This window comes from Thermobia domestica, chromosome 6 (genome assembly GCF_964235325.1).
Source record: "Thermobia domestica chromosome 6, izTheDome1.hap1.1, whole genome shotgun sequence".
NCBI lineage: Eukaryota > Metazoa > Arthropoda > Insecta > Zygentoma > Lepismatidae > Thermobia > Thermobia domestica.
The window spans coordinates 78,169,310-78,422,227 of NC_137459.1; the positions used below are offsets into that span (position 1 = coordinate 78,169,310).

At 35.6% G+C, this 252,918-nt stretch overlaps 3 protein-coding genes across 4 annotated transcripts; 1 reads left to right on the top strand and 2 right to left on the bottom strand.

Annotated features, from left to right (window-relative positions):
• Positions 1-14,102: 14,102 nt before the first annotated feature.
• Positions 14,103-42,531, top strand: Fib (rRNA 2'-O-methyltransferase fibrillarin). Its single transcript, XM_081761781.1, has 6 exons — positions 14,103-14,259; positions 30,297-30,488; positions 34,157-34,302; positions 35,704-35,877; positions 38,821-39,066; positions 42,165-42,531. Exons 1-6 carry the CDS (start codon positions 14,247-14,249, stop codon positions 42,336-42,338), a joined length of 945 nt encoding a protein of 314 aa, XP_081617907.1. The 5' UTR covers positions 14,103-14,246; the 3' UTR covers positions 42,339-42,531.
• A 23,682-nt stretch (positions 42,532-66,213) lies between these two features.
• Positions 66,214-66,852, bottom strand: LOC145687212 (protein GVQW3-like). Its single transcript, XM_081760683.1, has one exon. The coding sequence runs from the start codon at positions 66,850-66,852 to the stop codon at positions 66,214-66,216; it is 639 nt and encodes a 212-aa protein (XP_081616809.1).
• A 644-nt stretch (positions 66,853-67,496) lies between these two features.
• On the bottom strand, positions 67,497-185,542 carry LOC145688069 (uncharacterized). 2 transcript variants are annotated; one of them, XM_081761783.1, is made up of 19 exons: positions 185,443-185,542; positions 177,159-177,474; positions 172,658-172,786; positions 155,268-155,406; positions 144,397-146,620; positions 138,697-138,853; positions 136,266-136,410; positions 128,747-128,923; positions 124,220-124,350; positions 119,848-119,984; positions 108,823-108,864; positions 92,901-93,062; positions 91,950-92,024; positions 87,967-88,173; positions 85,164-85,304; positions 82,372-82,580; positions 73,873-73,962; positions 71,847-71,974; positions 67,497-68,191 (listed from the first exon to the last, which is right to left on the bottom strand). In XM_081761783.1, exons 2-19 carry the CDS (start codon positions 177,383-177,385, stop codon positions 68,050-68,052), a joined length of 4,662 nt encoding a protein of 1,553 aa, XP_081617909.1. In that variant the 5' UTR covers positions 177,386-177,474; positions 185,443-185,542; the 3' UTR covers positions 67,497-68,049. The 2 variants fall into 2 exon arrangements, with proteins under 2 accessions (XP_081617909.1, XP_081617908.1); XM_081761782.1 differs by having other exon boundaries at positions 185,378-185,493.
• Positions 185,543-252,918: the final 67,376 nt, after the last annotated feature.

Sequence of the window (252,918 nt, forward strand, 5' to 3'; positions counted from 1 at the left end):
ACAGGAACGATAACTTCAAATCCATTTCATTTCAAACATTTTGACATCAATTTCTTCTCATTACATATTGATGGAAAACCTGTACCTTCAAAACCTTTACAACCAAATTTTGAAAACAACCTATATGTTTCTTCATATCACACCTTATTCTGTGGATCAGGCATTCACTTTTCCAATCATGGCAACAACATTCCTCGAATTGACATTCCTCAATGATACACAATCTTTGTTTCCGAAATTACGCAAAGTGGGAAAGCCAGCACTGTGCAGCATTGGAACCTCATATGGTATGGATGTGTTCGTCTGGAAGTTCATTTTAAGAATCCTCTACCGGCACCTGTATCATGCATCACGTATGGCGAGTTCCAATCTTTCTTAGAAGTGGATCATCAAAGGAACATCTTAGTGGATTTTTAAAGGTACGTTATTATTATTATTATTATTATTATTATTATTATTATTATTATTTAAATACAGCAACATATATGTACATGTCTGCATTTTATACAAGATGTCCTCTACACTAGATTTAATCCATGTAATTCAAAAAATTCTTTATTTCAAAATCAATGCGTTGGTGTATTTGCAGCGAACGAATTACCAACGCATGTTCCACTACCTGTAGCTATCATCATAATTACAGATCCAGCTAGAAAAATCGGTACCCATTCGGTATCCATATGTTAATACTTATGGACGTGCCCACTATTTCGATACATTTCGATTTCCTGCATATATAATGCAACAAATTCATTTTCTACGTAGAAATTAACTGTCTTATACATTTAATAACAAACAAATTCAAAGTGTGAAATAGTCCATATGTGAACATTATTCATACCTATTCCTTTGTTTTAAAGCTAATGGAAAGTTCTTAAACGATTTAAATTATACCTTATCATCAACTCCCGGAAAAATGATCTCCGATTATTCCATTTATTACTACAGGTAATCATTTCTCCTGTATACATATTATCATATCTTCATTATTATGACTGTTATTTCTTCTTCGTTTCTTTTGATACTTTTTGTTATAGATAAAATAAACCTTAAGTTCTATCTATTACTGCAGTTAGTAATTTCTCCTTCTTCTTTATTATAACTTATTTTGTATACATATTATAATTTCTTCGTTTGTTTGATTTGTTCATGAAAATAGATAGAGTGAATTTTAACTTTTCATTTTTTCATTGCAGAGAATAAAAGATCGTCAGCGTGTGTATGGTCAGCATCATTGTACAATATGACTTCTATCTACGTTCCATCATCAACATCAGCATCATCATATGAAGCTTAGTGTGGAGTTATCATCATCAACATATAAAAAAACTATTATTATTATACTGTGTGTGTAAAAAGTGCATTTTTTAAATAATTCACACAGTTAACATGAAGAAGAAGGAACTATTGAAACAGGTTTTTTTAGAAAAAAGATGTACTATACTTACCATCGTTTTTCTTGTGTAAATATTATTATCATCAATAAATACTTTGTATTCTTTTTTGTCTTTGAAAGCATTTGTTTTATTTATTATTTTCTTCCATTTCCTAAAAAATATGTTTTATGATCAACTGTGTAATTAAATAAATATTTAATAAAACATATTTTTAAACTCATTGAATTAAAGAACTTCATACTATGTTTTGAAAAAAGAATCTAGAACTTAATTCAATAATGTAATCACATAACTAAATAATAATAATAATGAATTCATAAACTTAATAAGTTATTCTTCCATAAAATTAAATCAAGTATGTCAATTCATTATTATTATTATTATTATTATTATTATTATTATTATTATTATTATTATTATTATAGGACTTTGATTTAAAATTTAATATTACTTAATTTAAAGTTGTTTTTTTCAAAATTAAATAAGCCAATCATACGTAAGACAGGTTTTATAATAATAATGAATCCAAATACTAACTTTTATTTAACAAGCATTTCAAGTATTTGAATTCATTATTATTACAAAAATTACTTATAGTATACAAGGAAAAATATGTTAGGATTTTCTTATCGTAAAAAACATTAGTACACTAATAAAAATCATAAAATATTGAAGTGTATTAAACGAACACGAAACACAAATAAAACCATTTCGATTTTACTATATTTTTATTATTGAATTTATAACTACACTGTTCAGTATAAATCAATTTTCTTCTTTATGAACAGAAGTCAACTTCGTCGATACCCTCCGAAGGTTGAGTATCGGTTTTCCCCCATCATGGCTGTGTCTGTACACTATCAATTAAATCAGCCATAATTGAATCTATGAGTTTTTGTTTGCAAAATAGTTTCATTTCCAATTTTAATCTTTCACTATCAATGTTCACATCACTCTTCGTATCAAGAGACACACCTGGGAAACTGATGCTCATTCCATTAATAATACTCTTTTCATCCACATATGTATGAATTCCGGCAAGTCCTCTGCACTGTAACGGTTAGAGATCTAAATCTCTATTCCGTAGTTTAAAAAAAAAAGGTCTCTCGAGAGTCCGGATAATTTGGTTTAGTTTCCTACCCTGTAGTGCTTTCAGCTACTGTCGAGAGGAAGCTTAGTATCGTTCTCCGTATGCTTGGTTGTCAGCGCCAACGGTCATTTTTGGAACTACTCGTTCTACGTTTGAATAGCTCCGGGTTGGACTAAATATAATAGTTCGGAATTTAACTGTGTAACGCACATTAGCAAATAAAAATTCTAAACAAAAATGCAGTTGCACAGAATAGAATATTAGCTTCAGGTCCTTTAATTCAGGATAATTGTTCAGAATAGGAATCTAGCTCAGCTAAATCGGGGAGAATAATTTTAGTATTATTATTTTAAAAATGACGTGAATTTATATCACATCGAAAAAGTAAATAATTACTCATCTAAAGTTCAAAATGTCAAATACAAATGTGCTAACTAAGGTTTATATAGTGATTAATTATGTAAGAAAAGAAGGTAATTCTTACTGTATGATTTATATATGGTCAAATAGAGTTGAATACAAAAATCTAAGCAAGTGACTTTTCGATACAACTGATAGGAATAGAATTACAACAATCTTCAAAATAGATACAAAAATATTAACGTTAAATATATATATATTAAAGAACTTACCAATTTACTGTATAAATTGAATAATAGGAGATCTTCCAAAATTCAACAACGAAATACACCACCTTAAATAACCGATTATCACATGTTGATCACAATCAAAATGGTCACTAGTAATGAAACTTACTTCGAAATCCTTTTTCTTACTCAAACACACTTCACGATAAGAAGATATATATATTAACTTCATATTAGGATTTACTCTATATAACAATTCTGGTAATAACTTCACGATTAATTATACTTGGAATTTTCAAACATTGTAAAGACATTTTCTCCGCCGATTTTTACTTCACTTATTAGGTGATGTTGCACCTTAGCAATTCCGAACTATTATATTTAGTCCAACCCGGAGCTATTCAAACGTAGAACGAGTAGTTCCAAAAATTACCGTTGGCGCTGACAACCAAGCATACGGAGAACGATACTAAGCTTCCTCTCGACAGTAGCTGAAAGCACTACAGGGTAGGAAACTAAACCAAATTATCCGGACTCTCGAGAGACCTTTTTTTTAAAAACTACGGAATAGAGATTTAGATCTCTAACCGTTACAGCACGTAAGACACTGCGATTGTACATGATTGCGAATAGTATCTGTACACAAGTCAAAATAGTCAAGTAGGACAACACTGCAAACTTTACTGTTTTTCACAGCAAGTTCAGTACACGGTAATATTTCCAAGAAATAAAGTCAATCACTTGAAGTTAATTACACAGTGTTTCGGAGAGCATGAGGTGTTCCTTTATTCTCTAACATCTCTAATTTTCTAACATCACAGTTCGTTTTTTTTCCGTCCAAGAGATTTTATAAATGTAAATTCCACTTGAGGATTAAATAGTACGAAACAAACGGGATTAAATGTACAAGTTTCTCCCACTCTCTCAAATTTAACTTGACTCCAAACACTAGTCCTTTACCAACATGAATCACTGGCTCAAATGTATCACTATCCAGTCCAATACAAATTAATTTGGTTTTCATTGAATTAAGTCCATATTCTACATTTAACAAGTACTCTTTCTTGGTATCCATAGTTGATGCACAAGCACTCAAAGACATGTTACTCCAGTGGCTGATCAGCACAGAGTAACGGTACTATGCATACAGATGACTGCGCATGCATGAAGGGGAGGACAAAGAGGAAAATTCATGTTTCATCTTGTTTATAAATGCCACCACATACTTACAATGAAGATACCAATTCAGTAAATTCAAGATCGTGCATGATACGTCCAGTTAAATCAATCTTCATTCCTTTATATGTAAAAAATACATTTCCACTTCGTAAATACGTTAATAATGCACCATTATCTGCTTCCAATTTTTCAGTGCAGCGTCCTGGTAAACTCACTTTTTCGCCTCCTTCAAATGTCACACATGCCTTCCTGCCATATATCGTTCTAATTATCTCACAGTTTACAACACGAAATGGTGCGCCAATCTCTAAGCTTATTAAGCTTATCTAATAAATTCATTGACGATGCCATTTTAATTTGACGTTTCTTCCTTCGCAAGAGCTGCTAACGGAATGTTCTACACAAACATATATGTGTACACACCACGTTCTATTTCCGACGTCATCATCCTTTCATTCGCTACTTTTCATCACGTGATCCTCAGTTATTCACTCAAGACCTGGGAAAGTCATGTTTCATCTTGTTTATACAGACATCTCCGGGGGAATAGGACCAAAATTAAATTTCGACGCTGGTGCTAATGTTGCAACGACTTTCACGTGGGACCTAAGACCACAACCATAATACGTTATTTCCACTTAGCAGCTAACCACTCAGCGTCCAGCCAATGAGGGCACCTGCATATTCGAATTCTCATCCCACGTTTTAGAAAAAATCATGAAATATGATATTCACCTTAGCAACTAAGACCATAGGCGTTCAAGAGCATACTACCTTATTCCAGCATAGGAGCATACTAGTTTCGACCAGTTTAGGCCGGGCCTAAGGGTCAAAGGTCACATTTTCTCCAAGTGAATTTCTCCTACTGGAGGAAACGGAAGAATCCCAAGGAAACTCATGCACGCAGTGTTTGTCCAACACAAACTTCACTTGGCGCGAGCTGGGAGCGAAAAAGGGACCCTACACACCAAAGGTGAACGCTCTACTACTGAGCTACTGCGGTTACTGTTAATGATTGCTCAATGGAGTTGCATTTTCCTACTGGAAGAGTGTAATTTTGAAGCACTTTAAAACGATACTACTGTTTGGTTTATTGTAAAACAAACTTTAAATCAACTGCAAGTACTAGCAAGTAGTATTTTCGGAAGTATTTTCGAGCGTTGCATCTAACAACATTAGTTGAACCGCAACTTATTCTTACCTTTAAAATGATGAAGAGAAACGTTCTACCTAGACTACGTACTAAAGAAAGTAAGGGAATACCATGTATAGTCAGTATTTTGTAACAATTACTTATCCTTCATTAGTGCCCAATAGAAATGATTATGCATGAAGGCTAAGGGATTGGTTGGTTGTTATGAGTTTAGCGTCCCCTTCAGCAACGAGGCTATATGAGAGTTGACCTACATCTTAACTTGGGATCTCAAGCACGCCGTTCGGAATCTAACTCGGGTCTCCTACGTAAAAGGCTTGTACGCTATCTATATAGCTACGAGGGAGCTCACAAAGGCTAAGGGAGACTGTGATGATGAGATGGATGATAATGGTGGAATGACGAAAATGGGACGAAATCAGATAACACCGAGAAAACTCAAGCATACGGTATTTGTCCACCACAAAGCCCACTTGGCGAGAGCTGGGATTGAATCATGGATGCCACGTGCCAGAAGTGAGCACTACCATTGTGTGAAGTGGAATGATTTCTTGTATTGTTATTAGTTTCAAAAGATCGAGTATTCAATATTGTGTTCTTATATGTTTGTATAACTTCTGGTTCTAAAGATACAGAATGTTAAAAATCGCGTGGAAAGCTCATCAAAGGGCTATTACTTGGAAATCATCCTGTGAGGAGAAAATATCAAATAATATTATAATTTTATTTTTGCAAGGAGAAATGTCTGTAGAAGTTATCCTGTTTGTTTTGGAGGCACCCTGTATTTGACTACTTACCTTGTTCGTGTGTCATGCGGAATCAGTAACATGTTAAATAAAGTAAATTTCAACTACAGTTTTCGATAGTAGTGGAAGTCCACCATTAATAATAATAATAATAATAATAATAATAATAATAATAATAATAATAATAATAATAATAATAATAATAATAATAATAATAATGTATATTAGCTAACATTTAAAATGAATACTACTTTTGGTAATACGCGAACACACAAATATGATACGATTACACGAAGTCCCATTCTGTTCACAGGAATCTTGTGTAGCCAAATAAAATGTTTTTCAAAAAGTCAGACTTTCAGTTTTTTTGTAATTCACATGACAAATTTTTAACTAATATCAGAGATGTTCTTAAAAAGAAACCAAGACTCACAGTAGAGACTACTACATTAAATTTAAGATAATGAAAAATAGCTGACTACATGGCTTAAAGTTTAAAAATCGGCTTTAATGTGTCAACTGATTCAAGTTTTCAACCATACGCTATCAATCTCTCTTTCATCTTATTAGTGAAACACTTTCCGATAAATGCACAAGTTCTGGCTTCCTGCTCTATCTCCCTGCAGTGTTGAATTCAGGCACGTTCAAGAAGGAGCAACGTGTCCTTAGATTTCTTCAAGACCATCTCAATTTCCTGAAATGATAGGCTATGTATGTAGTGTAGTGATCAAAGTAGGTGCTGCTAAAGAATTTGAAATATATCCAAGTGTTCTAGATTTTATAGGGAAAAATTCTTTATTTCTTGACAAATGAAGCAACGTAAACTTCCTTGTGGAGGTTATCTTCATTCTGAATCTAATTTACCCACAGAAAAAGTTCTTTGTATCTTGAAATTACGTGATACCAAAACAGACACTAACAAATATTCGATGTTTTGGTACACCAACTGAACAACAACAACAACAAAGTTACTTTATCAAAGGTAGTTGCACATGAATTCGATTGTCTTTAAGTATCTCAGTGCAGACACATACGCAGAAATTTATTTCGGGAGGGTTCCAATGCTCTTGGGGTGTCCAAATTCAATATGAAGGTAAATTATGTTAAAATTTGTAAAATCACCCCTAAAATTAGACTAAGTTTGCAGTAAGTTCGGGATTTCGGGGGACTCAGACCCCCATGATACACCTATGTGTCCATTTCTTCCTCAGTAGAGGGCTACGCCCGTCCAGAATGGTTTTTATTTGAGGGAATCGAAGATAGCCCATCTGGTCCAATCGCCGTATGTTCTTTGTTTCCAGACCAGATGAATTATTATGCAATACCTTTGTTAATTTATGTAAAAGTGATAAGTGGAAGCAATTCTAAAGCCAAAATTAAAAAGTGTAACTTGCGAAATTTTAGCACTGAAAGCAGTAGCGGCCGGTGGATTGTGGGTTTCGGGTGTTGCAGTACGAGCGATCGGAGACAGAAGATATAAAATGGACTCATTGATTAATCAGCATAACTTTAGATGCAAATGCTATGTAACATGTTAAATTAAATAAAATTCTGTTTTTTTTTAAAAAAAATAAAAAATGCAGAACATTTAATCCGATTAATAACCTTATTTAATTAGTAAATTCATTCTTCTCTCTTTGATTGGAGCAAATCTGCCTATATTCTTATTGTCAGGTCTTTTTCGATGGAAAGCATAACCAATGGTGATAACCTTTCTTGGGATATTCAATTTCTTGAAAGTGTCAATTCTTTTTGATATGAAAAAAAACTTTTCTTCTTTTACTTACGCCATAGGTACAGTTAATATTATTTCAGAAGCTTTTTAGATTCACTAAATATTTTTTCTAGACTATTGTGAACAATTCATTCTAGCAAACTCAGTCCCTGACAGTGATCCGAATTCTTCTTCAGTGTGAAGAGAGTTCGTAGCAGAGATTAATGTTATAAAAAAATGTACATTGAACATGAGTTATTCACAATTTATCTAGGAAAATTTAAAATAAATTGTGGAAATATATCTAGTGCATACAACATTACTGCCATAAGATGTCCTGTAAATTTAAACTTTTTTTTTCGAACACTCTCCTGAATTGCACTTTGCTTGTTTTGTCTAAGCCTTAATTGTAAGTTTTTCCTCGGTTGAAAGCTGGGCATTTTTTTTTTGTAAGTTATTTACAGAAGTCATGGTATGCAATTCATTCAGAATTGGTAGGTTATGTACAGAATTAAAGCACACACAATAAAATTAAATCTAATAACTAATAACCAAAACAGCTGATACAAAAGAGATACTGGTATATGAATTGCGAATGTTACATATTCATACATAGGGCTGTCAACTGGCCGGAAAAATTGCTATTATTTTGATTAAAGCCGGTGATGGGTACAAACTTCTCACCAGCCTCTTTATAACCTTTTTTTTAAAATTTGTATCTAGTTCGAAGTATAGGCCTAGATATTGAAAAGTAACTGTCATTCTGTAAACTCAAAACTGTTACCTTTCACCATCTATCAACGATTATTATATTTTGTTCACATGTTTAGAAAATTTTAGAGAGATGACAGGGACTGTATCAGGGAAAATTTGAAATTTACTTTCAAGGAATTTTATACATTTATTAAGAGTGGAAAAGAATTTCTTAAAGCAATTTCCCATAGTTGAAGTAGAGACTATATGTTTAAAGTGTGAATTTCATTTTCCAAATCCAAAATTTTCACGTAAAGATTATTATACTTTTGTTCATCTGTTTCGATAATTTTAAAGAAATGGTAGTTACTGGTAAATACAATAAATTGATCAATGCCAATTGATCAATTTCAGTTTCTCATTTACAGCACAATGTATCTATTAAGCTTATTAGTGAATGTTCCAAGGACATACAGAATATATGTGTTAATGCACTTTTGTTCATGATAGTACATTTCCTTTCCATGGATAGGTCCGAACAGAGATACTTCACGCTGAGACCTATATCATAGAGAATTTTGAGGAAGTGCCGGCTTTTTATTTTACAGAGTTGGCAACCCTATTCATGTATCAATACACACACACACACACACACACACACACACACACATGTGCGTAAAAGAAAAAAACTACATTCCAAATCATCCGTCTTGGCTGTTACGCAATGCACGATGAACACAATATACTTCCACATGAGGCGAAACAATGTTTATCAACGTTCTGGAAAGCAACCTTGAAACCCGCCAGATATAGGAACAACATGTTAGCTGGGAGGGGTCCAAAGTATTTCAGGAAGGTCCAATACGTCTACGTAATAACGAACCTGTCTTATACTGTACCCGAAAAGATAAGTAATTCTTAATTACTGTCACCTATATTTTTAGAAAAAAATATAGAACGATTATTTCTATAAGAAAAGAAAGAGTACATGATGAGGCGTAAAATAAAATATTTAGCGTACATCAATCATTTCTCTGTTAAACAAGTATAGTTCGTTAGGAAAGACTACAAATGTTAGTCAAGTTTCGAAATTTTTGGGAGGTCCGGACCCGGTAACCCCCTCGTGGCTACGCCTCTGAGCATTGCTAACTAGTCCCAAATTCAATGTGGCGTTCCCCACCATACAGTTTTATCAAGAGTATAAAATGTACTTATTTTATAAAAGAAATATGTATATACTAAAATACTATCCAGAGAGAGGGGGGATTCTGCATATTGACTTATTAATATTTGGTTAAGACAATTACTGTAGGAGAAACCTTCATTATCTATATAAGCTAAGAATTAACTTGTAAATGCGGATCTACTTTCATTTGATTTCTGCTCTACTACGTATTTTCTTTCTTATTTTGTAATTCTGCTATCACTTTTTTTTTAATTGTCATTATATTGATTTGCTTCAGTATAAGTACCGTAAATTAAAAATATGAATGCATAAAAAACAAATTCCATTTGTTAATTGCTAGTGAAATAAAATTCAGAAAACTTATTTAGCGCGAAAAACCTTCTCATTCACTGGAAACCGTGCTGTGTTGCAGAAGCGCTGCAACGACCAGACCCTTTAACTTCTGTGATAGGGGAAAGGAGACTTAACATTCGCTGCAATTCCCGCGCTGAAGCAACTTGGTCGTTGTATGCTGGCTGCAACACAATATAAATTAGAGACTCTGTGACGGATTATTTTTCGCTTTTTAAAACGAATTGACGAAGCGGGCAGTTACAGAAGTAAAAAAATATGTTATTTAAAGTATATATGGGAGTATTAGAAAGTATTTTTTCTGTTCTTTGTTAATATTACTAATAATATTTTTTTTCTGGAAATACTTTGGTCGTTGCGCAACGCTGCAACACTAACATTAGCCGCCACAGAGTGAAAGTCATCTTATCGAGCATTTGTTGATTGTTTGTGTGAGAACGATCTAAGGACGAATAGATGGTGTATTTTACACTCACTTCATAAAGTTGATACTCTTTTCTTTTTGGCTTTGTGTACTTTTTTCCTTTTGAGAATTTTATTCTTTTTTTATGAATGTGAACTTTGCCAACGCCCAAAGCTTTAAATTTTATTGGAGCACCCTTGCAATAAGGTCTGAATTTAACGCTGATCTCCTGCTTCCTTGTGTTTCATTAATTATGGTTCCTTCGAAGACGAGTACTTTTCTTCCTTTCACTGAGACATAAGCATTGAACTGGAAGTAAAAATACATGTGATAAGGCTTCTGTGGATGAGAAACAGATGGGCTTATTAGAAAAGAAGATGATAGTAGAAGAAAAATGAAACTGTATGACAATTTCTGGGAGAAAATTTATAACATATAAATGCCAAAAACGAAGTCATTACTTATTCTTCTCCTCATAGGAATTATGGCAGAGCACTTCACTCCTAAAGCAGTGTTACCAAAAATCATTGCCAATACATATGGTTAGCTTCCAATATTGTTTTCAGCAGGATTTTACGCTGTATCCTTTCCTTTGCAATGTCAATTTTAGTAAAAGAAAAGTACTGTCAGTTGATCAGGCGCATTTTCAAATTTCTATTTCTTGTTTGGAGATTGGACACTTTTCGTGGAACCCGATTCTCAACTCTAGAGCCAGGCACTACGTTCTCGATTCTGGAATCAGGTACCGATTCTCGGTTTTGGATCAGGATACCCGATTTTCGGTTTCCTGATTCTCGAGTTTCGTCACACATAGCATCGCTGGTCTAACGGACACTAAACTTGAACCAAATTTTGAGCTCCTTCGTGGTTAAGCGGTTAGCATACGCGCCTTTCGTGTGGGAGACCTGGGTTCTATTCCAGCCGGGAGCCCATGTGGTTGGGATTCCACACTAATCAGCAGGCCCCGTCTCATATATCCTCCCTGCTGCAAGGGACGTTAAACTCAAAATCAACTTAATCAACTCAATTGAATCATTTCTTTTTAAAAGAGAGGTTACATCCATTGCAGTCACTTTCGTACATGTTGGGATTACAGACACACTTGGTTTAGGTATTAAGATTTGTTTATAATACCACTATACCGAATATCACAAACTATAATACAACGTTTTTGTTGCGTTAACGAATACTGCTACGGAAAGAGGCCCCAGTTTTCCCGGGAACTAATATTTTGCTTCCATAATAATTATGTTGGACTATTCTGAAACTGCACTGAAGAAGCAAACACTTGTATATTTCTTCTGTATAGTTTATGCAGATACTTAAATCATGAATCCTCAAGTAAAATATATATATATATATATATATATATATATATATATATATATATATATATATATATATATATATATATATATATATATATATATATATATATATATATGTGTGGGTGTCATTACGTACCAAATTTTGCAAAAATAGTGGAGCTTAAAGCAACGCAAGCTTTACAAAAATCAATCATAACTGCTATTCTTATTATCATTGACATAAACTCAGGCTTTGCGTTCCGTTGGTGGAAATCGCTACGGAATGAAGCCATATGTAATTTTTTAATTAGTTTCCGCCTTATACAGAGTCGTTTTGAAGTATGATTAACGTCATACTAAAAGCCTGACTATTACAGGAACCTTATGTTAGTCAAACTCTTTAGTATGGCACTAATCACTCGTGAATATGACTCTGCATACGGCCCTTTATGTTTTACTTTGTAAATGAACCTCATATAAGAATGGTGAGCATATCTTTAATTTTTCACTTGTTTGTTTCATAATTGCTTTCAGACTGCAACACTACAGGCAGCAGTGTGATCGCACAGTTAGGAATACATAGAGCAGTAATGCCAGTTTGTGGAAAATTTCCCGTAAAACGGGAAATTCTGAACTTTAGCAAGAATGAGGGAATTGTTCCTTAGCTTGGAAAAGGGAAATTCTGATATTCTCAATTTTTCTCGTACGCTTTTTTTCATTATTTTTTCTTTTCCTCATTCTCCCTCCAATTCCTTCTCTGAGTCATCTCAAGGTTGGCAGACTTTGCATCCATCTAACCATCTGAGATGCCACTTTTATTGATTTTACTGTTGAACAAGTTACCCAGTACGTATTTAGCGTAAATCTGGACATTCTAGTGATTTTCGGCATTTAATTTCTGATGCAGAGAAATGACAAGAAAATGGTTCTTCAAATAACAGGACGCATATTACATTTCGAAACGAATATTCAGACTTCCAATTATTCTTTCTTTTTTCCTCTGACTGAATGAAACTCTTATTATAGAATGACTTTCAATCAGCGGCAACTATATTTGGTCTGTTACTTCCTTCTGTTTGTCAACATGAAATGAGTGGGAATTGAGACTTGCTTAGAGTAAGAAGGTGGTTTTCTGAGGCAAGTGGAGAAATAATCTTCGATCTAGTACTAAGTCGCAACAGTCTGTTGGCAACTCTCCTAAGCAGACATGTAGCCAGCTACTACATGACAGAAGAAAGCGACTAGGTAAAAGTCTGCAAAGGCAAAATGAAGGAAGAGTTTAGTACCATGGACCCCTACTGCAAACTGCTCATGAAGAAATACCTGTTGTTTCCGCTCTGCTACCCTTTCCCTCGTAGACGGAAGATAAGTCCCTTGTGAAACAAATGAGGTATAATTATCTGGTGTTTTTGTGCTTTGTTACGCACACACGTGTCGCTGCTGTTTGAATGAATGATCAGACCGACCCGGTATATATCCAGAGGGTAACAAAGATTACAGTAGAGTAAATTTTCCGCGTGGCACCATTGTGGAAAATGAATCTTTTGATGACATCACGTACATGCGTTTAAACCTATTCTATTTATCCTTATTACTTTTCGGCAATTTTGGTATCATGAGTTTCTCACGAGAATACATAGGACGTATGTCTTGAGTTGTACTCTTTCATTGGCAAGGAAATTTGTGATTTTTTTAAAAAGATGAGCGATGGTAAGAAGCGAAATAAAACTAAGTGAGGAGTGGCTTTCAGATCCACAATTTAACTTTTCGTATTGGGAATCGATACTAAAATAAGTTGTAAGACCTGTAACATTGAGCCCTTTTGGGATAAAAGTGAACTTCAGAAACACACAAAACACTTGAAACAACAAAGTAACGCGACGCAATTGCAAAATGCCCTACATACCATGCTTTTTTTTTTTTTTTTTTTTTTGGCAAGGAACAAGCGGTGTGAGCCAAACAAGAATCGTGTTAAGGCCAATAGAATTAATTTAAATGTTGCTTTGCGAACATAACATCCCTTCCAAAGAACAACATAGGACGTAGAGTAAAGAACAACATAGTGTTCGTTAAAAAAGTGCACAGAATATTTTTTTCAAAAATATATATTTTTTAAAGAAAGTGTCATTGTCTGTGATCTTATCTTACATAACTGTAAACAATGATATTTATACTACGAGAACGAATTCATCTGTACGTGATGGTTTCTCAAATGCGATATTTTTCAAAATTATTTATTACTAGAGATTACATATTGTATCTTCTTTGGTTGGTGGGAAATTTTATATCTAATCGGGAAGTTTCAGGATTTCGGACGGGAAATGTGCATTAAAGAAACTGGCATCACTGTCATGGAGGGAATTTGTGTACATGTGCAAGTGTTTGTGTGTACTTCGTTGTTTTAGTCCAGTTTATTCAATTCTCATTATTTTTACAGGAAATGGGTAGACCAGGTATGTTAAACTCCACTTTAATAAGTATAATAAACTGAATTGGTGAAATAGTTTCAATATTTAGTCTTGTAGGTAGCAATCGTTTCGTTTTCTATGTTCAATACCATGTGGCCGGCATTTAAGTACATAATCTGCATGTTTCGTGAGTTTGTCCATTTTATGATATGCCTGAAGAGTTTATATTTACTTAGGTTTCATTTTATCTTCATGCCTGTTTCTTTTGTTTTAGAAGGAAAATTTAGTAAGTGGTTATTATGTTTATTTACAAAAAAGAGAATATAGTATGTTTACTAACAAAATATGTTGATTGATTACCTGATTTCTGCTGCAGGTTAAGTTTAAAGACACTACTGGGAATAACAAAAGTATTCGTAATTCTGTTTCGTATTTATTCCGTTAACACCTTGCCAACTTTTCAACATGGCAATAATGACTTTCCGATTTGGTTAGGTTAGTTTAGGTTAGGCTACATCAGTTTAGCTTAGTTTAAGTTAGGTTTGGTTTCTTTGTTTTACCTTACTATATTGAGTTGGGGTAATAGTATACATGAGAACCCCCTGATCTGTGTTTCTTCTGTGTTCTATTACCACTTCTACATGAAATACCGTAAATTTTCTACGTAGTGCAATAGTAAGAAGTATCCATGTGCACAAGACATGCGAAATGCGTTAATTCCCTCCCCCCACACACACATACTCATAGATAAAGTATCAATCGATAAGTAAATAAAAGTCGCTTTGTTACCCCCTTTGTAAGTTCGTACATACTCAATGAATAATCCCTAAAAGTATGAGCGTCCTGCTCCTTCGGGAACTGATACAGCTTAATGTATACTATATCCGAGTTGGCGAGGGGGAGCTTATCGGAATTTATCCTGATGAGTCTGTTAGTGTAAATTTACGTAATACTTGTTTTGTACTATTTTGAAGTTCGTTCCTGATATCTTAAAAAAAAATTGCGTGCAGCCCAGTTAAGAGCGTTACTCAAAGTAATTGTTGAAAACAGTTATAACTGTTTTATTAATTTTCTTATTGTCCTCCTTAATATTTGCACTAAGAGATATGATCATATCCCACTGTGCGTAAATGAGGTTCAAGCGGTCTAGCATAAATAACTGTTCCAAAAATAATGCTTTATGTTGATTACCACTTAAATTCAGCATATGAACATATGCTATAAAAATTAGAGTGCGAAAGGCAAAAACAACCTATGCTAATAGGCTACTAAAACACACGAATCCGGAATCAGTAGGGGACGAAGCTGGCGGGAGCGCGTTTGTAGGGAACAGTCGTGTAAGCAAGCATAGTGTTGCTACTACATGCCTTACCTGTCCTACAGCTTTATAGCTATTCATATGATGGGTTAGGTTAGTGCTTGTATGTCGCGTTCATAAGTACTTAATATAGGTTTTAGCAATGTTACTACAGCTTTTGTATACTGCGCTGGCGGGAAGTAATATTTGATACAGTCCTTTTCCATGTGCACTTATTTATTTTAACCGTTCGTATAGCACTTGTAATAATTTTACACTAGTACCTACACTTGAAAGCATAACATTCAGCTGTGCTTATTGTTTAAATGACTCGCCTGCAGTAATTTGTTCCTTACTAGTATCTTTATATGTAGTGTGTTTGATTTTGCAAAATGTGTTGTTCTTGAGCTTAACCTGCACAAAAATTTGTATACTATTAGTGACTTTCCACTTGTACTAATGTGAGAGAAGCTGAGACAAGTCACTACAAATGTGGCTGTAAGTAGTATTTTTACGAAGGCTGTCGTTCACCTATTGCTTTGAAAGCTTGTTTTCTTTTATGCTGTTTATACGCGGTCAAAGAAAACTTGAACAAGACTCTTGTTCTAGGCTATTTGATGGAAAAGTCGTCAGCACTAGGGTTATTTTTGTCTTGAATTCAATAGTTCGATTTAAGAACGGTCTAAAGGGAATAGTCTAAATATTAACTTGAGAATTCAATATACAGGAATATCAGGTGCAAGTTAACAATAGTCTGTCAAATTAAAAAAAAAAAAAATGTATGTATATAGGCCTATTTAACTTTCCTTGCTTTAATAAGACGTTCTAAACTGCTATTATCCTTGACCATGCAAATAACTGCGTATAGATTGATTGTATGCGTGCAAACTTAAGTACTCTGAAAATAATGACATGTTATCCTATTACAATATATGCAATTATTTCATCACGACATTCACTCTTAGTATCTTAGAAGTTGTTTCCTAGGGTGAGCGTTACGTTCACAGGTGCAGATTAACTTGATGAGGAATTCCCCGTACGGGCATAAATACGTCCACACGTATACCACAAAAACAGCAGGCCAGTAAAAACGAGAATGCTATCTAATCAGGTCATCGTCAGCGGAGGGTAGGGCCTATATACATAAACGAGAATAGTGCAAACGAACACCTGGTATCGCATTCACTCATTTTAACTCTGCTGTAGCTGTTGTAATGGTTGGCACTAATAATATTAAATATATTAACATAAAATACTGGTTTTCTAAATTGTGATGAAATGCTTCGACACTGGAAATTACTATACCAAACGATCCTCTTTCATATACACTCACTCACTTTAACCGTATAATTACCATTTTTATGACGGACTATTCTTAACCAGCTCCATAGCAGAATATGCCGCGATTCTTCTTCACAAGTGTTTCTTTTGCAGGATTCCTGCAGAAAATTTTTGACTTACAAAAACTAATCGCAGAAAGACAAATATAGTTCCGCCATCGGGTTAAACAGTACTGAATATCATGTAGGCTTGTGAAGAAAGTCTCGCGCAGATATGGGTTAAAATTCTGATATGAAAGTCCAGTAGGTAAATAAAGCTTTGCTTGGCTTCCTCTTTTCAGTCGATTCTTTAAAAGTCTTCGATCCCGTAGCATAACACAAAAAGTCACGTGGAATTGATCCACAATATTTGGAAATGGGTGAGATTTTTTTCTTGGTGTGATTCTGTTATTCTTACGCCGCATGAAGAATAAAATTTAAGAAATAGCTTAGAACAGGGAAAGATTTTCTAACTAAGCAGCACCGTACTCTTAACGTAAGCTAATCCAGCCTACATTTGATGTAAAATGTCCAAAATACTTTGTGAAAATTTGGTGGCGTAGCTACAAAGTCAGCTGAAATATTTCTGAAGGGTTTAATGTAATCTATTAAATTTCAAATGTATTTTATGCGTACAAGATAAAGACTGCGAATTCGTTACCAGTGCCATAAGAAAGAGCTGCTGAATTGCAAATACTGTAATTTTTCCTGCAATAAGTGTGTGTGAGGGAAGTTATTTTATATCTTCGATGCACGTTATAACTCATACACATATTACAGTTAATATGTTAAAATTTTATCCGTCTTGAAATTAATAGCAGGGCAAATCTCGTGACTACAAGTTTATTGCACATTACGCAATATGAACAGGGTAGAGAACTGGCAGGATCTTAAAAGCCTTAGTGGGTGGTAATCGGAACTGTCCGAACAATCATATCCTCTTACTAGTGACATTGTAACTTAACTTATGTTCAACGACGTTGCCATAGCTTTGGTCCCCATTACACTGTGATTAATGGCTTACACATTGGGTTCTTTCTTTCTATATAGAAGGGGGAAATAAACAAACACTGACCAATTTGCCTGCATATATAGATCATTCCGTCTCAATGGAAAAAGAAATATTCTGTTGAAAGCAGGTTGAAATTTTCAAATAACAGCAACATCAAGCACTCGGAGTTTCCAGACTACTTTTTTCTTCGCCAAAACATTTGAGACATTCCATTCCATATTCACATGACTGAGAAGATCAGCTTTTGCTTACCCCCTATTTTTGCCGAGAGCTGCCGTCCAGTTCAAATTTTGTTCCTCTCCAAAGGAAGAACGAAGATTTTTCCACTCAAAGTGTCAAATAACAAAACAACACAAACCATTCGGAGTTTCCACGCTACTTTTTTTTTTTTTCTTTTTCGCCAAAACCTTTCTCAAGTGACAGAGAGGAATACGCACTCACCCCTCTGGTCGAAAATTGTCAGCTAGCTTGAATTTCTTGGCAACACCGGATTTCGGAGAAAATGTTTGTTTTACTACCATGTAGTGGGAGGAGAAGGTTGTTTTACTACCATGTAGTGGGAGGAGAAGGTTAATAGGTCAATTTTCCATACCTCCCCCCAAGGTTTTTAAGACGTTTCTAAAACTGTACCTCATTTTGTAGGCAGCAGTGAAAAGGATATTTTAATTTGGAAAAAATAATTAAGTGTGTGTAGACTATGAAAATGAAGATTGTGTACATTAAACATGAAGGATTTGAAGAAAATTGTATACAAATAACAAAAAATAAATAAGAAATTTGGCGTTCCAAATACTAGAAAGGTGTGTTGTCTTAGTCGTGATGGTATGCCGAATTGAATATTTTTCCTATTTAATTTCAAGCAGTAAGTTTACATTCCGCAAGCCTACGGCACACGCACTTTATCCTATCCGCATGCACTTGTTGCGCCATGACCCTCTGTGCTAATCGCGTATCTTCGCTTGCTTACGCTCCTGCAGACTCCGAACCTTTCCTGTGTGTCTTGATACAAATATATGGTATTAGTGTGGCCCTTATTTTTCGACATTTTTCAGTTTCACCCCCTAAAATGCTTTCATATCAGACCAAAGTAACCCATGAGAAGAATGATCTGAATTGAATAATATTAAATGGTGCCCCAGTCGACCTCAAGTTTTGAATACATCTACAAGTATATGAGGTAAAGATATCTGTTAAATTTGAAAGACATTTGTAAGTTAACAGACATATATTATGAAGGTAATACGGTAAATATTAAATGATTGGAGGTAAGTTGGAAATAACGTCAGATGTGCTACCCGAAAACAATGTCGTATGCTCTCTTCCTGCTAAAAAATTTGGACCTGAATCCAAGATGGTCGCCATGATAGCACTTTCCAGTAATACATGCGGTTCTAACTTCATTTCCCCTATTCAGAATATGATGTCACTCCGTCTAGCCGTTCCAAACGCACCAGGTACCTTTGCCTAATATCATATAATATATTGTAAATGCACTCAAAACTTGATGTTGCTTAGGACACCAATATATTATACTGTACAGATGAACTACTTTTCCTCATGAGTTATATTGGTCTAACAAGGAATCATTTTAAAGAGTGAGATTAAAAAAAAACTCGACAAGTCGATAAATAAGGATCAAGCAATATATATTAAAATTACAGGTTAAAGATTTGCTACGAGTTTTAATTAAAATATTAGCATGTAAATATGTAGTTAATGCGTTAGAGTTTGCAATTGACGCTTGATGCAATTGAAATGTAGTAGATTGCTAATGAATCCGCCATTGACATTGATCAAAAATCGAACTAATAGATGACCTATTTGTATTTCTTACTTTTGGACTATAAACGCTATATGTGCACACCCGGTACGTGACGTTTGGGCGCCGCCGTTTGGGCGCGGACGTTTGGGCCCCGCCGTTTGGACACTGGACGTTTGGGCGCGAAGCCATTTGGGCGCCAGACGTTTGGGCGCGAGTTAAATTAAAAAGTCATTATGTTAGGCGCTGAGTACTAAGTTCGAATCAAGATATCACAAGGTGTCTACTGTAGTGGAAGTCCTTGAGTTATACTGGATTTTGTTTTACATACTAGAAATACTGAAATTTTAATATTCTAAAAACTGAATTAACAATTAAATTTTGTAAATTTTAGTGTCAACCAAAGTTAAGTATGCTTTTTATTTGATAACTTTTCAAGCCAAAGGTAAGTAGACCAGACTAGATATGATTGACTGCATTACGTACATAGTGAGCCTATTCCATTAAAAAAACTTAAAGCAGAACTTCTACTGTAGTTATGCAATAAGTGTGAATGTCAAACACATTTCTGGTGGCTAAATGACCAATATATGTACACTTAACTATTATTTTTCACTTTGAAATCTTTCTTTTTTTGCTTTCGCCACTTTCTTTAGTGCAGATTAAATGCTTACAATGGGACGAAAAAAGAAAGTGTGTTAAGTTTTGATTTTTATATTGGAATGTTAATTTTTTTAAAAAAAGTGATACCAGAAATACAGCATACTATAGTTCCTAAACTCAATGTCTTAGACACCCTGTATTAACAGCTTTCCCTCAACTCGATTAGGATTTTTAGTTTTCTGGGATCTCGGCATGTAAGGCCATTTAGCCCGTCACGTTTGAGGGGGCACACTATCCGGGAAAAGGAAAGGAAGAAAGGATTGGGGAAGCAAGGAAGCGGCCTGGACCTATAAATTAGGTACCACCTCGGCATTTGCCTGGTGTGAACGAGGAAAACCTCATTCAGGGTAGCCGGCCTGAAAGAAGGTGTTCCACTTTTTCGACCGAGTGCCCCTACCGGGAATCGAACCCGGGACCGCTCGCACAGAAGGCGAGAGCATTAGCGACTACGCTACGCGGGGCCACTTCTCTCAACTCGAGTGCGCGGAAATCTTTTATTGGTAGTTCTTTATTGGACTTAAGGAAGAGTTTGGCAAACGTAATACGAAAGAAAGCAAATTTTCATATTCATAAGTATGTAATTATTAACTTTTTTAAAAAATAGAAACATTAAATCAATATGTTTTAATTAACATTAAGAAAATTATTAACAGTTCGTCTGATTCCTTCATTTCCTAGCTTTCTTATATAATACAAAAATAACATTAGTATTCTTATATAATACAACATTAGATCAGAAGTACAAGAATCGTGAACAAGCGAAAAATCAATCCATGACAAGGTTAGGCAACAAATGCCACAAACGCATTAAACTATTTAATTTAGATGAATAAATAAGATAGAAAATAGATAGAGAAATGAGGTGAGATAAAGATAGAAGTGTAGGAAATGTATATATCTTGATTCGCGCTTAGTTTTCAGAGCCAAGCTTACTTTATATTTCGTAAATTGTGATTTTTACTATGTACCTCGCGCCCAAACGTCTGGCGCCTAAACGGCTTCGCGTCCAAACATCCGGCGCCCAAACAGCAGCGCCGAAACGTCCGCGCCCAAATGGTGGCGCCCAAACGTCCTGTCCCGTGCACACCATGGTGATGAAACAAAACAATATATAGAATTTTTCTTTGATTGCAATTACATAACAATAATAACTACAAAAAAATCTCAAAACAAACATCTATAAACTTATATAAAAAAGTGGCTTTTGTAGTATAATCTTTTTGAGTAATGAATGGGGAATTTAGGTCTGAATATAATACGAATAATATACGGGAGTGAAACGTGATAGCCCACAAATGTGTTCGTCAAGATTTTACAAACACTTACACTTTTACGAACATTTTCGTTTTTTGGTTTAAAACAGCTGGTTTAAACCAGCCAACCCTGCTTTATTGTACAGCCTTATTATACATCTGTGCAATAGTGGGCATAGAAAATGATGATTGTTTTCATAATTTTCTTGTTACCGACAGCCCGTCCATCTAGGTGTCCAAACTCGCGAGCCCGACGCTCGTGAGCTCGGCACTCACGCCCAATCGAGAGAAGTGAGCGCGAGCCCAGTTGGGAGAAGTGTTCGCGAGCCTGAGTGAGTGCAAGCTCAGTTGAGGCAAGTGAACTTGAGCCCGAGCGAACGCGAGTTAAATTGAGTGTGAGCCCGCGCTCACTTCACACTCACGTGGACTCATTTGCTTTAGAGTTAAAAAAAAGAAAGAAAAAAAAAGGAAACTCATTCCATGTGCAGAATTGTAAAGGAAGAATGAAACAACTTTACAAAAAGAAAAAGCACATTTTTGAGGTCTGTGCTGTCATTTTATTGTCCAGAGGACTTCAAACACCTTTCGATAGAGAATATTTATTTGAGGCAGGTATTTGTTTTTGTTGTTTTAGTAACAACTTCCATGACCCAAGCTTTTTTGTGAGATCATAGAGTAAGGAAACTACTTGACCTTGCGAAGTAGGAAATTTTAGCAACTAATGAAGCTGTGCGTTCATAGAAAAGTCGAGCGAAATAATTATGTATTATTTAATTGTAGCTTCTTTAAATCCCAATAAACAAGAGTAGCTCTTAAGAATGTTGATAACCTGCACCATAATGGTTATTCAGCCCATTAATTTATATGAGGGAACATTGTTTTTATTTTTTGAAATAAAAGAGTTTTAGCCTGTTAATTTTGCTGACTACTTCTTGAGATCTTTAAATATATTCTATGCAAAATTTAACTACTGTATTATGTAATTTTAATATATATCGGTATAAAAAAACTAAAACAAACAATATTACATTGAATGTTTTTAAAGCAAGGAACTCTTACATAGGCCAGAAGAAGAAATTAGTAAAATTGAATGATTAAAATCTCGTCTGTTTAAAAGAAAAATACTTTCTCATATAAGTCAATGGACTATTAAAAAAAAAAAAAGAAAGATAACAATTCAACATCCCAAAAAATAAGACACACACACACACCTCCTTTCATTAAAGTCTTTTTTCGAAAGCTACCCTGAGATGATGGCGTGTCGTTTGTTACAACCAGAGTTAAAAGTGAGGGAAAACACGGGGGACGTCATCCGCCACTTCCAAAAATATCTATGGCGTTCCTCCACTTCCTAAAAAATATAGTGGACAAAGATAGACACAAGAGACGGCATGACGTCATGCGTTCCCCAGCCTTTTCGATCCATTTTTACCCCTGGTTACGACCCGATTTTGATGTTGTTTGACACAATATTGTCATTGCGGATTTATCAAATCTTATTACCGTGAAGATTAGCACATACCTGACAAAATAGCTAAAGGTTGCCAGCACTTATTCATATTGATTCACTGTGAATAAGTGGTAAGTATTCTCATCTTCCAGACGAGCGAGATCTCATATAACCTCACTGATGAAAAAGAATATTAAGCTCCAAACAAACAAACACAAAACATTCTAAATTTCACGAAAGCTTCGTAAATTGACATAATTACATTTCCTCTTTTAACGTAGTCCTTAATATTACCTCATTTTATACAAGTACTATTTTTCCGTTATGTTACACCATTAAAGAACCGGCTTTTAATATACATAAGGAAATGTAAAGATGAATTGAAAACTAGAACCACAATATGCTTACCATTTTCGAAAGTATTACACATAACTTCTCGACCCAAACTGATGTTATGACATAAATTTCATTCATAAACATCTTTATTGAGCTTTCATTAACTTCTAATTTTCTTTGGTGTTGTTTTAACAAATTACAGGTTATAATCAACGCATACTTTCAAATTTTCAGTTTTAATACTCTTAAACTTGGCCTAAATTAAGAAATATTCATATTTAATGTGTTTTAGCAGGACAATATGCTTTTAAATACATAATTAAAAGTAGATGTTGCTCCTGAGGGGAGTCACAAAGTTAAAAAAATAAAGTTTTCTTGCTTCAAAGTAAGGGGAAAAAGTAGTCTAATGGACTTAGAAGATGCAGGCCCGAATGGAATCACTATTGTGGGGCTTCACGTTCCAGAAAAATATGTAAAGAAATCGCATTAAGACGATATCATCCCGGTATTCATGGAGGTGTCATATTACTTAATAGGCCTATTTTTTCATCAGAAGTTGGAAACGTAAAAAAATAAAGAAACTACTGCAGAATTAACTTTAGAAAATATTGCTTGTTTGTTAATACAAACTATTCACTCTCTCAAATTCTAGATAGAGGCCAACAGGCTGTACGATCCCTTGTTTATGCTCATGGATGTACATGTAGGGCTATTACAATATGTTATTGTGAGCACTTGACAAGCCAAGAATAACAAGAGCTATCTAACAGTCTGATGATCACTTTTCCGAGTGTCCCGCGAGGACAATGTATTATTACATGTATTACTTGCAGAATTTAGTCATAGGAGCCACACTGGTTTCCACAGGGGAGCATTATGCTGCTAACACGGCACTGGATAGTAGATTACACTCTAGCGCGGGACCCGACTGGGAGCAATCGGTCCAATCCGCTGAAGTCCGGCCCTGATTGTTGTATACAACTGATATAGTAGGAAAGTTTTCTTCTTTTAGTTTGAAGCAACAAAAAGTCTTTTAATTTTTTATCCGTCTTACTTCTCTTACTCCATTGCAAGCCCCCTCCGATTAAAAGTACATTTAGAAAAAAAAATAGAAAATATTTTTCTACATTTCCTTTTCTCTGTATATAAAAGTCATTGCTCTGGAGATATACACTACCAAAATTTCTCAAAAATCGCTAATTTTTAATGCTTTGATTAGCACGTCCCTGTAGGATAGGCCGGAACTCCTGGAAATATTACTGGAGCCTATGAGACCATTGATATTGCAATACCCTCTAAGGTACTATTATTTCGTTGTGTTATATTCAAACCGATATAAAGGGGTCAGAGAAAGTTCCTTTGTCCTTTTGGTTTGCTTTTAGCTTCCACAGAGGTAGCTGTTTTATTATAAAATAGTTTTAACCAACACTTATAGTCACTGATATCAGATCCTGTTACTTCCTTTACCAAACGTTTAGCAGACTTTCGAGAAACATTTAGCTCTTGTTATTACAAGTTCTGTAATTTTACTTCTAAAGCTGTCTTCTCACAAAAATATAAGTCGACAATGTACCTGCTGGGTGTAACGATCACCATGGGCTTCACTAACGGACGTCTTTTTGCCCACTATACAGACGCCTTTGCAGAGTGTAGTTCGTCAATTTTTCGGTGTAAATGTATGTTCTGTCAAAGACTGAAATCAGCTTGTCATCCCCTACCCCCATAAAGTTTGCGGGCTCAAGCTAGAACCTTGCTCAGAAGTAACGAACGAGATAAATGCTTTGAACCCAATACGGACGGTGCAAACTACCTCTTCGAAGCCTGTCTGACTGTTTTCCATGCATTTGACACACTTCTGTGGCATGGATATCCAAATATTGCTCCCAGAAAGTCATTATAAAGATCATGCCTGAGTTTCATTAACAACATGCCCAGTCTGGTTTCAACGCTTGTAACACTGCTGTTATGTAAGATATCACAGAAGCTGCACAGCACAGTCAACTGTTCATTGTTCAATCCCGTGAACACTACTAACTGTTCTTCAGGAATTTCTACTAGGTTTACCTTCATGTGCACAGGCACAGTTGACGTATCTTCAACGTTGAGATCCGATCCCTGACTACTCATTTCTGGTTGTTTCTGCACACTTCTCACATAAGAACTTGCCTTTATGTAGCATGTTGTACATAGTACTGTTGACGGACCGAAGCATTGGAATGACTTACCTTTGCTCCCACGCATGTAACTAACCGCGTGTAAGAACTCACTTCCACACACCGGACGCTTTCTTTGCCCTCTAGACCATAGTTCGCACACGGAACATTGCCGATGTTTATCCGTGCTTCCACCGGAAGCCATTTGTTACACACGTTTCCACACTGGCGAAACCTGCCAGAAAATAACACCAAATAGTACACAACAACAAAGTTCGCATAAATGTCGCGAGAAAACGAACAACAAAAGTCACTGGACAAAAGCATGCAGGAATTGCAACTTCTTGCAGGCACAATAAGTAGGCACAACAGACGAATCGATCACCACCTACTTGCAGTCACTAAAGACGAGTAAGCTACTATAGACATCAACACCTCCACAATGACGCTTCTACTGTACTTCCCTCGATAGAGGCAGCCTCGCAACAGACAGATAGCGAATATGAAGCGAATGTTTGCATGTACACAACCTCAAACGTTCGGATCGGTCAAACAACATAATGCCACTGACGTTTTCAACCATTATTTGCCCCTTACCCTGCTGTACATCATAATATGACAGTGGTCTTATTTGTCAGAATGTCCCCGGTGGATGAATGAATAAGCTCTTCGCCTTGTAATCAAGGGATCCCAGGTTCGATTCCCGGTGGGGACAGAGGAAGTCCGGATCCCTTGTTCAACTATAGGTTCCATCCTTCGGACGTCATCATCTCATGGCAGGCAATGGCAAACCATCGTGGGTTCACCTTGCCCAGGGACCTTCGGGTCACAGCCCTGCCTTCGGGAGGAACATCACATCATCTTGATCTGCATTTCGGAGGTGCTGATGGTACGTAATACAATTCCCAGCCACCAAATACTCTCCCATACAGTCTATTAAACTACCAGATGGTGCCCAATTTCAACACTCTGTATCAGCCAAAGGAAACATAACACCGCTTTCGTTTCTACCTATTACTTGTCCCGTACTCTGATGCACATCATATGCGCAAATCATTTATCTCAGAGTTGTGGACGGTACCTACAAAACTCCAAATATAACATGTAGTTTCCCATATACTCCATTAGAAACATTTGCGGTATTTTGGCGTACTTTCTTGAAATCGTTATCAGTGTCGTCGAAATATTTTTTTTCCTGAGGAGTTGCCTTTATACCTATAGGAATACAGCAAAAAACGAGGCAAATAGAACTTATTTTTGACGATAGCTACACAGGGTCCTTTATATACTTTATATGTATTTGGAGCCGCTAGCTAGTTTCGATTTTTTAAAAATATGCCTCTGCCACAAATCAGTAACTTTTGTGGAAAGAAAAGTGTGATGCTGATAAAGGTTGTACGTTTTTTTCCTTAATGCTTCAGAGACATTGTTTAGGATTGAAATAGGTTAATGATTGGCGAGTAATTCAAAATTAAACCCCAATACTTTCACTTAAATGACGGGGGCGCGGTGGCTCAGTGGTAGAGCGTTCACCTCCGGTGCTTGGGGTCCCTGGTTCGATCCCAGCTCGCGCCGTGTGGACTTTTTGGTGGACAAACACCGTGCTCGTGGGTTTTCTCAGGGTTCTCCCGTTTCCTTCCACTTTCTTCATTCCACCATTTCACTCATTTCTCATTATCACTGTCTCCTTTAGCCTAGCCGGCATAACCCTGGGACGTTAAACTTAAAGATTTCATTTCATTTCTTTCACTTAAATGACATAATTGTCATTTGATACTAATTTCTAATGTTTTCTTTCAGTTCGCGACTTGTATTATACGAGAAGAAAGATTTGATTAAAATAAAAAAAATCGATTTAAATAAATAAATCAACAAAAATGATTTTTTTAAAATCGAATTTTTTCCACCCTGGTACGTTTTCTTTCGTGAATAATTACTGCACTCATTAACCAATTAAGTATTGGGTAGGTACAGAACAATTAAATACAATTCACAATAACAAGACATTGATACAACTACGTCGTAAATCAGTAATCACTTATTCGGTCATTCAGTGATGTAGTCACCATCTTTGTCAATGGCCGACTTTAGGTAGGCCTCTCGTGTAGAATTGTTGTTGTTTCAAGTTGAAATCTATTAGCCAGTTGCTAAGAGAAGCTTCATGAAACTCTTGTTTCTGAAGGTTGTTAGAGAGGCTTGATAAGATGAAAATCAGAAGAGGCGAGGTTTGTTGAGGAAGTGATTCCCAACCAAGATCAGCAATCACATCTGTGGTATTCTGGCCGCATGCGAGCATGCATTATCATGGAGTGACGACACAGGATTACCAAGTGTTTTATTTTCAATAGTAACAGCGAGGCGCTTAACTGTTCAGTATACATAACAGTATTGGTCATTTCATATTTTTGGTAGCAATTTATGGTGAAGATTGCCAGTTTGGTTCCACCAAAGACATAATTTTTTTGAGGGTGTACACCATACTTCGCACGTGGTATTGCTTTTTTTTCGATGGGCTGAGCCATTCCTTCCCCTTCTTTAAGGTCACATACAAACACCCTTTCTCGTCACGTGTAACAGTGTTCCCAAGAAATGATTTGTGCTTATCACAAACTAAATGGTAACGGGTCAGCAGAAACGATCAATGGTTTATTCGCTGATAGATAATAGAAAAGTGTAACGATATACCCTAGCCGAATTCCATGATTTAAAACCTGTCAGTGTGTTAGCAAAACTAATAATAATAGCAATGAGAAGAACGTGCGAGTAATTTCATTCTCTATTATAATCGTATTTAGAGCCTTTGAACAAAGACTGTAAATCAACAACGTTTAGCTCCTCCTCCACAATTGAGTACGTTAAAAAAAACAGAGAGAAAAAAGAAAGGAAGTAACAATCCTCGCCGGAAACATTGTATTTCTACGTGTGATAACTTGGTTAGGTGGTATGGGTCTTTAAATGTATGAAAACCTGAAATAGGCTATCAATAATAAAATAAAAAGAGACAAAAATACGGATAATTTCAGTTTGTGGAATAAGCAATCAATACAGAAGACTTGATGACATAATTCTTCCTACTTTCAGTTACATCATTCGAGGAGTATAACTGAAACGCCACTATCTCACTATTCAAATAACCTATTTCTGCATGTGCATGATTATAGGCCTTTTCAAAGTATAAAATCCTTGTCTTATGCCACCGCCAACAGCACATCCCAATCCTTGTTAGGACTGTGGTTGCTAGATGTTGCCACATCTTCTCAACACACTAGGTAGAAGTAGAGAAAACAAATAGGAAACGTCTGCAGACAAGAGTGAATCTCGCAATCTTTTCCTGTCAACTGATAGATGCCTCTTGTTTTCTGATATTTATGAAGTGTTTGAAATATGTGTATGTTCCGAGCATTTCCTGGAATTCAGGATTTCTTGTTCTAGAATATAAAAAACGAAGCAGTGCACAATCAAGTCTACGAGATCCAGCGTTACCACTTCCAAGATAAAACACAAATAATCATATGAGTGTGCTTAAACCAAACAACAGAACACGCCGAAATGTATTAAGATTACGCGCGCTATTTTTCTTGATGTGGCTATGTGACTACTCATAATACATTTTTTTAAGCTTTTATGTGTGTTTTATTTAGTGGGTTGCTTAAACAGTTAGATAAAGGTGTTTTATACATACGTTAATCATCCACAGAAGCAGTTGTGCATGTTTCTCTAATCGCCACAACCGACTTACACTAGCCAGACTACCAAATTACAAGGTGAAAATGTACGTAACTTTATGTAAAAGTAAGATTGTATTTAGTTTGAACTTATTGATTTACATGATTAAGGAGAAAGAAAGTCTGCCATAATCTCCCACAGTCTTAATTGCAGTATAAATAGTACTTATGTGTTTATTTGGCTTTGCTCAAATATTCAAAGTGATTAATGCCACACGCCAAAGACATGGTGCTAATTCAAACTTTAACTTGACTTGAAGCTTTTTGATGGAAAATTTCCTTAAAATGTTTATACAACTACAGAATAGTAGGATTTCTTGTCTTTCGTAAATATCTTGATAAGGAAACAAAGAAGCCCACCAGTAGTTGACAGTTAACACAGCGCTGTCTGTCATTAGAACGTGCTCTATTGACACGTAAAGACAACTAGATATTCTACGTGAACATGTAATAAAACGAAATGTAACTTGCCGCGGTGAAGGTGACCAACTTCGAAACTTGCTTCGTATTATTTTGTCAAATATCGAAGTTGGTAAGTTTAGTTTTATTTTATTTATTTGTTGAGAGTTTTGGGTACAGCAGAGATGTCATTTTACACAAATATTAATAACAAGGGAAAGGAAATTTTGAATCGGTAAATATGAACAGTGGATGGATTATAGTTTAGCGTACTTTCAGCAACCGGACTATGTGGGACCTCTTAGGATGGCCAGCTTTGGAGTTTGAATCCGGACCTTCCTGTTGAGAAGCGTGAATGCTAGCGAGTTAACTACACGTTGACTTTGCATAGTTCTGATAAGTTCATACATAAGTTTGTTCACGTTAGTGGTACTTGTTTGAAATTGTTTGACAATGTTATGAGGAGTATAAGCAAAGTAATGTCCTTATGTCTTCTCACAGGGAGCATCTCTCATGAGCACATTTTACCATGTATTGACATCATTGAATATGAAATATATCGTACAGTATAACAACATACAAATGAGTTGCACGTTGTAGCAATCTTGCTCTTTGAAGGAAGGTAAATTTCCAGGACGAGAATGTTCAATATCGGAACTGGAATATATGAAGTGGTGTGAATCTTTTGTGACTTCATTTTATTTTGTTTTCGATAGGATTTTCTCCTCACGGTGGTGGCAGCGGTGGATTTCGCGGGGGCCGCGGCGGCGGTGGTGGTGGTTTCCGCGGCGGACGTGGCGGAGGAGGAGGCCGTGATGGAGGCTTCCGTGGAGGTCGAGGTGGAGGCCGTGGAGGTGGCGGAGGACGAGGTGGAGGTGGATTTCGAGGACGAGGAGGAGGAGGCAGAGGTAAGATTTCATTTTTGCATGTTTTGCTCTGAAATTCTTTGCTATCCAATGATAACAGATAATTTTACATATATTCTTCTCTAATGTTTGTATGTTAATTTACGAATATAGGGTGCATATATGTAGGGTGGACCATTTGTCTTGAAACGACGTTGCAACTTTTAAATTAATTGCTAAAATCAATGAAATTTTGTAGCATGCAATATAGATAGGGGGACATTGAGATGCCTGGTAATACCATCTAATTTACAATGTTGCCAACCAAGCATGAAATTATATTTCTTTTAAATGTACTAGATCAGATTATTACATAGTTCAAATCAAAATGTGAATGCAAAATTTACGATAGCATATTTATATTTCAGTGTAACAAACTACGGACGCCACAGTATCACAAACAGGGTTGGAAAAACCATGGCTTTTATTGAAAAAAAAGCCCGTTTTTTTGGTTTAAACTTTATATATATATATATATATATATATATATATATATATATATATATATATATATATATATATATATATATATATATATATATATATATATATATATATAATTTGCTCTGTGTATCTATATCACATATGAACAGAAATAAGTTTGTTTCGCCTTGGTGTTATTATGCAACAGTCGGGTTATGCTGGTAGGGGTCACATAAGCTTAAAGCGAAATTTAAACCGCTTATCAGCTTACATCCAAGAGAAATTGTCGTGCATTTGAACTCGAAACCGGGACTAATTCGCCACAAATGCGATATGTCTGCCAACTCACGGAGTCCTGATAAAAAAATACATTGTACTGATCTTTACATATTTGTTAATATAATTGTTAAGTGTCATTTCAGAAGGACAAAAACATAAACAGTTGCACAAGTGAAACCATTGTATAGAATTAATATGGCCAATTTCAAAATAGTTCACTACGACTTTTATTAGTCCAAGTTAAAGAAATACAAGGACTTAATCTGCATGTCAGTAAGCAAAGTGAATAAAGATACGAATTATTTGAGTCCACTTTGGCTCTGACCATTTATACATAAATACATACCAAAGATACTTCTGATTTCAATAAATGCTTCTCGTGGGATTTGTATGATCCGCCCCCCCCCCCAAAAAAAAAAAGAAAAGTACGGCATTTTGATGTGTTTTATCAATAGTAAACATTATTAAAACGAAACAATATTTTTTTTTCTTTTGATTGGAATTGCATAGCAATAATAATAAACTACAAAAAAATCACAAAAGAAACATTCATAAACTTACATAAAAAAGTTGCTTTTCTAGTTTAATCTCTTTGAGTAATGAATGGGGAATTTAGGTCTGAATATAATACGAATAATATACGGGAAGTGTAACGTGATAACCTACAAATGTGTGTTCATCAAGATTTTACGAACACTTACACTTTTACGAACATTTTTCGTTTTTTAGTTTAAACCTTTTTTTTTTTTTAAATCAGGGTTTTAAACCAGGCAACCCTTATCACAAACATCCGTAAACATGCAAATTTTAGAAGCCCTCTTTCAACAGTAATAACGCAAGTTAGACGGATGTGTCAGTCAGTCACATTGGAAGTACTTTAGTGTCGAATACTGTGATAACGATATGACCACACATACTTCTGACAAGTAGGAACGAAGTTCAAGGGACTAAATATTTTACTTTATTCATAATGTCTTATTTCGGGAAAAGTGATTGGACAAGTACCACATCCAATCACGTAGATGGTTTTTCATTAATTGTAAAGTTCATAATGCCGTTTACAGAAATTCGGTACCTCAACTCGTTCCTCAAATATGACGAATATCGGTAAAGTTTGCAACACTGCTTAAAATTATGTAAGTGCAAGAACTTGTAATTAGAACTACCAAAAGTATAGGTGTGATGATAAAGAAGCAGACGAAAACAGAAGATTTTAAAATAATTTTGTATAAGTAGGTTTGTTTTGTATACCTCCGGAACGGTTTTTAGATATCAAATCGCTGTAAACGACATTTATATTTATTAAAACCACCTCTGTGTGCTTGGATGTTATAACTTATTTATTTTTTCGAAATAAAACCTTTTGAAGAAAGTAAAATTTTCAATCTCTTGTACCTTTTGATCCTACTTGCTAGAATACGTCATATTACGGTCCTACTGTGTAATATTCAACACTAAGGTACTTCCGATGTATATTGACACTTCCGTCTTCAAAAATTTGGATGTTTACGGATGTTTGTGACACATTTGCCTCCTTAGTTTGTGACACTAAATAATAAATATTGTATTGAAAGTTCTTGTTTAATATGTAGGTGTGACATAGGAAGTTAACATAAATGAGAGGAGAGATTCCATCTCTGACAACCAAAATGTCAAGAATCTGGAGAATGTGAAATCCTGTGAGACTTCCATTTGCTGCCGTTCTTTTCCTCTTGTACACCAAAATGCCTGTGGTTTGATCTTTTAGGAGTAGTATTGCTCCCTTGGTCTGAAGAAAAGAACTGCAAATGTGAATTGATTTTATCAGTGACTTCGAAATATAAAACAGTTTCATGAATATTGAATGTACTAGCCAGCAAGCAGAGAAGAACGGCAAGTTTATACGTGAAGAACTTCAATTATTTTAATAAACATTTTTAACAATTTAAAAAAAGAAAAAAAAAGGTGTGAACCTTATTTTTCTCTAATTTTGAGTAGGTTTTCGCTATAAGTAAAATAATCCATACCTCAAATGTCTTTAGTGTAAGAATGTGACTATACATTAAAATAATACTTGGTGTATGAGTTATTGCTTATAAAATAAGTATATTTTCAGACGTATGATCATGCTACGGGACAGATTTCTTCGGTATTAAATATTCTGTAATAACCGTAACATTGGAAATGTGCCTGTTATTTAAGAATTCATATAATGACGGAAGCAAACTATAATTGTTGCTCTACCCAAAAGAAAGTTTGCGTGGACAAAAGTGAAGTTTAACACCTCCCTGTTTTATGTTACGAAATGTGAGCTGTTGATACCAAAGAGTTTCTTTTTACAGTATGATTAAAGTTCTCATTATGCCTTTGTGAAGGAGAATGTGATAAAACATTCTGACAGTTGCCTTATGTTATTGAGTTGCAGAAGTAGTTCCTAAGTATCTGTCTCGCCGTCGTCGTCGTTTTGTTTATATGCATATTTATCTGGGGAAGTATTTCTTTTGAAATGACCTGTAATTTTACTTCTATTATTTTGCAGATTTCACGCTTAGTTAAATGTGTCCAACTTTGTAAAAATGAATTTGTTTTGTATATAACTTTAATAACACTTAAGTCAAACTGTTAATATTCCCATTCGTTTCAAAGATAAAAATAGAGTGTTTTCCCATAAATAAATATGCTAAATTGACAGAATGCAAGAATTTAACAGTTTTCAGTTACAGATACATACAATTTGAATATTGTAAAATTGTTTCAAAGATAAATATATAAAAAAAGCAGTTCTTCCTGTGATCTGGAAGCCTGGGTAAAATTCCCGGTGGTGTCCCATGTGGTTCGGATCCGACAGCAAAGCTGTAAGTATGCGTCTTATATATAGGTTTTGTGCTGAAAATATACGTTAAACTGAAAATGAAACAAATTAGTAGAGAAAAGGCTTTTAAGAAAAAAAAAAAAAAATCTTTGTATTGTATCAATTATTTCTGTTTTAGGTGGCTTCAAAGGTGGAAAGAAAGTGTTCATTGAACCTCATAGACATCCTGGTGTATTCATTGCGCGAGGAAAAGAAGATTCACTTGTTACATTAAATTTCACACCTGGAGAATCAGTTTACGGAGAGAAGAGGATAACAGTTGAAGTGAGTACTTTATATATATATATATATATATATATATATATATATATATATATATATATATATGTATGAAACTTCCTTATTTCTTGAAGTGGGTATGGAAGACAAATTACTTAAAGAGAAAATAGTAACATCATGTGGACGTTTTCACGAAACTCTCACTACTTTCAACCTGGCAAAACTACTACGTGATTGCATTCAAATAGCACTTGCAGCTTCATTTTTTTCTTTAAGTTTTCTTTGCTTCCCTGTATGATAAAACATTTATGAAGAAGTTATTGCGCATATCCTGTTTTAGTGTATGTGTACTGTTTTCTGGCGGAAAATAAATAAACTAACTTCCATTCCTGCTTCGAGATTCCGTTGTTCTCAACACATTTCGCTTTATTAGACCAAATGTATTGCTCTTATTTTCATAATTTTATGTATAAATAGCAGTTGTCTTAAAATTTACAGTAGCATCTGGTCCCATTAAGCTGTATCTACTGTTGTGTATGAACTAAGCGGTACACTAGAGCTCTTTCGTTAAAGCGTTTCATCTAATAAAGGGAAGAAGCAGGACCTGGCTTTTTCTCAGGTCCTTTTCTTGTCTCTGCTTCTTCCTCTCCCCCATCTAATGAATCCTTTTAGTGACATAACTTAAGTTCATTTCTTTTCAGTGTTGTGAATGTGTTTGTACTACTATGATTATATTTTACTATACAATAGAATTGAATAATGCCTTTGATTCAGTTCAACTTAACACCATGAGCGATGTTAAGAAATTATTCGATTGGCCAATGTAAATTATGTTGAGATTGAATAGACTACTGTCAACGTTGTACTTGGATGACTTCTTGTGTGCCCGGGTTAGTGATTTTATCCTTATGTTTGTGTGGCACTGTTAAATAATTTGTATAATAATATTTACTAATCGTGATGTTCATTGAGAAACCAAACTGGTAATTTTGTTGAAGATTTTAGCTTATGGACAAATCTTCTGATGATAACATATTTATCAAGAACCGTTTTATAAACTGCAAAGTATCACCCATTCTTGTTGCAGGAGTTTTGTGCCCACAGCCCTTGGTAGACTGTAATTCGCAGACAATACAAATCCTTCAAATATACGAATTACGACTTATTTCACACAGTTCGATCTACTGATGAAAATATAGCGATTATATATATATATATATATATATATATATATATATATATATATATATATATATATATATATGATTTTTACAGTCTGCATTTGGGCATACTTAGAAATGATACTAATCATCACGTCTTATTCTTGTTTTCCTCTTTGGTTACAATGCTTACATAATTGAAATTCAAGATTAGGTTGGTATAATAGCAATTAAAATTGTTTCTAAAGAATGTTAATGTAATTAACTCCTCCTTCTGTTATTCTAGAATGACAATAGCGAGAAGAAGGAATATCGTGTGTGGAACCCATTTCGTTCCAAGCTTGCTGCAGCCATTTTAGGTGGCGTTGATCAGATTCATATGCCTCCTGGTGCAAAGGTTCTCTATCTTGGAGCCGCTTCGGGAACTACAGTCTCCCATGTTTCTGACATTGTTGGACCCGTAAGTGTTTCATTTCATTTTTAATAATGGTTTAATTGACTGGATATTAATGAATTTAATTGAAGTGGTTTCTTTAACCCTTTCACTGTGGAAGGCGACGGAAAAAAATTCCCTAACCTGCGAATGTCGATTATAGTCGACGTGTTAAAATTTGTCTGTATCTTGGGTTTGTCGATTGTAGTCGCCAAAGGTTTTCTGTGTGATTTCTATTGTTTATCGAAAACAATAGAACACAAACAAAAATGAACGGTACAACTTTGGCGACTACTCTCGACAAAGCCAAGATACGGACAAACAAATTTTAACACGTCGACTATAGTCGACATTCGCATGTTAAGGAAATTTGGTTCTGTCGACAAAAGTCGACTTCCTCTGTGAAAGGGTTAAAGAAAGTGTACACACAAACCTAGAAAATCTTCGTGCTCTCATTGTTAATCCATCTTTTATAAAACTGAGGCTAGTTTGTAGTAATTAAGTCATTGAATGATTTATAAATGCTCTAAAGTTAACTTGTTTGCGTTGTTTTCTACCAAAGTAAATTAGGTTGACTTGCCTACATTTTGTTTAACTTAGTTTAATTTCAGTTATTAACTCACTAATTTCTCACCTTTTGCTTGATTACGGAGTGGTACAAATCATTATTCTTGCTTTTAAGATTGTTCGTAGGCTCTAAAATCTAAATGATTTAACATGATTACGAAATCAATTTTACAAGTTTGGTGTGTCATTTGATTTTGAAAAAAATTCTTCAGCACCAGTTCTAAATTTAGAATGTAATTATTATGATTGTCCATCTTCGGCGATGATAAATTTGCTATGGTCAGTAAACAACCGCTGAAGTTTGAGGTAAATGCCCTGGAAGTACACTGCGCGTGTGTTTATTTTTTAAAAAAGTGATAAATTTTGTATATCGAAGGATTATTAAATACTTAATGATTGTTTAACCATGAAAACAACAGAAATACACGATCATACGAAAAGTACTCTGGGAGATGCATTTCGTCATTTCCAATTGTCAAATGGATACCTGAGTCTAAATACTATGATGAAAGCTTGGAAAATAATCTCCACGGAGTGGACGACCAAAATTTGTCACACTAACAGATATTTTTGAAAAGTGCGCGATGCAATACTCCGCGATTGTCGGTAAGGTGAGTGACATTCCAGAAACTTTAGGCATTTCACTTGAACAAATGTTTCTCATTTTGGCCGAAAATTTGTGCAAAATGCGTCTGCGAGGTGGGTGCTGTAACTGTTGACACTTGACCAGAAAACGAATCAAAATGCAGATCTGTAAGCGAACTTCACTCATATAAACAAAAATCCAGCCCATTTTACACGCCGAGTCATAACGACTGATGAAACATGAATGTAATAGAGTGTCTATTGGTAAGGGAAAGCCAGGGAATTTCATTATGGTCAGGGAAAAATCTTTACGCAGGACTTACATTGGTAATATTCTTAATGATTTTCTGGTAGATCCTGTCATCCAATGCCGTTAATATTCTGGAAATGTATATTGATTAGGCCACAGAGAGCAAGTTCCTCAAAATCATAGTTTTAAATTTGTTTCTTTTATTTTTGTAGTCGGTTGTGAGTGGTTGGAGGAATTTTCCTGCTCCCAAGTTGAGATAGTGGAAGCCCAAGTTAAAGTCTACTATATATACCGGCATCAGATAAAAATGATAGTTATTTAATCTGTAAGTTTCCTCCGCGCTTATTGGAATGACGTTCAAAACACGTGTGGAGCTTGTTCGTAAATGTGTAATATTACTCGGTGAAAGTCATGTGCCTATGTGGTGAATTGTATAATGTCTCTGATGATGGTCCCAGCTGATCATTCGTGTAACCAAAAGTTATTGTATAGGAAATGCTATTTTCAAACACTTGTGTAAAAACATTGTGAACATGTGTGTCGATTTCGTTCTCGTACTTTGTCAAAGTTTGTTGTTGAATTGTGCTATATTGTTGTGACTCTTTTTAAAATATGTAATAATAATTGGGAGTGGAAAGAGTGGCTGTGAGGGGTAATGGGAGGCCACTCAATTAGTCATAAATTACAGATAAATGAATTGGATAGTTTGTACGTTTGCAGTGTACGAAAATCATCATTTGATCAGGAAAAAATATCAAGGAATTTAATTACGTGAGTTAGGTAGGTACCATGTAATACTAAACTCCAGAAAACAGCAGTCAAGACACTAGGGAACACTCTGATTGATCATCTCCATGGGAGGTCATGTTTGTAAAGTCTACTGAAAAAATTATATCCCGCTTTATTTTTTGGGGTATAAAAAGATCCTTCACATGGACTATTTCCTACCTTTTAAAACCATCACCGCTGGACATTATGGTATGCTTTTGGACCAAATAAGGGAAAGAATAATGGGAAAAGGCTGTGTTTATCGAAGGGAAATTCATTCTGCCTCACAGCGTTGCGCCTCCTCCATATGATATCTTAGCAATAGCCAAAATCAAAGAATTGGATATTATTTGCTGCCACGAGCGCCTTATTCACCAAACTTTGTTCCATCATACTTCCCGAAGCTCACAGGCACCTTGACGGACGTCGATATTCTCCACTTAAAACATCACTGAAGTAGTGTTTTGCTTGACTAGAAAGAAAATCTAGTTTTCACGATGACATAAAGGTTTTACAACATTCTTGTGAAACTAGAAAAATTACACAATTTTAAAGATAGAAATGAATGCATCATTCCGAGGACTTTTCAAATGATCCTCTATGTTCAATTGCGTTTTAGTTAACATGAAATTATGCATTATATTGGGAATCTATCAAGTTTATCTTTCGGAAATTTTGAGTATTTTTAACCAAAATAATTAGGGAGTAATTAGGAAATACATTTCAAGAGAAAATTTCTATTATGCGTCAGCACAACAGTATTTCGCAGGTATTTTAAGTTGTGCTTTCTTGTTTTACAGTCAGGTTTAGTCTATGCAGTAGAATTCTCCCATCGATCTGGGAGGGATCTTCTAAACGTTGCCAAAAAGAGAACCAACATAATTCCAATAGTCGAGGACGCAAGACATCCACACAAGTACCGTATGCTGGTTGGCATGGTAGATACTATTTTTGCTGATGTTGCACAGCCAGATCAGGCTAGAATTGTGGCCTTAAACGCACAGTACTACCTGAAGAATGGGGGTCACTTCGTGATATCTATCAAGGTAAGTGTGTAGTTTCACGAAAACCAGTATTGTTTGGTTTCATTAATTCTGTTAATGTTGTTGAAGTTTGATTTTTGTAATAAAAAGAAAATAACGATTGTAGATATCTCCGCGAGGTAGTATATTACTTATAACTAGATAATTACCTGAACTAACTTGATATTGTATATCAAAAACGAACCTGAATAATGTTCCTTTTTAGTGAATTTTTAGCCGATATTTCCGGTACGTCTCACGGGTACATTTCTTTGGGGCGAAGATTTAAGAATACTTGCATCATAGTCCTTCTCAAGATCTCCTTTTCCATTATTACAAATTACATCAATAAAAACAAAATTCAGACTGCAAAAATTTAACTGATTTAAAAAAAAAAAAAAAAAAATCAAAGAGGATTTAAACTTACGGAGTGTTAGAAGAAAAATGCAACACAGATCACAGGACTATTTATTAATAAAATTATCGAATAGGTAACATTTAGGGTTAGTACATTAACTATTATAATATTAAGAGTTTGTATATTTCTGAACACTACTGTTTGTTATAACATAAACAAGTAAATAACAGCGTAGAGGATATTCTTAAGCCTTAGCCCTGAAGAATACCCGTGAGACATACTGAGAATATCAGCTAAAAATTCATTAAAAACGAACATTATTCTGGTTAAACTTACGTAAGCGCATGAGAGGATGATTCAAATTAACAAAAAAATGGTTACTTAGTAATATAGCCTACCATAGGAAAACTGAATATTTCTCCAGACGTATCGGAACAACAAGCTAATTCCGTCTTCAGTCATGCGGGTGACGTTTACGATGACGACTTGTACGTACTGAAAATACTTTTTTACAAAAATTTAAATAGTTTAGTAGTCAGCATCCTAGGCTGAAGTTCACTCTCAAGCGTGAATATAACTGTCTTCCTTTTTTAGATTTACTGATTACCCGATCGCACAATAAATTTATAACAAAAGTATATCGAAAAACCTACTGCAGGCACTACTTACATACACCAACAATCAGCCCATCCACCACTGTAGAAGGCTAATATTTGGAAGGATTTCTTTCGTAGGACATTACTAATTTGTGATCGTCTAAATGATTCCAATGAGGAACTACAGTTTTTATATCAAGTAGGATACAAAAATGGTTTCATCGAACACTTAGATCGGTGCAATTTCCTTTTTATTTTTTTATTTTATTTTATTTTTTTTTAAGCTATTCCCAAAGGATAAAAACTTGGATAGGAATTCCTTACTTTCCACAATTCTTGAAAAAAATTCAACGTATTCTTGCAAAACATAACATTTGCTTCCAGTATTCCACCCAAAAGTTTAGATTATCAACTAAATAGATCAGGTGTTGATCGTGCTCAGTGTGAACGTGACTCTTCATATATAGGTCAAACCAAGCACAAAATTAACACCCGGATTAAGGAACACATTAGACACTCAAAAAAGTCATGAGAAGAGGGTATGTCGGGATTATCACTTCACCAAAAGGAGTATACACATAATATAAACAGGTTTAATTTAAAAATAAAAATTAAGAAAAAAAAAAAACGAGATTAAAGACTCATTCTTTATTCATAAATATAAACGGCTTTAAATCTGGGTTGCGGCAACATCGATAAAAAAAAAAAAAAAAGGAAAAAAATGTGTATTTTGGTTCTGACAACAGTGATGTAACATAGACACCACGCTTCTTTCAAATTCAACTCTTTCTTTCTTCCACTGTGCTCTGCTCATTCTTTTTAGTAACCATATTTTACGTTACGCTTATTTGGTGGTATGTATTCTGTTCCCATACCATACCGTTTTTATCCTTGTTACCTTACCAGAAACTAGCTTGTTGTTCCGATACCTTTGGAGAATATTTATTTTTCCACGGTAGGCTATATTGGTAAGTAAACAATTTTTTGTTAATTGTTCAGATTAGTTTTTGATATATGTTATAATGTTTTCCATACGCTTAATAACTTGATGTACTAATTGAAATGGAGATGTTCATATTTAGGATAGAAGTGCCCTTTAGTTACTGCAATTTTATTCATTTGTTTGGTAATATAATTACTGGCATTATACGAAAAGCCATGATAGTGAAGAAAAGTTGAAGGATGAACTCAACAAAAGTTGCATGCAGTCTGTATGCTTGAAAATAACATTTGAGGTGTTGGAGTAGTACAGTAGAGTCCTATTGTCCGAGCTAATGTGGACCGGATCTATCTATCTAACTAACTAACTAAAAAAAAAAAAAGCTCGGTTGATGCGGATGGATGTGTAGAAAATTTTGTATAGTGTTTATTATTGTTTATTGATTATTTCTCTTTGTTAGATTATTCATTATTATTGTATTATTTTTATTAGACATACAGTACAGTACATATAACTATACATTTATGCATAAGGAATTAACCATAATATAGTAAATAAAGTGCAATTTGATATTGATACGTACATACGTTAAATAACACAAATAAAATACTGTTTATCATACACATACCCCCCCCCCCTTTTTTTTTATATCAAGTCTTTCATAGTATTCTGCTTCATTAAGCTGTCTCCTTTCTGGCCGCTATATTGCACAGACGTAGCAACATCATAATGTCAGTTGGTGTCTTGTCGTCGTGCTGTTGGACATACAACAGTGCCTTCTTAAACTGAAACTCAAGGCGTGCAACAATTAAAACTCGCTAGCTTAATTATAGGAATGGCGGGTGGAGTCGTCATCTTTACGACAGCTTTATGTTTGCCTTGTTGCTGAAAGAATAGCCTGTATACTGTTTATCATTGTAACCAGATTAGTTATTTAAATTTTTGTTTGTTTGGATTAAGTTCGGATAACACGATACCTCGGTTAATCGAAACTCGGATAATTGGAACTCTACTGTAATACCAAATTACTCTGTCATCCAGTTCTTCTGCCTATTATAATTTAAGCCGTTCCTCTTTCCCGTAGAAAATACAGTTGAAAATGGATGGTGTGATTATTTCAACCATTCAGAGTACGTGTTCAGAAAAGAAACCTTGGTGACGTTCACCTGCCTCATATATTTTCACTTTCTGTAATGCATTTCCTTCCTTTCTTTCTTTCGTGCTGTAGGCAAACTGCATTGATTCGACAGCCCAACCTGAGGCAGTATTTGCAGGCGAAGTTAAGAAGCTCCAAGCAGAAAGGTTTAAGCCTCAGGAGCAAATAACATTGGAACCTTACGAAAGAGATCATGCCGTTGTAGTTGGCGTGTACAGACCACCTCCCAAAAACAAGGGAAACTAAAGACTGTGGGGCGAGGGGGAGCAAAGGGGAAAGTTATGACTGTGTGCCCGTTCACGCTAAAAATAGTTTCAAATGAATCACTACTTAAACAAATTGTTGTCACTGATGGATTGTGTAGTGGTTCATCTGTTTGTTGCGAGTTTGAGTTATTGTAAGTGTTAATATACATGCAAATAAAATTTTTAATGTATTATGTGTGCTGATTTATTATTTAAATGCATTGTAAATTTATAGTTAATGTAAACCTTGCATATATGAAAAAGAATTTCCGTCCTGCAATGGAAGTTGAATTGAGTTGATTTTGAGTTTAATGTCCTGTTCAGCAGCAAGGTTATATGAGACGTGGACCTACGGATTAACATGGAATCCGAACTATTTGAGCTCCCGCCGGAAATCGAACCCGGGGTCTCCGACGCCAAAGACACCTACGCTAATTAAATGGAAGTTTGATACATTGTGGTCGTGAAAAACTTGAACTCAGTTGTTTAGTGATAAAGCCGAAAATAATACTTAAGCATATCGGTACAAGCATTCGTGGAAAATAAGGATTTTTCATCACAAATATTAAATTGAAATGTCGAAGATAGTGATAAGGTATATAATACGCTTTCCTACAAGATGAAAGAGTTAAGCTGGTATTTTTTTTCTTTTTAAATAAATATTGAACACTTGTTATTTTTTTACGTTTTTTAGAGCTCTCCCGTGACTATATGGTTAAATGCGCATCTTCGGTGCGGAAGATCATGGTTTGACTCCCAGTGGGACCTCATGTGGTTCAGATCCCACGTTAAGCTGTAGATCTTTGTGTCATAAAGCTCCGGTGCTTAAAAGGGATTGACACTTGCAATGAACCAACCAATATTGTTCTCTGAAAATTGTATCGAAATTGTTCTTAGAGTTGGATCATGATTCTCTAAGTTAACCTTTGTCAATCAAGTTAACTCGACAAGAACTTTCCCGTTTTTTTTTTTTTTTTTTTTTTTTGTGTGTGTGTGTGTGTGTGTGTGTGTGTTTTTGTGCCATTAACTATTATTTTCTTTTTAAGAATGAAATGAAATCTTTCAGTTTAACGTCCTACAATTATGCCCTTTAGGTTAAGGGAGACGGATGATTAAGGCAAGTGAATGATTATGGGAAAATTGGTGGAATGGAAATGTGGGAGGAAACGGGATTACAGACAATATTGTCCACCACAAACTTGCTCGGCAGGGGATCGAACCAGGGACCCCACGCGCCAGAGTTTGCGATCTACCACTTAGCCGCCGTGCTCCCTTTTATTTTCTTTTAAACGGACATATTACAGGTTCTTCCGAATACTTAATTAAGACAAGTTGTTCATTCCACTTCAGCGAGCTGATAGAGTCTTTTACCGAGCACACTTCTTGTCAGTTGAATACCAATCTACTCAATGCTTTTTAAAATGTTTGTCCTTAATTTTTAGTCTCTCACTTTAAGATAAGAAAATATGTATATTCCAAGTCTGGCTGCAATTATGTAGTTATCTTTTTAAATATTATTGATGTTTCATAAGTTTTTAACCCTTTGACTACCAACGGGATACATGTGTCCCATGGGAATAATTCGAACATCGTTGGAATTTTTTTTTTAGAATTTTTTTTTTTTTTTTTTTAAAGGTACATGTTGTTCTCCCGTCGGGTCAGATGTGACTAAGAGACTGTGTTTAGTTTCCAAAACTGTGTACAGATGTCAGTAATTTCCCACATTAAAGGAGTCGTACATATAAAAGAATACTCACATTAACAATAAAATTGGTAGTCAAAAGGTTAATGCCAGTGTAGATAATGAGGCATAGGTATCAAGGATGAATTCAATAAAAGTTGCATGCAATCAGAACACTTGGAAATAACGTTTGAGGTGTTCAAGTAGTAGTACCAAATTGCTCTGTGGTATCCAGTTCCCCTGTTTGTGTGTATAGTTTATAGAAGTTGTTCCTCTTTCCGTTAGGAAATATAGTTGAAAATGAATTGACGGTTATTTTGACCATTCAGAGTACATGTTCAGGAAACAAGCATTGGCGATGTTCACCTGCCTCATATATTTTTACTTTTTTTTTAATGCGTTTTCTTCCTTTCTTTCTTTCGTGCTGTAGGCAAACTGCATTGATTCGACAGCCCAACCTGAGGCAGTATTTGCAGGCGAAGTTAAGAAGCTCCAAGCAGAAAGGTTTAAGCCTCAGGAGCAAATAACATTGGAACCTTACGAAAGAGATCATGCCGTTGTAGTTGGCGTGTACAGACCACCTCCTAAAAACAAGGGAAACTAAAGACTGTGTGTGTGAGGGGGGGGGGAATGCGGAGGGGTATAACTTTGTCCGTTCATGCAATATATATATATATATATATATATATAGGACGTACACGTAGTGAGTTATATTCCAAACGTGTATATGATAAAAACATTTCTTCAAACGATCAGTATATACAGTATATATATATAAAAAATAATAAAATCTTGTTTTAGTTTTATAAACAGATTTTTAAGATAAATGTTACAATGCTCGAAGGCGAGCTTAAATAAATGAACCATCACAAGATGTTCGATTTAATTTTCGTTTATTTAAAACAGCTGAATCACTACTTAAACAAATTGTTGTCACTGATGGATTGTGTAGTGGTTCATCTGTTTGTTGCAAGTTTGCGTTATTGTAAATGTTAATATACATAAGAATAAAGTTTCTAATGTATTATGTGTGCTGATTTATTATTTAAATACATTGTAAATTTATACGTAATATAAATTTTATGTAAAGCAACAAAAATGTAAAGTGGGCTTGAGTGAAGTGAGATGGCCAGGGAAAGATCGGGAAATTACAGAATATACTATTCGGGTGGCGATAAGGGCGAGAATGAGTCGCAAAAGCAATGAACGAAGTAGCAAGAAGTGTAACCAAAGTGGAATACTGCAGTGACCGCTTGGTGTTCGTAAAACTACATGCAAAACCAGTGGATATTGTGATAATACAAGTGTATATGCCAACAACCGGAAATGATGATAATGAAGTAGAAGTAATGTATGATCAGATTAGTGACATATTGCATCAGGAAGGAAGAGGTACGGTCAACAATGTAATAATGGGAGACTTGAACAGCGTAGTAGGAGAAGGAGCTGAGAATAAGGTAGTGGGACCGTTTGGACTAGGTAGAAGAAACGAACGAGGTCAAATGCTTATCGATTTCTGTAGGCAACATGATCTGGTGGTCATGAACACGTGGTTTAAGAAAAGAAAAACCAAGCTGTACACGTGGAAAAGTCCAGGAGATACGAAACGCTACCAAATCGATTACATTCTCGTGAAGCAACGTTTCAGGAATAGTGTACGAGACGTGAAGACACTGCCAGGAGTGGACATTGAATCGGATCACAATCTCCTGGTGGCGGAAGTGCAAACCTGGTTAAAGTCGGTCAAGAAAAATGGGAAGAAAAATCGAAAATGGAACTTGGAGCAACTAATAAATATCGACGATGATGTGAAAGAAGAAATTGGAAAAAATTATGTGCAATGAGCGATGTGGTTGACAATATAGAGAATAGTTGAGGAAAAGTTAAACAGATTCTACTTGACACACTCCACAATAACCTGGAAAGAGCACCTAGAAAACCATGGATAACTGAAGCAATGCTTAAGAAGATGGAAGAACGCAGAAGGGCGAAAAACACGGACATCAAGGAATACAGAAGGCTGAATAATGAATTGAGAAGAGAAACAGCCAAAGAAAAGTACATGGAACAGATATGCGAAGAAATATTGGAACTTGAACGGCGCGGCAGATATGATCTGATGTACCAGAAAGCAAGAATTAGGAGGAAAATCTAACAAAAGTATACGAACGTTCGGCATTGAAGATCAAGAAGATAATGTAACCACTGACCATTAAAGAATCCTTAGAATTTGGCAGGAATACATAAAAGATCTGTATGATCAGAAGAACCACCCCAAAGATATTGCGATGGAAGAAGAGGAAGAGGTGGATGATGATGGAAAAGGACCCAGTATATTGAAAAGTGAAGTAGTACAAGCAATCAAAGACATGCGAAGAAGAAGGGCCACTGGAGAAGACGACGTATTGCTCAAGGGATTAGGAGACAATGCAATGAAAGTACTGACTTCACTTATTAACAAGATCTACCTGAGTGGAGAATGGCCAAAGAATTTTCTTGATGTTACAATGTTTGCATTGCCCAAGAAAAAACAAGCAAAGAAGTGCAGCGATCACAGAACCATTAGCCTGATTTCCCATACTGGAAAGATTGCACACCTACTGAACAGGCGGCTGGAAAGCAAGATAGATGAGAGGTTAGAAGCAGATCAATTTGAATTCCGGAAAGGAAAAGTCACCAGAGATGCTATTGGATTGATGAGAATTATATCAGAAAGAATTCATGATGTAAAGGAAGAGTTGTGTTTGTACTTCATCGACTGGCGAAAACCTTTCGACCGAGTCAATTGGACGAAACTTCTGAAAATACATAAAGAAAGAGGAGTCAACTGGAGAGATCGAAGGCTCATGCAAAACCTGTACACAGGACGAGTGAAACTGCGCTTGAATGAAGGAGAAACCAATAGTGTGGAGATTGGAAGAGGAGTCAGACAAAGATGTAGTTTGTTGCCCCAATTAGTCAACATTTACAGTGAATGTTTAATGAAGGAAGCATTAATGGGAATTGGAGATTTCAAGATTAGAGGGCAGATCATTAACAAGATCAGGTATGCAGATGATACGGTTATAATAGCTAAAACCGAAGGATGACTACAGGAGATGATTAACAAAATAGTTGACACTGGAAAACTGTATGGAATGGAAATTAACATCGAAAAGTCGAAAGTCATGAGAATATCCCATGGAAACACGCCCTTACGGATCAGAGTAGAACAAAGATAACTTGAAGAGGTCGATAATTTCAAGTATCTGGGAAGTATTTTGACGAGAGACGCTTACTGCAACCAAAGAGATCAGGTCAAGAATTACCATAGCTAAAGAATCATTCAACAAGAAACGATCACTCTTAACTAGCAGGCCCAATATTGGACTTAGGAAGAAGTTGGTCAAGTGCTCTGCCCTGTCGCGACAAAACGCTGTAAGTTTGGCGGAGCAGTTTTGAGAAAAAGAGCCGTAAACAGACCGGTTAATTTCGTACTTAAATCGAAATTCTCTTTGGTATATTTGCAAAAGTATTTGACTCAGCTCAATCCTGGGCCTGGTGAACATAAGTATCGGTGGGAGAAATTCAAAAGTGCTTATAGCGACAAAACAATGTAACTCAAGTTACAGCGTTTTGTCGCGACACGGCAGTGCTATATATGGAGCATTGGACTGTATGGTTCAGAGACTTGGACATTACGGAAGCTAGAAAGGAAATATTTGGAGAGCTTCGAAATGTGGTGTTGGAGGCAGATTAAATGGACAGAGAGAGCAACAAGCGAAGATGTTTTAAAACGGATATAATAAAAGAGGACACTTCTAGCCAGAATCCTTCGTAGAAAGGCCAATTGGATTGGACCATCTTGCGAAGAACTTGTCTTCTTCACACCGTCATAGAAGGAAAGATGGAAGGGAAGCGAGGAATAGGAAGAAGAAGAACACAGCTGATCGACGATTTGAAAGATAGAAGAAAATATTGGGAGTTAAAAGAGGAAGCTGAAGATCGACAAAAGTGGAAGAAACATTTCCAGGCCAAAATCTAAAATTGAAAAAAAAAAAAAAAAAAAAAAAAAAATCGTCATTAGTTCCAGGACCTGACGAAAGGCAGAACACTTAATAATAATAATAATAATAATAATAATAAACCTTGCACATCTGGAAAGGAATTTCTATTCTGCCATGGAAGTTTGGTACATTACGGTCGTGAGAAACTTGGAAACAATTATTTAGTGATAATACCACATATTAGAGCAAGTATTCGTGAAAAATGAAGATTTTTCATCAGTTCCGAAGATAATAAGGTATAGTATGCTTTCCTACAAGATGAAAGAGTTAAGCTGGTATATTTTTTTAAATAAAAAATTGAACACTTGTTAATTTCTTGCGGTTTCCAGAGCTCTCCCGTGACTATATGGTTAAATGCACATCTTCGGTGCGGAAGATCCAGGTCTGACTCCCGGTGGGAGCTCATGTGGTTCGGATCCCACATTAAGCTCTAGATCTACGTGTCATAAAGCCCCGATGCTTAAAAGGGATTGAAATTTCAAATAAACCAACCTGTATTGTTCTCTGAAAATTATATAAAAATTGTTTTTTGTTACAGTCGTAACTAGAAAATTAATTAATGGATCACCCGTTCTTCTGTGAAGTCACTAAAGGATCATAGTCTCATTTCCATTGTCATTTGCCAAGATGAACTTACGTTGTAGAAAAAATAAACAAAAGGTGCTTTCAGAGTGTGAATTTTATCCAAATGCGGATACAAATATTATTCACAGATAACTCCTTTATGCGGCCTTTGTTTGCTGCGCACCATACACGATATCAAAGTTGCCTTGCTTTACAATCATAATTATGCAATCGCACGCTTCAGAATAGGATGCAAAAATCATTCTTTCTCTGCATTGGTGAAGAAAAAATCTAAATCTTTCGCCTACAGAATTTCGAAATTAACATGACCGTCTACGGAAAAAAAGAAAGGAGTTGGTTAGAGAAAAACTGATCTTAAAACAATTTGGTTCAAAAATCATTTGGAAGTAAAAGTATTTGCAAGTACAAAATTGTCTGGTTAAAACGTTTGAATTAAACAACATCGCATGCAAATTTTATCCGCGAGAGGATCCCCGTAAAAAGATATATTAATTATACCTTATGCGACAAACGCCTGCTCTGATAAAAGACTGTTCCAGTGGCAAATCTTGACCGTCTTTCGTGACTTTTTGCTCGCACTGGTCGTTATATGGTTAGTGTGAAAACTTCCAATAAGCAGCAATCTGCTTATTGAGGCATGCGGCAAATTTGCGCCTTTAATTCACACAAGTGGAAAGGGCTCTAGTGGATTGTGGTCAATATTTGTTACGTAAACTCATTTAAAGATGCTCAAATTTCAGAAACCTAAGTGTGTAACTGCAGTTTCTCGTCTCTAAATAATTCTCTAGTATCTAGAGAACTCTACTTTATATATAAGTATATACACACATAAAATATAGCTACTGCATACTAAAGTGTCACCTGTGCACGTTAGAATTAGTTTCAAGTTAGAAAATTACTCAGAAAAAAATGCAAAATTATGGTTAGACCTTTTCATTACTTTGAAATACAGAAAAGTATAGAGAAAAAAACTGGCTCAAGGTTAGTGGAGAAAATCACAGCTCTACGAAGAATTCCTCATTCTTCACTTTAGGCGTGCAACAGCATCATTAATAAATTGAGGTAAATCGTCAGAGGTATGTATGCATAGCATTACACCAATGGTTCTCGACCCTTAAGTTCACGAGTCTTTTATTTTTATTAATATACTAGCTGAAATGCCCATTCTTCGCACGGGGAGGATAGGTTTATGAAAAATATTAGAACCCCCTCAGGATGCACATTTTAATGAAAGTATAAGTTTGAAAACCCATGAGATATTCTATTTTTGTCATAAGTTTTGAAATTTCCTATCTCCTTAGGATACGCCTGTTAATCAATGTTAACGTGATAAAAGTCTTGAGGGGGAAACTATGCTCGAAGGTTCATTTCAAAGGAGTAACCCGTTTTCCGTGAGTGATCACAGACAACGTCTATTAATATATGACGAAAAATATCGAAATTGCATCACCCCTCTCCTTTAAAACAAATTTTGAAAAATGCTGGGCCACATGTCCACTTATTTGTAATCAAGAGTTTATATACAGATTTTCATCTTCCTACCTTGAGGAGCTAGTGAGATACTCTATTTTTCACGTTAATTTTGAACTTCATACTCCTTTAGGATAGGCCCTCTAATCAAAGTGATGATTGAAACCTAGCTCGAGGTAGATAGTAACGGTATGTATGTTCCAAAATTTTCAGCCATTTTTCCTTGATGTGATCACAGACAATAGATTATGTCGCTTTCAGTCTGGAGGGGAGGGTGGAAAGAAATAGAAAATGGTACTTTCTTTATATATATATATATAAACGGAAATTTTTAAAAACACTTAGATATGCGTCCACTTACTTGTAATGAGAGTATATGCAGTGTTTCATCTCCCTGACTTAAGGGATTTATGTAGTATTCTATTATGGACAAAGCATTTGAAGCCTCTTTACCTCCCTTCGCATGCTTATTTGAAAATATTCCTTTCTTATTCGTTACTCTCATAACAAAGGAAGTTTTCTGTCCAAATCTTACGTTTCTAGGTACACTAATACCTAGAATTTACCTAGAAATACCTAATACCTGGGCTGAATTTTCAGTGAAGCAATTTCACTCGTACGTAATAGTCGTTCTAGGAGTTGATTTTTTTCCGAAGTACGTGCTTCTCTTATATTTACTTTCGAGCGACAGTAGGAGAGAAGAATGTATGATGACCACGAGAAGAAAAAAATGAATTCGAGATTTCAACGGATTTACACGTTTCATGGTCACTACATACCCGAAAAATTGACTTGTCGATGTCCATTAATTCCAATGTAAATGTGTTCGCTCGCCTACAGGCCGTACCGTTCAACATATCCGTATCAATTTTTGCACTTCTAGTCGTAAGATTCTCTAGGGGCTTTTTTCGAATTTTCTTCCTACCCCTAAAATTAACAGTAGTTAGCTGAAGGGTGAAAATTGCGATTTTCTCGAAAACGGCCCGAACGTTTTTGTTTAAATTTCGTACACCAATATTTCATTGACAACACCCTATACTGTGCTACAAGTCATTTTTCTGGAGAAAAATCCAGAAAAGGTAAGTTCTTTTAGAACAATTTTCTTAAGAGCGACTGAAGCGATTTTGTTCATATTTCATAAATAAGTGTTTCGTTAGTAACCTGACAATAAGGGATAACTAATTTGACCTGAAAATATTCGCTAGAGGTAGTTGAATCTTGAGGGTATCTCTTTTTCGGATGCTTTTGTTCATAATTCATAAATAAATATTTCATTAACAGCTTCATAATGTGGCATAACTCATTTCTCCTTAAAAACTCCACAAGGGGTTGTTTACTGTAGGGAGTGATTTTTTTTCGGACGATTTTCTCAGAAGTGATTCGCAATTTTGTTCATATTTCATTAATAATGCGATCATGTGCATTATAACTCATTTGTCCTGGAAAAATCCACAAGGGGTAGTTCAATCATGGCAGAGAGTTTTTTTTTCGGACGATTTTTTCAAACTCCTTCGTGGCTAAGAGGTTAGCGTACGCGCCTGTGGCGTGGGAGACAGGTTCGATTCCCGGCGGGAGCTTATGTGGTTCGAATTCCACGTTAATCAGTAGGTCCCGTCTCATATAGCCTCGCTGCTAAAAGGGACATTAAACTCAACTCAAAAACAACTCGTAATTTAGTTCATATTTCCGAGAAAAAAAAACTATGTATCCGCGGCAAAATGTATAAAACGCATATCGGCGCTTCAGGTCTGGTTTCTTTCAGATGTATTATATCCTATCAGAAGGTAGTTTTACTGCATTGTGGAATTTGTAATAGACATTGCAAATAACTGTGTTTTACATTGTTTCTTGAGATCTTCAACCCTGTAGGAAAATAAAGGTTTCCCTGTCTACTTCCTATTCAAAAGATGGATGAATCACATGCTGCCAGAAATCAGCTGAACGATTTCAGATATCTTTTACTGTTGTAGTCTGCTGATTTCGGTGGGTTTTTATTAATTACTTCTTGGTTTTGGATCTAAGAAAGGTTAGCAAACAAAGACATGTGGAGGACATTGGAATTGACAATAAAACAGTTAACAATACACGTAACACAGAGGTAGTAGATAGCCATCGAAGCTTGTTTGTATTCATGATGTTACTTGCATGTTTTATTTGTAAAATACTTCGTATAATTCAAATATAAAATTTACGACTTCAAAATTTCAGTATTTTCCTGTACGACAGGTTCGTTTTGATTGTACACTGTATAGGCAGCAAAATTACGGTATGCATATGAAAGTATTGTAAAATTTCCAATCCTATCTAACAAAAATGAAGGGAAAAGAAGTCATACCTAAGGGACTTCGTAAGGATCTAGTGTAATTTATTCGGACTTAAGTCTCTGGATGGCAGTTTAGGTTTTTGAGACCAGAAATGTACCGCATCTGTACAGAACTTAAGGTTTCTTGTGATGTTGCGTGTTCAAGTGTGGATTCTACGGTGCAAGTGGGTACGAGTTCGGGGACGAAACAAAGTAATTTACAGGGATTCTTAGTAAAAGATAGCATTATAAAATCGAAATTTTTATGATGTATACAAAATGGTAGACATACATCAATGCACACTGCTGCTAAAGATAACAAAGTATAACTTTTGTTCCTTGACAGTGAGATTACCAGGAAAATGCAACTTCAACGTGACAAAATAGCATACACATCACCATACTCTAGAAGTGAATTAATTCAGTTCTTGAAGACGACATTAATGTGAGATTCTGGAGTACCCTAAAAGGGCAAGTGTGCACGCGTTATTTGACATGGGAGTTTTTAGGGTTTCTACAGCTTCTGACTTTTTAATCGTTTTCAAAGAGACGCTTCTACCGTTGAACATAAAAAGATTATTCAAATTTCAATGGATGGCCCTAACGTAAACTTTACATTTCTGCATATCTTCCAAGTCAGATAACAATACTTCGCCAAATGGCCCTGTAATATTTGATATAAGAAGCCGTGGGTTGGATACTTAGGCTAGTTTTAGACGGAAACCTTTCTCGTAGCAGATGTGCTGCCAAAAATTTCATATAATATTCTATGGCATCAAAAGTATATGGTGTTTTTAAACGGTAGCATTTTGATAAGCATCTGTCGTGATGTAGTAAACAAATCACTGGACAAGAGCGCAATTATGGCTCCGAAATTAAGCGTGAGGTAGCTAAAGCTATAGTAATTGTAACAACAGTTCTCGCCGGTCATATTAAAAAACGAAAATCACAAAAGTATGTGGGCAAAGAGCATCCCTACTCCAACTCATTTTTCTTTACTACAATTCAATTTCCCACACAAAACAAAGAGCATGGATATTTGAAACAAAATCTTTCGCTTCTTTTTAACACCACGGCGCTGCAATCGGACCAGAAATGCTGGGGAAAATGCTACGAAATAGAGCAGGTTCTATCGACAAGAAATGCCATAGGATATGCCATGACATGGGAAATGCTATAGCATTTGCTACTTTACACGATAGGATGTCGATGATACGATTTTTGCTACGATAAATGCTTCCGTCTAAAACTAGCCTTACTTTGCGTAGAGCATTTGAAGGTTGCAGTTGAAGTAAGAACTGGAGAATCGTTGAATTTCTAAGAGCTCTGCATAACATATTTAAGGAAGTTCCAGCACGCCGTGCCCAGTACACTCCTATGAAGGTTCAGAAAACTTCCTAGTAAATTTATTGTGTTGCTTTGAAAATAAGTGTTGCCCAGCGAGCCATTGACATTTACCCGTACATTCTGTTGTATATTCAACGTGTCAGGAAGGATAATTCACTTCCGAGCTCTTCGAGCTATCAGATCGTGTTAGGTGTGTTGGAAGAAGATAAAATACTTGCTCATAACTTTAAATTACTTGCTTCGGAAGCAGAACCTTTTCTTACTGACTTGCAGACTGATTCTCCTGCCAGTCCATTTCTTTACACTTTATCGGATCATAAAAATATGTTATACAAAATAAATTCGTAAAACCAGAAGTTTTTTAGATCGTCGAGTTCATGTATACGAATTTGAGTGGAAAATGAAGAAAATCCTCTTCCTATGAAAAAAGCTGACATTGGTTTTGCTACACTTATTGCCTTTAAGAAATATCAACCAATAACGAATTTGGACATTTTAGATTTTCGCCGAAATTCCATAAAATGTTTACAGAAATCTGTTTCTCGACTTCTGGAGTAGTCACCTTTAAATTATAAATTGACTAGTAGATCTTAATGTTTCTACAGGTCTGATGGAATGAATCAGTTGAAGACACATTCATTTAGCTGAGCTAGTTGAAAATATTTGGTTAGATGTCAATAGGGCAGATAAGACTTGTGAGGCAGTTCAGAGTTCTGTTCGAATCCAAATTGTGAAAATTCTAAGGAAGAGAATTTTCAATCAATGCACAATGTCTAACAGATAATTTAAAAGAACACTTTAGTACCACTCACACGTGTGTACGGTTCAGTAGCTTCTGCGGGTTGCCTTGATAAACTATCTATATGGAAATTATGATCATTATGCACAAAATACTCCTCCTCGTTTTGCAGAAGCAACAAATCAAGAAAGGAAAGAAAAGGAAAAAATCGAAAGAAAGTTGAAGACAGGAAAATAAAGATCATTCTGAAGGAACTTGAAGCTAAAAAGAGTAACATAGTGGAAGATACGCGCAATATTGATGAGGAACTGAAGCGTTTGAAGAAGTGAAATTAGTTATATAATACTATTGATTTTTTTTTCTAAAGATATGTTGTTAATATAGAGCAGTCAGTTTTATGTACATACATCCACCCTTTTTCGGTAAGTGTTACTCTGAGACTTTTTCCTTTTATATGTAACGAAGCTTTCATCATGTCACTAGAATTCAGTTGAGTTGAGTTTAACGTCCCGTTCAGGAGCGAGGCTATATGAAACGTGGACCTACTGATTAACATGGAATCCGAACCACGTGCGCTCCCGCCAGGAATCGAACCCAGATCTTATGCGCCAAAGGCGCGTACGCTAACCGCTTAGCCACGAAGGAGCTCTCAAGAATTCAAGATTCATTTTTTTTTTTTTTTTTTTTTTTTAAGGTTTAATTCCTTGCTTTGTGCAGGAATTTTTATTAGGTAAATGTTTTGCAATTCCATAATAAGTTATATCTTTTTACATTATTATTTTTTCTCGTTGATAATTATATATATATATAATTATTTGTGTATCATCGTTATCATGTTTTGTTGCCACCCTGAGGACAAATGTGGGATATAAAACTGGAAGATTCTTAGAAGGAACGGACATGAACGTGTCATCCGGACATCCGAATCAAACCTCGTCCATTCGATAAACATAACAAAGATATGTTCATGCACAACATATTAGGTGCCATGGACAACGGAAAAAGTCCCTGGATCCATTAACCCTGTTGGCATAAAGTAAATCGTAGACTCCCAGTGAAATAGCTATTGCACCAGCACTGTCCATTGGAAAGTCATGGTTTATAGTTCACTCTCTTCAACATGAAACAAGCTTTCCGGAGGTGCTATATATTGGAGCCCATAACGTACTTGGACAGGAAAATTGGGAGAATGTCGAAAAAAAATCACTCTCATCAACTTTGGCCCCCTCTGGAGTGGCCCCGGGTAGAAGCACACAATCCAAATGTATCTCGGAAAATACTATAGGAGATAGGAAATGACTGCACCAAGTTTTGTATTGATAGACAGAATAGGTATGAGGAAAAAGCATGTATTGGTATACGAGCTCTTCCTTCATACCTATTCCGTCCGTTGTCGATGGCACCTAATTTTTTGTGCATGAACATATATTTATTATGTTTATCGAATGGACTAGGTTTGATTGGGATGCCCGGATGACACGTTTATGTCCGTTCCTTGTCAGTGTTTCCTAATGCTTGGGTAAGCCCTTCACTGAAGTTGTTCTTCCGGCCACTATTGCTCTTCACTGATGTCTTTGAATTCTCAAGGCCGTCACCACCTAGGACAGTCTTCCTTACCACACATCTAACATACTGGCTACCCTACATATACACTCAGGGCCGGATTTAGGCATGGGCCCGGGACCAGGGAGGCAATTTTTTAAAACATATTTAAACGATAAAACTAAATCGTTTAAATAAAAATAATAAACGATATTGAGAATACACATTTCACTAACGACTCAATAAAATAAGCGAAAGCCATTTTTTTTTAAATGATCGTGACTACGACAATATTGTAGCAAATATTGTCATAAAAGTCAGTTGGTTATTATGGTGGTTTGATCAGTTGTCGGTGGATCTGCTGAAAAGGGCGGCAGTAGGCAGCTCGACACTCGTACTTTCACAAATTGGCGTGTATTTATTATTATTGACGTGACTTATTTATTTATTTATTCAATCCGGCTTCTTTCCAAATTGAACAAGAGAATGGCGGTCTACAATGAACTTCTCAGCAGATTTGCCTTCTTAACAAATCTCTTCAAGTTTAGCGCCAAAGAAATCACAACGGCAGCGACTTCTCTGCAGGAAGTGTATGCAACTGACATCGAGGAATCTTTGTTGTTGAGTGTCTCTATTTAAAAGGACTTTTAGCTCAAGAGAAGTTGGGAAGTGCTGAAGAAATGACACTATCGCAACTTAATCGATTTCTCATATCGAAAACTTTTAGGACTTATATCCTAACATAGTATTTGCTTTAAAATGATTTTATGTACAACACCAACTAACTGTGCGGAGGGAAGATCATTTTCCACACTGTCAAGAATCAGAAAACTATTTGAGATCTATTCTTTCTCAGAAGAGACTGGTTCATCTAGCTGCTTTAGCCATCGAAAATGACTTGACGGTTAAACTTGATTTTGATGACGTTATTAATGATTTGGCCAATGTGAAAGCAAGCCCTAAACAGTTTTGATACACAAAAGTTTCAGAAACGTCATTTCGTAAATGTTTAGGTATAATCAGTGGCGGCGTAAGGGCGGGGCGAGCGGTGCTCCCGCCCCGGGCCCCACTTCGTGGAGGGCCCCGGACGGTAGGTAAAAAATAATTGCTAAAGAACTTTGTTAGTATGAGCCGTACAAAGACCGTCAAAGTTTATAATCCACACCTTCCCTAAAAGTAAACGCAATTAATTGTCGATCGATATTACACCAAATAACTGATGAAACAACAGAAATATCTGTCTAATAATACTAATCAGTGCCGAATTATGTGTAAGCTAAACAAGGTATAGCTTAGGTCCTCACTCTCTTGGGGACCTGGAAAGAAATTTAAAGAAAAAACTGAATGTAGATTAAAAATAAAAAAAATAAACGTTCCACGCTCTTTGGGGGGGGGGGGGTAAGAAATTTAAAGTAAGAGGTTGAATGTAGGTGAAAAGCCAACTTTTTTTTTTTTTTTTTTTTTTTTTTTTTTATATATACTTTGCCAACTTTGTGCAAAGCTAGATGATGAGAGCGAGGAAAGACTAAAAGAATGTTACTCTGGTTTGGCTTTGTTCTACCCGAATGACCTGGACGGCGTAGAATTATTTCAGGATTGTAAGCATATAATCCATTTTCTAAGTGTGCTCAGATAGCTAAAGAACAACTTGACTTTTCTCCACAAGGCATACTGAAATATTATTGTGTACCACAATGTAATGAAACAAAATATTTAATTGAATTTTAAAATGTGTATAAAACAGGCAATGTATGAAGTGGAGGCAGTTTGAATATTCTTTAGGATTCATAATCCAATGGAAAATTTAGAGTGCCTTGACTTCTACAATGCAAATGACCGGCTATGACTTCTAGAACTAGGAAGACTCAGAAAGAATGTGCAAGAATGTTGACATGACGGAAAAATCATATAAATACTACCGGATTCTCTTCCGGGTATGAGAAGTTCTATTTTGACGTCGAAACTCTGCGAGTCAAATTATTCATAATTAGTTTTGTCACTCCGTCATTCTGTCCATCAGAGGTTCTGTTCGTCATCGTTACCAAAAGTAAGTGATTATGCATTGTCTTCTCTAGTCTTTAAGTCATACCAGTCCACATCATGCTCTGTAGTTATTCAGTCATTCAAGACCAGTTTATTAAATTCTTATTCTAAATTATTTCTGTGTTGTCGAATTTTATCTTTGAAATTCTACTCCCATGTTTCTAATTCTGAGCTACACTATCTACGCCCCCAAGACTTGCATTAATTTAAATTACTTCTTGGAGGAACTGGGTGGATATTAAGGCCATTCAGCAATTTCATGTATGAGAATTGTTTGGGGTTCGCAACCCAAACTAAAGGTCTCTGTTCGACATGCCTCCGGAAGTTTCTAACTGCCTTTTACGTCACAAATCCCGTTACGTTTAAGGTAGATTGCGAACCTATTTTTAAGGTTTTAGCATGGTGGAGTGCGCGGTCTTTTGGATAGTGCTACAAGCTATTTTGTATGTTGAAATTCACTGTTCAAATTGATTTCGGTATCGTAATGTTTCACCAAGCGCGGGAGTGTGCAATCATATTTCAAAGTGTATTTAAACGTTTTAGAATTTAAGTGCTAAGGTTGTATTTAAGGTAGTTTAGGAATTTAAGGTTATATTACATAGAGTACAATGTTATATTAGTTATTTAAGTTAAAAGATTATTTTCCTTGCCTTATTTTGCTCATGCCCATTGATGAGTTAACAGAATTGTTAGATGACATACATTTACATGTAGTGAAATTAAAGAAAAAGTCAGCGCAAACGCAAACAAGATTTCCACATAAATATAATACTAGGCTAAACAGCAAAATGAATCAGGGAACGAATACAGAAACTCCGGCAAACAATTCGGTTAAGGTTGAGATTGCTCGAGATTTGTTGCCTATTCCGAGGTTCGATGTCAAAAGTGGTGATGATATACGTTTATTTATGGAAGAATACGATGACGTATGTAGGATCAATGGTTGGGACGAAACTAAGAAAAAGGAAATGTTACCGTTAGCATTTACAGGGCAATTTAGAAAAAGGTTACGGGTATTTTTACAGAGACAAAGTGAAGAGCCACAATCTTATGACAATTTAAAAACGCTTATTTTTAAGGAATTTGGCAGATCTACACTAGGTTTAGACATAGAAGATCAATTGCGAGAAAGAATACAAAAACCTGATGAACCAGTTACGAACTTTGTGTATGACATGCAAGGTTTTAGCAATATGTATCTTCAATGAAGATTGAAGCTACAAAAGTTTGGCAACCGCTCTTCAGAGTTTGATAACACTGCCCGTATCTGTCGCATCGTGTGAACGGTCTTTCACCAAATTAAGCTGATAAAATCATACTTGCACTCCACAATTGGTCAAGAAAGACTCACGAATCTGTCCATTCTTTCTACTGAAAATGAAATAAAATCTAGTATAGTTGAGATTTCCGCAGGAAACAAATCAAGAAAGGTAACATTCTGAATGCTGGTGGAACACAGGCTACTAAGGTAGTGGAAATATCATTGAAAGTAGTTTCATGTTTCAACTTAAGACAATAAAAATATAAAAGTACCAAAAGAATAATAAAAAGCCGTCAAGATCTGTCAATTGACTGGTGATGGGTGGTACAACCCATAGTAGAATTCTGTGTTCACATATTTAATCTATGATATATTCCCAATTATTCAATATATTCAGGATTTTTTGTTATAATATATTCTAATACTAAGGATGTTAGTAAATGGTAATAGAAAGTCATAAGTGACAGAATATAAGTATGAGTGAATTATTAAACACAAAATGATGTAATCATAATACAAGTGTGAAATATGGAAACAATAGTAAAAAAGACAAGCAGGAGAGAAACATACAGTGCTTAACTATTCACTGATATTTCGGCAGAAGCAGTGGGACTAAATAGATCGTATATTATCACTGAAGAGAAACCTAGTAAAAGATAAATGATGACAGGCAGGAGAGAAATCTATTCTAGCCATTATTTACTGATACTTCGGTAAAAAGAAATTAATTAAATAAATAAATAAATAAAAATAAAAAAAGTTTAAGTATCGTGTGTGATCACTGGAGAGAAACCGAATGTTAAAGTAAATGGGGCTAGTTGCAGGAATAAAATCTAATTAAATAAAACCCATGTAGTGTGAACTCAGACAGGTAAGAAACCATGAATAAACTTAGCCATATAAGAAATTGTACAGGAGGAACACCAAAGGCGAGAACCGAAGAAGAAAATTCTAGAAAACTTGCTTACATTTACAGCTTACATTTAAAAATCGCGTCGGTTATATTATTATTTGCGATTTTTTCAATATCAGCTCATTGTTACATTTTGCACACAAATTTGTCTCTAAATATATTATTAGGAGCATTACTCATCTAATTACAGTACACGTTTAAACTAGGATAACTTAGATGTAGGATAAATTTTGGATTCTTTGTAGCTTCCGTTAAACTTGTATCTCTAACCCTTTTTCTATCGTGTCCCTTGTTTAAAAATGAATAAAAAATATATATAACGATAGCTCTGGTCCGGTTTTATTTTTAGATACCAGCCTGAAGGCAGTTCTTAGCGTTAATAAAATAGACAGGGATGCTGAATGTCACCCAAATTTATTTAATATATCCCAAATTAAGTGGTTTAAACACACACACCAATGGGAAAGGGGGGAGTAGTAAACAGAAAGAATGATTATGTAAATGAATGTCAAAAATAGAAGTTTATAAATTACGATTTCTCGAAAAGGGGCCCCGATCCACTTCACTGGCCCCGGGCCCCAGTTTGCCTTACGCCGCCACTGGGTATAATAATACAACTCTATATAATTTAAGATTGTTTTATATTTTCCCGTCTTTTACATCATGTAATGTTGAATAGGTTCGGCAGAAGCCAAGTAAGTTATAATGAATCTAATCCAAATGCTGTCCAGATATAGGAATTAAAATATATTACATAAAATGAATAATAAGAAATAAGAACAGTAATAACTAGTAATAGTAATGATTATAATTTAATAGCAAACGTAAAAGTAATATTTTAAGAAGTGGATCCAGTAGAATGGAAGTTTTTGAGACCGATGCGATTTGTGTGGATAGGGGCGGGAAATTCGGTAGGGCCCGTGGGCGCAAAACATGGAAATCTGGTTCTGTATACACTTATTGTAACTAACCGCAACTCCACAACTTGACCTCCCTCAAACAATCACTAACAACGGCCAGACACTGCATACGCATCCTCGGAGCTACAACATACAGGTGTTCCCACTACCTTGATAATCATCTGTATATTCATTATGGTTTGTGACAAGTCATCATGGTAACCAAGGGTTGACTCATTGCGGAATACTACAGGGAGTCCATAAAGTCCTGCAAGAAAGTAAAACTCTATAACTTGGAAACTACGTAATGTATTAACAAATATTTTTTGGTTTACTTACAGAAAGGTTCAGTTTTCTTTCATCTAGTTAAGGTTCATCGCCAAACCTCCAATTGTGCACCATTCACGTGCAAACACTCTTGCAGTGTTTTTGGGAAACCAAGAATTGCGTGTTGGCGGTGCTCGTCTGGAATGTTCAAAATCACACCAGTTATTTTGTTCTTGAGATCGTGCAGATTAGCTGGCTTCTGCGAATACACTTTGGTCTTCACGTGTCCCCACAGCCAATAACCACAAGGCGACAAATCTGGTGATCTTGCACCCAATGTGTGGGTCCTCCTCGGCCAATCCATCTCTCCTTAATTCCTTCGTTAAGAAACTGTCGAACTTGAAGGGCATAGTGCGGTGGTACCCCATCCTACTGCATGTGGACCTCATTAAGAGTCTTCAGCCCGGCGAAATTAAAATACTGCTAATTTTACAGTAATTATGTGATATCTTCAAATAGATAAAATATAATTGAAATGTGAAACAAGAGCGCCTTAGAAAATATTATTTTGCGTGAGATACCGTTATCACAAGTCACCTAGTGGCTTTATGTTTTCATCCGTTTAGAAGCGCGAAAATAAATGCCGATTTTCAAAATGGCTCGAAACCGAAAGCAGATAAGTGAGTCGTGATAACGGTTTCTCATGTAAAATGATATTGTCTGAGGCGCTCTTGTTCCCCATTTCGATTATCTTTTATCTATTTGAAGATATCACATAATTAATGTAAAATTAGCGGTATTTTAATTTCGCCGGGATGAAGACTCTTAAGGATGCCTAACCTAGTAAGTTCTGGCAAAAGGAATGTCTGTAGCATGTTCAGATAATTGTTACCATTTACCGTCTCTTCCTCGAAGAAAAAAGGGCCGATAATGTGGTCCATTGAAACAGCACACCACATATTAACTTTGGGACTATCCTGCTTGTGCTTCTCGAATTCACGTGGAATTACTACCCCCGAAATTCGGCAGTTGTGCCTGTTCACTTTTCCCGACACATGAAATGTGGCTTCATCTGAAAACAGAAATCGAGACAGGTCACCATCATCTTGTAAGCGGGTAAGCATTGACTCACAGAATTCCATTCTCATGTCACAGTCTTCCTCTATCAGCTCATGTACAAATTTTAACTTATGGGGCCGGACCTTCAAATTCTTGCGTACGATCTTGTGTAACGTTGACTTTGGTATTCCCAGTTCCAATGACCTACGTTTAAGCGACTTCATTGGACTCCTGGCTACGCTGTCCTGCAATGTGTGAATCACATCGTCACTCGTTCCTGGCTTTCCACTGCGTGGTAAATCTGACACACTTCCCGTTTCTTTGAACTTCTCGTACCACCTCTTGATACTTGTTTCTGCTGGGGGTGTTTTCCCATACGTTGTTTGGAACTTTCTCCGCACTGAAACGCAAGATTTTAATTCCGCAAACCACAAAACACATTGTGCCTTTTTCTTTAATAGACGCCATCTTAAGTCACGTGATTACCAGCGCAAACGTCATCGAGCATTGTGGCCAGAACAAAACTTTAAACTTCCCTTCTTCCAACCCCAAACATGTATACACTTAAATGTAACGGTTTCCAAGTTACAGAGTTTTACTTTCCTGCAGGACTTTATGGAGTCCCTGTACATTTTAAAATATAAAGCAGAATTTGGAATGTGTTGTATTTCGAGGGAAAAAAAAAAACTAAAGAATTTTTGTTTACCTTATCACAGTGATTCATATGTATATACGAAAGAAAACCTACACAATATCCGCACTTTCCAACTGTACTTATGTACGGTATAGTGGTTAATGGTATTAATATTTGCACAGTCGTGAAATTCTTGACTGCATATACATGGAAAACCTTATTTAAATTTGTAAAATCTTCTAAACGTTATTGAAAAAATAGCATGTACAGCGTGTAGATCTACTGTACATGAAATTCAGATCGTTAGAGCGCGTAAAAAATCTTGTAAGTGATTCTTTACATGAAATAGAATAAGGAAGGCATAATACAAATTTTAGCGAGAATTTTAAAACCTTGTGGGAATCTATATACTTTTTTTTTCCGTCGAATTGACACTACACAGGAGATAGAAAACGTGCATCATTTTGATGTTCATAATTATTGAGATGGCTCATGAATTTCTTTTACGGATTCAATTCATCGAATGTTTTGGCCGGAATGGAATCTAACGTATTAATTTCCTCCATTTTTTAGGCGTTTAGACACAGTTAATATATTAATTTATTTTGAATCAACTTTCTCATCCATCATTTAATTTCTTCCTGAAAAATCAAGGACACTATATTTATGTATCATACAAGTTCAACCAAACTCATTCAATCGGAATCAAACTTGGCATAGTGGTAGACCCTGACCTGCTTTATAAGCGTTTGAAATAATGTTGTGTGGGGTTTCTTTGATGAGTTTTATGTATTTACCTTTCCCCCTTCTCCTAAGATGCGGACTTGAATTTGGGTGTAAACGGGATCGGAAGTGTCACTGTTCATCTCATCAACCCCGAAAATGACAAATATTAGTGTCGAATTCATAGTTTTCAGGGTCGCTGAGATGAGTAGTGATCTTTCCGATGTCGTTTAAATCGACGCCACTAAAAACGAAAACAGCATATTTTGCGGGTACTAAACACATGAGATACGGAGTTGTGCATTTAAATTTTCATTTTAACCCAGCGAAGCGGGTAATCGATGCTAGTACTTTCTACAACAGAAAAGCAACATACTTCGAATTGATCTGAATCTGGCATCATACCTTGACGTACTATACAAGCGTGTAACATATTATAGTGTGCAGATTTCTGGTTCCTGAGTTATGTAAAATCAAAGCTCTACGTCAATCCCACTGGCGCAATAAAACGTAATAACAGTTTAAATAGCAATTGAAGACCTATCTTCGAAAAAAAGAACTAAAAGAAATAAATACTGTTCAAATATTAATTAAAAACCAGTCTTGGACATAAAGAAAAGTAAACATCAAATGGAGGGCTTTTTTTTTTTTTTTTTTTTTTTTGTTTTACGAGCATGTGTATTTCACTTGCCATATAATCTGCCATGCTTCTAGCTTAAGCATTATTTCACCCATATTTATACAATTCTGTTTACATTTCCTGGAAATAATTCCTTATTTCAAATACACTCATTCGTTTTCTGTGAACGTTGGGGTGACAGGTGAACCAACATACATACCTGACACATATATGTGTATACCATATGCTTTCGCCTCCCTTAAGTTTGATAATAACGCAGTATCTCCTTGTTCGAATAGTGAGGTTCTCACAGTTCCCGAGATGCTCCATGAGACTGAAATTCAGGCATATTGGAGTATTCAAAGTTCTAGTCACTGACATGTTCTTCCAGCTATCGATAGCTAGTGTTGATAGTCATCGGAACAGACAAGATGCTCCGCCTCCTTGTCAAGTTCCTAATGCTCGTATTTTCTGTATGATCGATTCCACTTTAAACAGTAGGCCCCATTCAATATAGCCTTTGTGACTGAAAAGGGACGTTAAACGTAAATCAATCAAAATTTACTTATTACTTTAACCTCTATAAATTACTTCGGCTTGTCATATTGATTTGTTAGATATCCCAGTGTAAACTGGCGTTCATCTGTATCCGGAATTAGGTTCATAAATAAATAAATAATATTTATGTTCATTAATAATTAAATTAAATGGACAAAGAGTAAGTAGATCTACTTAACATCGGCGAGAAAGAAATCAATGGTCTCAGTAATTGAGAATAATCACATAGCATACAATCATATGGCTTAAACTGCCTACACTGAGATTACAGAACACTGCAGCTGCATTGTTTTATGAGTGATGGATTTTCAAACGTTTATCTCCCCGAAACAGTTGCACTCACGACTCATAAAATAAAACTATCCTTACTAGAGCTTTGATGGTTCAGTCTTTCTTCCCCCAGATAAGGCCTCTTATCTAGGACTACAAAAGCCGCAACGATGCAGAGAGCGCTGATCGTCTTGTTGAAAGTCTCTCGTACTAACATTCAATTAGGTGTTTGGAGCTATGAGGCTCATAGTACACATATAGCTTAACGTTCCAGATTATGCACCCCGGTCAATGGAGATGATGATGATAACAATGAGAAAACCCACTTACACGGTGTTTTCTCACCATAAACCCCACCTGACGCGAACTGAGTTCGAACCAGGGACCCCGACATACCGGAAGTAAGCACTCTACCACTGAGTCACCGCTTCTCCAAGATCATGATATTGAAAGATTAAACGGCATATATAGTCTGCGATAAAATGAACATATCCTGCATATAATTTATATATGAAACACAGGGTTCATTATGAAAGTTATGAGCATTGCTTTAGAAAAACTGTTTTATTGTTCCGATTGTTACAAATCTTTAAAATTCCTCAAAATACGCTCCTTCTGCATCGATACACTTCTGGAGACGTGTTTTCCACGCCTGGAAAGCATCTTTAAAGTCCTCGGCTGGAATGACTTTTAAAACCTTGTAACATGGGCTTGAATGTTCTGCACGGAGTTCCAATGTTTTCCTTTGAGGTGTTTCTTCAAACGGGGAAACAAAAAAAGTCACTAGGAGCCAGGTCAGGACTATAGGGGGTGGGGGACCACTGGGGTTCTGCTCCGGACCAGGAAGTCGACGACGGTGAAGGCGGTGTGACTTGGTGCATTGTCGTGGTGGAGTTTCATTGAGTCCTTGATGTCATTTCAAACGCGGGAGACCCTGCGTTTCAGTCTCTTGAGCATTTCTAGATACAATCCTGCGTTGACAGGTTGTCCTGTTGGCACAAACTCGAAATGGATGATTCCTCGAACGTCGAAGAAGACAATGAGCATGGTTTTAATTCGGGATTTGCTCATGCGCACATTTTTGGAGCAGGGGGAGGATGAGGTGTGCCACTCCGCACTCTGCCTTTTGGATTCTGGATCGTATTCGAACATCCAGGATTCGTCTCCAGTTACGACCGAGTCTAAAAAGTCCGGATCACTTTCACACAATGCCAACAACTCCTTGCAGCGCAAAACTCGAAGTTCTTTTTGTTCGTTCGTCAACACCTTCGGCACAAGCTTCGCACAGACCTTTCGCATTTGCAGGTCCTCGGTCACTATCCCATGTACCGCAAATGTTGACATGTTTAGGGCGTCCGCGATTTGTTGAATGCTCACACGCCAGTCTGAGCGCAACACTTCACGCATACGGTTAACGTTGTCGTCGGTCCTGGCTGTTGTTGGGCGTCCAGAACGGGGCTCGTCGGTGACCTCCTCCCGACCTTCCTTGAACGACTTGTGCCATTTTCCGACCTGGGATCTTGACAAACACTCCTGCTTGTAGGCCTCTTTCAGCATCTGGTAAGTTTCCGTAGCATTCTTACCCAACTTCACGCAAAATTTTATGGCGTAGCGTCGTGTTACAACTTGCAAAAACGTGCTTCACGCGGATCGACATCCACACGCTGTCACTGCTCGCAGCAGACTGACTCCGGGCGCGTTTGGAAGGACAGACCACCCACTACTTTTTCCGCGCCGGCAGCGCGCGCTGCGGTGGATTGTTGAGTCAGGGTAACATCATGCTCATTACTTTCATAATGAACCCTGTATATTATTTTGTCACTGACTGTAGAACATATATAATTGGCAGTAATCTCCAGTATTTACCAGTCTCAATATAATCGACCCACAATTGTACGTGAAATCTTTTTGAGGAATGATCCATCCATTCAGTTTCTACAATTTAACTAGATTTAACATCAGAACACGCCACATGCTAGTTGTGGTCGCTTCCTAATAGCTGGCCTGTTGATTCTCCGCTGATGAAGATAAGGTGCAGGGTGACGGTGAACTCACTTTGCCACACAAGGAAACCTAATTATCAGACAATGAAGAGAATTTAAGCATGAAACAAAAAATGGATTTGTACCGTTTGTTACTATTGAGAGAGCAGCAGGTTACACTCTTGTTCCAGGGAAAGTATGGAAGAAAAAGTGTCACTATTTATTTTCTTTTTCCTTTTTTATTTATTTCTAAACTATAATATATATTAAAAACTTACATAAAATGAACAACTGCCTTTATTGAGTGGCATATCCACAGACTAGAAAATTTCAATATAGCTTTAATGTAAGTTTCCATCAATACTTATCAAGCGAAAGTAAAAATTTAATGTTAGGAAAACAAACTGAAATATGACAAAGGCACTTAAATATACATGCCACTCAATTAGCACAGCACAAGTACAAAAGTATTTCCATAAAGCTATGTTTTACTCAATATAAAAATATAAGCTTTATAAATATACAAACAATTATCACAGACAAAATATTGACCTGAAGTGTTTTTTATGAGTCCCCTGGCCATACACAATATATAACAAACATATTTTCAAGTAAAGAATGATAAAACTATATCGCTGATTTTGTCAATTCCTCGATATCAAAATCTAAACATTTACCTTTAAACGCTAAAAAATCTGAAAACCACGTGGCACTGGGACTCAAAGCACTTAAGCCTCTTTAGCCACTCAGGCTAATTATTAATAACGTAAACCTAGCCAGGAACATATTTGGCGCGGAACATTGTTCCAACTTTATAATCTTTGACTTTACCACAGAAGACTTTCATCTCTTGTGCAAAATCATTTCCTCTTGGGGTACGTACTCGGAGATACGCTGTTGTTGTACTGGGCACCCTGAAATATTTAACATAGTTTTGCACTTGAACTCAGTATATACACTAAAGATATTTTGGAATAAATAAATAAATTACAACTAAATATCTTTACAACTGGCTTACTGGCTTATCATATACTTAAACAAGTACGTCAATTACTGCAGATTATCAATTTGGCATACGCAATACTTCAATTCAAATCTGACTGCCAACGTTAAAACCCAGTACCTTAGCTATGTTAGGTCTGGTGAATGCTCGCACCATTGCACCGTTAGGACTCTCCAGATGGTACTGCAATTACAGCGTTCATCCAATATCGTAAGGACAAGTAAGGAGTTTCTTGAATGAAAGAAATAATAATTTCCAGTCAGAATACTAACGACGAGGAAAAGCAAAAGTGCTAACCACACACCATCTCAAACGCACGAGCGCAAAACTCGGCTGGTAGACCTTGGTCTTTACGGGTTGCTGTGCAATGGAGTTGTTTCTCTGCATCCAAGACGAAATTAAGACAAAATCAATGGACTCTTCGAAAGTTACGGAATCGGTTGCCTTATACACAAGCAGAGAAGCACATATCTGATTATTTCGAATATGATGAGCAGCTTATTTACATTTATCAATTTGTATTTCCTCCCCTTGGCCAGTTAAGATTTGAACAGAAAGTACTTGAAAATCAAATGTATCAATTTCTATTGTGGTACATCAATTTTCATCAAGCCTTGACCACTGACTTTTTCCTGACTCATTCAGGAGTTTACGTTGGGAAGCATGTATAATGGTTTCTTATTACAGATTGGCCAGACGGCACTTATGCAGGGCTCATAGTGGTCTGGTCTCTTGTAAATAGTTGAAAAGTGATCAAAAGCACACGAAAAAGTGACCAAAATCTCATCATGCCCCTTTTTTCCTTTACTTCTTCTTTTTGAGCTTCATCCTTTCTTAGGTTTTCTAAGTATGCTTTGTACTTACGGTAAGCAGACTTAGCAGATGCAAGAAGCTTCTGAGTAAGTGGAACCAGTTCTGGCCTGTTTCCGAAGTTCTTCATCCCAGACATTATATTTAACTTAGCAATGAGAGTTCTCAAAGCCGTGAAATATTCAAATTCATCACCTACTTTTAAGAACATACAAGAAGCATAACACAAGACGAACATGATGGACCATACAAACACACACACACAACGTTGAGCGGAGCATTAACTATTACGAGAGAAAACTAAAAGATTATTATGATAGAAGAAACAATAGACAGCGAAGGGTTCTCAACCCCACCTTGAGAGCTTAAGCATCCACCAACCATCCACTGTGCTTTAGAAAGAATAAAAGCTGAAGTGAGAATAAAGCTGACTGTTTCACATGTGGTGGCAAGTACTGAAGCTTTCAGAAGAGTAATGAGTAACAAGTTTCTTCCTTTTTCACATTTATTTTTATAATATTTTTCTTAGAAAACTGCCAATCCAAAACATAGTTCACACGAAAAAGTCACTTTAACTCCCAAAAAAGTAACTTTTAGTGACAAATTTGAAAAAAAAAAGTAACATTTAGTGACCAACATGAAAAAAAGTTAACTTTTAGTTAAAAAAAAAAGTGACTCGCTATGAGCCCTGACTTATGCACTCTAAGGAGATAAAATAATGCTACTGGGAAGATCCTTCTCCAATAAATGGTTCTGTGTTCTCCAAAGCGTTGCAAACATCCGAATGTAAAGTAGTAAAATTCCTACATGACGATTTTAAAGTGAGATAGCACAACTTTGCTATGCTAAAATGCGCACTTTAATTGTGCATGTTCTAACAGTAATACCTAATACCCACGACCCACCCCTGTGTAAATCACTATTATTATTAATCATAGGATTCATTACTTTTTAAGTCATTCTTTTAAAAGCATACGTTACAAAATAGTTTCCAAGAATATGAAATAATCAATGCAAAATTATTTTGAAGCAGGAGGAACCAGAGTAAAAATCCATCCTTGTTTACATGAAAATCTCGAATCTAACTTTGGCAATGGATTCCGACTGCGCATATAATAATTTGTGCAATCAAAACAAAATTTGTTTTGCTACCCTCAATGAATCACAATTAATTAAGGCAGAGGGAGAGAGAAAATGGAGCCTCCAGCTTTCTCATATAAAATTTCAAATCTAATTATAGTGATATAAAAAAAAACACGAAGAGAAGATAAATGGACGTCTCTAAAAGCAGAGCGCAAAGACAGTAGAACGAAGTTGTAAATTTGAAACGCTTTTTAACATGGCGCTATACAACAACTTAAAATGATTTATGCACGTCTTTTCTATTTTGTTTCATGCTAAATTTCACCTTATTACTTTAACTTTCCTTTTACGACGCTACTGAAGTACGAGAAGAGCAGGAGAGAGCCACAAACATGTGAATAACACAGGGCTGCGAGCAAAAACCTAATAGGTGTTACTTTTTTTTTTTTTAAACGTGCTGAATACGGAAAAAAAAATAGTCAAAAATTTTCATCACATCAAGTTTTCTTGTAAATCTAGGGTGTACACCTTCGGCATCTGCCACTGAACGAACAATCTTGTGAGCTATTCTGTATTAGTAAACTCTTGTTCACTCTTGTAAACAATAATGAATTCTACAGTTTTGATAGAGAGTACAAAATAATGGAAAATGTAGGGCAATGAGGCAATACGAATAGAGTGGAGGAAGAGGAATTTGGACTACTGTTGAATGCTTGAGCTGGAAACTGGAAACAAAAAGAGAACCAGAAGTATGAAAGATAAGAATAAAAGGTTTCGCAGAGCAACAGAGTAACTAATGAACATTTATTAATTACAGATGTGTCGTTTTGAATGGCAAATGTGATTTTGTTTTATGTCCTAATCAGACTTTATATTATACTCTTCCCTATTCTGAAAACAAACTGTACGTGGTTTGGAAAAATGAAAAGTCATTTTCAGATTCTGCACAATCCAGAACATAATAATCAATGGAAGAAATCAATTTCAATCTCAATCTCTCTCTCTCTCTCTCTCTCTCTCTGACGTTTCAAAACAACACCAACAACAGTTGGGAGGTGATTCCTGACACCAAGATAAGACAAAAAGTATAGACCTAAGGTACTCACGCAACATTTTTTATATACGGAGTTTGGCTACTGGGATACAATTTGAAGTACTTACCAACTCTCTCTGTAAAAATTGTTGCGGAAGTACCGCAGGATTGTGAAACTTGGATATTTGGATAGAGTACACATTAATTCCTAAGTGAAGTCTTGACCCGACTACAGTAGGTCCCATAGTTTTGGAGCCATGGACCTTTAAAGTTCATTTTTTTCATGTTTTCGGCAGCCTATAACTCCGAAAGGAAGCATTTGTGCACCCCGGTTGGTCTATACTTTTTGTGTTATCTTGGTGTCAGGAATCACCTCCCAAACGTTGTCGGTGTTGTTTTGAAACACCCTATATATATATTTAGTCCTCCATAATTATAAGAAACCTAAATAAAATATAAACATAATAATGAAATAATTTACTGAAGTGTTAGCAGAAAATGGAGGTATTCTAAAGAAAACTACACACGCAGAATTTGTTCTCCGCAAAAACCACATGCTACGATTGGAGTTGGAACTTCCGCTCCAGAAGTTAGTGTCCTATTAATCAAACAAAGTAAATTAAATAAAAATAAAACTTACTTATCTATAAGGAAATATTGTGTTTCAGGACTGCTTAAAACTGATTTTGCATGTTTCCAAGCTGCTTTTTTCACTTCCTCTGAAGCTTCCGCATCATACTCATAATTTGCGACGAAACATTCCACAGCCTGAAAATACCAATATTACAATGCTCGCTAAAATAAATTCTAACACTCAACATTTCACATAGTTCACAAAAACACTAGTGCCATTTACATACGTGGATTAATAAGTAAATTTTACGAAATAATGGTTAGTAGCTAGTGGGTGAAGAAAGATATCAGGAAATCAAATATATTTTAGTAAGACGCAAGAGAGAAGAGAAAATGCTTTGAGTACCTAGTTTAATGTGTTTTATTCAACTGCTTCTCTTCAAACAATGCAATCATTTTGCATGATTTTCCCCAGGAAATATGAAATAAGTAAATGAATAAATAAAAATACTAAACATAATAAAGAAAAGAGATATATGTTACAGCTATAACATTGTTGTTGTTGTTATGTTTGTAAAGTTTCCTAAGGTACAAAATTGGGCGCATGTACTTTTTAAAGTCCCTTAAAACTGTCAGTTTGGTAAGAACCTACACTCGTGTCCAAAATTATTGTCGCATGTCTATAAATATGTTGTTGTAGAAATATAATTTGATAACGAATTCGCTTGGTATTTCTTATAATGTTAGTGTGTGTATAATCGGCAAAGACATGTATGTGGCAAATTTCATGTCAAAAGATCAGTAAATAAGAACAATAAAACGAAAATAAAACATTCTTGTCCATTTACCAACATTTTGTTTTACTCATTCTAATTTTCGTATTTATAATTCTTTTCCTATGAAAATTTACCACAAGTATATACATTTCCCGATTATACACATAGTATCAGTATTACAAGTACTCTGCAAAATCATTTATCAAATTATATTCTTACAAGAAGACAGTTATAGATATTCGACAATCATTTTGAACATGAGTGTACTCGGAAGGTGAACGACGAATACTTTTCCGAGTGTCTGCTTCCACAATGTTCCTAAGGAGTTCATCCGAACATCATGTTATTCGGTACTACAGAACTCACTCTGCAATGCTGTGTCACCGGAACAAAATTAGATAAACCAACAGAATGGTGCGTTCATTCGACATACCTCGCCCAAATGCACCTATTATTGTTCTCTTCTGCTTGCTGTGCAGAATTTTCCAGTTTGAATTCGTAGAGAAATATCACACAATTATGGGTTCTTCACGGTGCACTTTCATATAATCTGTTCAACAACGCACTGGCTCCTCACTGTCTGGGTACTCCAGCATGTTTGCTGAATATGCACAGAACTTTTGATGTTAGACGCATAACCTTAGTCTATCCCTGTGCTGCGTTTCTGGGATGTGTTTTCCACCAGCTGTCAAAGCGGACATTTCAATCGTACCAACCTAATAAATTCATCTTCAAAAATGTTATAAAATTATTAATTAAACAACTATTAAGAATATTTAACGAATCTTAGTGACACGGATGATTAGTAATTTTTTATTTCTAGGAACCATGGAATCTTTGTGATTGCATTTCACTTTGGAATCCATTTCGAATTTGTCCGTTGACTGTACTTATGGTATGTCTTACTTAATATTTAGCTGATCCTTGGAGCTCGCGTCCTTTATACTTAATACGATGTCACAGGTATTACTATCAATGATTAACTTAATCGTTAAAACTTTGTTGAAAAAATAAATTGTTTAGTTAAATTTGCTTGCTTGCAACCTGCTTTTATCAAGATATTCTAAGCTCTCGTATTAAAACATCAGGTAAGTATTTAAGCGTTTTCGTAACAATAAAATTAATATTTTTTATTATGTTATGAGAATCTCTCCTTTTTTTGTTGTAAGAAAAGCGTGCAGTTTAAACCCTATTTTATATACCTCTTAAATTTCCATTTTTTGATACAGTAAATTTGAAACTTTTATAATCAAGAACAAAATAGTTTCAGAATATGAAAAAAAAAAAAAATACTTTTAAAACTAAAAACACAATTACCTGATACGGGAAGTACAGATATTCAGGTTTCGTCTGCCTTACATCTCTTAAGTGGATCCATTCTTCGTTTCCATAATCCACAAACTGGACCTGGAGAAAAACACATAATATATCCTGTACCCGTTATGCGAATAAACACTTAAGTGGAAGTTATGTATAAACCAGAGTAAAAACGGAATTTTGACTCTACATCAACATAAGTAACATACAATCAGTAATAAGCAGTATTACAATTTCATATTCACTGCTCATAGAGTGTTGAACTATATAACAATTAAAAAAGTTCCTGGTCCACATGATGAATAGGACTGCCTCTACTCCCATGATTTGTGGTTGAAAGTTTCATGCATTATATTACGATGGCTTAAGATTATTCCTTAAAATATCTTAGTCTTCTGTCATCAAAGAAGTAAAGGACAATCATTTGGAAACGCACGTTAGACCTGAAACTGCTGTTTCTTCATTCTTAATCTCTCTAATATCTTTCTAGATACTGGTTTCAATATTCAGTTTTGTCGTATCAATGTGCATGCTTCCGAACATTCATATTCTGCCTCATTGCGATAGTTTGTCTTGGAAGTAATTCTTGAAGACATATATATCTTTCCGTGATTTTATAGAGACATTGAATCCTGTTCTTTGTGCCAAATCTTGAACCCTGTACGTTAAGCCTGACCATAAAGGTAATGCTATTAATTTATTTGTCAATCTTCGTTTTATTCTGTGATTTTATTTTCGTATGAGTGACTTAACCTGGTAAACAATACAATGCGAAGAATGGGTATTTCAGAATAGCTGGTTGAAACTGTACAGGTAAACTCTTACAGAAGCAATCAACGAAGTAGGTATTTCATTTATTTCCTTAATAATTAGATTCAATATCGCAAGAAAAATTTTTAAAAACTGGTGTCGAACAAAGACACGCAGTATCGGCTTGAATAGGACTAAATAAAACTGTTAACTAGCTGATGTTTGTAGAATAAATAAATAACAAGCAATTGCCACATCATGTTATAAATTTTGAAACAAGTAGTACCTACGTAAGTCATTATTTTAAAATACAAAGTAAATTATAAAATTCCTATACGAACGTTCTGATAATGTGATGTTATACAATGGCCAAATATTAATTCATCATGGCGCCTTCCGTTTGGGGCAGGACAAAAAAGACCTTAGCGCTAAATAGAGTTGTGATGAAGTCAGCACACTACTTTGGCCGCCTTTAACTTTCAGGTTTCCTCAGATACGCATTTTGTAGAAGCTGGACCAAGCTACATTAAAACGGAAAGATTTAAAAAAAAAAAAAAAAAAAAAAAAAAAAAAAAAAAAAAAAGTCATCCCTACTGGTGATCGAACTTAAGCCGCTCAATTCACAGGCAGACGCCTTACAAATTGCGCCATCGCGGCTCTCATCAAAATAGTAAATGCTGCGAATAAAATAAAATCTGTATGTCTCCGTTTCAACGAACACTTTTTTTTAAATTATTACTAGCTTAGATACCCATTCTTCGCATGGGTCAGATAAAATATATATGAAAACAAACTGAACAACGAACGGAAAAAAATATCGGTAAATTTTTACTACTTTTACATATCCGGTAAACGCCCCTGGTTTGAATTAAAAAAAAAAGCCCTCTGACCCCCCAGCCAATGGGGACTGTATTTGGAAGTCAACGTATACGGGAGTATCACCATTCATCTCAGCGATTGCGGGAACTATGGATCTGACACTAATATCGGTCATTTTGGATTATTTTTACATATTTCGGTAACCTTCCCCCCGCAGGTCACTCCCGGCCCGCATACAATGGTAGCTAAATTTGAAAGTCATCGCTAATGAAAGTGTTGCCATTGATCTCAGAGACCGCGAAAACTATGAATTTGACACTAATATCGGTCATTTTCTACTACTTTTACATGTCCCGGTAAACGTCCCCCTGAGACCCCCCTGGTTCGATTAAAAAAAAAAAAAAGAAAAAATGTTTCGTCTTGGTCTGGGGCCTGGACCAAGGTACCCGTGACTAAAATTTGGTAACTTTCGGTCCACTCGTCTAGTCTTCAGGCCGCGCACAGACAGACACTCACAAACAAACTCTTTACGCACACCAATGAAAATGGAAGTGAGGTTTTTATGTAGGGTTAAGCTGTGACCTTTGTAAGTCAAGGCGAGCAACTTAGGTAAGAAAAGTCGTTGCCCGTTTAGTACGCGTTTATTATTACGAGCACTGGTAGAAATAGACTGAGTTCAGAGGTATCCCTTAGTATAGAAGTGTTTGGTTAGCGATTAGCCTGGCTAGACATTCAGGTCTTGTAGAATGAAATGTATAAAATACGTTAGTTCAACCAAAAGAACTACCGCTTATGCCAATGGTAAAGCACCCAGGATTGAAAGAATTTTTAAGTGCTTTTTCCACTAATTTAAGAACGCAGAATCCAATAAAATATTACTAAACATATCCATCCATGGGGTTACGAAAAAAATTACTTCAGAATTGGAATATTAATTTTTGCTTATATCTTACATACTATCGCGTCCAAACACACTTTCAACAGTATTACCATTGGATTCCGCGTCCTCAAATTAGTGACATATTTACGCGTGGGCATTTTCCATTGGCATGAGCGATAGTTCTTTAGTCCAAATACAGTTTTTTTTTTCTGTGTAAGTATATTTTAATACTGTTTTCTCATAATATTAATGAAAAAAGTTTAACTATAAAAGACGACGTGAGGTTTATAGGATATTCATGTAATTACTCATTTTTCACATACAAAATCTCAGAGAGGAAACAAATAATTATTTCTATCCCAAAACTAAAAAAAAAAAAAAAATAAATAAATAAACACACAAGTAAATAAATAAACGAATATAAAGGAGTTATGTACCGCACTGGATGTATGTGCTTTTTTAATGCTACTTTTCTTTAGATTCTTAATGTACTGTATCCATAAGCTGGGCAAGCAACTGAAGAATCTCCTTACGACTGAAATGGGTCGATTGATTTAAAGTTTGTCTGTTTTCAGCACGAGACTCCGGTATGAGACGTAGATCTAAGCTTAACCTGGAATTTGAACCACATGAGCTCTCACCGGAAATCGAACCTGGGTCTCCCATGCCACAAGCTCGTACGCTAACCATACAGCCACGAGGGTATCCTTGATTGAAATTACATCTTTGACAAGCATACAGATTCTTTATAAAAGAATTATGGGATTCTGAATGCTTGCCATTTGTCTTGTGTGTTAACCTAATGCATTTATCTTTCTGCAGGCTGTAAAGAAACTCATGAAATTTGTTCTCTGGAAAGGTGAGCTTGTTGCATCATCAGGTTTCACGTCCACTTGATTTTAACCAAAACTTTTGGCGCCACGGTGTCGGCCGGGCAGTGCGATGGTGAATCCAGTCAAGAAAGCACAATGTCTTATTTGGTTAATTGAAACTAAATCAGTACAACGCAACTTTCGTCGCAAGTATGGGAAATTCCCATCAACTGATAAGAGTATTCGTATGTGGCTGGAACCAGGGCCGGCCGTAAGCCGATTGCTCCCAATCGGGCCCCGCGCTAGTGCCGTCTACTCTACTGTCCAGCAGGCCCGTAGCCAGCCCAAAAATTTAGGGGGGGCGGTAGAAGTTAGGGGGGGCCCGACCCAATCATATTACACTTCATCACCATATTATAGTTAATTTGCAAGCCTACCGTGAAATTTTATGGGGGCCAGCCAAAATTTAGGGGGGGGCGGCCCCCTCTTGCCCCCGTGGATACGGGCCTGCTGTCCAGTCTAATCTACTCTCCAGTGTAGTTTAAACAGCATATTATGGCCTACAGCAAACAAGTGTATTGTGGTCCCCATGACTATTTTGCTCCTAATACGTGTAATTAATATATGCCATACTGTTCGCGGGGACCATAATGCTTGCGGGACCCTCGGCCAAGTGGCTATGGTATTTATTTTGTAATAAAGAGTACAAAATAAATAATTTTTAATAAACAGTAGAATTAAAATACAATGATTATTTAAAAAGTAATTAACAAGGAACACAGGCAACATGATAAGTCATCAATTGCCGTTGAGTTCATCTTTCTACTCACTGCCATAACCTAGATGTTTGAGTAATTCAAATTCTGGTCACACTGTCATTTCTATGCATGGCAACACTGAAAATTCTTCAGATTCGTATTTTCGGGTGTAGAATAATATTATCTATTACTGCGGTAAGTTAAATTTCATTATCACTTTTCACTTACGAGAAACTGGCAAAAGAAAAATTTTTGGCTTTTGAAAAATATTTAGTAGTCTGCCCCCTTAAAGCTTGTGATTGTCTCATCACCATTTTATTTTGTCTGCAGTCGATAACGATTTCAAGCTGATTATACCTTTCATAAGTAGCTACCTACGATGTTCTCACTGGTGTACATTAGGTTTTCCTGACTTTAATCATTTTCAAAAGATACAGCTGTTAAAAAAAATCTTTGAACCAACGAATTCATATCTATGTGCATTTCATTATATCTTACAAATTTAAACTTACGGAAGCATAGACTTCGCCAATTTATTTTATTTTATTGGATTTGAACACAACAGGTTAGAACCCAGTTACAGTGTTCATACATTGTTTGCACTATTTTTACAGGTACTATATGTTATTATAAATTCCTTTCACTATATTTTTCTTATGAATTTCTATCTTACAACTTAAAGCAATATCTTTAACTTTTTTTATTTATACTATTATACGTTGCACTCATTCTCCATGTTGGCGACTTCTGGAGTATGTCTTTGGTTTTCTGGAATTAAAATATATATCAAAGTTATCTAGTCGTGTGTTTCGAGGTGGAACATGAATATGGAAGGAAGAAATAAGTTCATTACAGTCAACTTTACCATTAAATATTTTATAAAGGAATACCATATCAAATAGAGTTCTTCTTTGTTGTATACTCATGATACCAAAATTAGTATTTAAAGTGTCACTGATATCTGTCTGTGGGTATACGTGTGTTGCTTTGTACGTTAGATGTCATAAAATTTTTGATTGAATTTTTTCTAGTTTGGCAATATTATTTTTGAAGAGTGGATTGCAAATAGTACTTACATATTCCAATTTGGAACGAACATAGACTTCATAAAGTCTTTGAAGTGTCTTAGTTTTTCCCAATTCTAGCTCAGTTCTAAGTATTAATCCAAGATTTCTATGTGCTTCACTAATAATGTCAATATGACAATCGAATGTTAATTTAGAATCACTCAAGATACCAAAGTCCCTAACTGTTTCCGGGCCAATCGAACTTTTTGATTTTAATCCTTTATTGCTCCCTTTATTTCATCTGCTGTTATGAGTGAAATTGTAAGCTGATCTAAAGCATCATATCCTTCCGAGCATGTGTCGTTAGCTGCAGTGTTAGGTCGAACTTTATCTTTTTTATAAACTGATTCAAAATAAAGTGCGAAAGAAGAGGCAATCTCATCATTAGCTTTCAGTCCCTGACCATTGTAAGATAATGCGCTTGTATTGAAATGGCGCGTTTTATTTTTAATGAAATCCCAAAATTGGTTGGAATTTGATTCTATTGCAGATTTTGACATTGACGCAAAATTATTGTATCCGATATTAGTGTCACTTCTAATTTCCTTGCGTAACCAAGTAAACTCTGTAGTGTGATAATCTACATGATTAGCTGCTTGTCCTTTTTTTTTTCGATGGTAAACTTTAGCTTTTAACTTTTAATGATTTCTCGTGTGAACCACTAAGGATAACTTTAATTACACTGATTTTTTTGAAGGATGCTTCGACCAAATATTTCATATATAATGTCATAAAATTTGTCAACTACTATATTGATGATATTATATTGCTTAAGAATATTCCAATTTACATGAGAGAGTTCTAAATAAAGTTGTTGAAAGTTCGCTTTTCTAGTTGTATCCAGAAATATTAATTTTGTTTCTGAAGCTGAACAATGACTAAATTTTGTAGTAATATATAGTGCAGAGTGATATTTGTCCTCTTTTACTAGGGGAAACTCTTTCCTTATGACTACTACATTATGTATGTTGCTAAGAATTAAATCTAGTGTTTTGTCGTCATTATTGCAGACATTATTGAATGAATTTAACTGATAGAGGGGCATGAAATTATGCAAGCATTTATATTAATCTGTTGCATCCATTGTATTTTTCGTAAAATTCTAGCCCAGTTTAATATATTACATGAACGCTTTCCTATTTAAAAATGTCGAGCGAGATATAAGATGGCCGACTTCAAGATGGCGGCCATGATAAGCATACCTTCAAATAGATATACACTTCCTTTCGGTGTCGGTTAATGTTTTTTTTTTTTTTTTTTTTTTCATCCCTTTATCCATTTTACAAATGCTATGAAATTTTCAAACTTGAAACACATTGTTATGGCGTTTTCTGATTAATCAAGTTTTTAGCCACTGCGGCCGTCTTTATGGACGGAAGCACTTTAAATTTTGCTTAGGTCGTTTCTTGATATTCCACACTTCTCTGCCAAGTTTGGTCAAGAAACTAGATTTCGACATTGATAGGTTTACTTGCAAGAGAAGAAAACTATGAAATACTGGTATAGAACCTTCTTCAAAAATTGCGAGGCACAAAGGTGAAATATGTATTTTAAAATTCATTAACTGCCTGTATTTCCATTTCAGTTATTTCTCTGAAAAATTATCTGCTATAAGCAATGAGCAGGGTGAGCGTTTTCACCAGAATATTTTGCAGATGGAAAAACATTATAAAGGGAAATGGGACTCGTCCATGATAAGGGCCCATTGACCATTCAACTATTTTCTCTCTGGACAAAGTAGTCTGAGGGTTAGACGTTCTGGCCCCATTCGCTGGGACGAACCAACACTTCTCGTTGTGTCTTGTCTTTCCGAAATAAACTTAATTAATTGTTTAAATAAATCATTTCACAGTCACTAAAACAAGTAGTATTTTGACTATGTCCTTTTCAGATATGATATACTAATATTGCTAATTGTAGATTTACATATATATAAAATTTTATATTGAAATGTACCTTACATACATTTAGTTTATTAACTTTCACGCACTATTTAAGGGCACATTTTGGCTGCCACCTATTCTGACTGCAAAATCTTTAAACTTTTGAAATGAAATGAATTTTATTATTATTATTATTATTATTATTATTTGACGCCCCAGGATTTGTTCTTAGGAGATGAATGATTAATGAAAGGGAGTGATTATGAAATTAAATTTTGTGTGCTCTCCCACAGGGAATCGGGCTTGAGACTATATATTTGTGGACGAAGTGTCACCGTTTCCATTTCAGTTGTCAGGTTCGTGAAGCTATGGACAATTGGACAGATGGTTTTCTGGCAAATGGATCGGGAGAGGAGGACCAATTGCTTATCCTCGTCGTAGCTCTGACCTGACACCTTTAGGCATTTTTTTCTTTGGGGCACGTAACAAATCTGGATGCTCAGAAAATTGAAGATTTAAATCACCTTAAATAGCAAATAACGAACACAATCGCATTCATCCTACCAGACATTCTAGCACAAACATGGCAGGAGACAGAATATCAGTTGGACATATGGAGGCTCATCAAAAGATGCACATACAAAAATCTAGTACATGCACAAAAACTTTCAGATATATCTTTTCATCGCTTTTGTTCCATAATCCAATGTCCCTCATGTGGACTGCATGATGAGTGCATGAGATTCCGGAATCTTTTGTGTAGTCCCTGTAAAACGCTCAATCTACAGATGGCGATAGTTTGCGTCTAAGAAAATATGTAACGAACCTACCAGTGACTTAATGCCTAAAATTATATGTTGTCTGATAGAAATTAAGACGTCCTAGCAAACTGCGCTGAAGCTTCTATGTAGATTAAAAAAGGCATGTATTTAAAATAATCCTGATATTTCAGGTTTTCTTTATCAATAATGTGACAGTTGGAACTAGACAACCGTTTTTAACACTCAGACTAACTGAGTCAGGATCTATCGTTTAAAGTGGAATCCGAATCACTACTTCAGTTTATGCAAGCATCCCACGGGGAATCGAACCCGGGACCATGCGAACAGAAAGTACGCGCGTTAGCCGCTCGGTCACGAAAGGGCACAAAAGTGAGACGGTAGGGTAAAATGAATGTTGATAGGTAGATAGAAAAGAAAATGAAATGAAATGAAATCTTTGAGTTTTACGTCCCACGATTATGCCGGTTAGGCTAAAGGAGACGGTGATGATGAGTAATGAATGAAATGGTGGAATGAAGAAAGTGAGAGGAAACGGGAGAACCCCGAGAAAACCCACGCCCACGGTGTTTGTCCATAGGTAGAAAAGAAGTCTCACAATGAAATAATCAGGGAAGTAATTTCAACATGTATACTTGCTTTTCTTCAATAGCTGGCTTTAAATTAGGATCATTTATTGAGTATTATTTATCTATGAATTCTATTCTTCCAGGACACGAAAATGATGTTAAAACTATGCTTCTTAACTTACCAATATCTTGTCTTCTTCAATGCTGGTATCGATTACTTTGGCTCTATACCACTTCTTATCCCTCGAATAACAGGCAACTACTGCTTCAGCCACAGCTGGACATAAGAGAACCTTTTCTAGATCATTGTTTCTGGCAGCTTTATTCAGTGCTCTTTCCAACGTTTCTAGGGTTTCTGCACAATCTATAGGATCACCTGGTACTTGAGGACCTGGAATATATAAAGAAATGCTCTTCTATATCTCATAACGGCTTATAGAAAAATGTTACAAATTATCCTTACTCCGGAAATCCATAGACACAACAATATGGCAAGTAGGAAACGAGAGTAATTTATAATAATAATAATAATAAGAAGAAGAAGAAGAAGAAGAAATCTTGAGCTTGCCCTGTCGCCAATGTGGCGCGTAACTCGTCACCGTTTCAACAATGGAACAAAGAGTGAATATCAAGTTCTGCTTGCTTATAGAAAACTGCAATGGAAAGATCTGTGATGTACAAAACGATTTATGGGAATAAGTGCCTTTATCGTTTCCATGTTGTTGAGGGACATAAGAGCTTCAGTGATGACAGGGAGTCTGTGGAAGATGAGCGCCATGGCCCAAACCGATCTCCCAGAACAACTGAAAAGATACACAAAATTCGAAATATCATTTTAAATGACGGAAATGAAGGTGTCAGGGTAATATCAGATAGACATCATGCAGATGGATAAGGAGATTACTCGCCAAACAATAACGGGGGACTCACAGATCTACTTGAACCTGGGAGTTCATCATCTTTCACAAACTACTTTCCAACACTGAACCTCTTATGTCATTCGAATACACGGCATCGAGAAAGATGATTCTCCCCAGTAACCTTTTTGAACATCTAAAATGTTTCCGTTGGTGTATTTTTTAAGCTCGTATAGTACGTGGTATTCACTCTGTTTCACTATTAAACCGGTGACGAGGTATTACAACACCAATCTATACTCAGCAGTGTCATGCGGCACACTGGTAACCAAACGAGCTCCCAAGGTCATACACAAATTTCACCGCTATGAGAAACTAACGTGCCTAAATTAATAAAAAAAAAAAAAAAATAAAATAAATCTCATTTCCTAATTGCCGAAATGTGTACGTAGACCAAAATCATAAGTTATTATTTCCTCTTCATATTTTCCTTTATTCTTTTTAAAATTTTACTCATATTGTGTCATGTATTAACATTGCTGTTTACTGACACTTGCTTTTATGCATGAACGTAAAATTAAGAAACAGATGTTCCTGAATCTTGTAAGAGATATCATTCGTAACTGAAATCTTGTTAAAATCGGTATTAGTTCTTCACGCATAACATATTTTGCTGTTTCTTTTAGGAGTGGTACGAACTATCTACTCTATGTTCTGTCACCAATGTAAGGCACTTCTATACCTTTGCAGCTTGCATACATGAAACTACTCAATACTCCTTCAATGGCTCATACTAGTCACTGTTCTCTTCTAATAACATTGCAAGATATTCAAGATATTTAACAAGCTAAACAGAGGAAATCCAGAAATCTAAACAAGAAACAATATTCATTTGAAACGCAAATATTTCATTTTTGTGTTTAAGTAGTATAAAAGGGCAAAAGTTTGCCTTGAATTGGATATGAGACTACAGAGTTACAACTGAGTAAACTCACAATTCAATGAGACATTTCTAAATCTTAAATATCACTTGTATCATATTAAGTCTCATTAGAAAAGAAGTCTAAGTCTCTCTCTCTCTCACTCTCACTCACACACACACACACACACATATATATATATATATATTTAAAGTAAGTTCCGGATTCTTTAAGACAGGTGACCGGAGAGTGTGATAAGCCCGAACGCAGGTATATAATTTAAGTAGTCCCAGCTTTTTCTGTTGCTACTGTTGACCTAGAAGTTCAACCCTCCAAATGGTGGATTCATCACGAGCTATATGCGACTTCCAGAAAACCATTACTATACTTCCTATCAGAATTAAGAAACATTCGTATCCATTAGAAGTACTTCTGAATTGTATCAAAGTCAGAACCAACAAACAAATACTAATTACTCTTCCATATATATACACCTTTGAATAAATTTCGCTGTGTACAGAAGATAAATTTCGGAGATGAAAAATAAGATACAATACTATTTTAATGAATTTGGTTTTTAACGTGGCTAAGTTTGTTGTTGTTGTAACTGCGAAACTACAAGCAAAGTTGCTTTCTTTTGTTTCTAAAGCATAGAATTTTTAACCAGAAGGCTAATAGGGCGGCTTCTAAGGACAATCGAATCTTGGATCACGCACATCAGCAGGTATGAACTAAACCACCATTCGTTGAGTTGAGTTGATTTTGAGTTTAACATCCCGTTCAGCAGCGAGGCTATATAAGATGTGGACCTACTCATTAACGTGGAATTCGACCCATATGAGCTCCGCCGGAAATCGAATCCGGCTCTCCCACGTCAAAGGCGGATACGCTGACCGCTTAGCCACGAAGGAGCTCTCTAAAACTACCATTCAAATGGCTGAAATGTTCAGCTTGCGGAAAATAACATACATGTAGAAATTTTATTACCATGTGAAAATTTCCCTATCGTTAAATTTTACTTATTTATTTATTTTCCTGCTTCACACACAAAATCGTACATAGAATATTTCAACATTTGAGTTCGATAACGTGGATCTCAAAACAGTAGAAGAAAATTCATTTTTAATTCAACTTACAGATAACAACATACAATTTAAAACAACCAGGGTATTATCTGTCTCCGTCTCTAGTACTCACCTGGCAAATTGAATATCGCAAAAAAGCGATCAGGCCTGTACACAGCAGTAACTTCGAGGTTGACCCAAGTATTCAAATCAGGGAGTACTAATCTATTGAAGGCATCCGAGTAAACCTCAACTTGATCTGTTGTGTAGCCCTCTGAAAAAAAAAAGGAAGGAAATTAACTTATTCCTTACACCAATAAAACACAAGGCATAGTTTTTGTTTCTTGCATATCGATTTCAACTGACAGAAAAGACACATCAAGATACTTGAATTGGATGAAGGGGAATACAAAGGACGAGAAGATAAGAAAGATTACAAAACGTATATCTAGCGACTGAAAATCACACACTGAAGGCAAAGTCATAGTTTGAAACAACATCCTACAAAAAAATGAGTAATTTACATCATTATTAAAACTTAGATAACAAACTCAACATTACAAGGTTGGCACAACAGTAAGTTATATAAATACATAAACATCTTAATTGTTTCGCACTTTTAATCATAAATTGAGGATTTTAACAGTTAAGTTTTGAAATAAAGTTCTAAAAGCACCGAAGTGAATACATTTTCCATAATTATATGAGCACAGATAACAGTATAGTGCTATTTAAATGAGAATCAATGGCTTGTAGACAGTGAACAGAAAACCCTGTTATCTTGGCCACCTGCGTATGTTAGCCTATTTCCCATGGAACCTGTATTTTTCCATATAATATTACTTAACTCTATAAGTTGGCCACCTATCTATTTTGGAACTTGGCCGCATTGAAGCGCTGTTGCTTCTATGCTGCTAATATTAAATTCACCTCTGTGTATTGGATACCTACATAATCTTCGGAACATACTTTACTGTTTGTGTTCCAGATCAGGAAACCGAAGAGAGAAAATGGAAAAAGAAAACCTTTGAACTGAAAGTAGTTTCTCCAAAAATACAGCAGACGGTGATAATTTTTATTGCGTTTATAATTATTGTTGATAAGTATATCAATAGAATGGTATGTTAAGGTTTCACATTCATTTTCTGTACTGCAAGACCATTTCGTAGTTTAGTCCACACGCATAACGATGTCCTTTATTTTCGTCATATTTTCGAACCATTTTTTCCCTTTGGGTAGTTTGCAGGAAATTTAGAACAAATGACGATTGGTACATGTCACAAAGTTTAAAAGAAAGATAGGTAAATTTTTAGATCAAGACATTTTCTTTGCTTGTTGCTGATCAGCAACCATCTTCCAGATGTACAATCGGCCATTTTTGGTGCTTCACCACTGAGAGAAGAGGGCAAAGGTATGGATGTTTGAGTATTTCCTATATATTCGATCTTCTCTATCGTCATAAGTGGAGAAAAAATAACGTGTGACAAAGGATGTTTTTATATTGCAGAAATTACCACACATTATAAACTAGATGCTAATTCATGTATTATAATTAGTAGCTGTAATAGAAGTGATTATTACAATATATATATATATATATATATATATATATATATACACAGAGTGTCCCAGAAGGAAGGGGCAATACTTCGGAAAATGGTAGTATGGATGATTCCAAGCAAAAAAAAAAAAAAAAAAAAATCCATATAGACATAGGTCCTAATCTCAACGGTTTGAGAGCTACAGGTTGTGAAACATTTTTGACTTTGTTACTTATTGCTCACTCTGTTGTTATTCAATAGAGGTGAAATCTAGCGGATTTGAAAGACGATGGAATGGCCTTTCCAACGGTATGCAATATGTGGCAATGGTGTCTTTGGAAGAGAAGTTATTGAGGGATATTTGGTGATCAGTGCCATCCAATTTCTTTAAATAACCTTAACTTACCCAAATTTCCCTCAATAGCTTCCCTTCCAAAGATACCTGTACCACATGTTGCATACCGTTGGAAAGACCATTCCATTGCCTTTCAAATCCGCTATATTTCACCTCTATAGAATAACAACAGGGTGAGCAATTCGCAACATAAAACCAAAATGGTTCACAACCTGTAGCTCTCAAACCGTTGAGATTAGGACCCATGTTCATATGAACTTTTTTGCTCAGAATCACCCATACTACCATTTTCCAAAATATTGTCCCTTCCTCCTGGGACACCCTATATATATATATATATATATATGTTTCAAAAATAATTTATTTTCTGTAACTTGACCACCTGTTTAGCTTGTGACTTCCCAATGAAACGACTATTGTCAACATACACAGGTTTTACTGTATTTGAGAATACTGATCTTCATCAACATGCAACTAAATACGAGGAAGTTGTTCATACTAAGACGTCAGACTAACAATACAATAGTATCTTGTAGTTTTCACGGATATCGTTATATAATCACTTACTACTCAAAGAGATAAACGAAGCTATTTAATCTACAGAAAAAACTAAAAACAACTTTATTTTGTACTGAATTATAATAAACTTGGAGATATTTGGACTTTATAATGATAATTGTCTTTTATTTACTTGTATCATGTTTTCAATGGTATTTTTATTTTGTTATACATATATGAAGCTCTCTCCAAATTATACACTCTCTTTCCTTCATAAACATTATGTAATTTCGAAAATTGTACGCAGGTTTTTTCTTTTCCACTTATATTCCATAAATCCAATATGCTCATGTACATAACCGTTACAAATATATATTAAAATAATAAACAGTAACGCTCAATCATCATTTAAACGCTCTCCGCTCAATAAGAAAATTAGTAAACTGACAAAATCCTATCCATAGTACAATCTGTATCGAGAGAAAAAGATGAAAGTACAGTTTTGTTCATATTGAATGCTTATAAATCAGAACAATTCTCACCTGGACACAGCCTAGCATGTCGTCTGCGACAGAATCTTCCCCATGGACAATAACCAGTTCGAGCAAATCTCATGCACACATTTCGCTCTCCTTGGAAATCATATCCTGATACGGCGACACAAGCATCATCCTTATTCCATTTACATGAATTAAGATGAGAATAATAATCATCTTTCATTGGCTGAAACGCCTCCCAAGCTATCTCCTCTGTAATATAGATATCGTAACTATACATGTAGGAGAAAATATAGCAAATATGTTCAAAGCACATAGTGTTTCACGATCAACTTTTCACGTTATTCAAAACACTGCGAAAAATAAGATAACTCTAAAATTTCCATACCTTTATAGTATACTTACTAAGTATTATGAAATTAGCTAGTTCTATCGAGATGTTCCCTGATACTAATACGTCTTCAAATTAATTGAAATATTATGCGCTTTAGCAATGAATCACTCAACAATCAACAGTTCATCACAAACACCCCTATTTCATTAAATAAAATAATACACTCATGAGCAATTGAATCAGAGACAGCCACCATTCTTAGTAAGAAGCGCTGTGGTCGTTCCAGTGAATATAATAGGATGGCGTGACACTTAACAGTGAGGAAGTCAGACGTTTTAAAAGCTGTATGAATAACAGTGGACTACAAGATTAGTAACACATAAAACCTTGCAGCGCATTTGATCGCAGCCATATTGTCGGGTTAGGCATACGGGCCACTCCATCTCTGAAGTCGTGCAGACACTGCGCTTCCTAAAGGACACCGTGTCAAGAATACGGACAATATCACCTCCACCAGGGTAAACTGTCGTCGTGTATGATGCATTGGTGACAAAGCTTGCCGTCGATTAGCTCGCAAAGTGGATAGACAGGCCACAGTGCAGCAGATCACTCATTTCAATGCTGGACAAAACGACGTATGACCAGTCATATTATGCACAGTCATCATCTTGCTATGGGATATAGAACCAAGTGTTCCATGATGGTACCTCCGCCCAACATCTGGTACAACGAGTCACATGAGCATAGTAATACCGCTATCGAAGGCTCCGAGCATAGAAAAAGATCGCCTGGACAGATAAGTCGAGATATCAGTCGGTACCCACCAATGGTCGGATACGAGTGCGTCGTCAACCACATGACGCAGTGTATCCCTCTTGCCAACAGGGTACAGTTCAAGCCAGTGGGTGTGGTATCCTCCTATGGGGACTGTTCACGTGGGATGATATGCGACTCGTAGTACATCTGACAATGTTTCTCACCAGTGAACATTACAGGAACCTGTTGGCACATTATGTTCACTCCTTTGTTCGCTTCCAATACCCTAGAGGCGACTTGTATCTACAGCAAGACAATGCTCCAGCCTATCGCTCCCGAATCGTGGCTGATTGGTTCGATAAGAACTCCACGAATCTGAAGATGCATGCCTGGCCGTCGAGAAGGATTTACACGCTCTGGACCTTGTTCCGACCAATTTTCGTGAATTAGGGGAAGCTATACGGCGATCATGGATCAGTATGTCTCCTCAAGACTTCCAGTGTTTTGCGGAGTCCACGCCACGGCACATCGCAGCCGCCATTAAGGAAAAAGAGGATTGTAGCTGCTATTAGCTAGGTGTTTCTAATTGAATTGCTCATGAGTGTATTGTGTAAGTATCAGAAAAAGCAGTTACAGAAACTGTAAGGCTATTCTGTAACTTTTGTAATGAAATAAAAAATAAATAAATAAATAAATAAAAAATATAAAAAAAAAACCTGAAACACGTCTTTAATTATTTAAAATGAGAAGTCCAAATGTTAATATCAGTCTCTAAATCTTAAGAAAAATGAAATGAAATGCAATCTTTCAGTTTTACGTCCCACGGTTATGCTCGTTAGGCTAAAGGAGACGGTGATTATGGGAGATGAGTGAAATGGTGGAATGCAGAAAGTGGGAGGAAACGGGAGAACCCCGAGAAAACCCACGCACACTGTGTTTGTCCACCACAAAGTCCACACGGCGCGAGCTGGGATCGAACCAGGGACCCCAAGCACCGGAGGTGAACGCTCTACCACTGAGCCACCGCGCCCCCCTCTAATCTTAAGTCTAATCTAATCTCTAGACTTGATGTGTGAATCGCTGTAAGCAGATCACAATTTATATCAAGTTGAAAACTGTGATCAGTGTTGAGCTTTTAATAATTTCGGAATTCTGAAAATGAATTTGTAAATTTAAGTAAACTATATTAAATTTAATTTGTATTTTTCTCTTGGTTTCATAGTATGCTATCCCACCTATGATCAAGATTTCCTTTATCTAATTTAACTTCTAGTCTTTTCTTTTCCCTAAAAATAAATAAATAAAGCTTCGAAAGCGTTTCTTTCCGTATTGTTGGAACAAGAATATAGCACTTCCACTTTTTCAGTTTTGGGTCCTGACTCCTGAAATGTATGAGGAGAACAGGAGGGGGTCTTCGCTTGGGTCTCTACTTAGATCTTTAACCCTTACAGAGATGTTTCTTTAGCTCATTCCTACGTAGAACTCATTATGAGTGCATGTTGCAGCGTTAATCCCGGAGAAACCAATTTCTCTCTGTAGTAATTCTGGTAGACTGACAAGTCTTGCTTATTTTCTTTATTTTTTTCGTAAATGCCTGGTCAAAGAAACAGCGAAATCCATTTTTTTTTTTTTGGCCATTTTTTAACTTTCCCTCCCGGTCTGATGTGATATTTCTATGCAGATCTTTTTCCATTTCTGTAGTGTGTAGGAATTAAAACTATTTTTTTTTTCCTTAAGTAAATAGTTTATGCTTTTGACCGTCCTCTTTTCTTATGAAGCATCGGAGCGCTCTTAAAAAGAAATTCTTCCAAATATTGACTTTTATGAGGTGTGAGTGTGTAGAATCTTACGTACAAATCCCGAAACTCAATTTGGATAAAGCAAACCTCGATTATAGGCATTGGCGAAACAACAGAATATAAAAGAAAACAAAACAAATATTTTATATATATATATATATATATATATATATATATATATATATTACATTTAACATGGTTTATATTCAGGATTTAGGAATTATCAAAAACTCAAGACTCATCATAGTTTTCAACTTGATATACATTTTGATCTGGCTACAATGATTCACACATCAGGTTTAAGAAATTTGTACATATAGCTACAAATAAACTAAATGTCAATTCAATTCGTAGAAGACCATACACGAATAAACAGTGAAAAGACCCTAATTGAACAAATAAAGATCATGACAACTTTGGGAGCAAAAATCCGTTACGGAAATAGCTTGATTTCTGTCGACTTGTTACTAGAATGATATTAATTGGACCTGAAGTATTAGAAGTGTAACAAGTGTTTTGAGACACTAGTTTGGTTCGGGAAGTCTTTGGGCCGATTCTCATTACATTACAGTATAAAAGCAATTAAAGATAACAATTTCGGCCTATAGGATGTATGAAATGGTTGCGAACATAACCCCCGCGGGAGTCGAAATATGAACAGGAAAAAGGGCCAAGGCTGCAAAGGTAAGCACCTTGTTTAGTTTAACGTCCCATGGTTATACGCTACAGACTAAGCGAGTCGGATGATTGAGAAAAGTGAATAATTGTGGAAGAACTGCTGGAAAGTAAACAGTAGGAGAACCCCGAGGAATTCAATGTTATTCACCACAAATTTATAAGACTTAGGATTAATTCAGGTACCCTTCGAGTGTTTTACTACTGAACCATCCAGCCTCCGGGTTGCGTAGAGATCGAGTACATTTGGATTTGAGTTTATCGTCCCTTTCAGCAGCTAGGTCATATGAGATGTGGACCTACAGCTTAACGTGGGATCTGAACCACATGAGCTCCCACCGTGAATTTAATCCGAGTCTCCCACGCCCAAGGTATGTATGCTATCCACATAGTTATGAGGGATCCCAAGGATTGAGTAGAGAAGTCGTAAAACTTTCAATATAATTATACATTACATTACACACCTAGATCTCGGCTATCCTCCTCCTCCTCAGAATCTTCAGAATCTTTTTTCTCTCGTCCTCTGGCTTCACCTTCATCTGAGAAAGAAAAATTTCTGCACTTCAGAAATTCAGTACTTCCAAAATAAAAATAAAAGCCCTTATGATAGACTTAATTAAACTACAAAAGTAGTTATTTTCTTACAAAAAAACACATCTGTTTTAGTTGTGATGGCATATTCTCTGTGACAGTTTACCAACAAACATCATCAGTGAACATCATTATCACACCCTAAAAGTTAAACATCATCAGTTTGACATGGTAAATTATTTGCATGAAAATTGACATATTATTTGCACTTTATTACTAGTTGCTTCAACAAAACATTATTTTAAACTCTTCTTTTTTCAAACAAATGCAATTTGTTCAAACAACTGAAAGCATACGTAACTATTACCATGTACTCATTTTCAAAGAACTTTATTGATACTGCAGAGACTTAACAGTAATTGCGCAGTGCTGACATTACTCTAAGTCAACTAGCTTCCAGCAAAATTAGATTAAAAAAAAAAAAAAAAAAATACCCAGCTAGTTCTGGAGTTTTGAAAACAATGGAGTTTCCAAGACCAGTACAACATATAAAGTCACATGTGAATGTAAGAGATGGATCACAATTGTATCCCCAAAGGAAATTCCGCCACACAATTAAGCTTTATACCTCCTTTTAGGATAAACTTATTATTGGTATGTAAATGCTATTATTGTGCATACTAAAGACTTGGTGAAAAACAGACTTAGTTTGGTTCTAATTTAATAAAGTGAAAAATCTTCTTATTTCCAACTAAGCTTGGGAGTGTTATTGTACATTTACTTAAAGTGGATAAACTAATTAGGCTCCCTACTACTTAATAGTACTTTCTAAACAATTTATGCCTATTTACAAAAAACAATTATATAACTGTTGCTATACTTGCCTTCATTAGATCTGCGAGGATCTTTAATTTCTTCAGATCTCTTAATGTCTTTTGTTCCTTCAGTTATACCAAGATCTTTTACTCTGTCAGATATTTCAAGATCTTCCGTTCCTTCAGATCTGTCAAGATCTTGCATTCCATCTTTCACTGTTGAATTCATCCCTATAAAGAAAGGAACTTTAAGACCATAAGAATATGACAACACAAAATGAAATATATGATCAGAATAAAAGAATCCTAGCGTGGTCACATGAAATACAAAGAAACTAAATAAAAACATTTAACTTCCATGGCTGAACGTCCCGTCCAAGTATAAGACAAAAACGTCCAACTGAATATATAAAGGCTCATTCAATAACCGGAAAAGTTGTATTAATAAATCTTATATAAACCATGATTGCTATATGTTTGTTGTTTTGTGGTGACATTCTAGAGCTATTCAGAATTGGGCCGGTACGCAGGGGACGCTGGTGAACAGCTATATTACACGGTAACACCCTTACAAGACTGCTCCAAGCTCAAGCAGCGAAGTGTCGTAGGCATGAGAACAATAAAAATCCATCGCTGCATGACGGTTCAATACAGTGACAGTTGCATGAGTCAAACTCAAGTCTGCGCGTGGGCTATCAAACAGGGTATATCTATCTAGTATGGACGATTCACTGCAGCCATGTTGCTCTTCCACTGCAGTGACGGGAAGCAATACTGCTGAAGTGGAAGGCTTGATATGGGAAAATCTGTGTATTACTGTATGTGAAATCGCTTCACACATTGAGATAAGTGCAGGATCAGCCAACTATATTGTTCATGACGTACTGAGGTTCACAAAATATGTGAGAGACAGGTTCCGAAATATTTGACTCCAGAAATGAAAGGAAGACGTTTTAATGTGTGTAGGAAGCCTTTGAATCGATATACAGTTGGAAGTGAAGGATTTCTTTATCACATTATCGCTGGAGCTTAAAGTTTGGTTCATTTCTATGAACCAGAACAGAGGAGGAAACAATGGAATGACTTCTTGTCTTCCACACCGAAGATGTGCTCAAAATCATGTTATACCCTGGCTGGCGAACGATGATTTCTGACAGCTCAGCTCGCGAGGACGACTGAGGAGTGTGGTGTTGCCATGTGCTTCTCGCGCAAGGAAAGAATCGTTTGCTTCCACGTTGAGGGTGAGAGGGGGTGAGTAAAAATTTGGCAATGTGCGGTGGTTACCATGGAGGCGCGACAGGTTCTGAGCCTAAGGTTGGTTGACCTGCTGTCTTCTGCTAGCTCGCTGTGGCCTTGTGCAAAGCTGTCAGAAATCATCGTTCAGCGGCCAGGGTATAACTTTATTATGGGAGCACAAGGAGACAGTTATTGAATATTAGATACCCAGAGGTCATAATATAAACAGCACGACCAACTCCAACCTTCTGCGGAGCTCCTCCGTGGCTAAGCGGTTAGCGTACGCGCCTTTGGCGCGGGAGACCCGGGTTCGATTCCCGGCGGGAGCTCATGTGGTTCGGATTCCACGTTAATCAGTAGGTCCACGTCTCATATAGCCTCGCTGCTGAACGGGACGTAAAACTCAAAAAATCAATCAAATCCAACCTTCTGCGCGAAAAAGGAAACAGACCATTCTACAGAGACGACGTGGTCTGGTACCCAATGGTGACCTTCTGCTTCATGACAACGCGAGACCTCAATTCCAGTGTCACATTCGCTACTATCAAGAAGCTATGGTTTAAGTGCTTATCCTACCCTCCATATTCGCCCGATCGTGCACCCCCAGACTTCCACACCTTTGTCATATTAACAGATGCACTAAGTGGATTAATGCTGCAGAGTTGTTAAACACGCGTCTAAAGATGTTCTGTGGAATCAGTGCCCTTGTCAAGCGCTGGTATAGGTGATTGAACTAGGGGTTACTATACTGAAAAATAGTAATGTGCTTATTTTGATGTTTTTAATATACTGTATATATATTGCAAAAATATAACTCCGGTTATTTGAGCCTGGTTAGGAGACAGAAACACAACGGGATGTTTCTGCCTAGTACTCTTATCATTTCTTTACTCTCTCCTCCCTTTTCGTAAGACGTTCAATCTTGAAACCTAACTACTTCTGCTTAACTCTTTCATTGTTTTCATATTGTATATAGAGAGGTCTATTTTTTAAAAGTAACCAGCTTCCTTATAGCTCAATCACAAAACATATGAATATTTTGTTTTCGGGAAACGTAGGTGCAAGAGGAAGTATTTCTGTGCAATTGGTAATGCAAGAAAACCTCCCTCTTACTATCCCACCCTTAAAACCTTCCATGGGAACGTATGTCTTGCGACATCTTAAATTGAAAGACGTAAAAAAGAGAGACTTTGGTAAAGAAAATATTTAAATAGAACGGCTGGTTCTCTAGTAATGACACAAAATTTAATTGTGTACACACACCTTGTTCTCTAAGTACCCAGTTCGTTTACTGCTAAACCACCCAAGATATGAATATTATATTTGTAGGAAATATATTGGAATATAGGAGAAAGTATTTACGTGCTATTAGTGATGTGCGAAAACCTTTCCTCACTTTCCCAAGAACATAGTCTTGTGACACTGAAAATTAAAGCGGGTAAAGAAAGGAACTTTTGGTAAAGCAAATATTTTAATTGGACGGCTGGTTGTCTGGAAATGACACAAAATATGAATGTTGTAGGTTTCCTCTTATTAAATTCCTCGACTGATATTAATAATCTTACAAATGATTAATGTAACTCACATATGACTACGGAAATACTCAACCATTTATGTAACCCACTGACTTTCAGTGCAATAAATAACTAAATCTATCAATATCAACGAATTATGATAGTGTAAGTGTTCTCAACCAATTAGTTAATAATATTCCTTTAGCTCAGGAATCTGCACGCGGGCCCCTCTTTTTTTGCCCGGCCGGGTAAGTGCGTGCATCTTTTCGGGCCAACGCTGCCGAGCAACTGAAACTAAAATATGCTAGCTATCGCTCGAAGTTTTAGTGGCAGATGGCCGATGATAAAACTTACTGTAGTACCGTGTGTCGTGTTCTCGCTCTGTAGTATTTGCCTAAACTACATGGTCAAGTAAGCTGTCTTATATACATTATTCTAGTGCGTTAACGTTTGTACAATGATCAAGGAAAACTAGATAAATGACCAGTCAGTCCATAGGAAGGGAAATACTTTTTTATTTTAACTCCTGATGGTGTTTGCTGTCTTTTGAGCAGTGAATTAATTCTTACAATATTCTAAAAAATAAGAACAGAGAGTAACGTGTAATGAACTGGACATTTTCTCAGAGTGAACGCGATGTACATACTGTGGGACCAGAAACGTTAAAAAGTTTTGAAAAAAATTTGGAAACAGTGAATGATGTACCGTAGTTGTTTTATACGTTTGTTATCAGTGATGTGATTCAAAAGAGTTAGCAAGAAGTTCTGTTAATAATAGAACTGAGCACTATCGACAGGTTTTTGGTTGTGTTGGAATTGACGCCACACCTCTATGTTTCTCGTGACAAATAATACAGGGTTTTAATACTCATTCTACTGAGCAGTAATACATCCCAAAATACGTATTCATTTGTATTATATTACTGTGCAAAGTTAGTATTGTCCATCTGTCAAGTACTGCAAACAACACACTATTCACAAATAATGAAAACAATGAATCCTTAATTTCTCATATTTCCAACCAGCACTATAAAGAACACCCTACTACAGTATTATCGAAACAAATTTTAGAAGGGGTTTGAAGGAACCCTCTATCAAATACATATTTCTGGGACATCAAAAATTACAAAATGCATACGGATACTTATTTCCTGTATTAGGCTCCAATCCAAGGAGAAATAGTTGTGTTCATGAAATATCAGAAATTCTTACTGCCTCAGAAGTGCTTCTTCATAAGGAAAGAGTTATACTAGTGAGTGCAGTTTGACTTTAGTGGGACTAGATATATGGCATAAAAACTGCAGTGCATAAAATTCAAATTAATTTAAAAATACAAACCAACTTGTGTTAGGGGTCACAAAAAGCACGAATGCTATCTAACCGAGTCAGTGAAGGAGGGTAGCAGGGGCCCCGAGCGCAAGCGAGGGGATGAGTTTGTAGGGAGTAGGCGCATCAGCAACGGTGGACAGTGGAAACTAGCTTTATGTAGCATAGTTTTGTGATATTTCTATGATCACTGTGTGCACTACCTTCACATAGCATATCACTTCATTGTGTCTTCCTTATGGAATATTACATAAGTACACTTAATTTTCGTATTTCTACCTTATTACATATGTATGAAGTAAGATGCTGATACGTTTTAGTTACTTGTACAGTCAGCGACAAAACTTCTTTTCGTTTGATGAAATTAATTTCGTAACTAACGAATGCAAGGACAATTTGAGTACAGTTTTCGGTAAATGAAAGACTATGTAATTTTCTGTACGTTCCAGCCTTGAAGCTCAGTGAAACGGTGTATGTTCCACAGTTATTCCAAAATTAAATTTTACTAATCGGAAAGAACTTTTGTCGCTGACTGTACAATCCTATTGTGAATTCAACTAACATTTTTCTCCGTGGATTTTACGAATTAATGTCCCATAAAATGCAATACCCTCTAAAATTTTGCCTTATTCCATCACATTTGGTTCAGATGCAACACTCTCTTAGTTTTCACTCTACATTCCTGTATTTGCCTCCATTACTGCAGCATATGTCGTTGATAAGTTAATAAGACAGTGGGTTTGAAACGCTGCCATATGCTCTGTTGCCTGTTTACCTAATATCGCATCAATGCGCGAACTCGTATAGTTCAGAATTTACCTTCACTTTTCTATCTAATTAATGACTCTGCACTAATGATCAGTATTACTTTTGTTCCTCTCATACAGAACATTTCGTGTGATTCTGTTCATTTCTCGGTAAATTTTGTATTTCGGGGTTGCCATCTGCGGCAGTTAGCTCTTCTTTACATTTCACCTTATATTATAACTAATTACTTACCACTTTAAACATTCTGCTATAATGAAAATCCCTCTCTACGTACACATATTTTGCTACAAGCTTGCACAAAAATCAACAAACCGTAAAGAATAAACATGGCGCCCACCTCTCATACTATATTACGCCAAATTTCAAACATTTATAATTACTCGAGCAGACGATTCTACCAAATTCTGAAATAGTTCGTACATTATCAGGGTAGGTTAGAGCCTTATCTTTTAGCAGAGTATGTACTAAATGAGATATTCTATTAATACATGCAGATTTAATTCAGGATGGCTCAGTATAAATACAGTGTGGACGTATGGCATAAAAACTACAGAGCATGAAACAGGAACCAATTGTGCAAAATGGCCACTAAAAAGCATGAATGCTATCTAACCTAGTTAGGACAGGAATGCAGCTTTGGAGACCGAGAGGCAGGGACGGAGTGCGCCGTAGGGATCAGGCGCGTCAGCGACGGGGGCATAACATAAACGAGAATAGTGGATAGCACACACACAAAATACTGGCATTACTTGAGCAGGCGGCTCCACCAAACTTTTACACACTTATTGCATTTTCCGATTTCTTCTTGCAGAGCATGCACTAAATGAAGAGCTAATGTATAAACCACGAACTAAGTTGTGCTAGGCCACTAAAAGCACGAATGGTATCTTACCGAGTCAAATAGGAGCGCAGAAGGGGGGCCGAGCGGAGCGAGAGGTGTGTCCGTAGGGAGCAGTCGCGTCAGTGACGGGGGGCATACGCATAAACAAGGATAGTGGAAAAATACGTAAAATATCCGCAATAATATTCACCTTCAAAATCACTTAAATAATCGTAATAACTCTTACTATCAAAATGGCTTCACTAGTTTTCCGGGTTCAAATGGCCCGCTGCGAGGAGAAATTCGTCTGTTTTGAATTTTAACTTTTTTTCCCCACACTTCTCGTAGTTGATTTTACGTTTCAACATACCACGACGCAGCAGAAACTTTATAATATGACGCTCTTTATCACACAATTCTTTGTAATAAAATCGTATATTTGCATTATATCCATCACAAATGTCCATTGCTAACACGAACAGAATATTTCCGCCGTTTATTTCCACCTTTCCGCATTCTTGTATTCTTCAGCTTCAGTAAACAGTTACACTTAGAATACGTTCACTCCCATTCAAAATGTATTTCAATATGATACCTAATACAGAAATTACTTATATTCACACTCTACTTCTTTTACGAAAAGTGTTTGACATCGTATTTTACCTGTTTTTTTTTTCTTTTCTTTTTTTTTTTTTGGTAGAGGCGTCTGCTCGAGTGACCCCAAAATACTTTCACTATCACTCAAAATTCATATTCACCCCCTCATTCCTTCACGAAAAATGCTTTACATCGTATTTTACCTATATATATATATATATATATATATATTTTTTTTTTTTTTTTTTGGGTAGAGCCCTCTGCACGAGTGAACCCAAAATACTTTCACTATCACTCAAAATTCATATTCACACCCTCATTCCTTCACGAAAAATGTTTTACATCGTATTTTACCTACAAATTTTCTATTTGGTGTAGAACGTTCTGCTGGAGTTTACCCTTACTTACAGCTAAAGTATTGCCTCCCTTCCCGGCATATTAAATCTATTATTGTATTGGAAAAAATTAAATACACCAGATTTTGAGGAATTTATACGTAAAATTCAACACATCACTTAAGATTATATGTTTATAGACAACAAATTTCTGCAGGCAGCTGAATTAATCAGTAAGTAATACAGTTGTACTTTATATTTACAAGTGCACGTTTAATAATGAAGATCATTACAATGAAATACGACTTTTGAAAGGTACTGAGGTGGTTCTGGAGCACCTTATCTCGGAAGATTTACAGGTAAAACTGTTTACTTTGCATGAAAAGACACATTTACAAGAAAAAAAAAAAATTCTGCAGGCCATAGAATTAAATACAAAGTAATACAGTTGTATTTTACGTTTACAAGTATAGAGTTCTAGTGTAAAATCATTACAAGTGCTTTATGGCGTATAAAATAAGTAAGTTCATATGAACGATTATTTTATTAGATGCTAATCTCCACCGGCAGTGTATTTCCGCACAGTATACTGAAGCTGTTTTTTTTTTTTTTTTTTTTTTTTTTTTTGTGTGTGTGTGTGTTTTTACAAGTGGAGCGTTACAAGCATAAAACTACGACAAATGCTATTGAAACTCTTATCATTGTCGAAACCCACTTCTTTTCACTATCCTCGCTTATATACGTGTACCTACCATCGCTGAGGAGCCTGCTTCCTTCGGACGCACCTACACCAGCTTCGTTTTCGGACTCGGTTAGATAGCATTCGTACTTTTAAACGGCTTCATAGCACAGGAAGGTTTGTGTTTCTTGCACTGTAGTTTGTATGCCATACATCTGGAAGCCGTATTTATACGCAAATAGTAAAATAATTGCGTTTTCAACAAATACTTCTTGTGGCCCCCTTGAAATTTATCTATGCCAGATAAGGTATTTTCATGTTGCCCGCCGCAAATCTTTTAGGGGATAACACGAAAAAAGGGTTAATTTCAAAAGTTGGGCGTCCGTTTCCATGAAAATTTTTAAAATTTACAGGAAAAAGATAGATAATTTAATGGTTCGTGTGATTGATAATATATAAGGGTCTCGAAAAATCTGTTTATTTGTCATATATAAGCGCTTATAAACATTGGACTAAACGGTGAGCGGAGGGAACTACTTGGCGCAAAGTAACAGAACAGTTGCATTGTGGGAAAGTAACGAGCACTTGTGTTATCAACATAGCGAATGTACAAGGGCAATGAAGTAACAGTTTTAACATTTGTGAAGCAATACGTTGATAACGAGCAAAATGTTTTAAAAATTTGTGAAGAGCACGGATTAATGAACCTAATAACAAATAGCAGAAAATGTGGAAAGGAGATAACAGCGAAAAAACATGGCAAAAGCGGACGCCCAACTGCGAAATAAATGCCCGAAAAAAATTAGAGAAAAAAATATTCTCTAATTTCGCATGGTTCGCTAAAAGTAAACCTACACGTTTTAAAAAATCTAAGTGGATATGAAAACGTGTAACGAGCTAAAAATATCGAGCTACAAATCTTACCTCTTTCCATCTTACACTTCTTTGTATTGCTTTCTTCCTCCTAATCCACCTCCTCCTCCTCCTCTTCTTCTTTTTCGAATTTTAACCGTTAAAAAATTGAGAGGGGGGAGAGGAGAGTTAAAAAGACTAAAAAGTTCTGAGTGCTAATACTACGTGAGTCAATTTTGAAATTAAAAAACCGTTCGATCTCGAAGTATTTTTTATTAAATGGGACAATACGTGTATTATAATTAATGTTTGAATTGCAATGTTAACTGACTATTTTGGGTTTTTCTTTAACACTTCATAACTTTGAAATCTAAGTTTGTGGACATGGCAAAAGTTATTGAGGGTACTTGGGGACTCGGTAAGTGTATGTAACGGCCGTTTCTAAAGATGCTATGTGCACACTGATAGTGACAACTGGAGTGCATATTAGACAGTGTACATGAAATTAACTTTTGTAGTTCCAGCAGGACTTCGTGGTAGGACATGGAACATTGATAACAAAGATTAAAAAAAAAAAAAAAATCCAGATTTACAATATGGGGCAACAATAAAATGACATGTTTTAAAATGTGTTCTAAGAGCTTCAGAATTTGTATTCGGTCACCACACCTGAAAATATTTATAAATTTTGGATCTACCATGCGCAGATTAAGAAGAAGGGAGCGTACAGGAAATAAATATATAGGCCTACATATTGTGCTATGTGCACAATAAACTCGCAATAGCATAAAAACCACCAAACTATTAGCGATGTTCTATTTTATTAGGCATACTTGCGGAATCTTTCTGAACCCACCGGGAGGAGAGTAGTACTGGGATGCATATATCTGGAACTGGGGGACCAGAACTTTTTGCTTAAAATTCATACATTCTTCCTATATTTTCTGAATTTTTTATGGGTTAGGTTCGGATTATGGGATTTGGGGGGGGGGAGAATTCTTTGCTTAAAATTCGTACTTTCTTGCTATATTTTCTGTTTAGGCTAGGTTAGGTTAGATTAGATTAGTTTAGGTAATGATGGGTGAGGTATTTATTCCAAAGTTGGGCGTCCGCTTTTGCCACGTTTTTTCGCTGTTATCTCCTTTCCACACTTTCTGCAATTTGTTATTAGGTTCTTCTCCGTGCTCTTCACGAACTTTTAAAAGATTTTGCTCGTTATCAATGTATTGCTTCACAAATGTTAAATCTGTTTGTTCATTGCCCTTGTACATTCGCCATGCTGATAACATAAATGCTCGTTTCCTTCCCACAATGCAACTGTTCGGTTACCTTGCGCCAAGTAGTACCCTCCGCTCGCCGTATAGTCCCATGTTTGTAACCGCTTATATATAACAAATAAAGAGATTTTTCGAGACTCATATATTATCAAGCACACAAACGATCAAATTATCCATATCTTTCCTGTAAATTTTAAACATTTTGCTGGAAATGGACGCCCAACTTTGGAATTTAACCCATGGGTGATGTTATGTTAGTGTTTACCCTTACGTAACATCAACTCATTTTTCCTGTAAACATGGTGTTTTTTTTTTTTTTTTTTTTTTACCTTATTTTGGCCCTCCAGTTACAAAATTATCCCCACTGAGGGTTAGGACAAGGATACGAATGATGGAAGCGCTATTTACAGTAAATAGGGTACAAAACTATTTTGGGAAATGCATAATTTATCAGATCTAAAATGGTTCATACTGTATATTATTGCTTCCACTATGATCGATTACACGAAAATGACACTTTAATTGTGGTATTTTTACCGTATTGCTTTAGTTACAGGTACACTATTTGAACTTTTTCTACCTACTGCGCTAATATTTTAGTTTCTTAGATAATGCTTTTTCTACGTGAATCTAGATTTTATCCGTAAATCGGCATTTATGTTCTATCACTGGACCACATGGAAGTCGAAAAAAATGGGGTATATTTAGTACAAGGGGTCCAGAAACACGTAAACAACACAAAATTTACAGGAGAAATGAGTGATGCAAGTACTTAGACGTAACATAACGTAACCAAATGTAACCTAACCTAACATAAACTAACGTAAGCTAACCTGAACTAACCTAAACTAACGTAATATTAGTAGAAATAAGCGAAATTCTATCATTTTTTGGAAAATTATGCGGGACTCCTACACTAATATAACATAAACTAAACTAACCTAACGTAACCTAAACTAGCCTAACCTATCTTAAACTAACCAACCCTACCATAAACTAACCGAATGTGAACAGAAATTACTAAAATTCTAACATTTTTAAGAGAAAAGAGCTGGACCCCTTCTGCTAAACATAGGCCAAAAAAAAAAAAAAAAAAAAAATACCTCCATGTACTACATATGGTTAGATTAGATTAAGTTACGTTACATTAGGTTAGGTTAGGTTGAGTTACAAGTCAGTTACCTTCTAAACAGAGGAGTAAAATGAAATGAAATGAAATCTTTAAGTTTTACGTCCCAGGCTTATGCCGGTTAGGCGTGCTATACACTATGAGATCAATCCTAGGAAATATCTTAGGATTTATCTTCGGAAAAATGTTATGACATATCTTGTAGGAAATCCTACCCTGTTTGTGCCATACACATGAAAGAGTTTTCCTGTCTGACCGAATGACGTTATCAACATTGTGAAATAGTTCTATTTAATAAAAACAAAGTTGAAGAATTACTATGCTAACCATACTGCACATCCTACTGATATTAATGTCAAGCGCTATATTGTTAAATTGGATACCTCTAAAAAAGAAAAAAAGCATAAAAGTCAGAAGGGTGCTGGTATACTTTTGGCGTACTACATTTTAGAAGATTTACAAGTAACATTTAATACTTTGCATGAAAAGACATATTTATAAGGAACAAATTTCTGCAAGCAACATAATTATATACAAAGTAATACACCTGTATTTTATGTTTACAACTGTAGGGTTACTTATGTAAAATCATTATAAATGTTTTAACGACAGATAAAATAGGTGAGAGACAATGTTTAGCAGAAAGGGTCCAGCTAATTTTGCTAAGAAATGTTACAATTTCCGTAGTTTCTAATCACATTAGTTTAGTTTAGGTTGGTTCAGATTTGTTACGGTTATGTTACGTTAGATTATATTAGTATATGGGTCCAGCGCAATTTTCAACACGTGATAGAATATGGCTTACTTCTAATAATATTAGGTTAGTTTAAATTAGTTAATTTCATTAGGTTAGATTTGGTTAGGTTGTGTTAGGTCTAAGTAGTTGCATTTCTTCTGTAAATTTTGTATGTTTTGCCTACTTCTGGACCCCTTCTGCGAAACATTTACCTAAGTGAGTGATATGAAAGATGACCGGTGTTACTATTTTCTACGACCGGTGTATTTCTGCATGGTTTACAGAAGCTATAATTTATGTTTACAAGTGGAGCGCTACTACCACGATACAATGACAAGTGCTATTCAAACTCGTATCATTGCCAAAAACCCACTCGTTTTACTACATTCACTGACGCGCCTGCTTCTTTCACTCACACCCCCTGGCCTTCGCTCGAGCCCCGGCTTCGCTTTGCCTGACTCGGTTAAATAGCATTTGTACTTTCCAGAAACCACCTAGCACAACTTGGTTTGCGTTTTTCGCACAATAACTTTTATACTATATATCCGGCCCCCGTATTTGTACGGAAATCGTAAAAGAATTGTAGTTTATCAACAATTGCTTTTGATGGTCCCTTTGAGGGATTTCATCTATGCTATGTGAGATATTTTCATGTCGGTCAACGCAAATCACTTAGGAAACAGTGACAAATTATATTTTTTCAACAATTACTTCGAGTGGTACACCTAAAGTAAACCTGCATGATCAGAAGATACCTCATCAGTTGTGTTTTCACTTTCTCTCACCTGATGTCGCTTAAATCGAAATCTTACGAATTTTCTGTCCGAAATAGAGAGTGCTCTAAACAAGAGAAATCTCACAGCATCGTTCAGAACACAGGAAATGGCATGAGATCTGATGCCATACACGTTGAGATTTTGACTCTAGGACAAATCGTAAGAGATTTCCTACGATATATCCTATAGTGTATGCTAGGCCTTAGGCTAAAGAGACGATGATGATGAGAGATGAGTGAAATGAAGAAAGTGGGAGGAAAGGGGAGTACCCCGAGAAAACCCACCAGCACGGTGTTTGTCCACCACAAAGTCCACACGGCGCGATCTGGAATCGAACCAGGGACCCCAAGCACCGTAGGTGAACGCTCTACCACTGAGCCACCACGCCACCTAAATTTTTAACATTTGGAACAGAAAATTATTTTTGCGTACAAATACTACGACCAAGTGTGTCATAAAAAAAAATAATGCAATAAAAACGAACCAACCTATGCTAGGTTGCCACGAATGCTATCTATCTGAGTCAGCGCAGGGGAAGTTGGTGGGCCTGCGAAATTACAAGGGGGTTCGCCCGCGACGTTGGGTACACGCGTAAGCGAGGTTAGTGAAAACAGGTGGATTTATCAATGATACAAGTTTCAATAGTACTTGTCATAGTTTCATAGTAGTAACGCTCCACTAGTAACGAACATAAAATATAGCTTCTGTATAGAGAAATAGACCGCTATAATAGTCACCTAGAAGGTTAGGTTACACGATCGTTATATTTTTATATTTCCATAAAACTCAAACACGCTATGTCACAAACCAGCGATGATTACATGTATGTGCCATTTCCATACTGCCTTTTCCGACACTCCGCTAAATAGTCCCTTCTGCCTCCACATACAGTGCCGCTTACATCAGAAACACCCTACAACAACCACCACCTTCTTAACTTCTAGTATTCCCCTCAATGACGTAATTCCAAGACACTGGATTGGCCGCGGATCGCCTTCACTGCCTGCACAACTTGACTGGCTACCTCGAAGCCCAGATTTAACGACCTGTAATAATTTGCACTGAGGATTCATCAAGAATGTTGTTGCAGTAGAATATTATGCTACAATTGATGAATTGAAAGAAGTTGTGGGACTTGCTTTCAGACAGGTTACTCCAGCAATGCTAAAGAGGATATTCCACAGAACCTGGAGACGTATTATTTTGTGTTCGGAGCACGATGGAGCCCATACTGATGTGTTAAGACATTAAAGCGACAGGGACCCATTGCACATAAAACTCAATCAATAGTGTGTACATGTATAGTTATAATTAAAGTTTGCACACTTTGAATATTTAGTACTTCAAGGAGAGTGACGGGGCTTTGTCCCCCACCCTGTAGAAAGAAATGGATGCGGCTACCTCGAAGGAAATTTCACATGAGATTAAATATACATTAAGTGAAACAGGAGAAAAGGACTTTAAGTCGTTTGCAAGAGTGCTCCTTATGAATATGACTTTCAATGCTGGCTGTTCAATTTTTACCTCTAAATTTTCAAAAACCTAGTGTCTACAAAATTTAACTGCGGCTGAACACACAGTTTTTTTTTTTCCGCAGCGTTCTCAAACTTTGCAGCAATATTATCGTACGCAGCTTATTAAAAACTACTACATTACTTTCACTATTGAATTATTGCTTTGTACCTTCCTTTGCACTCGCAATTTCAAGTGTTACATTACTGTTTTCTTACTATCATTCTGACTCTGATGTCAGTATTAATAATAATACACAGATAAACGAGTGTCACTTATAACCATGCTAGATTAACTGTAATAAAACCAGAAAGAGATTTGATTCTTTCATCAGTTTATTAGTAACTTTTTCTGTTTCTCAACGTGGAAGCCCAAAATCTTCATTTATGCATTTGACAAATAGCTCGCGTGTGTTGACTATTGAATCTGAAAATGCATATTGATTGAGTAAACTTAAAACATCAGCGTTCTTGGTCAATTAATGTTTGGCATGGAATCATAGGCGACACACTAATTGGCTCGTTTTTCACAAAGCCCATAGCCAGCCCCAAAATATAGGGGGGGGGGGGTAGAAGGTTAAAGGGGCGATCCAATCATATTATAGTTCATAATATTATTGTACATTTGCAAGGCTACCGTAAAACTTTTACGGGGGTCCGGCCCCCCTACTCCCCCGTGGATACGGGCCTGTACTTTGGACGGACAAAAGTGCAGAAATTTCTTGCAAGACGAATTATCAACATTGCTTCAAGAGTGACATACGTGATTTCAGTATGACCATCGTGCAGCAAATAACGCACATATTTCTCCATATATTTTAATGTCTTAAGTTAAATGGATCGCTCAATATAAATATTTCAAGATCTCACGCATCACTGTTTTGAAGCTAAGTATAAATTTAAGGTGCGTCATTATTTCTCAATACACCCAGTGAGAGGACATTTATTCAGTGTCTAACTGACATACTATAAAATTATATATCAATTCGTCCATACAACGTTGATGATGTGAAATTATATATATACACAAAGTTTTTTTTTAAATAAAGTTATAATCACTTTTATGGGGTATAATATTTAATAATATAAATGAGCAAGCACATTTATATGAACAATAAAAAATAAAATCTGATTAGGGGCCGCGGTGGCTCAGTGGTAGAGCGTTCACCTCTTGTGCTTGGAGTCCCGGGTTCGATCCCAGCCCCCACCAAGTGAACTTTGTGGTGGACAAACACCGTGTGCGTGGGTTTTCTCGGGGTTCTCCCGTTTCCTCCCACTTTCTTCATTCCACCATTTCATTCATTATTCATGATCACCTTCTCCTTTAACCTAACCGACATAACCGTGGGACGTAAAACTCAAAGATTTCATTTCATTTTTTGAAATCTATATATATAAAAGAGAACGTACAAATCCTTTGTCCGCTCATCACGCTAATACGGCTGAACCAATTTCTTTTATTTTTGGGGGGTTATTAGGATTTGGACCCTAGATGGTTTTTATCATATCACTTTAATTTTCAATTACCAGTGTCTTGAGATAATTGACCATTCAGGTGTCCATTACGTACAAATCCTTTGTTAGTTCATCATAGGTATAAAAATAAACGTATTTATATGCAACCCGCATGACCGTGTCACTCGGCGGGTTAACATAAATGACAGGCGTTATAATGGTTTTTATCATATCACTTGAAAGCGAAAAAGTAAAAATTATCTAAGTAACAAAGTTTATTGCGTTCGGGGGTGACCGCAGCGAAGCGGGGCGGGTTAACATAAATGACAGGCGATATAATGTTAACATTTACTGCAATCTTCTATGGTTTTTATCATATCACTTGAAAGCGAAAAAGTAAAAATTATCTAAGTAACAAAGTTTATTGCGTTCCGGGGTGACCGCAGCGAAGCGGGGTGAACGCTGCTAGTCTGATTATAAAATTAAATTGTGTAGTGATTGAACAATTGTTTTATATATTTTGTGAACTCATTACTATACTACAGAAATTTCGTGAACAAACTACAGGAACTTTTCAGAACATTGTTTCACTGTTTTAGGTCAGGCAGAGGTGAAATAATGTCGGCAATCAACTGTCTTTGTGTCAGAGCGTTGAGATTTACTTATTTTGTTGGTAAAAAGTGGCATCTTTCATAAGTGTTACGTTGTCTACCGTTTTCCAATGTTGGGCCTGTTGTTTGTACTACTAAGTAGTAAAAATAATATTAGAAAACACTATAAAAATCAACTATAAGCACTTTTATTTAATGCTTCATCAGACAAGAATCGGAAGTAGGAAGACAAGAACAATTAAAGAGTATCAGAGAAGGACATTAAGCGAAAATTCTTACAGATTGTAAATATTTGTATTATATGATGGACTACTTACTATTTTCTATTAAAATAATATATTTCTACATGTAACAACTGTACTTTACTTACAGGCTTTTGATGGATGGTTCTGTCCTCTATCATCATCATCATCTGCAAAATAGTAGAGAGTTTCTTAAATGCACTACAAAGATCTGCGTATTCACATATTAAATGCTGCTATTATATATATATATATATATATATATGAAAAAAAAAAAAACACCAAAGGTGCAAAAGGTGCAGCCAAGTTCGTCAGCCTCAAAAAGTGTTGAGATGAGGATGGATGAGCCAAGTTCCTTGGTCGCTGCCTCTGAAACAAACACTGGAACTTGGCGCGAGGTGTCTAACATATTCGAATACACCAGGATTTTGTTCCTAGTTTCACGGCCTGGACATTTCAGCCCTAAGACTAGTGGTGGCCCCCAAATTCACCACGCTCACAAACACTATCCCTAAGGCTCGTCATCATTTTCTTTGACACTTCATGGAGGAATATAAGTTTTCCTTGTCTAGGTTTCGAACCACCAATCTTACTGCAGTATACTGTATATGTGTCTTAGCGAATTAATATTCCTAAGGTTGGTGGTGGCCCCAAACCCACCACGTCACCAGCACTATCCCTAAGGTTCCTTAACATCATTTTCCTTGACACCTCGCGCCAATTTCCAATGTTCGTTTCAGATGCAGTGGCCAAGGTACTTGGCTCATCCATCCTCATCTCAACACATTTTGAGGCTGACGAACTTGGCTGCACTTTTTGCACCTCTGCTGTTTTTCATTTTTTTTTTTTTTTTTTTTTTTTTTTTGTAGTTCACCATGTCAATATTGTATATTGGAATTCTCAATTGTGGCTTCTTGTTGGATTTAAATACAGAATTGTACATTTTTAAAGGAGTCATAATGTGTTACGAGCAACATTAGTTCCCAAGGGCTCTCCCATGGGAAATCGAACCCAGGACCCTGTACAAGAAAGGCGCACATGCTAGCCACTAGAACAGCGAGGAGGATTTATTCTATTAAATATCTGTCAGAGAGTTATGTCCAAACAAGATTCTAATTTATTTACCCGAACTACAAAATCACGATCGCTAACATCTCATTTTTCATTACCTAAATACGAAGAGTATCAACAGGGCCCAAAACCCTTGATGCTGAATCCTCGTTGCTACATGACTGGTGTTTCAATATACTTAGTTGTTCTCTACCTTTCCGCATTGCGAAATTACGGTGTTCATTACATGACGCGCATGTTGCGCAGTTTCATACTGCCGTGGGTTTACCTTCCAATGATATACACCTTTCAAATAGCTTGTAATCTTAATTATATTTGCCACAACATATTCTAACTGTATATAAAACTACATGAACTGACATAAATTAAAGGGGGTGCTTCCGGTTGACGTGGAAAGTTGAAATGATGAAGGGGCGATGAAGAATTTCCTCATGTTTTTTAAATGGGCCTTTTTTGGATTTATAATCTCATATTTTAGGTATTTGAAATTGGAATACAAACGTGAAATTCGGTATGCTTGAACGTTTTCGTTCGCATTCCTAAGTAAACCAGTAAAAAACTTCAGAGTGATTTTATGGGGAACAGAAAAAACTTTCCCATGTTATTCATATGAGACGTCTTGTACACCCCAAAATATTTAGGCACTTCCGGCAGAATTAGAATGATGAAATTTGGCACGATTGTAGCCTTCCGGGACTAACCTACATGAAAATTGTCAAAAGTGAATATTTTTGCTTTTTAAGGAGTCTAAAGGGGGATTATGAAATCCCCATGTTATTTAAATGGGCGATTTCTTGGGATACAAAATCTTATCTTTTAGGTAGTTGAAATAGGAAAAGAAAGTTAAAATTCGGTAGAATTGTGGGGTTAAGAGGTGTGAGGAAGTAGGCCGAGCAAAGGCGGGAGTGTGGGGGCAGAGTTCGAAAAACCCGGGTATTTATTTTTATAAAAAACAACCCACCTGGGGCCATATGGGTCTTTTCGGGTTTAATTGTTTTATTTTTTTCGAAATATTTCAATATATCTGTGGTAAAAGTGTTAAAATGTGATTTATATTTTAATATTATCATTGTCCCAACTTGCAACAATTCTCTGTTCACTACTGTTTTGAAAAAATGGCCGCCATTTTGAAATTTTATATTGAATCACCGAGAAAATCTATACAGCAAATTTAGAATATCTCTTGCTTCTACCCTCAAAATTTCAACTTAAAAGTCCGAAAATTGCACCCTGTAGCGTGGATACACGCTAGTTGAAAAATGGCCTCCATTTCGAAATTTTACGTTGGATCACCGCCAATATACATATATAGCTAATTTAGTGTCTCGTGCTTCTTTCTGAAAATGTGTTTTTAAAAGACCGAAAATCGCGCTTTGTAGCGTGGATACCCGCTATTTTGAGAAAAAAAAAATGCCGCCTTTTTGAAATTTTACGTCGGTATGCCGCCAAAATCTATGCAGGAAATTTAGTGTATCTCGTGCTTATACCCTGAAAATTTAAACTTAAAAGACCGAAAGTTGTACCCTGTAATGTGTGTGTGGTAGTGGCAGACAAACGAACAAATTTAGATCGAATCATTCCAGGAGCCTCAGTAACTTTGGCAAATATAGTATGAATACCAAATATATTAATTTAGAACAAAGATATAATTCACGTATTATAAAATAAATGTTTCAAAATATCTTATGTAGCAAATATTTTCCATCGTAAAGTAAATTGTTTTATTGTTGAAATTCACTTCCGATACTTTGCGCGTTCAATTACGGGAATTTCCCTAACATTAACAAGACAGTTCTTTGTCGAAAATGAATTTAAAGCAGTTAACAAAGAAATAATTTCTATTTTATAAGGTAAACGTCTTAAATGAAATTAAATATCTTCCAGCTTAAAATAAATAGTTTTATTGTTGAAGAATTCACTTCCAATGCTTTGTGCATTCAATTGCGGGAATTTCCTGAGCACTTCTCTCATAACGAGTTTTCCCCGATAATGCAACTTTCTTTACTGCACATGGACATTTCCACTAGTACGGAAGTTTAAATTCAGCACCTGAAATAGTAGGGTTACATAGTTTTCGGAACTTCTAGCGTTAAGCTTCTTAAATCTGACAAGAATGTTTACGCTATTGCTGGTGTTGATTCTCCAGAATGCTTATTTAAGAGTAGCAACTAATAACTGAACTAAACTGTTGTTGTTGGAAAACCAAATTTTACTGAAGATTACTTGTGTTACCATCTAATATATGAAATAATACTATTAGCTTTACTAGTGTATTTACATATTTGCTGGTAGTACAGGCACCTATGGCGTCTTAAATTCGTCAAATGTATGAGGGCTAACGTCCCACGGCGTCGCCGAGAACACTATTTACGGAAAGTATTTTTTAAAGTAATATTTTACTTCAAAAGGCTATAAACACAATCCATACATTAATTTGCACTATAATTATCTCAAGCTAAGGCAAACTTTTTTATTCATTCAGTGCATTCAGAACTTTATAAAGGTCTAACATTGAATGCTTTTATTTACTCTAACATGAAAGCAACTAATTCGCCCAAGGGAAGTCCAAAACCTGATAAAAGTCACTTTCAATGTGACCACCTTAGTTGTACCGATAATATACTACTAAAAAGCCCAAAAACCCACATGGGTTTTAAAGTGTTTTATTTTTTCAGGTGGGTCCAACCCGAAAAAAACCGGTGAGTTTTTTCGCGCTGGGCCCACTTGGGAAACCCTGTGTGGGGGGCGAACCCCCAGCTGGGGAAATTCAGGAAATATGAAGAGCAAATGTACAAAATTCACTGTTGATGAAAAGGATGATACGTAAGAGATTCGCACACTGTTCAAAGATAGAGACACGAAGAATCAAGAACATTTTTACATAACGACTGTGGTAACTATAATATAACTGATAATACCAATATACGTTTAAGAAATCAGTTACATTTTGTTGCTAGTCTCACATAAATTCGAAGAATTGGATTTCTCATTTCTTCGAAAACTTCATTAATTCTACATATCCTCACCTCTACATTCTCTTACTTATTAAATTGATTTCAATATCTATTTAATTCCAATGACTGCAATAAAGACAAAATATTCACCGAAAAAAGAAAAAAAAATATTGGCTTTCCTTGTCTGGGTTTCCAACCACGAAATTTACGGCAGTATCTACGTGTCTTAGCCCACGTTTTTGAAAGTTAACTGATTCACAGTACGTGCCTCATTAACTTGCTTAACTACTTGTTACTAGCTTTCACTTATTTTACTTGCACACTGAGAAAAAATGTATGTGGCGTACGTGAAAACGTAGGTTACATGTGTAAATCCTATAGTTTTTGGAATTAACGTACACTAAACGTATAACTGAAAAAGTATATTTTATACATACTTTGCGTATAACTGTTTCGAATAAACGTACTTTCCGCACGAACGAAAGAAATGTATGTAGGCGGTCAGGATGTCACATACAGCTGGCGTGCGTAATGTATGGAAGACTGTTAGATGTCAAACACCTTGCAACGACATTGTGTAACATCTAAGCGGGAAAGAGGGCAGTACGTATGTAGCATATGCTAACGCGCGGGATAACGTATGCTAAGTATTGATTTCTGTAGTAAACATAAGGATCCCGTATATTTGTACAATATACCCCTGTCCGGATAACGGATTTTTCTCAATGATCTTAGCTCGTTTGTTATTAACCTAGAACGACAGGGACACGAACACAGAAACATCGAGGAGAGTTAAGATTCCAAAGGATCTTCCACCGGGAATCGAACCCGGGACCCCATACACCAAAGGTGCAAGTGATAGCCAATAGACCAGCGAGAAGGGCACCCACTCGGACGATTGACAACATTATTACCATGCACATGATGTGTTGAATAACGGAATCGTTCCAGATTTCTGATTATAAGGACAGTTTTTTTGCCAATGAAAAATTTTCCACAACAAATTCCTCAAATTTCATACTCAAACCGTTATAGGGTACCTTCATGGAGAGTTTCTCATCTTTATCTCATTAAGAAGTATCTAATGGCTATGGACAGTTTTTCGCCCATAAAAATTTCCATAGTACATTCCTTAAATTTGGAACCTTTTACTTACTCAAGTCATTACGTAAGGTAGGTACCATTATGCAGAGTTTTAAATCTCTATCTTATTTGGAAGCACCTAATCAGTGATGAGTGAGTAAATGAACCGATCTGTTTGGGTAAGGACAGTTTTTTGCCCATAAAATAAATTCCAAAGCACATTCCTTAAATTTCGGGCATTTATCATATTCAAGCCATTATAAGCTACCTTTGTGTAGACATTCACATCTTCATCTCATTGGGAAGTATCTGATGGCTTCGGACAATTTTTCGCCTATAAGAAATTTCCCATAGCATATTCCTCACATTTCGGTCTTTTTCCATACTCAGGTCATTATAAGGTACCTTTATGCAAAGATTTACGTCTTATCTCATTGGGAAGTACCAAATCAATGTGATAAGTGAGTGAGTGAACCGATTTCCGCTTGACTATGAACAGTTTTCACCCATAAACATTTTTCCATAGCACTTCCTTAAATTTCGGACATTTTCCATACTCAAGTCATTATAAGGTACCTTTATGCAGAGATCCATGCCTCTATCCCATTGAGAAGTGCCTAATCAATGCTTTGAGTGAGTCAGTCAGTGAGTGAACCGATTTCTACTAGGCTAAAAACAGTTTTTCACCCATAAAAAAATTCCCATAGCACATTCCTCATATTTCGGACTTTTTCACACTCATGTCATTATAAGGTACCTTTATGCAGAGTTTCACGTCTCTATCTCATTGGAAACTAGCAAATCAATGTGATGAGTGAATGAATGAACCGGTTTCTGCCTTGCTAACGACAGCTTTTCATCCATTAAAAATTTCCCATAGCACATTCCTCACATTACGGACTTTTTTCGCCTATAAGAAATATCCCATTTGAAATTTCCAAAAAGTCATAAGGTACCTTTTTATGCAGAGATTCACCTCACTATCTCATTGGGAACTAGCAAATCAATGTGATGAGTGAGTGAATGAACCGTTTTCTGTTTTGCTAAGGACAGTTTCTAGCCCATAAAAAAATCCCATAGCACATTCCTTTACATTTCTGACTTTTTCTACGCTCAAGTCAATATAGGGTACCTTTATGCAAAATTTCACGTCTCTCTCTCAGTGGGAGGTACCTAATCAATTTGATGAGTGTCAGTGAATCAGTGAGCCTGAAAACTTCATATTTGAGGGGTCCAGTACTCGAATATGGTTGAAGATAGGAATATGAGATTTGGTTAATGAGTACATCTCTGGGATATCTAACTAAATTCTAAATCTCATGTTTCTACCCTTAATAGAATCGTTTTTACAAAGCCTCGAAATCGGCGATTTTACCCAAAACCCTTGTTTGTGTATGATATGTTTATGGCAGTGCAGGCCACTTTTCATTTCCTTCGCGGAACTTGGCTGCCATGCACTGCAGTGCATGTGGATATATTGTATGAACTTAAGAACTCAAAAATTGAAGGAATTGTGTTAAACAAACAAACAAACAAACAAAAAAAAAAAAAATCTTATTGACAAAATGGAACTAGCTTCTTTTTATTTTCGTCCCTGCAGAAGCAATATTGCCCCATCCTTTACTTCGTACTGATGTGAAGAAGAAACACGAAGTAGTGGGTGGAAAATTCTACCTAGATTCATGCTGAGTAGCTAGTGTGGTGCTTCAAATTAGTATAACACTAATTATTATATTTCTCAAACAATGAAATAAATACAACTCTTACATCACTACAAATTAATATATGCCACAATTTTTTCTGTTTACTACTATTTCAACATCAACTCATACTTGCAGACATGCTACCACAGACGTCTACGGTGTGCTCACCTTTAAATTTTTCCCTGTTTGGCTATATCCCATTCAGATACTTTTTTTTTTTCCTTTAATAGAATTTAGTAGCTTTGTCGATATTGATGCCATATGAGACAAAGCTTAACAGTTGAATACAGGACATGGATCACATGTACAGTCAGAAACAAAATATTAAGTATACGTTGGAGGTATCATTTCTTATACCTCCAACGTATAATTAATATTATTTTTGACTATACATCTAGTAGGAACTAAATCCAGGAGCACGCACACTTAAAGCATACGTACTGTTTATTCGGTTATTTGGGTGCTTCAAGAGCTATTTTAATATTTAATTTTCATGTTTAACATTAACGAAAAGTTAAAGTGTAAGCTAAAGTTTCTTATATTTATACACAGGCAACTATTTACAATAATGCAAATGAACCAAATCTCGGACATTTACAGCGTGCACCTAAAATTTCAAAATTCCTCAAACATTAAATCAGATCATGTGGCCGGGTGTTATTTCAGTATGTCAATATAGAAGTCCCATTTCATCGTCTGTCATTTAGGCAAAATTTCATGGTCACTGTACCTTTTAGTTTAATAAGTGTTACCAACACTGTCTTTCCTTTTCATGATGGGCGCTTCATTTTCTTCCAGGTTGGTGAACCACGACCTCGCTAGTCAGTACTGCTCCTCTTCGTCTACGGGTCATTTTCATAGCACCAACTGCCGTCTTAGGTATGAAGTTGGTGTACAAATGTGGGATCACTTCTACCCTTCTCTAACAATACGGCGATTTCTGTTTTTTCAATTCCTTCGTCAACGTGAGAAACGGTCTTTGTATTGAACTTCTGTTTCCGTAAGTCATCGTGTAAAATGTGACAGCACACATCCTATCCAGTTCACTACATCTACTTATGCGAACAGTCTTCTCGAAAACAAAGTTTCTCCCGAAAACTCCACATCTTCAATGATGTGTTGTTGTTGGAGGTCTGATAACGATATCATGTATTTTTAATATTATTACTTGTATTTACGGGCAATACGTGCTATTAACATATGCACACGCTAGCTAAAAGAAGAAAAAATATAAAAAGAAATAGAATTTCCTTCAAATATTATTATTATTGATGTTTTGATGTTCTGTTAACATAGCAATCTGACGATATGTGTTATTAGTCGTTATAGCAATGAGATATATATGATATAACAAAGGATCCATCTTGTATAATCTACATGTATGTTATTTAAAATGTGTAAATGTTTCCTTCGTTACGCATTATAATAAAAGGTAATATCAAGATGGAGTGTTTAAGTGAATTTTGGTAAAAAATAGTAAATTAGATTACAAATATTCGAACTGCGGGCTATAGTGTAACGCTATATAAATTGGTGATTTCCGCCGCAGGATTATCTTATGCACCTTCGTTACAGTCTTACCGTGAGATGTCTTCTAATAAAGTCTACCCCTTCCGAAATGTCTTCTGCCATTAAGACAGGTGACTTCTCACGATAGAAACATTATTAGATTTGATGTTTCCAAAGGTCTTCTCCCTAGCTTAATAAAACTTAGTGTAAGTCTCTGACCCAACTCCGTCCCGCGTCCAATTAAAACGCGCGAACACGACGAACGGTAAATTGACAGTGCAACCCTGTCTCATGGTTGGCATATGAGGAACCACTTTCAAGGACATATACAGGGTGTCCGAGAAGTCCTTCCCTGATTACAGAAATTGATAACTCAGGCTAGAAATACGATAGAAATATGAAACTGGTGTTGAATTGTTTATAAACTATACAAGTTTTGGTCACATCAGTACACTTCCACATGAGCACCCTTGGTAGCACGTAGCACATCTAGGCGATATTCAATTTCCATCCACACATTAGCCAACATCACTGGAGGGATCGATGCAACAACTGTGGTTATTCGTTGCTGCAGGGTTTCAAGATCTGGTACACGTGTTCGGTAGACCTCATCCTTGACATAACCCCATAAAAAGAAGTCTAATGGGGTTATGCCAGGAGAGCGTGGAGGCCAAGCTGTTGGTCCATCACGACCAATCCATCGCCCAGGAAATGTCCTATCGAGATAGGCACGGACGTCCAAACCCCAATGAGGTGGTGCACCGTCTTGCTGAAAAACGACATCGGGGCGATACTGAAGCAGCTGAGCAACAGCATACAGCTGCAACATATCCAGGTACACTGCAGATGTGATGGTATCCTCAGCGAAAAAGAATGGCCCGATAATTCGATCGTGCAATAACGCGCACCAAACATTCACCTTTGGACTGCCTCTGGTGAACTCCCTGACCTCACTGGGGGATTCTGAACCCCAAATGCGTACATTATGACGATTCACTACTCCACTGACAAAGAATGTCGCTTCGTCGGAAAAGGCAATTCGTCTGAGATAACCATTATCGTCCTCAATACGTGATAGCATTTCGACCGCAAAGTCATATCGACGTGCACCGTCGTCGGGCAACAAGGCCTGAACGAGTTGCACTTTGTAAGCACGAAACAACAAACGACACAGACAAAAACTTTTATAGTTTATAAACAATTCAACACCAATTTCATATTTCTATCTTATTTCTAGCCTGAGTTATCAATTTCTGTAATCAGGGAAGGATTTCTCGGACACCCTGTATATTCACAAACATTTGTCAAATGACTAAATAATACCCAATTCGCGTGTTTCAATAGCACAGTTTGAGAATTAAAAAGCAATCCTAAGACTTTTCTAACAAGGATTATACATCAAGAGATAGTATTTGTTTATCTTTTATTTTCTTCCTTAATGAGCTTCTCTATTACAGGACCTTGTCTTCCAATACCTAACGGTAGTATAATCATTTACTTCTGATTAAAAAAAGTACATTTTAAGCCACGCTATAGGACCTATATTTCATAAAATTTTTCATAACTTTTAACGTTTTTTTTTTCTTTCTTTCTTTACATGTATTTCCGATTTAATATGACATGATTAGAAAAATACATGTATTATAGAAAAGGAGGCATAACACAACCACTGTTCCTTTATCACTGTCTTTGGAACAAGATATCGAATTTGGAAACAACTCCCGAAATATTTTATCATCAACTCAGCTCAGCAATCTCTCGATTGATTTGATGTAGCTTTCCACCTTTTTCTATCCTGAGCCAGACTTTTCATTTCTTTGTAGCTTTCCTTCCCTATATTTTGTATTATTTGGTCCGTATATTTAAACCGTGGTCTTTCCCTAGGTGTTTTTCCATCTGTGACTCTCTCCATAGCTGCTAACGAGATTCCATCATGTCTCATAATGTGTCCAATAATCCAATCTGGCCTTTTCGAAATATTCTGCAGTGTATATATATATATATATTGTAAAATTTTCAATACGGCAGGGGACATGGTGGTTCAGCAGTAGAGTGCTTACTTCTGATAAATGGGGCCCCTGGTTGGATTCTCAGGAAAATAGATTTGTGGGGACAACACTGTGTCTGTGGTTTTTCTCAGGTACTTCCGTTTCCTTCCACATTCTCATTCCACCAATTCTTCCATCATCATTTACTTACCTTAATCATCAGTCTTCCTTAGCCTAAAGGACATAATCGTGGCAACTGAAGGATTTAAATTAGCCAACTTATTTCGAAATTACTGCTAATAGTATTTATAGTGTTGACGCGGCTGTTCTTTATATTCTACAATCAAAAAAATATTTAGTCGGTTGAAATACAGAACATAAGACTAGTAAGTTTCTCTATTGCGCAAAAAGTCGCCCTTCACTGATTTTAGCAAATATTTAGATACCTACACACTGCATTTACACCATAACTAACCAACAATTTCGTCATTTACTTTCTTATGGTTTAAATTAACTTTTAATAACAGTTTTGTTCTAAGTATTTTTGTTCTAAATAGAAAGTACAGATTTTTCTCTCTCGAATCTCCAAATTTGATACGCTGTAAGTCGGAAACCAAGTGTTTTCAACAGGGAAATATTTGACAAGTGTACTAAGCAGATAAATCTATCACTATGCTAAATTCTAAGATCGGACGAGCTCATCTAAAAACATATTTTATATATTTGAAAATACAAAAATTAAACGAAGAAGGAAGATGTAAGTATTTTTTATTAATAATTCAAAGAATAATTATCGTTATTCGCAACATAATTAAATTAACTTATTACTTGTATTTGTAGCTTACCGAGTTCTATATATCCAGAACATGGAAAAAAGTCTGACGATGCACAATGTTCTTTCACCATTCGTTCATTCAGCGTATTCCCAACATATATCTTCCCGTTATCAGTCTTGATCTCTTCAGCCAGAAGTACCGGGAAGCTGTAAGAACGAAGTATTAAGAGTACTATTAGTACTGAAGGACAATTATTGCCTTTCTTGTTATAATAATAATAATAAAAAAAAATGATAAAGCAGAATCTTGTCTGGGCGTCACTACTGTGAACATAGAATTCACATGAGCTATTTAACAAAAACATATGACCAACATCTAAGTATTATCCGTGTTTAAACACCAGGATCAAATCTTTTGAATTTTGTGTATTTTATACAAAGGAATTCAGTTTCCCATCTTTAAGTTCCCTTTTTAACCGACTTGAAAAAAGGTTCTCAATTAGACAGGTTTATATATACGCAGGGTGTCCCAGAATAAGTGGAAAGTAAGGCGAGAGGCGATTTCTTAAGGCCAATATATGAAACATGTTTCTGAGAAATATACGTGAAAAGCTCACAGTCTGCCCACTAGATGACTATGAAAATGTTGAACTATGGACAACAAAAGAAAACACAAGGACGTTATTGGTATCATTTAATGGAACACATCACAGTATCACTACAACAGATGTTCAAAGTGTTGACCGTTGGCCTGGAAATAGGCACAGATACGACACTGCATGAAGTTTCGCACATGGTCAAAAATACCAGGCATATGAATGCCGCTTGAATGCTTTCATAATGTAAGGTCGGCAGGTCACAGACTGGTGTCTTGTACAGAAGAGGAATTCACATGTTCTTACAGATAATAGTCGAGGGGGTTCACGTCAGACGAGCGAGGTGGGCACGCAACGTCCAATCCACCTCTTGCGGAAGTTCATATCCAGGACGCCTCATGTTTGTGTAGAGCGGTGTGAGGGATGAACCTCGGAGTGGGAGGCCGACCGTTTTGGTGAATGTTGTTTATAGAGTACTATTGGTAGATCCAACAATTCACACGCAACAATATTTTGTACTTGATAAGATATTATTCACGGACCAGACCTGATTTCATTTTACAGGTCATTAAGTCCCAGAACACTAGATACTGGTGCACTAAAAACCCGCATCTCTTACACGAGACTCCCCGTGTGCTGTGTCCCATTCGCGAATTATTTATTTTTTTTTTTTAATTTTTTTTAAAGTAAACTCAGTTGTGTATCAGGACATGATTTAGCAGTTCATAGCGCTTTTGGAAGTTGGTGTACAAGATGATGGCTGCAACAAGGTGTTGCAACATGAAACACAATAAGATGAAACAGTGGCTAGCAAGATCACCCGATTTGACACCTTCAGTCTTCTTTTGGTGGGGTTATTTAAAAGGGAAAGCCTAAGAAAATAATTCCATCGATTCGGAAACACCGAAAGAAATCACCCAGCAATTGGTGTACCTATTCTGTGTAGCACGAAACATGTGTCGTCGTATCCAGTGGTGAATCCTACAAAAAGGTCGACGGACATCTTCAGCATCTGCTGTGGTATGTTAACATTACCCAGAGGTCTACTGAGAGTGCCAATATCACCAGCACATCAGTATGTAAGTCTGTTTCACCTGTAGAATTTCTTAAAGTTCAGGTTTGAGGACTTTTCGATCGGTCTATGCAAAATAATTATTCAATGGTAAATCGGTTCCCATTATATGCAGATACATGTATAGAATTCCACTGACATAGCCAATTGACAGCTGCTTCCTGGATATTTAAATCAACCGAATCAAAACTCACAGCTTTGCGTATAGTGTTATAGTAATTCTCAAATTGATCTCAGGGAGAATCAACGGAATTCTATCCATAGTCATAAAATGGAAATTAGAGATATCAGTAAAATAATTCTCGTATATCTGAATTAGGAACATTGAGTTAAGTTGATTGATACAGTGCTAATCCATATTTCAAGTTACAACTGTTACTATACTTGTCATACTGACTACGAATTTAATATTTTTATCTTTCTGATTCAATTGGAAATGGAAAATAAGATAAAATTGTATGGTGGATCTCTCGCGAGTATCCTCTTATGTGATAAAACAGAGAAATGATAAAAGTAACTTAACTACACTACTCCACAAAACTTAAGCAACCCGAAAGAACGTGGGATAAGTGACATGTGAAGCCCATTAAACACTGGCAGGAGGCACGTACATACAAAGAGACGCACAGGCAAAGGAAGGGCCTGCTATAGCGCGCGTGTAGCACCGTCGCAACCCCTGTAAACTGATTTTGCCACGAAGCGTATACAACAGCCGAGTTGTGTCCGAGGTTGCAAGCAGTGAGTTGGTGATTCCTATGTGGGATATCAGCATAGACACCTTGCAATTCCTCTTAGACGACATTTGAGTAAAGCTTACTGCGGGCGAATAATTGGGCGATTGGAACTAGGCCGATTCCAAGTGGCCGTGGCGCAGGGATTCAATGTAAACAAAAGCGTCATGTCAAGACTCTGGAGTCGCTTCCAAATTGACGTACAGTCAGTACACGTCATGGAGGATGCCGTCCGAGGAAGACGTCGACCGCCGATGACTGCTTCCTCACAATTGCTGCCAGGCGTGACCGTCAAGCGTCATGCTCTCAACTGGAAAATGATATGTTTCAGGAGACGGGACAACGTGTTAGTCGTGAAACTGTTCGTCGTCGGCTCAATACAGCAGGACTGTATGCCAGGAGGCCTGTGCTGTGTGCATCATTGAAACGTGCGCGTTATACATGGTGCTAGAAACATATTGTATGGGGGGGGGGACACCAGTGGGCGCGCATTATGTTCTCCGATGAGTGTCGATATAGCCTGTCATCTCATTCTGGTCACAGACGCACAGCATTAGCGTGGGGAGTCAGGAACATGCTGTTACCCAAACTTCATTACTGAACGGCCATCCTTTGGCGGTGCTTCCATCATGGTGTGGATGGAATCATGCTGGATTGGAAAACGGGCCTCCATATTGTGGAACATGGCTCTTTAACGGCACAACGGTATCGGAATGAAGTTCTCCATACACATGTGTGCAATTTTCGCGGACCCTTTGGTCCGAACTTCCTGTTTATGGATGACAGTGACCGTCCACGCCATGCACATCTGGTGTCCGAGTATCTGGGGAGTAAAGACAGATGCGCATTGCTCTTGGGCGGCGAATAGCGTAGCGCAATCCACCACCATGTACTCTTCCTGAACTGCGAACAGCTCTCCTCGAGGAGAGGCACCATCTCCCGTAAGACGTGATCAATACTCCAATTTGCAGCATTGAGTCCAGATATCGTGCCTGTGCATCTGTTCGTGGTGGTCACACGTCATATTGACTGCCTATGCCCTTGCACAGTCCAGCTTTACAGGTCGAGGTATCGTGATTCTGAACTTTCTGGTCACTCGACACATCAAAACTGTATTGCTGTCCTTCATTTGTGTTCTATTGTGCATTTGTACCGTCTTTCTGTTGATTATACTTTGTGCAGTGATCTTGTCGTTTTATTTTCTGCTAGTTCCTTCGGGTTGTTTAAGTTTTGTGGAGCAGTGTAGAATGACATGATTGATAAAATGGAATAAAACAGAAATAGTATATTAGCGAAAAATCCAATGGAAGTCACATGCCACAAAGTTATTTTTACCGAAATAATAATTCACCTGCCGAAGCATATATGACTATTATTCGATAGTGTATATACGAGATCTGTGGGGAAAGTATCCGACCGTGGTCCTGGAAAACCAATACACTCGTCTGAAGTTTTCTTTGTCCTAATCCCCTTCAAACTAATTCCATCCTGCTTCCACCACCGAGTTGGTAGCCTTTTGATTTTTGCGAAAAGGCAAAAGTCTTACGAGGGTAGGGAGCTTGACGAAACATCAAAATCTTGTGCTGTGCTTAAAAGGACAACATGAGCTGAATGAATGAGAGCCTCACGTAGACAACGGGAAATGTTTGAAGAGAAATCCTTTGTATTTGTATGTCCTTCCTGTACGTACTTAAGTTGCACAGTTCCTCGGCAGTCGAAGAATACAATCAACATTGGTTTGATTTTGCTACGCTCCTGAGGATCTCTGGATCTTTGCGAACTTAGTCAAGCATTGGGGAGGTCAGATGTATCCACGGAGTCGATTGTTACTTCATTCTCACGTACTATCCGTACACCCATATCTTTACCATTTTAGCCGCGCCGAAAGTACTAAGTACCACCAGTTGAACTAAAAGTTAAATTTCCAAATATCTATACCATATGCTTATTCAGCCTCTGAATAAAGTCAAAAGTCTCCCCAGTAACAGCAGTATGTTCAAGAAAGAAAATATATAAATAAATAAATAAAATAATAAAACATACCTTTCTTCCTCCCAGATAAAGTCATCTATAGCAACAATACTAAATACTCGACTGCCTGGTCTGCCTATGAAATTTAGGAACAACATTTTTTCTTCATCTGTCCAGCCAGCTGGACCTCTAGTTGGGCTACACTGTAATAAAAACAGTAGTACATAACTATCTTCTTGTTATAATACTTGAATAATCAAATCACATTCAATACACAAATATACGAATAACTATTCTCAACTATCTCACATCTTTGAATATTGATTAATAACTTAAAGACAATTAAGATCAAAAATGTAGAAAGTAGACCAAGTACTGTTTACAAAATGCTATTACTTGAATTACTAAGTGTGTTCAAGATATTTTGTGTAGCGTATAAATTCGAATGTCCAATAATTATGACGTCATAAACTACACACCAAAATTTCTGCTCCATAACAAGAGGTTTGTAAACGGTTAGCTTATTTATTAGCTTTTTGTAGATATTCTACATTTTTTTATATTTTTCTTTAAGTTATTCAACAAAGTTGTGGTGAGATTAGCGAAGACTGACTGATAAAAGAGTTTAACCTCCCGTTCAACATTGAGGCTATACAGGGTGTTACAGGAAAGTGTCACGATATTTGGGAACAGTCTCCTCGCATCAAAATAAGAAACAAAAGTTTATATGAACCTGTATTCAAAAGCGGCTAGTTTCGGATTTACAGGGTACCGAAAACGTGAAGGTCTCATAGTAGTGGAGCTATGAACTTACCATGTTTTTGGCACCCTGTAACTCCGAAACTATCCACTTATGAGTACAGGTCCATGTGAACTTTCTTCTTGTTTTCTTATTTTGATGTGAGAAATGTATTTCCAAAATACTGTGACAAATTTTTGTAACACCCTGTATAAGACGTGGACCTACAGTTTAACGTGGGATCCGAACCCCATGATATCCCATCGGAAAGAACTTAGCGAGAGCCTTAATACAAGAAATTAAGGCAGACGCTAAATTTAACAGAAAATATGGATAAAAATGGACATCTGTGGCTGAACATCACTAAGATGAAACACCACGTATATTCAAGTCTAATTAAGTATTTTGGTGTTTCTTAGTCGCCACTAGGAAGGGAGGAGAGAGAGAGAGAGAGAGAGAGAGAGAGAAACTGGGTGGGTATTATGAAATATTTGAAGTTACATTTAAAAGTATTTTCCCTCTAATGAAATTGTATCAAAAATTTCTTAGTGGGCTGACCAATTAAAGTATAATTAAAATCTGCAGTTTTACGTTCCGCGATTATGCTATTTAGACTAAAGCTGACAGATGATGAATAAAGTAGTAGGGAAGTGGAAGAAAATCAACATGGAGCAACAAGTCAGTTTTTTTTTCTTCTTTCTTTTTTCAGAAGTGTAAAGAAGAGAAGATTATACCTAGAAGTATGAGAATCCAAACGAAGTACATAAAGGGGCGATCACAGAGGTTAAAGACACTTGTAAAGAGGACAGAATTGAAAAATGTGAGGAGCATGATAGTTGGTTTGAAGAAGAGTATTAAAGTGAGTAGAAAATTTACTAGTAAAATGTTTGGATTTAGCATCAATATTTGTGAGGGACTGGTTAGTAAAATATTTGAAACAATGGGAAGTGTTTTTCAGTAGCAAAGTAGAGCAGAGACTAAAAAAGCAGTTAATGACATTGGGGATTAGTGATACTAAGAAAAATGAAAGAGTAGTGGTGATAAAGGACATATATATGTATCAGTAGAGAAGTTTTCTCTCTTTAGGGTGCAAGTTTAAAGTGAAGGAAAAGGAGACAAGGGTTGATGACATGGTGTATTCTATAGAGGAAGCATTGATGGAGGTTAAAGAAGAAGAAACCAGAGACAGATTGAGAAGGAAGGCGATTTCGTTGGTAAAGAAGGAATTCCACAGAAGAACTACGAATTTAACGGAAGAAGAAAGAAGAGGTTACGAGAGGATTAAGAAAAGGAAAGACGTAATAAGTAATAGTAGAGAGAGCTGATAAAGGAGGGCCAACAGCGGTCATGGATAAAGGGTGGTATAATGACAAGATTAAAGAGTTAAAAGATGGTCAGTATAAGTTAGTGGATAAGAAGAAAGAAGAGATTATACAAGAAATAAAGGAAGAAAGTAAGAAAAAGGGACTCAAAAAGTGGGTAAATGAAGAAAGGAGAATACCAGTATTAAAAGGTTTTCCAAAGGTTCATAAAAAGGAAGTGAAATTAAGACAAGTGATGGATTGTAAGAATAATTATTTTGAACCCTTGGAGAGTGAATTAAAACCAGTGTTAGACTGGTGAGAGACAGGCAGGACTCGTTGGCATTCAAAGATTACAGTGAGGGAATTTACTGCATAACTAATGCTGTAATTGAAAATAATTTCATATTATTTAATCTGGATGTCAAAGCTATGTTCCCGAGTTCAAAGAGGGGTGCCATATTGAATGTTATTAAGGGGGGCATGAGGGAAGAAGGTATGAAAAATTGGAAATGGGAGAAAGTAAGAAAAGCTCTCAACTTGTCATGGGATTTTAGTTTTTGTAAAGTGAAGAGTGACATATACAGAATTAAGGGAGGTTTGAGTATAGGGTCTAAGATAAGCCCTGTGTTATCAGACATTATTACGAATGTATGGGGGAAGAAGGTGATGGAGAAGGTTGTGTAGATATGTTGATGACTGTTTTGGGATATGGGAAGGGTATAAAGTTGTTGTTGGATTTTATAAATAGCATTGAGGATAAGGAAAAAGGTATAGAGTATGAGCTTGAGATAGAGAAAGAAGGTAGTCATTGCTATCTGGATATTTTGATGAGTAAAGAAGGGAGAAGAATTAGAACACAATGGAACCAGAAAAAATGCAATGTGGATATTTATTGTAATAAGAAAAGTAATGTGGACAAAAGCACAAAATTTAATTTTATAATAAATATGATGACAAGAATTACCAACATTAGTAAAAAATGTAGTTTGAAAAACAGTTATATGAGAATGGGTACAGTAGAAGGGATATTTTTAAAGCTGCTGTGGGTTCCAGGAAAGATGAAGAAGGAGAGAAAGATAAAGGGGTAATATCGAAAGGTATTATTGGATTAGGGGAGGAGACAGAAGTTCTTAAAAAGATGTGAAGAAAGCAGGGTGTGAGTGTGTACAGAAAGGGTAGTAGGAAGTTGTTAAGAGTTAGTAAGAAGTAAAGGAGGAGATAGAAAGGAAGAGGAGGAGAAAGGTGTTATATATTGTATAACATGTCTAGATTGTGATATGAAATATATTGGAGAAATGAGTAAATTGTTGAATGAAAGAATTAAACAACGTAAGAGTGATGTAAAATATAGTAGAGAAAGTAATGCTATATTCAAACATGTCAAGGAAAAAGGGCATAAGGTGGACTAGAAGAAAGTTATTGTGATAGAATATGAAGAAAGTATATTGCCTAGGAAATGGAAGGAGGCATGGCGGATGAAAAAGAAGGAGATTAGTAAAAATGAAATGAAATCTCTAAGTTTAACGTCCCATGGTTATGCCGGTTAGGCTAAAGGAGACGGTGATAATGAGAAATGACTAAAAATGGTGGAATGGTGAAAGTGGGAGGAAACGGGAGAACCCCGAGAAAACCCACGAACACGGTGTTTGTCCACCACAAAGTCCACACGGCGCGAGCTGGGATCGAACCAGGGACCCCAAGCACCGGAGGTGAACGCTCTACCACTGAGCCACCGCGCCCCCAAGGAGATAAGTACTTAATGAACTGGAGTAAAGGCTTGAGTATTAATAAAGAATGAAAACGCTTATTGATAAAAACAGGGAATTGTATGTTAATGCTGCTTCATAATGTTTTTCTTCTTATTTTGAGATGTTCTCTCATTGGTCGAGTCGTCATAGATTTGGGCGTCTATGATTGGCTAGTTGTTCCAACCAACGAGGGAGCAGATAGGTTTTTGGTTCAAGTATATTAGTATGTTTGCATTGTATACAGATTTAGTGTATGTCTGATGAGGATCTTGGTTACAAGATCGAAACGTAACATGTAAAGTGTTTATTTTTATGAATAGTACCGTCTTGTTCAGCAGTTCAATGTTCTATTTCTAAAATTCGTCCATAAAGCATTCGAAAAAAAAAAAAGGTGATTTGGGAATTTGCTGCCCATGGGTGCACCAGTGTTTCATTTAAAAAAAAAAAAAAAAGAAAAAAAGAAAAAAAAACGGGGGAGGAGCACATACTATTTTCACACGGTACTATTCTATTTATTATTATATTATAGACGTATTATTTTGGTCTCCTCCAGGAGCGGCACTCTCACAGCTCCGGGAGGGGGGAGGGGGAGAGACATTATCCCTCAAAACATCGAAGAAACACTGGGGTGTACACCGATGAATAAATGTTCTTTTATCGCAACAAAAGTTTTCGTAATTACTTCGTAACAGAAGCAATAATTACATATTTGATATACAGCTCTAAATCACGTATGTTTCACTGGAGCGACAGAATGTTTTGTCCAACACTGCACTATAAAAATGTAAGTAAAATGTGAGCTACTTACACGAGCCAGCTTACACCTGATAGCCATGGGGTTAAGAACTGTACCATACTCCGTCAGAGGTCTTAACTCATTTGGACGAACAATCGAACTAAATCCAAAATCTACAAATCGTACAGTGCACACTGCAATATTCTTGAATTCAATTTGCTCGATATCTTCTCGTTGGGGATCAGTCTTCTACAAGAGAAACGAAAATGTTATCATTGTAAAGATGCAACAAATATAATGGCGAAACGCATATAAAAGCTGCTTACAAAATAAAGTGTTCATTTAAAAAAAAAAAAATATTTTCAGACAAGAATACAAGAAAATATTTGAAACGATAAATGTGTAGAAGATATCAAACATGGTACGTGACTACCTATTACAGTTTATATACCAGGTTATTATAAATAAAGTATCGCTGTTCAGAGAACTCTGGAGACGTAATCACTTGACAGAACGCAACGAAACTTGGCAGGAGTATATTTGGGAACATGCAGAAGCGATCGGCGTAGAAATCAAAATTAGTTACAATTTTCGCCAGCAGAGGTAACTGTGGCGCTGTACAACGCTAAGTAACCGCAGTGTGGAAGAAAAACGACACTAGGGATGCTAAATGATAAGAAAGGTTTTGATTACTTCTCCATGTGCTTACTCACGTCTGCATGTGTTTTAGGGATACGGGTTTGAACGCCACTATGTGCCAGAAGTGAATTGATGGTGATCCGATGTTTGCTTATTTTCTTTCATACTCTTTGCCTTCTGATCAAGAGGTCCCGGGTTCGATTTCCGGTGAAGACACACGCGAATTAGATCCCATGTTAACCTGTAGGTCCCGTCCTTAGAACGTCATCACCATCTCATACGGTACCATGGATTCCCTTGCCCAGAAACCTTCACGTCAAAAACTTGCTTCTGGGCAGAACCCCACAACACCATCATCGCCTGTAACACATCACTACACCACGGGTTATTAATGGGAGTACAAATCAATGCCACGTGTCGCACAGAGGCATAATTACGGCCTTTCTTTCACTGAATATCAATATAATTTGTCTTCCATGCCACACTTACCGTACTTAACACTGAACAGAAACACAGTAACTTCTGGAGGCGAGATTTAACACTAATATTTTCCTGGAATTTTGGGGGGAGCTTGCAGTTTATTAGCGCAGGAAAGACTAACATTTAACTTCGATTTTGAAATCCAAGAATTTTAAAGGGACGTTCCAGCTCAAAAGCCCCCTCCCCCGTAAATCCACCACTGACCACAGAGTATTAACAGCGTTGGTAATCAATGCCATGAGATCCACAGGAGAGGTAATTACAGCCTTTGTTATCATTTAGCATCATTAGTATCGTCTTTCTTCCACGCTGCACTTACTTAGAGTTGTACAGCGCCATAATTACCTCTAGTGGCGAAAATTTGAACTAATTTTATTTCCCACACCAATTGCTTCTGCATGTTCCCAAATATATTCCTACCAAGTTTAGTTGCATTCTGTCGAGTGGTTACGTCTCCAGAGTCCTCCGAATAGCGATACTTATTTTATAATAACCTTGTATGTTATGTTGAGAAATAGCGGAAACAATCCACATATTTCATTCTACATCATTTTCATGCACACACAATTGGAAGAAGTATTCTTTAACAATGGGCAATATACCGACAATAAATCAATAAGTACCATTTCATTAATAGTATTTTCCATGTCATAATAGAGACATTTACTATTGCTAGCTAAAATTTTATTTTTAAATAGATTCCAGAAGTTCTCAGGTTACAGGTCTGTGAAGAAAGTTAGTTTGGTTTGACGTTTGGACACGGAATTGTCTATTTGTTGTAAATATTTAAGCTTTTAATTCAACATGGATAAGCTTTAAACTTCAACATGGATAGTGTGATATACGCCTGATACTTGATGCAACCCGCTATTCATTTTTTTTTTCTATCACATTTTGACCACGAACAAACAAACCAGAGAATTTTATGACTGCACATGAATAAGGATATTGTTTCTTTTGACTTCCGAAATATATTGTAAAAATGTGAAAAAGTGACTGACGGATCATAATGGATACCTACGATGAGTATAAGTATTTATTTCTTTTGTATGAACTTACAAGTATGAGGAATGTTCTCAAGTAAGTGTAACATGCGTCATATGTACTGTACAAAAATTTACATGAGTAAAATAAAGTAAAATTACCTTGTAATGATATTTACGTACTCCTCAATCGTATAACAAGAATTTTCTAATAGAAATGATTTTAACTTTTGTCTAAACCTTTTCATATTTTCTTCATACTTTATATCAATAAGCAACATGTACAACTTAACACCACCATAACTTACACTTTTTTGATACATTGCTGAGCGGTGATTACACAAATGAAAATCATTCTTATTTCGCTTATTATGATTATGTACATCCTTATTTGTTACAAATTCCGATGAGTGTTCTTTCAAATACAAAAAGAGACGATACAAATATAAACTATACAGTGGAAGTATATTAACCTCCTTAAAGAAATGTCTACAAGAAAAAGTCGGCTTCTTATCACAAAGTATTCTTATGGCTTTCTTCTGAATTTTGAAAACATTAAATCTCTGACTTGAATTTCCCCAGAACATGATACCATATTGCAAGATAGAGTTAAAACACGAATGGTACAGGGTTTTAGCTAATTTTAAATTTACCTTCTTTCTAATAATCCTTAGTGCGTAACATATTTTATTTAATTTATTAATAACTGACTCTATATGAAATTCCCATGTCAGGTTATGATCTATAGTAAGACCTAAAAACGAACAGTGTGTTGTATAGTTAATTATATTTTGGTTCAGATACATGTTAGGGTATATAGGTTTACTGCACTTGTTATGAATTTAGAGCAATGGATTTTTCAACATTAACAAAAAGATTATTATCCTTCATCCAAAGAGATACTTCATTTAGTGTTTGCCTAGCATTCTATTCCAACAATTTTTCATTTTTTCCACTCACTAGCAGAGTGGTATCGTCAGCGAAAAGGGTAACATCTGCCGAAGATGTGCTTTTTTCAAAATCATTAATATATATAAAAGGAAGACCAAAGGCCCTAGAATAGATCATATAATTCATCTGATAAATAGTTTTCTACAATGTTATTATTCTTATGCGTTATTTCTACAACCTGCCTACGATTTTTTTAAGTACGAACCAAACCAGTCCCTTGCTTTACCACGTATTCCACAGTTCTTCAGTTTGTTCAAAAGTAAACTGTGTTGCACTGTGTCGAAAGCTTTAGACAAATCAAGAAAGATTCCTATACAGTTTTCTTTCTTATCTACAATATTTCTTACTTTCTCAATGAAATTAAATATTGCTGTGTTTGCAGATCGACCTTTAAGGAAGCCATGTTGTTTTGTTGAGATAACATTTTCTTTCAATAAAAAAATAATTACCCTGTTATACATAATTTTTCCAAAACTTTTCCAACGACAGGTAGGAGAGATATTGATCTGTAGTTATTTATGTTTTGTTTTCCACCTTTTTCAAACAAGGGCCTAACTTCTGTAATTTTTAACTTTTCTAGACACTCGCCATTTGTAAGTGATATATTTGCTAAATGACAAAGTGGCTTTCTCACCTGATGCAAACATCTTTTCAATAAATTATCTGAGATTTCATCAATTCCAGCTGTATTTTTGTTTCTGAGAGATTTTATTATAATTGCTATCTCATCTTCTGACACTGGCTGTAGAAAGATTGTTTTTTTTTTTTTTCACATTTATTTGAACTTTGTTTAAAATTATTTACAGTAACTACTTTTTTACATTTATTTACTTTATCACCATCCATAATTTTGCGACAACATTTATTTTAAAAAAATATTAAATATTTCTGCTTTTTCCCTTGGGTTTGTTACACTGTTCCCTTCATATATTATTGTATCTACATATGGTGTCTCTTTGTCACCATTTAGTTTTTCAATTATAATGTTCCACATGGTTTTAGTTTTATTCGATGCATGAGCAAGTTTAAGTTGGTAGTAGTTCTTTTTAGTCGTTCTAATTAGTTCCTTGTACCTTTTTTATATTGTTTATAGTAGGACTTTGCACAACCTGTTCTAAAAACCTTACTAAGTTTATGTAAATTTATGTTTGTAGCACTTGCTTTTAGTACTTCACGAGTAACCCATTGTCCCTTCTTCTGGGATTTTAACACGAGTTTCATTTTAGGAAAAGCTATATCAAAATAGTAAGCAAAAATTTTTATGAATTCATTATATATATCATTTGCGTTGTTTAATGAAAGTATACCTTCCCATGTTTCGTGACTAAGTAAATAATTGAAATAATTGATATTCTGATTACTGAATACCCTTGTAACTTTGAAAGTTCTTACACTTTTGAGTTACAGAGAAGCGTTTATCACATATTTCAGCAATCTGAGCTTCACGATCAGAAAATCCAGTACTAATCACTTGTGTCCTTGAGCTCAAGTGGTCAGAGTTTAGAATTATCTGATCTAGTGCTGATATACTGGTTAGAGTTACCCTTGTAAGTTTATTTATTAAATGTTTTAAATTAAACGTACCCAATAATGTTTTTATCTTTACATCAATATCTTTCAAAAAAATCCATATTTAGATCTCCTGCTACTACTGGACTGTATTTAGTACAACTATAATGTGAGAGTATTACTTCTAAGTTACGTACAAAAAATTCAACTTCACTATCCGGTGTCCTATATATACAGATTATTACAATTTTTTCCACTGGGAGCTCCAAAATACAACATTCAAATTTTTTTCATCGTTTATATGTTTAAACTTAGTGCATTCTTTAAATTTTAAGCTATGTTTTACAAAAATGCTTGAACCACCCCTTGTTTTCTTTTCTCGACAGAAACTATTTGCTAGCTTGAAATTTGGTAAATTTATAGTTGCTATATTGTTTTGTGAGCACCAATGTTCGTTTATACAAATAATATCTACATCTTTCAGAATTTCCGTCAACAAAATTTCCATCGATAATTGTTTCTTAATGGAAAACCCTTGTTTATTTTGACAAAAGATACGTAAGCCTACTTGCTGTGTTAAATTTACCCTTGAACTAAAAAAGAACTGCCCTCATTCATATTATTCTTGCTTTGAATTACTTCCCAAGGTATTGGCAAGTAAATTTTGGTGCCTAAGCATAACACATGTAAGTTGAAGTACAGTCCACATAGTTCGAGCTAGCTAACCAGCAGCATTAATATGAATATTGTGTGTCTGATTCCGGTAAAGACTAGGTGGCGTAATAGTAGTGCACTGGCACAGTATACCGAAGATCTGAGCCCGACTTGCATCTAAGATGTACATTATTACTCTAAATTTCGTCATATCGTAGTTTACTGACATGCCATCCTATTATCTTTTCTTGCACTTCCTCTTTCACTAGTACTTATCACCAGTAATCCGCAAAGGATCAGAAAACTCTACCAGTAGATTTCGTTCCAGAAATGTCTACATAATTTAAAGGAATTTCTGTCCGTTCATGTTACTTAGCCGAAGGAAGAAATGCTTTCTGTTCGGAGTTTCTCAAATTAAACGAATGTGTTCCATAATCGTTCCGTGTAACATCTGGAGTTTTCCTAGGAAGTGTCTACCCATGGTCAGGGGAATATTACTGTTGGTAAGTATAGAACAATAAACACCAACTTGAACAACACTGGCAAAAGTAGTGGAAGAATAGGGAATTTCTTATTTTATTATATATCATATGCATGTGTGTATGCTCTAGTATAGCTCTGAAAAACCTGGAGCAATTTCAACAAAACTTGGTAAATATATTATCTACAACCTAGAAAAGAATACTGTGTAAGACACCCAAGTACACCTAGGGTGAGTGGGAGAAGGTGACTTATAAATCTGCTTCTAAGGGGGAAAACGAAGACTATTTCTTTAATATTGAAATTTCCCTTTATTTATTCACAAAGTACCAAATATGAGGGTTTGCTTACGTTGGAGATGTGAAATTCGGTATATAAACTCCTAAATAAAAGTAAAGGAATACATATTTCAACATTTGCGAAAATTCCACTTCTAAAGTGAAAAAGAGGAAGAAAATCTATAATATTAACATTTTCCACTATTCATTCAAAAAATACTTAATGCACTATTGTACTTAATGGGAAGTCTATACTATTATATGAAAGAGTAAAAATGACTCCTCGTAGACGCCTAGGCCATGCTAATATCTAGAAACCTAAGATTTGAATAGATACCTACTTTTGTTACGAAAATAATAAACAAGAAAGACTTATTTTTTAAAATAAATAAGGAAGATAAAGGGGATTCAAGTGCTTTACCTAGAACAAAGTATCATATGATTCCCTGAATCTTTCAGGTTTACGTCTCACGGTTATGATGTGTAGGCTAAAAGAGACGTGATGATGAATATGAATGATAAAGTGCAATGAAGAAAATTGGAGGAAACGGGAAAACCTACACACACACGGTGTTTGTCACCACAAACCCAACTAGGCGCGAAGTAGGATCGACCACAGGACCTTACGCACCAGAGGTGAGCGCTCTACCACAGAGTATTCCCCTCCCCACATGAATCCGTAAGTTACACATATATAAACTCGGGATATAAACTCCTCATAAACTGACACATGACCTAGGATTTTCCAAAACTCCGGTTTTAAGAGGAGAATAGGGGGAATTTCTATACTTTTTTTCTGCCATATTGAAATAGATTTTGTCTATTGATTGTGACAGCATGACAGAATATGACTTATCCGTTTGAAATGAAATTAGGAACATAGTACCTACCTTAAGGTTTTTTTCTTTATCATGTCACATTTATTAAAGGATGTACCCTACGGGCGGGGGGGGGGAGGAGGAAGAACGGGCGGGGGGGGAGGACGAAGAAAAATCAAAGTCTATGACACAAATATAGTATCTAATGGTTTTATAATTGATATGCGTATCTTAAGACGGAAACAGATTTTACATCGTAAACCTGTTCTCCCCGCGCGAAGAACGAGTATTTCAGCTAGTACACAAATATTTTTACAGCATGATATCCTGAGTTGGAAGATAAAAAAAATCTGAACATCCACCAAGCTTCACCCCTTTTCACATCCTGCAAATACTATAAGTGGTTCGGAATGTATCTGATAACTTTCTACTGGACAACGGTTATTCTAGAAAGAATTCTTGCGGAAAAAATGAATGGGTGTAAAGATTCTCTTAGTATTATTACGAAACAGTTTGGGAATGTTTAAAGATGACAAGGTAAAGTTAAGACTTCTATCTTTATTTTACTTCTACCTTCCCAAAAGGAAACTGAAAATATTGCCATTGTTTTCTGGACTATACAACCCTTACTAACAACCATAAAAACAATATATCATATTTTGATCAGGTCTTTATAAACAATGCTGATCTCATCTCAACAGGTCGTAATACCGAAATTTTCTAAAAGGGGGGATTTGTATTATTAAAGCTCCCTAAATTACTGGACGACAGAAATACTGAGTGATGTTAGAATACTCACTGATCTCAGAAAAGTAATTTCTCCTCTACAATAGCGATCATCGCTATGGTAAACTGCAACTGCATGTCCTACTTCCAGAATATCATTCGAACTAAAGAGCGGTGCCATACCAGATGTATAAGTAAGGTGCATTTTCTCCTGAAGCCTGAAAGACACAATATGAATAAATAATGTTACATCTCATTTCTATGCAATAAATTAAATTTAAAAAGTGGAACTATTAGCAGACGGATGAATAAACTTACACCTACCTTATTTTTCCTTATAATGTTACTTTTCACAAGTTAAGCTACCATAAATACATAAAACGGGTATTGAAGAGAGGGATTTAAAATTATTTTAGAATAATTTTATGACAACACAAAAATTTCAGCAACTCTGGTAACTTTCTTAGTCTCAAGAGAATTATTTTGTTGTATGACTAGCAATGAGTGACTTGGTTCATGTTCTTTATCCTAAGTATCATCAATGTTATGATGATCGAGTTTTACTATTAACAGTGGGATACAAACCCCTTTCTGCTTTTGTCACGGTAGGGTACAAGAAGCTAGCTTTAAATCTACGAATATATACACGAAAGGACAACATTTTAGCTATGAAGTTAAGTGAAACCCTGCAAAAAATTCAAATTCAATATCATTTGAATACACTTTCAAAATGTTCTTTCCTACAATAACATTTTTGTATATAGCCAGAATAGCATAATTCAAATGTTGAAATGAAAAGCATATTTATGAGCTTATAACGGATATAATAGAATTTACTGTATCAGCGTTTAAGTGCGTAGCGTCTTGTGTGTGCGTTGGTAGCAAAGTGTTGCCAAGGGTTCTTTATCCGATATTACATTATTATTGCTCAGTTTGTTGTTTTATATTGTGACAACACAGTGTATTTTAGGTTTGCACACATTTTGTATATTTTACAGTCGAAACAAGACAGAGTGTCAAGTGTACAAAATTTGAATATTTTTGCCATGTTCTGCTCTTGGAGTTAAATCAAATGCAGCAGGAGCGGCGACAACAATTTGCACCGTATATGGAGCTAATCCCATTGCTGACAGTACGACAGGGAAATGGTTTTCTCATTTAAAGGCAAACCGATTTGATTTATCTGATATTCCATGGTCAGGAAAACGATTGCTTAAATGAGCTTCTTCGCGAGAGCTCCGTCAAACAACACGGAAAATGACACAAGTTATGTATTGTGACTACTCACCACACAACGAATTAATATCACCGTGTATTTAATTATGTCTTACAAATATAAACTTATGGAAACATAGACTTCACCATTGTATTTCTCGTAAAATTCTAGCCCCATTTGATATAGTACAGCATCCCGTTCCTATTTAAAAACGTCGAGCGAGATACACGATGGCCGACTTCAAGGTGGTGGCCATAATAAGCATACTCACAAATAGATGTCTAATTTCTCCCGGTATCGGCTAACTTTTTTTGTTTTCCATTTCTTTACCCGTTTTACAAATCAAATTAAGTTTTCAAACTTGAAACGCAGTTATGGCTTATTCTGAAATATCAGGTTTTTGGTCACTGTGGCCTTTATGGACGGAAGCATTTTAAATTTTGTTTACGCTCGTTTCTTCACATTCCACACTTCTCTGCTAAGTTGGTTCAAGAAACTAGATTTCGATATCGATAAGTTTACTTGTAAGAGAAGAAAACAATGAAATACTGGTACAGAACCTTCTTGAAAAATTGCGAGGCACAAGGGTGAAATATATATTTTAAAATTCATTCACTGTCTGCATTTCCATTTGTTATTTCTCTGAAAAATTAGTTGCTATAAGCAATGAACAGGGTAAGCGTTTCCACCAGAACAATTCTAGACTGCGCAGGAGAAACAGTAGACCTATAAATCTGAAATTGGCTAAAATGAGATAAGTCAAAATTGGAGATCTGTGTGTCATGCTCGATGCTCCACCTCCGGTTAACTTGGTGTAAGTCAATTCTAAACGTGAGTTGAATAATCGCGCCTTGGTACTGTTAGTATAAGTGATTCATATTTATGTTTGGTAAAATAAAAAGTCACCTCCTGAAAACCTGTGTTTTTATGTTTCTCCCGCGCAGTCTTTGCAGATGGAAAAAACATTATAAAGGGAAATAGGTATAACCACTAGACCTGCTGGAGAGAGAGCGATATTTATATATATTGGTTCCACTGACCTTGGTGCAAGTTAGTTGTAAACCTGGGGCCCCGCACCACCTAAGGCCGACCCTGTTCAGGGAGAAATATTTCCTGATGAAACTAGTTTTGAAACATGGCTCAATGATTTCTTCAATTCAAAACCACAGGAATTCTATAGACAAGGCGTTAAATCCCACTCCCAGCCAACGCTGGCAACATTGGCAGATGGACACTGACAATGAATTCAGGACAAAAAAAAGTATCATGTAAAAAAAAATGTACTTACCTGTCAAACTGAGATGATTTAGAAGGGTCCACAACCCAGATATAAAAATGACTAGGATCAGTTGCGTATGAAATCAGAACTTTTTTAGGCTTTCTGTCAAGGACATCCATCTTGAGAAATCGGATATTATACGGCTTTCTCTCACCAATTAGGATTTCTGCAAAAACCCGGAAAATCTCACTGTTATAGAAAAACAAAGTAACATACGAGAAGGACACAATAACACTTACAGAGCATAAAGTAAATTTAATAACAAAAGGGAACTTTGAAACCTAACTTGGCAATATGTAAAGCAAAAAAACATTCACACCTGATTGCAGAAAAATTGGCTTGTCAATGTAAGAATCTTAGATTTTCATGAAATTCTGAGATGGCACAGGACGTGAACTCATATACATACATAAAAGTCTTCGGCCAGGAATATAAAAAGTATTAAAAGATGACAAGAAGAAAGAAACGAAATTAAAGCCTAAACAGAATTTTTTCATAAGTTACTTTCTAACTGAGGCAGAATATTCATAATTGGACTTTGCTTTTAAAGTTAAACCAGCGATGTTTTCGTTAAAAGCAATTTCCCATTAAAAAATTGATTTAAAAAAAAAATCAAGCATTTATGGCATTTCCTTTGCTTATGGCTCCTAAAAGTGAATGTATACTTTTGGTCTTCCATTTTCGTATCTTGGTACTCCTCATTAATGGTCTAGTGGCTAGCGCATGTGGCTTTAGTGCACAAGCTCTCGTGTCTGATTACCGGAAGGAAAGTATTGAATGCACTAATCCCACTTTAAACTGTAATTTTCGTCTCATATTGAATCGCTGCTGACGAGAGACATACATACAAACCATTCGTATGGCCTGGGAAACAAGAGCTAGTCATGAAATTAGCTTATATGTGACATTTAAATAAATCATATTGTTTAAGGAAATCACAATACCAGAGAATGAAATATAGTCATCCCACAACTTTGAAAGACACATATAAAGGTAACCTAGAAAGTTCTGTCGCTTTTTCAACCACCACTTTCGAACATCGATATGTTACCTAAGACGTACCTGGAAGATCAGAAATGGTTCCCATCAGCATCGACGACTTTCTGCCAACGTTCTGGAACGTCATGGATTCCATCGCGGTAGAACTTGGTGGGCAGTGAAGCGAAGAAAGTATCAAGTGCATTTTTGCACCTCTACTAGAGATTTGGACTGGCGTCCTCTAAGGTGATTGTAAAAGGAATAGAACAGGTGACAATCGGACGGTGCAATGTCCTGGGAGTGTGGCGGATGCAATGGTGTTTTCCATCCAAGGCGTAGAATGCTGTCCCGGGCCATCCTAGCCATGTGGGGCGTAACGTTGTCTTGTGACAGGAGAACCCCTTTGCGATTTAGAAGTGCTGACTCCAGACTAGTTTTGAGTTTTTCTTGAACGCGGCTCAACTGCTGACAGTACACAGTTGCATTGATGTTCTGACCAGCTGATAGCAGTTCCTGATGGACGATACCGCGAGCAGCCCACCAAACACAGGAGGACTTTCTGGTGCAATGTTGGTTTCGGCTATTTTGGAACCGGTTCATGGGATTCTAACCACTGATGACGGATTTATAGAGCTTTGTACAATCTCACTTCTCATCACACGTCAACACCTTGTCCAGAAATGGCTCCTTCCTCAAACGAAACAACAAAGAAACACAGGTTCTACTCACGTTGCCTTCTGGCCCGGAGTCAAATCATGTAGGACCCACAGACCCAACTTGTAGTGCTTCCCAAGTTGATGGAGGTGCTACCGAATAGTTTGTCCACTCACACTGAATTGTACTCCCAGTTCCTCACATGTCTGGCCATTGTTCGCCCCAATTGCTGCCTGAAGATCTTCATTTTGTACATGTGTTGGTGTTCCGGCACGTGGTGCGTCTTCGAGTGTTTCGTCACAGTCCTTAAACTTGTTAAACCACCGCTGCACTGTCCGTGTAGTCACGCCCCCCTTACCAAAGGCCTGGCATATCTTTTGTCCCGCTGCTGCGGCGTTTGACCTCAGTTCGAATTCGTACAGCATACACGCCCTAATGACGCTCTGTGGAGGTTCCATGTTCACTCTGTCCTTACGCAAGTTCACGGCGTAAGTGAACTGCTACAACCAGGTAGTATGTTGGATATACCCACACCAACATCTAACGTTCGCCTTATCTCCACTCGCATTTAACTCACAGTGTGAAGGCCAATGAAACACAGACCTCCACAAAAAGGGACAGAACTTTCTTGGTTACCTTTATAGAAACAAAGAGTTAATACCTACTGCACTACTTTGCGGTAATTCATATAAGCTTTCGAAGTCCGTGCGGTTAAAAAGAAAATAATAAAATGTTTAATGAATTACACCAAGTTACGACACTAACAGCCATTCAAATGTTTATGTCTAGCTAATAAGAATACATATAAAACAGAATGCATACATACTGTAGTTATATGATTAATGTACGCGCCTTCGGTGCTGGAGATCAGGCTTAGATTCCCGGTGGGAGTTCATGTAGTCTCAGACACTACGTTAATATGTACGTCCACGTCTCATATAGCCTCAATACTGAGTGGGGCACTGAATCCCAAAGCAACCAATAAGGATATACGCATCACAGAAATAGGTTATTCGGAAAGATTAATTCTATCTGTCAAGTTAAAATAGATCTAGGTATGCGCAATATTTGAAGAAAAAACTGAATTTTCAAAACGACGTCAATGATGGAGAAGACGTGTCTTAATAAAACAAGTAGTGACGTACGATTAGGAAAATGTTGGGTATCAGAAGTACTTATATCAGTTACTCAACTTACTTTTCAAAAATCCAAGCTATGAAAACAAGGAGAAGGAATTTTCACACCGGATGCATGGCTAATCTATAAAAGATTCATCTCCAAACTGTGATCTTGAATTGCTAGGTTGAAGTTTCACCAATCCCGTTTAAACAATGAGCCTTTACAGTGTGGCCACTCAAACGGCAAGATAAAATTCACGCATTTTTTACAGGTTATCCAGCATCATAACAATATTTTTTAAGGACGTTTGTATGGAAGTTAAATTCCACGTTACTCTAAGGTCTGGACAGGTATGTATAAACATCAAACGAATATGCAGATTCAACAAATCAAGTAACTACTAGAATATTCTGTCTCACACACACTCACAGAAAATTATTTCATAAGTTTCACATTACTATAAGGTCTGAACAGGAGAAAGAAAAAAATATTTCTATATAGGTCCACCTTGAAGGCAGTACTTACGAAGATTTTTCTGCTTCTTTTCATAGGAAGATTTACCTCCCGAAGTTTGTCGGCTGATTTTTTTTTTTTTTTTTTTTTTTTTGACACCCGATATATTATGTTCATTCACAGTATGATGATATGCTCATAGTTACATAAAAAAAACTAATGTTTCATTAAAAAAAACAAACAAACAAAAAAAAACAATAGATTGCTTTAAGTGTTCCATGCATACGGTAAATTTATTATCAAATGAATATGCACAGATTCAATAAATCAAGTAACTACTAGAATTTTCTGTTCTCACAACACTCAAAAAATACCTATTCTCGTAATAAAGGGATATTTTTGTAACAAGGTAACATTCTTGTAACATGGTAACATTCTTGTAACTTTGTTTATTCTTTAAAAATTCAGGTGTCTATAGATAAATTCACGCATTTTTCCAGGTTTTTTCAAGACCTTAAAAATTCACGCATAATTCCCGCTTTTCCCGAAATTCCCGACGCGTGGTCACCCTGCTTTTTAAGCTAGTGACCTACAGTTGAAAGTGGAATTTGAATCCAGGTCACCAGCAGAGAGAGCATAAACCATCCGTCTTAGGGAGGAATTCTATGAGGCTTCAAATCTTGACCTTCATACGAAAGGCACTACAAAAGCACACAAATAGTTACAGCAGCTTACATAAAATGTATTCTTTCATAGTCAACCGCATTCAACTTGTTCAAAGAGTTTACGAAATGTTGTTTTCCGACGACAAAGATATGTGATCCGGCGCTTCAACCACAGCCACGTACGAGATAGTTTTCAGCACAGTTGTCATCATTGTAAGGATCGTCGAGTAACTACTGACTACTTGGAACACATTTTTACCAGCTTCTCATATTAATGATTTTACAACTTTTCTCAAGAATTGCAAATACAAAATATCAGATAGTAATAGATCATATTCGTTTTGCTTATCCACATTTTGACTGCTGAAATATGTCTTAAAAAATCTAGTTTATGTTCAATTAGCAAATACAGACAAATGTATACACCACGAAACATTAATTTCATTATCGAAAATTTATGTAAACCAAAGCTACTAAATTTCGAGCAGCTATCGACACATTTCTACAACAGTGTATTGTGAATAACTACACATTGTTACTTTTCTACATTTATATCGCAGAGTAACCACCTTATTCGGAAATAAATACTAGAATATTTTGTCTTTATTTTGCCAACCATGTCATCTCCTTTTTAATATAAATTTCCGTTGCTGGGTCATGTGATAATATTGCCTTGTTCAACATGTTTTATTTTTGTTTCCATTGAATTCTCTCTACTTCAACCTGGAAACACAATGACATAAACCAGGACCACAATGTGGTGCTCAATTGGAAGTTTCACACACACTTCTATGTTCTTGTTCTTTTGTTGCTATTTTCTCCGAATATGATGAAATATTTAGTGAAAGAAATTCCTGGTGGACACTCGGTCGAAAAAGTGTAACAGTTTTTTCAGTCCAGCCATCCTGAGTGAGGTTTCTCCTGGGTGGTTTCTCTCATTCACACCAGGCAAATGCCGAGATGGTACTTATTATAATGGTCCCAGGCCGTATCCTTCTCTTTCATCGGATAGTGTGATCGCCGAGGGACATCCCTCGTATACGTGACGGGCTAAATGGCCTTAGATTACGAAAGGCCAGAAATCTAATTCCTACTTTAATGAGAGAGATTATAGTGAATGTTTTATGTTGTATGGAAACATTTTTACTAGTGCTGTCAAAATTATTTGAATATGACAATATTAGTTTTCGATATTCGATTATTGTTCGAATAGCAATTATTCGAAAAATCAAACACTCGAATATTGAGTTATTCGAATTTCTCTCTCTCTCTCTCTCTCTCTCTCTCACACACACACACACACACACACACACACACACACCACCACAACATTTTCTGGTAACTCCTTTCTCATTTTTAGAATTAAATTAGATCACAAAATTTAAAGTCTGAACCCAGTAACCAGATCAGAAAATCTGGTTATCATTTTTTCAAACGCAAACAGACTAAAGGCCGAATGACCATCGCCAAACTAAAATATTTGGTAACCAATGGTGGCCTGACGACCAGACATTTCGTGGCCTAAATTAAACTTTCTTTTTCTTTTAGGGGGGGGATGTGTTTATTTTGATTTACAATCACTCCCTATGTAACAACAAACATACTGAGAATTTAATGTGTTAAAACACTCTAAGAAAGCTAGTAAACTAGCACAACCTACCGTTGAGAACACTTATACATTGAAATGAACACGTAGAAAACAGATGTTTATTTGTCGAAGTAAATTTATAGAAGCATTAATAAATATCTAACTTTTTTTTCTTTCTGGTGCGTTTCCGATTTCTTTGACCCTATATAAAATTGTTTTAAAAGACTAAAACACAAAAAGATCGAAGCTTACCTTTAACTTTTCTAGTTTCGTCCGGCTGAACTTCTACTTCCTGAGGTTGAGATTCCAGCCACTTCTGAATACGCTCATTATCTTTAAGATGCTCAGGCTTCTGTGAGACTAAATAAGTTTGATCCTTTTCTTTCGTAACTATTTCAGACAGTTCCTGAATTTTATTAACCAAATTTAATTTTATCTCTTTCGAGATCTCTTCCATGCAGTTATAAGCCGTAGTTCCTACATCTCCAACTACTGATGACGTCTTAACAGAGACGACAGGCACTGGATTTTCTTGTTTTCCAGTTTCTGTCAGGCTTTTGCCATCTCCGACAGGGATTTCCATGTCTCCTTGATTTTCAGTATCTTGTAATTTATCTACAGAGACGACAGAGGTTTCGTTTTTTATTTCACTTCCAGTTTCTGTCAAGTTTTCGACATCTATGAAAGGAATTTCAATATCGTCTTGTTTATCAGTATCTTGTAATTTATCTATAGGAGTGATAAGAGTTACATTTTGTTCTTCACTTGCAGTTTTAGTTAAGTTTTCGCCATCTGCGACAGGAATTTCAATGTCTTCTTGTCTTTCAGTATTTTGTATTTTATCTACAAGGACAACACGAGCTTCGCCTTTTGGTTCACTTGCAGTTTCTGTCAAGTTTTTGACACAGAAGATAGAAATTTCTATGTCGTCTTGTTTTCCAGTATCTTGTAATTTATCTGCAGGAACCACAGGAGTTTCGTCTTTTTCTGTACTTGCACTTTCCGTTAAGTTTTCGACATCTATGACAGATATTTCAACGTCTTCACGTTTTTCAGTATCTTGTAATTTATTTACAGGGACGGCAGAAGTTTCGCCTTTTTCTTCATTTGCACTTTCTGTCGAGTCTTCGACATCTATAGCACAGATTTCAGTGTCTTTTTGTTTAATAGTGTATTGTAATCCATCTACAAGGACGACCGGAATTTCGTTTTTTCCTTCACTTGCAGTTTCTACCAAGTTTTCGCCATCTACGACAGGAATGTCAATGTCTCCTTCTCTTTCACTATTTTGTACTTCATCTACAAGGACGACAGGGGTTTCGCCTTTTTCTTCACTTGCAGTTCCTGTCAAGTTTTTGACATTCATGACAGAAATTTCAACGTCTTCTTGTTTTCCAGTATCTTGCAATTTATCTTCAGAAATGACAAGAGTTTCGTCCTTTTCTCCACTTGCAATTTCTTTCAAGTTTTTGAGATCTACGACAAGAATTTCATTGTCGTCTTGTTTTTCATTATTTTGTACTTTATCTACAAGGACGGCAGGACTATTGTCTTCTTCATTTGCACTTTCTGTCAAGTTTTCGACATCTACAAGAGGAAGTTCAGTATCTTCTTGTTTCTCGGTGTCTTGTAATCTATCTATAAGGACGACTGGAATTTCGTCTTTTCCTTCACTTGCAGTTTCTACCATGTTTTCGCCATCTACGATAGGAATTTTAATATCTCCTTGTTTTTCAATATTTTCTAATTTACCTATAGGGACGCTCGGAGTTTCGTTCTTTTCTTCACTTGCAGTTACTATAGAGTTTTCATCATATATGACAGGAATTTTCATGTCTGGTTCTGGTTGTGGTTCATTTACAGAGACGACAGAAGTTTCGTTTTTCTGTTCATTTGTAATTTCTATGGAGTTTTCGCCATCTACGACAGGAGTTTGACATTTTTTTCGATTTGTACTCTCTATCGATCTTTTATCAGGTACGACAGGTCTCTGATCTTTGGTTATAGATTCTGTAGACTTGCATGTAGGTATGTTTTTTCCTTTCGCATTCAAAAGCGTTTCATTAGCTTTCTTTTCGTGTTCTTGAGTAATGAAAAATTTCCATACCCAATGCGACATTTTATCCGCTAATGGTTTGCGTGGAGCAGGATTGTACACTACACAGTCAGCTACAGATTCGAAAGAGTTGGTCAGGAGTCCTTCAATTAGAAATTGACTCTCATCAGGATCTCTCCAGTCTCGGTTAAAATCCATTAATTTAAACAGCTTATCTCTTACAATTTCGTTGGTCAACAACTTTCGTACTTTTATTGGGTACGAATAAAGCTTTGAAAACGCTATTATGTCGACAACAAAAGCATCAATTAAAGGATCCTCCACTTTACACATAAAATCAACTGTTAGAGAACTGTGGTATACTATGGTAAGGAAGAGTTGTCTTTGATAATCGCACCAAGGAATTCTTGTCGTATCAATCTGTAAATAAAATAAAGACTTTGTGGTTAGATGAAAAAAAAAGAAAAAAAAAAAAAGAAATCGAGTGGCATATCTATGGAAAACAGTGAGGTGCAGAGAAATCTAGATTATCCGATTTTTTGTTTTATATAGACTAAGATATCATTTACTTCTCGGTTTAAAGATTGTACTTAACTACTAAAATGCGTTAATTAGATTAACATAGAATGGTGGCTTGTCTGAAGTAATAGTCACAAAATCATGCTAACTGAACTCTTTGTGAGAAACGTTACATAATATTGATGTTTATGAACGTTATTTACATATTTAAAACCTGCTTAATATTTTACTAGAAACCAAATATCTTTCGTACTGATTTAATTACGAAAAGAAATTACTCATAACAAGTGTACGTTAAATAATTTTCAACATACGGGGTGCGGAAACTAAAAGTAGTCCCCAAGTAAGATTTGTTGCTGGGTCCTCATGTGAAAGTAATTGTAAAGTTGCTGAGTTTCGAGTTGCAAACTGGTCTTTAAATCTTGTGATTGGTATTTTCATAGTGCAAAGATACTTTACGTTCGTTAAGATCATTTAAGAATGTCGAAGTATATTTCAGGGCAAAGTTTCCCGACACACGAGAACGTCAGAAACATGCAATACAGAAGCTAATTACGAAATCCTTTGAAACGAGTTCCTTTGTAACAGGAAACGTGCTGCACGGAAGAAAATGCGAACTGAAGACAATATTGTGGAAGTGTGCAGACGCACGTTGCAAAGGATTCAGAAGTCAAGCAGGCGATTATCCCAAGAAATGGGAATATCTCACAGAACATGTTGCCGTATACTGAAGTTAGATATAAAATTTAAACCATACAAAATTATAACATTCCATGAACTTAAGCCTCCAGATTACGTGAAACGTGTTAAGTGCTGTAGATGGCTACATGAAATCACTGAATCTGGTAAAATGGATCCTTTGCTGTACTTCATGTCATATGAAGCACAACTCACTTTTCTGACTATGTTAGTTGCTAGAATAAGACCGCGTTGCCACTTTACATGAATCTTGTAGCTGTCATTAAAAATCTTGCAACCCCATCTTTCTATTTACTATTTACACATTACAACTTTCTGAAAGCAAGAAAGATATCTCCACCCATGTAACACTGCACTATAGTGGGCAAATAGTGAATCTCATCATTAAAAACGTGTATTTTGGCGCGCTTCCCCTCCCTGTCCAAAAGAATCCGTTGTTTCGGAAGCAGAGAAACTTTTTTTTTCTTGTGGGTGGGAGGGCGACAGCAAGTAGCAAGCAAGAACCCAGAAAGTTGCACATAGTTTGACTCCTTGCAAGATGACAAAATGTTGCAGTCCCTTTCAAGACTACGTTTACATAGAGAAATATTGTAGGGTTTCAAGATTTTTTTTTTTTTTTTTTTAAATGACAGCTACAAGATTCATGTAAAATGGCAACGCGGTCTAACAGAATTTCGAATGACACCAGCCCCAAATCAACATTTGAAATTCCCCTTCATGATCATAAAATAAGTGTTTGGTGTGCTGTGCTGGCACGCAAGATGGTCCATTCTTCTTCAGTGACACTATCAACTCAGATCATTATCTGCAACAACTATTCTATCGATTTGTAGAGCAGGTAAGTGAGGAAAAATAAAATTACACCTTTTCCAACAAGACTGTCCAACATCAAACACATCGAACCAGAGTTTGAGTGCAGTATGAGAAGTGTTCGGGGAAAGGAGGGGTCAAAGTACATGTGGGCTGCGAGAACACCGGACCTTTCAACGTGTGATTTCTTTGTGTGTGTGTGTGTGTGTGTGTGTGTGTGTGTATGTGTGTGTGAGGGGGAGGGAGCATTAAAGAGTAAGGTCTATAACAGTGGTCACCGAACCGTTGTTCGCGAGCTACTAGTAGCTCGCGGGGACATTTTCAGTAGATCGCATTAATGCTCCGGTTAGCTAACTTTGATTCCTCTATTTGATAGGCAATAAACATTTTTTTTTTTTGTTTAAATAAAAGTTGGTAGCTCAGAGTAGGATTTGGAAACGGCACGGTACCTCAGAAGCTTCATAAGTTTGGCGACCACTGATCTAGTGATCTAGATAAATAATACGCACACATTGGACGAATTGAAAGCAAACATTTATAACGCCATTGCACGGATAACATCAGGGGCCTATTTCTCAAAACTACTGTATATATAAGTTTTAAAATATCATGAAGCAGAATAAAAGTGAAAGTCGTTTCTAAATTCTAATGCTAATATCTCTAGTTTGTCTAACTTTATGGTATATGCAACAGTAAAATGTTTTATTTTCAAAAGCTTCACACTAGTATTACAACACTAGTAATTTTGAAATGAAATGAAATTGAAATTTTTGTTTTACGACCCACGTTTATGCCGGTTAGGCTAAAGGAGACGGTGATCATGAGGAATAAATGAAATGGTGGAACGATGAAAGTGAGAGGAAACGGGAGAACCCCGAGTTGAGTTGATTTTAGTTTAGCGTCCCGTTCAGCAGCGAGGCTATATGAGACGTGGACCTACTGATTAACGTGGAATCCGAACCACATGAGCTCCCGCCGGGGGGAGAACCCCGAGGAAACCCCCGCACACGGTGTTTGTACACCACATATTTCACTTGGCGGGTGCAGGGTTTGAACACGGGACCCCATGCCCCAGAGGTGAACGCTCTACCACTAAGCCATTGCAGCCCCGTACTAGTAATTTTGAGAAACATGCCTCAGATGAGTTGTGGCGGGTTACAAACAACATGCTCCGTAGTCTTGACCTCTATCTGCTATTATGAGGGCATTATTGTCATTTTTTTGTAATTGCCATGTATTTGTAATTGTAATTGTAATGTTGTAATATCGCTATTGTTGTGATTAGCTTACTGTTATGTTGTAGTATAATGCAAATGTAAAAATAAAAAAGTAAATAAATAATAGGCCTAGTAACCGTAAAAATTTGTTTAAAAAACATTCAAAATTAATTTCCGGGCACATGCAGTAGAGTCCCGCTAATCCGAACTAACTGGGACCGAATCCTGTTTGGATTACGTGATTGTTCGGATTAGCCGGAACAACAGTAAAATCGCGGTTTGAAGCGGGTGAATGGGTGTATTGTGTTGTAATACACAACGTACAATATTTCAAAACACATTTTCTGACTACAGTATATGTACTGTACTGAAAAAATGTCAAAAATGTTGGAAAAACTTTGATGCCTTTATTTTGGCACGCACAGTACGTACAGTACAGTAGTCACAAATCTTTCCATGAGGAGTATTAATATCTTCGTGTATTTGAAACTGTAATTTAACGAACGTTTTCTCTGTTTTCTACGAAAATGTGCACCCATTTTGATTCTTTTTATTATTAATTTCCGAAAAGAGCGTATTTCCGCCACAAAAAAATAATAAAATAAAATTTACCCGGACCTGTTCGGATTACCGGGACTCGACTGTATATTTTTAAATTTCTGTATATTTTTCCAGTTCCAACTAGTCCAGATAATTAACGTTTTATATAATTCTCTTCTCGATTTTTGAATAACATAAAAATAATTTACAAAGACGTTGTTAACTATTTTGATCATTCTCAAATCGTTATGATGAAAGCGAGAATGCAGCAGAGAAAATCGAACAATATTTGGAACATCGAATAGTGATGTAGTTTAATGCACACTGTTAAGTGACTGTAACAGAACGAAGTAAGTTTTGCCAAATCCATTTCGTTAAACAAATTTCAAGCATGCAGAAATCATAAGCTAAGAAAAGAACTATTCAAAGGCAATCAAAAATAGAACAAAAAAGCAAACAATATGGTGTGAAGAATGTGAAGTAATAATAACAATAAAATAAGTTAAGAACATTACAATAGAATACAATGGAACTGGAAGTCTCTCAGAAATATGGCACTATGGGTGAGTAAAGAAACAAAGGGGTAGTCTGAACGCAATCCATAATACTACTAACATTCAACTATAACACATTTCTTTGGATAACCATTCACTGTATTAGAATTAATTTATCTATTACTAACATTCATGACCAACCGATTGACTGACATAGACAGTGACCACAAAGTCCCGTTACCCCTTGATAAATGCTAATGTAACTGGGTATACCCTGGTCGACTACGTAAAAGCACGTGAAACAAGACTTTGTCCTGCACCCATATCGACCTACTCCTGTGCAAGAATTATCAGACACAGACATCGATCGAAGAATGGAGGCATGTGCGGAACTTCTTCAGATGTTCTACACAATACCAAAATGCGTCAAAGTGATCTGTGTGCAATTTACAAGAGTTCTGACGCACGCAATGATCTTTTGGTCCAAGGACAATCCACACTTTTATGAAGAGTTGGAACAGAATCCCCCACATGTGATGATATTGGCAGGCGTGGACAGCAGACACGTGTTTGGGTCGTTCTTTTTCGACGGTGTTGTGAATCACCAACAATACCTGGACATGTTGCAGAAGTGGTTTGTTCCTCTCTTGGAATCAAAGAGACACGTTGGTTTAAGCATGACGGGGCACCTGCCCATTATCCACTCGCTGTATGCGAATATCTTATGGAAGTCTTTCCTAGGCGTTTGATGGGTCGTGGTAGTCCGGATCTGCCCGCACCATTTGCCTGGCCACCACGATTCACTATGGGGTTCATAAAGAGAATGGTTGCACAAAACCGTTACGATATCACTGCCGAACTGACAGAAGCTTTGAAATAATGTAATATAATATTATATATATATATATATATATATATATATATATATATATATATATATATATATATATATATATATATATATATATATATATATATATATATATATCTCCAATTATAATACATTTCTTTGGATGACCATTCACTGTATACACACAAACCATAGTACACTACATAATTCAGTAACGTAAATTATTACTTTTTCTTCTCGATACTGTTAAGAGCTTCAAAAAAGATTGAGTCAAATAATAAAAAGGTGAAAAAAAAATATTTCTCGATTTGCTGTATCTTTAATGATAATGTGACAGATACGTTAGATAGGTGAGATCCAGAAGAGTCAATATGTTGTAAATGAGGGTAAGTATATGAAAATTTCACTGTGTTATTTATTTTACTAAGCGATATTAAGATTCAAAGTGAGATAGTAACTAAATTAATTTAAAATATATCTAATACAGCATTATGCACTCTGCAGATTATGTATGATAATGGAGTAAATAATCTATTTTATGTCACAACATTTTTTTTTATAGTGTAAATTCAATTTACACAAATAGTAAAAAAGTAAATTGTTGAGCACCGACTTCAAGAGTGGTGAAATGTATACCTGTTCAGGAAGCAGACTGAGTAGCGTAGTGGTACAGTATCAGCACAGTAAGCCGGAGACCCTGGTTCGATTCTGGGTCCAGTGATGCATTTTTAACTCGCTGTATGTAATTGTATATACATAACAAATCCTAAGTTTCTCCAACGGAAAGACTGGGATCAAAAAAATAATTACAGTAACTAATATGTGGAAGAACTGCAAAAGTTCAATTTTGACGAATACAAGAAAGAAGACTTAGAAAAAAAAAAAAAACCTTTAAGCATTTTAACTGCGAAATTTATGTGTTTTATCTGTGTTTTATTTCACTTTCAATCCATCATACTTACGACACATTATGAAACGTACACATAATGAATTTAAAATAAAACCAATACATCAAATACAACCTCAAAAATCGCATGTTTACCTTCGAGAAAATTACACAAAGCTATACGTAGGTTTCATATTAACGTACACACTCACATATAAATATACAATAAAAATGTTATTTATTTTAAATGCATAATATAGCATTACAATAAAATGATTTTTACCGTAAGTATGTGTACAATAATATAAATAAATAACGCAATTAAGGTAAGAGTCAATTTTACTATATAGGTACTTATACGCAGTTTCTTGAAATACAATGCTGCAAGATCCTCTGGTAACAGTCGTTAGTGAAGTGGACCTATTGGGACATTTCCTGTGTATTAGAGCGCTTTTTCTCAATTTTCTTTATTTAATTCATACAATAGTGCATTGCCCTCAATTATCTCTAAAGCTGTGGGACCATCCACGTTCAGCAAGCTCCAGAAGTAAGTCTCAGGAGTCAATGAAAACTCACCTCAGACGCGCGAATAAAAACTGCAATTTTGAGGTATTCGAGAGTGTATCTTTTGATGAAAAAGAGCTGGGTTCGAGATTTAACGCTGCATGTTGGGAGGCGTGAGCCGACCTACAAAGTCACTGTGCAACAGACGTTATTTATGGATAAACATGCATTAACTTTGCTCATCAATTTTGCACAGAAGCTACATTTTTCTTTATATTGTCATTAACCCCTTCCCTGTATAATTTTCTGACTGAGGTCTTCTGTTCAGTGTGTTCGGCGTAATAATACGCTCCTGGTCGTTGTAGCTTATTTTGTGTTGGGCGTAATAATAATATGCTCTCGTACATAGTGTAGCGAATTTGTCTGTGCTGAGCGAATTAATACGTGTTCCTTGAATATCTTCTCATTATCAGTATTTATGAAGTGTATGAAGGTTTTTCTCACATGAAATTCTACCAAAACAAGAAAGAAAAGAAAAAGGAGAAACAATTCCTGTGAATTAGTATTTTAAGTGTGAATGCATCTGTTTTTATTCTGTTTTTGCCGCTATTCGTTTCTGAAGCAGTGAGAAGCCCTGAGTTTTGATGTATATAATTTTCAGAATACAATTGCAAGTAAGCATAAGCGTGCTGTTAAAGACGACATCATTGAACACCTGCTTAATTCCAGTCACAATGATTCGAGTGTTTCTTTATATGATATTTCTGATTTCTCTGATTCTGATGGAGACGATGGGAATGAAATGGAAGATGTTGCTGATACCTCGTGAACAAGACTGCATACGCGCATGTTACCAGAAGTATTTTAACAATAATTGTTTGCAACTGGATGTGAGTGATAGGGATAATGCTCATAAATTGTTGAAGTTATACTTCTCAGATGGTCTTGTGCAGTTGATTGAGCTTGAAACTAATAGGTTTGCAAGTCAAACGATGTTGCAAAAACAGGCTTCCTGAAGAAGAGAAGCCGAGTTTGCGTGGAGCGATACGTACACAGATGAAGTGTGGTTGTTCTTGGCAATTCTAATTCTTCAGGGACTTGTGTGGAAACCCGAATTCCTTATGCATTACAGCGAAAAGATGATATTGAAGACACTAGATTTTGGACATATTATGCTACTGAACAAGACTTGTTTTGCTCAATAAATGAGTGAATTTTGTTGATAATTGAAAACTATGCACCGATTCCAATCGAAAACTTTGGAAAATAAAACCTGTACCAGACATCCTTGTACCCAAATTCAAATCTCTTTATGTACCGGAAACAGAACTGTCTGTTGTGAAAGTTTGATGTTGTGGAGGGGACAATTGTCATGTGTTCAATACATTCCCATAATAAGTAGATGATTTGGAATTAAGACCAAGTATATTACTCTGTAACCAAATCTAACCTAACCAAGTTGCTGCTCAGAGTTCTCCATTCAGTAATAAATACGAAAGAAATAAGCAATATTGAAATGATGATAGGGATAATGATAATGACTGATGGTCACGATGATGATAATGATGATGATGTATTAACAATAATAGTAAATACAATACTAAGTGGTCCTTAAATGCACAGTAAGCAATATATACACAAAACTGATGTTGTAAGCTATGCCAAGAAGTTCTCAAAAAATTACACCCTGCGGGAAGGGTTTCACTCGAGAAAATACACTGTAAGTGCTAGATTGACCGTGGGCGTAATAATGCGCCGAACACAGGAAAAGGGTTAAGTATATTTTGTACCAGTGATATATTATTTTGTCTGCCTATCACCTACTGTAAGTATCCGTAGTATCTAAACAGATATATCAAATAGTTTATGTTGATTATAATCTTCTCCGACTTTTGATTCTTACGCACGATTGTCCCCATGTTAACCATATGTGTGTACAAAATTCTTACGTTGCTTTTTTATTGTTTGATGTGAGATATCTTTACGATGCACCCTTACTTCTGTAAATGGTTCCTTTATCCACAAAAATCCTCCTTTATTGTTCATACCCATATTTTTCATTGGCGTCCGTTCATGAAAAAATAAATAAATAAAAGATAAAACCTGTCATCCGTAAAATGCCGTTATAATTTTTCCGGTTTTAGCATTAAACCACTGGCTTGCTTTTTAATTGAGACAAATAATAGTATTTACACGTCTTGGCGTGCAAATGCGAAGGCCACTTCACTCATGAAACTTTGGTTTAAAACTTTGCATCAGAGACGAATACTCCCCCAGTGTACCATACACGGGCATTCCGATTGGTCGCCTACCTGTTCCCTGTACATTAGCCCACACGTAATCACCTGAGGGACACTGTTATCGGTTTGTCTGTCATAGAGGTTAATGCTTAAAATGAACATACTATAACACTGTAAACATTACAAGAATAAAGGTTAAATCTAATTTTACTATTTACAACTGCATCATATTGATGATTGTGAAATCCACCCATCAAACTCAACTACTCTTATCATTATTTAGAGAAGCGATAATAGTTCTTACTTACCCCTATTAATTGACATTGCACTGCCTGTTTCGGAATTCCAACTAAATTCCCTTTCAATTTGAAAGTCTTTCTCAGTGGAACAGTATACATCAATCCATCGTCAATATCCAGGACTCGAATTCGACTAGTATTTATATATCTATTAGGAAATAAAAGTAATGGCATGAATAATACTATCACAATAGTGCATTTTGCGTCAACTTGGCGGTAACTATACCTATTAAAGAACATTATTTATTCGAATTTTTACATAACAGATTAACGGGGATTCATCTTGTATAGTACCCAATAAAATAAGAAAGAGCAGGAAATGTTTTATTAGTTTGTGATATGATTCAGGCATTTACGTGAAGAATTAAGGAAATTAGGGAAGGATCTTAAGTTTGTGCTTCTGTCATGAAGTAACGAACGTAGGAGAAAGTGCCTTAATAAAATAAAGGCAGAGTGAAAGAGTTGAGTTGAGTTGATTTTAGTTTAGCGTCCCTTTCAGCAACGAGGCTATATGAGACGTGGACCTACTGATTAACGTGGAATCCGAACCACATGAGCTCCGGCCGGGAATCGAACCCGGGTCTCCCGGCAGAGTGAAAGACTTCCGATTGTTTCTTAACGGAAATTTCTATAGCTCAGAATCTAAATTTACATAGCATTTGATATAGCCACAGCGCTATAAATAGAGGTTGAAGTCAAAAGCAGAAACTAATCAACTACAAGTATTAACCTGGAATGCACGGCGTTCAAACGAGAACAAACCATGCAAAAACTTATATATACGAATAGCATTTTCTGCACTTCTTGTAACGTGATATTAATTAGGATCAGCTATACTCATTAACTTTAGACAAAGAAATATAGTGCATTAAATTTCACAGTCCTGAATTTCATACAATTATTGTAAAGTCAGCAACAAAAGTTGTTTCCCGTACCGACAACGGGCTTCAGAACAGGCTCGGCGAATAATTTCTCTCTCTCGTTTATACAGCAGTATATCGTCCAAAATAAGCAAAGTAGTTTGTGTTGTACAAGAATAGAGAAAAATACGCTGGTGAACTTCTGATGCTGGCTTTAGTTAAATACTACAAGAAAATTTCACATTCAATCTCCTTAACAAAACACCTAATTGAAATCTAAGCTGTAAGTGTATCAGACGCCCGCATTCAACTCTGAGTGAAGCATATGTGGGTTCAGATTCTTCACGCTGCTTAAGCCTCGGTGCCGGAAACGAAACTTCAATATATTTCACAACCTGAAATTAATTAGATTTACTTTAAAACCGAAAGAGGATCAAAAAAGCAACACAGGCTTTGGGAAACACTAGGCTTTATTTGGTCAAGTCGGCGTTTCCGATATGCCCATATTAAGAATTTCTTACACAGAACGGATATTTTTGCTACCGAACAATTAAGAAAGAAAAAAAAAATTTTTTTTTTCGAACTGAACAATGGAAGAAAGATTAATTATTTCAGATCAAACAAATCTACTGGCTTCTCAAGTTTAGTTTGTATTTCCGTTGTATTTTTATAATTTTCCACTTTCAATAATTCCATCTATAGTTACGTGAAATTGATTCCGAAACAAAAGCCTAAGGTTTAAACCAGTTTTATTAAGTAACGTGTTTCCGTAAAACATTGCTACTTCCCTTGGTAAGTCCGGTCCATTTTTATTCCTTGATGTTTCTGTTCTTTTTCTTCCTGTTTTTATCCCCCGTGACCAAGACTCCACGGAAGAGTCGAAAGCTTGAAAGTTTAAAAAAAAATCAAGAACTACATAAATCTGTAAATGGAATGTCTCAATCTCATTTCTTAAAAAATTAAATCATGGCATACTACAGAGTCATTATTGAAATATAAATAAAATCAGATAGGCGTTTACAATTTCATCCCAACGGAACACACACCATCAGCAAACTATATTTTTTGAATTCTTCTGAAAGAAATGGTTTATCAACATGCACGACAGTGCATGGCAGTCACGTTCCGCGAAGAAAATGAAAAGTGGCCTGCACTGCCGTAAACATATTATACACGAACAAGAGTTTTGGGTAAAATCGACGATCTCGAGGCCTTGTAAAAACGATTATGTTAAGGGTAGAATCATGAGATTTAGAATTTAGGGAGATATCCCAAAGATGTACTCATATACCAAATCTCATATTCCTATCTTCAACCATATTCGAGTACTGGACCTCTCAAATATGAAGTTTCCAGGCTCACTGATTCACTGACTCACTCATCAAATTGATTAGGTACCTCCCAATGAGAGAGAGACGTGGAACTTGGCATAAATGTACTTTATAACGATTTGAGTATGGAAAAAGTCCGAAATGTGAGGAATGTGTTATGGGAATTTTTTTGTGGGCGAAAAACTGTCCTTAGCAAAGCAGAAATCTGTTCATTCACTCACTCATCACATTGATTACCTACTTCCCAAGAAAATATAGACGTGAAACTCTGCATAAAGGTACCTTATAATGACTTGAATAAAAAAAAAAAGTCCGAAATGTGAGGAATGTGCTATGAGAAATTTTTCATGGGTGACAACCTGTCCTTAGCCAAGCAAAAATCGGTTCATTCACTTACTCACCACATTGATTAAGTACTTTATAACGGAATAAAGATGTGAAACACTGTATATGGGTACCTTTTAATGACTTGAGTATGAAAAAGGTCCGAAATTTAAGGAATGTGCTATGGGAATTTTTTTTATGGGTGAAAACTGTCCCCAGCCAAGCAAAAATCGGTTCACTCATTTACTCATCACATTGATTTGGTACTTTCCAATGAGATAAGACGTGAAACTCTGCATAAAGGTACCTTATAGTAACCTGAGCATGAAAAAAGTCCGAAATTTAAGGAATGTGTTATGGGATTTTTTTTTTTTACAGGCGAAAAATTGTCCGTAGCCATTACGCACTTTCCAGTGAGGTAAAGATGTGAATGTCTACATAAAGGTACTTTATAACGGCTTGAGTATAAAACTTGAGGAATTTGCTATGGGGAAATTTTTCATTGGCAAAAAACTGCCCTTACAATCAGAAATCGGGAACGATTCCTTTATTCAACATATCATGTGCATAATAATGTTATCAATCGTCCGAGTGGGTGCCCTCTAAGCTGGTCTAGTGGCTATCACGTGCGCCTTTGGTGGACGGGGTCCCGGGTTCGATTCCCGGTGGGAGAGTCTTTGCAATTTTAAATTCCCTCGATGTTTTTAGGTTAATAAAAAATAATTTAAAAAAACGAGCGAAGTTCACTGAGGAAAATCCGTTCTCCGGACAGCGGTATACTGTACTGTACAAATATGCGGAATCCTTATGTTTACTACAGAAATCAGTAGTTAGCATGCGTTATCCATATGCTACATACGTATTGTCCTCCTTCCCGCTTAGATGTTGCACCATGTCGTTGTAGGATGTCTGACATCTAACAGTCTTCCGTACATTACATGCGTATACGTATGTTGCGTACGTCAGCTATAAATTACATACGTCCGTCTGTATGTGAGATCCTGACCGCCTATATATACACACAGTTCCTTCGTTCGTACAGAAAGTACATTTATTCGGAACACTTATACGGAAAGTACGTATACAATATAATTTTTTCAGTTATACGTTTGTGTACGTTAAGTCCAAAAACTACAGGATTTACACATGCAATCTAATTTTTCACGTACACCATATACTTTTTCTCAGTGTGCCAGTAAAATAAGTGAAACCTAGTAATAAGTAGTTGCAAGTTAATGAGGCAAGTTCGGTGAATCAGTTAACTTTTTAAAAAAAGTGAGCTAAGGCGCGTATATGCTGCCGTAAATTTCGTGGTTGGAAACCCAGACAAGAAAAGCTAATATTTTTTTCTCTTTTCGGTGAATATTTTTCCTTTATTGCAGTCATTGTTATTAAATAGATACTGAAATTAAATTGATAAGTAATAGATATGTAGAGGTGGGGATATTTAGAATTAATGAAGTTTTCCAAGAAATGGGAAATCCAATTGTTCGACTTTTATATGAGATATGTTGGTGGCAAATATAATTAATTTTATAAGCTATCTGATATATATATATATATATATATATATATATATATATATATATATATATATATATATATATATATATATTCTGGAAGGTAAACCCAAGGCAATATGAAACTGTGCAACATGCGCGTCATGTAATGAAATCCATAATTTCGCAATGTGGAGGGTAGAAAACAACTAAGCATGTTGAAACACCAGCCATGTCTAGTGATGTAGAATCGAGAATTCAGCATCAAATGTTTTGGGGTCCTGTTGATACTCTTCGTATTTAAGTAATGAAAAATGAGAGGTTAGCGATCGTGATTTTGTACCTTGGGTAAATAAATTAGAACCTCGTTTGGACATAACTCTCTGACAGATATATAATATATCCTCCCCGCTGTTCTAGTGGCTAGCATGCGCGCCTTTGTTGTACAGGGTCCTGGGTTCGATTTCCAGTGGAAGAGCCCTTGGGAACTAATGTTGCATGTGACACATTATGACACCTATAAAAATGTACAACTCTAAATTCAAATCTAACAATATGTCACAATTGAGAATCCCAATATACGATATTGATATGGTGAACTACAAAAAGAAGTGAAATCTGAACAAAAACACCAGAGGTGCAAAAAGTGCACCCAAGTTCATCAGCCTCGAAAAGTGTTGAGTGTCGCGCCAAGTTCCAATGTTCGTTTCAGTGGCCAAGGAACTTGGCTCATCCATCCTCATCTCAACACTTTTTGAGGCTAATGAACTTGGATACACTTTTTGCACCTCTGGTGTTTTTGTTCAGATGTCATATTCTCGGATAAATGAAAAAAAGTAACAAACGTAATAATTAATCATTTTCCAGAAAGTCTTCCAACAAAACGCAACGAACCAAGTAAATTATTTTTCTGAAATTTACGTTTCTAACATTTTGTTTAAAACACGTATATTAAAAAATGTAAAAAAAAAAAAAAAAAAAAAAATGCCAAGTGAAACTTTTTTCCAGCTTAATATTCTTCAATGCAGAAAGTTGTACTTTCTTCCTGCTCATATTTTGATTTATTTACTAATACATCATACAGCATATATATACATATATAATGTTGTAGATTAAGTTTTACTTCATGTACTCTTTCAGGCTAAATATTTTTTTCTTTCGAAAGAGTATGTTTCTTGTCACAAAAGTGAGACTTGAGGACTTCATACCATTTCCTCACTGAATATACCCGTTTATCAGACCATGACTTACCACTAAATATTATTCAAAAGTCTTTGGTCTTTTAATAAACAAGAAGGACAGAAAGACAGGTTTGTTTATTAACGAAAAACATTGATTTTTTTTATGTTTCTTCAGATATATATCTTAAAAATACTCCTCAAAATTTATTCCATTATTTGTTTTTTATTGTACATCATAAACACTATACAAATTGAGGATATAACTTTTTTTGAGTATGTAATACTATGGTACAAAACAGTCAGGTCTTCCGAGAATTTTCTAGTTTTTCATAATCGATTTCGAAAAAGAAGGAGTTTGAGGCTTATATACAGTATGTATAAATGCGGAGTGGATTATGTACCTTAATATGTCCTCGTAACCTTAATGGCACTTTGTCAGGTTATTACAATTTCAAATCCACGTGTTAAACGAAAACATACAATATCTCATTTGTTGTTCAGTGTTGCAAATTAAGAACGCTACAATATCGCAAACATTTAATCATTGAAGGTCGCTACAACAGTAATAACACCAATAACACGAACAGGGCAATGCACATGAAAAGTATCTTAGTGTTTAATACCATGATCTTGAAATGACGTATTTCCATAGAATAAGAACAAAGTTACAAGCGGTTGAAAACTTGACCTTTTTTCTCGAAAGGCTTCATTAAAAACATAATAATAATAAAAATAAAAATAAAAAAAATGATTACGTAAGTATCACATGTAAGTATTTATATGCTTTTTAATAGATGAGCAAATCATTTTCCATTTGCAGAAATTTGATATCTCAAACCGTTCTAAAAATATAGTAGACACTACTTAAAATTATGAAATTCCGAGAGGTTTTGTAATTATATCTACTAAAAAACTATTGTTGTAATGCTATAGAAGCAAAGGAAACAAAGATCGTTTTAAAAAGTTCTCATAAATATACCGTTTTAGGCAATATATCAATCTTTACCATTATTTTTCATATGTCTGGAATGGTTTGAGGTATCAAATTGCTATAAACGGAATTATGAATTTTATGTCTACTAAAAACTAACTGAAATGAAATCTTTAAGTTTAACGTCCCATGATTATGCCTCAATACCTGTTAGGCTAAGGGAGACGATGATTAAAGCAAGTAAATGATGATGGAAGAATTGATGGAATGAACATGTGGAAGGAAATGGGAGAACCCCGAAAAAACCTACGAACATAATATTGCCCACCATAAAATTACTTGGCCGGAGATCGAACCAGGGATGCATGCACCAGAGGTAAGCGCTCTACAACTGATCCACCGTGCTCCCTATCTCCGTAATTGAGTGATACTCACCTAAGCACCCTTTAGAACAACATTTAGAAGTCAAATTTTCAAATTCTTTTAACTTCGTTTCTACTTGTTCGAAATAAATCACATGGTAATCGTAGTATTCAACACTAAGGTACTTTGGGCATACATTGCCCCTTTCGTTTCACTTGCGTTATTACTGTTGTAGAACCCTCCAAATTTTGGTTGTCGTTCGATGTTTGTGATATTGTAGCATCCTTAGTTTGTAATACTGAATAATAAAGTGTGGTATTGTAAATTTTCGTTTAACATATAGATTTGAAATATATAATAGTCTGATGTAGTGACATTTGAAAATATATAACTTCATGTTAGGAGCACAAGCCCAAGTTAATCATAAAACCTGTACATCATAGTGTCACTCTGTATACCTCTCAGTTTTCACTCTTTTCTATTATACTCCTTTCCCTTATACTTTTTGTTTGTTGAAATTCAGCGTTCATATTCAGCACCAAAGCTATATGGGACGTGAACCTACAATTTGAGATGGAAAACAAATCACCGTAACGAGTTCAAATTTTACTGCTCTTCCGTCCAGAATAGAGCACGAGCCCACGTGCATCAAATGCGCACGTACTACCGATAGACCAGAGAGGAGGGCTTATTTCTACTTCTCTACCTAATGAAGAGTTACGCAAAACACTATGGTTCTACTTTCTTTTAAAACCGTTTTAACCATTCTCTGGAAGTAATCAATTACTTACCAGGGTTCTGAAGAAACACTAACAAAAAAATGTTGTATTCATTTTGTAATTACTAAAGAACGGAAGTTGTGGCAAAATAACGACAGAAAATGGCAGACAAAATAAATTTTTAAAATGGCACTAAAAAGTGGCAGATTATATTACAAAACACAACATATTCCTTGTACTATTTCACTCACTAAATGTTTAAATCTACTTTGGAGATTATGACTTTGAAAGTATCAATAATCATAACACACTAAAACGAAGAAAATTATAAATAAAAAATATATTATTCTTATACACATAGAACTGCAGATAAAATGTGCTAATAAATACCGTCAACTAGAAACTACGAAAAATCCTCACTTTATATTAGGTAAACCCTACCCTGATACTTGAGCACTTGATAAAAGCAGTTATACTATATAACATATATACTACGCGACATAACATAACCAATTTTTTCCTCGAAGGTCAGGATATAAGGGTTTACTTGTCCCTACCATAAATTCTTCATTGTAACTAGATTTCGGCGTTGCCGCTACAACTCAGGTAGAACTGTATAAAGCTCTCAGTATGGCTAACCCCATTGTGGTTATCATAGTAGCTTCGTACAGCGTTTATTCCCTCTGGCATCTGTAGCTTTTACAGCGTGATTGAAGAACGTATAATTCGGTAACTAGGCTTTGCAATCAGCCCACATCATGTGACAATATATGAAAGCTATTTTATTCTACTTTGTTCAGCTTAAAACACAAATTACTTTGATGTTAATTATGTCGGGAAACATGTAAGTGTTATCGAATAGAGCAAATCTTCTCTACTCCCGATCCAAGCCTTTGCATTGTGTTATTTCCATAAATGATGTAAAGACAATGCTCTAAATAGAAGAAGGGGAGTATGCGGAGTATACTTCCTTACATCTTCCACTTCGAGCACTCGTAAAGGAATAGCAACATAGTTTAAAAACCGAGCTCTTCCTATCTCGAACATTGTCAGTGCGTAGCTGATGCTTGTAGTATTGCGACATTCGGCAGACACAGCCCCTCATGGACCGTAGCTCCAGGGAGTCAGTTTAGTACTTATCTATATTTCCTAGCCAATTTCCTCACTATTTCATTTATTATTTTATTACCAACATCCTAGCCACACTGGAATATCACTCTCCATGAGATCAACGAAGTCAAGCAGTCCTGGGTTTGGTGAAAGGAAAGATAGGTGTGACTATTCGTACTCACCAGACGGTGTTGGCGCCGCGGTGTCCACCCAGCGTCGTGAGGACAATTGGAGGCTACTTGAAAGAAAACAGTAGCGAACTGCAGTCCACGAAGCCAGCATTAACGGCGAGGGTAGCCAATCTGCTAACACATCTAGAGGTCTTCACGAACCGGAATTTTTAGCTCATGTCATAATCAAATAGGCCCGAATTACAGAAAGTTAATAATGAACACAAAATTGCATTTTATTTACACAGGGTGTCATGTTCATTTTCAAATTCCAGGTTTCATCAAGGTTTTCAAGGTTTATTTTTCCTTTTTTTCCAGGTCTATTCAGTAGACTGACATTTATTATAACATGTATAAGTTACTGCAATTTTATATAGTTCTTAACAAAAACTGGTTATAATTAGAGAATGCATATCGCAAGGGATAGTTTCTTTAAAAGACAAGATGAAAAGAAAAAACTGAGTGAAATGTAGGGTCTCAAAACATTTTACACAAGAAAATGTTTAATTAAAATATCCCCTACCAGAAGGCCGGTTGAGAAAAATGTGCAGTAGCTTTAAATATCCTAATGTAGGAATACTATACAGGGGTGAACCTTAATTAAACTGACAAACTTCGGGAAATGATTCTTGGCACCCAAACAAACAAACAAACAAACAAACAAACAAACAAAAAAAAAATCCTCTTTAACTCTTCTCCAGGGCGCATAGTTTCCGAGCTAAAAGGTGCCGAAAAGTGTGGAAAAATGAACTTCCGACGCCTATATTTCCAAAATTATCCAAAGTAGAGAGTGCTGCTTAAAATCTTACAAAGGAAATCATATGTTCAGAACAGATAAGACTTCCCTAAAGAGATATTAAGTTGCACTCTCTACGTAAGATAGGTTTGGAAATATAGGCCTCAAAAGTTAATTTTTCCACACTTTCGGCACCTTGTAGCTCCAAAACTATGTACTGTGGAGAAAAGTTAGAGGAATTTTTTTCTTGTTTCGGGCTCGGGAATCACCTCCCAAAGTTTATCGGTTTAGTTAAGGTTCACCCTGTATAATAGTAAATTTCCGTCAAAAACATTACTTCAAATAAACTAATATTATAGTAGTAGCACGTGAGTATTGATGAACAATGACAAAAATGGCGGGAAAATAGCTTACTCACTACTAAATTATGGGATAAAATACCACAAGAGCATTTTACTACAAGCACTCCCCTTTAAAGTACTCTTGTGGTATTTTATGCTAAGTACTGGTAGGACTTACCGGTGAGTAAGCTATTTTCCCGCCATTTTTGTCAAACTAATATTAGTTTAGAAGTAAGAGGAAAATGATCATATATAATACAATTTCTTAACGCAAAGTAGTCCATATTGTTAAACGATACTGCACATTCTTTTTGGATGGGGACTGGCCATCAGTTATATTTTATTTAAAAATGTATTGTAACATGAAAGTTTAAAAAACTGAAAATGTTATGGAACCACGCACATTATATGAACAAATATACAAAACAACTTTCACAGTGAAAAGTTTTTGACATTTAACTTCTAGAGTTCAACATCCCTTTTAACTCTTTCGCCTGTTCTTCCAACGCATCTACTTCTGCTTCGGTGTCAGTTGGTATTATTTTCTTCTTTAATTCCAACTCTTTTATTTTCTTCTTAATATCTTTCTTTTCTCGAGCTGCTTTGTCTTCTTTTTCACCGCGGTCTTTCAGATATTCATTTCTTCTGCTTGATGCATTCCTCACATACTGGATCATACTCTTTGTGATATTCATATTACGTGTGTCACCAGCAACACGCACAGCAACTAACACACTTCTCTGGGCAATCAAGCACTCCTCTTGGAGATTTTCAACAATGCACTCCTTGTTAATGGAGAAACTCCTTTCCACTGCTGCGTTGCTATGGAAAAGTACACATATCTTATGCATGAATGTTTTAAACGCATTGGATACACCTTCTTTACTTAACAGATCATGGAGAAAAACGTCTAATCTGCCATTTTTGTAACTGAAATTTGACAGTTTTCGTGCTGTGTCTTGGTCTGAACAAAATTTTAAATATTCCAAATTCACCATATCGGGATTTATAGGTGTTATTTGCTTCTTCTCGACAAATGTCTCCAGGGCGAGTGTGATACGTGATTCACGAAGGGTTTCGTTGGTCATAGTTTCTGGAGACAAGCAATTTGGGGCTCTTGTTACACTGTATTTTAAAGGACATTTTAGCATAAGTTTTTTACACAGTTCTTGTAAGAATCTTCTGCATTCTTTCTTAAAGTTCAATATATCAACACCCTTCACTCCTTTAAGCGATGCAACCGCAGAAAATCCAACATCAACTAGATTAAGTGGTTTTAAGATGTCCTTATCAAAAACATCTATTGAAGTAAGTTTTTTTTTTAAGTTTTAGCTATTTTTAAGATATCATCTTTCACGAAGCGGCTTAACAAACTACGAATCAACATGTTTAGGTCATTCCATAGAATCAGTAGTAATGTACTGTCTGTCTGGTACTTAGTGAGAAATTCTTCTAGTTCTACAGATACGGACTGAAGGAACCCTAATCTAGCAGGCAACAGTACATCAGAGATGTGGGCTTTTACTTTAGAGGAGTTTGATGTTTCAGGAGGTTTTGTTTTCACTGCATCAACATAAACTTTTAAGGCAGGAATCATAGTTATGGCATGGTTGATAACTTTAGAATTCTCCACCCACCTAATAGAACAAAATTTAAGAAGGAAAACTGCTGTTCCAGATGCTGCCAGGAAATCTGCTCTTCTTGAAGGGAAGTCCTTGAATAAATAGTACAATGCTCTCAAAAACTGTCACATTCCAACCAGCTTTGGTATGCGCAGTCTTAAAAGACCCATTAACAATATGTAAAGTGCACGTTCCTGTCTCCAAAAGCTGTGGACCTTCACCATTTTCTTCACTCAGATAGGTCTTCAAATCACTCAGAAATTTCAAATTAACGTTAGGGCTATCAAGAGAAACCTGAAGTAACTTACAAAAACCGAGACCCTTGTCCTTGAAAGTATTTATAAATGCACCTAACAAATCCTGGGCAGCAGCATATCCGAGGAATACTGATGTTAAATAACGTGTTAAAACTATTTTCGTCACTGTGCCAGAAACGAACTACTAAGTCCATTTGATTTTTCTGTGAGATAGTGTTTAGGCTTTCGTCGAACGATACTGCAAAACATTCACAATTTTGTAGTTCACGAAGTAATGTCTGTTGGAAATATAGACCCAATCCAAAAGTGATGACAACCTATTTTGTCTTTGTGTAACTGCATATTTTTTAGCGACTCCACACTGAGGAAACATTAAAGGAAACAAATCCGTTGCACTCGCTTGGCTTCTGGCCGATGCATAACTTGTAACTTTGTGTAATGTCCAGATTATTTCTGCTTTCGTTACTTGATCTTGGATAAGATAACTCTTTATTACACCACTAGTTTTTGCTGGGCTTTCACTTTTTTCCTGAACAACTGGAGTAGATGATATGCCAGTCACTTAACTGGAAGACGCTGCAGAATATTTTGTACAGGAAGGCTCCTTGTTAACATTGCTTGAGAACTTTACGATCGAACATTGTGCATTAAGAGCTTTAACAGCTATTTGATGTTTCTTTCCTTTTTCATGAGATTTCAATGATCCAGCTCCCATATTTGAAATGTCAAAATCAGTTCTGCAGAGTTTACAAACTGCTTTAAATGGATCGTTGTACCTAATAACTCATTTTCACTGGCCTTTCCACGAGTCCTGGAATTTAGTTTTCCTTTTCCCTATTTTAATGGCTGAAATATAAAATGTTAATTGTTCGTGTGTAACAGGATTTATTGCAAGACTAGTAAAATGTTAACCTAAATACAAAAAGTGATTCCGTTAAGATGTGGGCAATTTTACTTTTTTCCGGTGATACACCTTTCGGCCACCGGGAATGGTGTTCACTGCGACATCCGCGGGCTTGGATTCCTGTTAAAAAGCTTCGGCACAGGAGTATAAGTGGAATGTTGTTCCAGACCTGTCTACTAATCTTGCTACAGAAACATGTAAACCAATGTCTTCACAAAGCAGCAAATAAGCTTGATTCATACTATGCACATAAGCAGCAACCACAGAGAAAGCTTTTGGTTTGTATGCCAGTATCCTCTCAATGTAAGACACAAACTTAATAGATCATGAAATTTAACTTTTTCAATTACCTTACTCTCATCATCGGGGACTAATTTAGCTCTTTTTGTAGTCACTGTTATGCACAACTACCATGCCAAACAAATAAAATCTTATTCAGTCTCTTCTTGTACCCTCAACATACTTTCCAAAAACATTCACTGCCTGCACTCTGCTCACGTCTGTCTGTCTTTCTCAACTACGTCTCCACTGAATAAGTTATTATTGGCTTTTAATTTATGCTGTGGTATATAGCTTTCTTGCATTTTACAAAAATATACTTATTCCATACCAATTCCAAAAACAATATTTTAAAAACAATTTTAAAACTTTCAGGTTCCTCGTCCAATTCCAGGCTATTTCCAGGTTTTCCAGGTCCAAAAGTAAATTCCAGGCTAATTCCAGGTTTTCAAGGTTTTCCAGGTCAGTAGACACCCTGTTACAGCAATTAGAGGTTTAATTTTGAAGTTATGCTTTAAAAGTTGTTCGGTAAGAACGGTCCAATAAATATCGTTGTACAGTATATTTACAAAGTTAGGCCCGAGAAATATGGTTGTGTATTTTAAAACTTACGGCCCGAAGCGATACATGCTTTTTAGGTCCAAGTCCGGCCCGCGGGCTCGGTTCGAGCCCGTGCAGACCTCTAAACACATCACACCACAGGAATGAGTGCCATAATTCCAGGCCGCCGCCTCCGCCTCCTCCTCCTCCTCCTCCTCCTCCTACTACTACTACTACTAATAATAATAATAGTAATAGGCTTAATAAAGATTCTGCCTATTTGTCTGCTCTGCTCGTATTATATTTCTAACTTTATGATACAGTTAGACAGGTCAATAATTGATCAGTTTGTTTCTAATGTGATTCGTCACGTGTATAGAAACTGGACAAACTACAAATTACGATTCTATACACAGGAAATTAATAATGATAGCTTTATTACTCAGATATTAATTTGCATACATTAATAAATATGAGGATCTAGGTACTTAATAGAATGCTTTTTAATCATTTCTTTTTTAAAGAAAAAAATTTTAAATTGTCATTATAGACAGACGGCCTGCCGAATAATAATAATAATAAAGTTTTCCCAGGACATTGAACAAAGTTATCGTGTCTTGCAAAATGTTTTTGATAGAGACAAGGATCATGTCATCGATAGATTAATCGTCCTCAGAAAGTGAGGAAAACGAAAACGAGGACATGTATTGAAGTGTTAAGTTTCAATTGTTTATTTTATCTATTTATGTGACAATTGAAGCGCTTGGAGGATAAAGGCGTTATATTACATTGTCTGAAACGTTGCATTCTGGCGATTCATGCACGTCTTATATGTTAATCATGCTATGTAACACATTATGTAATGCGTTCTCGTCTGAGTGCAAATATTTAGAAACGATGAAAGCGGTATGTTAACGGACAAAGTTGTGAAAGTCAATTTTCCCGTCATATTCAATTTGTTACATAAAACCTTTATCCTCCAAGCGCTTCAATTTTCAAAATAATGTTCAATCAGGTCTGATATAGTGCTTTATGTGAGATTGATTCTAAGTTGCATGAATTGCATAAATAATAATAATAATAATAATAATAATAATAATAATAATAATAATAATAATAATAATGTTATATATAAAAGACTAACATTAGTGCATCACGCTAACTTCTAATAGTAAATGACGATCATGCTTATTGCAATAATATAATGCAATAATTTAGATTTGAGCATTTATATTTATGTATCCGCAAGTTTGTTATGTATCTGAAAAAAAAAGAAGAAGAAGAAGTGAGTGCAAACAATTGGAGCTCTTATGTATGATTTTAACCTATAATTAGTGCTTGAACTTTTCGGGTAAATAGTACCCGCCCGATACCCATTTTGTTTGGTTTACTCGGTTCTTAGACCTGATAAACCCGTTTGACCCGTGTTTGGCCTGTTTGGACCGTTTGACCCGATAGACTCGTTATGAGTTTGTACATGATAATTAGGACAATTTGTGTTACGATAATAAAGTGAAACAACACATCATTTACAATGACAGATTAAGCTTGTTTTCATAAAAATGGGGTTATCAGGCCAACCCTATTCATACGCTTCAATCGGGCAAACCCGATTCATAAGGTAAAAATACAATATCGGTCCAATGTGCGGTCCAGGATCTATTCTATTTTCCGAGCATTACCGAAAATGCACAGTAGCCGATTATATTATTATTATCATTATTATTATTATATTAATAGGAGAGAAAATTATTTGTTGACCTGTACGAATTTTATTCCTATTTTAAATGGTTATTCTTGTTTTATGTATTTGCTTATTGGTTTGCAACACTCAAAAAGGAGAATAGTTCGAGACTTCATTGTTTACCCTGGCGACAGGGAGAGCGGCTAAGCTTTTGTAATACCGGCAACATTCAACTGGTTGACAAACCGCAGGTGGCCGCTAACACCCTAATGACTGTTTTACTGCTGATAAGAAAAGTTGGTTTAGTTTTGAAAAGCACTATAATTCACTTCTGACTGCATTATACAAGCAATTCTTCAGCCTGTCCATAAACAAGTTATGTCGGTCTCCTCGCTGGGCTACCGCGTGTACCTTTGGTGCACGTGGTCCTGTAGTCGATTCCTGGTGGAAGAGCACGAAAGCTTTAATTTCACAATCATTCACTTTCTTTAATTGTTCGTCTTGTTTAGTCTAAAAGGTATAACCGTAGGACGTTAAGCTAAGAAAAAAGTTATGTCGTCTTTCGTTAAGATGCATTTGAGGCGTAAAAATTATCATTAACATCTACCAATGTGAAAGGAACATGTTTGAAGCACGACATCCAGTAGCTCCAATTTCTGCATAACTTTTGGGGTCTTAATTCAGGTTTGTCGTATATCATCTAGCAAGACATCAACGAGAATTTTAATACAAATACGTAGGGCCAAGCAAACTTAAGGAAGACCTCAGCCCTCTCTGCTTCCCTCAGGTTCGGCGCCCATGGCCACAACTTTGTGATTTATAGCAACACATATTTGGTGTATACCGTGATCTCCATATATTTGACTGGTTAACAATGATTCATCTCGTTCAGTGAGGAATGGTAAATTCCATATCTCACTAGTCGTCTGCATTCCACGATAACTGCGAACAATGTGTCTTATATTTTCAATTCAATGCAGAACAAACTTAAAAAGCAACTATAAAATGGCAAATATGGCCAATGATTGCACTAAATTGCATTTATTCAGGATTTGTTGTAAATATGGCAAAATATGTCATTTTACCACAATTGCAGGTCTTCAGTAATTACTTCAAGAAGTACATATAATTTCTTACTTGTAAGTTTGTTGGGTTGAAAATTGTGCTATACAATGTGTGCATTTTTTTTGAAATACGGAATAGCGAAGTTTAGACGAAATGTGAAATTTTGTACATCAATACGTGTGCGAAATTAGAGGGAAGAAAATTTCTGAGTGTGTTTCTGTAAAAGGAATACCTGAAAAGATGTAACTGGTTACCAACAAAAGAAAGGACATAAGAGCCAATACAAAGTGGACGGAGCCAGGATCATGACCAATGTGGTCAAAATGCCTCTTTGTTGTTCGGATGACAAGCAAAGTACCAGTTCAGGTGGAAAGTTGTTTGTGTCAGGTGGTTATATTGTTCTGTGTTAGAGGTGCTTTCTTGATTATGTTTTTGTTCAAAGACGGCAAGCCAAATACAGGCAAGAAACATCTAGAGCCATGAGTATCCGAAGGAATGTTGTGTCACACTTCTTAGTTTCCACTTTTAACCATAATCAACTCCAACAGACAGATGATGTATCGCGAAGACATAGCTAAGCACAAATCCACAAGATGATCGCTACTGCCAGACGCCATCCCACTTTATTTCCACGTCAACTGGCTTAAGAGCTCGCTGTGGCCATATGGCGAGCTATATTACGTTCAACTTATCTTTGAGATTACACGGACGTTCTCTTTGCAAAAAAGTGTGTCACTGACTTCAGTGCAAATAATACACCATCTAGAGAGATGTCAACATCGTGACTGAGCCCCCGTTTTACCTATGTTTATGGCTCAGCGTGTAGAACGGTTTCCGACGTGCACTTACATGGCGACAGCAGAACACAAGATACCATCCATCGAATATCAGGGGAAGGAATTATTATGGGGGTGGCAGTATACTGGTGTGGGACGATATCATGATCTATGCCGAAATTTACATCGTTCAGGCTGGTACCCACCCACATATGGCTGCTCTTGTTGACGACTTCCTTGTCAGTGAAGATATTGCTCGGATGGAATGGCCAACCAGGTTTCCTGAACTATATCCAATCAAACATGCCTGAGATAAACGGATAAAAGAACGTCATCCTTTCCCGGAGAAGCATGAGAGCTAAAAGTGCCTCTTGGTAAAGAAAGGTGTTTCATATCCACCGACCTTTCAACAACCTTAGTTTTAGTATGTTGTGAGGTGAAAACAAGCAGTTTGGGGAATCCTATTTCTAATTAAAGTGCAAAATTTATATTTTGTGACATAGATACATTATATTTTGATTTATATATGTCCATGCTGTTTTTTTTTTTTTTTTTTTTTTTTTTTTTTTTTTGTTACATATAACTTAATTTACGTAATACTAAGATAAAACAAAATGCCAAACCAAACGTACAGATTAAAGTTGACCACTGCAGCACAAAATTTATTTAATAACTAATATCTAAATGTACATAATGAAAATATTTACTTAGTTTGTCCGTAAATATCCAGAACTCTGGCCCTAAATATAATTCCCTCTCTATTTTCAGCCAGTATATAATCGCCAATGTTGGGAAGTTTCAACAGTCGCTCAACAGTAGGATCTACCATTTTCATTCTGAAACGAAAAATTTATTTTTACTAACAATTCTGGCAATACTGTTGTCATATTTTTTTATGAGCAATTACAACAACGCCAACTGACCCTTAACGTACACAGAATAAATAGATATAAAGGAATACTACTTTTTGATAAAGGTATTCAATATTTCATAAACTGACTTCAACATGCTAGTTGAGAGAGAAGTGTTAGATAGGAATACGCGAAACACTTATTGATATTTGTATGTGTATATGTGTTCTTCAGTTTTTCTTCCCAAATTCATTAATTAGACTGGTCAGGGAAGATTTGTTTCATAGTAAAATAAATACATAAATTACTTAAATTTTTTAAAAAAATGATATTTTACATAGCATATTTGCACGCTAAATCCAGCTATGTAATCACAATGTCTCCATCCACAGTTGTGTGTTTTAATATACCTCTAAATTATTCCTTTCAATCTATACGTGCTATTATTACACAAGAAAATAAAAATGACGTTCCGGTTTAAAAAAAGAAGAAAAAAAAAGAAAACGGACTTGACACTTTTACAGGAAAAGATAAATGTTTAACTTTTTCGATACTGTGATAAAACTTTTTAAGATTTCTGCTTCTCGAACATACTATACAGTTTTACAATGGTAATCATTCTGTGAACGAACCATTGGTCCAGAAACATAACACATGTTCATAATTAAGGATTGTCCATTGAATAATATTGAAAAGGGCAGTATAATATTTCACAACGAGCATAATTAACTCTATGGGCTATGGAACCCGGAGATTCAAAGCCGCATTCACAAAAGATTTCCACTGATTTCTGTTCTTAGCCAACTGAACCCAGCTTCTACTTGGTATTCCTACTGCTGCGAGATCCATCTTAATATTCTCCTCCCTTCCCCGCCTAGGTCTTCCTAATGGTCTTTTTCCGATTGGGTTTCCAGCTAAAATTTTGAAATCATTTCTATTATTTTCCCATTCTGGCTACATGACCTGCCTACTTGAACCTCCTAGATTTAATGACTCTAACAATGGTAGGTAAACCGTACACTACAATAGGCATGATCATCATTTTATATAAGTATTTTCAGCTTCAAATTCTTCGACAAAATATTTTGAACTTAATACCACGAATTCACTACTTTCATTCGATATTTCCTTTCTTCATGGGTATCGTTATGGTCTCTTACCGTTGATCCTGGATGTCTGGAAGTATCCACTTTGTCGAAATTATTATCTGATATTTTAACATATCCACTATTAGGTCATGGCGAACTTCCATGTATTTAGTTTTCTCTGCATTTATTTCTAAACCTATATCCCTACAGGCGTTTAATGAAATCTCTCCATTTTTTTCTATTGTTCTCATATCATTCCATATGAGGTTTACTATCTTTGATTATCCTCATAACGTATTCTATAACAAAACTGAATAATAATGAGAACAATGCATCTCTTTGTTTCAGGCTATTCTCGATGTGAAAGCTCGTGGACAAATATTTCCCTAATCGGACTTTACTTTGGAATTCATTTCAACACATCTTAATTAGCCCAACTAGTTTTCTCGGTATCCCAATAAGAAAGTTATACGATGTTTCCCTCCTAACCGAGTCGTAGGAATTTCTGAAATCAATACACAATTAATGTACAGGAGTATTGTAATCTCATTTCTCCTCGAGTATTCAATGAAGAATAAATATCTCGTCGATAGTTGATCTACTCCGCACTGACAATCTCCAATAATTTCACCTGCATATGGGGAAAATCTTGCTAATAGAATGTTTGAGAGGATTTTAAAGGATGTTGACAAAAATATATCTTCCTGGACTAATTATTACAATTAGTTTTGTCGCCTTTCTTGTGAATTAGAACAATGATTGATTCTTTCCACTCTTGTGGCAATTCCTCCTTGTTCCACATGAGAAGAATGCCTTTGTACAACTTGTTCTATAGATTTTTCCCTCCAGCTAAAATTAAGTCAACAGGAATTTCGTCTACACTCGGAGATCTGCGTTTCTTTAATTTCTTTATAGCAATTTCTATTTCTGTTTGGTTAGGCTCTGGAATATACAGTTCTATTGCATTCACTACACTTTCTCCACGTATATTATTTTCTGGTTGCATATTGATCAAACTGCCATAGAAAGTGTTTCCATCTATTGAAAACTGTGCCTTTCGCTTTTAAATCAGGAGATTATATACCGAGTTCCATGTACCTAACTTGACGGGCTCATGAGGTACCATATTTTTGGCTTAATTTGGAACCCCTTCTACTTCCCTTAGGATGCACCCTTTAATCAATGTTATATAATAAAATCGAGCTCAAGATAGATACTAACCATGTTCTAAATTTCATTTCAAACTGTTCAACCCGTGATCCGGTAAAAAAAAAAAAAAAGGCAAGATTGCTTTCTATGTGAAGAAAGGAATTATAGAAAATTCCTTCTCCCCATAAAACGAAAAGTTTCAAAAACGCTGGAACACATGTCAACTTATTGTTAATAAGGAGTTCATATACTAAGTCTCATCTTCCTGACTTGGCGAGCTCGTGACATACTGCACTTTTTATTTAAATTTGAATCCCCTCTATCGCCTCCCTAGGATGCATCCTTGAATCAAACTAATACGTATGATAAAAACCTGGCTCAAGGTAGGTACTATGTTCAAAAATTCATTTCAAATAGTTCACCCGTTTCCTCGTTATGCGATCGCAAACAACATCCAACATCGCTTGAAATGTCAAAATTATATAAAATGACCCCCTTCTCTTAAAACTGGAATTCTCAAAAATACTGGGACACAGGTCCACTTATTTTTAATAAGAAGTTTATATATCAAGTTTCATCATCCTAACTTGACAGGATCATGGGATACTCAGTTTTTCGCATAGTTTTTTTCCCTCCTCGCCCCCCCCCCCCCAGAACATAAAAGTAACATGATAGAAAACAATATTTTTTATTTTTACTTATAAGTAGATTACACTTGAATACTGTTAAAGCGAATTTGATCGAGCACAAGCAAAATTCGTTATCCATGATTCCCAAACAATGTTTTCAATGGTGTTCTGGTCTGGTGATGATCTCTTGATAAATACGTATTTTAAGTTAATTCTCAAACTAGGCGGATCTAGCGTTTTAAGAATAAGTTCCCTCGAATTTACATCTACTGACGATACAGTGTAATAATAATAATAATAATAATAATAATAATAATAATAATAATAATAATAATAAATGAATATTCACTCAATTTCTCATACAATACTATCACAGAAATCCATTGAATTTCCTGGGGGAAAAGTTTAGCTTTATTGACGAATGTTACATCACAGAAATACATAATTGTCAATATCATTTTTGATTGAAATCTAATCCTATAAATAAGAAGGCACTTTCATCTCTCATTTTTAGTAATTTCACACAATTTAAAAGTTATTACTCGGAAAGCAATCAAAAGCAAGATGTACAGTTTTCAAATAATATAAAAGGAGTTAAGAAAATCAATGACACGCTAGAAAACATGAGATATAGGATGAAAATAAACGTTAGAAAAAGCAATGGTGATTGAAACGAAGCAGAGGTGACTAGTTTTCGTTACCTTGATAGTACTACTTGTGAAAAGATGAAATGAGAATGTTAAGTAAAAGCAAGGCTAGGAATGGCGAAAGCGTATTTAAGAAAGATTATTTTGTGGGTCCTTACATAAAAAATAAATAAATAAAAAAAAGAATCATAAAATGTTTTGTGTGGAGTATGGAGCACACACATGTAGTATGCAAAAACGCACAAAGAAGTCTGAAGTTTTCGAAATGTGGATGTGGAAAAGAATGGACACAGCTGGGTCGAACGGAAAACGAATGAAATCACCGAAATGAAATATTTGAGTTTAACGTTCCACAATTATGCCCTCTAGGTTAAGGAAGACGGATGATTAAGGCAAATGAATTGTAATCGAAGAATTGATGGAATGAGAATGTGGGAGGAAACGGGAGTACCCCGAGAAAACTTACGAACAAGATGATGTTGACCAGGAAGGAAAACGAATGAAGAAGTGTTAAAAATTGCATAAGAAAAATAATAATATTAAATGTAATGCAAAGACGAAGGGAAACCGGTTAACCCTTTGGTTAAAGACCTGTATCATGAGGAACGTGCTAAAAGTTCCAGTGGAAAGAAAAATGAGAAGGAGGGAAAGAAGCTAGAACTGCTGAACGATATTAAAACGGATGATTGCTACCTCAAAACGAAGTGCTTAGCTGAAAGACCGTGGTGTTTGTAGCAGATGCATTGCCAATATTGCATAATACCTGATGATGACAATAGGCTCAAAGTGTAACTAATTAATTTAATTGAGGAACCTATTCACATGTCTTACACATTAGCCTTACCTTAACTTCGTCTTCAATAGCTTATAATTAAGCTCGGAGTCTGCGTGACGAAGCCAAAATCTTTCAGGTGTGACACCAGAGACAATTCTCATTTCTCTAACATCTCCTTCTTTAATATCTAACGGCGGAACAAAGTATGTATTTTGTTCCTCAGTTTCACCTTTAAACATCTCATCCTGTGTCTGTGAGTTGTAAACGAATTCTAAATTTGGACGAGGGTTTTCCATTTTGCCTGTAGTGAACACTGCTTTCGTACGAAATACTACGAGTTATCTTCTTCTTTCACTCTGACTACGATCAGTATGAGCCATTTAATCTGAAAAGAAAAAGGAATGCTTTGATTTAATTTTTTTTTTCTAAATGAAAAATTTACAAATTCCATACAGTCATAAATAAATCAAAGAAAGCGACACTGACAATGTTATTATGTTTTAAGTTTAAAATCCCCTTTAAGCAACACGATTTTATGACGTGTGGACGTTCGAACCACTGTAAATGCCTTCAATGCTCTCCCACCGGAAATGGAACTCGGGATCACGTATACCAAATGCGCACGTGCCGACCAGTAAACTACCAAGAGAAGCTAATTGACACGTTTCTCCGAGTCATACTTGGTTTTTAGACTTCCAAGCTATGCGTAGGTGTTAGAAGAAGTCTTTCGACGTTCATCTGTCAGTTGACAGGTATCAAGAGGGAAAGCATAAGAGATATGGAGAAGTAGTTTTCTGCAATCGATTCAGCGTTTCAAAAATAAATTTCATTTCCTAGGTTAACCCTGTATACAAACCGGAAGTAGTTAAAATTAATCATTTCCGGTATCAATATTTATCGCCAAAGAACCAACATGGTAACAGATAACAATAAGTGGTTTTCTGTAACCAATCCAGTCTCTGAAAGAAACATATTGTCACCACCCTCAATACTCTACCAAAAACGGTAATGGCTGAAATTTATATTCACTTTCGGTTTCTAAACTGATTTCCATCGACAAAGAACTGTAAGAGATATAGAGATGCGGTTGTTTGCAAACGATTCAGTGTCCCAAGAAATGTCTTATCTCCTTCACTAACCTATCATTGTACGCTGAAGTTGTACAACTTAATTTTCGATTTCATCATTTATCGCCATAGAATGAAAATGGTAATAGACAGCGACAAGCGATTTTCTGTAATCGGTTCAGGGTCTTTAGAGAACATACCGTTACAAAACTCTACGAAGATCGAAAATGGTTTGAAATTTACTATTACTTCCGGTTTCAATCTGATTTACGTAGAGCAAAAACTGTTAGAGATATCGAGATGCAGTCTTTTGCATTCGATTCAGCTTCCCAAGAGTAGGTTCCATCTAGCTCTTCCCTTAACGAGCTGTTCGATCCGAAATTGGTTCAAATTAATGATTTCCGCTTTCAAATTTTATCGCCATAGAAAAAAAAAAGAACAGTAAGGCATAGCGAATTAATGGCTTTTTGATATCGATTCAGAGTTTAAGAAACAAGTTCTACTTTGATCTTATCAATTTACTGCAACCAGTAGTTATAGATGTACTACTCCAAGTTTGAGTACGGAATTTCCGTAGTTTGAAAGTCTACTGTAGTTTCACACTGTGAAATGAAACTCACTTGTTAGTATATCTTACCGTTTTAATTCTGTGGAAATTAGTGTTGAAATTGGAAGTAATAGTAAAGTGGAACCAGTTTTGGTTTTGGTAGATTGTTGTGGATAGTCATGATAGGTTGTCCTGAAACGTTTAATCGTTGAAACCGGAAATGGCTAACTTGATCAACTTCTAATTTGAACAGACGCTTAACGGAAGTGATGGAACCTATTCTTGGGATGCTGAATCCATTGCAAAAACAGCTGCTCGGTATCTCTTACAGTGTTTGCTCTAATACTTGTAGACAAACGGACGGATAGAGCCGTTCTGTAAAACTTGAAACACTTACGCGTTCACATAGCATAGTTTGGAAGTCTAAAACCCAGTTCAAAGTAGCTGTTAACTATATTCAAGAATTCATTTCAAACGTATTAGCTATTTTCCCGTGATACGATTAGATGAACAAATGGCCATACCAATTAAATGTGTATGGGGGCACGGTGGCTCAGTGGTAGAGCGCTTACCTCTGGTATGTGGAGTCCTTGGTTCGATTCCCGGTCAAGTTAGTTTGTGGTGGACAACAAGGTTTCCGTGGGTTTTCTAGGAGTATTCCCGTTTCCTTCGATATTCTTATTCCACCAATTATTCCATTATCATTCACTTGCCTTAATCATCCGTGTCCCTTAACCTAAAGGGCATAATCGTGAGACGTTAAACTGAAAGATTTCATTTCATTCTTAAAAAGTTTGGAGAGTTCAGTGAGACAAATAAATCATGTGTTTGACACTTTAATAAACAAAATCAACGTAAATGATATCCTTCCACCTGATAGTCATAAATTTACTTGTTTCGTTAGGAAAAGGCTCTGAGGGTGTATGTATTCTAGGCGCCACCTCTAAAGTGCACTGGCACAGCGCGTATAAGCGAAGTAATTTATATATTTACCTTTCTAATATTTAAATGAATGTAAGAATAACATATACCTTATTTACGATTTTTTTTTTAAATATAAAAGTGGCGTGGAAATAGCAGATGTTTTAGGAAACTTGTAACGTATACTCAAATTAATTAAAGACCCCCCCCCCCGCTGGTCTAGTGGCTAGCATGTGTATCTTTAGTGCATGTGGCCCGGGTTCGATACCCGGTGGGAGAGCACAAAAGAAATTACTTTTACAATAGTTCAATTTCGTTAGTTATCCGTCTCATTTAGCCTAAGGGTATAAACGTGTGTGTGTGTGTGTTTTTTTTAATTAATTAATGTTGTTTTGAATAGAACATAGAAGTAAATTGGAAAAAGCACATACACATTGTTACATATAATTATTGAACATTTCTTTACTTATTTAGTTTCAGAAGGATTTCCAAGGAAAAACCTTACAGGCGACATATCCTTTCATAGCAGTACACTTTTTTTTTTTTTTTTTTTTAATTGACAGGTTATGTAGGTGAAATTATTTGCCTTTTTTTTAACTGGATGGATGTTAGAATACCCCTTTTGGCGATCCAGAAAGAAAGAAAAAATCTTCTTTTGAAAAGGGTTTCCTAAGTATTCGGGATTTAAATGCCATATCTGCTCCTTATCGATGTGCGTTCTAAGCTAAGCCAACCGGGCAGCATGTACAAGAGACTAATTTGTACGCCTCCATTTATAATTTGATGGGTGTACACATACTCTCATGCCCTGTGTAAATTTCCTCTTCCTCAATCGTTCATAAGCCCACTCGATTCTTTAGTCCGAAACGGGCTCGAAAATTGTAGTACCTAGTTTAGGTGACATCTCTGTTTATAATGCATGCTCGTATTAAAATTATTTTGCACAACATATCACGGAAAGTAAATTATACCACAAAGTGTGTAAATGAAATTTTAGGGAGTAGAGGTCTAAAGTAGTAATCAAATGATATAATTATACAAAAAGTCGTGTAATGTATACAAGAACATATGATCTTAATGAAATTCATATCAGGGAAAAGGGGCTGAAAGTTAAAGACTTTTTAAGAAACCCCTAAGAAGGTAACTTTTCTCAACGGGAGATATATTAGCAGACAGAGGGTGCGTGCAGACCACAAGATGATGGGTACCGCTAAATTATATGTGTCTTTATTATTATTATTTTAACTGAAGGATGTATAAATGATCTTATTCCCAATACACATTTTAAATTGTTTATCCCGACGGATGCGTGAATATCTTTATACGCGACTCGCTAACGTTTCTCCAATCGTTTAATTTCAGTAGTGTTTTAGCGGTGAAACTAAATTTGGCTCACCTCTGTTTATAATTATGCGTCATTTTTCTGGTCGGGTTATGCAAATGAAATAAGTTATTTGCAAGATCGAGAACCCTTCACTAAAACGGCATTGTAACTTTCAAGAATATACTGTTCCCGATTCGCAACAAATTTTTAGTTATTTATTTAAAAAGAGTTTCAAAATTGTATTTGTTTGAAGCGACATCTCTGTTTCTAATGTAATCACACATATTAATTTAAGCTTGCTATGCATAACGTAAATGAGTAAAATAAATTATCAATCTTATTTTATTGCGAATTAACTAAAAGAGTTTTGAAATGGTAACATCTATATCTGAGTTAAATTCAAATATTTCTTGAATTCTTTACCTTTAAATTGATTCAAAAATTAAATAATTTCATAAACTATCCCTGGTCCTAATGGATATATGAGTTTCAATTAAAGATAACTGGTACCGTGAAAATAAATTAAATAATTTATGTTTTACTTGAGGAAAGAAAGAAAAATAATAGATTTTTTCTATACTAAATAATAATAATAATAATAATAATAATAATAATAATAATAATAATAATAATAATAAAACACTTTGAAACACGTTCCAAATTGTAGCTGCTTTAAACGTCATCGGTTTGTTCTGTATGAAAAAAATTAATGAAAACTGCCTTAATGTGAATGAAATAAATAATATTTTCCTTTTTTTTTCTAAATTGTATATATATTTCTACCTTTATTCCAGATTTTTTTATTTGTTTAAATTTTAAAAGGCTTTCAAAGTTGAACGTACTTAAGACATAGGATGACGTGTCAGTCGAAATTCTTTCAGGTAGAACTAATAGAGATGTGTCGTTCGCGAACGAGTCGTTCCTTTGGAACGAATCCTTTCTGAGAACGAATGGAACGAATCCTTGAAAGGAATCAAACTCATTTTGAAAGGAACGAGTATGCACTGCAAAGCAGCATGTGTATCGCCTTTGGCAAATGGAAGAAACACTAGACGTAGACGACACTGGCTGAAGATCTTCGATTGAACACTTCCGTTTTGCTGCGAAAGTTAACGAAGTTCCCTTCTACAAAGCTATAAACGAAAGGACGACCATTCCTTCCTCTCGCCGCGCCAACTCCTAAACAAAAAAAAAAAAAAAAAAAAAAAATAAAAATAAATAAATAAATAAATAAAATAAAATAAAAAAAAAAAAGTGGCGTGAACGAAGGAATCATGGAATCAAACTTTCCTTCGTTTTCTCAACATTGTCGTACAAACTACTACAAACGAGGAACGAGGGGCTTCACAAATAGAGTCAAAAGTGGATGTGGAACGAAGGAATCAAAAAATGCAGTCAAAACTGGCAGTGAACGAAAGAACTCACGAAAGGGAATCATATTGGCCTTGTTTTTGAGTGGCGAATATATACTTCCGATTTACCACGAAGTTTCCCTTCACTCCCGTCTCCAGCTGGACACAAAGAAAACACCATTGAAAAGAAATATTTAAACAAACATGAGTATCGTATAATGCGAGCTGAGCTCCGCGAAAGAAACAAAGAAATTGAGGCAAATGACAAATTAAAACATAAAATAATACTAACCAGTGGCGGAACCTCATATTCGAGCCCCTCCCACACACAAAACTTCTTCTCACCTCCCCGCTTCGCAAAAACTTCTTATAAGGGCAAATTAAGTCTATAAAACAAATCAATCCTTTTAAGTGTTATTCCAACACGGAGATTTGAAATGAGGGAATGAAGAACACAATGTAAACATAAGTAATTAATAATCAGAGCATTACTCTGCGTTATATACATATACACAGGCGCGGATCCAGGATGTGGTCAAGAAGGGGGGGAGCTAAAGCCTATCCCAGTCAGCCTTCATATTGCCCAGTCAACAATGTAATCAAGTGCCATTTTATCTAGTGTAAATTCGGACCTCAAGGGGGGCTATAGCCCTTGGATCCGCCTCTGTATATATATAATATGCAGAGGCGGATCCAAGGAGAGGCTATAGGGGCTATACCCCCCTTAAGGTCCGAATTTACACTGGATAAAATGGCACTTGATTACACTATTCACTGGACAATATGAAGAAAATGAAATCTTTAAGTTTTACGTCCCACGGTTATGCCGGTTAGGCTAAAGGAGACGGTGATGATGAGAGATGAGTGAAATGGTGGAATGAAGAAAGTGGGAGGAAACGGGAGAACCCCGAGAAACCCACGCACACGGTGTTTGTCCACCAAAAAAATTCACTTGGAGAGGGCTGGGATCGAACCCGAAACCCCAAGCACCAGAGGTAAATGCAGGTCACTGGGAAAGTAAATAACACTTTTCTTCCTCTGATCTCTCACTGTGAATCACTCCAGTGTTGAATTCAGACATACTTAAGGGGGCTCAGCACCCCTTGAATATTTATATATAGTGCATATCTAGAATATAGTGTATATCTAGAATATCTATTGCCCCTCCTTGTACAAAAATCTGAATTCACCACTGAATCAGTCGTATACAAATACACGTATGTTCGTTGCAGTACAACAGTGTAATTATCATAAACAAAAGAAAGGAAAGCTTTAGTTTAACGTCCCACGATTATGAAAACGGAATGCTAAAGGAGACGGATGAAATTGCAAGTGAATGATGATGAAAAATGGTTAAATGAGAAAGTGGGAGGAAACGGGATAACCCCGAGAAAACCCACGAGCAACGATGTCGTCCACCACGAACTTACTTGGTCGGGGATCGAGCCCGCGACCCTTCGCACCAGAGGTAAGCGCTCTACCACTGAGCCACCGCGTCCCCAATAATCATAAACAGTCCATTCACATGTAGTAAATACAGTTTTAAACAACGTAACAGTTCTCATGCAAAAAGTTTTCTGATAATTAGATACTTGTGTTACATAGTACAATCATTGCCTCATTTCGAATATCTGTGTTGGGAAAATACCTGAAATGATTGAATTGCTTTATAGGCCCTGACAAGAATTTTGCGAGAGAGTGGGGTGAGATGAATTTTCGCGCGGGGGACCGAGAAGAATTTTTGCGTGGGGGCTGATTCTGAAGTTCTGCCACTGTTTCCTTGGTGTTATAAGTAAGAGAAAAAAGAATGACAACCCATTCTTATAGTTCATTCACCTTGAAGAACTTTATTGTACTCGTTCCTTGTTTCCAATGTTCATTTTTTTGTTGTTGTTTTCTTTATTTGGGTCCGCGCCCGCCAAGAGAGAGAGAAGAAGAGAAGATGGGTACCGGGTAGATAGACGGAAATTTTGTTTCTTCAAACAATACCAATATGGATTGAAGTTTTTACTCTTGACCTTGACGCACAGGTTCGACTCTTTTGTTTCCTGAATGAGGACAAACATATGACAACCCAAGAAACACACCTCCCTGTCCCCTTCGCTCGACCATTACAAGCTTTGTTCCAAACCAGAACTCCCCCTACAGTCAGACCAGCAGAAACAGATGATATGACTTTTTTTTTTTTTTTTTTTTTTTTTTTTACAACTTCCTGCAAGCTTTAAATGTATTGGTTCCACCACAACCCAAGGTTTCCGAGTTTTCACGATATACAACGGAAGAAATGAACGAACATGTGTTGCTTGCATCTCCGATGGAATCAAAGTATTCATGTTAGAAAGGAACGACTCGTTCCATGGAGTCGTTCCTTTTTATGAGTTCTTCTAGTGAACGGAATGTTCTTCTAGTGAACTAGTTGATTCCATAAAAGGAATCAAACTTCCCATCTCTAAGAACTAATGAAATATTAGCTCACTAGATGGGTCCAATGATACCCTTTACCCAGTCGATATATCTCTTCTTACTTACTTCCGATTATGAACTAATTAGGTGCGACGTGTTTCATTGAAGTTTCTCAACATTTGATGCCGATAAGCTCTTACGTCTTTTATTCTTATTTATTTATATAGCATTACACATATGAGTGGTTACAACTGATGCTTCATAGTCGTGTTAGTTTCTCTTGTACACTAATTTTGTAGAAAATTAATTTATTTCATCTCCTATCTTACGTCGAAGTCACATTTTCTTTGTACAACCTTACAAGAGATATTGCTGCCTGGGATAAATCACCAGCAATATAAAATGAAACACTTCGCAGTATAAGCCATAATATATCATAGTATATCGCAGTATATCATTGTATTGACATTCAGTAAAATAATAATAATAATTTATAAAATTCTTTTAATTTAAATATTAAGAACTCGAGTAATAAAATTGGATCGCTGACGTTCAAAATTTATCGAGTGCGGTACGCAAAACTTGAAATGTACTTCTGTAGCAGGATACATTACAACAAAGTATACATTTACTAAAAGTACATCAATACGTTTACAGCAATGGTAATTATCTACCTTTTTTAAAAATTTACTCAGTAAGAGAGAAAAATAATTAAGAATTAACTACATAATGTTCTCACCACCATCCAAACAAAACACAAAATACATGCACATTCAGTGTTGCCAATAAATGTCCTCACTAAATAGTAGCTAAGTTATGCACAGATTCTAGCTAAAATTGGCTAAACTTTACTAAAATTATAGTTAAATTTATACGTAACAATTAGCCATAACAGCAGGGATAAAAGTGAGAGGGAACGCGGGGAACGTCGTCCCTATACTTTAAAAAATATATGGCGTTCCCCCACTTTCTAAAAATTACCATGGGCATAGAAAGGCACACGGGACGGCGTGACGTCTTGCGTCCCCCTTCCTTTTCAGACCCACTTTTAACCCTGCATGACAAGAAAATATCTCTTAAGTTTTATGTACTTACTATGATTAAATATATTGCACTAGCATTAGTAAATATACTTAGTATTAGTATTAGTATAAATGCAATATATAACATATTCTTCTTGTTATTAGTGTTAGTGAATATATTGTTTCATATTGTATTCATATTATCTTGATATTGTATTAGTAAATGGAAAAGAAACAAATGATGCAAAAAACTATGATATTCTACGAGGTTACATATTGGTACCTTTACTCTTTTTAATATACATCAGGCACCATCACATTTGGAGTTTCCCCTGTTTGAATTGTTAAGCGTTATTTCAGTGAGGCAGCGAGCGAGATCATGGAACACGCACGAAGTTCCTTATGGGGCGTTTACACTTAGTCGATTTGCGTTCGATTCAGTTGAATTGACGTCACTTTCAACTTAATCGACCGTGTAAACGGGACTTCAACTTAATCGCTTGTTGATCGAAGGCGACTAATCGACTGGCAACTGAATTAAAAGACGTTCTATTTTCTGTGGTTGAAATAATTGAACACATCCATCAATCTGATTCGGCCTAGTTGCTTCGATTTAGTGGCAAATGCAGCGAGTCGATTTAGTCGTGCGACTAAATCGACTAAGTGTAAACGCCCCATTAATGAAGTTTCTCTTTTAAATACTAGGGGCCGCGGTGTCTCAGTGGTAGAGCGTTCACCTCTGGTGCATGGGGTCCCGGGTTCAAACCCTGCTCCCGAAAAGTGAACTTTATGGTGAGCAAACACCGTGTGTGGGGGTTTTCTCGGGGTTCTCCCATTTCCTCCCACTTTCTTCATTCCACCATTTCATTCATTTCTCATAATCACCGTCTCCTTTAGCCTAACCGGCATAATCGTGGGACTTAAAACTCAAAAATTTAATTTCATTTTTTTTTCTTTTAAATACTAGGCCTTATGCAGAGTCGTTTTGACGTATGATTCAGGAGCGTCATTTCAGATTTTGCTTGGGGGGGCAAGACCCCTTGACATAAGTAAAATTTCGCGTTTTTCACTGACTTACTATTATTATATTTATAAAATTTATATAAATCTCAAACTCAAGGGGGGCAATTGCCTCTCTCTGCCCCCCTAAATGACGCCCCTGATATGATTAGCGTCATACGGCCTGACTACTGCAGGAAACATATCTTACAAGGAAAAGGCAGGCTTTGGTAAGTGAACTTCGGCGCCATTTTTTGCGAGGTGGTAGTGCACATTTAAAGAATTAATATTACAAACTGGAAGAGCGGAATGGCCAAAAATAACGGAGAAAAACCGTCTTAAAGTTTTCTATTCGCCGCGTATGTTGTACGAGGCCCAAATTTATTAGGTGACCTCGTGGCAGAGTGAGAAGAATCTGCGTCTCAAGTGCAAAGGGTCCCGGTTCGATTCCTGTTCGAGTCCAACTTTTTTTGTTTTTTGCTTCAACCAATAAAGTAGCCATTTGTAACTATAAGTAAAATATTAATTCACCATGGGCCTTATGCAGAGTCGTTTTGACGTCTGATTAACACCATACTACGGGGTTGACTAAGGGATGGTTATGAAAATTGTATTCAGAGTCTCTGATTAGGACGTAGTATTGGACGAAGTTAATCACATGTGAGTAATTAATTTAGAGCAGAGACTAATCTTTTACCCACGGTTTAGCGTGCGACACGACATTTCGTATTTCGTAATTCATATATTTTCATTTTACAGACTACGCATGCGCTCATCTACTTTTCCGTAGTTGCCACATTTATTTTACTCACCGATGCATTGGGGTTCTATAAGTTAATCATACCCAAATCATCATTTTAGTTGTACTCAAAGCAAACTCTGAATACCAAAAAGTGCACCTTCCTTAGTAAAAAGTTAGTATTCCAACTAACTAGTCTGTGACTAACCTTCGATTAACGAATTCTCTTTGAATACCGCCTTATATGTTTATAATGAATTAAAACAATAGAAATTTTCAATCGCTTGTAAAATCTTTCAATGTTCTATGTTAACTAGGAACAAAATTTAATCTATTCCGTAAATATTATTGTTACTGCAGTCGTTTTGTAAAAAATGTTCTTGACGCTTCGTATCTACATCTGTTGACAGTGTGCGAATTACAAGGCTAATGAGGGGGAAATCTCCTTTGGTTATAGCAGCATCCAATATTAGCAAATGGGATTCTTTGTAATTCGAACACTGTCAACAGATGTAGACACGAAGCGTCAAGAACACTTATTACACAACGACTGTCGTACCCATAATATAACTCGTGATATCAGTATATTTACGGAATAGATTAAATTTTCTTGCTAGTTAACATGGAACATTGAAATATGTTATAAGTAAACATATTGTGAATTAATATTTTATTTATGGTTACAAATAGCTACTTTATTGGTTGAAGCAAAAAACAAGAAAAACTTTGACTCAAACGGAAATCGAACCAAGAACCCTCTGTATATGAGTCGCAGGTTTTCCTAACTCTACCACGTCGTCATTTCATAAACACCCGCGTCGTACGATATATGCAGCAAGTAGAAAACTTTAAGACGGTTTTTCTCTGTTATTTTTGGCCATTGCGCTCTCCCAGTTTGTAATATTAACTATTTAAGTGTGCACTACCACCTCGCAAAACATTGGCCCCGAAGTTCACTTACCAAAGTCTGCCTTCTTCTTGTTAGTCGAGATCTTTAGTATAGCACTAATCGTGCGTCAGAACGACTCTGCATAAGGGTCTTAAGAATTAAGGAGTATTACCTCAAAACTTTATAAACGTATAGAAGTGACTTTCACAGAAAACGCTTTTAAAAATATCGTATTAAAACATTAGAGACGAAAACTACACCATGGAGTATTCTTGTAAACATTAATTTGATTCACGAAGATATATGAAACTACTGGGTTAATATTATTTTTTAAAAAAAGAAAAAAAATCAATTTGAAGACTTGAGCGATTATCGAGTTTCGAGAAAGCATTCCTCAATTATACTTACTTAATAAAGTTAGTTTTCAAACTTTCCTCTTTGACTGAAAATGTATTATAAGAAGTTTCTATAAGTGGAAAATGCAATTATAGGAAATCATGTTATACAAAAGATAATGCAAAATAAGCTTGTGCATTGTAGTAGGGGAGCATATGTCATCCCGTGGCAGCTTTCGTGAAGATAAGATGAGAGGGTGATTTTTTATTTAGAGGAGCCTTCTGATGAATAATTTCGATGGTGTTACTCACTGATGCGTGGGATGTAGATATGATGACGTCATCAAATTGGCGGACAACTCGCTTGAAGAAACAAGCATTATCTCCATTGTTTATGAACCGATTTTCTTTTTCCGTAGCTCATTTTAAAGGTAAGTAAATTTTCCATAAAAACCGTTATTTAAGTATTTTCTCTAAAGTTAACGGTTTCGGAGTTATTTTTGTTTATTTCATAAATAATTGTTCAATAATTCATTAAATAATCAAATAACTCCTAAACCTTTAGTTTTAGAAGAAATGTTTACATAATAGTTTTTATGGGAAATTTAATTTCCTTTAAAATGAGCTACGGTAAAAGAAAATCGGTCCATAAACAACGGAGATAATGCTTGTTTCTTGAAGCGAGTTGTCCGCCATTTTGACATCATGTCTACACGCTACGCACCAGTGAGTGACACCATCGAAATTATTCATCAGAAGGCTCCTCTAGATAAAAAAAAATCACCCTCTCATTTTATCTTCACGAAAGCTGCCAGGGGGCATGTTTTTCTTACATATGGCCCCCTACTATTGTGAAAATATGTATTATAAGTGCAACTAATATTAAAATGTCACTATATTAGTACTATCGTTATGTTTTATAATTTTTGAATTCATTAACTTCATAGTACGCTATATGTTTCTTGTAAAATTTTTTGTCTCCTGACAAAGCCATAAACTCGAATTTCTAAGGCGAAAAAGTAAATAATAAATGATTGAGGTATACTTTAGTTGAACATTTTGAATTATCAAATTCATATATAATTTTTTGTATTTTGTTATAAAAAACAAATGATGCATGATAAATCTAAATATTATGTAGTAGGCTAACTTATATTGCAAAATCTTTATAAAGTAATACAAGAAAATTACAGTTCTATTATTATTATTATTATTATTATTATTATTATTATTATTATTATTATTATTATTATTATTATTATTATTATTATTATTATCACCGCTTGTTCAATGGCAAGCATGTTTACTTCTGGTGCACGGGGTTTTGTGTTCGATTCTTTGTGCACCAAAAGCAAGGGGAAAAGCTTTGAAATTTGAATGCATTACGGTGATTTTCGTTTTCCACATTAAACAGTGGCATCGTCTTATAGAGTCCACAAGATTTCGTAAACAACTAAATATTGTGCTTTTTTGTTCCTTAAAATATATAATTATATTTAGATTATATTATCTTGTCGTTCTGTTTTCTTCTTCTTTTGGTTTAACATATTAAATAGACTAGAAGTTTTTTTTAAAGTATTGCACACACTTTACATTTCTTTCCATCATTACTGTATGTTCACAACAAGACTGCGAACGTGACAAACTACTGTGTGTGTACTATAGAAAGGCAGCGGAAAAGAGTAACTGATGTCTCAAGAGAAAAATGTCCGACAAGAGGACATTCAAACTACTATTTGAACGTGCTGTGTTGACAACTGCTGATGACTAATTTCCCGTAATGTCGTAATAAGCTTCTTGCAACTACAAATAAAATAATATAATGGTATGTAATTCAATCTCGCAATCAGTTATAATCGTAATTGATCGTATTGTTCTTCGATTTCGTTTACCCTAAATGTATATGTGATTGATGAATTTTTTTGCTGGTGTGTTTCCGTGGCAGCATAATCTGGAAGATAGGATGGGAGGTGAATATGCGGAAACTTGTAAGCGAAATATCATACCTGACGGAAGACAATTTTAAGAAAGCTAATACTTCATATTCATAATGACATTGAATTGTAGTGTTTAAAAGAAGACACGCAGATACAATACAAGGTTGGTTAGATGTTTGTATGCTAGGTGGAATTCGTTGCCGTGTCACGTTGCATCAAGTGTGTGTGTGTTTGTGTGTGTGTGTGTGTGTGTGTGTGTGTGTTATGTGTGTGTGTGAAGAAGAATTCAATGCCGTAACCTTTCTGATTACGAACGAGTAGTAAACATGATTTCGTTTCTGAGAAGTGCTCTTATCATAATCTGAACTCTGATACATTCATTCACTGAGAGGGATGAAGACTTTAAGAAAGTGTTATTCAAATACTAATAAAAAAAACATTACAATCTTATTGAGGTGAACAAAGTGACATTAAAACGTAAAATGAAATATAACCCACTGTGCCCCTTGTCCTGATGAAAGAGTGGTCCATCGGGAATTGAACCCGGCACAAGGCAAACCGAAGTCAAATATTCATATCAGTCAATAGATCTTATTGTGCTGAACAAAGTGGCATTAAATCTCACAGTTTATAAAATTCAACGGCTTATAAAATTTTATAAAATGTTATATTATACGAAGAATTTGCTGTTAGCTGGTCTACATTAGCGTTTTTGATGAGTTAAGATTTTATACTGTATTTAATTTTCATTGGAGGATAAATATTCAAGGTAACCTTTTTTCACTCATATTGTAACACTGAAACATACTGTGGAGAAAAATAGAATACCGTAAGTAAACCTAATTTTTTAGCTGTGCTACCTTTCCCTGCGCACACTGTTTTCTAAAACAAATGCTGTTTTCATTTTGTTCTTTCAGCAATTTTTTCATATTCGTTCCATTAGCCTAAATCAACTAATTCCGGTTCAATTGATCACTATAGAACGAAAAAAAAGGAAATATGAATCATTGTGCCTTTTGTTCTGGTGCGAAAGTGGCCCATCGGGAATCGAATCCGGGACCACACAAACCGAAGTCAAATATTCATATCAAACGATTGATCTAATTGAGCTGAACAAATCCCTACTCAATTCGGTAGAAGAAAAATAACCATTTCCAGTTTAAATTTTGATCGTCATTAGTAGAAATGGAGCTACTTCTACACTTGAATAGATTTTATTGCCCTCTTAATTGCTTTTATTGCTTTTATGACTGTGTAGATTTGATGTCAATATGGCCGTGTCGGCCTTGGGGAGACCGGTCCCCGGGCTTGGGGGAAGTTTCTGGGGGAAGTGGTTTTATTAGTTGTGCAATAGAGGTTGTTTGGAAAAGTGGAATGACCTTCTTTCTTGTTGAAACACGCTCCTATACGATTCTTGAATCGAAATTATAATCAAATTAGAATTAAAACTATGATTTAGATAATTAGAGCATTGGTATACGGCTTTGAATGCGATCCAACACGATTTTTGATTGAGGATACGGCTTTGAACGCTGTTCCTAGCTTTAAACATGATTTAATACGATTTTTGAATCGAAATTATATTCAAATTAGAATTAAAACTATGATTTAGATAATTAGAGCAATGGTATACGTCATTGAACGCAATCCCTAGTTTCAAATGCGATCCAACACGGTTTTTGATTGAGGATACGGCTTTGAATGCTGTTCCTAGCTTTAAACATGATTTAATACGTTTATTGAATCGAAATTATAATTAAATTAGAATTAAAACTATGATTTAGATAATTAGAACTTCAGTATATGGCTTAAAACGCGGTCCATAGTTCCCACAAGGTTTTCCCCCATTAATTTAATTATGATCTGACTTGTAAAGCTCGTAACTAATTGAACACTCTTATTTGAACTAGAAAATTATGAATAATGAATATGATTACACCCTTTAAGCTCCAATGTTTAGCAATGATTTTTAATGGTGCGTTGTTTTACGGAGTAAAGTATTAAGATGGGAGGGAAAAAGGAAGGAAAGGAAGAAATATTTATTTATTTTCATCTATTTTTTCTTGTTGCGAACTGCACTTCTTTCGTTTAGCTTGCTTGGCTCTTAAATGACAGACTTAACTCTGCTATTTTTCAGCGTTGCTCAGTACGAAATTCGCAGATACGCAAGGTTCTGTGTTCTCTCAAAGCGCCATTGCAATACTGAGGGTGAAGATTGAAGTTCAGTTTCTCACACCCTATGCAAACAACCTTGCGATATGATTGGCCAGGAAAAACCAGTTTGCTCCACCTCCAATGTTTAACCATGGGGACCAATCATTCCCTCTAGTTTGAGTGAACGGTAGAACCAACCCTTCCCCCGCTTCTCTTTCCATCATCAATGTCTTGTGTGAACAAGTTTCTACCCGCTCCCCACCCTTCCCCCGCATCTCTTGACCGCATTTTGTGTGATCAGGTTTCTACCCTGCGACAAGTGACACACATTTTTTCCCCACCCCTCACTGCCACTCTTTGGTTGCATCCTGTGTGAACATGCTTATACCTTTTCTCCCCCCAACGGCGATAACTGACACATTTTTCCTCACAAAGGGTGTTTTTCAAACCAGTTCTGGTGGATGGTTTGCGGACAACAACCTCTTCCCCGCCCATTTAGACAAACAAACAAGTAGGATGTCCTTGTGCTCATTGCCAATAACCTGATGAATAAATGGTTGTCCTTCATTTTGACTACTGCAAAACAACACACACACAAAAAAGAACCTGTAGAATTACAACATACAATAATTGTCCTGCTCTTTTCGGCAAGATACAGGTTATTGAAACAGTTGTTGAAATGATAGCTATCTAGCTTACTGAATAAAGCCGGAATTTTAAAATTTAGGAACATTGTCGGCTGAACCCAACTAACGAATTTTATTGCTTGGTAAACAACTATTTGCTGTGAAAAATACGACAATTTGGCGTCTTTAAGGTATGAATTCAGACATGCTGGCGATGTTTTTCAAACTTTAGGCATTGTGTGAAAATTCCATGGTATTACCTCTATAGAAAAGAAATATTTCCTTCGATTCGGCAAGAGACCGACAAAGGAATTCTTTTCTGATTCTTTGCAGAGCGAGGCAATGCTGTATTACAAGGCAAATTCATTTACTTTATTTTTTTTCTTCCCCTATTCCATTTCCCTTATGTTAATGAATAAATAAAAAATATATTATATAAGTGCAGTATACATTCCTGTATTAACAATTTTGCTCGTGAAGTCTTCTGCCTTGCTTCTGCCTTGCTTCTTTAAAGTGTTTTTCTGGATTTTTCTGTGTTTGTTCAAAGAAGAAGATAATATATTCAAGTAAGTTTTATATCATTATAATTGATTAGATATATTTGCATAAGTATCGAATGGTGGGACTCCTCCTAGAAAATTAACACATATTGTTTTTCTTATGAAAATAATTAACACGGTGTAGAAACGAGCTATGAGTTTGCCAATATGTTTCAACTTGTGGGGAGCATAACGCCCCGAACCTTAGGGATTCGCGTCTGACTTACATTCCCTTACGTGTTTGCCAAACAGGGGAAACCATACATGGGGGCATAGCCCCCAAACCTGAGGGAACCGCGTTTGACTTATATTGTTTTATGTGTTTACCGAAAACCGAGGGGAAGCATACATGGGGGCATAGCCCCCAAACCTGAGGGAACCGCGTTTGACTTATAACCCCTTATGTGTTTACCGAAAACCGAGGGGAAGCATACATGGGGGCATAGCCCCCCCAAACCTGAGGGAATCGCGTCCGACTTATATCGCCTTTTGTGTTTGCCAAACAGTGGGTTTACCAACACCGGAAAAGCTAGCTTCCTGAACGGTCACCACGAAGGAACGAAATATATATATATATATTTTTTTAAATTGTTTGAATACTATGTTTGAGTTTTGATTCCGTTTCGGTTGTGTTTTTGGACAAGTTATCCACAGGAAAGAGTGAAGAATGGAACTAGCATTATTATTATAGTTAAGAATATGTGGGGACACGAAAAATATCTTGGCAGTGTTAATTTTTTAGAGAAAAAAATGCGTGGTGACATCCCTTAAGAAAACGCCAATGACGGATGGACTTATAGTTTTAGAAATGCGTGGTGACATCCCTTAAGAACCGCCAATGAAGGACGGGCTTATAGTTTTAGAAATGCGTGGTGACATCCCTTAAGAACCACCAATGACGGTTGGACTTATAGTTTTAGAAATGCGTGGTGATGTCCCTTAAGATCCGTCAATGAGATACTTTATAGTTTTAGAAATGCATGGTGACGTCCCTTAAGAACCGCCAATGACGGTTGGACTTATAGTTTTAGAAATGCGTGGTGACGTCCCTTAAGACCCGTCAATGAGATACTTTATAGTTTTAGAAATGCGTGGTGACATCCCTTAAGAACCGCCACTGATGGACTTTACGGCAAAAATCAAGTGTGCAATTTCTTTGATTCTTTATAACTGAAATTGTGATTAAACAGAATTGCGTACTGTCCAGTATGTTGATGGTAGATTTTATATAAATACATTGTGTCTGAATGATTTGTCATGAATCTGTATTCATATTGGGAAGTCTTTTCGGAAAATAAGCAATTTACACATAAAGAACACTTTTAGAACACATACATATTCAATATTTACTACAGATAATGTTCAAAATATATTGTTTAGTGTAAAATAATTAAGTTCAACAGAAAAGATAGACATTTGTTTGCTTGTATCCCTAATATTTAGAAAATCAGTCAGTATTAAGTGCACAGATGTATTCACAAAGTGTTCAGAAGTGAGCAAAAAGTGTTCAGAACCGCGAAAAAGTGTTTTCATACTGAAAAATGTACTTATATAAAGAGTTCTTAGATGTAGTGGATGCAATTTTCCAAGATACATGTGAATATTGCAATTTTTACGTAAATGTGTAGACTTTTCTTTCCCACAGTTAGACTCGAAAGAAAAGAACTACGTTCATTGATTCATTTTGGATCATAACAGTGGACTTCTCCCTTTGATTTCGTATTAGAATAGGTTGTTTATCACGAAACGTAGTGAATACTCAAATGGATCTTTTTCCAAGACATGACAAATGAAAGAATGTAATTAAGTGAGAGAAATTTAAGGTTCTTTATTTCTGAATAAGTGATGGGAATATGAACTTGCGTATTTTTAACATGTGTTGCAGTATTCAGAATCTTAATCATATGGTAGTCACATGGTTTTTGTACATACTAACTCTATATTAAGCAAGGTAATGAGTGAGAAAAAATAAATATTGGCTTTGTAAAAATGAAATGAAATACGAAATATTTTGTTAGGGGATGCAGAAAGAGAATACAATGCAGTGTGAACGCGCTCTTTTGCGTGGAGGAAAAGGGGGGCTATACCCGGAGTGAATTTCCCCTCATAACTTTTTCCAAATAGTGAACGCGCTCTGTTGCGTGGAGAAGAGGGGACACTATGCCCGGAGTGAATTCCCCCTCACAACTTTTCAATTACTGAATGCATTCTTTTTTGCGTAGAGAAAAAGGGGTATACCCATCCTTAAGAGTAATGTCACCCATTACTGAACGTTACTTGTTTTATACATGGATTTCGCAGTGAGGCACTAGGATTTCAATGTAAATGTATGCAGCAGTACTAGTAGAGGGGTCCCTCACTGAAAGACTGGGACTTCATACCCCAGAAATGATGTGGTACCGCACCACTTAAGTAAATATTTGCTCTGTCACTGAAAGACTTGGGTTTATATTCCTTATTTAACCCAATAGTTTTACTTATACGCGTTTGATCTTCAATACTTTGATAGAATATTAAGACCAACAGAATATACAAGCATGTGCTATGGTTTATTACACAATGAAAACATATATACTATACTCACCTGAGAAATATACGGAACTTTGTCGCACACGCGTCAGCAATGCGGGACTTTCAACGCACAACTAATCTTTAATTATGACTTTTACCGATAGGTGTCACTACTAATTCTATTAAAATAGTATTAAATCGCTATTGCTAATGTACTGGTTCTGATTTTTTTTTTCCTGGAAACATATTGGTAGTAGTAGTATAAAAAGTATAAGGAATCCGCAGACATAGTGTTTGTTCAGTTGGCATGACCTAGAATTGAACTACAGACCCCCTAAACATATAAAGTGAACACCTTACCACTTTTTAAATAAATAAATAATTTGTATAAATTCCGTTTTATAACATCAAAATTTTGATTGTTATGTTGTTGAAGTGGATTCATATAAGTTTTTTTTTTTTTTTATCGGGATTGAGATATAGGATTTTACAAGTGCAAGAGTTTTTGCGGATGAATTAGATTTATCTTTTATACGATGATAAAAGATTGATTTGATTTTATATTTCCGATCTCTAAACATTTTAACCTGTGAGATCAGACAATTTTTAGCGAGCACACTATTCGGGAAAAGAGGGAAATTAGGTATCATGCAAGACATTTGTTGGTGTAAATGAGAAAATCATTATTATTATTATTTTGACTAAATGCACCGCCGGTAATTGGACCAGAACCGTTTGCTTTGAATACGTTTTCGGGTACGTCCGCGTCGCGACACCTTTATACCGGGAATCGGGCCCGGGGCCCGCTCACACTGAACGCAAAAGCGAAAGCAAGTACGCTACGCGGAACCACCCGCATTAAAGCCAAAACGCGTTAGCGACTACGCTGTGAGGGAACACTACTTCCCCTACCGGGAATTGAACCCGGTGGTGCTCGCACTGAATGCAAGAGTGTTAGCGAGTACGCTGTGAGGGGAACACTAGTTCCCCTTACCGGAAATTGAACCCGAGGGTGCTTGCACCGAATGCAAGAGCGTTAACGATTATATTGTGAGGGAACACCAAATTTGATCTTAAGTTATCGGTACGTTTAGCTTTGGGTCTTACACAACACAGATAGTTTGCTTGTACAGATTTATTGAGAATTCGAAAATGTATAAAGTACTTTGCCAGAATCCTACATAGCTCTTGCAAACTAAAGATAGTTTTTATAGGCTAAAAGAAACTGATTTTCGTACGTGGATAGAATAACAGAATTTTTATTTCTATTAAGTATAATTTGCACTATTTCGGTGAAATTATGTTGTACTAATAATTTTTATTTTTTATTATTTTGCAGAAGAAATGGAGTCCCAACACCAACCAACAACATCATCACTGAATTTGTGGGAATGCCGAAGAAAATTAAGAACATTTCTTCTAAAAAGAATTAAACCAGCCCCATGCAGCGCACCCATGACGTGCATTGAATATTGTACACAAAAAATACGTGAGAGAGGGGAGAGAAAATCATATTATTTATCATCAGCATGCCCTCTAAATATTGAAAAACAAAGATGGCACACATGCTCGAACTGCGTAAATAATGTAATATTAGAACATTATGAATCAGAAAAACAAAAAGAGTCAAGTGTAAAGGAGATTTTGGGGATTAAGTGGGATTTGGAGGGGAGGGTGTGTAAAGTGTGGGGGCAAAAACTAGAAGAAGAACTGATGGAAGAGGAAGTGAAGGAAGTGGAGGAAGAAGGGGGTGAAGTAATTGTTGGCATGTAAATATTTGTATATATGTGTATATATATTTGTAAATAAATCCTGTGTTCTTGCTGGATGGGTGCTGGGAAATTTGTGTTTTCTTTCCTCTGAATTTTTTAAAACCTTTCTAACTTTTTAACAGTGCTGAGGTATTTTGATAATAGTCTCAATAACTAATGTGCAAACATATAAGGTTTCTTCTGTTATATATACTTGAAATTAATGCAGGTTATATTTTGATGAATGGTTGAATTTTGAGTTTATTTTTTTTTCACCAAGAAGTCTCTATTTTTCAGCAAGAAGTCTCTTTTTTTTCTAAATTCTTAGAACATTCCTTGTAAGAATTAATCTGTTGTCACTTGACCTGTCTTCGGGAATCGAACCCTCGATGAGTGATATTAGAAAATGTTTTCGTACAAATAAAAATATGAAATGTCCAACGCTGATGTACTATTCAGTTAGCCAAGACGATCATACTAACCACTTGGCCATGAAACAATTTTAGTTGGTACAGTAGAAAACAAACTGTTCAGGGAACTATACTGTACAAACCTTGAAGATTTCAAAACAATTGAAAAGAGAGAAAGAAAATTGAAGTAGTATTTTCTTATTGGTAATTGCTTATTTGATTTTTCACCAGTAATATTTCTCTTTGTCTTGTGGTAAACTAATCAAAGTTTAAACTTGGATAGGCTAAAGGAGATAGTAATTATGAGAAATGAATGATTTAATGTTGTTTCGTCTTGAAAAAACTCCAAGAGAGTTCACTACAAGTCTAACTGTTGGTACTACCACTGACCCACGGCTGTCTTATATTGAAATTTGAAATCAGATTCTTTACTAGTTAAATAAATAAATAATTACTGGTCTCTCTTCGCTATGTATTGAAATGATTTCCCCTTGACTGTGTATTAAAATGAAATGTGACACCTCACAATTATTTTGTCTAGGATAAAGCAATTGGTAAAATGAAGAAACTCTGAGGGGAACGCTTGGAAAAGTTACAAACACAATATGTTCAGCCATAACTTTAGTTGGTCAACCCGGGATCTCAACCATCTAAGGTGAAGTTTGGTTCAACAATTAGTTTGAAAATATGTATTCGTGAAGATAGTACAGTAAGCATGTTGTATGTCAAGTCTCATTTTAACATTTAATTGGTGTAAACCTCCCTTGCTTTTTTGAATTTGTGAGCGTAATGTGAAAACAATCTTATTTTATTTGACATCACATTTGCGTGGCAGGATTAAGGAAAACTTCACGTAAGATAGTCATGATACGTATGAATTTGTTTGGAGTTCGCCATCATCAAAGCTATTTTCTTTGTAGTCCTTAGACAGTAAACTGATAGACTTTGAAGTTCTTTTAAACATTCTACTTGGGAATCGAATCCTCTTATTACTTATTTCTTATTCTTTTGAGTATTTCTTGTATTGGATTATCGGCTTTGCGGTATGTATTTTGACTTACCAATTACATTTTTAACGAATCGCTTGTTCAAGCTATGAACAAATTTATTTGTGAGCCAATAAAAATCCTTCGAAACACTAAAGTCTATGAACATATTAAGAGCTACTTGTGAAATAAATGGAAAATGATATTAGAAAACTATAAGTACGAATAAAATTTAGATGTCAAAGACATGTACGCTATCCGCTTAACCATACAAACTTTTTGTTTCATCTCGTCTCATCTCATCTCATAGGCAAGCTAGAACAAAGAGAAAAACTATTCTTATTACTTTTAGTGTGAAATCGATACATTGATCATTTAGTGTAATCTCCTTTCCTTATGCTCTGTAAGCTAAGAGAAATGAATAATGCTGACAATCAAAACAAAACAAAATATACATTTAGAGGAAGAGAGAGATGAATAGAGAAAGGTATAGAGATGGAGGGAGAGAAGTTCAGAGAGAAAAGTACAGAGGGAGGTCCAGAGAGGAAGGGGGAGAGAGAGGTCCAGAGATGGAGAGAAAGGTGCAGATAGGGAGATAGGGAGAGAGAGAGAAGTTCAGAGAGAGAAGTACAGAGGGAGAGAGAGAGGAAGAGAAAAAGGATGTACACTACAAGAAGTTTGTATTCAATAATCTTCATGGTTTTGCGAAATATGTTCCTATCTTTCTTCCCAACATTACGATCTTCAGAGCCAACTGAATTCATCATAAGCAATACGAAGCTAGAACTAACCTAATGATGGATTTGTCAACAATTTCATAGTTCTCACTGTAATTTTTCGTATTATTTTAGAGTGCATATGCGTAGCAGACTCCTTGTTAAGTAAGCACTTCAAAATTAGACCTGATATATAGCTGAAGCTATTAAATACCAACAAGTTGAATGGGCTCAAGTCAGAAAGTATACTTGAACTGAAATCTTTATTTCTAGTGGGTATGAAAAACACCTCTTAAGACATGTGGGTGAATAAATGAAGGAAAACATGGGTGATGGGAATCGAATCACAAACTACCACATCAGAGATGTGTACCCTATTACATATAAAGCTATTTGATTGTACAACAGATAAATAGGCGATATACTACACTTTATCCGTAAAATAAATTCCAATTTCATGAAACGTAAGAAGGAAAGGCGGCAGAGGGTGAAGTTGGAAACTTTTATAATTTGCTCAGTTTACTTTAAATATTATTAGGAATTAGATTTTTTTCTTTCTTTGTTTGAGCTTAAGGACATGTTAGCTATGAAGGTCTCAGTATCTATTTATCTATAAAAAGTGTACTGCACTGTGAACAATATCAGCATTCGGAGATTTATCAAGTGAATATGAGAATTTGTATAAGTTTGTAGCAAAATAGCTGATTTGGACAGCGAGTACAACTGCAACATATATTCCCAACCTAGACTAACCAATGCTGACAAATATTCTCGTTCTCCTTAAACAATGAAATAAATGAAATCTTTGAGTATTACGTACCACATTTATGTCGGTTAGGGTAAAGGAAATGAATAAAACTATGAGGGAAAACGGGGAAAATTCCCAAGAAAAGATACGAACACAATATTGTCCGGCACAAAGTTCACTTCTCAGATCCTTAAACAATTTATTACTCCCATTTGATTTTGCCTATGACCAGTATTATTTTAGGTAATGTTTTGTTGTAGCCCTATCCCGGTGTCAACTCTGTTGAATTTTACGGGGAAACCAAATCAAAAGCAATACCAAAAGCAAATAGAAATGGGGAGTAAACCGCTAAGGCTTCAATGGGTATTAGGATGGGAGGAGTGTGGACAAAGTAGGAAACTCAGCATAAGAGAGAGACTTAAGAATGTTCAAAAGTAAGAAAATGATAATTAGATACAGCTTAAGATAATCAATATTGGAAAATAACAAGAGCAAAGGACTACTTAAGAATCGGAAAATCTAGTAGACATTGTTAAAATGTTCCCTTTAACTTTTTAAAGGGATTATTTATCGATCAAATCAAACTGTCACATTGCGTTGGAATCCATTAGTCTAATTAAAACAAACACATGCAAAGGATCTATTGGTGTTCAGGTATTGTGATTTCTAATTATTAATCTAAATGTCAGTATATAGAAATTCAAGCAAGCGCGGGTAAACGGGATGGGTGACTTTGTCTGTTATAAGAAAACTGTTGCAAAGATGTGATATTCAAGCAAGCGCGGGTAAACGGGGTGGGTGACTTTGTCTGTTGTGGAAAAAAAACTGTTGCAAAGATGAAATATTCAAGTTAATTTGAATATAAGAATCACTTCATAATCATAAAAGAATAGCAACTAAAACTAATGGGGTGGAAACTATGAGCTTCAGGTCTACCTTAAACTTGTTCAAACCTGTTTTCATTGGTTAATCCAGATAATACAATACATCCTACGGTGAAACGTATAAATACCAGGGTTAACAAAGGTACATATAATAATCTTGTGCCGTTGTAGTCGATGAAAAGATTTCTTCTTCGTATGTTGGGCAGTGAAAATATTTGTGCCTAGTGTTTTAAAAAAAAACATAAAAACAACAATATTTTCAAACTGTTGAAAATTTGAACTGAAAAAATGTCTAATGCTGAAAACGTATGGCTTTGTTTCTGCGATAACATTCGCATAACCACTCAGTGCTTAATAAATGCGTTTCAACTGTGGGAATCTAAAAGAAGAAGTATGCTTCTTTGCAGTGGATGTGCACGCGGATTAAAAGACGCAATAAACCATGACTGTATTCTGTTAGATAAAAATATATTGAAAACAAAAGTACTAAGCATTGTTATGGATATTGATATACAAGATGAAATTTGGCATGAGTTTCAAAAGATGCACGGCAATACTTTTAATAAATTAGAACAGTTTTTTCATATATATGATGATGCCATTCATAATGATACATTTCTTAATCAACTGGTAGAAATATTCTTGCAGAAAGATTTTAAGAAATTCTTAATTTGGAATAAAAAGCATAGTGATAGTGATAGTGTTTGTGATTGAAAAATATGAAGAAATAATAGACGTATGGATGAAAATGTTACTCCTCTGTAGACGTATTACACATACAAAGTGTAAAAAAAAAAGGATTTGGTATGACTTGATTTCTTCTGTGAACGTAAAAACTGATAACAAATGAATCTACCTGCTGTAATTCTCTAAGAAAGTTGACAATAGTTACTGCATAGTTCGGTATAGTGCGATAATTTTAAACATATGCTTGATAATGATGAAAAGAATGTGGTAAATGCTGGAAAGAACTGATTAACAGCAATACAAATGAAAACTATGTACAAGTCAATTTAAAATATTGAAAGATACGCTTCTGCTAGAATTATTTGGGAAATAAGTGTTTATAAGTCTTGATGAGTTGTTAGCATGTGTTAAAAGTTTCATAATGTAAGAATGAATAGATAATTTTTACTAAATAAGTGATAGTAAGATCCTACAAACAATAACCACAAAAAAAAACATTGGGTTCCAAACGTTTATGTATGTTAGTTATCAATTGGTTCTCATACAAGGTGTAAATTTTGTTTGCCATCTTTAATTCATGGATATATTATACTGTTAACTCATTTGTTCTTCTCATAAATAATTATCTGATATTCAGAGGTTAGTTTGTTTTCGAACTTCTTCGCATCTGCAATAGTACAACCATGTTAATGGTCAATACTAACATTGGGATCAATGCACAAATCCTTAGTCTGTTTTAATACTAGCTCAGGATGATTCTTTAGTTTGTACATGCAGTTACGACGCTGATCAGTCTTACCCATTCCGAGGATAACAATATACAATGTTTCTTCATTGGGGTGGGACACTTTTCCAAACCACTGCATAATTTTCATATTTGGCTGAACCATGGGTTCGACCCTTTCCCTTGCGTGGATCTCCCTTCTTTCCAAATGTTCATTAGTATTTAAAACATTTTCAACTATATGGAACGATATATCGGGTTTCAATTCCTTTTTAGGCTGTCATGTTATGTACATCGTTTGTTTAATTTTGACGCGAACTTTCAATAGTAATACTGATAAACATATCATCATCATTGAGGTCATTTAGCCTATGTTATTGTGCAAATTCAAATAATAAACGAGCATATGTTTGCGGGTCTTCGATACCACTACTGTGCATACATTCAATGGTAACTTCCTTTCCACGCAGACCAAAATAAGGATATTGCATAGTTTTACTATTAACAATGTGAAAATAATTCCGAGTACCTGTACCATACAATGTAGAACATATACTATGTTCTGGTGCAAAACTCGTACTAGCCCCCGGAAGAACACCCATTAACTCGTCGGAATCATCAGCAGTTAAGCCAGTAGTCTTCCCTACAGACACAAATTCACTAATTTTTTTCACACGTAGCTTTCAGCATATTGTCTTGACGAAAGAAGCCCATACAGTATAGATCAATAATATTTCTTGCGGACTTGCAACTTTTCAATACAATAGCCGGTACACAACCAAAATGCAGGAATGCTGCCTGCAGTAAGTTTACATATGTTTACCCTCAGACCCGTAGCATAGCGTTGCGTTAACACCAAGTAAAACAAAATCTTTTGTTTTGCAGTAAGTGTGATCGTTATGTCCATTTTCCGTACATAGACGTGTAGTGTAGATTGTTTTTCCATTATGTTTCATGCATGGGTTCATCCTAATGTTATCTTCCATTAATTCTATTCCTTCATATACATGTTACTCTTTCATGTATTTTTCTTTGTCTCCTTTGATTTGACATAAGGTAAAATCTTAAAGCTTCCTGATATATTTAAATGACTAAGCTCAGAACCAACAGATCAAATCCCCATTCTTCAATAATTTGCAGAATTTTATATTCAGTCTTTAACGCTTTATGAATTTTTGGGGTACAATATGTGTCTGTTAAGACATGCTGAGTGTCACAATGTGTGCATTCAATGATACCTTCTTCCTTACATGTGCAACATAAGCCAAACATAAGTCAACCGTTACACGTATATGTCTACTGTTACATGCATATTTCTTTACTTTGTGTATATGTTCTGTATCATGAAACATTACAAGTGGATATAGTACTGTAACATCCAAATACTGAATTGTCATCCAATTAAATCTGTATGAATAAAATCATGCTTTCTCACACTATATTTTCATAAGATCATGTATATAATTAATGTTATTCTTAAGTTAATATTATATTCAATCAAAATAAAAGTGGAGTTAGTCTGACGTATCAAATTTAATATTTTTGATATTTAAAATACACGGAATCTAATTCAATACGTAAACAAATATTGTAATGGGGAAAAAACTTTTAAAATATTCATACTTATTTTCTGCGCATTTGTTTCGCGCATCCCCTACCTTTGCACTATAAATCCTGCGCATGCGTGTACTTGTACTAACACAAATAAAGTGGATGATACGTTGTTAAGATGTACAGTCAAAAGGTAGATGTTTCAGCAGTTGCAAAGCGACAAATAAATAAAGACCTGCATAATGTTAAACAATTAAGAACATATTCTTCTTTTCATAATAAGAAAAGAAAAGGTGAAATTGAAACCAATCTTTCCTTATCGCAAAGTAAACATGTAAAGTACATTTCACCACGTGAAAAACGTTTTGAACTTGAAAAACAAAAGAAAATTATTGTTGTACAACCAAATGATCCTGACATTCCTGAAGAAGACGCTGAAAAATATAGGATTATTTATCCAACACAAGAAATTAGCATAGACGATAGTGTGTATAGACGAAATTTCAGATACCCGAATGAAATACCCTTTGAAGAGGAAGTAGTGGTGGTGGATCAAAATACAATTTCTAATGACATTCTGATATTCAATGATGTGAAGTGTGGTTGTACTCCTAATGAAGTAAATGAAGTTTGTGTAAAACAGTTACTAGAAAAATATAAACTTTCTGAACCATTACTTTGTGAAAGTTGTGCAATTCGTAGTGAGAAAGAAACTGAGCATAAATGTGTAAGTGAGAGTGATGAAGAATTAAATACTACTGTGTGGAATTTCCTAATTAAGAAATCAACACGCGAGGAAATATTAAAACAATATCTAAAGATTCATGTGAAATATATAGACGTGAACATTATTCCCCATCTTATAAACAAATTTAACTATACATATCAGGAGATTACATTCAATGATTATCACATTTCTGATTTAAGAGAAACATATCTTGAACACGATAAAAATGTGTATCAACAATCCATATTGTGAGTACCAATGTCGTTTCCTAAATACATACAATTATTGCGAATATCGGTGTTCTTCTTTTTCTATAAAAGAACAATGTGTATTAATGTGTATTGACCGTTGGAAACCATCGGAAGAACTTTTGTGTTATGGGTGTTTTCAAAACAGAAGCAAAATAGAAGAACACGATTGTATTACTTCGGACTATGATATGTTATGCCATAATGCATGGCGTAGAATGGTAAGCGCACAAACTTTTGATGATTTATATGAAGAATTTGCAAGAGTGCATTGTGATATTGAAATTGATGATTGGACATTTACATATACATTATATAACATTTTGTTAAACAAAGATAACATTCAGTTAATTACAGAGTTATTCTTACAAAAAGATTTACATTATAATATGCATAAAAAATAGTAATAATGGAAAATAAAAACTCTTCTGTTAATCAATTACAAAATAATAATAAAAACAATGTGCATAAATTAACAAAAAGAAGTGCTAAAAAATTTCAGCAAAAAATTGGCCAATATGTAATTGTACATATACTAATATAAATATAGATTGTATTAAACAATATATCAAGGAATGTTAAAATCACAATTGTATCTGTATGTAAACTATAAATATATATCTTATTATAATTTGTAAATAAAATTTTATCACTGTATATTACTTGTTTTCATTTATATTATTTCCTTAGATGTATGATTTTAAAACTTTCTTTTGTGTAAATGCGTTTTACATTATCGTACTTAAAATATTCTGTGAAAATTATTTCATGCAACTAAAAACTTTATCATGTGCATGTAACAAAAAAAAATCCGTATGTTATGATCCGCGTGTCTAAAATTTGTTTGTACACTTTTATATTGCATGCATGTGAAAACTTCACATTTTCATTTTTTTCACAAGTTGCATTTTAGTTTGACAACTTGCATTTTCATTTTTCACAAGTTGCATTTTTATTTTGACAACTTGCATTTTTTAATTTTGAAAGTTACAATTTCATTTTGACAAGTTGCATTTTAGTTTTGACAACTTGCATTTTCATTTTGACAACTCGCATTTTCATTTTCACAACTTGCATTTTCATTTTGACAAGTTGCATTTTAGTTTTGACAAGTTGCATTTTCATTTTGACAACTTGCATTTTAGTTTTGACAACTTGCATTTTTTTTAATTTTGAAAATTACATTTTCATTTTGACAAGTTGCATTTTTTAATTTTGAAAATTACATTTTCATTTTGACAAGTTGCATTTTTTAATTTTGAAAATTACATTTTCATTTTGACAAGTTGCATTTTCATTTTGCAAGTTACATTTTCATTTTCGTAAGTTGTATTTTTTAGTTTTAATTTGTTCAATCACTTCATATTTTTTTACGGATCGTATGTTAAACATACTCTGAACAAATTTATTTGTGAACGTTTTAAAATTGGTGTTAATTATTTGTTTTTGAAAAAAACACTTTTCGACATTTATACCACATGTATGTGAAAAACTTTTTGCATGTTATGATTTGCGTTTATAAAACACTTTTTGCATGTTATGATTCGCGTTTGTAAAAAACAGTTTCTGCATGTTATGATGCTTGTATGCAAAACACTTTCTGCATGTTATTATTCGCGTTTGTAAAACAGTTTCTGCATGTTATGATTCGCGTTTGTAAAATCACTTTCTACATGTTATGATGTTTGTATGTAAAACACTTTCTACGTGTTATGATTCGCGTTTGTAAAAACACTTTCTGCATGTTATGATGTTTGTATGTAAAACACTTTCTACGTGTTATGATTCGCGTTTGTAAAATTAGTTTCTGCATGTTATGATGTTTGTATGTAAAACAACTTCTGCATGTTATGATTCGCGTTTGTAAAAACACTTTCTGCATGTTATGATGTTTGTATGTAAAACACTTTCTACGTGTTATGATTCGCGTTTGTAAAATTAGTTTCTGCATGTTATGATGTTTGTATGTAAAACACTTTCTGCATGTTATGATTCGTGTTTGTAAAACACTTTCTACATGTTATGATGCTTGTATGTGAAAACACTTTCTACGTGTTATGATTCGCGTTTGTAAAATTAGTTTCTGCATGTTATGATGTTTGTATGTAAAACAACTTCTGCATGTTATGATTCGCGTTTGTAAAAACACTTTCTGCATGTTATGATGTTTGTATGTAAAACACTTTCTACGTGTTATGATTCGCGTTTGTAAAATTAGTTTCTGCATGTTATGATGTTTGTATGTAAAACACTTTCTGCATGTTATGATTCGTGTTTGTAAAACACTTTCTACATGTTATGATGCTTGTATGTGAAAACACTTTCTACGTGTTATGATTCGCGTTTGTAAAATTAGTTTCTGCATGTTATGATGCTTGTATGTAAAACAACTTCTACATGTTATGATTCGCGTTTGTAAAAACACTTTCTGCATTTTATATCACATATATGTGAAACTTATTGTATTTGTAAGGTAAGTATATAAATCATACTATAATATTACTTCATAGTATACATATTTAAATTCATTATTCGATCAGTTTCTGTTTTTTTTATATATATTCTCCTTTGCCATTGCAAAGTCGGTGTTAATTTTTTTTTTGTTGTCGTATTATTTAATATCTCGTAATTATTTAATCGAACACTTTGTGTGAACGTATTAAGAATACGATGAACAATCTTCTTATTTCGTTTTACTTACCGTAATACTCTTACATCAACATAGTTATGTAGTGTTAAATAAATACTATGTAAAATACTAAGGACACTTAAGTGTGAACTTAAAATGCTTTCTCATTGCAAAGTCGGTGTTAATTTTTTTTTATTGTAAATATATTAAAAAGTTTCTGTGGAACTCTAAACAATCTATGATTGTGAATATAATAAAAATTCTTGCAGAAACTCTACTTACTTTTCTTAACACAATACTCATAGAGTGTAATTCATCAAATATTTGTTGTACAAATTCGTTCTTATTTATGTGGATCTTTCGTTACATAAACTCTTCTTATTCAAGGTATGTTTGTTTGTTACACAAACTTTGAGGATCTATGTTTCAAAATCGCAAACTTGTAAAATACTCATCAAACTTTTAAATACTTCAAAGTATTAGTAAAATGAAGAAAAATATAAAACACACATCAAATACCAATTTTAAACGATAAAAACCGTAAATGAGTTTCAGTTTGTAAAATGCCAATGATACCTTTTATTTAGGAAAGTTTCTTTTATTAAATAAAAAAATCAAGAAATGAAATTCGTATATATTTATTTGGAGATAAAGATATATACAAGCAAACAAGTATAGAAAATATTATATATATGTACAAACACATACACACACACACACACACACACACACATATATAAAAATAATATATACAGATTATATTACATACAAAAAGAAATCAGTTTGTAGCGTTTCTATCTTTTTCTAATAAAATGTTCACTAGTCCTTCAATATAATTTGGGTTCTTTAATAAGTTGTCATAGTTTTCATGAAATAAATGTTCACTTCTTTTGTTAGCAGAATGTGATTTCACATAATTTGAATACACATTGTCTCTCACATTTTTGCTTGCCATAATTTTCCATGCTTCTGCTTCGAGAGTTAATATATTCACAAGAAGGCACCTGTGCCCGAACTGGTTGAAATAATGTAGGTTGCAACCAGGGCATAGTAAAACTGTATCTGGTTTCCACTTTAAAATACTATCTTTAACACAGGTTTCACTTACAAAGTCACTATTACACTCGCACTGGTACTGCACACGCAAATCCAATGGAACCTTTTGGGGTGAAGATGAATAGTCCAACGGTGAAACACTTGGTGATGGCGTGCTGGGTTTGCACTCTTCTATCTCGTTGAATAACTTACAAATTTCTTCCTCCTCTTCCTCATTAAATAAATCAGGAGATGTTGATCTTCCTTCTTCTGGAAGTGTCCACTTTATCGTTGGAACTTGAAACTTTTGCTCCGGTGTTCCTGCTACTGATACTGGTGAAGTTGTTCTTGATCCAACTGGCGAAGTTGGAATTAATATTGGCTCTTCTCTTAAATCAATGATTTCTTCCTCTATAATGACATCTGGAGAAGCCGGTGAGCAAGTTTCTTCCTCTATAATGACATCTGGAGAAGCCGGTGAGCAAGTTTCTTCCTCTATAATGACATCTGGAGAAGCCGGTGAAAAATAGCAAGTTTCTTCATCAATAAACAAGTCCGGAGATTCTCTATGCAATTTAAACTTTTTGTTGGGAGATTCAACATAGTCAAATGTAGAATCCCAATCTACTTCGTTGCAAAGTTGAATTTCTCGCTGTACTATACTGGTAGACGAATCCATGATGATACTATGTCAGTCTTCTCATCATACCCAGTATATAAGGAAAACTTATGTCGACGTCACATCACGTGGTACTTTAAAACACGCCCCCCCTTACATCATTTAAAATATTTTCAAATGTACTTTCCCAATTCTCTATACAACTTTCAATAGGTATAAGGGACGGAAAAACATATGCTTACATTGCGTTTATGTGCTCATGTATCATTTATTGATCAAACATTCTTTTGAAACAACATCATCAATATTATTTACATTGTGCCACGATCATTCACATCTTACAACTGTATTCCCTCAATAATGTTATTCATATCCTGTACTAATCACTTAAAATGTTATCTACGTACAAAGAAAAGTGTCAACACAATTCATACTGCAAAACTTCTTTTGTGTTTTCATTCGGTATCATATCAATGTGACAATCTTCTATTGTATTCAATGCCGCTTCATGTTTCAACAGGATCAACAGTTCTTTTGTATTTCCGTTCACTATCGCATCATGTACCACCATTCGTGGTACCAAACTTCTTTTGTATTCTTCGTCAACAATGTTTTATTTTCATTTCCTATACCATTAAAGTTGTTTTTATTACTCTGTCGGTATTCTGCAATGTTTATCTACCGCAACCTTAATCTTCTTTGTATTCACCATCGACATTGTTTTGTGTTCACCTAACGCGGTACCAAACTTCTTTTTTATTACGCTGTCGGCACTCTGTGATGTTTACCTGCCACGACCTCAATCTTCTTTGTATTCACCGTTAACATTATCTTGTGTTCAACTACCCTGACGCCAAACTTGTTTTCTATTACCAATTAGCAAAGGGGCATGATTCAACATGTTTACCTGCCACAACCTCAATCTTCTTTGTATTCTTCGCCGACAATGTCTTGTGTTCAACTACCCTGACGCCAAACTTGTTTTCTATTACCAATTAGCAAAGGGGCATGATTCAACATATTTACATGCCACAACCTCAATCTTCTTTGTATTCTTCGCCGACAATGTCTTGTGTTCACCTACCCTGGCGCCAAACTTGTTTTTATTACTCTGTCGGCACTCTGTGATGTGTACTAAACGTGTCGTCGGTTTTCCTTTGTATTTGTCTTCATGTTTTAACACGCACCTGTTACCCGACAACGCCATCTTTCCCTGTTGCCCAACCAGTTTCCAAAAAACGCGCGAAAAGTTCAGTTCATGTCTTAAGTTCAGCAGCGAAAGACGTACAAGAACCACGCTCTGTATATGTACCAGCAATGCTTATCATACCGCACTATACATATTCTATACATGAAATTTCTAGTATGCTCACCGAGTATGCTATGCATACGATCCGTCAAATTAAAAAAGTCCCGCATGAATAAAGTTATTCCCTCCACCATTTTAATATGAATGCAAATGGTCAAATTAATTAATATAATCACAATCAAATTTAACAACAAGCGTTTCTAGTATGCTCACATATTGTTCGAACATAATATTTTTATAATAAGCTTCTAATGAAGCGATCCAATAAATAAGGAGCTTGCTTAACAAGCAATCCAATAGAAATTGTTCCGATTAATTTATTAAAAGAATTAATTAATATAATCACAATCAAATTTAACAATGTGTATGCTTTAGCATACGATTTGAGAAAAAGCGATCTAATAAATAAGGAGCTTGCTTAGCAAGCGAACCAGTACAATTGCTCCGACTAATTTATTAAGAAAATACAAATAAAAGAATAATTAATTTGATCATAGCATAGCTGTTAGAAACAACCCTATCAAAATCATGTCCTTCAACCTCTTTTCTAGAAACTACTCCATCCCTCCTAACACTCAACCTTTTCCAGGAACCCGTCTAACCACCTAACAAACAGGGTAATAAAACCACCTCCCCCTAAAACATCCCCAAGGCCGACACGGCCATATTGACATCAAATCTACACAGTCATAAAAGCAATAAAAGCAATTAAGAGGGCAATAAAATCTATTCAAGTGTAGAAGTAGCTCCATTTCTACTGTCATTCTGCAAAAACAGCCACAGACAGCAATGGAAATGGTCACAGATAGCGATGGGTAAGAGAAAGGTAACAAGCAATTTTAATGTCCTAAGATTAATCGATTAATGTCTTAAGAATATATTACATATTCATCGTATTCTCTTCAATAAACCAAGAAATTGCAGAAATTTACTTCCACTTCCAGTTTCAATGTTTTCATAGAACAAAACGATAAGATCGTGAACTGGTTTCTTTGAAAACAATTCATCGTTCCGAGAATAGGTCCTGTCACCTCTTTTAATCCTTTAAATTATTTCTGGTTTTAACGTTGATCGCCATAGGGCAAAAAACGATAATAGACAGCGAGAAACAAGTTCAGCAAGAATATATTTAAATCTCCGAAGTTTATTTTTCCAGGGGAACCACATGATGTAAAAACCTGCTACATTTTAGGTTTGAATATTATCACCATATAGCAACAACGGTAAGAGATAGCAAGAAATCGCAATGTGAAATGAAAATAACTTGTTCTATATTCATCATCGTTGAGACCACAAAGTGTTAATTTCTACAACTTTCAGCTTGATCGCAGGTTTAACGTATGACAGAGTTTTCCTATATGTTTTCCTCATTCTCACCAGACCAATGTCGGAATGATACCTATCATATATGTCCCAGACCGTTTTCACTTACGCAGAAATAAAATATCAAGACATTGTTTCACTTTACACACGAATTTAGCTAAGATGAAAAGTTCCGCTACTTTTTCACAATTCAAAACGAGATGATACTTCTACAAGACCTAATAAACGAAGAGATAACTTTCTATTTTGGTTATAAAGCCATGAATTAAGTCGAGACGGTAAAGTATTACTCCCAAATTGAAGCTTCATTTGTAAGGATATGAAATAATAAATATAGTGCTTTGCTATATATCGTTGTATTGAAGTTTTTCCAGGACAGTAAATAAAATTTTCTCGAGTCAAGTGTCAATTATGCTGTATGTAAGTATTGGATATACTTGTAAGTTACCGTGATGTTATCATCTTGTTTCATTCTATGTAGTAGTAGTTCTGCTCTTTTACGATACATTTTGGGTATAGATAACAATATTTCTTCTTCTACTTCAGGCTTATGTGATTTAGTTGACGTAATCGAAAGTGACTAATCTCTATTGCATATCCTGTATCTGGACGCATTGTGTATCTCGAGACAGAAGCTTACGCTGAATTCGAAAGAAGTACTAATTTTAATTTTAATTTTTTGGAAGTTTGTACAGGACAAAGGCTAATTTTAATTTTATGCCGTAATGAAACTTACTTCAAATGAAATATTTAGTTTTACGTTCTACGTTTATATCCTATAGACTAAAGTACGCGGATAATTACTGAAAGTGAGTGATTATGAAACATGTGGAAGAAATGTGATCAGCATGAATAGTGATCACTGAAAGTGAGTGATTATGAAACATGTGGAAGAAAACAGGAGAACCTTCAGAAACTTCACGGACACCATATTGTCACTCATTTAATAAATCATCATTACTAAATCATTAATAAGAAAAGGAAATATAGAAATTTTTAATGAGTGTTATCTCTGTAAAGAATATATGAAGAATAAATATTGTCATCAATAGGTTTGACTTCAGTCAACGCAATATTAATTGTGATCAGCATGTATTCATACGCAAAATATTACAGTAATATATAACGTAATATACTCAGCCACATGCCCTACGAAAAAAAGTGAATTGTTTGCATCAATTTGACCATGACTATGCTTCAAGCAAAAAGAAACGGTGATGATCAGGTTGATGATTATAGTAAAAAGAAGAAGAAAATGATAGGAACCTGGAGAATCTTGAAAACAAACTCATATATAGTTCTTTCACTAGTGATGGTAATAACTAGTTGTGCCATTGCATTCAAAACTTTGTTTTTCTCTGCGAAAGTTAAATAGAATAATTTTATTTTTAAAATCTTGGAAGAAAGAATTAAGTGAATTCTCATGTTTATCTGACATGAACGCTTACCTTTAGTGCGTGGGCCCCTGATTCGAGCCTCGGTCAAGTAAGTTTATGGTGGACAACATTGTGTCAGTGGGTTTTCTCTTGGAGTACTCCAGTTTCCTACCACCTTCTCATTTTATCAATTCTTACACCATCATCATTCATTTGTTTTATCATCGTCTCCCTTAGCCTAAAGGGCATATTCGCGAAATGTTAAATCGTAAGATTTCATTTCTAAGCAGAGAGAGACAGAAGGAATAGATGAACGCCACAATAAGCATATAGGGACTAAAAGTCGACTAATTTTGCAAAAGTAATCGTAAAACTTTAAACTAGGATGATATCTGTTTTCGTCGGATCAAGGTCATCCCTATTTTTTATTAATTTTAAGACAAACAATCAAGTGAAAATCAAATGTCATGTATACTTTACTGTATAAAAATCGAACATTTTCTACGAAACGTTTACCAATAGACACGTAAGCCGGAATTTATTTTAGTAGGGGACCCAAAGCTTTTTCTAAGAGGGTGAAATTCAGTATGAGAATAAATTATGTTGGAATACGTGAAATCATGTCTAAAAGTACAGGAAGTCCATAAAGTCCTGAAGGAAAGTAAAACTCTATAACTTGGAAACCGTTACGTTTAAGTGTATACATTTTTGGGATTGGAAGAAGGGAAGTTTAAAGTTTTGTTCTGGCCCCAATGCTCGATGACGTTTGCGCTGGCAATCACGTGACTTAAGATGGTGTCTATTAAAGAAAAGGCACAATATGTTTTGTTGTTTGCGGAATTAAAATCTTGCGTTTCAGTGTGGAGAAAGTTCCAAACAACGTATGGGAAAACACCCCCAGCAGAAACAAGTATCAAGAGGTGGTACGAGAAGTTCAAAGGAACGGGAAGTGTGTCAGATTTACCACGCAGTGGAAGGCCAGGAACGAGTGAGGATGTGATTCACACATTGCAGGACAGCGTAGCCAGGAGTCCAATGAAGTCGCTTAAACGTAGGTCATTGGAACTGGGAATACCGAAGTCAATGTTACACAAGATCGTACGCAAGAATATGAAGGTCCGGCCCTATAAGTTAAAATTTGTGCACGAGCTGATAGAGGAAGACTGTGACATGAGAATGGAATTCCGTGAGCCAATGCTTACTCGCTTACAAGAAGATGGTGACCGGTCTCGATTTCTGTTTTCAGATGAAACCTCATTTCATGTGTTGGGAAAAGTGAACAGGCACAACTGCCGAATTTGGGGGCTGGAAAATCCACGTGAATTCGAGGAGCACAAGCGGGGTAGTCCCAAAGTCAATGTGTGGTGTGCTGTTTCAGTGAACCACATTATCGGCCCTTTTTTCTTCGAGGAAGAGACAGTAACTATTATCTGAACATGCTACAGACATTCCTTTTGCCAGAACTTACTAGATTAGGCATCCTTAATGAGGTCCACATGCAACAGGATGGGGCACCGCCTCACTATGCCCTTCAAGTTCGACAGTTTCTTAACGAAGAATTTAAGGAGAGATGGATTAGCAGATTTGTCGCCTTGGCTGTGGGGATACGTAAAGACCAAGGTGTATTCGCAGAAGCCAGCTAATCTGCACGATCTCAAGAACAAAATAACTGATGTGATTTTGAACATTCCAGACGAGCACCGCCAACACACAATTCTTGGTTTTCCAAACAGACTGCAAGAGTGTTTGGACGTAGATGGTGCACAATTGGAAATTGGGCGATGAACGTTAACTAGCTGAAACAAAACTTTGAACCCTTCTGTAATTACACCGAAAAGTATTTGTTAATATATTACGTAGTTTCCAAGTTATAAAGTTTAATTTCCTGCAGGACTTTATGGACTCCCAGTAGACTAAATTTACACAGACATCTAACATTGAATGTTTATAGTGTTTTAGTCTACGTATTTTTAACTATGTTTCCACCATATATCGAGTTTAAATTGCATTGCTCAACTTTTTTTTTTTTTTTTTTTTTTTTTTTTTTTAGCTAAGATGTAATCTTTACTTCTTTCACTCCGTTCCCACCTCTCATATAGAGAATAATATTCAGCGAACGATCAAACATGATCAAACACGTATCTTCTCTCTTTGAATTGTGAAAAAGCTTTTCAGCTTAGTTAGATTATATTGTAAAGCGAAATAAAATGAGATGGCCATTAAGGTTTTTCGTCTCGTTTCGAATGATATTCATCCTACGATTTTTTAAACGTTACGGTCACTAACGATATTGTATCAACGCTATTATGATACTTCCATGAACACTTAGCAACAATACACAAATAAAGGGACTAATATGCTATTGAACGACATAATTTTGCATTACTGTTAAAATTTTTGTTTCTCTGGGATATTATAATACCTTTTCTTAAATATAATCAATTTGTCAGTTGCACAGTTTTAATCGTATTACCTATGAAACAAACCACAGCTTATGCTAATATGCAATGTTGTCCATTTCAATGCGAATGGTCGCAATAATCGTGTGCCTTCACGTTTTATGATTTTTTATCCGTATGTTTTGACATTTTTACAGTACTCTTACAGTACTTTTTCTATTTTCATCTCTCCATGAAAATCACACATTTGCTCCCAGAAATTTCAACTGTTAATTTAATTAGAGAAGAATGAGACCATTGGAATCCAAAATTAGTAATCAACAAAACTTGATCATGGCTTCTACCTGTGCACCATTGATCTCTCTGTTTTCTATCTTACCCTCGTCCTTCAAAGAGTCACTGCTCTTACGAAAGTATTGCGAAACTCAAACGCTACACAATGCTTCATATAAGCATTATATAACTACGTATGAGTTTTCGTAGTTGACTTTCCCAACTTTAGAAAACAAAAATTAATTACAACATTCTATTCCATAATAATAATAATAATAATAATAATAATAATAATAATAATAATAATAATAATAATAATTCATAACGTGTAGCTCTGATACTGTTCGACAACTGAAATTTGCACTAGCCACTTGAAAGACATATTTGCTCGGGGCACTGGTTTCGTTCCTCCGTTCCAAACAAGTCAATTTGGGAACTTGATTCTCACACTGCAGTTGTATATACATTAACGTTATTCCTCGTTCTCTTAAATCATTACAGGATAAAGTTAATGTATCCAGCAGTGCCTAGACCATAGATGTTTATTTTGCTCGGACCTCATTCACCCTCGCCCTCAAAGTGGCAGTTGGCACTCGCCCTCGTTCACCCTTGCCCTCGACCTCGCGTGGGAAACTTGTCCTCGCCCTCACGCACCCTCACCCTCGCGAAGGGAGTTGTCTGTCACTCTCGCCCTCGCAGTGAAAGATGGTCCTCGCCCTCGTTCACCCTCACCCTCGCGATGGGAGTTGTCCATCGCCCTCGTCCTCGTGCTGGAAACTTGTCCTCGCCCTCGCGAAGGGAGTTGTCTATCACCCTCGCCCTCGCAGTGAAAGTTGGTCCTCGCGAAGGGAGTGGCCCATTGCTCTCGCTCACCCTCGCCCTCATATCAGTGAGGGTGAGGAAGCCCTCGCGAGGATCAGATCCTCAATTTTCCAGCTTATTTGCTGAATTATTTCCTTAACATACGTTCTAAACAAAGAAAATTAAACATACTATCGTATAACTTACTCCGCATCACCTAAAATGGAACAAATCATTGACTACTCCACTCTTAATATTACTATGAATATGTTCAAATTAAATTTGAATAGTTTCCTTTCCTTTCGGTGCAAACTAGTGTTGCTCATGAGACAAGACGAGAGGAGAAATAAGGTTTATAATTTCGTCTCGTAAATTTATAGAAGTCTCGTCTCCTCTCAATTCTCGGAATCTTCTTTATTGTTTCTATTATCGACGACTCACTTTTCGTCTCGTTCTGTAAAATTACGTAGAAAATATATTCCCATATCTAGAACCTCTCAGAATCCTTCTGAGTCACGAGAGGTGCAAGAAAGGTATAATCTAACAACATTTAACCGTATTTATTATTGGAATATATTGTGTAATGATTTGAATATCTTTAAACGTTCATAAATGCTCTTCGTTGTGATCGTACAATCATTTTCAACAATTTATAGGTTTTACATACGGTCATTTAGCAATAAAATAGTGTTTGAGACCTAAAACTTAGGTGAACTAGTGTTTCCCACGAGATTCGAAAAAATTCTCGTCTTGTCTCTTAGTGCAAATTATAAGAGTGATAAGGGTGAGGAGGTTTCAAAAGTGTTGTTTTCAACATATTGTTTCTTATAATTATTAACATGTAAGGAGATATATAAGATTTACGTAAAGGATTGAGTTAGCTATTTGCACGAAATTAGTTTGGTGAATTTCGTTTACAATTCCATCAATAATACCCTTTGTAATATGTGGTATATATTTGTTATGTTCAAAAATCATTGACCCATTTTTTGTTACTTGTGTGTGTGTGTGTCTTTAAGCATATCTATACAATTTGACTTTGGGTGCGAGAAGAGAAAAAACATACAAATAAATCGCACTGAGGCTATATCAACCGGATGTTCATGGAGGTATCATATCACTTAATATCCATTTTTACAATAGAAGTTGGAAACGTAAAGAAACAAACTACTACTCAATGAACTTCGGAACATATTGCTTCTTTTCAGAAACTTAATAAACTATTCATTTACTAATTAAGCGCGAGTCCGAGCGCAAGCGAGCGCGAGCCTCAAAGAAATAAATAAGCGCGAGCCGAACTGAGGGAACTGAGCCTGAGCGCGAGCCCAGTTGAAAAAAATGAGCCCGAGTCCGAGTGAACGCGAGCCCATTTGAGAGAAGTGAGCGCGAGCTCGAGCGAACCCAGTGCAAAATGACCATCTATGAACAAAAGTAATACCATCAAATCTTTTTCCATCTGATCTACTTCAATCTGTTGGTTCTTTCACTGATTGTGTTTGTTCAGATATCAGCGCTCTTAAGTTTATGTCATTTACTGCTGAAAGACGTGAGTGACTGTCTGTCTACCAGTGGTTTTTAAACATGACAGTGTATGACTGTTTATATAAAAAGTCTCTAGTACAGACAGGGCAACAATGAGGCACACTCGCTTCTAAACGTAGCGCTATTTCTATCCGGATGAGAAACATGCAAATATTATATTCATTATTATTTTCAATAATTATATAGAAGTACACAAGAGAACTTGCCTACTGCAATTAAATGAAAGGAAGAATATGACCAATCTATAATCTTGCTATAACATCAACTTTTCATCTAGAGGACATGGAAGATGTTAAATATTATATTCCTCCAAAAATGGTCAAACAGCAAATTAAAAATAGTTGTTGTTAAGGTACCTTGTCCTTTTCTCTCGCGTGCCCTCGTTCTCGCGAAGGAAATTATTCCTCACCCTCACGCATCCTCGCCTTTGCAGTTACAGTTGGTTTTCGCTCTCGTTCAACCTCGCCTCAAGAAGGGAGTTGTACATCGCCGTCGATCGACCTCGCCAGTAGACCATTAGCTACTTATATACAAGAATAGAACCGCAGAGGGTCTAATTCAACTGGTATTCTGTATATTTTTTGTCTGTAGGCCAGGTGTGGCCGGACATATCATTAGGAGCGGAAAGATTTATTGCTAGACCATTAGGTGGTCAGACTAGTTTCTGGAAAGGTTGACCGTTAGAAGGAATGATGTAGTTTCTAGAAAGGTTGTTAAAATATGCATAACATACTCTTGGGAAAAATCAGAATGATATTATTTTATTTTATTTAATTCAATAATATTATTTTATTTTGTTTCATTCGTTCGTATCTTTTTATTCTTTGGTTTTCATTAAAGAAAACTCAGAGGAATTATATCGCGAAAATTAAAAATGCGTAGAACAGGTCATACTAAAAAAATAAAATTAATCTCGAACCCAAATTATTTATCGGAGCAATTTTTATTAATTTAGTTTGTTCGTATGCTAAAGCATACTCCATAGAACAGCTATGCTGAGATCATATTAATTATTTTAATTGGATCGTATTATTTTAATTCGATTGTATGTTAAAGCATACTCCATAGAACAGCTATGCTGTGATCATATTATTTTTCACAAATCGTATGTTATAATACTCAAGAGAAACATTGTTTCGAAGTACCAAGATATGGAAGGGAATAAACTTTATTCAGGCGGGACTTTTTTAATTCGATCATTTGTTTAGCAAATTCAGAACATTCTTTGAGTGTGAACATATTAAATTTCTTTTTGCATGATACGCTATGCTGGTACATATACAGAGCGCGGGTTTTTGTACGTCTTTCGCTGGTGAACTCAAGAGACGAACTGGACTTTTCGCGCGCTTTTTGGAAACCGGTTGGGTGAGAGTGAAAGATGGCGTTGTCGGGTAATAGCCTTACTGGTACATGTTAAAACATGAACACAAATACAAAAGAAGTCCGACGCCGCCTTTAGTAGACATCAAAGAATGCCGGCAGAGCAATAAAAACAAGTTCGGTGCCGCGGTAGGTGAGCATAAGACATTGTTGGCTGAGAATATAAAGAAGATCAAAGTTGAGGTAGATAAATATCACAGGGTACCGACAGAGTAATAAAAAAGAAGTTTGATGGTGTAGCAGATGAAAATAAGACATTGTCAGCGGAGAATACAAAAGAATTTTGGCACCATCCACGAATGGTGGAACATGACGCGACACTGAATTCGAGTACAAAAGAACTGATGATCCTGTTGAAACATGATGCGGTACTGAATGTAAATATTTGGTCTAGGAATTAATTCGTGCGGGTGGACAAGAGATAGCGCAACGAACGGGGCGTCCCACAGTTCCGTGTATCCACACATGTGTTGCAAACCCCTGTCATCGCGTATCGTTCGTAGTATAGGGCAGTGGATTAAAGCGTCAACAACACCAGTTTGTAGTTAAGTGAACATGGCGCAATTTGTGCCTGATAAAGTGTTTTTGCGGGGTGTCCTGCTGCATTACTTTAACATGCAGAAAAGTGCGACTGAAAGTCATCGTATTTTGGTGGAAGTGTATGGTGACCATGCTCTAGCCGAGCGAACGTGTCAGAAGTGGTTTGCACGGTTTAGAAGTGGTGATTTCGGCTTGGCAGACCAAGAGCAAGCTGGACAGCCAAAAAAATTTCAAGACGACGAATTGACAGCATTGGTCGAGCAGGATTCGTGTCAAACGCAGGAACAACTTGCAGCAGCGTTAGGCGTTGATCAAACAACAGTCTCCAAACGCTTGAAAGCCATGGGAATGATTCAAAAGATGTCACTTTGGGTTCCACATGAATTGAAAGACAGAGACGTTGAAAGACGAAAAACCATTTGCGAATTGCTGCTTCAACGACAGAGCAGAAAGGGGTTTCTGCATCGAATTATTACGGGTGATGAGAAGTGGATCCATTACGAGAACCCTAAACGAAAAAAGGCCTGGGTGAAACCAGGTGAACCAGGTCCATCACAACCAAAACGAGATATTCACTGTGCAAAGGTTATGCTGTGCATATGGTGGGATATGAAAGGTGTGGTGTACTATGAGCTGCTGCAACCGGGTGAAACTATGAATGGAGAACGTTATCGACGACAATTAATGCGTTTGAAGCAAGCTCTGGCCAGAACACGACCAGAATGGGAGAACAGACATGATAAACATATTGTTCAACATGATAAACTTATTGTCCACATGTCGCAAAACCGGTCAAAACCTATTTAGAAAATGTCGGATGGGAAGTTTTACCCCACCCGCCGTATTCACCAGACGTTGCTCCTTCGGACTACTATTTGTTCGATTGCATGAACAACGATTTGATTGGACAGCGGTTTACTTCTTCAGAAGATATGGAAACATGGGTCTCTGACTGGATCGCTTCCAAGGATGAGGACTTCTTTCGCCACGGAATCCGTACATTGCCTTACAGATGGGCGAAAGTGGTGGCTAGCGATGGACAATATTTTTCTTAAGGTATTTATGTATTTTGTGTTTGTACTACAGCTTCAATGTGTGCGTACCAACCGCACGAATTAATTCCTAGACCAAATATAAAAGATGATTGTCACATTGGTGGATGAATGTGAAGTGACAACGAATGCGAATACAAAAGAAGTTTCCTAGCGTGAAGGGTATTGATAATAGAATTTCAGTTGTAATCCTTTTATTTTACGTAGATGATTTGCGAATGAATGGGAGATGTTTTTAAGCGAATAATAATAATGATGGAATGTTGTAATAGAAGATGTAAATGATCACTTAAATAACAGATTTTCTTTTAAAAACATTTAAAATATTTATTTGCATACGGACTATGTAAATCATTTCTTTATACGTAGATGACAAATGATTGATTGGTACGCGATATGAATAACATTATTGAAGGAATACGCCTGTAAGATGTGAATGACCGCAGCACAATGCAAATAACACTAATGATGTTGTTTCAAAAGAATATTTTGATTAGCTGGACGATATATGAGAACGTAAATGAAATGTAAGTACATGTTTCCTCCGACCCTATAGCTATGAAAAATGTATAGAGAAATGGGACAGTACATGTGAAAATATTTTAACTGTTATAGGGGGAGTGTTTGAAAAAAATGTTTTAAAGTACCACGTGATAAGACGTCGTAGGCAAAGTTTTCCTTATATATGGGATATGAAGAGAAGACTGGCATAGTATCATCGTGGAATCGTTTGACAGTCAGGTACAGCGAGAAATTGAGATTTGGAAGGAGGTAGACTGGGATTCATCGTTTGAGTTTGTTGAATCAACCAAGAAGAAAAGTTTAAACCTATAAGAGAATCTCCGGACTTGTTTATCCAGGAGGAAATCTGCTATTTTTCGCCGGCTTCTCCAGATATTCTTATAGAAAGAGAAATTATAGATTTGAGACAGGATCCGCAAGAACAGCTTCACCATCATTAACACAGCCTACACCATCATCCTCACCAGTACCAGGACCCGCTTCAGCAATTGCAGCAGTAGCAGGAACATCAGACCAAAAGTTTCAAGTTCCAGCGATAAAGGGGACCCTAGTTGAAGAAGAAAGACCAGCATCTTCCGACTTATTCAATGAAGAGGAGGAAGATTCAGCTTTTATGTGACGAATTGAATGATTGCAAACCAGACACACCACCACTAAGTATTTCACCTTTGTATATTTCAACCTACTGCAAAAGTTAACAATGGATTTGCGTGTGCAATCGAAAGAGTGCAAGTTTGGTAGTGACTTTGCGAGTGAAAATTGTTTTAAAGAGAGTATTCTAAAGTGGGAAATAAAGAGTGCTTTACATTGCCAATGGTGTAGCCTAAATTATTTTAGTCAGTTTGGCCATAGATGTATCTTCACAAAAAACTAACATTAGAGGTAGGAGCCTGGAAATTTATCGCCAGAAAAATGTAAGATATAAAGTGTTTAATTGATATAACAAATCACATAACAATAATAACATAAGTGAACAATTGTTTGTGAAAACATAACTTACTAAAACTCACAGAATATATTGAAATATTAGTGGACATTTTGCTAGAAAAGGACAGAAACGACAAATTGTGATTTCTTTTGTATATAGCATTATCTATCTATCTATCTATCTATCTATCTATCTATCTATCTATCTATCTATCTATCTATCTATCTATCTATCTATCTATCTATCTATCTATCTATCTATATATTTCTATAGTTATATGTATATTATTATGTTTGTATATTTATATATATTATTTTCTATAGTTGTGTGTATCTATCATTGTGTTTATATATATATTAGTGCTTGTTTTGAATCTTTGCTTAAATATTATGTCTTTACATTCAAAAAATATGTACAGAAAATTCATTTCTTGATTTTTTTAATAAAAAATTTTCCTAAATAAAAGGTATCATTTGAATTTTATAAGGTGAAATTTGTCATATACATCTTGTCATATATAACATATATCATATGTAACTATTTTATTTTCTTAAACGTATGGTACACAATTTTATTTTATACTCTTATACTTATGCTACACGATTTTATTTTCCTGTAAGTTTGATATTTGGTGAGTACTTTTTACTCTTCTTGAAAAAAATTCACTATTGCTTTGAACTATATAAAAGTTTGATAGGAATTTTTTACCTTCTTGAAAATTTAGCATTGAACTGTTTAAAAGTTTACAGCATATATTTGACAAATAGTACATCTTCTCATAATTGAAATCGAATTTTTGAAAGGTCACACTGTAATTGTTCTTAGGACTTTACGTAGTAATTATTTAACAGTACACAACTATGTTGCCGTCAGAGTATTTTTGTAAGCAATACGAAATAACAAAATAAGAAGCAAACAAAAAATTGAAACTGGTGTAATAATTAATTTTTAAAAGTTTGTAATGTTATAGTTTGATATATAATACAGAATTTTTTCACATACACGCATCATAAAATGAAAAAAACTTTTCTCACATGCATTCAATATAAAATGCAGATAGTAATCTTCAAATACGTGCATGCAATATAAAATGCATAAAGTTTTTTTCATATTATAAAATGCAGAAACTTATTTTTCGCATACATGTATGCAATATAAAATGTAATAAATTTTTTACACACGCGAACCATAAAAAGCAGAAACATTTTTGACATTATAAAATGCAAAATTTTTTCTCGTGCACGCATTATAAAATGCAGGAAGATTTTTTCATATTATAAAATGCAGAAAGTTATTCTTCACATAGATGCATACAATATAAAATGCAGAAAATTATTTGTTGCATACGCGAATCATAAAATGCAGAAAGTTTTTTGTACATACGCGAATCATAAAATGCAGAAACTTATTTTTTACATACGCTAATCATAAAATGGAGAAAGTTTTTTTTCGCATGCACGCATTATGAAATGCAGAAAGTTATTTTTCATGTTATACAATCCGGAAACTTATTTTTTCACATGTATGCAATATAAAATGCAGAAAGTTTTTTATACGCATACGTACATTATAAAATGCACGAACTTTTTTCACGTTATAAAATTCAAAAAACATTTTTCACATGCATGCAATATAAAATGCAGAATTTTTTGTATTCGCATACGTGCATTATAAAATGCAGAAACATTTTTTCACGTTATAAAATGCAGAAAGTTATTTTTCATATAAACATGTTAAAGCTTTTTAATTGCGAGAAACAATTTTTCACAGAATCTTTTAAGTACGATAATGTAAAATGTATTTGCCCATAAGATTCTTTAAAAACATACATGTAAGAAAATAATAATGAAAACAAGTAATATAAAGTGATAGAAATTTTATTTAAAATTTCAATATGATATATTTTTCTTATAAATATAATTGTGATTTTTTTAAATTTTAACATTTTTAAATATTGTTTAATACATTCAATATTCATATTAGTATATGTACAATTACATGTTGGCCAATTTAATGCTGTAAGTCTTTTATCACATGTTTTCGATAATTTACACACTTTGTTTTTATTACTTTGTAATTGATTAACAGAAGAGTTTTTATTTTCTATAATTATTATTTTACAAGTTTAAAATGCATATTATATTGTAAATCTTTTTGTAAGAATAACTCTCTAATTAACAGAACGTTCTCTTTGTTTCCATCGCGCAATACCCAATAACACACATTGTTCATTTACAGATAAAGAAGAACATTGATATTCGCAATCATCATATGTATTAACGGAATGACATTGATACTCACACTGAGGATTGTTGAGACACATACTTATCCTGTTCAAGATACGCTTTCTTAAATCAGAAATATGATAATCATTAAATGTAATCTACTAATATGTATAGTTAAATTTGTTTATATGATATGGATTAATGTTTGCATCTATATATTACACATGAATTTTTTGATATTGTTTTAATATTTCTTCACGTGTTGATTTCTTAATTAGGAACTTCCACACAATAGTATTTAATTCTTCATCATTTTCACTTACACATTTATGCACAATTTCTTTCTCACTACGAATGCAGAACTTTCACAAAGTAATGGTTCAGAATGTTTATATTTTTCTAGTAACGGTTTTACAGAAACTTACAATCACATTTCATATCATTAGAAATTTCATTTTGATCTATCATTTGGATATCTGAAATTTCGTCTATATACAACATCACATATTATATCTTGTGTGGGATAAATAATGTTATATGCTTCAGCTTCTTCTTGAGGAATGTCAGGATCATTTGGATATACAAGAATAATTTTCTTTTGTTTTTCAAGTTCAAAACGTTTTTCACGTGGTAAAATATACTTAGACTTTACACATTTATTTGCGATAAGGAAAGATTGGTTTGAATTTCACTTTTGCTTTTTTTATTATGAGAAGAAGAATATGTTCTTACATGTTTATCATTATGAAAGTCTTTCTTTATTTTCCGTTTTGCACCTGCTGAAACAGCTAGCTTTTGACTGTACATCTTAACACCGTATCACTCACTTTATTTGTGCTAGTACAAGCACACCATGAGCGAAATTTATACTGCAATGTGTACTGCGCGAAAACAAATGCGCAGAAAATAAGTATGGATATATTAAAAGTTTTTTTCGATGCAATATTTGTTTACGTATTGAATTACAATCTGTGTTTTAAATACAAAAATATTTCATACGAACCTTCAGAATATTCACTTTTATTTTTATTCTGATTGAATATCAGAATTTAAATATCACATTAATCATATACACGGTCGTATGAAGATATACTGTGAGAAAACATGGATTTTTATTCATACGTATGTAAAATCCATGTGACAATTCAGTATTTTGATGTTACAGCACTATATCCATCAGTAATATTTCATAATACAATACATATACGTACAATAATTATAATACAATATAGTAGAATATAATAGAATACAATAATTATACGTACTTCATGCTAAAGTGAAAGGAAATAATTATTAAGTGCTCGAGGAAAAATGAAATAAAAAACCCTGAATCTTATATCCAAGTACTATTTGATTTTGTAATATGATATTCGTTCAAAGATGTTGTTAAGAACATTTTTGTAGGAATAAGAATTGTAGGAATAGAATTCAAAAGCTGAAGAAATCTCTATACATCTCATGGAAACATAAATCGGAATTGACCCTAGAGACTCTTTTTCCGTGATAGAGAAAACCTTCAATTCCGATTAGGATTATCTCTTTGGAGGTTGTGTAACTTTTAAGGTGCACAGTGTGCATCTCCGAAAGGGAAGAGGTAAGAATCGAACCCGTGTATCGGCCAAGTATGAAGATTATACCACTCTTTTGCAAAGTGTACCATCCCAAAGGAAAAATATCTATTGTCTTCCCAAGGCTATCATCCTTGGGAAGGCTAGGGCCAATAAGAAAAATAAACAACGGTATAAACAAAAGCATCATCTGAGCGATTATTGAAGCAGGCCAAGGATTTGTGACGAAGCTGATGTTAGCATTGAACATCAAAATGATTGTGCTATTGCTGATTTCCTAAACAAACTAACCCCCGAATATCAAATTGTCATCTATGAGAAGAATAAAATGACTCGGGAGTATAATATATCTAAGAATTGAAGCTGGCAAACAAATTTACATCTTGTGTGAGGACAACCATTACCAATTGGTAATTTACATACGTAAAATTTTGGGAACCGATGGATTTTGCGATCATTGTTTGCAGGAAAGCAATAAATCTGAAATTTATTATTATTTAGTGGACACCTTACTATCACTTATTTAGTAAAATTGTTCATTTATTCTTACATTATGAAACTTTTAAGAGTCATCAACATCCCCTCAAGATTTATAAACATTTATTTGCTATAATAATAATAATAATTGTACCAAAGAAGTATCTTTCAAATTTTAAATTGGTTGGTATGCAGTTTTAACATTGTAGTAACGTTAATCAGTTCTTCTGCAACATTTACTACTTCCCTCCCCATTATCAGAAGAAGTGACTAGTATTATTGTACTTCACTGCACTACGAATTAACTATTTTCAAATTTCTCAGACCATTACAACAGTAAAATTTATTTGTTAACAGTGTTTACCCTCACAGAAAAAAATCAAGCCACACCAATTTTTTTTACAGTATGTATGTGTAATTCAGCTACAGAACATCGACAAGATCATTCAATGAAACATTGTTCTATCAATTGTTTTGATTTTTTTCCAATCACGAACAAAATTCATAGTTTTCTTCAGTCACATTGGTTTCTATTCACAAACAATGTTCTCAACTTAAAATCTTTTTGCAAGAATATTTCTAACAATTGCTTAACAAATGTATCATATTGAATTGCTTCATCATATATATGAAAAATGGTTTTAATTTATTGAAAGTACGATTGTACATCTTCTGAAACTGAAGCATAATTTCATCTTGTATGTCCATATCCGTAAAAATTCTTATCACATTTGTCTTCAATATATTTTTATCTAACAGAATGCAGTCATGGCCTATTCTGTCCTCTTGTACATCCACTGCAAATAAGCAAACTTCTTCTTTCAGATTACTAAAAACGTGTTTATTAGACATTGATTGGTTATATGTATGTTATGCAAGTAACAGGTGCACACATCTTCACTACTATTTTCATTAGACATTTTACTTCTAATCTTCGCATCCACAAAAAAGAAGAAGTAGAAGATCCCTTTATTCAAAGAGTTTTTGAAAATATTGTCTTTGTTGTATATATGTAAAACAGTAAAAAGAGAGATGAGCCCAGTGCATGAAATACAATTTACAAATAGATTTATCCTTTCTTAACTGTGGTATTTAGTTTTTAGTGACTTCATTGTAAAACTTTCAGCAGCCCTTTTATTGTTTTATTTGGAACAACCACTTAAAACATGTTTGAACAAGTTTGGTATAGTAAATAAAAAAACAGTTGACCCTGAAACTCCCAGTTTTTATTTTGTATTACCAGTAGGTTACAGTCTTTCGTGATTATTGAACTTGTATTCTTATGTTTAGTTTAATACTATTTTTTTAAGTTCAATGAAACATCTTTGCAATAGAATACTCACATTTTCGCTTTCACAGGTTTCAAAACTGTTCACTGTATCCAGCTAATTATTTTTTCAGTGGATATGTTGTCGCAGGTGCTTGCTGAACCAGCAATATTTTTAATTTGTTTTCGTTTTAATAAAGAGTATCCCACATATAGTGTAGCATAAAAATTTCACGTCTGTAGAGATGCCTTTCTAATTCTTGTCTGCTAGATTCTCCTACACTTAGGTTTTTGCATTTGTCATTTCCACCAACTTTGATCATCCTATGCTGCACCTATTCATCATTTTTTTACTTTTGACCATACTGAGGCCTCTTTGATGTTCATTTCCCTACTTTGAGCATCTTACATTTAACCGTTACCAGTTCGTTCCCTTTTCTGTCTGCTTTTGGCATTGCTTGCTTAACAATATATCCACACACTACTTCCCGCGTAAAATCCAGCAGAGTTGTCACCAAGGGACAGTAGCTGTTCTACTATCGCAGAAAGTATGTACACAGATAACCACAACGAACAATACCTGAAAATATTGCTTTTCAAACGCAATAGTCATGATAGATGGTAACAATAACTCGTTTAAGAGTTAAGCACCACGACAATGTTCGTTGGCATTGCATGCTGTAGGTTGAAAATATATTTTGCACTTTGTGGCCAAACCAACTATTTTGCCTTTGCTGCAAACACATGCAAATTCTCATGTACACTCGATAAACCTCCAATGCTAATATTGATCACAGCACAGTACAGTTTTTACCGATAGGTATACACACACTGTAACCTTCATAACTAACATTTCCTTAGATGTTAAAACTCAAAGAAAGAAAAATCTAATTCCTAACAATATTTTGGTAAACTGCAAATTATAATGTTTCCAACATCAACCATCCCCTCCACCTTCTCACGTTCAATTAATTGTTTCATGAAATTGAAATTTATTTTTACGGATAAAGTGTGGTATAACTTCTATTTATCTGTTTCCTTTTCTTTCTCAAACATATATGTTGCACATTCAAAGAACAAATGGTTATTCACCTTTCTATGTATACGTAATAGGTTACACGTTACTAATGCGATGGTTTCTGATTCGATTCCCCACTCTCATGTCTTTCTTCATTTGATTTCATTCATTTATCCACTTGTCTTAAGAGGAGTTCTTCATACCCACTAGAAACAAAGATTTCAGTTGAAGTATATTTTCTGAGTTTAAGTTCTTGAGACCATTTATCTTGTCGGTATTCAATAGCTTTAGCTATATGGCGTACAATGTCCGTCAACATTAACTTTTGTAGTGTTTACTTATCACTTATTTAGTGTTCAAAATAGAAAAGAATTGTTGACATATCTATCAGTACGTTAGCCATAGCTCAATATTGTTTTGAGGAATTCACTTCCTATTGAATCTGAAGACCAACATGTGGGGAAGAAATAAATGATGTGAACTATCAAATTGTTGTAGCGAAAGATAGGGACCTGTTTGCAAAAACCATGGACTTTACTGAATTCAAACTTTTTGCGAACTTCAGTGGCTCAGTGGTAAAGTGTACATCTCTTGGGCATCTTGTTTTGACTGGCATTCGTTTGTCATTAGCCATCTATCTTAGCTTAAAGAACATAATCATGCCATGTTAAACTCATCGTGAAAAAATGGTTTAATTGGTAGAGCATTCAGGATAATTCCAAACACCATCAGTTTCTTCGTACCTAAGCGGTTAGCGTACGTTCCTGGCAAAACTTTACGTATAGCTAACGCCCCGCTTTTAGCATAAGAAACCTATCCCAGTTAGCGGCAAAAGCTCATGTGCTTCGGATTCCACGTTAATCAGTAGGTTCCGTCTCATGTAGCGTAACTGATACAAGTACGCAAATCAAATCAAGTTTTTTTTTAAAAACAAAATTACTCATCAATTTAGTAACTTTTGTGATATCAAACCTAAATTCTTTTACGTAATGCTTGTAAAAATCTTAATTGTTCTTTTGCATGTAAGCTACATCTACTTGCAGTTAAGCTATTAGTACCCTGGTCCTTAGTATATAAAAACAATTCCATTAATGGCTCAAATCTCTCATTAAGCTGAAGGTCCAAGTCTCATATAAGTTCACTACTAAAAGTAATAATAATAATAATAATAATAGTTTCTTTATTCGCTCTTTAATGTCGGCCCTGCCAATGAGACGAGTCGAGATGAAACAAGAGTTACGTCGTGGTTAACCGGTTAGCGCACGCGCCTTTGGCATTTAATTTTTATTTGTACGATACATTTTCTAATGTCACTTTCCATTGTTCACAGTCTTTGAGTGTTTGATTCCCGGTGGAAGCTCATATCGTTCAGATCTTCATTTTGTCCCTTTAGTTTAAAAAATTCAAAGTTTGACAGTTTGCTGTGTAAGAACTACGAAAAATAGCCTTGATGATGAAAAGGACGCTAAACTCAACTCCAAACACCTCCACCACTAACATTGACTATCTTAACTGAAGTTTTCCTCAATCTTCCCAGGAAAATGCTATGTCAAATAGATATCTAGTATCTTAAATAAATAAGATCGTTTTCATCTTCCCTGCAAGTGGTCGCAAGTTCAAAAAACCAAGCTACGTTTCCGTCAATTATATGTTAGAATGGTACTTAACATACAACATACACCATGCTTTTCTTCCTTCCTTTTTCCACGAATACATATTTCAAACTAGTTGTTCAACCATACTTCACCTTAGATGGTTGGGATCCTGTGATCAATCCTTGGCCAAATAAGTTTGTGGTGGACAAAATCTTGTGTTCTCGCTTTAGTAGTTTCTCCCGTTTTCTCCCAGTTTCTTTTTATACTTTTTAAGTATAAAATACTTTTTAAGAGCTTTTTTTTATAAAAGAGCGAAGTTACATAAAACCATCACCGTCAGCTTTAGCCTCATTGCATAATCTGGAGATGTTACACTAACAGATTTCATTTCATTTTAATACATAGCCAAGTGGAATCGAATGCAGAACTTCAAAGCCAAGGGAGATCGATAATTATTCATTCAGCTAATGAGGAATATGATTTCAAATTTCAATAAATGGGGTGTCTCAGTGTAGAGCGTTCATCTCTGGTGAGTGGGATCCCTGCTTCCATCAAGTATATTTTGTGGAGGACAAACTCTGTCTGCATAAGTTTTCTCGGAGTTTTCCCGTTTCTTCCAACTTTTTTTATTCCACTATCGCATTCATCTTAAAACAATCTGATATAAAATATCCAATCGGCACAAGTGTACCACATAAAATTCAAAGATCTCGTTTTATTTCATTTTTCCTTTAAGCATATTGTATTTGAAACCAATAATCCACATTACTACTACTAAGTATACCAAACAATTAGCATTAAGTTAAATTCATATCATTAGATTAAAACTCTGATCACTTTTACAACGAACAAGAAATAGTAATACTGCTGAAAAATCAATTAAACATTTAACATTAAAAATACTACTTCAATTCTCATTGAAATATGTGCCGCATGGACCCTCATTTTTTTCAATCGTTTTGAAAACTTCAGTTTGAACACTTTAGTATGAGAGAATACAACATTTAACCTTCGATTTTTAAAAATCATAGTTTGTTTTCTACTATTGAATCATGAAAGATCTGTAAAACAAGCAAATTGAAAAAGATTCCATTTTCAAAAAAATATTTACCAATTTATTTCATGGCTAGGTGACCAATGACCACGTTTTTGGCTAAGTGGTTAGTGCACCAGCCTTTGGCATTGGGAGAGCAGGATTCCATTTCCGGTGGAAAGTCATGTAGGATTCCACGATAATCAGTTAGGAGCACGCCTCATAGAGCTTCGTTGCTGAAATTGACAATAAACTCAAAAACCATCCATTTATCAAAAAGTAGAACTTACCATAATTTAAAATATATGAAAGAAATAACCTTATATGTTCTGCATAGAATGAAATTTCATTACACGATATTTACTGACAGTCTTACGAAATATGTTAGGACTGTTAAGAAGGTTTAAAAAATTCAAATGAAAGAAAACAAATTTTCCCCTACCCATCACCAATAAACAATTTATTTACAAAATATACAAACTATTTTTCATGTATAATCCTAAAATTACTTCACCCTCTCCAATTCCTCTTGATCCCTTTCCAAACCCTCCACTTGCGCCTCTTCTTCTTTCTTTTTATCTGCAGTCTTTTCACATTTCTTCAACTCTAAGTCCCACCTCACTCCCAAAATTTCCTTCACCCTCATTTCTTCATATATGACTTCTTTTAATATTAAGCTTGCTATATCGGTGATGACACAACTGTTACAGACATACCATCTTTCAAACTTTTTGTTATTTGCACATTCCAGAGAAAAATTGGGAATTAATTTAATTTTTTTAAACTGACGTTGATCATAATGAAAATTACTTGGTTCGTAATCTACAAATTCAATGAATGGTTCCTCTTTTTTTCTTCACATGGTCTCTCCATTCCTTCAGCTGTTTCCCCTAGCAGATTCAAAAATTCCTCCACGATTTCTTTTTGAAATTTGTAACACGGCCTTCCTTCTTGCTCCATCTTTTCTGTAAATAAAAAGTGTTATTAGTACAACTTATTTTCTCCAAGATAGTACAAATTATAATTACTATTTTTAATGTACACAATATGGAATTAATAGCAAAAATACTACGAAAGGAAGATTAGTCACAAACTTCTGTTAGTCTAACCACATACGAGATTAAAATATCAGTATCTTTTAGTGTACAAATCCTATAAAATGTATCTACTTTGCAAGACCTATATAGGATTTTGGGTAGTACTTTATACATTTCGGACTCTCGATAAATCCGCACAAACAAACTATCCCTGATATTGGGAAAGTAATATAGACCGTACTTTTCCCCGTAATTTGTTGCCAACCCCCTAAAATTAAATTATCTGTTTTTATACTGTTTTATTAAATATTTACAAATTTTATGCTATTTTGGTACAATTTTTGGTGATTTCATACAATTTATGGTGAATTTATGATAATTTTATACAATTTGTGGTGATTTTTCTTACATTTTGCCATATTTATAGTGATTTTCAGTGTTGCCATCAAACAAAAAATTATTGTAAGATAATTTTGGTAATATACTTTGATATCTAAGAGGGTAACACTTGATGGAGACACAAAAATGGTTAAAAATACAAAGGTTACTTTCCGTTCTTCCCAAGCCACTAAGAAAGTTGTTCCTTCCCTTTCTTATTCCTCCCTGAAGTGGACAAGAATAGCTGAATGAACTTCAGGGGATGCCAAGAGAGGTTTATGGTAATCTTAAATAGAACTGGTGTTTGTATTCAAGAAACTAATTGGAAATGGTTGAAGGAAGGAGACACATATGGTGAAAGAATGTTGGGTTCTAAGGTCAGGTAACCAGTGGGGGAAAGGAGCAGGAAGAGGGGAGAGTTAGTAGTCTTGGTGGAATATGTGCTCAAAATTGTCCCCAGGGGTCCCGAAAATATGGGAGGGAGATGCTTAGATGTGAAGAATACACTATTGTGTAAATGACATAGGATGACAGGTAAGAGGGTGGGATTTTGAGAAGATGTATAGAATATTTTGACGGCATGTAAAGAAAGGAAGAGTATCAGGTGGTATGAATGTTGGTGGTCTAGATGGTTGGGGTGAAGTGTGAAGTTCTTTCTTGAGTAAAGGAACCCTCTTTAATTGGCTTGTCACTTGTCAACCAGTTTGTTAATGACCCTGCTACCTGAGGTTAGGGAAGATTGACCCTTCTTTACCTGAGTTAGAATAGATAAAAGAGAGAATAAAATCTTTACCTGAGGTGAGTCTTCTTTCTTTTGGAGGAAGGTTTCAAACACGATTTCTTTAACATATTTTTGCATAAATTAGTTTATTTTTTAAAAAAATTAGATTAATGAATTAATTATTCCTGAATATTAATTAATTGGTAACGAAAGGGTTAGAAAGAATGATATTTTCGTGTTTAACTTTTATTTTAGAGGTATATTGTGATATGTATAGTATAGAGTAGTACATATTGTACATAAATATATAGGATATTGTGGGAGGAAACACACGCAACTCTAAGAAAAGTATTTTATGTATTTATATGGTATTTTTACTAGCTGATATGGAATTTTAGCATAGAGTATCATCTTTTGAATGATGTTTTGGTATATTTGCGTACGAAACTGAGATGAATGACAAATTAGATGTGTATATATGAATAGTTTGTGGATGGGTGTATGTATGTATATTGTTGTTGATATGTGGACAGGAATATATGTACCATATTGTAGACATATTATTTTTCGTTTGCATGTAAGTGTTTTAAGCATGTCTTGATAGGTTGCATAACTTATTTGATGTAATGTTAGGTTGGATGACTTCCAGCTTTTGGTTTGTATTGTAGGGTTATATATTGTGACTTTTTATGCATGTAAGGGTTTTAACCATGCTTTGAATATAATGCTGGGTTGCATAACCTCCAACTTTTCGTTTGCATTGTAAGGTTATATATTGTGACTCTTTATGTGTGTAAGTGTTTTAACATTACCCTGAATGTAATGTTGGGATATATATTGTGATTTTTACGTATGTAAGTGTTTGTTAGTCATGTCCTAGTTGTATTTTAAGCACAAATGGTATCACTGTAGTATCATCCATTTACTTATTTATATCTTTTAACTAAAGTCTTCTAATAAAAGTATTGGTACGTTTATTTACTTCTAAATGATTCATCTTGTAGAAGATATAATGACGTCAACATGGTTTACTACTTAGGCTGATTTATTGTAGGAACTGCATAACATGAAATATTATAAATACGTATAAATAACCTTATATGAAGCATACGTATTTTTCCTTTATCTTGTATAGAATACACATACTTCGTAATATATCAATATTTGTTTGTATATAGTTATAGGAATAAAACATAATATCGTAAATTGTAACAATTTATTGTATTTATATCGTTTACAATATTCTATTTTTAATAATGGCATTTATATTTCTACACTTATTATATTTGCAATATTCTTTAAATAAGATATTTACTATACTTACAATATTCTTTAATAACTTATCCCCAAATTTATATTATATATACGTAGAAGTACCAACTGATGGGTGTTGTGAAAAACTCATGAACATATTTGAGGATATTATAACTGTTACGACACAATGTTACCTTTACACAGTTTACTATTTACATATATACTTATATACGCACAATACCAATTATTTAACACATTTAATACTTTGATAACCATATGGCAATGTCCTATAGTCAGTAATATTGTCATGATTTAATCGTCGTCTTTTATTTTCAACTTTTTGATGTGTTTTAGTTTGAGACTTGGATACGATGACAAACCCTGGTTTTCGTACAATTCTCCCTGGGTTGTTTAACTGTTTTTGTCAACTTTATTCCGAACTAGTTGATAAAAATGTTCAAAGTTAATTTCTTGTCGTGTGCGATGATTTAAAGTTATTCCTCTAATTTTAAATACATAATCTACTTTTCCCGTTTCAACTCCTTTCATTCTATAGGCATAATTTTTGGCCCTAATCCTATAAATGCATCAATTTCCCACCCCTCAGGAACTTCATTAGTTAGTTCACCCACGTAGGAACCCAAAGAAAGTGGAGGGTTTTCATTACGTCGCTGTACAACCATAATGCTATCAGTGTTACAGTACAATACACGATCAGGATGTACAGCTGTTAGTAACTCGTAAAGTTTTAGACGTGCTCACGAGGTGATGAATGTTGCAAGCACAACATTTGAAAATGTCCATGGTTTGTTTTTGTTTTCAAAATTTTATACGATACAATGAGATGTTGCTCTCCAATAGGTAACAGTTTGTACCTCATATTGTGGTGCCCATAGAAAACTTAAAAAAAATTCTGGAGTATCTACAATTACAGATTGAGATAAATCTGTTCACTGTCCCCATTTTCCATATAGCGAGTTGAGGAATATTTTAGCAATATACCTGAGACAAGGGTTGGATTCAATGTTATTTTCCGTTAACTGAATGCATTCAAGGACATAATAGTCTGCAATATATTTCTCTTTGTCTTCTTTAGTTTTGCACGAGCTGGGAAACCCTGAAGACTCCTGTTTCATTTTTAGGAAGGAATTGACATAATCTTTAAACAGATTATCTTCCGATCCGGATAATTTGAATTTCCAAATTTCGATAATTTGTAGAATTTTGTATCCGAGCTCTGAAGCTACATGAAGTTCCGGAGTACAGTATGTACCAGTGATGACACGTTCGGTATCATTATGCATGCAATTGTTATTACTTTCTTCCATACACGTACGGCATAACCCAAAGAAAAGGCTTCCTTACACGTATATGGTAAAATTGGAAAATATAAGTCTTTTGGAGGTAAGATGGTGCATTTTACTAATCCATGAATACTTTTCACTTGTGGAAAGTCCGGCCCCTTGTATATTTTTGGTTTACCTATAGGCAATGGCTTACGTGCCATTACCAAAGGATATAACGATGTTACATCATAATATGCCACAAACTCTTCGCTGGTACATTCGTAAAATGCATTGAAACATTCGGTACGTCTACCATGAAAACTATCTTTAGGTACCAGATGATCGACAAGATCATGACACTGTTTGAATGAACTGTTGTAATTTTTGTCGTTTTTTACCAGGTGGTCCCATTTGCATTCCCACATTTCAATGACATTAAGATTTAATTTTTTAAGAAAGGCTGTTTTTCTAATGTTTTTTTTTTCATATCGATCTTGTCGTGATGTACCTTGCTTAGAAGTGGAATTCAATGATACGTGTCGTAGTGTAGGATAACAGTTTAAATAGTTCCGTGATAACAGTTCAAATAGTTCAGTCCCGTGATAGTAACACCCATGAAATTCGTAAACTGTATATGTTTTACTTCCATATCCATCGACCTTATACCTCCCAAATCGTTTTTCCAAGCCATTTCTGGAATGACGGATTTCATTACCAGTAGTACGTTCTAAGTACCGTAACCAGTACATTGCGTTTAGGCTTTGACGAATAAGATGGTCAAACCCATAGGGTGGAATAATTGGAATAATTTCTTTGGGTAAACATAAGTTACGATACGTCAGTATTGCCAAACTAGCAATAGTTGGCGCGACGATAGAACATTGGATACCATTTGTTTTGCCTTCAATTAAGTTCGAAAATTTAATGACAGCCAGCTTTGACACCATTTCTACAATACTCCATCATTTCCTTTTGGAGATTATACTCCTCGCCACTTGCAGCACGTCGTTCGTGCCAGACGATAAGTTGGTTTTGATCTTCGGTGCTCCTTGAATCAGGATCAAAATACTTTAGCTCAGGAATTTTGCTAAATATAGAGTTTGGATTGCCTATGAGAGGAGATGAAACAAGACACGTACTCTTCAACAATAATTTGGTTAGGCGTAAAACAATTTTCAATTCCATTTACATTATTTACTCACTCACAATGTTATAGTATCTCAATATTCACAAAATTGAGGGGGCAACGCTGGGGCCGGTACCCCCTCAATCAATCTTTTCAAAAAAGCAAATATCTCTCGTTTGTAGGGACATACTGGTTCAGGGGTAGATTTACCCCTTTGGAAAAGACAATGATCAGTGGCAAGTACATACCAATTGTGCCTGGTGGGTCATAGTTAGATTCTAGCTTCGCCTCAATTATTTTTATAAGAAAGACAATGTGTCTCAATTTCCTAGGGGTTCCCTCCCAATACAAATATATCAAAACAACAACAATAATAATATAAAATTTATTTGGATTTGATATATCCTCTTGAGAAATAACACCAACAAAGATATGTAGAATAAAACACAACTTCTTACACTACGAAAAATAGCCACACCGTGACATTAAACTAAATTTTTCAGATGGATGCGCATTCAATTTATATATACACCTTATTTATTAACATGTGATTAGGTGGGATATAACATACATAGATTTTCCTTTGTAAAGCCGCTTAGGTAGTAATAAATATTATTGTACATAGATGAAAAGGGATATTTCGTTTGCAGGCATCCTGTCGGATCTATAGTAATCAATTCAGAGAATACATTCAAAAATAAGCAATTTTCTTTCTTTTCTATGGAACTAGATGGTTATTAAATATAAATTTCTCCAAATAAGAACCAATTATTAGACAGTTTTACAGTGTGCTTCAAACACTCGTGGAGACAAATTTACTTGGTATCCTCCAGCATGTCTGGAATCGTGGCAACCAAGTCTGTTAACAGGTAACACATTGGCGCTCTTAATGAGCTAAAGGCAGACCATGAAACATTCAAGCTGAAATCTACAAAAGGTAGTGAAAACCCATTATAGAGAATTCCTTTTACGTGTTGTATCCTCAAAGAGAGAGATACAATAACAGGCGGCATGAATTGTCATTTTCAAAGTATCATAAATTTATTGACCCATACCTTTACTAAAGGAATATGAAGACCGTTGTCAGTTTAAATTTATTGATGGAAACCAAAGCATTTGTATTCTTGCCGAAAAAAGAAAATCATACATCTAAACAAACAAAGACCAATAACCCATGAATCGTATAGTCCCATTCAACAAAAGATGAATTGGTCTCAGACAGTGTTTATGACCGCCATTGGTCTCCTGAGAGGCAGGTGGTAAGAGGCCAGGCATCCATCAGGTTATCGGTATTGAAAAGAGAAAGGACTCAAATAAGAAAGGACTCAAGAAAGGACACCCTTTCATTTGTGTGCAGAGACAAATCTAGTCAGTCAGCGGCCTGTGTGGTGAAGAGTAAAATAATGCATCCATCCGGGCCGTTCACCTACGAATGCAATTCATCAGCCAGCGGTAAAAGAGGGAAGGAACTTCAACTCGCAGGAAGAGTTGACGGCAGACAGAAATACCTTCATCAGTGGAGAAAAGAAAGAGAGGGAGAGCGATATACCTGTTCAATCAACAATGGGAAAAGACAAGAGAGAAAAAAATGCATTTACCCATTCGCAACAAGAAATGTGTGCACACCTAGCGGAGAAAGATAATGTAAGGTTTACCTGTCCACAAGAGGAAAACCGCTGTCAATCAACGCCGGTTGGAAAAAGATGATTGACGAGCAGCTACGTGACCATCTTCATGGTTCAAGCAGAACATAATAGTATCAAGTGATGGTGGGGCGTGGCTATACTCAACTTGCCCTACAAATCAAATAGAATATTTGGTTTCTACGGACGGATGAGTTCCAACAGCACGACTTGCTAGTTGAGGAAAAGCGAAGGTGGAAGAGGGATTCAGAAGGTATATTTTCACATTTCGCAACTTTAAGAATCAGATTCTAAATGAATCAAATGAAATAAAGTATACAGCGAGTAATTATAAGAAGTTTAAAATGAAAAATAAATAAATAAATATTCATTCCTTCCCTTTCCTTTCCTGCATATCTTATTCAAGTTCACCCGTTTTTATATTTACAAAACATTTTTTCGTATTTCTATTCGACTTTCCATAGGAGAGGAGACGGCAAAAGACACATAGTATTTAACTTTCATGAAAATTTTTCAAAGTTCGCAACATTTTATCAGCCAAATTATTTGTAGAATCATTGCGTAGCTCTTCTTATAAGTTTGCAAGGAATTTTAACAGTAACCTTGTATAACAACCAAACCAACTAAAATTGCTATAGGAGCAATACATTAAAAATCATTGCTAAACATCGGAAATTCATGAATAATGCGGGAGCTTGAAGAGTAATGTTTCAAAGGATAGTTTAATTATGTTATTTTTTTATTTAATCGTGCTTTTTAAATATTTTCGGAATATAATTCCTCTGGGTTTTATTTAACGAAAATGAATTAAATTAAAAAGAATGACGTCATTTTAACGGGTCGAATTAATGATTTTAGTAGGATCACAATTAAAAATTGTTCATCGATTAAATTAACGGAAAAGAAGCTTGAGAGAAATAGTGATCGCTTTTCAAGCCTTATAGTTGAGTTCTAATGATCTGAAACACATTTTAATTTTAATTTGATCAAATTTTTTAACATTTCGATTAAAGAAACGTGTAGGATCATGTTTCACACAGCGAAAAGGTCACTCACACTTCCAGGAACCAGTCCTATCGAACTGGTAATAAATCTCCCCCTTCCTAAAGTCATCTAATGGCTTGTCCGGCCACACCTGGCCCACGGGCAAGAAATGCGTCAGTCTACCAGTTGAATTAGACCTCCTGCGGTTTTATTGTTGACGACAAGACGCTCCAGGTCTACTCTCGCCATCGTGTTCAGAATTTCTCCTCGCTTTCGCGCACCCTCGCCAACGCTGTCGAAAATTATCCTCGCCCTTGCGTTATTGGGTGCGAGGAAATTTGAGGGGGAGAATGTCCTCGACAGGGTCTCTGGCCTAGACAAAATCCTAGACCTCAATATAGTCGTTCGGATCCGCCATTCATACTTCAATACCACCAACACAACTAGAGAAAGAACATCAGAAATCTAACCTCAATCCCGTAGAATCTTTACACCAGCAGGAAACTTTTTTTTTACAAAAAAAATTGTCTTCACTGGCCAATAAAATGGAAGCTCTCAGAATGCTCAGACTAATTTACGTAACGAAAATAGGAACAGTAATCGAGGGAATAAGCGACGAAATAGAAATTATCAGAACTGGATCATGTATAGAGGAAAAGAGGCGACATCACAAAACCGCCAACAAAGTCCACCAATAGAAAATCAAATACTGGCCTGCGCAATATGCCGAAACCGTAGGCACGGTGCTTCTAGATGCTTTAAACGTTAAAGAAACGAGTTGGGCTGCCCCTTGTAAGGGGGCGCAGTAGTCAAAACTTAGGCAATTCTAGTACCAGAAGAAAAACTATAAATAATCAGTAAATTAGGCAGATAAACAGTTCAAATGGACACTGGTCCAGCCTTTCCATCGGGGCCTTGCGAAAATTTCCTGGTGCTCAATTAATACCACATAAAGTATTCGTTAAAGGGACATCAAATAAAATTATTAACTTGAAGTACATAGCATTGATAACATTCAAGTTGGGCAGACGGCATTCTCCCATTACTTTCGTATAAGGAAGAAATCATGTATTCAAGTCATCATTTCTTTGACTTGCTTAAAGTCTTATATGTTACAGACGAAATTAAATGAAATGAAACCTTTTAAGTTTTACGTAACACGATTACGCAGGGTAGGGGAAAGGAGACGGTAATGATGAGAAATGAAGGAAATGGTGGAGTGAAGAAAATGGGAGGAAAATGGTATCCCACGCACACGTTGTTTGTCCACCACACATTTCACTTGATGCGAGCTGGGATCGAATCAGGGACCCCATGCACCAGAGGTGAACGCTCTACCACTGAGCCCCCGCGGCCCCATCTTACAATCGATTTAAGAAAGTATCTTACCTCACTGTATAAAGCATAAGAAGCCAACCCTACCGGAAAAGAAAAAAGAAAGCATCGACAAACGCACTAAGGTACTTCCACTTGTCCACACATATATTCCGAAGATAGCAAAAAGACCGATTGATAATTTTCCATCTTTGTTCGTATCGTTTCTTCAGTAGATCCTTGGCAAATACAAACTACAAACCATTGAGCAAAGAGTATATATAAACAACATAATTGTTAATTTTCAATCCAAATAGTTATTCTGTAACTTTAAGAAAGAATACACCAGTGGTGGATTTTGAGGCATATCAGGACTATTCTTTTGTAACAATGGTAGCGACCTCTATAGAAGGAAATCAAATTGTACAACAAAAGAGGAGGTGTTGAAATATGCCAAAACATTTTTCAAAATTATTCTCTTTGATATTAATCTTAATTTAGTATTGCGTGAAAGTCGGCCCCAGAATTATCACGAGGGAGCCCACTATATGGTGAACGGTTTCCTGATCGTGCTCAGCAGTCGAGAAAAATATTTCGTCGATTGGCACTTCGTGTGCAGAGGACTAGGCACGTCAATCCTCAACGCATCAAAGGTTAGCAGAATCAGGCGCCGTGTTCAGGATAAACAGTCTTCCGACATCCTTGCTGCGGTCCATGTGGATCCCCAAATCTCGACAAGACGATTAGCCAGGGATGCTGCTGTGGGCCACATGAGGATTATGCACAATAACGCTTTCCATCCTTACCATGTTCAACTGCATCAATAATTCCGAGAACAAGATTTCCACAACCGTCTGGAGTTTTGTCAGTGGATGAACGCCAGGAAACCATGTTTTCAGCAGAATATTTTGTGGAGAGATGAGCTGACCTTCAAGAGAAATGGAAATGTCAATGCTCACAACGCTCCCTATCGGTCCAACAAAAATCCTCATTGGGTATGTGAAGTTGATAATCAACATATCTGGAGTCTAAATATTGGATGTGTAGTGTTGCAAAAAAACGTTTTTTTTCTGTGAAGTTTTTTCAATAAAAACATAGTTTTTTTTTGGTTTTTTGAAATGTCTGTTTTTTGGGGGAACTTTTATTTATTGATTTATGTTGCAGATAAGTAAAATAATCAGCAGAACTTGACGCGAAGCTCTCGTATATCGTATATTTTTTGTACCTATACGAGCAAAACTGTGTGATTACCTTTTTCGGATCCAGGTCGTTTTTGGCGCTTTCCTACATTTATAGTTAGTGAGTTAATGCTCAAAAACATTTATCTGATTGATATGGTTAAAGCCCAGTTTCCTAGAAAAGGAAAATGACTATTTTCGATGTAAGTTACATTTCATTGTTGCCAACGGGAGGGAAATTATTGAGGGAAATGTAGGGTGAAAATTTACAAAAAAAATCTCTAACCGAAATTCAAGATTCTTTGTACCTAGCACAACTGTTGTCACATGAGTCCAGGTCACCTCAAAACATTTTTGGTGTGTTGACAAGGCACAGTGAAAACCTGAAGTCGCTGGCTTAAATACAAAGAGAGAAAGAAAAAATTCTGTCATCATACACATGAAATTTTGACAGTTTTTACGCCTCAGGAGCAAAAATCAACAGATACACAGGACCTACAGCTTCCCTAATTATTTTATTGAATTTTTTATGGTGCATCCTGTAGGCCAAAGGGGAAGGTTTCAGATAATTGTACGTTTGTTCTAATGTAGCCAGCAAGAGAGAAATAATAGAGGGGAACGGGGAATTTTCCGAATTTTTCACCGAAAAAATCGGGTATTAACTTTTCGGCTAGAAACACTGCCACCAGACAGATGCAATCTATCTCAGAATAAACTTTGGTACACCGCTAATATATCCCACAAGTATCATGGCGATATCTAAGGAAGTAAGCATGAAATTGTAAAAAAAAGTAACTCATTCTACCTTAGAAATTCACTATTTTCTTACCATTTCCAGAACATGGTTTATTATAAACCTCAATTGTATATCGCTAATTATCCTACTGAAACTTTTTATGGTGTGTTGTGTAGGCTAAGAACGAGGCTTTCAAGCAGTTGTGCGTTTGTTTGAATGTAGCCAACAAGAGAGAAAAACTAGAGACAAAAAGGAAATTTCCCAAAATGTTCCTCTAAAATCGGGTATTAAAATTTTCAGTAGCTGGTACCACTGCTACCAGACACACAAAATATATCTTGAAATAAACTTTGGTATCCCTATAATATATCCTGCAAGTATAGTGACGATATCTATTAAAGTAAGCATGTCATTTAAAAATATCTCATTCTACCTATAAAAAATCAGTTATCTTCCCACTTAGAAAACAAGGTCTAATGTAAACCTCAACTGTACTTCCCCCAATTATCTTATTGAAACTTCCTATAGTGTGTTATGTAGGGCAGGAACGATTCTTTCAGACGCTGGTAAGTTTGTTTCGATGTAGCCAGCAGAAGGAAAATAATGGGGACAAAACAGAATTTTTCAAAAATTTCTCTCTAAAATCGGGAATTAAAATCTTCTGTAGCTGGCACAACAGTTACCAGACAGACGCAAACTATCTTAAAATAAACATTATTACTCCTCTAATATATCCTACAAATATCATGGCGATATTTAAGAAACAAAGCTTCTGATAAAAAAAATAGATTACGGTAAACAGAAAAGTAGGGAAAATCTAAAAAATCAAGGGTTAGAAGCTAAATACGAATTTTTCGTTCTCTCACTAATTTCCCCACTGTAACGATCTGTGTCCGTTTTTGTTCAGTAAGGACGAATGTTCGACTGGCGTAAGTTGACTTGCGCTCGGACGTATAAATACTGATTTGTAAACAGAAATTTCGTATTTTTCCCAAACTTAAAGAAACTTTAATTTCCCTAGTTGGTAACACTACATGTAGGCCTGTCCAATTGATGTCAACAATTAGGAATCCATCCTAAGTATCTACCTGAAAAATCTTAAGTAGTGTTGCCACGAGACGAGACAGAATCCTGTTACACGAGACACGAGACGAGACGGGACGTCTCCTGAAATGTCTCGTCCTTTGTCTGGAAAATAAAAACGCTGGCGGGAATTGCCAAGATTGAAATTGCCAGTGGTCATATAGATTGCAAAACGAAAATCCCCTTTGTGAGAAAACATGTTGAAAAGCCTTCATAGAAAAGTGTCCTCTGTCTCTTGAATGAAATAATTGTGATACATGAGCTTCCAGAAATATCATCCCCAACCTCTTGTCCCAAATTCCCCTTGCTGTAAACTGAGGAATTCTATTTTTTTATTTCTGGCTAGAATGATGACAAAAAAGCAAAGACAGGGAAGATTTTTACAAGGTCAAGAAACCGAATGTAGCGTCTGGAGCTCACTGGGGTCGAGCTCAAGCGAAGCCACCAGTAGGACTTTTCTGATAATGTTCTGATCTTAAGAATGCTACGTCTATCCTTGCGTAAAAGGCAAAAGCTCGTCGAATAGTCGCTTCCTCAACCTCACAAAATATTATGAGGCTCCTGAGACAGTGCCAATGCAATAAACACAATCAATACGAATAAATAATTTTTCTCTGGATCACACCGATAGAAGTGGTCTGAACACGGAGCGGTGTGATTTATGATACTAAGGTCTGAGGCTACGGCCTCAGCAAGAGAGCGGTCGTTCAATCTGAGAGTGGCGCAATGAATCATTAACCCGACAGAGGTTATATTACAATATTACAGAAGGATACTTATAATTTAATTGTCCGCCGTGTTGTTAAATTATACACATGTATAGTTAGTTAAATACCTAATAAATATTTATAACTAAGGTGGATCACACTAGTGACGATAAGAAACACATCCAGGTTTTGTACATCAAAAGAGGGGAGTTCAAACACACCCCGATATCAATTATTACATCAAGAGGGCCGGACGAAATATTAAAGTAAGAGTGCGCCTCATCAAAATTGAGAGGGTTCAAGCGAATGGGCAATTACAGCTACAGAACAGTTGAACGACCAAACAATTAGAACCAATGATCATTTTAACACAATTAATTAATTTACTAGGGCTTAAAGAATATTCATTTACGTATTAAGTATTAAGCCAATTGAGGAAGCGACTCCCTTGGTCAAATGAAATATTATATTACAAATACCATATTGAAAAATCGCAAGGATAAGAAGACGGTACGTCGAGCTAAACAAGAGGATAACGAACACATGATTTACACTAAGAGGCACTTTCCTACCAAAGCCCTCTTACACTATTCGCTGGCGACACACAACACTACTGCAAATCGAATTACACAAATTTGTCACAGGTGACGAAATTAACTCACTCACTACAGTAATCTCTTGAAGTCAGAAAACTAGGAGCGTTAGTTGATAGCCCGAGCGGATTGGTTGAAAGATGTTAGTTCATACCTGTAGGTGGATGCAGAGGAGAGGTCAGCAACAGGCGTCTTAGTCGAGACAGGATCTTGACATACCTGGTCCGATGGAAGTCCCTCGAAGGGGGACGAGAGTCCCCAGGAGCCAATAGGACTGCGATACCAGACTACTTGTAGATTCACCCTCGCGACGATCCACCGTAAGGTGACTTACTACTTAATTCGCAGTGCGTGGTCCGAGTGGAGGCGTCTCTCTAGATATAAGGAGAGGTTGGGATTTTCTATCAGTCTGTTGTAGTAACAATAATATGACAATATTACGAATGTGTGACTAATTGTTTATTTGTCGAAGAGTTCAGTTTCTTTACAGACCGTAATGTCAAAAGTTTGAAAGGTCACAGGTAAATCAAAAATCAAGATTAAAGTTACAGGTTTCTACAGATCCATGATTGTTCGGGAGGTGTGGCATTTCCGAAGGAGTTGACATCAGAAAATAGTTTGTCGTTCCGTGAAAGTAGGTACGGAAGCAAGTAGTTTAGTCTACAGGATAATTCAGAATATTTAGGGCGATAGTGAATAAGTGTACAACAGCCCTCTGGGTAGGCCATATGAAACGTACTTACTTGTAGTCCAAACACAATTTGAATTATAGTTCCGGAAGGAGGGCGTAGTAACGGTCATCACGCCCTGATTAACTTGACACAGCACTTTAAAATCTTTCGTACTTCACTATACAACACACTAAGTCCAGGAGAGGCGATCACAATCAAGTATGCGTGCCAACAAATAGGCATAGTTTAACATATCGCTAAAGTAACTTAATGTAACTCTGCAAGAAGTGCAGAGGACTGCCTCCCACAATGGGAGGGAGCACTGCTACGTGCTCATCGTATAGTTCGGAGTTAATGAACCTCAAGAGAGCTCATTCCCGAGGTTTTATGTGTATCGAGCTTGGGTGTGTCATTATTGCATCAGGTTTTACAATAGTTAAATAAATTTCTTTAGAAGCTGGTTGGATGTTGATGAGGTAATGGTTTGGACCACTTGGTGAACTCTGATTGGCTAAAGGTGATCTCATACTATTTATGATAGGCGCGCGACAATTCTGATGACAATGAAGTTTCCAAAACGCACACACCTTCACAAGGGTAACATCAAGTAAAAAAAAAAAGTACAGACACAGATTCCAACCAAAACCAGTTAAGATTGCACAACATTATACAAAAAAAGGTGACATACGTCTCCACAAGTGCTCGGTTCAAAGGTCTTTAACAGCTGCGAAAGTATGAAGTCAGCGCTAAATATAGAATCTGAATTAATATCAGGAGTAATATTCTAAGAGGGTTTGGTAACATTAATGTCAGACTGATAATTCATCGTAAAACAGAGAAGTTATTTCAAAAGGGGAAAAGAGAGAGAAAAGAATCTTATCATCTCATAATTGGTCGTAAGAATTGAGGAGGATGTCTGCAACGGAGGTGAGGCAGACATCTCTGAATATCTATGGTCTTTACAAGATGTTTAAGAAATAAAATTATTCCACTGGATTCGTAAATGAAGAACTTTGAGAATAAGTTTCGGCGATACTCATATAACAATTGATTTAAACAAATTCGCGTAATGTATGTAGAGGAGAATAATTACAACAAATCTAAACATGCTAAAATGGAAAGTAGGTTTTTTGATTGGTATGGGTTAACACTGTGAAACCTAAAGGCTGGGATATATGAAATCAACGTGTACACACACATCTATCTATCTATCTATCTATCTATCTATCTATCTATCTATCTATCTATCTATCTATCTATCTATACCGACACTATAAAACAAGTGGGCTGGGATACGGTAGTGTCGCGGATGGTGACACCTTTACATCAAGCTTTGCTTGTCGTGTAAACATTATTTAACATTAGTGTTTTCATCTTCGATGTACCTATGAGCAATTTACTGTATATTAGTGTATTGAAACTGGTGAAACAAATTTCAATGTTTCAGAATGTAAAAAAAGGAAGCCAGGGTCGAGAAGCCTCAGACAACTAACAGCAGAGATATATTATCTTGTAAACTATTTGTCCTTGCCTTGTGAGCTTATTTGAATTTATTTTTAAGACCTTTAGGCAACTTTGGCCCACTCCGAATGGATGATGATGTGAAAATTAGTGGAATGAAGAAAGTGGTAGGATACAAGATAACTTCGAAAACACACACACACACACGATGTTTGTCCATCACAAAGCTCACATGGCACTAACCAAGATCGAACCGACTACCACACACACCAGAGGCGAATGCTTCACGGTGTAGCTACCGTGACATTTCTTGTCTTGTGTGTTCTGGGTAATAACTTAGTTGTATCTTGTTTAGCATGGTGTAGTTTGCTACATTTTACTTTCGTTCCCATGGTATGCTGCTATATTTTTACGAGACAAGACGAGACAAAGGGGACAAGACGAGACGAGACAAGACGGGACAGAACCTCTCGAGATGAGACACGAGACGGGACGAGCACATTTTCTCGAGACGAGACGAGGCAACCTGAAGTCTCGTCTCGTCTCGTCTCGTGGCAACACTAATCTTAAGGATATCTCTGTACAACATGGGAGCCCGAAGGTGGGGGCAGGGTGAGGCCCGGGCCCCCCTCTGGCTCACGAAAATGTATACGTAATACAGCAAATCATCTATATCAAATACCAGAAATACAAGACGTAATATAGCAACAATGGAGATGGGCTCTCCTCTAGAAAATTTTCTTCGGGCGCCCCTGCTGTACAACCAAGTAAAATAGAAAATAAAAAAGAAAATAGAAAAATACAGGGAAAATAGAAAAAAGACGATTCGAAATTCATTCGAAGACAATACTTTCCCACACGCACACACACACAAACAAATTTTCATGTATACTTGTATTTCTCGGTTGATATTAGTGAAGTACTGCTGACACTCGGATTATTAGTAGGTATGCTACTCATATATATTATAAAATATGTGTACCCTATCAGTATTTAGCGTTTAATTTATTTTGCATTTTACGGTAATTACACCTACCATAAAAACACTTCAAACTTAAATAGACGTTAGATACATTAGAAATGACTATTTGAAAAGAAAATGAAATTTAGAAAAAGAGAGCAATGATTTTTTTATTAAAAAAACGTACATTTCTGAAAAAAAAATACGAACGTCTTTTTTCTATTTACAACACTACTGGTGTGGTATAGCGGAAGGCCAAAAAATTGGTCCTTATTTCTTCGAAGGTACTTTAACAGGGATAGGGTACGTAATATTTTGTCAGATGTTCTTTGTGAGCTCTTGAAAGACGTCCCACTAGCAAGTCTTAAAACATATGGCTACAACAAGACGGTTGCCCTGCTAATTTGGAATAGTCACCAGACAAACTGTTGCTTGTTTATTATCAAATAGGAGGATCGGAAAAGGTGTCCTGTTTTCTGTGCAGCTCGTTCTTTGGACCTGACTACGCTCGATTTTTTATGTTGGAGACGTGTCAAGGAGCTGGCTTACCAAGAGTATACTACTATAAGGGAGGACATGATGGAGAGGATCCTAATATCTGCCTGGACTAAGTGCAAATGAACCGTTAAATGCAGTCAACAATGTTCCGGTACGCATTCGCATATGTATGTTGAACAATTCTTTGAACATTTATTGTCAGTTTTTTGAGTCCAAGTACGATATTTTGGTGAGAATGTTCAGAACTTGAAGTTGAAGCAATTTATTTTATTTATTATCTTCAGTTTGTTTATTTGTAATATTCTTAAAAAGTTATTTGTACAATGAGTTAATGAAAGTGATTTATATTAACATGTTTATATAAGTAGTTCGTTAAAAAAAAAACAGAAAAGTGATAGGGATTTCGTAAGTTTGAACTTTATTTTTATTGGATGCTTTATTGCTGGGACTTTACGCAGTGTGGATCCTACGCAGTTTGGACCCTACGCAGTTTGGATTCTATGCAGTTTGGATCCTACGCAGTTTTGGTCCTACGCCGTTACCCTGATATAATTTGTTTTAATCATGCACTCAAAAATATTTATTTATTATCTCTTTAATTTGTTTAACCTGTGCAGCTATCAATTAGAGCTATATTCATGGACTCCGCACGAGCGAAACTGCGTAGAATCCAAACTGTGTACGATCCAAACTGTGTACGATCCACACTGCGTAGGATCCACACTGCATAGAATCCAAACTGCGTAGGATCCACACTGCGTAGAATCCATACTGCGTAGGATCCACACTGAATATGACCAGGGGCGTCGCTAAGGGGGAAAGGGGTAGTCTCCCCTCCCAAAGTCACCGACTTCTGATCGACTTGGCATTTTCTTAGTTACCCAGTTGTTGTGAATTATCAATTCTCTTACTGACTTGTCAGTTGGTACAATTGAAGCTTTATGTAATTATTCTAGGTTTTTGGCTAGGTGGGATTTCGTCCCAAATTTACCAACTTCTTAACAAGTTGGCAAATTAAAATGCCTATTTGGCAGTTATTACTTAGAATACTGTCGTTACGTTCAATTGACTTTCTTGGCTTAGCATTTTCTTAGTTACCCAGTTGGTGTGAACTATCAACTCTTATACGTACTTGGCAGTTGGCACAGTTGAAGGTTTATGTAATTTTATTAGTTTTGGCTAGGTGGGGCTTCGTCACTAAATCAAAAAATTTGCTCAGCCTACGGTCTCGCACCTCATAAATCTATAAACATACCGAACTTCCAATTTTCTATTCCGATTTCAATTACGGTACCAAAAGCCAACGGTATAGTTCCAAGGATGCAAGGAATTTGAAATGATTTTATGTTTCCAAAAAGTCTATTTAAATTCCATTCATTTGCGACATCGTTATTTGTGAAACCTGAGAAAATACCTGTTCAAGTGCGTTAGATGCGATCCTTCATGGCTATCTGCAAAATATAACTAAAATAGACGCGCCATTTGCAAACCTGTGGAAGTGTTACGTTCAATTCGATTCTATTCGATTCTTCATGAATCCACCTGCGTTGGGTGCTTATAATATGGAAGTAAATTGTTATTTATACTCTACGATTATTAAAATATCAAACTTAAACTTACTCTAACATAAAATTTATACTGGTTTACTGTTCAAGTACAAGCGTTACGTGGGAAACAACTGACTAGAGTTTTAGTTGTTTTATTGTGTTTGCAGTAAAAACAATTTTTAATGGTTGTACACTATTGTGCACTAGTGACAGCGTGCTTTTGAACCTATGATGCTATCGGAAACGTACAATGATACCGACTTTGAACTTTTAATTCCAATTCTAGGTACCTAAAACATAAGATTTTATGTCCAAAAAACATCCATAAGAATAACATGGAGAAAATGTTCTCCTTCTCATTAGACCTCCTAAACACTAAAAATATTCACTTTTGGTACTTTTTTCGGTCTGTCATTTCCGGAAATGAACAAACATGCCAAATTTGAAGTTTCCACGTTAATCAGAAGTATGCGTTATTTTCTGCCAGTTCATATAGTTTTATATATTATATATTTATACAATTTTATGGCGTTAGCGGCATCGACAGCCTTAAGCCCGTCACGTTTCATGAATGACGTCTCTCGGCAAGCACATAATCCGGGCAGGGAAAAGGAAGGAAGCGGTGTGGGGACCTATATGAGAGGTACCATTCCGGCATTTGCCTGATGTGAGTGAGGAAAATCCAGGAAAAAACTCACTCGGGATAGCTGGCCTGAAAAAATTGTACACCTTTTCGACCTACTGGGAATCGAAAACGGCACCGCTCTTGCCTTCGGCGCGAGTGTTAGCGACTACGCCAAAAGAGCTTCCTATGCAGTTTGGATCCTACTCAGTGTGGATCCTACGCATGTAACCTGTTCGCCCCCACTTTTTCCCGTGAATAAACCCCGAACCATCGTTAGTAATAGACATCGGTGTGTCTTCTGTCTCTGACATGGGTGAT

Excerpts from the sequence above, each read along its gene's own strand:
- Fib (XM_081761781.1), top strand. Across the intron at positions 30,489-34,156 it reads ACGAGGAGGAGGAGGCAGAG|GTGGCTTCAAAGGTGGAAAG; the intron begins GTAAGATTTCAT and ends TTTCTGTTTTAG. Across the intron at positions 35,878-38,820 it reads TTTCTGACATTGTTGGACCC|TCAGGTTTAGTCTATGCAGT; the intron begins GTAAGTGTTTCA and ends CTTGTTTTACAG.
- LOC145687212 (XM_081760683.1), bottom strand. The coding sequence starts at position 66,852 with ATGCTGAAAGAGGCCTACAAGCAGGAGTGTTTGTCAAGATCCCAGGTC.
- LOC145688069 (XM_081761783.1), bottom strand. The coding sequence starts at position 177,385 with ATGGAAAACCCTCGTCCAAATTTAGAATTCGTTTACAACTCACAGACA. Across the intron at positions 71,975-73,872 it reads ATCTGTACTTCCCGTATCAG|GCTGTGGAATGTTTCGTCGC; the intron begins GTAATTGTGTTT and ends TGGTATTTTCAG. Across the intron at positions 68,192-71,846 it reads CAATATTTCCTTATAGATAA|GGTGCCCAGTACAACAACAG; the intron begins GTAAGTTTTATT and ends TAAATATTTCAG.